General features: G+C 49.0%; 6 protein-coding genes and 1 non-coding gene across 9 annotated transcripts; 2 read left to right on the top strand and 5 right to left on the bottom strand.

Moving 5' to 3' along the window:
- Positions 1-23,976: 23,976 nt before the first annotated feature.
- Positions 23,977-109,125, top strand: RAPGEF1 (Rap guanine nucleotide exchange factor 1). The gene is made up of 26 exons (XM_086475582.1): positions 23,977-24,001; positions 56,655-56,794; positions 61,373-61,551; positions 64,734-64,890; positions 69,861-69,949; positions 70,338-70,490; positions 71,926-72,049; positions 73,339-73,522; positions 74,098-74,613; positions 81,189-81,391; positions 83,842-84,000; positions 93,412-93,693; positions 95,037-95,129; positions 96,786-96,874; positions 98,214-98,325; positions 99,948-100,023; positions 103,178-103,262; positions 104,612-104,704; positions 105,077-105,262; positions 105,418-105,502; positions 105,726-105,820; positions 106,293-106,371; positions 106,515-106,616; positions 107,049-107,146; positions 108,155-108,283; positions 108,903-109,125. Exons 1-26 carry the CDS (start codon positions 23,977-23,979, stop codon positions 109,051-109,053), a joined length of 3,684 nt encoding a protein of 1,227 aa, XP_086331708.1. The 3' UTR covers positions 109,054-109,125.
- A 4,827-nt stretch (positions 109,126-113,952) lies between these two features.
- Positions 113,953-115,672, bottom strand: PRRT1B (proline rich transmembrane protein 1B). The gene is made up of 5 exons (XM_086475941.1): positions 115,614-115,672; positions 115,127-115,177; positions 114,571-114,940; positions 114,219-114,344; positions 113,953-114,099 (listed from the first exon to the last, which is right to left on the bottom strand). The coding sequence occupies exons 1-5, from the start codon at positions 115,670-115,672 to the stop codon at positions 113,953-113,955; spliced, it is 753 nt and encodes a 250-aa protein (XP_086332067.1).
- A 363-nt stretch (positions 115,673-116,035) lies between these two features.
- On the top strand, positions 116,036-120,812 carry UCK1 (uridine-cytidine kinase 1). Its single transcript, XM_086475888.1, has 7 exons — positions 116,036-116,122; positions 116,365-116,524; positions 117,284-117,380; positions 117,510-117,652; positions 117,730-117,824; positions 118,946-118,994; positions 119,381-120,812. Exons 1-7 carry the CDS (start codon positions 116,036-116,038, stop codon positions 119,566-119,568), a joined length of 819 nt encoding a protein of 272 aa, XP_086332014.1. The 3' UTR covers positions 119,569-120,812.
- A 1,432-nt stretch (positions 120,813-122,244) lies between these two features.
- Positions 122,245-134,851, bottom strand: POMT1 (protein O-mannosyltransferase 1). The gene is made up of 19 exons (XM_009953760.2): positions 134,730-134,851; positions 134,328-134,434; positions 133,687-133,737; positions 133,184-133,330; positions 132,102-132,213; positions 131,308-131,373; positions 130,615-130,708; positions 130,013-130,168; positions 129,273-129,403; positions 128,938-129,033; positions 127,467-127,559; positions 126,388-126,484; positions 126,204-126,296; positions 125,565-125,685; positions 125,199-125,296; positions 124,576-124,689; positions 123,925-124,051; positions 123,083-123,260; positions 122,245-122,864 (listed from the first exon to the last, which is right to left on the bottom strand). Exons 1-19 carry the CDS (start codon positions 134,849-134,851, stop codon positions 122,690-122,692), a joined length of 2,178 nt encoding a protein of 725 aa, XP_009952062.1. The 3' UTR covers positions 122,245-122,689.
- A 6,515-nt stretch (positions 134,852-141,366) lies between these two features.
- PRRC2B (proline rich coiled-coil 2B) lies at positions 141,367-173,924 on the bottom strand. Of its 3 annotated transcripts, none has more exons than XM_086475536.1 (31): positions 173,810-173,924; positions 172,665-172,842; positions 172,354-172,456; positions 171,285-171,357; positions 168,320-168,463; positions 167,408-167,649; positions 166,884-167,005; positions 166,309-166,451; positions 165,598-165,688; positions 164,995-165,187; positions 164,298-164,616; positions 163,470-163,660; positions 160,732-160,939; positions 159,775-159,994; positions 157,066-159,129; positions 155,348-155,547; positions 154,394-154,539; positions 153,003-153,144; positions 152,324-152,406; positions 151,432-151,623; positions 151,098-151,292; positions 150,571-150,657; positions 149,522-149,626; positions 148,714-148,906; positions 147,349-147,446; positions 146,572-146,699; positions 145,307-145,547; positions 143,675-143,851; positions 142,906-142,997; positions 142,187-142,307; positions 141,367-141,727 (listed from the first exon to the last, which is right to left on the bottom strand). In XM_086475536.1, the coding sequence occupies exons 1-31, from the start codon at positions 173,922-173,924 to the stop codon at positions 141,587-141,589; spliced, it is 6,747 nt and encodes a 2,248-aa protein (XP_086331662.1). In that variant the 3' UTR covers positions 141,367-141,586. The 3 variants fall into 3 exon arrangements, with proteins under 3 accessions (XP_086331662.1, XP_009954099.2, XP_086331663.1); XM_009955797.2 differs by having other exon boundaries at positions 142,187-142,268; XM_086475537.1 differs by having other exon boundaries at positions 142,187-142,268; positions 151,432-151,620.
- LOC147414112 (small nucleolar RNA SNORD62) lies at positions 148,380-148,462 on the bottom strand. The gene has a single exon (XR_015183979.1). It is a non-coding gene; the product is annotated as a small nucleolar RNA SNORD62 (small nucleolar RNA).
- Positions 173,925-206,656: 32,732 nt separating the features above from the next.
- On the bottom strand, positions 206,657-221,161 carry PLPP7 (phospholipid phosphatase 7 (inactive)). Its single transcript, XM_009955600.2, has 3 exons — positions 221,108-221,161; positions 219,914-220,386; positions 206,657-207,512 (listed from the first exon to the last, which is right to left on the bottom strand). Exons 1-3 carry the CDS (start codon positions 221,131-221,133, stop codon positions 207,148-207,150), a joined length of 864 nt encoding a protein of 287 aa, XP_009953902.2. The 5' UTR covers positions 221,134-221,161; the 3' UTR covers positions 206,657-207,147.
- Between the last annotated feature and the right edge of the window lie 368 nt (positions 221,162-221,529).

Raw genomic sequence — 221,529 nt, 5'->3', positions numbered from 1 at the left:
CCACCAGCCAAGCTATGCCAGGGCATGGCCTGATGTCTCAGCCCTGGCTGAAACTATAACCCCTGCCTGAAACTATAACCCCTGCCTGAAGGGAGATGCTTCCCAAGGGCATCCTCTGCTCATGTGTGCCCATGGAGCACCTCAGATCCACCTCTGACTGCTGCCCTCTGCAAAGCCCGTGCTGCTCCAAGCCCTGAAGTTCAGGGGGTTTGATCACCACCTTGGTTTCTGCCTCACCATCCTGGGGACTGAGGCTGCAGCACAGCTCGTCTGCTCCTGACGGGCAGCACATGGAACCCCTTGGAAAACGAGGGTTGGGGCAGCTCCGAGCACAGCGGGATGGATGGGAGAGGGGTTGGTTGGGGCTGTTGGCAAAAAATGCCTGGGAAGGCTCAGTGGGGGCTGAGGACCTTCCCTCGGTGGTGCTTGGGCACAGGGCAGGGGTGTTGCTAGAAAAGCTGGCCTGCAACCCCCCTGGGAGCATCTGCCCCTGCTCAAAGGGCCAGCCCGGGCTGACAAAACTGTCCCCAGCCCCTGGGCTAAACTCCTGTGACGGGTGCTTTAACCAGCATTTGATATTTCCCAGGTTCTCTGGCAGCGTTTGTTAGCTGGGAACCCCGGGCTAGAGCTTTACCAACGGCTTAAAATCAACTGTTCAAAGCTTAACCCCGCGGATCAGCGCTTGTTGCGAAGCTGGATGCTGTAAAACCGCAGCGAACACCCACGAGGAGACCCCAGGAAGGGAAAACGTGGTTCAAAAGATTTCATAAGGAAAAATTTAATGATAAAAATATTCTGTTGTAAGCCAGCCAGAAGTTGTAGACTCGGATTCCTACGTCGGTTTGCTGCCGGGTTCACAGGGGAGGCAGGCGGCGCAGGGAGGCACCTGCGGCTGCACCCGGGGCTGGGGGGGGCCCGTGGAAGCTGTTACAAACCAGCCCAGAAAATTCTTCACTGTAGAGAAGTTTATTGAGGAAAATGAGAACAAGAGGCAGCCCCTGCACTGCTGAGGTGGGTGTGAAGCCACCCAAAAGCCCACGAGGGCAGCGTGCACCGATGCTGCCCTCAGCCTACCATGGAGAGGGGGAGGGAGGTGAGATGGGAGCTGTCTGCCTTCCTGCCCCCCAGAGCACCCCCAAGTGCTGCTGTCTGAGCCCAGAAAGCCCCTTCCCGGGGAGCAGGGCTTGCAGCTGGGTGAGGCTGAGCTGGGGGCTTCTGCAGCCCCGTGGAGAGAGAAGAGTTGAGACCAGAGACGTGTCCATTTGCAGCCCCTCGTGCTCAGCGCGGCCGAGGTCTTCTCCAGCAGCGCAGGGACAGACCCTCGCTCTGCCCCGAGAAGGGGCTGAGGTTGGGGCCAGACCTCTAGAGGCTCCACGGGCCCCTGTTTCACAGCTTTTTCTCCAGGGTGGGATTGTCCTTGCTGTTCCAAACAGCTCCTGTTTGCCAGAACAGCAAAACCGGTGCAAAATGTTTGTTAGGATTTTCCAATAAAATCGGAGGAGGAAAGTGTGGGGGGAGTTTTTGCACCACTTCACTCGACTCATCCAGGTTCTCATTTGTTCGCTGTAGAGCAAGAAGGATGAAGTTTGCCCCACGTTGGACCCAGGAGAAGATTTACAGGGACTTTGGGATCACCTTTCCCAGCAAGTCCTGCAGGTCCTCAGCTCCCAGGAGCTGTCGGGTATCTTGCTGCTGCATCTCCCGAGAGGGGAGAGGATGCCCGCATCGATACTTTGGGCTAAGTCACACCAGTGATAAGCGGCTTCATGCTGATGGAAATTATTCATGAACTTGTGCTGAATTAGATGTGGAGCTGATGAATTGGGGGGTTGGGTTTTGTGTCAAAATGTTTCTTCGTAATACTTAAAAAATAGAGTATCCTAACTCTTTGTTTTGAAATGAGGTTAAAATAACTAAATTTGGCCAACGCTTTTTTCGTAAAGAGGGGGAACACCGGAACAGCGTGAGACGTTACGTTTCGTGGCAATGCATTTTCAGTGGGGTTTTTTTTTTAATTTGCTTATTTTGACAAGGGAAGTAAAGGGCAAGCTTGGGGGCTATTTGGGGGGCTTTGGGATTTTTTCTGAAGGCCACAGCGATTTTTATAAACCTGCCTTTGGCTGGGTGGGTGGAGGTGGCAGGGGACAGCAAAGCAGTATTTGCTATTTAATTCTTGGCCTGTTACATAGCGGAGAAGGAAGATATTCAAACAACGGTAAGTTATCCCACCACATCGTGCACACAAGGGCGGCTCTGCCTTGCCCTCCGCAGCGCGGCGAGCCCGCCTGCCATCCCGGCACCTTCCTGCAGACCCCGGGTTCCCCGCGCTGGCAGGCAAAGCGACACAGAAACCGCCCGTGTTGGACACGTGGATGGTTAATCAGCTAATTAATGAATCAGTTTCTGGGATCCGGCTGCCAACCCAATTTATCTGGGTTTCTTTTCTCTCTTTGGTGGCTTAATGATGTTCACAACAACTTTTGCTTTGGACCAGGAGATGGACCCAAAGCAGCGAAAACTTTACGTCAAGAGCTTGATCTGCTCAGTCACACCCGCCTGCCACGGAGGAGGCACAGCTGCGCCGAGAGAAGGAGATAAACACTTGAAACGCGGGATGAAGGAGGCTTCAAACATCTCTGCTGCCTGCAAAATAGATTTCTGTTTCCAGCCCCCTTTCTGAAAGCCACAGAGATCACAGGGAGATGTTCAGAACAGGTGGAAATCGGCAGCAAGACATTACTTATTCATAAAATAATGTGTAATCATTCCTGTAAAGCGTTGGGGTTGGAAGGGTCACTGTGATTCAGATGAATCCTGCTTACTCGTTTCCATTTCAGGCGTGGTGGAGCCTGGCGCCGAGGGGGACGAGGCTCCTCTGGCACTGGAGGGGAGCGGGGGCACTCGCCTTTCTCACAGTTGGAAAAACACAGGGAAAGCTCAGGAAGGTTTTTTTCTCAGAAAAAGCCGCTTGAAACATGGTCCTTGCTGATCAATCAGGTGAGGAGCAGAGCAGCCTCCTGCTCTAACCCACTGCAGAGGGGATGAAGCAAGCACCTTGTCTCAGAGCCGTGTCCTCGGGGTCTGTGCAGCATCACTCTGTGCTGCCTCCGTGCCAGCTGGGTGACCAGGACGCCTCGGAGGAGCCTCCTTGGTGCTCAATAGCCAAAAAGCGGGATGGAGCAGGGCTCTGTCCCACATTGCCTGGGGTAGCTGTAGGTGCTGAGAGAAGCTGCGGGATGGGCACGGTCCCTGGGTGCTCTCCTCTCCCCCCACTACTGCCGCAAGCACCGGGGTGACAACGGCCAGGGTGACAATCACTGCCTGCTGCCTCCATGCCGCGGGCAGCTGCGATTCCAGCTCTTCCTCCGTCAAGTTATTCCGCTTCAAAAATGGTGGCACAAAAGCCAGTGGGAAACAAGACGTCTTGTGAGAAGGGGAAACCTGTTTCATTAATCAATAGGAGATCAAATGGTCCTCGCCGGAGCACTGCGGTGCAATTACAGTTATGAGATTCGCGGGTAGTTATCACATCGCTGCTAATTAATTTGCTGTGTTAAAGGGCTGAACGCAGACTGCCAGCAAGGAGTCTCCTGCTATAATTCACCCAACGTAGAAAATGAACCCTAATGAGAGCTGATGGACAGCATCGATGTGGAAGGCTTCATCCCATGGGGGAATCCCGCTGCATCTGAGGCCAGAGCCCGCAGCTTCACTACAGCAATGTCCCAAGCAGCTGTGAGGAAGCAAAGAAATCGGGTTTTTTTGGCCAAATCTGTGCTGATTATTTGGGAAACCGGAATTTATTTGCTGTTAGCACCTTTGACTTTGAAAACGCATCATAAACCTGAACAAAGCCCGCGGCGCTGCTGTCAGTCAGCTCCTCCATCCTGCAGACGGGGCAGGCTCGGTGGTGAAATTCCCCCGGCACAGCAAGGGCAAGGGGGCACAGGGGACCCCACATCCTCCTGCCATTGTCCAGCCCATGCTGGCTGCTGGCGTGGTCACCCAAGATGGGCACTGAGTCTTCGTTCCTGACTGCCACCCCCTGGGGACAACCACCCTGTGCGAGGTCACCCGGGCTGCACACGTGGGTCCTCGAGCATCCCGGCTCCTCGTAACTCTCACTGCGCTTCAGACTTTTAAAACAAGAAAATAGGAAAGAACCGATCCTGGATGCTCAAAGGATGTCTGAAAACAGACTTTCCCAGCAATCCCACTACTGCACACATAGCCATGACTTTTCTGCGGTTCCCATCCCAGCCGGGACCCTCGGGCTGGCTGCTGGCCCAGGATCCTCCTGAGCAGCCCCAGGCACTGAATGGGGCCTTAGAAAAACACCCAGTCTGCTCCTCCCCAGCGCCAGGATTTCATTATCTTGCAGTCAAATATTAGGGCTGGTGCTGCATGTCTGATTGCATTTCTAGTGCTCCCACCCTCCCTGGGGCTGGGAATCACTTCTCCACTTGAAAGCAGAGGATGCACAGGGACTCCTGTGCAAATCGGTCGAGAAAAGAGCCTGAAAGGTCCAGAAGGGACCAAGGTGCTTCCAGGGATGAGACCGGAGCTGGGCTGGGCGTGAATGTCACCCTGGGGCATTGGGCAGCAGCTGCCCCAGGTCTCTGACTGAAGCTGCTCCTTCCACCCACTCCCAGAGGCTCATCCTTGGTCCTTTGATCAAACTGAAACACTTTGTGCGTCCCCTCGGATGCCGATAGCAGAGCTGTGATGTGTCGCAGCCCAGGTCTTCAGGACAAACCCAGATTGTTCTGCAAAGCCAGGCGCTGCAGGCTCTCCATCCCCTCCGTGCGACCCACCGCTGGTTTGGCACCAGGCTGGACCAGGCTCATTGCTGCAAGTTGCCTCCTGTCTTTGGGTAAGTCGTTCACAAGGGGGGTCCTGGGGAGGTTCAGAGCGGACGGGGCCTTGGGAACAGCCCGGGCTCCTCTCCCCCTCTTCTGTGTGCAAATCTTACAAATTAAAAAAAAAAGAAAACAACACCCCAACAGGTCAAACCCAGCTAGTTCTTCAGCTTTATTTGGACAGAGGCCTAAAACACAGTCTGGCGAGGCCTCGCGCAGCGCAGATGGAAATCCTATATGGGGCTACTGACTCACGGCACTAAAAAAAACCCGTTAGTCAACGTTCAAAAGGGCTGGAGCTCCCGAAGAAACCCTCCATGGTCCCCACAGGGGATGCTCCGCTGGGGACCGCTATGAGCAGGGGATGACACCCCAGGAGCCGCATCCCTCTGCGATGCTCCCAGGGCTGGTGGGTGTCAATGCTCGAAGCCTCAGTGGGGTAACGAGGTGGATGTTACTGACCGGGGTTTTCACCTCTCCCTCTCCTGTTCAGTGATTTCCCATCCCTCCTGGGCGCGCTGCACTTTTTAATCCATCCAGGTCACATCCTGCTCGAGTGGGGCCAGCCACGGGGTCAGCACTAACGATATGCTAATGAGGCTGGGGCAATCAATTCCTCCCCTAATCAGGCAATCGATCCCCACTGCAGGTGTTTCTGATCTCGGGCTGCCCAGGAGCAGCAGCTGATTTTAATGTGGCGGGGCTCTTTGAAGGCACTTGTCACAGCGGGACCGGGCTCGGAGGAGACTTCTAATAAATTTTTTTTTTTAAATTTAAAAAAAAAATAAAAATTTAAAAAAATAAAAAGAGGATTTGGGTATTGGAGCATCCTTTTGAATGCAAGTGCTGCTCTTTGCTCTGGTAATGAATAAAAGCTTGTCGGCAGCAGTGGGTTGGGGCACGCAGGGGTCTGGTCCAGGTGCAGGGGATGAGGATGCTGCAGCACCCAGACGGCAGGGGAGGGTGAAGGCTCCTCCCTGCTCGGCTTCATGCCATCGACGAGGTCTTGCAGACCTGGCATTTCATGCATGCCCACGTGTACCCTCATGTCCTCCCCGGTGATTCCCACGTCTCTGCCGGCAGCAGCCCCAGCACCTTCCTCGCAGGGGATTTCCCACGTGTGGGTCCCTCTTTCAGCCACACGGCACTCTGTCTCTCGGGACATTGGGAAAACAGTTCCAGCGCTGCCCAAGCAGAGCTTTCTCCAAAAGGGCACTAGAAATGTAAGAGGTTTCCAGGGGTTTCTCTGCTGCTGCTGGTCTGGCAGAGACTCATGCGTGGAGGTGCTTGGAGGGCTGGACACAGCCCGTCCTGCGCCCGCTGCAGCACCCCTGGGATGCACAAGGATAACATCGGTGGGACAGATCCCAGGTCTGCTCCTTGGTCGTTGCCTTTTTCCTGCGAGAAGAGCAGCATTTGCTTTCCCCTTCCCTCCACGGCCAGTGAAATGGGACCACGAGGGGGTTTGCTCTCAGCATTCCCTGCCACGGGGGCACCTTCGCCAGCACAAAGATTCCGGGAGCTTTCACACCATCGCCGTCTGTGCTGCCGTGTGTGAAGCGATGGGGAGAGGCTCTCCGGGATGGGCTCTGCTGCACAGACACAAAGGCAAGTAGTGAAGCCTCTTCTACAGTATAATTTCCCCTTATTAGTCATGCAGCTTTGGGATGTTTACGTGCCTCTCTGATTTAGTTCAGGCAATTGCTTTTAAGGGCTGATTATTTATGGATCTATAGTACACAGTGCCAGCAGGAATAAATTTCCCCATCTAAATCAGTTATTTTCCCAGCACGACGCACTCCCCTTGAAATAGTTACACCCACCCCCTCACCACCCAGCCCGGGTGTGCGGCGGCGGGCGCCCACCAGCACAGCCCAGCCTGGTGCAGCTCCCACCGCCACCTCCAGCTGCTCCACCGCTTGCCCGGTCGGGGTTTCCCACACACTCCTCCCCACTGGGGTTTGCTGGAGGCGCCTGCCACAAAACAGTGGCTTTTTAGTGGGTTTTAGGTCTCCTGTCTCCCAGAGTAGCCATAAGCAGACGCACAAGAGCGAGCAGGAACAGGGCAAGGTGTTTGAGCCTCCCTTTATATTTCGTGTTTGAACCTTCTAATAGTTTTTTAGTGTCAACTGGTTTTGGCTCAGGGAATTTCCCGAGCCCAAATTGGTTTGCCTATCTCTCTTTGAGCTCCTCATCCACTCTCCTCCTCAGCCTATGGGGGTGTTTTTCCCATCTGCATCATCCTTGGTAAGGATTTCAGCAGCTCAGCTGACCCCTACATGGGAAAACACATTTGATGGCCTCTAGTCCTTGCGCTGGGAGTCTCTTCTTCTTGCAAAGAGGAATTAAAATCCCCCTGTGTTGCCCAAAAGCTTCCCCTCTGCACCTGGAAAAGGAGGAGGTGGTGGGAGAGCGGCTCTGCTGCCTGCAAACCCTGCACGTGCTTCGCGGTCGTTGGGTTCCAGCGTCCCATTGCATCTGGAAAGGCTGGAATTAAAATTGCATGTGTATAATGTCGCGTGGTCCCAGTGTGAGTGTACGGACGTGCCTCCACCCCGGTCGTCCAGCGCGCGGCTTTAGTGAGAAACGCTCTTACACCGAACCCGAACGGCTCCTCGGTGGCCCCGAAGCGACGCGTCGCTCTTGGCACGGCCCCGCGCAGCAAGGGGGCGAGGACGGTGGCAGGGCTGGACCATTCTTTGGCGCCAGCCAGGACTGCTGGCATTGCCACCCAGCAGGCTCGTTGTGTTAATGAGAGGTGTCAGGATTTATGCTTTTTCTTTGGGTAAAACCTTCCTTTCAAAGCCTACCTGTCCCAACTGAACCCAGGCTGTGCTCAGAGCCCTCTGCAGATCCACCCAGAGTGAACCAGGGCTCGGAGCTGGTATTCTCACTTGGTCATGCCCAGTTGCTGCAAGGGAAGTAAAATAAGGATCAAAAGAGCAAGAAATGCGCTTTAAAAATGACCAGCATCTCCAGAGTGTCAGCACCTGGGAGCAGGAGGAGCAAACCAGTCTCTGGGAGGAGAAAGCATTGTTGGCACCAAAATAGGATTGAGAGCGGGGGACGGCTGGGGGTCCTGCAAATGAGACGATCGAGGAGCCACTCACTCGAAGAATGTGGCCAGCAGCAGAGATAGAGGTGGCTCTCAGGGCCCATTAGGAAGTCACGAGTGTTGCCCACAGTGTGGCTGCGCTGGCGCCCGCTGCTTGAGCTCACTGGTGACGTTTGCCTCGCGTTTGGGTGGGGGGCAGCGGGGACGGGGAGGTGTTTGCATTATGGAGGGGCTGGGTGTGCGCACGGGGGGGTGTGAATCCTGTTGGACATGTTTTCTGGCAGGTCAATTAGTTCCACATCATTTTTCCCCTGATCTACCTGTCAGTCCCAATATTATCGTTAATTAGAGCGCACGTCCCAGCTCAGCTAATGCAGTGTGAGCGGCCAGCTGGCCTGTCGTTAGCCACGCTCGTGGCAGAGGCCAGGGCTGAGTTGGTGACATATCCCGGCGTCCCCACCGGCACAGCCCGTGCAGAGGGTCACGCTCGTGGGTACCAGTAGCCATCGGCTGCTCCGGGCCTGCAGGCACTGCACAGCGGCTCGTGCCAGCACTGCCTCTGCTGAGTCAGCAGGTTCCTCGCTTCAGCTGAGTCAGCAGAAGCCACCAGCCCACCCACCCACTGGTGCTGGGCTGTGCTGGAGGGGGAACACCCGCAGGCGCCTCCCCAGCAGACGAAGCAGCAGGTACAATATTATATTCCTACCAGTTTGATGACAACTGTGGCCAGATGCTGACCGCGGCGTAAAGCCAGCACAGAGGTGACCAGGCAAGAATTTGGTCCCGGGCAGACTCGATGGCAGGGCCGTGTCTTGTGGGGTGATGTTTCAGTCCCATAACCCCAGCCCCGGGGCTGGACTTACCACTTGCTGAGCTCTGAGGTTCCCCGCCACAGACCCGATGGATGCCACCCCACCAGAAGCTGTAGGGCTTTGCAGGCCAAAGCCACCTCCCCAGGTGGGGTGCAGGGTTTCCCAAACATGGGGATCACTGCAGCCTTTGAGCCTCCCCAGCCCACCGGGCTCGTCTGCACAGCGCTGCACCCCGGGCTCAGCCCCTGCCCTGGCCAGAAAGTGATGGGACGTTTGGGATGCTGAGCTGGGCACTGTCACCTCCTGCCAGCAGCCCCCTGTGCCAGCCCCTCCTCACGTCCAGCCCCTCCTGCTTCCCTCCAGCGCCCTTCTCCTGGTCCTGGCTGCAGCCTGTCCCTGACACCGGTCACAGCCCTGAGTTGGCATCACCCGTCTCAAGGTTAGGAAGAGCTTTGGGGTTAGCTCTGTGCTCTCCCCCAGCTCCGCTTTCCCACCAGCGCACTCCCTTCATCAGCAAGAAAACTGTCTTTTCTTAACACTTATTAAGCCCTAATTTCCATCTTATTCATTACTACCAAGTCATTAAGCTGGCAAGGAATTAAATGAGGTGAAATGAAAAGAATTGAAAGAAGACTGAAGGGTTTGGGGTGGTTGGGTTATTTTTTAAATGAGACCAGAAAATAATCTTCTAGGATTAAGCAGGTGAGAGCGACTAACCCTCTGGAAGGGCATGTAAGACTGAAAGACAAGGTTTCTAATTAAGAAGAGACACTGATGGACCCCGAGGGGTGTCTGTCCGCTTGTCCCTGCCCGCCGAGGTGACAGCGAGGACAGTCGGGCACCGGCGGCTCCCGGACGGCGAAGTGGCTCCTCCTTAATGTCTCCGCTCAAATAAAAGATGCTGCAGCGAGAAATGGGGGCCCAGTGGACATTTGTGAGGCTTCCAAAAATAGTCTCTGCCAAAGTCACTGATGTCGGTGCCAGACTAAGGCCCTGAGCTTATTATATATATATGTGTGTGTGTGTATATGTGCAATTAGGGATATCATTAATATGTTAATTATAACTATACTAATATATTAATGTTTAGGGTGCATATTTATATATACATATGTACATACACATGTATAGAGATAAAGATATGGCTCTCAGAAAACAACCTTCAACCCACAGGATTATCGACCAGCCCTTGCTGGGCGTTTTCTCCAAGGATGGCTCGCTGTCAGCCCTGCTGAGTGTGCACACGGCGTTTATGAAATGCTTTGAAATCAAATGTGGTAAGTGTCTGTCCGCCTGTCTGTCCCTGCCCCCCCTCTCCACGCATTTGATCCCCCACCACCCCTGTGCCCCCAGGGCTCCCGGCACAGCCCCGGGGCATCTCCTTGCTCGGGGACGGGGCTCTGGTTTCCCAGGTGAGCACCCAGGAGGTGCTCACACCCCAGCTTTGGGGTGACCTGAGCTTCCCCATGGGTGACCTGAGCACCCTGTCCCTCAAGGAGCTCCTTTCATCCCCACTCCCAAACCCACCACCCAGCCGGGCTCTCGGCTGCTGCCCAGGCGAGTGGCACTGGCGCGTGGCTTTTTTATTTTTATTGTTGTTTCCTCCGACTGAATTAAAATAACGGTGGTACAGAACAATGCCAGACCTGCCAAAGGAATCCCAACTCTCTGGTGACTTCATTAGCGCCTGTGCCTCCAGTCAGCAAAGTCACGGGGCTTTATTAGCGCACGGTGGGTTTTCTTCTCTCTCCCTCGCACATGCAGAACCCTCATTAGTGGGGAAGACAGAGCACTTCAGAGTCCCCTTCAGTTTCCAACCTGGCTTGTTTCGTCTCCTCCTTTCCTTACATGCTGCCCCATCACCTCCAGTTTCACCAGCAGAGCAAGCAAGGCCCCGCCACCACCACTGGGATTTGGGACCCACCATCCCTCCAGAAACGTAGTGCTCATGTTCTGCTGGGGACTTGGGTCACCCCCTGCTCCCCCTGCCCAGCCACGGGGACCCTGCTGGTGTCTCCAGCCCCACGTTAGGGCTGTGCTCGCATTACTCATCAGTGCACCGAGTGGGCCGGTCTCTGCCAGTGCCATCCCTGCTGGGAATATCCCAGTTCTCAGGCAACAGGAGGCAGGGAGACCACAAGGCAGAGGTGCATGCAGCACACCTCTCTTCCCAGCCTGAACTGGTGTTACTGGTTTTAAGCCCACCTAAGTGGGAAGGTCTGAGTTCCAGGAGTCCTGATTTACCTGGTACCCGCAGGTTGGGGTTTGTTTCCACCCCACCACTCACAGCCCTGCTTCACGTTCAACAAGTTCCCAGTTGAATTGCAACCCCACTGGTCTCCTGTTCATTTTGATGCATTCAGGATCGTAAGAGGCTGTTATTTTATGATGGATTAACGACGCTGTATTTGCTTTTAGCCTGTTTTATGGTGCCCCAAGTGCCTTGGCTATAATTCTTCTGTTTATTTGGTTTATTATCCCAACAGGCTGCTCATGGAGGTTACTGTGCAACACCCACTCTTCCCACCGCGCGATCCCCCGAGAGGCTGGAGGAGACATCCCGCCGCAGGCGAGGCACAGGCCCACAGCTCAGCCCGCCCATGCTGTGAGCACACTGCCCTGAAGCGGGGCTTTGCAGGTCGGGTGGGCGGCTTGTGAGGCAGGGGGCTGCTTGGGGAGGGAGGGGGTGCAGGAAGCCATAGCTGCTTTAATTCGGTGTCTTTCTCAGTGCATCCACCCGCTCGTGTGCAGGGTTTGGCGTGGGCACCACCCTGGAGCAAGACAAGCTGGAGCAAGGAGCCAAGGGCTTAGGAGAGGAGGTGTGGAGCCATCGCTGCTGCAGGAGGTCACATCTCCCCTTCATCCTCGCTGCTGGGGCCCTTCTCCATCCTCGCCTGGGTACAGCTGCGCCGCTCCTGAGACAAGCTGTGCACACCGGTAAGGTTTGGCTGGAAGGCAAACACAGGCTCAGGGCTCTCCTCATCTTTGGGGATGACCTTGGGGGTAGCCCCAGCCCCGTACCCACTCACCACCCCAGCTCTTCTCCCACCTCCCCTCCCCGGGCGGCTCCAGCACGGTCTCGCCTCCCCTCTCCGCTCCTCCCCGGGGGCCGATACGTGTGCGGTGAGCGCTGATAACTCACATTAGCACCTTTGGCTGGTGGATGTCAGCACCAAGAGCCCGATTCCACTTCAGCTGAAAGCCTGGTTGCTAATTTCTAGTAGCAAAGATCAACCGGGAGCTTCAGGGATTAGAGCAGTGGGTGGAGGGGGGAAAAAAGAAATGAAAGAGGAAGATAAACATAAAAGTCATACAAAACAAATAGCTGGCAGTAACTCCATTAAATCAGACGTTTTTAAAAGGAAATATTAAAATATTAACTATGTAATTAAGTATTTATTAATTAAAAAAGGAAGCCAAGCCACATTAAGCTGAGCGAAGCCCTAATCATGTGCAAATTCTTGTTTAGCTCAGCTGCCAAGTCAATGGACCTTGTATCTGGCTTCCCAGGGCCTTGGGCTGAGGTCTGTCGAAGGGATGGGGAAGCAGACTCCTGCTGAAGTTAGGAGGAAAATCCCTTTAGCATTTCCATTTTCCTGCCCTTGCGAGGTCAGAGCTGCCCACGTTGGCTTTTCCAGCGGCTCCTTCTTGCAGAACCTCCCTGCAGCTGCCTCGGGAGCTCGGCCGGCAGCGGGGCGGCAGGCGAGGGCAGGGGCGATGGTTTCCCCAGCTGTGCATTGCTACCGTTCCTCCAACTTTTTGGCAGCTCCTTTGCTGGGACCCAAGCACACTGGGACCCATGCGCTGTTGTCCTCGACCGGCCGAACCACAGGAGCTGGGTATGGAGGTGAATCACTAAGTCGTGGACTGGGATATGTCTTAGCAACTGGTTTGAGGGACACCGCAGCGTCCCCCCCTGCAAGGAGCTGGTGCCACTGGAGCTGTGACTTGTGTGGCGCTGCTGGAGCCAGCGCTGGGGTCACATTGAGCTCTGCCAGCCCCGTCCCGGGGAGCGCGAGCTGTCTGGTGCCTCTGACAAACTCATCTGTCACGGAGTGAGGGCCATCGGCTGCGAGACGCCGCAGAAGAGAGAGAATGAAAGAGGGAGAGAGAAAGAGCAATCAATACATTATTTAACAGTGGGAATGCAAATGACAAAAAATTAATGAGACCTATCCCCCCCCCCCCGCACCCCTCCCCCAGCCCTCCTTTGCTGTAAGATTGCTGACAAATTCTCTGGAAAATATCAAAACAGCCGGAGGGTGTAACCTGCCAGAGTGATGCACCATTATCTATTATTGATGGAAACCTTGACAAGTTCCCTTTAAAAAAGGAGAGAGAAAGGGAGGGGGGGGGGGAAATGCATCTAATCTTTGTTTTAAAGCTACAGATGCTCATTTTCTCTTCCCCGAGGGTGGCTGAGCAACAGAAGTTGTCACCCCAGTGTCACCACCATGCTCCCTGAGCCCTGGCACAGCCAGGTGCCTCCCGGCGGGGCTGGAGCTGCCGGGGAATTGGCACAGGGGTGCCAGCATAAGTATGGAGGAAGAATATTTGTTTCTTCTCCTGTTATCGCCGTAAAGAGTCTTTTAAGCCTTATTTAAAGATGAAATAGGGCTGAGCTGGCAGAGACAGCACTGGGGATTGAGTCTGGGGAGGAGAGAAGTGGGGGACCTGGGGTAGGAGGGAGGGAGCAGACGATGAAAGCAAGCCACGTGGTAAAGCCAGAAGGAGAGACCTGCTGTGGGACAGGAGGAGGAGGAATTCATGGTAGAAAAAGCGACTAGGGGGAAAAAACCACCCAGCAAGTCCCTGGAGCACACCAAAACGGCTCCTGAGTGGCACAGAGGCGAGAGACCATGGTAGCCAGCACAGAGCCACTACCAAACATGCTGGCGAGTGACACACTGCAGGGATTAATACTTTATAAATGTCACTGGCCTCCTGACAGGCTCTTCTTTGGCCTCCTACAGCAAACCAGCAAAACCCTCTGAACAAACCAGGTGGAGCGGGTGGTCCCCGCTGCTCCCATTATCCCATTGCCCCAAGCCAGACGTGACCTGTCCCTCCTCCTGCTGGTACCACTGTCCCACTGCTATGCAGGAGGCATCTGAGCCGCTTTGGCTGCAGACCCCGCTGTCCCCACATCACCCTGGGGATGCTGTTTGCTGCAGGGCAGCGGGGCAAGCCAATGCAGCCGATGCCGTGGGAGCCCCCCACCCCGCATGCTGGTGTCCTTCCCTCCATCCCCAAGTCCTCCTTGAGTAGCCACCTGGCCCTGACTTTATAATCTGCTTTCCCTTTTCTGCAGCGTCCGTATTTACATACCTTGCTGCCAACGAGATGTGCAGCTCGAGGGAGGGAGAGCTGTCAGTGCGTTGCACACGTGTGCGGGAGCCGTGGGCTCTCGGCTGAGCTGCTGTACATGTGCCCGTGTTTCATCATGCCTCAGTTTCTTGAGGCAAACATGAGAGAGTCACAGGCACTCACTTTGAGATCCAGGGATGAAGGGCACGCCGTAGGTGCCAAGCATTATTATTCACTGTTGCTTTTTTTATAGGTTCTCAAATGTATTTCTCTCATCTCACGGCCAAGTCCCTCAAGGACGCTTACGGGATCTGTTCCAGGCAGATGCTGAAATCCAGCTCCTGTTTCCCCACCAGTAGCTCTGGGCCTGTCCTCAGGCTGTTTAACATGAGGCTGTTGGAGGTGCAGGAATTACCCCTCAGAGGTTTGATTCCCCACCCCACTGTCCTGTCTTCAGCAGAGACCATGCCAGAGAGCTCAAAAGTACAAAATCCTGGTCAGGACAGTTTGTATCTTACTCAGTTTAATCTTGGCAAACACCGGTGCTGTTCTGGTTTATGCCCACTGGCGTTGTGGATCCTGCTGAACTCCGTGTTCCCATGAAACCTCGCGGCAGGGAGTCCTGCAGTTCTGCCCGCTCTTGGTTTGAAAGGTATCGTCCTCTAATCTCATTGAAGTCTCCTGTTTTGGTGCTGCAGGAGCACATTTGTGCTCCCAGGCACCTCCTCTATACCAGCCGTTGCTTTGTATGCTTCTGCCATGCCCTCCTTATCTTCACCTCTATCCCATCCCCTCCTCTTCTTAAACTAAATAGTCCTAAATCTTTTTAATCTCTTCTCATGGATTATTGATAGCATTTGTTGCACTTCTTTGGATCTTTTCCATTTCTGCTCTATCTTTGCTGAGATGATGGGATGATGAGAGCGGACTCCCACTGAAGGTGAAGTTTATAAAGTCACAGAAACATTTGCAGCTTTGCCACCACTCCCTGCGTTGCCCAAACCCGCTGGCTTTGGGGAAGGGGCTGCTTCTACCCCTCGCGTTGCATGCTTCTGGACCTGCCCACAGCCATCCTCAAGCTGCTTCCCTGAGAGCTTATCGCTCAGGAAGACCCCATCCACCCGCAGAAGGATCTGTGTTTTTCCCTGTGCGTTTGCATTGGAGTTGTCACAGCAGGTGAGCTCTGAAGTCGTGTTGCCCAGCCCTTGCTCTTTTTTTTTGAGCTCTCCCTAGCACAGCTCAGCCGCCGCTGGGACTCAAAGAGCTATTTTGAGTCCCCCCCCAAGGTCTCGCTGCTGTGCGGTCCAGAGCCTCTCTGGACAAGAAGCGATGCTGCTGCTCCGCACAGCGCCTTAGCAGCATCCCTGCCTAACGGGGAGCCACCGTGTTCCCCCTCCTCGGCTCGCTCCCACCCAGCTCCCGCCGAGCACCAGCTCTCTCCCAGCACATCTGCAGCCCCAGCAGCTTCTTGTGTTTGCAAATCCAAACCCACCGGGGAGGGGGATGCAGGCAGCGCACAAGCTCCCCTTTAAGGGGGGGGAGGTGGCCCAATTTATACAAAATTATTTGGGTCCTTGGGAGACCTTGTAAGCCCAGGGGGTGGCAGGCAGCGCTCCCCACTGCCTGCACTGCGTGTCCTGCTGTTGGGGTGTCTCAGGGGGGCAAGTCCCCCCGCTTCTCCTGCTCACCTGGAGGCTCTACTAGTTATACCAGTTCACTTTTTTGTTACTGGAAGGTGATTGGTTTATGATTCCCTGATTTTGTCCCTTGGGTCTATTTGGAGTTTGGCTTCTACTGCTTTTCCAGGTCGCTGGGGGGGCTAATCAGAGCTTTATTGTTCCACCTTTAAGCTGGGGAGAAAACAGGATTTGGCCCTGTGGTAATAGTAAGGAAGGCTGAATGACCTACAGGAGTGCAGGGGCTGCTCTCGCTGAGAAGCTCATCTGTGCCTCTCCTTCCAGGCAGGAGATGCAGGAGCAGCCAGGACAGCTGCACCCACCCATCGCCTCCCCACCGGAGATGCAGAGACAGGTGGGGGTAGAATTCAAGTTCGTGAGAGTTGTGCGTTCTCCTGAGGGCCCTGGATCTTCCTTGGTTAACGGAGACAGGACTCCGACCGAGATTTCAACCCCTCCATCTCTCCACACTTTTTACTTTCTTTATTCCTTGGTTAAGTCCAGCCATCCCTAAGCACACAGGAGACATCCCCCAAATACCCCAGCCTGCAGGGAAGCACTGCAGACCAAAAGAAGCAAAACAAGCTAACGAAGCTGGTAAGAGCAATTGGAAAGGCGATTGCTGAGATGGGGCTGCCAAAGAATTGAGAAGCTCCAGCTCCTGCGGTGGGACCCCTCAGCCCAGGTAGGCAGGCACATGGCTGATGAGGAAATCAGCGTTTCATGGAGCTGAAGGTCACCCTTGGGCCAGCTGCAGGGGGGACAGAGAGCAGCCGCCGCGGTCACCATGGTGCTGGAAATGTCGTGTCCAGACGGAGCATTAGTTTTGCTTTTCCATTGTCTGCTCTGCTAAAGAAAGCTTTGTTGGTAAATGGACTTCATGGGAAGTTTATCTCCCTGCTGCTAACTTTGTGCAAAAGCAAAAAAAAAAAAAAAAAAAAAAGGTGATAATAAAAAGAATCCAACATAAATTCCCAGGCGGAAGCAGGAGGTCAAGCTTAAAAAAAAAAAAAAAAGAAGGAGGAAAAAAAAACCTCCACTAAACAACCCATCAGCACTGGCTTGACGATGACAAGAAGCGCTCTGGGCAGAGAAATAATGGTTTGAAGTTTGCATCATTATCAGAGCTACGTGCCCCACATTTACAATGCTGTCTGAAATGTATGCGAGCTGGGACTTGTGCGGCATAATGGAAGCGGCACGAGGGTGGGCCAGTCCCTCCTTCGGGGACAGAAGAGCCAGAACAGAGACTTGCAGCTCATCACCCCACACACTTCCGAGAGGGACCTCGTTGGGGCTGGGTGAGAGTCGCTGGTTCATCTTTGTACCGGCTGCCAGGCTGGCTGCTGCTGCCGTAAATGAGGTCCAGAGAAGTTTGGGCCTTTCTTGCCTAACTTTAAAGGTGAAAGGGTTGTTTTACAAAAGGGGAAACTGAGGCACAGAGAGGCCTGCCTGCCCCGAGTTAGCTTTCTGCACTGAAAGTGGTGCCCTTCCAAAGCAAAGGCGTCCGCTTTCTCCCGTGCACATCCTCTGTGCCGGTGCCACTCACTGCTCGGAGGGAGCGCTGCTTTTCTCCAGCCTGGGTCCTTTGCTCTCCTGCAGGCTTCAGGATTCAGCACTTCTCAACCCTGACCTGCCACAGCCTCGTTTGTTCAGTGCTGGGCTTCCCAGGCTGGTTTGCCCACACGGCTCGTTCCTGCCCTGCGAGACCTTTGCGATCTCAAACCACAACCCTCTGCCTCTCACCCAGCTCCCTCCGGTTTCTCTCCCTCATCCTTCCAGGCCTGTGTGTCCGCTGTCAGCTGTAGGAACCACTTGGTGCTTTGGTAACGTGGGCAGGTGACACTTTGGCTTGGGCACAAGGTCTCCTCACCCGGGATCGGCAGAGAGAGAGAAAATCAGAGCTGGGCTGTCATGTCCAATTACATTTTTCTCTGGGTGACCTCTGGTTCCATAACACAATTTTTATTATTTGACTTTGGAATATTGATTTTGATTTCCTTTTTTGATTCATTTTTGTTTCACTCCTTCCTGCGGGGAGTGACTTGGATCACCTTCAACTTCTGCTTGCTCTGTAGCGTGAGGCAGGAAGGGTCACTTGTCCATGGAAAACGACCTGGAATAAACCCAAGGAATTAAAGAGTGCTTGTGTATGAGCTGGGTTTGCTTCTGATGCTCTGAATTGGGCCCCTCCACCCTGAATATTCCTCCTGAATAACCCCAGGTTATGTGGTGACTTGTCTCCCTCTCCAGGAGGTCCTTCACAGAGGTGGACGTGAACGGCACTGCGGTGCAGCAGCTCTGCGCGTCGAGTTGCTCTGATCTTTGTGGGCAGCAGGACCGGCTTCTGATCAAAAGGGAGGATGTCCATCTCCTTGTGTCCCGTCTTCACCAGTGACCTCTAATGATGCTTCAGATGAAGGAAAAATTCGGTTGTACCAGGCAGGGTCTGAGGTGAATTTCCCACAGAGCTGATGCACCCAGCAGCCTGTGCCATGATACGACAAATCTCCCTCTCCTCCTGTGCTCGGTGCACAGAGGTTGGTCAAGGCCTGCAAGAGCCGGTGGCCACTGGCTGTGGGCAAACACACGGGTGCTGCTTTCAGTGGGTTGAGTCACTTCTCTTTCTGTTTTGCTGCCAGTGGACCACTGCGACACTGGGAAGCGCTGCCCAGCCCATCCCCTGTGTGACAGCAGCAGCTGGTGGTCTGAGAAAAATCTTCACATTTTCTTTTCTTTTTTGGGTTTTTTTTTTTGTTTTTTTTCCATGTAGTTCTGTGGCTCCAGCTCCAGTGCCTGTCTACAGCCTCTGCAACACAGCAGCACTAGCTGACGTTCAAGCCATCCTACAGACATGGACCTGGGACCATCTGCATCTCCGGGAAGGCGCCCTCAGAAACGGCAGGCGGAAAGGACTGCCCAGGCTATACTGTCCCTTGGGCTCTGAAAGTGAAAAGGGGGTCTTCCCACCTTTCCTGTCCTCACCAACACGGACCCCAGAGCCAGAAGGTAACCCACAGCACACGAGTCAGGCCAGGCTCCAGAGTCCCTGCTCGGAGCTGCTTTTGCTCTTCAGGGACAGCAAGGATGGACGCATGATTTGGTCAGCAAAGTCAGCAGCTGAGCTCCAACCATGCACAGCAAAGGTCTTCATTGAATTACCTGCCACTAAAATAATGAATAAACCCCAAGAGGATGAGCTATTGACGCGAACCTCCATGCGTAGTGAGGTGAAAGGGCAGCCAGATGCCTGACCACTAGCAAAGTGCTGACAGAAACACCTTGGGGTACCAGATGGCTTGTTAGCCTCTCCCTTCGGTGTTAGTCAATGTATATTTTTGTGGTGATTCACACACTCATTTTTCCACTGTGAAACATAGTCCCCAGTAGAGGGATAAGATTAAGTCAGAGAAGGAACCTTTATAGCCTTTTCTCCTTCCACCCTCACCTTCCTAATTACTTTAAACATACAAGGGGGCTGTCAAAAGTTGTTACTCTCTCTCTCACTCTCTCTCTCTCTCTCTCTCTCTCTCTCTCTCTCTCTCTCTCTCTCTCTCTCTCTCTCTCAGTTTTTCTTTTTAATAATCTCAAGGCCTGGAGTTCTTCTCAGCCTTCCTCCTCAGATCCACCTCATCCTCCTGTGGCAGTGTGACACCAACAGTTTTTTCCTTTTTTCCTTCCTTCAACAAAAGACTGAGAGGGACATCAAAAAGCTTCACTTTAAGCTGCCACTTTAACAGATCTGAAAGTGCAATTTTTAAATTTTTTTTTGGTTAAACAACCTAGCCCCAGTGACCTAAGCATCGCTGGGTCTCTGCCCTCCTGCCCACGTGGCTGGCTGTGTTTTACAGATGGGGACCCCTGAAAGAGTGAGCAACACATCACAAGCAGCCAAAGGATCTGTTGGTCTTGGACTCCTGAAGTCAGCGATGAGGCTGAGGCAGGGGGTCTGCGGCTGCAGAGCTTGAGGGGGGGCTAGGCAGCACGGGGGGGATCTGGGCCGAGATTTTCCATGTTTGGTTTTGGCACCTCATCCCTTTCAGAGATATGTATGGGGAACATAAAAAAAAAAAAAAAAAAAAAAAAAAAAGAAAAACCAAAAGTGTGTGACCAAGCAGAGAAGGTACCAAGGTGTTCCAGGGTTGGGATGTCCCCCCTGCAGACAGGGATGAGCCCCCTCACTGCCCGCTCTGGTGTCTCCCTGTCTCCCGGCCCCCCTTTTCTGAGCTCGGATGCAGAAAGGACTCGGAGGTCAGTGTGCACCTTCCGTGGGCATCCTCACGGCTGCTTCCTCGGGATAACCAGTGCCGGGATTTTTGCCGCCTCCTTGCACCGGAGGGTTTGCCTTGCTCAGGCTTGCGGCGGGTGCAGGGGGGTGTCACCGCGGCGGACCCCCCCCCCCCCCCCAGCCCCATGTGCCGGCATATGCTGCCCTCTAGAGTCAGCACCCAAACTTCCCTTTTTTGAAAGGAAAAAACGGGTAGAAAGCAAGTCCTGTCAATCATGTGTCAGAGTGGCTGAACTAGAGAAAACCCCATACACACAGTGTGGGGGTGCGGGGTGAGAGACCGCAACGACAGGGGGGCATCAGCGGGGGTAAACCACATCTCCACCTGCCCCATCCACCCGGACCACCATCTTTCCGAGTAATAACCTGTCTCTCACTCCAGTACATAGAGCTCCGGAGTCTGTCCTGCAGCTGGGACCACCGGGCAGGTTCTGTTAGCTGTTGCACCGAAAAAACCCTGCAGAACACTGAGGCTGCCTCAAGGAGGTGAAAGCGGGGATGTAGCCGAAAGTAAGGTCTCCCCTTTGTGCTTTTTGGCTCATGTGAAGCTTGATGCAGCCCACATCACGTGTATATTTTTCCAGGGAACTGACAGAAAACCCTGTCCTTGCCTACTTCAGCTACCAGCTCTGTCCCCTGCTGCATCGCTCCTCTGAGTCTCTCACCCAGAGCCTGTCCCCCGCGATCATGCTGTTTTCTCCTTCCCTGAACAATTCCTCTCCTCCCCCATATACTGGCATCTCCCTACTATTTTTTCCACCACTGAAGACCTCAGAGGAGTTGCATCCCTTAACAGGAGGTGAGAATCTTGCCTTTTTGCTTTAGTTGTTTCCACTACATTTTTTTTCACCTCTTCCCGGTTGCAAAGCTTTCCACCCTCAGGGCTGAGCACGTGTGGTGGCAGGGGCACATCGGGTCACTGTGGTGTATCTGTCACTTGGGAATCCTCGTGCATATTGAATAAGGTCTTTACAGGGAGCTGGTTGTGTCTTTTAACCGAATTGCAGCCACACTGACCAGCAACGTTAGCAAGGCCAGTGCTGGTCCAGAAGCCATCGTGTGCGAAGGTAGTTGGCTAAATTGCATTTCCCTATGTAATCCCAGTTATTCCCTGCTACTGAAACCCACTTGGACAGCTGTGTTTGGGGGTGAACAGCCTCTGTCTCCTGACATTTCTGCAGGGACAGGCATTACATCGCCGCAGCCCTGGTCCCACAAGCCGGAGGAGAGCAGGAGAGCAAAGGCTGGGGTGGCAGGAAGCCGCCCGGGAGAGAGGAATGGCACTAGAGGGCAGGAGAGCTCTTTTCTAATTGCACATCTCAACAATTTTGTTGGCATTTCTTGCACAATTTCCCCCGTTCCGTGGGTCAGTCGTAAAGTTCAGTGACTCATTGCAGGAAATGACCCTGTGGGGCTGCAGTTTATGTCTGCTGGCTTTCCCTGGCTGCTGGCGAGGCTGAAGCAGGCTCAATCGGGAGACTGACCGTCCGCTGTTGCTGGCAGGTTTGCTGCCAGGTAGTTTCTCCCAGGAAAGAAGCATGTAGGAAAGGAGGCTTCAGTTATTGCCCCTCCCCGGCTTTGCATGCCTCCTGCTGCTAGGTGAACTTTAGCCCTGCACTGTCGTCTGGGAGCAGAGCAGGTATCCGCATTGGTAGCAGGACCCAACGTACTCTTCTCCTCTTCAGCATCGGCACCTGAAAAGTTGGCTCTTTGCAGGGTGCTTCAGAATCGCTCCCTCTGGAAGGTAACCAGCCACCGTCATCCCCTCTCCTCTCTCCCCAGCTTGCAGCGAGAACCATCCCCACAGGATCTCACGCTGCTCTGTATCAGCATGGAAAGTCACGTCTCTCTTCACAGCTCTCCCGCCGCCCTCCTGGCCCCGGCTCTGTCCAGGACAACACACACACACGGATGCAATCAGCTCTGGGGCATTTTTCCACAGCAGATTCAATGGGATATTGAGAATCATCAGGTTTTCCTGGCACTGTGAGTTATGTCTTAATGCAGAAAGCACAAGAGAAACTCCAGCATCCCCCGAAGGCGACGCATCACGGGCAGAATGGGGCTTTTTATATCCAAAACTAGGAAAAGACCTTCCAGTTTAGTAGCTGTTCTGTTCGTATCGCACATTATTGCACACACGCTCCTTCTTCCTTGTCTCAGTCTGAAAAGGGAGGGTGTAAGAGTAGCAGCTTCTTACTTCATCTGTCTGCTTCCTGCGCGTACTCACAGTCGGGTCTGCTCGCATTAGCATCACCCGCTCCGGCTCCTAGTTACTGTCGCCTGCTAATACGAGTGAGTCAGCACGGCTCAGCGTGGCTACGAGACAGACACCTTTACACTTGTGCGAGTAAGAGAAGAATCTGTCTCCAAATCTTTTTTGTTTAGGTTTATTAAGCAAATGCATGCTGGAACTCTCCACAAGCCCCTTGGAAAAAAAAAAAATAATGAGAGAAAAATGCGTACTTTCCCTCTTATTCCTCCTATAGCTTGTGCCCAGCCCCAGGTGTGTGAGACGTTTGAACAACGTGATAAAGTCACTTTAAAAGTTGTGTGTGAAGCTTACAAAAATAGCAGCCTCGTGAATGATTTATTTGATACAGGGGGAAGTAAACAGCCTCTGGCGGCTCACCGGGCTTCAGAGATTTATTGGCTCGTAGGCTCGTAGCACAGGGCGCTACCTGCAAGTCAAGGCACTGCTGTGACATTTGTCCCTCATTAAGCCGTAGAAATGAGTTCATTTTCAAATAGGACGGTAATCCTTTCACTGCTGCCTGGGGCCACCCTCACCAGCTCCGCTGTCGCTTCCCGCTAGAGGGAACCCGCTTCTCCCCAGGGAGCAGGTCGCCGTCCCGGGCTCGGAGGGAAACCCAGGGCGGGGTGGCAAGCCCAGAGCCGGGGGTGGAAGGCGGCCGGGATCTGGAGCTCCAGGGCTCCCAGCAGCGATGCGGGGCACCGCGGGATCCCCATCAGCCGGGGCTGCCGTGGGTTTGGGGTGTTTATAGGGTGCTGTGAGGATGCTCTGCGGCACCAGCACAGCTCTCCCGGCGGGGTTAAAAAAAAAAACACGTCGGGGAACAAATCCCACCCTCGCTCCCCTTCGGTTAAATGGAATTTGGCTGCTGACTCCTCCAGGGGAAAGGCTCTGCCGTAGCAGCAAATTCGGAAAAACGCAGCGCGCCCGGGAGGCCTGACCAGTGTTCTGCAGGGCCGGGAGCGCCCGCGGGACGTGCCCCGGGCAGCACAGGACCCTGCTCGTCCCAAACCCGCGTCCAGAGGACGGACGTTTGGGGGAAAACCTCTGTCCTTCGGGTTTCCCCCACCCCCTCGGTGGAGGCCCGGGGAGAGGAGCAGGGCCCACAGCCGCCCTGTGGTGCTCCGCGGCCCCACCAGCCGCCCGCCTCCCGCTCCTTGCCCCGCCGCGCTGACAGCCCCGCGGCCACAGGCGGGGGTTTCCCAGGGGACGCCGCCCGCCCTCGCCGCGGCCCTGCCCGTCCCCTCTCAGCGCTCCCGGGGGCGCCGCCCGTCCCCGCCGCCCCTGAAGCGCCGCCGGTCCCTGACGGGACCCCCTGAGGCGGCGCCGACGCTGAGCCCCCGGGCCCGCCCGGCGATACGCGGGGACGCTGCCCGCGGCCCTGCCCGCCCCGCCCGGCGGCCCGTGGCGGCGGTTCCCCGGCGCGGCCGGCAGGCGGCGCTGCGTCCCGGGGCGGCGCGTGTGCGTGTGCGGCGGGAGCCCCCGGGCCGCCTCTTCCCCTCGCGGCCCGGCGGAGCGGGCGGGGGGCGGGCGCTGCCTGCGCCGCCGCCGCCGCCGCCGAGCGCCACAGGCCGCCGCCGCAGCGCCTCTCCCGGATCGCGGCCGGCCCAACCGGCAGCAGGCGGGAGGGAGGCGGCGGCGGCTGGCCAGCCAGCCAGCCCCGCTCCGCGGCCGCTCAGCCGGTTACCTGCGAGGCTGGGCCTGAGCGCCGAGCCCGGCTCCGACATGTCCGGCAAGATCGAGAAAGCAGGTGAGCGGGCCGGACGCCGCGGGAGGCCCGGTGGGGAGCCCGCCGGGGTGGCCGCGTTCGCCGCCCTCCCCTCAGCACCGCCTCGCCGCCGCCGCGGCCCGCCGGAGCTGCCGGCCGCGGGCCTGGCGCGGCCCGGCGGGGCTGGGGGAGGCGGGAAGGGGCTCCCCCCCCGGCTCCTCCCGCGCCCGGCGGGTTTCGGCGCCCCGGGCCGGCGGGAGGCTGCTGTCAGGGCGGCGTGGGGCCTGGGCCGGGGCCGGGGCTGGGCCCGGGGAGCGGCGGGGGGGATGCTCTGCCCGGTGCCCCCGCCGCCGCGCTGCCAGCGGCTGGTCCTGGACTGCTCGGGCGCCGTCTGGGTCGGGCTTTTTGTCCTCTCCTCCGCTTTTTCCTTTTTTCCTTCCCTTTCCCCCCCCCCCCCCCCCCCCCCCGTGTTTTGCTTTTTTTTTAATATATTTTCCTGCACCCCTGCCGTCCTTTCCGTGTAGCAAAGCATCAGCAAAGCCGGGGCGCTGCAACGCTTTGGGGCCTACACGCAATGATTAATTGCAACTTCTCCAACTTTCCTCTTCTGGTGTTTGTGCAAGATCAGAAAAGATGAGTCCGTGGGTAAATGTCGGAGGGAACTTGCTAATTTTTTCCTGTCTCTTGCAAAGCTCTCCCCTCTGCCTGGGGTGCTCGCCTAGAGCCAGAGCCGAGGGAGGCTGCTGAGATCTCTTCTGCTCTCACAAGGAAACGCTCAAGCACGGATCGTATTGTCTCTCTGTGCTTCTGGAGTCGTGTCTGGATCTCAGTTGTCACTTTAGATGGTTGAATGCCCCTGTTTTTCTGTGTAGTGGGAGTAGTATGTTTAAAGATTCAATTAGTGTTTTGCAAATCAAGCAGTGAAGTTATTTCATTTAATTATGTTGCATTTAATTAGCAGAGAAAAAAATCAATGCTGTTTTGTATTTTCTGTTGTAAGGAATAACTAGGCAGTTTCCTGCTGGGGAGCGCAGGGTAGCAGTCTGAGTCGGGATGTGTGAGTACAGCGTTTAGGCTTTCCAGGGCAGCAGCCACCAATTTAGGAAAGATTCCTCTTTCAAAGGAGTAAAGTTGGTAGCAGTGCTTTCTGGTTTTGATCATTCGTTCCTGGTTTGTTCTGGCTTCTGCACTGCACTGTAGATGAATGCGTTCTCCTGTGATACGGGTTCTGGAGCGGCCTCCAGGGATAAGCAGACTGGCTGCCTGGCAGCCGGCTTTTAAGTGCAGTCCGTAGGCACGTTTCCAGCTCTTAGCGCTGAGTTGCTGTCTAACAAGTGTGCATCACATCATGGGACAAATGTTATTCCAGAAATATCATAGGTTAATCTGATGCACGATCCCTTACATAGTATGGCAATGTAACGCTTTGCTTTGGGATTCTGGCTATGTCTTTTCAATGCTTACTGGCATATCGCTGCAACTGTTCGTTGGGGAAGCGGGTGACGGAGTAAGGAAGGTGTTAGCAGCGTATATAGACCCGGGGCCAGCTCTAAAATAATTGCCACTTGTTTATGCTAGAGGTGAATTTGGCTTGGGATTTTAGTAAATGCTGATAGCGCTGTAGACAGTCATTACAGATGTATAAATAAGTGATCACGTTTTGTTTATTCGCGTGCAGTAAATAACCCTGTGAGAATAGTAAATATAACTCCACACCAGCGAAGCAGCGTGAAGAGTTCAAACACGGGAAGATGACTCTGTAGACACACACAAACGCAGTGCGGTTCCATAAACAGTAGAACAGAAAGGCCAAAAATACCGTACAAAAATCATACGCTGCGCAACCTAGAGACCTGACCTTGCAACACACTGAACTCCCATTGAAGAACTCAAGACATCATGCAGGAGCCGTCCCCAGGTCAGTGCTGTAAATGTACAGATTTGAAGGTGCAATGGGTGAAGCCTCGATGCGGAGGCGTTCTTTCTAGTGGGTGTGTGTGTCGTAGCGATGATTTGCTGAACAAGAGAAACTGTAAATCTGGGAAACTGTCCTCTTTTAACTGCTTGTATTTTCATTTCTTTAAGAAGGGTATTTAAAAAAAAAAAAAAAAAGTCAGTCCAAATATAAACTGGAGGAGAAGAGACGGGGAAGGGGAGGGAAGGAGGGCTGGAAGCCAGCTGTTTAGTGCAGCACAGTCTTGATCACTGTTTCTGAGTGTTTGAACTTCTGATTGACACAAACAGTTTGGTTAATAGCGTCACGGAATAAACACTGTCTGTAATACCGCAGTAATTCTGGGATAATATTTGTCAAAATGTATACAGTAGCAGAACAAAGGATACGGAGCCCTGAAACAAATGCTGTGAGGTCTAAGGTCTGCGTATTTGTGTACATTTGAATTTGTGTTTTTCTTATGGGAACGGAAATACATGCAAACCCCATTATGTTGTAAATAAAATAGTCTGTTGCCTGATAACAAGCCATCTTGACAAACTTCAGAGCAGGCTTGGGCTTTGGTTTGCCTCTCATGTCCAGCTAGTCAGGCTGCTGGGCGAAAAAGTGTTACCTTATAGGGTTAGATCCCTAGAGACCTTGCATACATCTGCTCACTGGGTCCTTAAATGAAACACCTTGTTGGCATTTAATAAAAAACAATAATAAATGATTAGGGATAACAGCTACCGTCTTGTCCACCAAGGAAGAGCAGACAAGGCTCCCTCTGGAGCCTCTCAGTACTGCTGTTTAATCAACAGAAGGGTCACTGTAGAGCAATTCAGAGTGCTGCTTTGGAGCGAAGGGGAGCCATCTGGTCATGTAGAATAAGACGGTATATTTTGTTTTCACTAGTACTGGACCCCCTGTTTTGTTAGGCTCTAGCCAGGAGACTTCCAAATACTTTTTTCAAAGCAGAACCCTCCTTGACTTGAAGAGAAAGTGGCATCCGACGTTGGTTTTTCTGTGTTCTAGAACTGTGACTTTTCATCTTCCCTTTCCAAAAATATCTGCTGGCACCCTGGGTAGTCTTATAGTTTCAATCTAAAATCCAAAATAGGGATGCCAAGAAAAAGTGGAGAAGGTCACAGATTCTCGTTGGGTTTCCTGTTACCATGGCAATACATGAATTCCTGTATTTATTTACCTGATGGATTACATGCTCCAGGGAGTTGGACTATACTGCATCAATTCAGGGAGAATAAGGGAGCAGCTAGACACCATCAGGTCTGAAACAAAAGCTCTTCCGTGAAGCAGGTCCATTCAAGAATGCCCTTTATTAAAAGCAAAGAACATACGGGTGCCATACTTTGAAGGTTTGTTCTGCTTGATGATTTCAATCTTAATCTCGTAATTTCTTGCAGGGTTTACATATCCCATGTAAGCTTTTTCAATAGCTGTCTGCTGAAGCTTGTTTGCGATAGCTGTTTCAAGCGTTAGCTACCCGGAGTGCAGTCAGTTATCTCTGTTCTGCTCAGGACTCAACTGGATGTATTTGTTCCCGGCAGACTGAAAATGCTGTTGTCCTCCCCTTTTACTCATAAGTGTTTGCCTGATAAGCAAATTTACCTCTGAAGTCTCATCCTTTAGTATTGGTGGTATAAACATCTGGGGGGAATCGCAGAAGAACTCTATTCTTAAGGAAAATGGCAAAATAGAAGAAACAATTCAGGAGGCCAGATTATTCCCATCTTTACAGGAACTTAATGTTTGTCCAGAGTCCTCGACGCCAATTTACACGATTCTGAATTGTTCATCTGTGACTCTTTTTGCATTAATGTGAAGTTTCCCAGGGATTTTATTTTGGGGGAGTGTATATTTTGAACTGTCATCATCTCTTGGATCATTCTCTTTGTCCAAGTTATGCTTAGGTGAGTCACTAGGCAGAACTCTTTCTCAGTTCAGTTGTGCATTCACCACTGTACCGTGTTCTTCAGTGCAAGTGAGGGCTTTCAACTTAGAAGTTTTGCAGCTGACCAGTGTAAGTGCTGCCCTACTGGTGGTTTTCAGGCAAAGTGAAAATTCCCTGTGAAACGTCTTGTCCTGGAATCTGAAAACGAAACTCTCTAAAGACTCACTTTATAACCCTAAAGGCAATTCAGGTCCAATTCTTCCTTACTTGGTCTTTTAGTACCTACCACATTTCCTACTATACGCTGCTCAGACAGTGACATCACACGTGTGTTTTATTGTAACTTGTTTAAAAAGCATCAACAATTCAGTCTAGTTTTGTGTAGAGGCAAAAAACAGGTACAAGATGATCATTACTTAGGGATTCCTACAAAATGGCACAAAGAGCAGAATTTTGCATTTTTTGTAAAAGTCATCACAGGCTTGACAGGTGCTCTGTTGCATAGCTTCAAGGCTGGAGCGTTCAGAAATGTTGCTTGCGGGATAACTGCTGCAAGATTGAGATGGTCGTAGCAGTTGTAAGAAGGAAGTGGACAAGGAGTGGAGAAAAAAGACAGCTGAAGTCTACTGGAATGTGAAGCAGCTGGGTTGTGCCTTAGTCAGTGAAAAAGCAGAAACTGGAAACAATTGCTAAATTTATTTTCAGTGCAAGCAGCCGTTTTCCTTGAACCGCAATGACTAAATATATCAATTGGTGTGATTTTTATGTGGTGGTAACTCTTACTGGCTCTTGCTAACCTCCTGGCAAGCAGAGGGATGGGTGGAAGTTCACTGTCAGTCAAGTTCATAACACAAATGTCCCTCATCTCGGTCTGTTGCTTCACTTGCAGAGAACATTTCCTATTTGTAAGGGATGTGTAGGCTGTCAGCATGGCTTTACTTGTGCAGTGTGTTGCACGAGTGGAAGAAACCTGGGTATTTGTTTCTAGGGAAGGGAATCAATCCATAACTGCTTTTTCAGGTTTCCCTCGGGTTTTGTTCATCTTTTTGGAGGTTTTGAATTGTGGTTGGTACCTCAGCTGGTTTTCTAATAACTCTGTCTGTAAGTGCAGATAGACTCTGATGCAAAGGTGTGGGTCTTTTTAAAAAAATATACATTAGTGCCTTACTTATTCTGAAGTTGAAACCCTGTGGGTAGGATTGGCAAAATGAGCTTTGCTCTTGACTTACAAATCCTTTGAAAGGAGAACATGCAATTCAGAAGCTTACAGCATCTTAACTGCAAGTGGAGGAACATGAAGTGTTAACTTTCTAGAGTTTATCCTAAAGAAACAAGAGAGATGTTATGCCTTTCCTTGGCAGAGGCTTTTGACAGCTAATCAGATTTAATTCAAGCACTCAATCATTATGCGTGTTACAGATGTCTAGGTAGTTCTCAGGTGGGCTACTGCGAGGTGGTAGCTGGAATTGTTTGTTACCATAGCATCAGATTTGGAAGATCCTTGTACCCCAGCAAAGGTAAGATGATAGAGAGCATCTCCTGTCTTTGTGCCAGATAAAACTCCAGAAACTGTGTAATATATTAAAAACAACAAATTACATGTCAGAGCTACAGGTAAGGTGATTTAATACCCTTCTTCCTCTCTCCTGCTCCTCGCCACTCCCATCATTTTGCATAGTTTGGATACATGCAGAGGATGTCGCTCATTCAATTTTCCAAGGCAAATCGTCCTTGGAACGTCCCAAACGTTTTTCCGCTGAAATGAAGAGATCTGGAGTTTTGGGGTCTTTGGCCAGTTTGCAAAGCTATTGACCTCTGTGTACTGTTGCTTAGCAGTGAAATGGATCCTTCCGATCTGTATTCTTCCTGTGGAGACTTGACATTATCCGGAGAAAAACCTGTGCATGAAGATGGAGCCTTCAGCTTCCCAAATTTGTGATAGAGTAGGCTCTTCTCTCTGAAAGCAACTGAAAATTTAATGTACTCTTAAGTGCCTGACTATTTGGGAAACTCTGCTTTGGTGTTACTTCTGTCTTTATTCACCTTAGCAAACTGTAGTATTCAACCATTGTCATGAAAGCAGTATGGAAGGAGTATTAAAATCATGTAGCTATTGAAGAATATCAGCTTTGTTATTTGTCAGCTTTGTCTAAATAACCAAAGCCTGGCTTTCATGGTGTATGGTTGAGAAATAGTGGAGAACATAATGGGATGAGGGGATGGTAGTAGAGAAAATCTTGTTGTTCCTGATCAGTGCTTTAGTAGAGATCAGAGAAGTGAGAGCTGGTTGGCAGAAAAGTAGATTTATTCACCTTTGCAAGTTTGAATTTGCAGCCCCAGAGCTCCAAGGTGTATAAAAAGGTGGCCAGAGAAGGAAAAAGGGCCATCACAAGGGGAGCTGTTGATGGAATGGTTGGAAAGACCGGAAAAGGAGTGAGAGGATGCACAGCCCACAGAGGTTGGAAGAGGAGGGGATGATGGGTGAAGTTGCGTGCAAGTAGAGCAGATAGGAAGAGACATCACTGGATGACAAAAAGGGAAAGCGGGGAAGGAGGAGGCTCCCGGCAGCGTTCAGAGGAGTCTGTTCCAAGGCAAAGAGACAGAAGATGAATTTCAGCAATCCAGAAAAGCTGCAGGAATCCTGCAGGTTGGGACGTGCTGCCAAAGGAATGTTCTGCAGTTCTGCTATTCACGTTGCTGCAGCCTGACAAATTGACAGCTGTATTACCTGACCCATAGCATCCACTCTTAAAAATACATTTCCGATCTCTTCTTGTGGTGCGTGACATTGATACTGATAGAGCAAACAGTTTGGTCTGTGTGAGAGAGCAATGATGTCCTCACATACTCAGTGAAGCAGCCTGAGAAGGGTGATGGATCAGATTATTGGTCTCCTTTTCTTTGCATTGCATGTTTCAGTTAAAACTCTTCAGCTTTGAAACAGCCTCTTGATGTTAAATCTGTTTGCTGCTTTAGTTGCTACCACAGCTCACCACCCCTGGCGTTTGTGAGATGTTTTCATGTCGAGAGCAAGGAAGAAGTGAACAGAAGCAAGTGTAAGAAAGAGATGGTCTGTATCAGAGCGTTTGCATACTTAGTGTTGTGGGGGACACGACAGGGACAGTATTTGGGAGAATCAGTTCTCCTACACTTGCTTGCTGTTTTATCGTGTTAGGAGAGTAGTCTAAAAGACCTGAGAACTGACAAGAGCTGGATGGAGATTCTAAGCCTTGGCTAGCATTTTAGTTTCACGTTTCTTTCATTTTTTTGGTTCCCCTTCTATACCAGTAAGAGGATAGATGGAACATGGGTGGCACCTGAAGAAGAGGTTTCCTAATCATGGGGCTGAGGCTCTTGGAGTTAAGCAAATTCATGTTTCGCATTATCTTGCTTTACCTGGGTGACAGGCTCTGCTGCTTTGTATAGAGCTTTTCTGGTGTCGTGAAAATACTGTGCATTTTGTGATTCCAGTTAACGTCGTGATGTGGCCATCAGTGCCTGTAAGGAAACACTAATTCATTATTCTGCCGAGGGAGAAAGGTTAAAGCTTGCTTGCACTCTCATGCTCTCATTCTTTCTCTCTGAAGGCTGCATCTGGGGATGCCCTTTGTTGCCTACTTAACATACTCACTGAACCAGTCCCATTTATATTCTAAACAAGATCTTTAATTTCATCCCTCACATTTACAAAAATCTTGGGTTTTGAAAGAAAATAGATGTGAATGTTCTTTTTAGGCTTCTGGAAATAAAAAAAAAAATCAGTAGAGGTTAAAAGCAAAGAACAGTTACCCGTAGCTGGTAAAGTTGGAGTAAGCAGATGCTGCAACTTGGTTGGTTGATTAATTTTACCAAGAGACTGAGTATGTAGTTCTGTATCTGTTAAGCTGTAGTTTGCAGGTAGTCTTTAATAATTAAAATGGGAGCAAAAGGAGCGTGATCACAGTGTATAGCATGCATTGTTTTATCCCCTAGCTTTTGATGTTTTTATTGTGCTTCTCAGTGTACCAATCTGTCCTGTCCATAGTGCCCAAGAGGTGGTAAAATAGCCTCAGGAGTTAATTCCATATTTAGAAAGTTTCCTTTTCGAACCAGACATCATGTAATAAAGGGCACCCAGGGAAATCAATGTTTTAGTCCAACCAATGTGAGATAGCAGTGCTCAGTGAATCCATCCCATGATGGTCTTCAGTTAGCAGGACAGTTTAAAACACAGTTTTCCTTGGCTGATATATTATCCTTCTATTTTCTGCTCTAACTATATTATTAATTTAAATTTGTCAGTTTGAGTATGGGGAGATAAAGTGCGGATGGTTCCCGTCCACTTTTTGCTTAACAATGCAACCTTGCATTTCATTGTTGGGAGCGATGTGTGCTGCAACTTTTGTATACAAAGAAATCAAATATCCTGTTTGGAGAAATGTTTTCCATCTTAACTTTTTTAAGTTTATGTTTTCTGCTTTTCTAATTTGAAGAAGCTTTAAACTGAATTATATACAAGAATAATATGTTTGAGGCGTTAGGGAGGTCTACCAACAGGTTTAGTTAGAGGTCATCTATGAATTTACAGGGTCTTTGAGAAAATGTAGAGCATTGATTTGTGCAGGAGATGGTTTGTCTGTATAAATACCCTTGCAAAGGTCGCATGAAATCATATGTTAAGTCCAATGCCAGATAAAAATCTGGAGCATGGTACATGGTAAGAGTGGTGCAGGGGTTGAGCTTACTCTTGTACTGCTTGGAATTGCTTCTCCAGGGCTGCTGTATGGGAGAAATTTGCAGTACCGAAAAACATTATGCATCTGAAAGTCTTTTCAGATCTTTTTTTTTTAAAAAAAAAAAAAAAAAAAATCTTGTATCTTTATGAGCAATACCTGGGAGATCATAACTGACAGAAACTGAGGTGGGGAGTTTCTCTGTTTTCGGCTTGGTTTTTCTGTTTGCTCTGTGAATAGCTGTTTGCTCTTTGTCACTGGAAACGGTGGCACTCCTGTCTCCTGCTCTGTCAGACTGGCCTGTGGTAGTTTACAGGAGAGACACTTCGGAAAGTTGTAGAACCACCCTGTTTAAATGTTCTAATGAATATAAAGAAAGGTGTTTAAAGTACACTGTTTACAATGAGCTGGCTATCACAAATATGGCCCATTTTGTGATATGCAGGTGTACAGTATCCCCTTAAAGAGAAACCACTGAGTCTTGATGCATAACTTGGTGCATCTGCTCAGCAGTAAGCTTGCTTCTTATCTCCTTACCTCTCTTACTTAATCTGTAGCATCTTTTCATAAGGAAATAGTGATGACTTACCCATCCTCTGTTAGAACTGTTGGGCCTATTGGCCAATTTCAGTCAAACTTTGCAGAGGAATCGATATTAGGAATTTATTTAAATTTCTGGATGTTTTCTGAAGAAGACAGAGTAAAACAAAGTGACCACAAATAGTGCCATCATTATGGCTAAAGGGAAAACGTAGCTGTCCCATACTCCGTTTGGCCATCCTCTGTCAACGGGTACCCAGGTCGTTTCAGCATCACTAACACACAAGGTTCTCCTTGTTCAGAGGGCTGCCGTGGGAGATGCGAGGAAGCTAGATTTCTTGTGTTGGAAGAAGAGTATAAATTCTTTAAATATGCATTGGCAGCTCTTACTCTTAGGTTTTATCCTGAATTACAGCCTTGTTCATTAGACCTCAAATCTGAGGTGTACATTTCACTGTAATACTTCAGGGCTCCCCGGAGACATCGGGTATACCGCAAGTGATACAGGAGAACTTCTCTGAGCTTCCATTTGGCTGGCAGCCGGGGGAGCGCCAAGGTCCAAGGGATCAAAACCATCGTTCGGACTGGACATTGGTGTAACCCATGTCGCTGCCTGGGGTTGTCGGGATTTTTGTGGCTTTTTGATATCTCCGTAAGGAAAAAATGCTTACCTGGCAGTTGACCACAATTATCTGTGTTCAGCTTTACCACCTGAATGTATATTTTACACTTTTTCTTCTGGCTGAAGTTAATGTGATAGAGAAGGGAACACTAAGGAAACATCTGAGGGATTATTTCTGGCAGCTGGGCAGATGAGTTTATCTATAAATCCTGAGAGTCTCTGGCAACAAGGTGTGTAAGAGTGTTAGTAACAACAAAAATTACGTTCGAAGGTTGTTGATGGCTCATTGCATTGTTTTGATACTTCTCAAGCTCTAGGGCTGGTATAAATAATTGCATCTTAAGTTTCAGCTATTGGTCATCCAGTGTGTTGGAACTCCACTGGCTATATCAAAAAAAAAAAAAAAATCCCCCATCGAGTGAAAACATAACTGCTTCTGAAATCATTCCCAGCATGCATGTGCTGTTGACATGGCTGCTGACTGAGGTCCTGATCGGAGTCTGGCATCCAAAGTCAGTAACTCTTGCAAAACACCATTCTCGGCGATGTTACCAGTGCTGTGGCTTGTCCTGTGGGGAGAGCTAACAGGCTGTGGGTTTTATTATTACTATTCTTTTCATTTGTTTTTGTCGTTTAATAGTTCTCAGATGAGGTACTTCACATCTAAAAGCTTTGGCAACATAAGTATACTAAGTTTCAAATATTATCATAATGGAGAAAAAATCATGCTAGAAGTATTAGTACTTGGTATTCTGCATTTAACAAAGTTGTTATTCAAAGCTCCTGTATTCAGAAGAGTAACACTGGTTTGTGTTAATGCTGCACACTATGATCTTAACCTTTGGGATGATACAAAGCACAAAAACTGGTTCCTCCTGCAATCCCATGCCCTTGAAGGAGTCACTTAGTTAAATTCCTTAATATTTTTGCGGCTGTGGTTGTGGTTTATTAACTGATGCTGCCTTGAAGAAGAGCCTGTGTCTGCAGCAGAGTTTTCATTACTCATCTGTCAATACTTGCAGAGTGAAACAAATGGATCTGGGTAGAGAGGTTTCTGCTTTTCTGCGTAAGTGTTTTCTTTTTCTCCATCCCTGCTATTTTACCCAAGGAGAGGGTAGAGAATAGTTTTGATGCAGTACATGGTTAAACTGTATTGGATAGGAAGGTCTGGCCTGCTTTGTCTGTCAGGGTTATTTTAAGCCATGATATTTAGATTTTATTAAGCGAACTACAGTGAATTAAAACCATTTCTCTTTCCCAAAATATTCTCACTTGTACAGCTGAAGAATCTCCAGAATTTCTCTTTTGCAGTGGGTAAAATGTGATTTTGGGCCAGTTCAACAATTTGCTTGTCAGGAGAAATCCAGTTGAGTTTTGTGTGGTTTTGTTTTCACATAGTCCTCAAAATTGAAAATTAGATAAAGTGAAACTATTACGTTGCTGTGTTTACCGATGCAAACTGCAAGTTTTGCAGCAATTGCCTTGGCTTCTGGGTGAAATGCAGGAGGCAACTTACCTGCCTGGATTTTTGTGGGTTTTTGCATGATAATTGCCATCGAAGTGCATGTCTTATTTTGAAGCCCCTGCAGAACAGAGATATCTGTTCTGGGAGATGGAGATGTAAGTGAATTTCATGCTGGTCCGTAGTATGGGTGAGTGAAGGGGCGAACAGCTTTCACAGCAAATGAGCAGTCGATATAAAATGCTTTGCTGGAACAGGGCAGGGCTGTAGCAAAAGGATGAGCTATAATAAGTAGGAGAGAAGGACTTGCAGAACCCAGGGTAATGACTCACTTGACCATGTGCTTCTCTTGAGTTTCACATTTGACTGTGATAAATAGTGAACAGAATAGCAGCCAGGCTAGTGAGCAAGTGTGCTTAAGAGCCCAAAGTCAGCGCTGACCTCTTTCCATGCATGTGTATTTTGGGGGAAATACTGGAGTCCTTTCTTTTCCTCTTGTGCATTCTGGTTTTGCTTAGTTCTTATCCTACTTCAAAAAAATCATGGCAGGGCAAAAGCACACACAGCAGTTCCCTGTGCAGGAAGAGGTAAAGAACTAAGGCTCAGCCCAGGAAAGGCAATTCATAACTTGAAGCCTTGCTTTGTGCCCCTGTACCTTGGCTACCTGGAGCATTGGCTGGTGAATTGGTGCCAGTTGCCTTAGCATAGACCTGCCCTTTGTCATGGAGTTGCCATCAAATGTATTTTCAAGCCTGTCCTGTGGGAGACTATTCTGTGTTATCCCTCTGGTGAGAGCAGAGGGAAGCAAAACCTCTGCCAGGCTGAGCTCTGGACTATCTGCAAGCATGAGGACCTAGTTTGGAGATAAAAACTGATTAGTAGGCAATTGCCTCAGAATGAATAATCCCAGACTTAAAAGATGAATTGCAGATGGTTTTGGATGAGGGAGATGACAGGTTTAAAATGTCATTCTTTCGGTAACCTGAATCTACTGACCTTACGTGGCATTGCAGAGATCATTTCAGCTGAGTGAGAATGGAAGGAGAGGCTTGCTGGGTGTGCAGCCAGTGCTTTCTGCGTTGGTCTGACCCCAGAGCCCCCAGTGATATGCTTACCTCGTGGTTTGAAAGGTCTTTCACTCCCCAAGGTCAAGGAAAGCTTCCAAAGTACTGAGGAGAGCCATTGTAAACTCCCCGAGTGAGAAGGATTAATATCTAATACAGCTTTTTAAACTTTCCATGTTGGTTATGCATCTTTACCCGTCTTTCAGCTTTGCAAAGGTACCAGTACATGTGTGTTTGCCTAGCTTTGACTGGAAAGCCTGCGAAAAACAAGACTGAAACGTAAAACCAAGTCAAGGACTATATGAGCAAGCGATGTCGATAAAGACCATCATTATGTGTAGCTGTGCAGCTTATCAAACTACTCCAGCGAGAGTCTCCTTACAAATGCTTTTGTATTTTATCTGTTGACTCATCCATCTCAACACTTACAGTAACATTTCAGTACTGTCTTACAAAGCCCTGATTGAAAGAAGGCTGTTCTTGGGCTGGTTAATCAACAGATGCAATTAATACAATTATGTTTGTCTTGACACCCTGTCTCACTGTGGCAGCATTGTAAGCAGCGTTGGAGACCTCTGTGGTTGAGGACCCACTGTACAGGCAGATCACTCAACGTTTGTATTCAGCGTAAAGTCAACATTGAAAGAGCTTCAGACCTCTCCTTAGCTGGCAAACGGTCTCGCTGGTGCTACAAGCGATGTTGCAGAAGGGTAAATCATAATCTGCAGTGCTTTTAATTTATTTAACAGTTTTATAAAATGCTGGGATTTTGTTCTGTTAGAAAGCACCGGAAGCGTAAAAGGAAAGCTCAGATGGATTTTCTTCTCGTGCGAGTCTGGGAAGGTGGTGAAGGAAATGTGATTTGGACTCAGATATTTATTCTTTTAGTAGAACAATGTCACTCCCAGACCAGTGCTTCTCAGATGCGTTTTACCCTGGGAACTTGTATAAAACGTCTTCCCTTTCAGATATTTCATTTTTAGCTGTATAGAGGGTGTAACCATTGTTTAAGGGAGTGTCGGTGGCATGTAGCCAGTTGATATCTAAACCCTATCATGAATTGTTTTAAAGAGAGTATGATTTTCTGTAAGGAGATGTATTGATGACTTTTTTTCAAGGCAGGAAGTACATGCTGACTCCAGCAGTTGCCAGAGCAGCTGTTCATTATGAGTAAGCCATATGAAAAATCTTGTGAAAGCCTTAAAATCAGTAGGAAGCAACACAAGCTTAAATGATCAGCACCAACGTGTGGTTAAGCTCTGTCAAGAACTGCTTTCATATTTTCATTTGCTCAGAATTTTATATTGGAAAAAGTTTCTGGTTCTTACGGTATCAAAGTCTGTAGGATAGTTTACAGAGAAGTATTTAACTGCAGGCTGGTTAATATTTGTAAAGGCTTGTCTGGACACTCCCCAGACTCTTGCTGCAGGGTACAAATTTATTTGATTTATCCTGTGTTGAGTTGATGTGGCAGATTCTGTCTCTGTATGTAGGCATCTCAACTAGCTCCATGGCTTTTAACGTTTCCTAGCATTGCAGCACCAGTGTAACTTAGACTGGGTTTCTACCAAGGCCCGTATTAGGGTGCACACTTGAAATGCAGTCACCTCCCTGTCCTGAGTTTCCTAATCAGTACGTTGGGGTGTTTTTGTTACAGTCTGTCTCTGTTTTTAGTCACAGAGGTGACTTTTGTCAAGACTGATACATAGATTTCTATAGCTTTTGCCCAAAAAAGTTTGTTTTGAATTAATGGACATTTCAGTGAATATCTGTAGTTGACATTTTCTGGAAAAAGAAATCATTATTTTGGTCCAAACCCCTCTGATCAGTGCCAGCTGTGAGCAGCAGAGGAGGTGCTGGGCTCTGGTGGGCTCTTCCTGGCTACAGGGTGGCTGTAGCAGAGCTGCTGACCTTTGGCTCACAAAAAAAAAAAAAAAAGAAAGAGTAGGCAAGAAGTACTGTGCTCCAAATGGGAACCTGTCTGGAAGCTGAGTATGCAGAGATAAGCTGCTGAAGGGGAAAACCCGGTCACCTATAGCTGATGTATTATACAAGTGAACCCAACGTAATAGTTTCCAAGCTCAGCTTCTGAGATACTCCCAACCCAACTTCAGTTACTTACTTCGTTCTGCATTTGAGCTCTGTGTTTGAATTGCTTTTCGTTTTGTGTTGTTCCTTATTGTCTTTACTACCAGGATATGATTTCTTCTTTGTCACCTCCCACTGCCCTTTGTTTCTCTTAATTTACAACTTTTTTTGACGCATACGGGCACATTGCTTGTAGTGCATCCTGTCAAAGAGCCTGTGTCACAAGGTTTTGATTCAGCAGGGTTGTCCTGGAGATGTGTAGGGATGTGCCAGCAAATAGTGATATGTATGTCACAGCAAAGGAACACACATACACATCTTGCCCAAGCAGTAGAGCTGCTCTTGCTGCTGAATATGGTTCTCAGGCCACAGCTCATGAGGGTGGTAGCAGTGGGAAATGTGAGATGTTCTGGTTTATTTTGGGAACAAGACTCAATTTCCCTTGATGCAATAATCTCATGAATCAAAAAGGAAAAATGTGTAATGCTTAGCATTTAGAGCTTTGCATTTTTTAGTGTTGTGCAAGCATTTATTCTGCACTTTTGACTTGACGATGGGTGGTGATGGAAAGTGCTGTCTGCAGTGAGGTGTGAATAGTGAGTACCACTTCTGCCCTTGTTTCATGTACTGGTATGATTTAACTTTTACTTTGGTCAGATGATGCCTACTTCTCTGTAAGCTTCTGTGGACTTCCCAGTTTATTGGTGGAGCTGTATATGCTGTGAGTGGGTTGTTTGTTCATGTTTTTAAGGCATTCTATACCTCATTAGATAGTAGAGTGGAAGATATAGTGCTGTGTAGTGGCGGCATCTCTCCATTTGTGGGAAGATGCAGGTAATATTGTGTGCATGGAGCATGCCACCTAGAGGAATGGAGCAAGCCAGCAAGGCTGCAGCCACGATTTGCTGGCAAAATTTATGTGCCTGTGCGAATGGCCATGTTGAAACCTTCTCCAAGTAGTGCCCTTTGTGGCCCTGCCTCTAGTACATTCACCAAGCCTGGTGTGAGAAGGTCCATGCACAGCTGGCCTTCCATCAACTCCTCTCAACAAACATTTCTCAGCTTTTTACATGAGACTACTGTTCATGGTTTAGTCTCCTGGTTGTATTGATCCTAATCTTTCATGGAGTTTCACAGAATCTGAAATTAAGTTGCAAATCTCGCCTCACATTCTCCAGGAATTTGGGTGAGGAATCTAGTACAAGGTGTGATTTGATGGGCTAAAGCTCTCCAAGCTTTGTGCTTTTTTTGGCTTGTACGTCGCAATTTCTTTTGTGGGAGACTAATAAACTTCCCAGAAGATTATCCTAATTTCCAGAGTCTCAAAGTCTGAGTTGTAATTAAGCACTTAATTTGATGAGGGTTTTTAGATGTGTTGCTAGTCTACTGGCAGCTTGGGAAAATGCTTCCATCTTCAGCCCAGCTTCCCTTGTGGAGGTTCAAGATCAGAAAGCTGGTATATATTTAGAACCGTCAGAACTGCAGCCTGCCAGACAGGCCTCAGAAAAGTGCTCCAAATCTGTGCTTTATGAGTAGGTTAAGCCAAATTTGAAAGAAGCCTGTCTTTTTTTTTTAAGAAGTTGAAGATAGGGTGTTGGCAATTTTTCATTAGTAAATGGGCAGTGGGAAATTTTAATAATACATTTTATTGCTTACAGTTGCGTTGAGTTCCCCCGTTGCCACAAATGATAGTGATCAGTACATCCACCAGGGAAACAATTATTTTACTTCTTGATCATCCGGAGAGTCAGGGAGTTGGGTTGTCAGATAAGCACATGGCTTGACCAGAGGGTGTCACCGCCTTAGGACAGAAATTTATTTTTGATCCACATTAGTCTAATATGTTCTGTAATAAGCTGATGTGGGCTAATAGCTTGGGCTTGTAGGATTTAGTATGTGAATAATAATGACTGAGTAGAGTTTTTTTCTTTCATGCTATTTAAGGGTATGGCTCCTAGTTGTCTGTGATTAAGTTTGTATCTTCTGCTAAAGTTTCTCTCTGCTGTTTAAGTAAAACATCTTTTCTGCCCCCTCTCTCCTGTGCTTCAGCTTTTATGCTTAAAACCTCCAGAACAGTCTTGAAGACTACGACGCCGTGCCTTTGAATTGACCCCCATGTATTTCCATCAAGACATTAGGATGGCCTTCCCATTTCCTTCTATTCTCAGTTTAAATTTTCCTGTTACGGGAAAACTAATTAAAAAAAATTGAATTGCAATTAGTCATATGTTAAAACAACCAGACTGAAGCCAACAGGAAGAGCATCCTCTCCGTGTCAGTGTCCGAGGCCCTGTGTCAGTATGCCGTTTCGGCCGCGGCCGGATCTCTTGCGTGTATTGACCACTCATGCATTGAACAGACCGGTTCTGTGGCCGCCCCCACGTCTCTCCCTGTAACACCCCCCTTTTTGCTGATAACTTTCTGACCTCCAGGCTATTGACAGCTGTTGTCCACTTGCTGCTAATTAAGAAAGCAGCATGAGGGATGGGAATGTGGATTGGAGAGATTGAACCCCCCTCTCCGCAGCAAAGCGTTTCAGCCTGATTAAAAAGAGTCTGACTGATGACTGATCGGCCTCTTTTTTCCTTCTCTTGTCTGTTGAGCTTCTCTGTAGATAGCCTGTTTGCTCTCAAAACGTGCATGTTAGGCGCTCTCTGTGTCTCCGTATTTTTTAGATCCTGTAACAATAAGCAATGTCAGAACAGATTTGCCATTGAAAAGATGGGCACGTGTGAAATTTAAGCCACTATAAAGCCACATATTTAACATGCAAAGCGTTGTGTACATCTGTGCTCTGATTCAGAAATTCAAATGTGGGTCGTATTTTTTAAATAAATTGACACATGCTTGATTGAAAATTTAGAACTAGCTGTAAGAATCAAGATCATTATGAATTAACAGCACTTAAGTGGATGGACTGGTGGTTCCAAAGACTTACTTTCTTTTGTTTAAGGATTTTCCTTGTTCGCTTTGTTTCCTTGTTTGGTTTCCTTGTTTTCGTTTTACTTGTTTTGCATCAGGTCCCAGTGGGTGACCTTTTGTGGGATACGGTTAGGCTGTGATTTTTATGATCCAGCAAGAGAATGGGCTTGAACTCTGGAATTCCCTTTGTGGCCTGTGCTTCTGTGGAGGTAAAATGATAGACTGAGGTTAAGATAATACAAGAGTGTTGTGTTAATGCACAACCAGAAGATGCGAATTCAAGTAAGAGTGATGGTAATTTGGTAGAAGCCTCCTCCTGGAACACTGATGCTCTCTGGAGCTGTTTACCCTCAGGAATATTATGACTCTCTGTATTTCAGATTAGACCTCCAAAATTCAATCTGAATTCTTATCTGCAATAAGTGGGCTCTGTATAGCCCCTAGCATGCTTTGAAAGCAGTGTCGTTTGCTCTCATATCTGGAATATAATTTCTCTTCTTCCTGCTGTCATTTTTCTCGTGCTTGGCTGTTACCTTTTACCTTGGAGATGATTGTTTCTTGATACAGTAATTCAGCACAATCAGAGCTTCTCTTTAAAAGCACTGTGTATATATAGGAGTAAAATGTTTGGGTTTTTTTTTAAAAAAAAAAAAGTCACCGACAGACTTGGCTCCTTAGGCGTGTGAAAATCCTTCAACAAACCGTGTCTACCACAGTATAACTGAACAGTAGGAACACGTTTAGGGAGAGGAGGACGTACTTTTGCCTGTGTTTACTGGTGTTCGCCGTGTATGCTCATCGTTTTGCTGCATGATCACTTTCTGAAAGAAGCCTTGGAGCATTTGACTTTAGCTTTTCAAATAACGAAGTGTTCTGTATTTGTTTGGAGTTGAACAAGAGCTGCTCTACCAGTCAGTATTATTATTATTATAGACTCCTAAACACTTTCAATACTAAAATGGTAGGAAATGCAAAATGTAGTGTGCTTATAACTAACTGAACTAGGCAGGCTCTTTGGGATATGGGTGGTTCAGGGTGTGAAAGTGCTATAATGTCCTTGGGCAGCTTTTGTTTTCACATGAAAAGAGCAGATGCTGACATGGTGCAAATAGAAGAGAAATCCTATCACTAGATTGGCCCTGAGTCCCCAAGCTGTAGTCTGGTAATAAAGTGATTTATGGGTATTACATATGAAAATAGTGTTTCTTTTTTTCCTCCAATCAAAATATTATTTCCAGATAGATCAACTCATTAGGGGACTCTGGTTTGGCTAGTAATTTTATAAAATAAGCCTAGTAGACTCAACGTTAGAAAATTAATGGGATGATTTCTCCACTAGTAAGAATTTATGGAGGCTCCGAATCCTTGTCTGTCTTGCTGTGGGAGGCAATTCAGAATATGAGGGAGTGGTTTCTTGCTTTGAAATGTTGAAAGTGACTGTAAACATTCCTGCTGTTACATCTGGAGAGCTTGTGAGGGATGGTGAGATTGGTTATACTGGGTCGTTTCCTGTGAATACTGGTCATTTCTTTCGCAGTAGCCTGATGAGTACTTGGACAGCTTTGCCACACTGTTTACTATCTGCTGCCTGTTGACTGGCAGTGCATTTCAAGCCAATTGTTATGTGGCTTCAGGATCATGGTTAGTCCGTTTTGTCCTTCAGTGCTGCTCGTGGTGACATCAGGAATTGAGCTGCCATCATCCAGGTAGGTCCTTCACCAATATTGACGTGGTTTTGTACCTATCTGCATTAGCTTTTCACATGACTGATGGCAAGTGTCACTTGCTCTGAATCCCCACCTCTTATATCCATTTGTGCCATGAATTTCTGGCTATGTAAAAAGAAAAATCATCACACAGTCATTTCAGAGGCACAGAGATGGCAGTTTTGACACTAAAGGGGCAAACGAAACATTCTGCAAATTCCTATGTAAAAAGTAGATGCCTGTTTGGTGCTAGGTTAGGCTTTGTTTAGACTATTGTCTAAATCTAAGCCTAGAGCTTTGCTGCTAGGCCTACAGTTGACTTCCCTTCCACTAGATTCATGAATGACAAAGTATTTCAGTGGAGCTGGCACTTCTTTGTTGGGTTGTTTTGCAAATGCAGGCCCGATTCTTAACAGGAGAGCACAGAAACAGGAATTTCTGCTTTACAATGGAAAATGATGGGTTTGTGTTGTTGGAGGAACAGGTTTCGTTCCTCTGCTTTCCTGATTCCTTATAGAACCACAGGGGTGTCCTTTAAATAAATAAAAATGACAAAATAAAATCATTCCTATCAAGTGGGGGAAAAAAATATACGCAAACAATTTTGAGAACAGGCTGTTGGATTGTAGGTAGAGTGACTACAAGAAAAATCTCCTCCTTGAAGGTTTGTCATCTACTTCTGTTTGACAAAGCTAGACTTGTATCTTTTTGAGAAACAACTTCTCATATATATGAAAATTATCCCTAAATATTGCCTTTTATCACCAGTTTGGAATCCAATTAGCTTAATCCACTTTGCAAGTGGACAATCTTATTCCAAAAGAAAACTGTGTAGGGAGTTATTTGGGAATAATGTGTGTGAGTTTCCAGCCTTCACCTTGATTTTAATTAAGTTTCCTGGATGGAAAAGCCCTTATAAGTCTGAGCTATAAGATTCTTGTGGCTTTGAATGTCGGTACGTTTTACTGTGATAAATACTGACGTATTATAGTTCCAGGCAGTCTCCCTAAAAGTATAGATTCGTACAGCTGCCAGAAAACCAGCTCAGCTCTTCACCTGCTCTGTTCGCTGCCAACAAATGGCAAATTAACTTGACTGTGCTTGAAGTACTGAGGTATTTTCTAGATATATTTTTAATTCTCTTTTATAAGTGATTTGAATCCCTGTTGAAAATATCTTCTGTGAAGGGCATCTTTCAAACTTTCCACGAGTGGGTTCAGTTTCATAATTTAACATTTTGGCTACTATATATAGGTGGGTTTTTTTTATGAAATAGCAGCAATGAAGCTGTTATGGGTGTTTTGTACCTATGACTTGTGTGCAATATCAGGATCGACATGGAAATGGTATTGTTTAAAGTCGTATAGACTGTAGGAGCCTTCTGCAGAGGAACTCGGGACGCTCAACCCGTTTTAGTGAAGCAGGTTTTCCCAAATCAAATGCCTTCCCCAAGCTTTGTTTGAGACGTCTTCCAGTTTTGCACTCTGCGACAGATAGAGAGCTGGTTTTCAGGTTAATGAAGAAGGATGGCACATTTAGTGTATTCAGACTTTCCTGACTGCAGAGTTGCCAAAAATGAAGCAAGAGAGAGATCTTCCATCTGTCATTCTTCCAGGGAAATCAGCGGTTTAGAAGTAGATGTAGCTCAGAGTTTGTTTGCTGAGCTTCAGAGTAGAGTTCATGAGTACACAGAGGAGAAAAAAGGCAAAATTTATTTGTTTGTTTGGGGAGGGAGAGAAATTGATTTTGTTGTGTAGATTTGTAAACAGGGTAGAAAGGAAAGGGCACTTTCCCCCAAACACATGCTAAAGTAAATGAAGTCCAAGCTCAGATTGGAAATCTCCTTGTGAAGTCCTGCCGGGCGGTGTGGGAGAGTGCTCCTGGTGGGGAGCAGATGTTTGCTGAGGTCTTGCAGTCAATGGCTGCAGTGTTCAACTCCTCTCAACCCCCTCCCACAACACACGGATATTTCTGCCAAGCAGCACCCTATCTCATCTTCCTTCTTTTTTTTTTTTTTTTCCCTCTGTCCCATCCTGTGTCCCCTCCCCCCCCCCAAGTTTTCAGATAAGAGTAGAGAAAATAAAGGTCTATGGGGCTACCAGTCTGCCCTCTCCTTTTTTTTTTTTGTTATTATAGTCTCAGGCACATAATCTTAGGCATAAATTTGTGTGTTTGTTTGTTTGTTAGCTTATGTGATATGAGATAGCAATTACAAAGCTATGGTTTTTAACTAGACTGCCACAAAGCTTAATGCTAGATGCTTCTTATACTGCAAAATAATATTAATAAACATGGCTCGTATGTACAGTGTCAATTATGTGTTTCCAAAATCATCGGTGGTTGTTTATTAGTTGGAAGATGGTTTACAGCACTTCTTGTTGCTTTACTGCAGCGTCATTTTTTTGGCTCGTTGGCTGGACCCAGCCGAAGACTCTCAAAATCCGACTGGGATGAAGCTTGGGCAGGGTGGTTGTGCATTACCAGTTGATAATATTGAGGACAGAAGGTCTGGGGGGTGTTGACCCTTCTAATAATGACACCAAAGGTATTTTTATAAACATCTCTTTCTGTCTTTCTGAACCCAACTGCTATGACATACTAAATCCGCTGCAGAGATCAGTAGGTTATTGAATGTTTTTCACAGTGAAAGAGCATAAAGTTAATCACACTGAAGCTTTGACAAAGCACCAGGCTTAGCCTGACCGAAGAGGCAGTGCTCTCTGGACATGATGGAGCGTAGCCTGACCCGACCCGCAGCCCTCCCGGGGCTGCCAGACCCAGCACCGCTTGTCTCAAGGCCTCGGGGAGCTGAAGTTTCTTGTTACAAACTCGCTGCTGTTTTCCAAACGGACCTCCTAAGCTCCCAGAGTATTGCTCAATGTACCACAAGCTGAAATTAGTATTGATTCACCTTTCAGGGCTGGATGGCGGGATCGCCACACAATCACATACTGTGTTGCAGAGACTTAAATAGCTTTGGCAGTTGTGATTTCGCTGCTCTGTCAGAATGAAATTAAATATAAATACTGTACAAAATCATTTCTTAGTTATAGAATCCTAAGGTGTCTCTGCCACAGAATCTGGGCGCTGGCTTTTAAAACGTGCTTCTTTTTGTGGAGTGGATTGTGGTCTTTGAATGCGTTCATGTGGCCCCCAGTGCCTCCCTGGCAGGTATGGCTCTTGGGCAAGATCTCACTTTGGCAACCTGATGCCGTGCTCTGCATGGGATGCAGGTGATAAGGGAATGGGCTATTAGTAAAAACCTCATTCAAGTAGCTGGTTTAGTCAGTTATAAAAGAATTCTTTCAGCAGGATTGTAAAGAGATGCTGAGATAAGGTTCAGCTTTGGTTTTAGTGAAATACAGTCTCGGCTTAGTTCCCTTTAGCTATCACCCAGTTGTTGTATGTTAGTGTTGAAGGTGTTTCTTGAAATGCAGGCCAGCTTCCTGTATCAGTAAAGCTCATTAAAAATAGAAACTGATTCTCAGTAGGGCCCACTTTTGGCAATTTCCATTAAAGATAACAGCAGCTGTTCAAATACAGATGGCTAGGGTGATACAAGAAATAACGTTGCATTCCAGCAAAGAATAAAGCTCTGAAGAAATCAGCTTGGCTATTCCCTTGTTAAGTGGGTTTCCAAACTTGTCACTGCATTATATTCCAGAGTAGCTGGGGAATAGCTGCTTTTTCTTCAGCATTAAATTAACAACTAAAATTCTAGTGACTGTTCCCATGTACTGAAGCCTCAAGTCTTCAGTATGCTGAGTTGTGTTACGGAAGGCATGGATTCCTTCAGATTCTCTTTATGTTTCTCCTGATGCTTGTACAGATCTGCTAGGGTTTACTTCTGCAGAAGTTCATTCTTCTGTATCGTTTTAAAGATATTTTTTTTTCTTGTTTTAAAGTCAGGATTTGCTGAGTTTGGGGAGAGCTGCAGGTGTTTGTAGCAGTATGCCTTCTCCTTGAAACCTGTTGTCTTGTCGGAGTGATGTTACCAGGAGATTTTAATTCAGGAATTTTGATAATGAGACAGGATAAAATAGAAAGTTGTCACAAATAATTGTTTACTGCTAAAGTAACTTTTAATGTTTCTGTGCAGTAGAGTGAAAGATAGACGTCCCACTTAAACTCCGTAAGCTACCTCATGTTTCGTGCTGTGATGGTCTAGGGATGTGCTAATCCTGCAGCTAACAAAGACGAGGGCTAGTATTTCCTCTCCCTCCTGGGCTGTTCAGTTCAATTAACATTGCGGTTTCCCCTTGCTGGAGGCACTGATGTATTTCAAATTGTGCTTATAGAAGACTAAAATTTCTCACTGCCTGTAGGCAGGCAATAAAACCGGTGGTTTGGTTGCAGATCCTATCAGGTATAGAATAGGGTATGGAATTGAGGATATGGCCTGCAGCTTCTTAACCCTTTATGTAAGCAGCACAACAATAATGTAAAAACAGGTTCTGACCTGATTACATCAGAAATTTCACACCTCTGGTGCCCGCCGTATCACTTTGCACATATGGTTGTCTGTGTGTGTGGAGATAGAGAGCTGGCCCTTCGAGGCAGCGGTATCATTGTACTTCAAAGTTTAGTGATTTGCATAGCCCTCCTGTGATGCCTTGTTTTATTGAGGAGGCAATATTAGGGAAGTTGACAGTGGTATTGCAGTGCCTCTCTAGGAGATAGTGCTGGCCTGGTTCCTGAAATTCAGTTTTCTTTCTCTTGTAGAGATGTGAGCCCCCGGCATGGTGCACTGGAGTTGTGCAGACATGTTTAATCTTACCGAACCGAATATCTGCTTTTCAGCATCTGAGCCCTGGGGATACAGTGCTAGTCAGAACAGTGAGAAATGAGGCTTCCTTGCAGAGAAGTTAGCTCATCTCTTAACACGCATGGAGAAGAGCTTACATCACACTCTCACCTGGACTGTTGCCGTTAATCTATGGTACTTGCTAAAGAAGGAAATAAAATCGAGCATGTTTAAGCAAATGTTTTCCATGTTTTGATCTTCTTTCTTGTGCTCATCTCAGATGAGTGTGGGCGGTGGCGTTTGGTCAAGGTATAAGGTTCTTCTCAAGCCTCCTAGAAAAGAGGGGTTAGCTTTGTAATTCAGACTGAATGCGCAGAGTCTGTAATCAGAGGTCAAAAATAAAGATGACTATAATTAGTAATGTCCAAAGCAACTGGAAATTGTGTCAGGCAGATCCGAGCCAGCTTCCCTTTTTTTTCCATCGCCTAATGAATGAGAGCTGAGGTTACTCTCCAAGGATGAAAGAGGGCCGAGTTTTTCCCATTCAAAACTGGTGCTGTGGGGCAGATGCAAAGTCAAGGCTCTCATTTACAACCTAGTTTTTCAGCTATTGAACCTGTAGGCAGGTTGTAAGCAATTAGGCTTTTCCCTAAAGCATGTAAAATAATACATTTCTGCTTGCCGTCCTGCAGAGTGCCAGTGACGACATTCTGTCACCTTGGAGATGGATAAACAGCTTCAGCAACATCGGGTTATAATCTTTCAGGTCTGAGTTTCAGGGCTGACAGCCGTACGACTGAAACCCAAGCCTTCCAAAGGTTTTTCAATGTGGAAAGAGTCTAAATGTGCTCGAGTAAAATGAGAGGAGGGGAGAAAGAGTTGAAGAGGAGCTCAGTGACAAGGCTTTGTGCTTGGCCATGGCAGTGGTGTGAAGGAAACGAATGAGCTTTGGCTCGCATGCTCCCTACAGCCTGGAGTGACTCAGGTAGTGCGCAGGCATACTTGTGCCTGCAGGGCTTTATTTTTAGATGTCTGAATCACTGTCATGACTGTATCCTCATAAAGCCGTTAGACGAGTGGGGATGCCCACGGACCCCATATTAAGTCATGTTTGGTGAACAGAGAAATTCGACAGATTCCCTCGCAACCGTCGCAATTTCTGTGTTCAGAGCTGTTTGCTGAAGTAACACAGAGGCAGTGTCTTGTAGCTGGATTATTTTTTACATTTAAAATTAAATGTTTAGTTAACAGCTTTGGTGGTTTTTATGTGTAACGCAGGGTGAGCGTGGACCACAGCGGTCATGTTGATGTTGGAGGCTACTTGACTCTCTTGTTGTTTTAGCGTTGCTGGCACAGGGGGAGTTACGAGTCATGTTACCAGTGTCGTAATCCCATTAGTTCTCTGGGGCTTGCAGGGCTGTGCACAATCAGTACTTAAATGGGAAATTACCAGCGACTCACCAGATGCCGCACAAAGGTTTGCTAGGGATTCGGTAAACGGCAGCATTTCTGCTTGTGAGTTGATAGGGGACCAATCTGCTGTAGCGGCTTGCTTTCAGATAAAACGCAGCAAAAGTCCTGTCTGCTGCTTATCAATAAATTACAGTATCTTTTTCAAAAAGAGGTCTCAAAGCCTGCTTTGGTGTGCTGGAGGAAACTGATCTTGGGTAGCAAAGTTCTACTCCCTTAAATCCCTCTTTGTTCAATTAATTAATTGTACCTTTTTCCTTTTTTTTTTTTTTTTTTTTTCCCCCTCCCCTGCTGTAAATCAGTTGGGTGGCGTTGCTGCAGTTTGCAGCAGCTAAAGGGTTCCTGGTTTGTGTGTCTGCATGCGAGGAGTTTTCTCTCTTCTGAAATACTCCAGGCTAAAAGAGGACTAGGAGGGAAGCTGGTCCGCTGCACTGAACTTGCTGCTTGGTCTGGAGCATCTTCTCTTCCTTGCAACCTGAAGATTCGCTTCCAGATATGAAGCTGGAAGGAAGAAGAGCTATAGTACTAATGCACCATAAAATTAATGTTGTTGACTGACCCGATCCTTTTCACTGCCATCAGGAGACGTGGCTGAATTGATAAATTGCCCTCTGTGCCTCCCAGTTCCCTCGCAAACACTGTGAGCTCTTTCCACATGAGGTTGCTGCAGCTGGAGATGCCTCATTCATGGTTGCTTAGAAAGAAAAAAAAAAAAAAATCAAAATAAAAATGTGCTCTCTGACAAATAAAAATGTTTTGCTTCCTCTGGAGGCCCCAGAGGGCGGCATTAAAAATAATGAAGCCTGTGAGTCAGTGAGCATTGCCTGGCCAGCTGAGAGGGAACTGAGCCTCCCTTCTCCATAGAAGTTTGTGTGCTGTCATTGCACATCATTAATGCTCACTGGTTTATGCTCATTCACTGTAGCGTTGCCAAAAAAGAAAAAGGGCAGTCGGTCTTTCCGTTCCCAAATGCTGGCTGCTTCGAAGGTGACGTGATGTTAAAGGAAAAGTTTCTTTAGCACTCAGGAACGATTGTTTGATTCTTGAGCTGCCCTTCCTCCACCGTTTTCCTTTAAAACCTGGCGGCTCTCCTAGCAATCGGATTCCCTGGAGAGGGACTTGGAGCAGCTTACAAACAGCTCCACCTAAGGTACAAAGGTTAGGGTGGGCAAACTTCCTGATTGACACCGGACCCTCCCTTTTTTTTTTTTTTTTTCTTGTTTCTGGATCCCCTACTGGGTCTTTTTTTGTTTCTGAATAAATTCTTTTTGCTTCAGTCTCTGGCGGTAATAGCAAAGTTGAGAAAAGTACACTCACAGAGGTGGAAGTGGTAGGTCTGAGGCTTCTGTAGCACACCCGTGGTGCAGCAGTGGTATGTTTGTGCGTTTAAAAGGGATATTTTATTTCTGTTCTGTCACATTCTGTCTTTTCTGTATTCAGGATCCCAGTTCATCCTTTTGAGAACATACAGCGTTGCACAAGTGCTGCGTATCAGCATTTTTAGACTTCTGAACATCCTCAGGACTTCTGGAGAAAGAGGGCGTGAAATGTAGCAGAAGGCTGTTTGCTGCGTAATGCGAGAGCCGAGTTACGCATTGCAGGTGTGAAAGGCCCAAGAACATAGCTGGGGTTCTCCTCAGCTGTTTCTTCAACCCTCCTTGAAAGCCTAGTGCTTCCTCTCCGTCCTCATAGCTGCACACAGGCAGGCTTGAACGTTTTGTCCCAAGAAAGACAGAGAGGCCCTCCGCCACAAAATTATTAAAAATTCTTTTTAAAAGCGCCCCTGCGATAGCTTTCTGTTGCCCACGGCCCACTGGTGAGCTTCACATCGTGCCTCCTGTGTCGGCTCGGTCAGCTCTTCTGCGGAGGAACTCAGCTGTGGGGAGAGGCTGTTTGAGCTTCAGGTTAGAGCAACATTTCTGCGATGCTCAAAGGCTTCAGTTTTCTGTCGATCACTATTATTTTAATGTTTGCATTGCAAGAGAGCCCAAAAGCTTTAGCCAAGGCAGAGGTCTCACAGCTCTGTGTACTTACAGGTAGGTGGTAGCTACAGCCCTTGCCTTGAGGGTGGAAGGCACGCAGTTGGGAATTCTAGCAATATTCGTATAAAAGCTTGAAAAACCTCTGCTTTGCGGCATGTTTTATGATTATCGTGGGAGGCTCTCACGTGCCCATCTGTCTGTCCTGAATTGCCTGTTCTCCTGTGTTTCTGACAGCAGAATTGAGTCTAGAGGAGCCAGAGCCGTAGCTCCAGCCCCGTAGCCTCTCGCTGGGTACTGCATCGCAGCACCAAACAGACATCCTGAGCGGAAAGGTCGTTTTGAACTATAGCTCGTTATTTTTTCCTTTTGCTTCAGAACTCTTAAATTCCCTGTCAGCTAGGGTTTAGCTGAAGCCTTGCGACTTGCCTTTTGTCTTCCACAAATGATGGAGCTGAGCCCAGGGGAACAAATGCCATTTTAATGGGCATCGTTGTGTAACTCATTACATAAGTCACCTCTGCCTTCAAAGGACTCGTGGCATAAATGGCAGGAGCAGTTGATTAAAAATGTGCACAATAGCTTCATTATGACATGGGGAGAGATGTCCGCTGTTATTTTTAATCTGATAGCTTTTAAATATGTGCAACCAGCAGAGACCCAAATGGCCTTTGAAAAGGGAACCATTTGTGGGATAAGATTTTTAGACTCCACTTCGTTCTTTCTAACGAGCCACAAGAGTCAGTTCAAGCTGGAAAATGAACTATGATCCTTTTTTTAAGGCTTTGTCTCCTCTAAAGCTGCAGGATTTTGGTGTGTGAACACACGGAAAGTGAGAGGAGAAGATGGAGGGTTTAGGTTTTCAGGTGAAGGAAAGAAAAGGTACTATAATCTAAAGTTGGTGGGGTTTTTATTAAAAAAAAAAAAAGTTCCATTTGTTTGGTATGACTCAAACACTAGACAAGTTGAACAGTTAAATTGCCCGTCCTGCTGCCAGAGCCTGCCTGCCGTTGCCTGTGCGGGACTGACAAAATCATGACCGGGAGATCCAGAAGCAGCCAGGGGGTTATTTCCCATCTTTGAAGCCCCCTGTGTGCTGGTGAGGTGCAGCCGGCGTGGAAGGTGGCCGGCGAGGAGGACCTGGCAACTGGAAAGTCTGCTGTGACTGAGCTCTGTAAAAGGCTGAACTTTCACTTTGACTTTAAGGTAAATAATTTGCTGGTGGGTTAAGTTGGTGGAATTCACCAGCACGCGCGAGTTTCAACTTAATTTCTGGGGTTCGTTTGAACCCGGGTGGAAAGTGACCGTTTGACTATGGCAGCGGTGGACGTTGGGCTTTGACTTGCCGGCTTTCTCCTAAGCAGCCTAGTTTCTTCGCCCACAAGCACATAAGCTGATTTATCTGCCTTCCCTTGTGCCTCTTAATCTGCTGTCGTTTAAAATCTGCAGTTCTTTCTCCACCAGATTTAGCTTTCTGTCAGCAAACTGGCGGGCAGCACTGCTTTGCTGGAGCTGGTGGAGCTGCTGGGGGACGAGGCGGCTCCTGGCTGGCCACGGCCTCCCCGGCCCAGGGGGCTGCAGGGGTGCTGAAAAAACCCTGCGGTCGTACCTGGCATCGGGGCTGCTGGGAGCAGGCGTGTGATGTGAGCTTCTTTGTGTTGTGTGTGTGGTCAGACCCCAGACGCGTGCCGACCGGGGGGAGACGAGTCTGAGAGCCGAGCAGGGCTGTGACTCAACAGCTGGAGCGTGTTCAAGCCCAACGGAGCAGGAGCCTCGTTAATAGGGGGATGGAATTAGCAGTGAAACGTGTGACGTATTAAAACTTCCAGTCAGGAATCAAGAAACTCAAATCCATAGTAAAGTAAGTCTGAAGGGATTTTTTTCCAGTTGTGTGCAGCAGCAGAGCATCCACACAGATGAAATACAAGAGGATGGAAAGTCAGTGGTTCCTTTGAGACAGAAACACTTTGATACAACAGTTTTGGTTTTTTTCTCCTTCCAGTTGAAATCACTCCATCGAGTTTATTACCCTGTCTTTTCCTATTCATCTTACAAATACTTGGACGCTGCCTAGAAGTAAGTACAGGGTGCCTTCCTCCTGTGCACCAGAAAGGAGAAAGAGTTGAGAAAGCCAGTGCTGAGACTCCAGTTAAACACTGCTGGTTATTCATCAATAAGAGGCGAGGGTAATACGATAGAACAATTTCCAGTGGGCAGACTACCAAGCTCAGGAACGACCTCAATGCTGCATTAAAGGGTTTGGTTACTGTAGACAGGCAGGAAGGAGCAGAGGGACAGGAGAAATGGTTTGAGCACTGCCATGGCTCTGTTTTCTGCATCTCTCTCTGTGTTGTCAGATTACTTGATCTGTAAAGGCATGCTGTGCCTTTGTTTAAATTAGGGTATAGTGTAAAGAAAGGGACTTTCTCAAAGCAGACTGGTGCCGTGCTTACCTATCTAGGAAGTCTTGCTCAGGTGTGCTTTTTGCAGGAGAGTTTCAGTCTTCATCTGTAAAAGCTTAAATAACTTGCACCTTTGAGCTAATACCTTCCTATTTAAGTGTAACTTCTCTTTTACCGCTTCATCCAGATTCATTAAAATGTAAATTCTCTCTATAGCGCTTGAGTGACGTATCTGCTTGAAAATCGTAAAGCCCATCGTGCTAAGTAATGTCTTTTGGCATTCACTGAATATAATCACAGTATCTCCACCAATTGATTCATTAATATCGGGAGAGGGACAAGGGCCTGCAGTTGGATGGAGAGAGATGCTGTACTGGAGTCACTGACTTGTCCTCTGCCCTGTTTAGACAAGTTGCTTCACCTTTGTGCCTGCTTCCCATCTGCAGAGTAAGGTTAAGACCCAACTGTTTAACAATGAGAAAGATATGTTTGTAATGTGCTTGGAACAAGAAAAGTGCTATTTTAAGTGCTAAGTGTAATTGAGTGTAAGAGAGTATTGGTTTGTGACTCATTTGTTTAACTGCAAATGCATCAGAAACTTATGAGCAGATGAGATCCGGAAAGTGCTTGTTGTAGATGGAAAGACATGGTAGTTAAAGAGCTGCATTAATTTGCAATCTTCAAAGCAGGACTTAGCAGGGCTGTTGAAACAATAACATTTATTATTTTTGCAAATGTCAGCTGGTTTACTTCATTAGTACTATTTTAAGAAGTTCTTATTCTGCTCCAGCCACTTGCTCCTGTCCTCGCTCTGTAGGTCTGTGTCCCCTCGGAGAGTGACATGCAAATGATCCAGTGTTTGATGTGACAGAAGGGTAAAGGGAGCGAAGGGCAATGGTTAGGCTGGTGGTGGTGGTGAAGGGGATCTGCTGTCAGCAGAAGAGAAACTTTCTCTGCTGACAAGACATCTCCTTTTGGAGGTTCCTGACCACGCACACGCACGTTGGTTCAGCTTTTCGTGTGCTTGCCCCATAAAAGTGGGTAGAGATGTCTGGTGGGAAGGAGAAAGGAAATAGTAGTCTTCTGAGATCTTTGTCCCTTCCAAATTTCTTGTCCCAACAAGGCAAAATTTTCACCATAAGCCACCAAGGGTTTTGTAGATATTGAACATTTTCTTACTCCGATTAGCAGTTTGGATCTCACTGCAGCCCATGGAGGAGCCAGACGCAATTTATTGCTGCTACCATTATTTCCCTGTAGATTAATTATTGTAATTGTTTGCCAGTTCTTGAAAATAAATTCAGAGCCATGAGTTCTCTTGGCAAGTGTGCGTATGCGTGCATGTATAGAAATTCTCGTATGGTATATGAAATAAATACAAATTATTTGGGGAGTGGGGGGGGGGGGGGGGGTGTGCACGAGCATTATTACAGCAGCCAGAAACTGTTTTCAGTGGTGACCTTCAGCACCCTGTGGAGCCAGAGAGGTTTTAAAGGTTTGGAGATCCTCTTGTGAATGTAAAGCAATGACGTAAATTGTTGCTAAGTTAGGGTGCCAGCTGCTGTAAGTGATTCTTCAGAGGCCAACTGATATGTCTGGATTTATCTGCAGTGGCCAAGATTTTTAGTGCCTCCCTCCTCAGTGCATTAAACAGGGCTTTATGATACAAGGAAAACTTTGGAAAACATTTTCTTCTGTGAATGGAGAACAGGTCTGCAGCCAGACTAGATTAGAATCGGTGCTGATGCAGCTTCCGTTAGTAGGGTGCCTGCAAAATTTTGATCTAGAGTTTTGGCTCTGGTGAAGGTGTTAATAGCAGGGTCTTAACACGCTACCAGGAAACCAAGTTTAAAGGGAGACAACTCTTACGGGGAGGCAAGCACAGGTTCCTTCCCTTGAGTTGTGGTTAGGTAATTTTTGAGTATGAGGAGCGGTGTTTGCGCTGCAGTGTGGTATTTAGCTTCTGGGTGCTAGATTTGACTCAGCAGCCTTTTCTGTTTGCAGTCTGCATGCTAACAAGGTGCTGCAGTGCTGCATGCACGGGACTGTGTCGGTTTGACTCATTAGAGCCAGTGCAGTCAATTCCCAAATAATCTAGAAGAAAAATGAAACCTACAGCAAAACTGCTTACTCTTCTTGATAGTGTAGTTATAGACAAGTTTGGTATCTTCTGCTGAATTATCTGGGTCACTAGAGAGCAATTCAGACCTTCATTTGTTAAAGTGCTCTTTGCTCAAAATACATTCAGAATTGCTCTCTGCAAGGCAGCGTAGTTTTATTTAGCTTCGTGGCTAAACAGATAAACATATATTTCAACAGTAAGTCTGCATATGGCATGATTGCAAACCTTTGAGACTTGTGCTTTTTACTCAAAAAACCCATGAAAACACAATTTTTAAAAGGGTTGAGCAGTTTGGTAATTAAGCCCATCCAAGGATGCCCTGGTACTGAAGCGATTCCTCTGTTTCCTGGTTTCTGTGGTACATTTGAAGTGAAATCCATTGCAAATGACGAGGGCTGGCATTTTTGTTCATATTATTCGTGGAGCCACATTCAAAGGTGATGCTACCAAGTGGGTAGAGGTCAGCAGCCTGGGAAGGGCATTCTGCTGGATGGCATTTTCCTTTCCTGACGCAGCCACCGGTCCTGGGTGCCAGGCAGAATCCTGCCTGCACACCGATGGTGGCTGCTGACCGCCAGCCAAGACACGGGCAGGAGCTCTGCTCTGCCAAAGGTCTGTGAACAAGTCACTTCATCCCCTTGACTCAGTTGCTCATCTGCAAAAGAGGGATGATGATTACCTCCTTTGTAAAGTACTTTGGGATCTGCTGGAGATAAGTGCTTTTAAGAGAGGTGTTTTTCCTTTTCTCTCCAAGGCACAGAGCTGTAGCAATCCCGCTGTTCCTGCCTTTGCACTGCAGCGTTGCTGCCTCTGAGGGGAAGCAGGAAATGATGGTGATATTGCAGTTGGAAACATAATAAAGAGCCACAATTTATTTTTTTAATCCTGTTCCACTCAATAAATTTACGTGGTTGCAATGTTTTTCATAGGCTGGTGTTCCAGATAATGCTGGAACACAACATCCTTGGTTTTGACAAATTTACCCTAATCCAGTAATGCATTTCTGTGTCTTTCTAGATTCTGAGCGTTCCCATCTCTCCTCGTTCACTATGAAGTTGAAGGGCAAGTTTCATTCACCAAAAATAAAGAGAACCCCTTCAAAGAAAGGAAAGCAAGCTGACCTGACAGTGAAAACACCAGAGAAGTCAGCGAACAAAGTAAGCAGATGAAGGACATGTTCTGTTAGTCGTGCTGGTTTCTTGCTTGCTGGTACTCGGTTTATCAAAATCTGGTGCGTGACTTTGTCCTCTGCAGAATTCTGCAGATTTTTCAGGGATCTTCAGGGTTAGTTTATGGTTAGTTAGAAACTGCGCTGTGTAGTATGAAATAAGAACAACCAAGGCATGAACTTCCCTTCCCTGATGAGACCTCCTTCCGTAAGTGTTTAAGTATCTCGTTATGGAATGTAGTGTATGGCTTGACCCATCCTCCCCACATGCACACCCTATGGTTATGCTTACAGCTTCCAAATAACTGCCTGGTTTTGGGGTGTGATCCTTTTACAAACCCCAGAACTCAGGCAAGCAGACCCTTGAAGTTGGTCCAAAGATGTGCTCAGTCCCTGATGACATCAGCAGGGAGAGTCAAACAGATGCGTTCGAGCAGCTGCTGGTTCCAGCACACCATTCCTCAGACCCAACATACTTCAAGTCCTCTAAGAGCTGAGGTCACCACAAACCTATCGAAGTGTTATCTCCTCTGCTGTTGTGACCTGATTGTGTAGACTGGAGACTATCTCTGTAACGGTACTGTTGCAGTCGGTTTTCAAGTGTAAATCTAAGCCGAAAGTTAAGAACAGTCGAGGTTATTTATGATAATTCAGAATCTTGCCCAGTTGTTGAAAGTCTCATCCAACGTGCAGCGCCAGACGTGCAAAGGTTTTTAGATTATCTCTGCTGAGGATTGTTGCCGTGTTACTGAGAGCAGGCAGCAAGGTACGGTTATGCTGTGTGGTGTGCTTAACTCCCAGAGAAGTCGCTGCAGGGCTCCCTAGCCCTATTCTGCACCGTCAGGTGGAAGATGATGAAGCTTTTATGTCCCACGCTGTAGTGTTTTTCCTCAGAAGGCTATGGATATGCTTTCTAGGGATCCCAGCACCTTGCATTGCTGATTACTATTAAAAAATAATATAAAAAAATCTGAGACTACTCTTCGAAGGCTTTTAATTCCAATGATGTTTCAGGATGGTTAGAGGCCTTCCTTTAAATTGGTATGTGACCACAAATTAAATAAATTAGACAATGAAGAGCCCTTTTCAAAATGCTATTTTATAGCAAAACTATATTAGCATGTTAATAGTAGGTGATGGTTTTGATTTTCTTTCTTTCCTCTAAAAAACCATGCAAGAGGATTTACTGATAAGGCATGCTGAACATGTAAAGCCTTTTTTTTTTAAGTACAGGTTGGAAATTTTTTATTGGAAAACAAAACACTTGCAATAATTTTTATTACCATACATGATTATTTAAGCTGTACACATTTTTATACTGTGAAATATTGTTGATTTCTGGCTCATTCTTTATCTATTTTAATAGCTACTGTCCAACTAATCAATTAGTTGGATGTAGTCAGCTCGTTAGCTTTGTGTGGAGGGAGTGGGGAAGAGGATATGCCTGGGTTGTCACCAGGTTCTCTCACTGGAATATAGACATCAGCTGACAAACAGGAGATTTTCTGTCAAATGACACACTTGATAAACCAAATATCATCCTTTCCTCCCTCTTAAGTGCTGAAGATGCTATTTTTATACCCTTGAAGTAGATAATCATTGTAGAGCAGAAATAGCAATACCAAAAATTAATGTAAAATCACTACATGTAACCTGAAGGTTATGCTCAACCCATGAGACATCTTCTTCTCTTCCACTGTCTACCTAGATGTGGGCGACGTAGGGGGAGTTTTTTTCAGAGCCTCCTTTTGTCCCCTGGATCCTGTCTTTGATTCTTACCTTAGAGCATATTGTAGGAACAGTAGTGTCCTTTAACACTGTATGCAAAGTTCTAATAAGTTTTTCACTGCCAAAATGCAGGGAAAAAAAGGAACTGTTCCAGCTTTTGTAATGAGGTGTGTTCTGTGCAGCTCACTGTAACCCTTTCTGGGTGAGCTGCAGCTCATATATGATGCATTTGTAACAATTATTTAAGGGAAAACTTCAAAAATCATGTGAAAATATCTATGTGTCAGGCAGGCATGGGAGTGCAGAGGAGATGCTGGGTTTCCCTGTTGAGTTTATTTCGTTTAATGCCCCAAAGGGAAATGGGTGAATCAAGTGGTCCTGCTGCTTTAGCAACTCCCCAGTTACCGATCCTCTCTCTTACTGGGGTAAGGTAATTGCTGGGGCCAGTTCACCTCAACTGAGAAACGAAATGAGAGATTGGTTCAGGCCCTCTCTGCCAACCCAGAGGTGTGCCACTGCGTGTTTACTTTGGCTTTAGGGACACACTAAAACGTTTGGTGGAAAAACTTAATATCATTAGTCTTGTGAGATGCAGACACTGGATATATTAATATCCACCCATCCCACCAAGTTATTACTCCTTTCTCTAGATTTATTGCTGTTGTTCTCAGGCCTGAGTGAGTAAAGCGCTGAGCATGAGAAACTTCAGCCTCGTAACAACAACTGACATTTATGTGTCTGAGGTCCGTAGCAGACCCTGCAATCCCGTGTAGGATGTGTCGGCTTTCTTTCTGCGTGTTTGTGCACGCGTGTCTACACACATCCATGGGATACCTTTGGAACTCAGAAGGGGAGTCATAAAAAGTGCTCTTGGGGATTGTTACCCAAAGAACTAGCAGGGGAGTTGGAAAAAAAAAAGGGCTGTGTCCCAAATAGCGTCCGGTGGCTGGATTCGCATGCCTTGATGTGCGTAACGGAAGGATTTGTGTTTCCACTTGCCATTCTCAGCCCTGAACTCTCAGAGTCAAGCCCATCCCTCCTATGTGCCAGGAGGGTGTTTAAGCTATTAAGTCGCAAGCCTTTCTACAGGAAACAGTTGTTGAATGAAATACATAAACAGCCATCAGAGCAGGAACTGCAATCCACATTTTTTCACTTCTGTTTGAGAGCTCTGACCACTGGGCCATAGTCATACTCACTCAGGGAATATACAGGCTCTCATCCCTGAAATGTGTGATCATTTCATATGAAGTGCAAAACCTTCATGGGAAGGACTGAGCCTCTCCATATCCTGGAATAAACTGTGCAGTGGTGAGGGCCCAAGCCTGAAAAATGGGACAAGTCATTTTTGACATCAGCAAGTTGCCAGGTTGCTCCCCGGCAAAAGAGGGTTCAGGGTGGGTGTGCGCTGCGGAGCAGAACATGCGGTGCCTGGCAAGCAGTGTTGTCAAAAGTGGAAGCAGCAGCAGTTTGGGCACTTCCCAGATGAGATGGAAAATGACAGCGTGGTTTGCAGGTCATGGATTGGGACTTAGACTTCTAAAGTTGGAGCTAGATGGAACTTGGGACTCCAATTCTTCTGTGCAACTGGCCCCAAATTACTAAGCAGTGCTGCCTACAAATTGTTCTTCCCAAAACCTTTTGGGCTGCTGCCCTGATTTTGCAGAAAAGCAGCAGTTTTAACAGCTGACAAGAGTAGGGGAGCACACGGTGCCCATAGGTCATTAATTCTTGAAGCTGAATTTACTGAGGAGATAATGGATGAAACCTGACTCTGCTAAGCTCTCTGCCCCTTCTCTAGCAGTGTTCAGTAGTTAATTTAAATCTCACTTAGGAACTACTGGTGGCATTAAAAGTCCTCCAGGCATACTCTGGTAAACTTTTTTAAAATATCCCTGTCCAGAATGCCATTAAGATATCATGTATCACTTCTGAATTTCCTCTTCTGGTGTTGGTGGTGGCACGGAACTTGGTGACCACAACTCGGCTTTATCCCGATGAGTTGTTCCCTTCTGCAACATTCATTCACCGATGCCAAAACTTAGCTTTCACAGCCTGTCCCCGTGGAAGGTGTGGGAGTTCGCTTGTTCCAGCAGCATCACAAAGTAACTTAGATTGGAGACTGATCAGAAAGGATTTTTTTATTTGTGAATTAAGAGACAAGACTGTAGCCCACTTACATACAAGTAGGCATGTTGGAGTCAGCAGAATTAGAATAATAAGGGTGAACACCATGTATGTGGCTGAAACTATCAGGCATGGGTATAAAAATGGAGGCATCTTGTTTGGATTGTTCAGGAGTTTGGAAGTTTTTCTGATTGTCGTTTGTTTTTCTCTTTCCCTTTGGCCGATCCACTGCATTTACTGATTGAAAAGACCTTTTGATAGTGAGATGTGCTTAAGGTAAAAGGATTTTGATCGAATCAGAGGGGCAACTCTATTTAAAACCAGTATTTGTTGCTTCCTTTCTTGCATTATCATTACTGTCTGCACTCGGTAAATTTTTTTTCGTTCAGTGTCCCAGTTTGGCGTGTGGGTTTCCAAGCAGTGCCCTTCACGTCATCAGTAGTGTTAATGTTGGCCTAAACCTGATCAAGATTAGCCTTCAGTTTGGAATGCACGTAATTCAGAAAGTTAAAGTGTGGGTGCAATTTTGCACTTACTGCTCTTTCGGGAGGGTGGTAATTCAGTTTAGAAGTGTTTGTGGTAGAAGGGGTTTTCTCCAGTCCTCACAGAATGTACCTCATTGAGTGTCGCTATACTTCAGGTAAGGTAAAGTAACGTTGCCCTTAAAAATCGTGAGGTTTTAACACAGCTCTCCTTTTTTCCTCCTCTTTAGAATGTATCGTGGCTAGAGGAGAAGGAGAAGGAGGTTGTCAGTGCATTGCGCTACTTTAAGACTATTGTGGACAAAATGGCAATTGATAATAAAGTATTAGAGATGCTGCCGGGCTCAGCAAGTAAAGTACTGGAAGCCATCCTGCCCTTGGTGCAAACCGATCCACGCATCCAGCAAAGGTAAGGTTCCTTCTTGAGTTTTGGGACCATGACAGACGGGCAGGCTCCCAGCTTCTCTCCTTGAGAGAATGACATCGTGTGGGAGACAGGAAATGATGCAGTGGCTAATAAAGTGACTGCTATTTTTACTAATTGCATGATAGTTTTCAAACATAATTTAAAAGCAGATTCCCTGCTGCGAAGAAGCCTGTGCTGTGGAAAGATAAAGCAAATCAGAATGGTTTCAGAGAGGAGGAAAGGCTGATTCTTAGCATGAACTTGAAAATTCATCATTTACTAGCGGAAGAGTCTTCTCAGATGCTCTGCTGTTTCTGCAGTCCATGATGGTATCCTAAAAGCTAACAAATCCAATAGCTTTTACCTGAAAAAGAGTTTATCTTCAGAGTAATCCGTTTTTGTGTTCAGTTTATCCACCCTGATATTAGAGAAGTCTGAGCCTGCACTTTTAACGGCGTTTTGTATTTTACTGGATCAGATACAGAACAGAAGTAAACAGATGTACTTCAGTAGATTAACCAGTCCAAGTTCATTCCTGAGCACTCTCATCAGATTATTTGGTTTATGTTTTAACAGATTATGTGTGTTATGTTTTAACCAGTTAGACAGTGAGTTTGAAGCCAGAAAAGAAGTAGAAATTTGCCAAAGCAAAGCTCAGCACGGATCATAAGAGTTTATGGAGTTCTCAAGCCATAGAGATAGAGCTGCTGTTCATCCCATAGATGCTGGAGCAATTGATTTGCACAAAACAAGCAAATATTGTTGAATAATATTTCACTTCACTTCTGTAAAGAGTGAAATTAGCATAGACTGAGAAAAGCACAAAACTAGGCAGAGAAATGCAGGTGTTTAGCTCCTGAAATCCTGCCATTTTTAGTGCTGTTCCTATTTGTTCTCGTTAAGTATCTCCAAAATTTTTGTTTTAAGATGCTTATTTCAGTTCTGGTGCAAGAAGGGTTTACAGTGTGGTCGAGACAGCACTAGGGTACCAAATATTTTGCAGAGATGCTTAGCTGTGTTTGGCCCTAATGCATGGGCCAGGGTTGTGTCTGACAGTACGAAATGAAGGAGGCAATGGGTGAGTATCAGAGCAGTGGCTGGGACAGGAGAGATCCAATTTAGGTTAGATCTGTAGAGTTACAAAGAGCAATAGCTGTTAGAATGGGAACGTTCATCTGGCTTCTGGATACACACAAAAGTTTCATCAGTTGCTCTCAGGTTTCCCACAGCCATTAAATTCCTGACAAGCACCTGCTTTCACTTAATAAAAGAATGAACGAACTTTCCCCTTATGCTAGGAGAACATGTAAAATGTCAGCAAATATTTTTAGGATAGAACATGTCATCTTTATAGTTGCTTGCTTTGATTTGTGTGTCCACTGGGTGCTCGCTGGGTGATCTTTCTTTCCAAGAACATTTTTGGAAATAAATATCAACTAAGTGGTCTGCAGCAGCAGCAGTATTTTAGGCAGTTCTATTCTTTAAATCCCTTATGCCCTCTCTCTTAGTAGTGAACTAATGCAACCTAGCTGCTTGGATATCTGTATTTACCCCTAGAAGCAGAATTTTCATAGTCAGTAGTCAATGGAGTCCTCTGCATAGTGGTAAGTGGCTCTTTCTGGAAACGATACGTATTACAGCACAGATTCCATATGTTGGTCTGCCTTGTTTAGCCTTACGGGAAAAAAAGGGGATCTGGCATTCTCAGAAAGCTGTGTTCTTTCGAGCCTACCTGTGCACTTTATTTCTTTTGAGTACTGGCAGGACCCAAAGGGGTGATTTGGATAGCACATCCCCCTCAAGGAAAGTGAGCAAGACTTGTGTCAGTGTGGAAGAAAGCCTTACAATGATTGTTGGACTTCTTTTTGCTTTAGGGGAGGCATTTGCATCAGGAAAAAAGTAATTAAATCTAGTACAAAATGGGCTTTCAATTACCGCCTCCTTAGAAGGAAGCAGACTGAAGATTAATGGCAGAGAAATCAAAGCCTTGGAAAGAAATGGGGGAGGGCCCTATTTAGGAAATATCTCCTACCAAGCTAATTTAATTTGAAATTAGAACAAATGGCAAGCAGCATGCTTTTAAAAAAACAAAAGCAAAACAACCGAACAAAAAAGTACTTGCCATTGTTTGTATCCCCTTGGTAGTAACTTGACAATAGTTCTTCCCCCAGTCCTGCAAACCTCATTCACCTAAATAATCTCGTGGAAGCTTGTGGGCTTGATTCTCTTCTCACAGATAATGAAATTACTGGAGTTAAGCCAGTGTAAGATGGATACCAAAGAGAAATGGGAAGATTTGGAACACTTGTTTCAGTCATGATTGCGAGATTACATGTTCTTTTATCTGTTGATGGTTTTGATGCAGTTTGAAATTGATTTAACTTTACAAAGAATTGTTGAAGCGTTGCCATCAGCGGTACTGTTAACACACCTTGTTTAGTAATGAAGTAAGTGTTTTCAGAATGGCCAGGAAAATGCCTGTGAGCGCTGTCGTTACAGTTAACTTCTATTTAGAGTTGTCATCCTTCCAAAAAATTTTTTTTTTCCCCATCAGAACAATAGCTTCAATTCTGTTTCTCGTTAAAAACAAAACAAAGCAACACCCTTCCTCTTCCAAACCTGAAATTCATTCAGTTCAATTTCTGTAAAGAAGCAGGCTTTAATTGCATGTTTTCAGGCATTATAAACAGTGAGGAAATGATCTGTAAAGGAATGAATACAGTCAGCTCTCAATTATCCGAGACATATTTGAGGAGAGTTAATAAGGAAGAAGGAAATCATAGATAATACTAAAATAATATAAATTAGACTAAAATATAGGACTTAAATATTTACCTTTGAAGTTCAGGCATAGGATGGAGCTGTAGATTAAAATGGAAAGCACATTCTTCTGTGTTAACCTGCAGTCCAGATAATTCATCCTATTAACTGAGAGTGAACTGTCGATTGTACTGTCATCCCATTTGGTGCTGGAAAACAGGAGAGCAGCTGCAGCGGAGGAGAAACCTGGGCTTTGTCGCCTGCTAAACACAGATTCTGAATGTCAGAGAGAAAAGGAGAACAATCCCATTTTTAACAGCGTGAAATGCACTTTAAATCAAGCACTCTCATAACATTTGAGATAGTATCTCCATGATTTCATTTTGTTCTTTTTTTTCTCAACTATTTCCTCCCCTGCTGTCCAGTTCTGCCATCTCCTCCTGCTATAGCCGTGTGTACCAGAGTCTGGCCAATCTAATTCGCTGGTCTGATCAAGTCATGCTGGAAGGTGTGAATTCAGAAGACAAGGAGATGGTGACAACAGTGAAGGGTGTCATAAAAGCTGTTCTGGATGGAGTCAAGGTACATGAGAGAAATATTGTAAAGTATATTATATGAAGTATATAATGATGTATTTTAGAAGAGATCTAAGTGCAGATAAACTATAAAGATCCTATTCTTGCCTTCAGTAAACTACTGCTTAACTGCTCCATAAGTGAAATGATGCTGCTTGGAGTGCTGATAAAGACTACCACAAATGGTTTGGCTATTAGTGTGCACTTCTGAAATGCTCACCCTGGCATTTGGGTTAATTGGAAGAAGCAATAAATCTTTATTGAGCATTGTGTTAAATTTTCAGCAAGTCATTCCCAGTCTCCCAGTCTCCCATGCAGATTAGAAGACAGAATTTTCATGTTTTCTGTCTAGGGAAAATATAATTGAAATGCTTCCTGTTAGTGTCCACAGAGAATCAAAGACTCCAGCTCCATCTTTTAACATAAATTTCAAGGGATTCATCACTGGTATGTCACCACTTTCAGCAGTTGGATTAGGGTGTGGAGCAGGTGATGAGCTAAGCTCAGTTTTCTGGAGATTAATTTTATGTAACGAATGGAAACGTTTAACAGAAACCTTTGTATCCTTTGTGAGACCTGCTTATAGCATTCCCTCCCTGCCCCACCCAGGGAAAGCTGTTGGCTTTCCTTCTACCTCCCAGTAAGCTTTTTGGTACCTATTACTTCTGTTTCCCAGGCTTGTCTCTGGGCTGACAGCCGCGGAGGCTGTTCATTCAGCCGTCCTACCGCTGCAGGTAAAAGTTTGCTTGACCTGGGCTTAGGGCACCAGCAGAGAGACCATCGTATCTCCTGGGAATCTTATTTTGAAAACTGTAGTGAAAGTTTAAGCCTCTCTCAACAGCAAAGGGGGATGTTTAGATCAAGTACCGAAGGAAAGTTGGGGTAGAGCTGCAGCAGAACTGAATCACTATATCAAGAACAGGCATCTTCCACTGTACTGAAACTCAGCTTAGTTTTTATTAACTGAACACAAAAAATGAAGTGGATCTCCCAAGCTTTGGCCATCACATTTTCAGGATTCTTTATGTGGTGTTTGCATGCTCTGAATATCTCTTTAATGTTACTCAAACACAGATACTAAAATCTATTACTTACCAAGCCTTTTAAACAGATATCTGTGAAACAAAACATTCCCATCACCTAAAGACGACAGATTTTCCAGGATTATTTTGCACAATATGCCCTTTAACTTTAAGCTCCAGATTTGAAAAGTAAAGCCGGTCTTAGATTTGCACAGCAGGACAGAGAAAAAGAGTTTAGCCTAAAGTCTCAGCTGCTGTTAGTGTTGGAATTCAGCAGCAATTTGCAGTACGTGAAAATCTGCGCTGTGGTATCTGAACTGTAGCACCCCAGCAAATAGCGAGACAGTTCACTCTGTTACCGCTTAATGAATCTGCACAGTCCTGGGGAGAGCCCTGTTCTCACCAGATCCAGGACAGAGTTGTGTGGTCTCGTGGCATGAGACTTGAGACACCCCCTGTCCTTTCACTTCAAGCAATATTTAAACGCCCGGAACCTGTTGCTTTCCAGCCTGTGGGAAGGGGGTGGAAGGGCTCGGATGCCTGCTTTGCCCCCGCCGCGAGCCAGCCTAGGCTGGAAGCGATGCAGGCGTGTCCATACAGCGCTAAGCCTGAGCTATGAAACCCCACGGAGCAGCATGGCTGTATCAATCTTTGCTTTGTTGTTAGACCAAAAGTTATTTTGGCCTTCCCATTGGAGCTGGCTACGTCTGGTCAGCGTGGTTAGAGCAGATGTGTGGCTGCCTGGGTAGATGCGAATGTGCCCATCAACAGGGCAGCATTTGGAAGTGGCGTGCACTCCTCCTGCATGGCGAGGAACATGGTTTATTTTAGAAGGGCCAAGCCAGCTTTCAGATCTGGAAGCAGAACTGAGAAGTTGGACACTTCTCTGCTGTGGAGAGCCTTTTTTGTTTTTCTGGCAGATCACACAAGATCCACTTCCACATTTTAGTGCTTACTTCCCCCTTTATTTTCAGAATTGAGCATAAAGGAGTAGCTTGTTGACTTGTGTTATTTGCTGTTTTGACCTCAAGTTTTAGTGGCTTGCTAGGCATATATAAAAAGAAAAAAAAAATCCTTGTTTTCATTACATAACTTCTTAAAAATCCATCTCATTTTGGAATTTCCAGCTTGCTGAAGTAGCATAAGTTTTAGAGAGGCTTTAATTATCTCTAATTATTGCTGCAGGAATCTCTTTACTTGCTGATAAGGAATAGCATAATGTGCATCTGGCTCGGTTGCACGCTGATTACCTCTGTGTGTACCCTAAAGATCTTGGCTTGATTTTCAAATGCTAGTTCTCATTTTGGGCTTAGTAGAGAAGAGAAAAAATCAGGATCCAGGAAATCTCATGATGGTTGTCAAAGTTTGGAGGAAAAAGTGATCTCTCAAGTACTGGCAATCATACATTGTCTTGGTGTCTCTAGCTTGGAAGTGGTTTGGGTTTGATTTTTTCCCAGCCACAATGGTTTGAGTCATTCTATAGATACTTTTGAGCCAAATTTGGTTCTTTTTCTCCCTTCTTGTCACCTACGCTCCCATATGGTAGACAAGCACGTGTCCGTTACGGCTGACAAAATAGGAAAACTGAGCACTTCGGCCCTGAGTGTCAGGGGCTCGTCAGCGCTGCTGCAGCACGCCTGCTGCCACCGCAGTCCGCAGCACTGGCCTTGGTTTGGTTTAAGGTGTTAAACGTGGTGAAGAAGGGTGAGGAAAAGGAGACATTACATTTTCCCTTCCATTGGGAAGGGGATGTTTAAGGAGGATTTTGGCTTTTGGTTTGAATGCCCGTAGATTTTATTTCCGTTATTGTGCTCTTAGACATTGTGCAGAGTCACTGTTCTTGGTGGCGAGTACCCAATAGCCCCACAGGGTCTAGCGCTGAGTCCATTGAAGTGCATGAGATTTCCAGAAACTTCTTCAGCGGTGGAAGCGTGTCCAGAGGGCAGGAAGGTGGCAGTCTGTTGTGTCATCACTCGCTTCTGACGGTGACTCTGAGCGTGGTGCCAGCTGCAGCCAGAAGAGTCAAATGATGTCACTGTATCATTTCCAAACGGTCCAATTTACAGAAAAGCCTGGTTTGGGGTTTGTAGGCTCCCAGGTCCTAGGGTTGTTTTTCCTAGTGATGATCTGTAAACTTTATAGGGGAATTTCTAAAGTCTAAAAGGAATAGAAAGTTTTTAATGAAAAAGTGTTCATCCTGAAAGAGAAGATGAAGCAGAGGAAAGTGCATTTTTTAAAAATGGTTTCTGTTCAGTAACTGGGGACACTAAGCAGAGAAATCTGAGGTCAGTTCAGTGTCCGTGTTACCATCTGTGGTTATTCTGTGATTGAAGGGCCTTAATTATTTTACTTTTCTATATACTGTGTAACGTACATTGCCACAATGGAGTTGATAGATTGTCAAAAACCCTGTTGGTGCATTCTCCTTGTTGGGGGACATGGCCCTCCTTGGAGTGCGAGCCGGCCAGGCTGGTTGGCTCTGGTCAGCTTGGTGCTGTGCTTTTGCTCATCAGGGCACTTCTCGGAACAAGCTGTTCGTTGCCAGAGCTCTTGTCTGTCTGTCACAGACAGGAACATCTTCATAGCATTAGCCTGCATGCACATCTGTTTGTGCTCTCTCTTCCTTCCCCACATGTGGGATTTTCCAGGACAGCTTCTGGAAGACCGAGTGTTTTGTTGTGTTTTTGTTGACATGGTGTACATTATTTTTTGAGCCCAGCCTCACACCAAGAATGTAAGTAGATCAAAACCAAAATCAGATGTGGTGGACACTTGGACTGCATTTGCTGTCCTTTGCACATCCAGTGCAGTACTTTATTCCTCTTGTGCATGTGTTGATCCATGGAAGTTCAGCTTTAAATAGAGCCTTATATAAAAATACGAGAACTAGACTATTTCGCTTCCTCGGAAGGATGATGACGACAACGTTCCAGTTGCAGTTATTGCATTGAGAGAGCAATGACAGTTGTTTCCAAGCTCAACAGACACAGACATGAAGATGATACCACAATGATGACACTGTACTTCAGACTGTTTTTTTTAAAAAAAAAAAACAAAATTAAAAATTGATCCCGTATAGTTTCCTTTGCATAATATGCTGGGAAGCCAATACTGTCAGGGTGCAGTGCCAGTTTTCCAGCCTGCCTGTAAGAGGGCATGTGTTTGTATCTGTGAACAGTAGATCTATTTGTCGGCCTCAGACATCCCTAAAATGTTCTCTCCGTCTTTCTGGCGTGAATGATTGTTGTTTTGACTGCTGGCAGACTTGTCGTTCAGGATTATCTTGCCCTTATCTCTTTATCCAGAGCCTTATCTGCCTATAACAGATACACTACAGTAGTTGCTTGAATGATTAAGATTTCCATTGCTAACATGTTTAAAAGATGGCTTCAGGGGAAACAGGCCTTTTAGTAAAGGTGTTCACTATTTAATTTGTTGTTGGGCATCTTACAGAAAACTTGCTTTTTGAAACAAATACATATTTGTTTATAAAATATAAAGCAATTATTTAAATTTTTTACTGGCTAGGTGAAGTACTCCACTGTGTAAGACTTCTCTGTATTTATATTTATGTGTGTAAAGTCAATTTGCCATTATCTAGGGTGTTGTGGGGACTGGAACACATTTGTGACGATAGAGGAAGCGCAGCAAAAAGACGCCTATGTGGGTTTGTGCAGAATCCCCATAGGGCCAGGGTTTATGAACTTAGTTAAAATACGACCAAGCTACTGCTGGGTGCAGGCTGCTCCTTAGGAGCCGTGCTGCGCCGTTTGCACAGCTCCGTACCAGACTTACGCCCAGCTCAGCTCTCGCCGTGTCTGGGCCATCGTTAATCCATAACCTGGGTAACCAAGAGTTTACTGCAGTCGCATCCCTTTCTGTCCTAGGATGTTTGGGTGCAGCGTTCAGCAAATAACGATTATTCTCTTTGTCTTCTCTCCTCTCCATCCATCAGGAGCTGGTCAGACTCACGATTGAAAAGCAGGAGCATCCCTCTCCCACAAGCCCGGTTAAACCCAGTTTACCAGCATGTAAATCTGACAGGTGGGTGACTGACAAGGGTTTCTTCTGTGTGCAGGACTAATATAGATGGGACAATTTCTGGCTACTGATAGTTGAATTAAAGCATTCAGTTACTCTTCACAGAGGCTAGTGTGGTGTTCTTTATGTAGCCTCATGCATGACAGTGGGATCACTTAAAGAGAATATCCTGTGACAGGGAGATACGAAAATCTGGCAATGAAACATTGCTTGGCCATGACACATGCACATGTATTCTGCATACACAGGGGATTCCACCTGCAGATGCAGTTCTGCCTTCTGCTGTAGGTGTCTCTCATACTGCATATGATTTAAAATATATATTAATCGGTCAGTATGCTGCATTCCAACTGTGTTTTATGATCTACAGTCTGTATTTTGCTTGTTGCAGCCCATCGGAGCTTCCCCTTACAGACCGAGAGATGGAGATCCTCAACAAAACAACTAACATGACTCAATCCAATGAGCTACTGACTGACTCCATGGATGAAGAAGTTGCACCTCCTAAACCCCCTCTGCCTAGCATTCGTGTGGCAGAAAACAGGTAATACTGGCCAGCCAGCTGACAGAAGAATTCCAGTGGCTCTTACTAGCTGCTTGTTTTTTAAACAGTCTTGCAAAATGTGCACAAGAGAGGTCGTGAGGAAGGTTAGTGATGCCTCTGAATTTCCAGTCCTGCAGAGTAATTCTTCCCTGCTCCTGGACTCTGTTTATGACTTTGTGTTCTCTCTGTCTTGTTTTGAGCAGTACCCTTCATTATCTGTGTTTTCCTTTCCTTCTTTTTCTGTGAGGATAGTGCCATGCCCCAAGATCCATGCCTGAGAGGCGTCACATAAATGCCTAAGAACCTAAAAGCTATGTGAATCCTACACTGTACAAGTGTCCTGTGCTGCTGTAGCCAACGTTCAGTTAACCTCAGCTGGCAGTTACCAATGTCCTGCTCATCCAGGTTGTTCTGCATTGCTTATCAGCTTAAGAGTGAAAGGAGCCAATAGTGCGTGAAAAAAATCTTTTACTTGGTTGTTCTTACCCTGTTCTAAGAGTAACCACATGAAAGTTTCTATGTTCTATTTTGAGAAGGAAGAGAAAACCCCCAGTTTGCAGGTTTTTGGTCTGTGTGTATGATGTTTTTCTTTGCTAGTACTGGTGCTAATAGATGGTGTGAAAACTACATGTCATGTGCTAATTTGAAAATGCGGCATCAAGGGGCTGTGGCTGGCAAAAAGAATCACATTTCTATGTATTTTATGAATTCTCATGGGTTATGTAAAAATTTCCTGGTATGTTGTGGGAACAGAGTATGTGCACTCTTGGGAACCTCGCATGCTTGTTGATTACCAGAATTGTGTGTCATTAGAAGCAAAAGCTAAAAGTACAGTGGTTAGAATCTTCATAGTTACTGCTGATGTGTGTATCTGAAACCATTTCGTGCCAAAACGTGGGCCCTCACAGTGTACATGGCGAGAGCAGCACTGCCCGTCTTGTTCCCTGAAGTTCACCAGGAGAGTAAAAGGGCAGAAAAAGAATTTTCCTGGCCTGTAAATTTTTGAAACTTTGAACTTTTTTCAAACCTGGAAGGTTTGAGGAGGAGGGACTTCTGTGAATGGCAGCAATATTTGCATCAACCAAAACATTTAATTTGGATTTTCTCCACTCTTATTAAGAAGTAATTACCGTGCTAATTAGCTCCATTAAAAATAATTTTTAAAACAGCGATTGTTTTTGTTTGAGAAATACCAACTCTTTTCCAACCTTAAAAAATAAATTACTGAACAGGACCTTGCCTGTGTGAGTAATCTTAAATTGATATATCTTAGTGGATACACTTTGCTGAATGGCTTCTAGCCAGCTCTGGACAAGAACCTGAGAGCTTTGAGCCTGGCAAGTCAAAGGCTTTCTGAAAAACAAGCTCATGAAGCTTCTAAAAGTCTTTTTGCTGGAAAAGTAATGGAAACGCCAATGCCTGTTGTGTCTTGCAGCCCTCCACCAGCATTGCCCCCTAAAAAACGGCAGTCGGCACCTTCCCCAACCAGAGTGGCGGTTGTGGCCCCCATCAGTCGAGCCACCAGTGGGTCCAGTTTACCTGTTGGAATCAACAGACAGGTAATGGCGTAACGCCTTTGTGAAAGCCAAGGGAAACATGCTGTGAGCTGCAGCGAAAGCTCAAAGAACTGCCACGCCACTGCCCGCACGCCTGTGCTCATCCCGAACAGCCCTGTACGGGAGGGTGCTGGAGCAGGAGTGTTAGTGGCAGGAACATAAGTATAATAAATAATACGACCAGCTTAATTTTTTTTTATAGTATTGTTGGATTTAATTAACAAATTGCTACGAACTTTGTCGCCTTGAGCTGCAGCAGAGTGTGACGATGTGAGCCGTTGAGTGTTGCCTTGTCAAACAGATCAGGGTACGGAGCGGCTGGCTGAGCTTACCGAGATCGCTCCGAGGTTTACTTAACAGGCCAGGGGAGCACGTGGCATATTGAGATCAGAAGTCTGTCTTCATCCAGTCACAATTTAAAACAACTTTTAACCCAAGCAGTAGTTTCAGCAACTGCTCTGACCACTGCTGGTGCTTTGGGGAAACTTGAAAATTTTCTGGTAGAAAAATGGAAAACTTGGGACTATGTGTGTTAATCATATTCCATCGTTTGTGCTAGTCTGGGGTTTATGAGGTTGTAAATGGCTGGGTTTGCTTTACACATTCAGGAACTTACTAGCTCAGCAGTGAGGACCTCAATCATATTAAATTGCACCAAAATCAAATCTTGTCCTCATCCCCAAAGCCTCAGCTCTGGCTTAGGGAGCCTCTGTCTGACACAGGTAAAGCTGTGGCAGTTCTTCAGTTACTAGTACAATCACTGCAGTTGTTTTGCAGGAGTGGGAATACTTCGGGGGTTCACTCGCAGGTTGATAAACCGGAGGTAATTTCCAAAATAGAAATGTAGTCATAGGCACAGAAAGTTGTATCTAACCGTAGCTTATTTTCCCTTTGCATGCACCTAAGCTAACCAAATATTTGCTAAAGCCCCAGTTATTTAGTGAGAAATCTTGCAGTGTGGTTACCTAGTATCAGTGTCTTGACAAGCAGTCGTCAGATGTGTGTAGCAGTGAGGAACTGAGTCCTTTTCTCCGTGTCTGAGAAGTCCAGTGTGGGTCACAGCACACGCTGCCTGGAAGCAAGAACACAGAGAGCTCCCTGGCATGGGCATTTTACTAAATCGGGGGTTTTCTGTGCTCCTGATGAGCTTGTCTAAGTAGAGAGGACTAGCAGCACTGATCCTCTTTCCTCCTGGTTTTCTTAACACAACTGTGAGGTGTTTGCTCCTCGAGCTGCATCTTGCTTGCTAGAAAGCTGCCAAGAGTGATGGTGATTTGATTTTTTTGCTTAAGGATTTTGATGTTGACTGCTATGCCCAGAGAAGGTTGTCGGGTGGAAGCCACTCGTATGGGGGGGAATCTCCTCGCCTCTCGCCATGCAGCAGCATCGGCAAACTCAGCAAGTCTGACGAGCAGCTCTCTTCTCTGGACCGGGACAGTGGTCAGTGCTCCCGCAACACAAGCTGTGAAACGTTAGGTAAGCGGGGCGTTGTCCAGGGCTGCTGGAGGAGCCCCCTTCACTCTCGTTTGGGAGCTGTCATAGCTGTGAGGCAGAAGTAAATGGATTGCGCTTGCAGCTGCCATCTTGTAACCGCCGGAGGCGGTTCTGTGCAGCGTTCTATTCTGTTGGATAGGAAAAAGCCCAGGGGAATGTGTTTCCCTAGCTATAGATGATGGTGTTCAAACTCGATTCAGCTCTCAAGTGGAATGTTTTGTTGATTTCAGCCATGTCTGCAGAAATGACAGTCCTGGTAGACTAAAGTGATGCTGTTTCTACGTACTGGGAAAGAAAATAAAAATTTAAATATGAAACATAAATAATCTCTGCAATGATCTACCTATTGAATTTTTGTTATTTGTTTGCTAGCGTAAAGAAATAATGATAAGGCTGGACGTTACAGCAGGTGTAGCAAGATGGTCCCTGTGCAAGGAAGTACCACTCTGAGTAAATGAACTGATTAATTAACTGATGGAGTGGGAGGGGCAGAACTGAGAAGGGCTAAACAATAAAAGAGAGAAACTAATGCATCATTCTCCCCTCTGTTTAACCAGATCAATCAGATCACTATGATCCGGACTATGAATTCCTGCAGCAGGACCTTTCCAACACCGATCAGATACCTCAGCAGGTGCCAGGTATCCTCAGCCCATTGCCAGAGTCCTTGGGTGAGTCTGGCTCACCTTTCCATGGACATACTTTCCAGCTCCCGCAGGGCAGCTCTCCTCCACTGGAATTCTGCAGCCTCTCGGGAGCAGCGCAGCCAACAGAGACTCCTCCAGCTTTACCAGAAAAGAAGAGGAGGAGCGCAGCCTCTCAGACTTCAGACAACTCAGGCTGCAGGGTGTCCTATGAGAGGCACCCTTCCCAATACGATAACATCTCCGAGGATGACATGCAGAATGCAGCGTCTGTCCCATCAGTACCCTTCACCCCGTTTGCTGCTGTTTTGCCTTTCCAGCAGGGAAACTCTTCAGCACCAGTTGAATTCATTGCTGACTTCGCTGCTCCAGATTCTAACAGTGACCCAGAGAAGCCACCACCTCTGCCAGAGAAGAAAAACAAACACAGTAAGCAAGTTCTTGTGTTCGGGTTTTATTTTTACCTTTCGCTTTCTGTGCGGTTGTCGTGCTTCTGATGACCACTGAGGTAATGCCCTTGCTTATGTGAGGCTGAGTGTCAAAATCAGTTAGGCAGTGTCGAAGGCGTGGAAGGGAAGCGTCAGTCCTTTGATGGGCAGGGAGTGACTCTTGGAGCCAGGAGCAATCTAGGCCCAGGGCAGCTGTCATCATGCAACACCTTTATTACTATAGTGAGACCATTGTACTTCTCTGTTTACCTGAAGTGCGAATCTCCGAGGCACTGTCTTGCAGATCTTCCTGGTTTATCCTCCCTTTTTATGTCCATTCCTTCCCCCCTGCCCCCATTTTATGAATGTTTTCCCACTGCAGAAAAGAATTGGGTACTCTCCAAGAGCTCGGAGAATGGGCTGCTTTTCTCTCCAAACCCAAGCATCACCAGAGCAGTTATTTGGCGATAGGAACATAGTCACCCACATAGCTGTGCAAGGCAACGCTGTTAACCTCCTGTCCAGTACTGCTGTTTTGCTACGGGATCTCATTTCCTTTGGATGCCTAAGAATTTCCCACATCGTTAAAATGAGCAGCGTCTAAATGCGGAGGCTCGCCATCCCCAGCCAGACTCCTGGCACACCGGTACTGACTGCGGCTCAAGCTCATGTCCTTATTCCCATTTCCTTAATGGCTGAAAACATGCAAAACCCCTTGCCAAAAAAGCGGCCGTACTGATCTGCCAAGGAAGGCCGTGGACTACACAGTGAGATCCAGCAGATGTTATTTTACTAGTCACTGGCTTGCTTTGCAGTTGTATGCTGCGTGAGGGGGTAGGGTATGCAAGATCCGGATCAACAGCCTTACGTTGTGTGGCTGGCAGGGCAAGTGAAGAGCTGATTCGAAAGCGCTGAGCTGGCCTTCTGACTCATTTCTGCAGTTTATAGTCTTTTCACTGAGAATAAGGTGGAAGTGAGATCCGTGTGTCGTGCAGCATGGTCAGTATTCTGACCGTTCTCATGGTAGTGTACTGTGCCAGTCACTTTTTAAAAGAAGTGCATTGCCTGAAAGCATTTCCGTTATCCCTAAGTGACCAGTCCCCATTTGTAACCCTCTGGGATTTTACTCAGAGCACAAGGTTTGATCCACCTGAAAGGGAGGGTCATCTGGTAGCTTAGTGTCCCCGTGCACAGGAAATCACTTTTGTCCCACTCTGGTAAGCAAGTAGCTAAAAGATACTGAAAGCAGCTAAAAACGAGCTGAGATGTTTGTTTGTAGACAGAGGAAAGGAAATAAATGCTGGCACAGGGCATAGCCAAGGTTGTTTGTTATGGCTCCTGCTGTTCAAAACACTCGCCCGCAGTACCAGCTGTAAGGGGGCGTGATACAGAGCCTCCTTACTGTAGGATCAGGTCCTGTTAGTAACGAGGGCTGGAGCCAGGTGGTTTTACACCACGCGGACTGGGAAATGCACCTCAGTACACGTCGGCAGCTTTAGTAGGGGGAGACGCCTGGGTGAATCTTGGGTAAGAGGCAATTTGACAGTTGAAAGAGAGACGTGGGCTTGTTTGCTTTTGTCTTTGTTTTCTGTTATCATGTGAGATGTCAAGGAGTTACTTAAACAATTTTAAAAGCTATCTTCTCCATTACTGCCCCTGCACACTTTTAACCTCAATACCAAGGCCTTGTATCTGAATTTTATGTTAGAATAGAGATAATTGTCATCTCTACTCTGGCACTATTAGAAGTTCTTGGAGTATCGATCAGATTGCATTGTTAGGAAAGGTAGAAGCTGTTACCTAATGTGTTGTCAGCTCTGATGGTTTGATAAAGCATCTTTGCTGCAAAGCTTGTGGTAGTATTTGGGCTGGTATCTGGTTGCGGCGGATTTTTTAATTGCATTCGTGTGACACTGAGAACTTGTTTTAGATTGTCTTTACTCCACAGTGTATCACACCACAGATCTGTGGTTGTTAGTTTTACTTTTATTTTCAACATTAAAAGGGCAGTAAAACATTACTCAGGCTGTATGGTAGCACCCAGGATTTTTTTGCCTGGAGGCTGATGCATGTAGATACTCTTGTGTAATCACATAGGTGAGGCAGTGCTGCTTCCACAACCCCAACAAACTCCTGGGATCCAGAGGAGATGCATGAATTTATTAAAAAGATCTAGAGCTCGCACAGATGGGACTTGGTTGTAGTCCCTTTGTTGTGGGTCATCTTTTGGTAGCTGGCAGGAAATGTTGCAGCAGAGACTTTGATGGTCTTTTTATTGCTAATATACAGCAAATCCTGCTTGAGTTAACCATGTGTATTGCTGTGAGCTGTGCTCAGAGGGACCTCCAAGAGTTGACTTCTCTATAATTTAAACAGAGGAGTGATGATAAGCCTTTTAGTCTGGCATGAATTATTGTTATTTTACTGTGCTGTAAGGGTACATGTTACTGTGCTAAGAGCAAATTACTCCAGACTTCTGCTTGAGCACCAGCATCGTGCTCCTGCTGTACAAGACGCAGACATGGAGCAGCTTCTGCCATGAGGAGCCCAGAGTCAGAAATAACGAGATCCTCCCCGCAAACAGCTTGGAAACTAGTAGCGAGGCACTTACTCATGTTTCCCTCCCTGTCAGTGGGAACAAAACGCAGCCTGGTGCCCCGTAAGCAGCTGGTTTTTAACTGCAGGAACCATGCTGAGGGCAGGCTGGGCTTAGCCAGCGGATAATGCGAACTCTTTGAAAAACAGCTCTCCTCCCAGAGGTGACAGCAAAGACTGGCTTATTTGACCTTGACTTCTCCAGTGAGTTGATGTGTGATATAGCTTAAGAATTTCCATGATTTTGGCTCTTGCCCATGCACACAAATCTGTTGCGCTTGTGCGGGGCCAGTTGTAACGCAGGCTGCTGACGCAGCGCCAGGAGTCAGGCTAGACCTTCAGCGAGTCCTCCACGTCGGATACTACTATGCCTTCCCTATATTGCAGATGTGCCTTATTGCTGATAATCTAGGAATTCCTTGCAGACTCCAACAACCACTGGTCCGAGGGTATTTTGCTGACAAGAGGTCGCTTGCTGCTTTCTCTCCTCTCCCACAACCGAGCGCTGCTTCCAGCACCGGTAGCTGCTCACGCCGGCTGCACAGCAAGGTGGCTCAGGTGGTGCGCTCTGAGCAATACCTGCAACTTCTGCCATGTGGGCAGAACTGCTGCGTGCTAGAAATCCCTGAGCAGCTTTAGCTCCTTCAGAAATGACAGCCAAGGCACTGCAAGCAGATTGCTGGGAAGGTGTTCCGAGCCTCAGTCTGAGATTTTATGGGGGTTTTATTTCAAATATTTTCTGCCTGGGTTCGGAACTGACATAAGCTGGACATGTGGTGGGAGAGGTTTCTCTCTCACACATCCCTTCTCTCCCGGGGTGCTGCCTTGAGACTATGTCACTCCACCCCGGCTGCTCACCGTGGAGGTTGCAGCCCCCATCCCTCCCTCTGCACAGAGTCGCTGCAGGGCGTGCAGCCTGATCTGAGCTGGTGATGTAATTTCCCATCTGCTTTTTAAATTTCTGCCTTGTTAAAAACCACAGCAGAGAGGGGAAGGGATGGAGGGAGAGAAGACCCTTTGCAAACAGCAGTCTCGGGAGTGGTTCTGCTCCCTTACTCTCCTGTTCAAGATTGGCAGCATTTTAATGATGCCTGTTTTAATTTGCCCTCTGCAGTCTCTACTCCTGAGACAGGTTTGTATTTCACCATCTCAATTGTTTTTCACTTCACTTAAAAATGGAGAAGACAAAGTAGAAGCAGAGACATGCTCACCTGGCCTGGACTAGTTGTAACAAGCAAGGCAGGGGAGCTGCCATGACGATGGGATGCATTAGCCTCATAAAGAGCTGCGATAAAAGAGCTCTTCATTATTCCCTTGCAGATTGAGTTAAGGCTCTCAACAGCATTCAGGCTTACTACCTTGAGTCACAGTAATTGAATTTTATGCAAGTGTCTGATGTGATACCCTTTTCACCAACACTTCCCGAGTTGTAGCATCATACAGACATCTGAACCCAGGATCTCACAGCTGTTGGTCCTGAGTATTGTCTTCAGATCTGGATGTTAAGTGAAGCACTGTTTTTGTTGGTAACTCCGCATAAAAGGGTTGGTCTGAATTTAGCAGTGTCTGCTGCATTATATCAGGACGGCCAAGCCTGACTTCTTGGCTTTTGTCCTACTCAGTTGATGAGCTCTCAAAATGTGGTCTTTTCCCTCAAGCTTTTGTCCTCTACATTTCTCCAAGGAGTCTTGATCCTTAGTTCAGTTTTGCTGCTAGAGAAATATCTTTTGTAAGCCTTCATTAGATCTTACCTTCTAAAGTTGTTCTATGACACCAAGGCATTTTTCAGGGCACAGGTATTAATAGGAGTACCTTAGTGGCTGAATTGCTGATATCTGAAAACAGTATTTTAGCAATTCTGTATTTTTTATGCCGAGACTCCCTCACTATGATTTCAAATACAAGCATATTGCCAGAACGTGCTTCTTTTCACTGTTAGGACTTAGGATGAAATTCATGTGCATGAGCAAATTTGATCTTGGCTTTAACATGAGTGTCAACACCAGCAGATGAGCAGGCACAAACGCACGCCAACATGCATGTGCGTGCAGTTTGAAACCCCTGTCACGCTCCCTTCAAGAAGGAGAGGTCTGAACCAGCAAGGGTGGTGACTTACATCTGTGAAGTGGTGCTGGGAAGGGAGGCGGGTGGCTGGGGGAGGAAGCGGAGCAAGGCTCAGGTAGCAGCGGGTGTTGGAGGTCAGAATTTCAGCAGCCTTGGCAGAGCTGTGCAGGAGCTGGCAGTACTGCAGGACGCGAACAGGTTGTCCACTGGCAGGACCCTGTGGGGTCACAGGATGGGGACAGCAGGTGTTACCGGTCGGGATTGAAATCCAGCACCTGAGGTTTCCTGCGCTCCGGTTGCCGTGACCTTTTTTTTTTTTTTTTTCCCTTCTCTTTATTCTATTTTTTGGAGGAGGGATACCATTCTGTGGGAAGGGGCAGCTGTGTTAGCTCCATTTCTAAATGGAGTTTAAAATATTGGAGGAAATCTGAAAAAAAGGGGGCAAAAAAACAGGTGCAAAGCAACTCCTTCCTGCCGGCCCATTTGCACGGCTGCATCCTGTTTGGGATAGGCTGGCCCGTAGATCTGCATTGGCAGGTGAACAGAGGGCTTTGCCTTGCAGCTAGTGTGGGAACCGGCTTCACGATGTGCAAATACTGCATTGTGGTCGTTGTATTTATAGCTTTCACTGAAGTCGTCCATTCATTTCAGCTGTACAACTGAAATGCCAGCAGAAGCTGAATAATTGCCACCTAATGACCAGATTTACAAAAACTGACAACTGCTTGTTTATCAGGAGGAAGGGAGGAATGATCACAGAGTATCTTGTGCATGACAGCATATCTACAAAAAGGCCTTCGTTAGTCCTTTTTATGACCCTTAAATACATCTATTGCTCCTGTTCTCAGGTATATAGAAGAGTTCTTTATTTGTGTTACATTTATTGAATACGCTCCTGATCCTTATTAATTCTGGAGGTTTGTTGTAGTCTTTACAACACTGGGTGTCATTCTCCCCCGCCAACAGTAAAATACTGCAGCAGTAACTAATCCTCTGTCAGAGCTGCATAGGCAGACCTGAGTGGGGTTTTTTCATACATTTTGGAAGGATATTGTACAGATGGAAAGGTCCTCTAAATGGCGTTTGATCCCATTTAATATTTCCGTTGAAACACATCTCAGAAAAGCTTTTGAGTCATTTGAAGAACTGGAGATGATACACTTTAAAAAGGGATGGAAGCAAAGGGTGTTGGATTTGAGCTAAGGGGGTAGGAAGGCGTGGTCAGAGGCACTTTTAGAAGGTAAGTATCTGGTGCCAGCATTGCCAGTGGCGTATAAATGGCCGAGGGAGAGGTACATCCAGCCTTGCAGGTAGGTGTTCTCCGGTAACAGTTTTATCAGCTTGCTAGAATAGAGCTGTAAGCCTCTGCGTTCCTGAAATCTTGCTGACTAAAGATACAAGACTTACTATAGGCACAGGAATTACAGATTTATTGTCAAGGTTGTATCTTTGTACCAGATGATTTGTGCCTCCTAGAAAGCAGACTGAAGGTACTTTACTTTTTGGTGACTTTGGGCATTAGCTGTTGAGAAATATTGTCAAAATTGCCATGGGTTACATGAGGAAGGGATTTGGGCTAAGCATCCGTGAATCAGACTTATCAAGTAGCTGTTTGGAGACCTGGCTGGTTCCTTAAACTGTTGTCAGATGTGTTTGTGGCCTGTAATTACGTTTGTTGTGCGCTGGCTTGCAGGACGGGATATTCAGATCCTTTCCTGCAAGGTGGATGGCAACCGACGGTGAGCTACCTGTGACCACGGTGCGGGTGCCTCACTGCTCCCAGCCTGCAGCAGAGCCCGACTGCCAGTGACATGGCCTTCCCCTTTATTTTATTTTGAGAACGAGCACCCTGCCTGCTTGCGGCAGCGGCAGCATGCAGCGCGGGGAAAGTGAGCGTGACCTTTCTTTGCATTGCAGTGATGGCGTATATGCAGTTTGTGGAAGACTACTCAGAGCCACAACCGTCCATGTTCTACCAGACCCCTCAGAACGAGCACATCTACCAGCAGAAGAACAAGCACCTCATGGAAGTCTATGGGTTCAATGACTCCTTTATCAGCTTAGACCCCTCCCAAGATCTGGCACCTCCTCCTGCTCTCCCACCGAAACAGCGGCAGCTGGTGAGTGACATCTGTGGTGCCCTCCCCGGCAGGGCACACCAGCCTCCCAGGAACAGCTCTGTTCTTGCTACTCCTGTTCCTGACAGGCTGCGGTGGTGGGAGGATGTCTCGTTGGTGTTACCACATCATGCTCCTTGTCATCTTGTTAACATGTTTTTAGGCATTTTGCATCACCTACTTAAAGCTCCTTTTTATCCCCTTGTTCAGACTGTTCCCCATAAGCTCTGAAAGTCCTAAAATGCCCTAAAAATGAAACGTTAGTCTTCCACATGGCATGGCTGAATCTGTGCCAGACTACAGGCTTGTGTAATGACAGCGGCTTTGAAGATTTTGACACGCTGGGCAACACAATTTTCAAGAGATTGCTGCACTGTTGTTCCCAATGCTGTTTTGAAACTGTTGTCAAGGATGCCACTAATAATAACCGTTTAAACATAATAACTGCTTTTATGGCTCCGTCTTTGCCAGAGCCACAGAACTTTGGTATAGCCATTATTTAACTCATGCGTGTTTTCTCCACGTTAGTCCCCTTGTGTGGTTCAGGATTTTACCTGTTTTTCAGTGCTCTGCTGACCCTCCCAGCACAAAAAGGCACATCTACACGTGCGTGTGTGTTGTGTTTAACAGTACAGCGAGTGCCGTTTTCCGCGGGGGGGATGAAATCCTGGCCTCAGTGGTGGCAGCAGCAGTTTTGTTTCCAGCCTCAGCAGAGCTGGGATTTTGTCCTATTTCTTTTTAACGGTCTTCCTTTCTTTTATCTTTTTGAAAGAGCCCAAACCTTAGGGGGGTTTATTTATATTAATTATCTGATTTGCTCTCTTAAAAAAAAAAAGCATCTTTTCTGTTGGTGTAGCTAACTTAAGTTGGCCATGGCTTTAACAAAACAGGAAGAAATGTGGGAACAGAGCCATGGTCTTGCCATCATGAGGGTGACTGTCGCAATATTTCTTTGTATCATCTATGCTAAAGTTTGACTGTCCCACGGTGTTACTTTTTAATCAAATGGAAAAAGCAGCCGAGAACTCTGATTTGGGGATTTGCATAACTACATTCCCGTGATGCAGGTAGGAGTTCTAAAAAGATAAAGTAACATTTCCAGCTAAGCTAAACTGGGTGTTTTGCATGCGATGAGACCTTAAATGCCAGTGTCCCGTCTGCTTTGCAGGGATGCTGAAAAGTCTACAGGACTCCTCTCTGAAGGATCAGGCAGCTCTCCAGAGTCTGTCACTTGTACCTTGTAGTCCCTTGCCCTACCTCCTCCTCTTAGAGGTGGCTACACTCTAGTGATGGTTTCCAGTGGTGACTTGGTCTACACGGTCATGAGAGGGTGTGTAAAGCACAGATTTACTGTAGCATTGTGCAGGAGGGAAATTCTGCGCCTTTTCTGAATTTGTCGGCTGAAGCAAAGCTTTTCTTCGCTGCCCTTTAATCATTATCTGGGCAGTCGAGATGTCAGTGATTTGCCTGGTAGGCATGCTTGTCGTTTTGCAAGCTGATGCCATCAAGGTGTTGCTTGCAGTTCCCCTGAAGCAAAGGTTTCTTCAGGTGCAGCCTCCCACCTTTACCTTCATCTCTCTGTTGGGGAAGTGGTGCAAGCAGACGATGGCTTATTCAATAATCACTGTAAAAGCCACCAGACTCTTGTTCCTCTGCTCCTGCTGCCCTGAGAGTTTCTGAAATAGCAAATCACGTGGGCATCAGCTGTTCTGGCAGTAGGCAAGTTTTACTGGATGGACTCCTCTATAAAATAATAACGAGGACGTCCTTTCTTGTGAGCTTCAGATCTTATTTATGAAACATTGTACGTTATACTCAACCAGTCAGAGCTGAGAAAGCCTAGATATACCTTAGCCTCCCTCAGACTTCTTACTACAGTGGAATTCAGGAGAAATTCCTTAATAATATGTGTTACTTTCAATGTAATACCTCCCTCTTGTGCAAATGATATATAATTTTGGATTCGACTAAAAAATGTTATGGGCATCACTGTTAGTCAGTGTCTCAGCAGTACCAGTGACAGCCCATAGCTCACGCTGGGGAGACCAACTTCCCAGTCTGCAGGTTGCCACAAAAAATAGTAGTCTGCAAAAGCCAGTTCCTGCTTTGGGCATCTGCCCCCCACACCGTGGGGGGAGAAAAGGGCAGCGAGGAACAGCTTGCCTCTGCCCACAGCAGCTGTCCATGGGTGAACTGGAAGGGGGAGGCGGGAGTTTATTTTTAAGGGATTTGTGAAACAAAGAAGATTTGATCTGTGATTTTTGTCATGCCTCTCGAGCTCAAGAAGGGCATATTGGTGTGTCTGGCTCTGATGAACTGTATGAATAGCTGTTTGTTTAGCAGGCCATTATATGCATTGTTTTACAGTTAGCATTTCTTATCCTTTATTCATAGCCTTTTCTGTGCTCTCTTTCTTTGTGTCTTCTGTCTCTTGCTGTCTTCCCCCTCTTCAGCAGGCCTCCTATGCTGCCTCTTCTTTCTCTTCTGTCTCCTACTGTGCCCAGCAAACTAAAGTGCCCTTCACCCCCGAGGACACCGGTGCCACTCAGGGCCTCACTATGTCAGTCTCTAACTCCTTTCTCAACCGGCACAGCTCCTTTCCTGTGCACTCGGTGAGTTGCTCTCCGCGCTTTAACACGTCTGCGTTGTTTGTGTCGGTGAAACGCTTGTGTGCAAATTCTGTGCTTACGCTCTCAGTTGCAGGTAAAGGTGAAGGTTCTTTGGGGGGCTTTTGAGCTCAGGTAGTAATCGGCCAGGTGAGAAAAACTGTGTGTAAATCTTACTAAATGAAGCACCGGGGAGGTGTGGCTTTTGTGACTTCACATAACGCACTGGTATTGATGTTTGTGGTGAGGGACTGACGGAGGAGAGCTGGCCTGTGTGCCCAGGCACACTCCTTTGACCTGTGTGTTCCCCAGCCTACACGTTGGAGCTGCAAAGTCTTTGTGTTCCGTTGCATAATGTCAGCGATGTGGATGAGTCGATTAAAGGCTGCTGTGTGAGTCTGGAGAAATAACAAGATGCTGTCCCCCAAATACATGGATCTAGTCAAATGTATGGAACAGTGGCTGCAGCTCCTTAAATTTTTTCCTAGAAAATGGTCTCTGCCAGATGTTTCATCTCATATTTGCTTGTCTGCTTCGCTTCACATCTCTGTGATCCCAAACAAGCTCAGTAGTTTGTACGATTTGCTGACGAATGAGCAGGGTTCTCTCTCCTACAGCACTTGGGAGCAGTCTGAAGAGAGAACTGCAGAAGGAGCTGAGAATTATTTAAATCAAAATAAGAATAATCTTGGAGCACTGCTTAAATCTGTGATCAGCTGCTTAAATTAAATGGTAGTAATAACAAAGTGTTAATGTAATGAAATTAAATCTAACCATGGGATTCCAGCAGCTCATCAGTATGGGGCTCGTTTGCATGTAAAACTATGTGGTTCTGCTCTGATTGCCATGTGATGACAACTGAGAATAGGCTATTGGATGTTAGTAAATTAGACTTCTTCTGGAGAAGAAATTATCAGGCAAGACTTAAGAAAATTCAGAAGTGTTTAATGAGTTTAATATTAAATATTTGAAAATGGTGTCCTCCACTGTGGCACTGGTATCTTCCCATTTCAACACTTAGTCATTCTCTAAAAATTAGTAATAATCGTGGGTCCAAAGAGGAAGAAAGTATTCAAGTACTTTACAAGTAGCGCTACTTCACAGGCAATGAATTAGAGCTTTCGGCTTCCACTTGTTGAGAGAGCAGTATCAGAGTTTTGCTGCACAGATGAAAAGGCTGAGGTGTGGAAAGGTTAGTGCTTGCATAAATTTGTGTAAACAGCTTTAAAATTTGAAGTAATGCGAAAGTTCTGAATTGTACAGCTCTCTTGTTTCCTGGTGATCCTTGCAAGCAAAGCACAGAACTGTTAAGACCAGGTAAAAACACTTTGCTATTTTTGTTTTAATTGAGAGGCTACATATGTGACAGTATACTGTTCTAAAAATATGTGGGCACTTTCATTTAAAAAAGCATCCTGGTTGGATTAAATGGTTACTACCTACTTAATTTTTCTGACCTGTTCTCATCTTGCTTGGGGCTACATTATTGTGAATATATTATTTTATGAAATGTTCAAACGTCATTAAAAAATTCTTACTTGCTTTTGTGAGGACTTGGTGAGGGGAAATAAACGTCTGGAGCGTGAGGAACAATGAGAACAATTAGGCAGTGCACTGTCAAATGCACAAAGGAAATAAGCTGAATTAAACCCGGTGATTTTTCCATTAATGCCTTTAAATTATGATAATCTCATAGTTGCTCATAACTCTAGCTGCTCTATTTTTTCACAGGCAAAAATGAGATTTTTCACTATGACAGTGTCTCTTTGTCTCTGAGCTGCAAAATACCAATGTCCTTACATGCATCATAGCTGACCCATGTAATACCATAACCATGGTTTATCCCATTTTCCCTATCCCTAATAAGACAGAGATGTGAAACAGCTGTCAAGGGTTGGATCGTTCCCAGGGTGACACCCTGCATTTCAGTGCTAAGGAGGACTAGAGCCCCTCTTGCAGCCTGCTCCCGGGCATTGACTGGAATGACCATGCGGTTTCACATGAGGGATGCCACGAGCTGCACCAGTAACACTTTAAGCCTGTTGCTCTGCTCCTCTTATGTCTTCATTTTATCTCTTAACAGAGAAAGGCCACCCAAGTGAGCACTGTGGTGAACAATAAACCTGTTAAAAAAATAAGTGTTAGCTTTCCACCAGCCCCAGCGAGGGAGAGCACACCTTTCATGTACCAGCCATCTGAGGAGTTGACCTCTTGTGTACCCAAATACCAGGGGTGATTATCAAATCTCTTTATTGAACGTCTCCTACATTGATCGTTATCCATTCTGTACAGGAAGCAAAAACCTCCTTAGATCAATACCAGGAAGTCAGAGCTGATAAACGGAATGGCTCCATTGACCCAGCGTGAGCAAGGCATCGCAAGTTTGCCAAGCGTAGCCAATTTTCAGAAAGTGTCCTGTGCTTTTTTCCTTCCCCAGAGACTGGCCTAAGGTGGACAGCAGGAGTCAATCCCAGAGGGGAGACCTGGCCCTGTACCCATCTGTTCTCGTGCAGGCAGCAGGAAAGCCGAGCCTACACCACACTTGGCATGTTGGCCCGTTAGCTCTGTGCTCCAGGTGAAGGACTAGTGCCTTACTGCTGATTTACGGAGCTTCAGGAGACTGTTTTCAGACAGTGTTTTGAAGCAAAAAAGAGGTGAAGTTGTTCAGAGCATCATGTTCAGTGTATGAATTTCTTCTCTAGAGCCCTGACTTTTTTCTTTCCATCCAGTGCTGCAGACGCTGCTGCAGTCCAGAAGCCACCGCTGCTCTGTCAACCCACTAATGGCGCTTTTCCCTTCTTTGCAGGAAATTGTGTCAGAGGTAATAGCTTTTACTGGAGAGAAGCAAATCTTGAGCAACTGGATCAAACCTCATAGGTTTGGCAAGTTGAGCTTGTTTTTTACTGAGTCTGATCCGTATCTGGCCTCTGTGCCAGCAAAGGGTCGTGTTTGTAGCATGGGCTGATACCATAAGGAGCTGCAGCATCGTATTCCCTATCCCATGCACCGTTAAATCCCACATCGGTGAGATAACTGGACTGTACTATCAAGAATCATTCTAGGGATTCCCATCTCTTTTGAAAGCACTGCTTTCACTAAACAGTGGGAAAGGAGGGATGCAATAAGAAAGCACCCTCCTTGGTGATTGTTGGCAGTAGTTTTTCTCTAGCTGATCACCTCCCTCCCTTCTTCTGAAGACAGAGGTACTGTCCTTTGGTTCGTTAACTCCTTGTGCTGTTTGACTGGAAATGGGTGGGCAGGTATCCGAACAGGCAGGAATCAAATCTTGAAATCGTGTTGCTTCCTGGCAGCTGGGGACCTCTGCGCTAATAGAGGAAATCAGGCCGCTGACAAGCTCCCCTGCTATCCATCCACGTATTTTCCACCAAAGACTGCAGAAAGTCTTGCATTCAGTTACAGCTAGGAAGCTTTTCCTCTCTGAAACAAGGAATACAGTTGTTTCTCCGAGGCATGTACATGCCATTAGTGGAAATTTGGCTGCGTCCTCCGCTATGGAGAAATAACTTGCCTTTCTCAAAATGCTGTTTCTTCTTGTGTTTTCTTTTTAATTAAGAAATATTTCCAGTAATTTTCCAGGAGCCAAATTGGCTGTCGGATTCCAGCAGAAGGCGCAAGTGATTTCCTTATGAAAGCTCCAGTTCAGCGCTTCTGTTCTCACTTGTTCCCACCATTCTTGAGCGAGTTGAGCAAGCGCGCAGAGAATTCACAGCGACTGTTTTTCTTTCTTGTGTGTGTGCTACCGTATGCTCAGGAAAAGGAGGGTCAGATGAGCATTTAACGATGCGCACAGTGCAGACATGTGCTTTGCACGTTTCCCCCGCCCCGCTCCTGTTCGCGTAGCTCGCTTGCAGTCTGCAACACACGCCGCAGCTCTGGCCCTCAGCAGAGACTGAGCTGGTTTGATTCGTATCGTGGTCCGATGGTGGGAACCATGATCAAACCGGGACTGGGAAATCATAGCATGTGAGTTCAGTTCTGTCCTAAGCAGGGTTTGGCTCCTTAGTTTGGAGCAGAAGGAAGGGGAAGAAAAAGATTTGCATCCATTTAACCAGCTGCTGAGAGCTAGGTATTGTTTTGCCTTTCCTGTTTAGCATTCCTTCTGCATTTGTGTTTGTTTCCACTGCCCACAGCAGGCCTGGGCGGTGGTATTAATAGTGCTGTTGCATGCTGGCATCACTGAATCCTGCTTCTGAGAGCCGCTTCCTCCGGTGGTTTATACATTTTTCTTGCAGTTGGACCTGTCTCTGTGCAGGTCCCTCTAAACGGTCCCCTGTTGTCTCCATATGTCACATTTTTTGTGTGACTGACTTTTTAGGAGCCTTGTCTTTGTCTCCAGGCTCTGCCTTGTAAAGATCTGCTTGCTAGGCATGGTGGTATTGGCTACAAGCTAAACAAGAGTTTAACGCTGTCGGTGCAATCAGGTTGAATTCTCCTGATAGTTTAGGAGTGATCAGATTGAATTCTCCAGATAGTTTCAAAGAAGAGGTGCATGATAACACAGTTAATAAATCTTACAAATGTTTTCTTCCTCCCCCTGCCTCCTTCACTTGTTTTGTTGCAAAGATGTACAAGCATCCCTCTCAGTTACGGAGAAGTTTGGATTTTGTGTTTTCTCTTGCAGAAGCCAGGACACCCTTTCCCAAGGGTCAAGCCCCATCCATCCCTCTGCTATGCTAACCATCGCTTAAAAACAGGGAGGTCAGCTGTGCAGCAGGTCAGAGGCTTTGCTGAGAAACTTCCAAGCATGAGGAGTTGCTGCCTTTCCTGTGGCAGCGCTTGAAGCCATTCTGTTGGCAGCTTGTGTTTCCAGCCATTCATTGTAGGAGCATTTCCTTCCTCATTAGTAAAAGTACCTGGAAGCCCAGCATTGTGTCATGAGATAGGAAGTCTTTTCCAGTAGTTGTCTATGCAATTATATTCTTAGGGTGTAGCAGTTTTGTGCAACACCCAGTATTTTGTGAACGGAGTTCTCTACTGTTAGAATTTGGGCATCCAGTTCTGGCACGTTGCCCACGTCGCTCTCTTAATAGCATTAGCAAAGGAGATCTAAAAGATTGATCCTTTCCTCTGATAGCTTCATGTTTTGGAAGTCTCTTGCTCTATCTGATCTGGGAGTGTCTGGCAGGATCACAGATTAATTTGGCAGAACAGTTCCGCAGAGCAATTGAGAAGGCTGTGCTTAAAAGGTAGAGACTGTGTCTGCTGATGCTGCAGGTGCTCTGACAGCCATATAATTGAATTCAACTTTGAATTTAGGATGGGGGCTGCTGTTACTTGCCACCAGTGACTCCCTGCATATACACCCCCTGTCTCCCTGTTACTTGTGGTCAGCCATGCCTAGTGAATGTAGAAGAGCATCACTCTTGAAATAAGTTTCCTATTAGAGTGCTTAACTCCTGCCATCTAATCCAAATAAACGGTTTTAATGTCATTGACCTTTGGGACATCCTGTAACACTGCTGCTCATGATGGAAAGCTGTTCAAAAATATTGACCGTTGCAGAAAATCAAAGGCAGCAAATTGAAAACGTTGAAAGGTGCCATCTCTGGAAGACCTCTGTGTGTCACGGTGTGTGGTAAACATTCAGGTCCGGGCATGTTAGCTTCCTGCTGTTCCCAGGAGGTGAGGTTACTCCGAGCTCAAAGCACGCTTTGTGGCAGTACTTCCCAAGTGGCAGATAGGTGTTGGTTTTTTTAAATCTACTTTACTGGTGAGAGGAGAGAGATCTTTCTCTTCTCCCTATGATGGCCCTTGCTGTCTTAGGTCAGGATCACTCGTGCTGCGAGACCATCTTCTGGTCCTGCGGTGGGGAGCCTGGCAGCATGGCCAGAGTTTGGATAGAGGAAAGCATCCTTTCTCAAAGGATCCTGTTGCACCCTGCTTTGTTGCTTTCCCAGAGATTATTTCAAAGTGCTTCACTTAAAGCAAAGCCATGGAGTAGGAGGTTGTGTCTGTACAGCCGTAACCGAGGCCTTACTGACCCCGCAAGAAACCTCTAAGCAGCAGATTTAAGCAAGCACTGATTTATTTCCGAGATAAACTGTTGCCTGTGATACTTCTTGGGGGGAGGGCTAGAGGGCAACTGGTTTGCTTGTGACAGTTCTGTTGAATGGGCTGTCCCCTCCCAAAAGAAGTATGTCTTTTAAAGGATGACAGGGCTTCCAAGAGATGTACAACACCCAAACCCTGTGGAAGCCGTTGCCACAATTGCTGCTGCAGCTGCTGGCTGGGCTGGGCTGGGTCGGACTGGGGAGCAGCAGGAATGGGTGCCATATGGACATCATTTCCACCGCAGGGTGGTTTTTTTCCCCTTTAAAAGTATGCTTCATTCTTGGCTGTTGTCCCAGCACGGCTGCATAGCTGGAATTCCAGAGCTGCTTGCAGGCTCCGGAGGAAGGAGGGGGCTCCCTGGCTCGATTTCTACAAGATGCAACTTTACAATGAGATTGGAAGTCGAGAGCAGCCTGGCTAATTAATGCCAGCACACCAAAGGCTTCTCTGCACTGTTCCCTTTGTTAACAGCATGCTGAGAGCATGTCTGTGTCGTTAAATGATTGTTCACGGATCACATAATGAAGATTAATGCATTTTCCTGGGTACCTGGGCCTTAAACCAGCATTTTCAGCACATCTCACGCCAAGATACTGTTTTGAAAGGTGTATTGATGAGGCCGAGGAGAGATTAATGTATAGTGATTGTCAGTAGTAACATACCCACATTCGACTTCTAAAATGTATACAATGTTATGTTATATTTAGGTCTAATTGCGTTTGAATTGGGATTAATGTCTCTGAAAGTCTGCAAGGCAGAAGCTGTGCAAATTTGCCTGCCCCAGAAGCAGTAATTATCTCCCCGAGCCGCTGGCTCAGCCTGCAGGCAGTGTACCAGGCAGCAGTCGCAGCTGCCGAGCCTCCCGGCCGGCGTTTGGCCTGAGCTAACCCTGCCAGCCCCATCACGCAGCATGAGAGCTTCGCAGGGTGCCGCCTGTCCCCGAGTGACTCGATTGAGGACAGTAATTTCCTTTCACTCGTGCCCTGCCTGAGCTCCACTGCTGCTTTTGCAAAAGCCTGGCCTTTTCTCTGGGTTCAGCAGGTCACAGACAAAAACCCTTGGGACTCCTCAGTGGAAGATGTCCGTCAACTACGAAGCGAAGGACAGCGTATGCCGCCTGTCTCGTGAGGGTGCAGGAAGCCCAGCTCTAGGGGAGCTGGCACATAGGTTCTGTTTGAGCAAATTATTTCCTTTACTGGAGCGGAGGGTCTCGTTCTCGGGACAGCAGTTTGTTGAGTGCCTTCTTGAGCCATTGCAGCAGTGGTTAGTGGGAGTACACGTTCTCCATCTGCTTTGCTCCTGGGGTTTTTTTGGGGGTCTAGCCTGGGACTTGGGGTGATAGTTGGCATATTAACGCCGGTGAGATCATGAAATACCGGGGGGACGGGGCAGGCATAATGAATCTGCTGAGCCAAGATGATGTCATGAGCCTGGTGTCTTACGAGGGATTTAGTGTTTTGTGCCATGCAAGTGAAAATGAATAAATGTAGAGCATTTATCCAGGCAGAAAGTAAAGACAGAGATTAGACCTGTCATTGTTACTGAGGCAGCACCAAAAGCTGACAGTGTCCCTGGAGCCAGGGCTGCTCATCCGGAAAGCAACGGGCAGGAAGAGAGAGGAGCCTGTCCTAGAGCCAGTCTCCTTTTAGCCACAGGCATGTGGTAGGGATTTGCATTTTAATTATTTTTCAGTAGTCTTTTAAGCTCTCTTTCCAAAGCATCTCCCTCTGCTCCTCTGTATTATGGCCTGCAATTTGTTTTGGGCCCTGAGAACACAGCCAGAGCAGTGCCGGACTCCACGCTCGGCGGAGGGCAACCACGAGGATTAAGGTGGTGGAAGGTAAAGTCTAGCCATTGACCTTTACGTTTCCTTTCCTTTGTAGTGGAAAAGCTTTTTTGTCCAGGCTTCTGCCCCGAGGCTGGTCTCAGTTTAGATTTTTTTAGCTCTCATCTTTCCTAGCTGGAAACAAAAATACCACTGCTGAGCTGGATGCTGCTGCTGCGGCTGAGGTGACAACCTAAGCTTTGCTTTTTATCGCCCGCTCAACTCTCCTGAGAAAACGTAGCCTGAATTTTCCAATTCATGCCTTTGTACATTTTCCCCTTCTCCTTTTTACATCGCAGCGGTGTCGCTTTTCAGCCTGGTTTGAGCAAGTTGTGTCTGTGCTTCTTGAGAGCTCTGTAATGCACCGTCCTTCTGCTGCAGATCACTCAAACAAGCAACCGCCACAGCTTCGTTTCAGCTTGGGGTTTTTTTTTGGATGGTGTGGTTCTTCCTTCAGTCCACTTGGCTACGACACAGATCTCACTAGTGGTTGAGCTCTACAGGTTCTGAAATAAACTCCTCTCCAGCAGGTTTAGCGTTATTGTCTTTTTTTTTCTTTTTTCCAATGGGTGTCAGCTTTGTTTTGGACTTACCCTGGTGGCAAATCTTACTAGCACCAGATGTTAAAAGACAGAGGGTTGCTCTTGTTTTTCTTGGCACCATATATTCCCGCTGCACCCTGTTTTATCTAAACAGTAATCTGATGATTAGGAGAGATAGTGAAATAAAGCTTTACGCCGATGATCTCTTTTCATCTCTTCAGCTGACTCTTCGAGGCACTGCATTAAAGGATCGGTTTGATAAGGAATTCATCGCTCCTGAGGGCAATTATCATTTTTGCTCCCCGTGCTTCTCAAATGGGAAGGAGTAGCAGCATAATCTCCTTTATCCTTTAGTGTAACTTTGAAGAGAGTATCCAGCCACTCCTCCCTGGGAGCTGTGTATTCTGGAACAGACTTGACACAGTAGCTGTTAAATTACAGGGCTGGAGCAAACGGCATCTTAAATTTGGATCCTGTGGAAAATCCCAGAAAAGCAATAAGCACTTGGAGTACTTTTCTCTCTCTAGATATTTCCAGCATGCTCACGGTCGTGGTTTCTGTATGCCTTCACATCCTTTTGTCCACTCCAGTGATTTTCAGGGTCACTGTCACTAGCAGTACTGAGACACCCAGGCTTTCCCCCTGCCTAGCGAAGGCTGGATACCTGCAGGTAAACACACCAGTGCCCTCTTTCCTTCTGTGAGCTGAGCAGCCAAGCTGCTGTTTGTGCAAGAACAAACTACTCTCAGTGAAAAAACCGGCTGACGTGTCCCAGATAGCAAGTTCTGCTCCAGCGTGTGGATGATAAAATAGTGCTGCCTCTGTTCGGGTTGGCCTCTCGACGGAGGGTGCCTGTGTTAGAAATGCCTTGTGCTGTCACTGCTGCGCTACTGCCGATCTAATTACTTTTTCTTTTGTCTGTCTCTTTCCTTTCCCCATCTTCCTTGTTTTTGTGTTGTACGTCTCTGCATCCTGTAGTACAAATCTGTGTTTAGGTCCTACTCCCAGGACTTTGTGCCTCACAACCAAGTCTCCATACCTCCTTTCCTCTCTTCTACCTCCTCCTCCTGCTCCACCCCACCTTTTCCGCCCGTCCATCCATCTCAGAGCTCTGACCTAGCGGTGCCCGCCGCAGCCAGCCAGTCACCCAGCACTGTGGATGTGCCAAACTCCTCTTCTCAGGAGAGCAGCTTTAACGGGAATGCTCCTGTCTGCCTTCCTTCTGAAACCTCTTTCACTGATTCTCTCCAGACGCCTTCGGTGAGACTATCCAAAGAGATAATGCACCTTAACGCAGAGCTGGGTTTGTTTTTTAAAAGAAAATGTCTATTGCATTAATATCTGCTAAATGTGATCTAGTCTGGTTTCCAAATGTGCGTGTGAACTGCAGAGAGGTAATTTCATATAAAAATGTTGTCTAGAAAAAAGTCAACCTCAGCAAGTTTGAGAAAACGTTAGCACATGTGTAGGAAACATAAAATGTCAAGTGCTGGTGAAGGGGAGAGAAGCAGTTGCTGCAGCTTCCTCCAATTGTAATACAAAGCTGAGGAAGGTAAAAGAGTGTTTTGTGAGGTTGGTTGTTTCTAAACACGGGTTCCTAACAGTGGTTCGCATCCTGCAGTTGCTGCCGTGGCAGGATTTGGTGAGCCCCACGAGCGGTGGCTGCAGTCCAGCTCTGTCTCTCCTGTGCACAAACCTGTTGCTCTCTCCAGGCTCCTGCTCTTTCCACTTAGCAGCAGCTCTAGCTGTGGGCTTGGTGGCAGTGCACGTTGGTGCAGAGCATCACGTGTTGGTGAACTTAGACTGACGCTGTTCCCACACTGCCACAGCACTACTAGTTTGAGGTCTCAGATCCGTTTTGCAGATCACTGAGCAGGTTCGTCCATTACAGCTACTTTTTTGAACCCCTCGTTTTCAAAGCAGTTCCTCTTTTGTTTGCTGCAAAGCGGAAGAGTCGATGGGATCAGAGCTGTCAGCACAGTGCATGCTAGTGCTGCCTCTTCACTAAGCTTGGAAGAGGGACACTGATTGCAGAGTAAATGATCGGTTTTTCACACTTTGGACGTGACCTTGCTGTTGCATCTTCCTTGCATTGGGTCCTTGTTAGAGCCCAGAAGCCCTCGAGTTTGCTTTAGCCTGGTGTGCTGGCTCTAGTCTGTGCTTGTAGCATAGTTTGGGAGACATATTTGGTACCTCCTGGGCTGCAGGGCTGATCTGCATCTAGCAGCAGGACTACAGCACGGGTAGGACGGGCACTTGTGCGTCAAGCTCTGAATGCTCGCCTTCCGTAACCTTGAAATCCGCACCTGCGTATTGCACCTTCGCAGTCTCACGTGGAGTCCATGGCAGCTCTTGCAAAGCGGTGCCTGCTGCTGTCCTGCTGCAGCTTTGGGGTAGTCCTCCAGAACCAGAAAATAATTACCCTTGGGAAGGTACAGCCTCGGTGGCCAGTGTTGGCCACTGAGTCGGAGAAAGGACTCCCAGTTAGGTGATGGCAGCCACCGAAAGTGCTTCTCCTCCCAGCCCGTGGGGACGTTCTCTCACTAACATCAAGTGCTGGCGGGGGCACCATCACGTATTTCCTTTCATCCTGTCTCCCTTAGAGTGAAAACGCCAGTGAGGAGGCTGGTGAGGGTGAATACGTCAATCTGTATTCCTCTGGCCAGAGCAACGGGGAACTCCCTCGCTCTGAAGGAGTAAGTAACCTGGAGAGGGCCCGACCCTGGGAAGGGGCTGCCTGGTGCATGCCGAGTTCACGCCGCGGCTGACGCGCTTGGCACCAGCCGCTTCCGCACACCGTGGAGCTCCTGTGTCTGTCCTGCTGCCCTGGCTCCCTTGCTGATGGTCCCTCTGCTTGCCCACTCCTGGCTTGCAGGTTTGGGTGGCCTCCCGGTCTGGGTGGAGAGCAGGTGACGCTTTTTAGGGTCACGGTGAGCCCCAGCAGGAGGTAGGGATGGCTTTTCCTGCCACGCTGTTTCGTTTGCGCTTCGCTGTCTGTTTGGAGCTGCTTGCGAGAGGTTCCCTTCCAGAAAGCTGCGCCCTGACCAGCGCCGTCCTGGGGCCGTGTCTATTCTTGTAACTGCTTTGGCTTCCCTATTTTAATACAGAAAGCCTTGTGCTCTAAATCTTTCTTTTTTCCTTCACCATTTGGATACAAAGTAAGTGATTGATTTAGCATTGTAGTCGCACACTGTTTCTTCCTTTACTCAAGCCTCATATCTTAGATATTTCCTAGAGGAGACAGGGCGTTTCCCATTGCAGGGAGGTACCGTCTTCCTGTTGGGTCATAGGAAACAGCGGCGGAGGTCTGTGACGATCCTTTTGCCTGCCCTCATCTTGGAAGGCACATCGCCCACAGGATGTCTCAGAGACCTTTATCCATGCTGGTGTTAAATACACCAAGAGATAGCGCTCCCATCGCTTCCCTTCAGGAGGCACGTCTAGGCAGGCCCATCCTTTTGGGCAGCCGTGAGCTGGTCCTCAGCTTTGAAGCAAAGGGCTTTACAGATGTAGTCTGGAAAAACTCTGCGGACACCAAGAAACCTGAGCTCACCAGTGTGTTTTTGAGGCCAAATGGATAGTGTGTAGGTGGTTTCAGCCCTGTCTGTGCAGCAAGTTGAATTTCCAAGTTTCAGTCTGCGTGATGTTAAATAATTCTGAACTCCAGCACTGTTAGATTAATATTCCCATTTGCCATTCATGGCTATTTGTCTCCTTAATAAATGGCTCATTTAAAATGCTGTATCTTTGCTTTGAGCTCTCTACCTGCTGTTCCATGCCGCGGGTTCAGATGCTTCTGCTTTTTTGCATTAGCCTCATTTCCACAGCCGTGAATTGTGAACTGGAAACCTTACATCTTTGAGTAACCTCTTCCAGTGGTAGAGAAGGGAGGCAGGAACGGCAGTGTGCATCCACCCCCTAAGGCAGGCTGGTGTTTTGGGGTCTGTGACCAGGAGGGGAACTGAAACTGGAGGGCTTAAAGCAAGTTGTGTCCATTTTGATTAAAGCAGAAGGCAAGTGCACTTCAACAGTAAGGGCTGGAGGGAAAAAAAAAAAGTTGTGAGAGGGTTAAAATCCAAGACAACAGCTGACTTGTGTCGTAACTTTCGGCATCATTTCACAATGTTAAAAGCAAACAGTACTAATTACACTAGTCTCTAGAGATGGTCCCAAATTTCCTGTCTAATTAACTTCTGTGTTTTCCTGGCATTTGGCATTAACTTGCATCAATCTTTAACCACTGTGTGGGAATTTACAGTCAAGGGCCATTTAGAGGCAGTCAGACTGTAAATGCAAGGCTAGCAGTGGTGTAGGACCCCATGTAATAATGAAAAACTTACTTCTCTTTGCAGGAATCTCCACCCGTCAAAGACGGCCTCTCCAAAGACTCCGCTTCGAACAGCAGTGCCATGGGAAAGGAAGGCAAAGATGGTGCTGAAAGGTGAGGATGACTCCCCTGGTCCTCCTCCTTCCCAGCCTCGAAGGGTACAGAGTCTCACCAACATCCCGTTAGCCCTGCCCTTTGCCAAACCATCCTTGGGGCTGCCTGTTGGGCCCTCAACCTTCTCAATATTCTCTAAACAATAAGCCCACTTTTTTTGCACAACTGGTGAGCAGTGGGATTCTGCTGAACAAGGAGGATCCCAGCAGGATGTCGTCACTTAACTCAGCAAGCCTGCAGGGGTTAATGCAGCCCGTGGTAGCCATCCTAAGTCCATCTAATCGCCAGTCCTGTCCATGACACTGGCTGCTCCCTCCTGCTTCTGGGGAAACGTGGAAAAAAAGTCTGTATTACTGACGGGAAATAGTCTTCCAGAGGGAAATTTTGTCCTGACCCCGCTAGTTAGAGCCTGGCTGAGGCCCCAAAGCAGGAGGTTTTATATCCCGTCTAATGCTCTTAGCTATCATTTGTCTATGTAAATGAAGAGGTGCAGGCTGTAACAGATGGGCTTCAGGAGGAGTGGAGTAAGTGCTCCCCTGCTGCTTGAGATTGCTCTTCAATCGCATTTCTAAAGCAAAAATAGAGAACAGCATTGTTTTGTGTGTGACAGTCAACTTCCCTCCCCCATTTTCCTCCAGTTGGTTTGAGGGTTTTAATCCCTGCAGTGAGGGAGACAATGCAAGAGTGCTCTGCAAAGCTCCCTATCTGCTGAAAGTACGGACTGATGCACAGGATTTTGGCCTGTGCCTGGGGAAAGCTATAAGGAACATGCATTTTTTATTTATTGTTTTTGGAATACAGGCACAGGGAACATGTATCCAGGCACAAGAGTACCAGCCCTTAGGGGTAGGAATACTAGAGTTGTGGATGCACACCAAAAATGGTCAGAGCTTTCTGCTTCATCTTCCTGCAAAAAAAGAGCCTGTCATCTCCCCTTGTAGCAGCACAATGGGCCATGAGCTGGCTAAGATGTATCTGTGTGTAGAGTATGCTCAGTCTCTGTACATTTGAGGAAGGGCTTAGATTTGTGTGAACTAAAAATTTGGTGGATTAAGGAGACATAGAAGCGTGTACTCATGCAGGGCATAGTAAAATCCTCTCTGCCAGAAATGCAGGCAGACGAGGGATCAGGTCGTAAAAGTTCCTCTTTATCTTTTTGAAGCGATGCAACAGAATTAGAGCTAGACATTCGGGCTTGTTTGCAAAAGATTTTACCTCCAGACCGTCTGTTGTTTGGTGAAGGTTTGTATGCCGAGAGCTCGGGTGGACCCAGCATCTCTTCCCCTGAATGGGCAATGGCACTGATGGGTATTTGCCTTTTTTTTTTTTTTTTCCACAGGCAGCAGCAGTCACCAGATGCTTTGGAATCGTCACAGCTGGAGGAAGAGGTAGATGAGCTATCCCTTATCGACCACAGTGAAATTATGGCTAGGTTAACGCTGAAGCAAGAGGTACGTGCGTTCAGGGTTTGCTTTCATACTCTGGTTTATGCTGTATTGAAAACTGATCCTCTGTGTGCCCAAGCCAGGCTTCAGCTTTTATGTGATAGGAAAAACTAGGTTGCAGCAGAAGTGGAATGCAGCTGCGTACGTGCAGGCTGTTGTAAAAGGGTGAGATGCTGGTACAGTCAGGGAGCATCAGCAATGAACGAGGGTTAACAAAATGTGAGATGCGTCTCTAAAAACCAGCACATCTTGTGCCCTTTTCCCAGGCCGCTCCTTCCCACCTCTCAGCCTGCAACGGTGTGAAATGAAGGACCTGAGAGTCTGAGCACAATAAATCCAGGTGCAGGTTTATGGTGTTGGCCTTTCAGTCTGAAGGCAGGTTTAGCAGATCTCCCAAGCAGGATGTTACATTACTGATGTGGAAGAGCAGCCGAAGTAACTGGTTCTGTATTTGAGAAATAGCTTTGTTTCTAGCCTTGGGTGCACTCCCAAACAGCTTTGCTCGCTATGTTGTTGAACTAAGCTGTCTTTGACTTGTAGCTTGAGGGAATATGCAGGCTTTTGGAGCTTTCAGACTGTCAGGGGGCCAGTCTGAAAAACAGAATGTATCATTTACTGGCACTCTAGGAGTGTTCTTCGGTCACTTGAGATGTGCAGGAGAGAGTGTGATGCTATTGCTCGTTCCTTAAGTAGTATTTCATGAGTCTTGCTAGAGGGTCACCTGAAGAATTTAGATCTTGGACATAGCTGCTCCATGGCTGTAATCCATGTTTTTTTCAGTGTTTCACATATTAAAATGACAAAGCTACTGTGAAGGGAAGTCAGACACAACACCAGCCTCCTCTGCAGGGATATTTCCTTTAAAAAATGATTAAAAATCAGTGATTTCTGAGCATTTGGGACTAGCAGATCTGTGTCAACCCTTAACTTCTCTTTTCTTTCTTTTCTTTACGGTCTACATGTTTGAAACAGCATAGAACTGCCACTGCAAGCAGTTTCCTGCAGCGTGGGAACTGCTGGCTGAGTGATAGATCAGTTTTGCATATTTTTAGTTGTGAATTGCAGTAGCTAGAAGAATGATGTTTTTAGAGAGTGGTAAGGCAGGGGTCAAGCAGTTAGCAGGGCTGTTTTCTGCTCCCGGTTACTGGATCGCTTGAGGTGACCTCCAGCCAAATAGTTCCAGATTAGGGAATTAACTTAGTAGGTTTTAATGTTCCGGGAACATGCAGGTTGAATGCATGACCTCTCACCCCACAGCGGCTGTGGTACGTGATCCCGCCCTTTGAGACAGTTCGCCAGTGTTACTGGTCTTCTGGAAGCACTGGGGAGACTGGGACATTTCTGTTCGTTCTTCTGTGGACAGAAGGTTCAGCTGTCACTGAGCTTCACAGCCTGGCCTTAAGGAGTCAGAGACCCCGAGTGAGGATCAACCCAGATCCTCATCTGGGACACTTTATTCCAATTCCGGGATTAGCCCAGCCCCGAAGCCCGTGTCCCAGCTTGCGCTGTGAGCAGTGCCAGGAACATTGCGTGCTCTGCCAGTTATTGCTGAGCTTGAACCCCAGAGATGGTAAACCAGGCCGAAGGGAGCGTGGGCCATGCCTAACGTGTTTCTGTTCTCATTGCAGGGAGACGATGGGCCAGATGTTCGTGGTGGATCCGGGGACATTTTGTTAGTGCACGCAACAGAGACCGACAGGAAAGGTACGGTGGCCGGACCGAAACAGAGCTGAGGAGCGCAGCCGTGTGTGGCCTTTTGCCCTTGTCTTCCGCATCCCTGCGGTGTGCGCCGTGGTGGTGTGGCTGCAGGCAGCGGGGCCGGGGTGGAGGGGACTGCATTCATGATCCTCTGGGTTGCGGGGGGCGGGGGGGATTGTGCTTATCTTTGGTGAAAGGGAGGTAAGCTGGATAAGCGCCTGTTTGTTCCATTTAGCAGCAGGGTTGGTGTTAACTCCTCATAGCCCTTGCCCGGATCCGGAGGGCGAGGCGCACGAGTGGCGTGGGTGCCAGTGCTGTGTTGGTGTCTCCGTACCTGCCGAGGCAGGCCGCTGCCTTCTGCGAGCGCAGGTGCGACCAGCCTGGTGAGGCATGGATCCTGTTTTCAGAAGTGCTCCTTGTCCTTTGACCTCCAGGGCCATGCTGATGTAGGAGTTGCTGGAGTGACTGCTGCATCAAATTAGGAGAGAAGGGTCATTGGTTTGGGTCTAATGCAATACCCATGGGCATTGGGCAAGCTGGTCTGCTGACAACCCTAATTTTCAACTTACCGTGTCACCTCTTAGTCCTGCTCCGTACCACTTGTGTGCTGGTAGCCACCCAGACCAGTTCAGAGAGGGAATCCATAGTACAAGAAAGGAGTTGTGGGTGAGGAAGGTGGAGGTTATCAGCCCTTAGCTCTAGATTTGTTAAAGCCCCACTTTATCTCTCCAAACCCAGTCCCCACCCACATGAAGCAGCTCCTTTCCAAGACTTGTGGCAAAGCAGCCTTGGCGATGTTTTCAGAGAGTGATTTTGAACCTGCCAAACACACTTGTGCTTATGGCCTTAACCAGAATTGATCTCCTTATCTCCTGGGATGTGAGGTGAAACACAGTAACCTGCTGAACCGCTCAGCCCTCACATTTTAGAGATTTGATAGTCAAAGGGGAAATATCTTCTGTGTGCGTTTTTATGTGGCAAGGGCTTTACTGTAGCCTAAGGTGTTTGCAATTACTTACCAGGACCATTCAGCTAGCAAGAAAATCCTTCCCTTGACAGCTTGTTTCCCTGTGTACATTGGGTATTGAATCCAGACAGAAAGGACCAAAGTGAGGAACTTCCTAGAGAGGAGGATGGAATTGATTGCACCAAGGCTAGATATGTATATGTTAAAAAAAAAAAGTCTAAACAAGATGGTGGAAATACCCCTTATAAAAATACTGAAACCAGAATAGAGAAGTTCTGATTGACTCCTGCTGTTCTCCAGAACAAGCATCACATTGGAAGAACTTCCCTACTGTTCCTGTTGAAAGACAGCTGCTTGGTAAAGGGATGTGTGCTGGACCTCCAGTTCATGAGTGGGGAGCTCTGAGGATGCCACGAGCCGTGGGGTGAAAGCCGTGGAGAACCTCCCAAGACTAGGAAGAGCGAGAGCAGGATTTAAATGCAGAGCGGTGCGGACGGGGGGAGCAGCTGGGTGGAGGGAGCTCTGCACGGCACGTTTCTCAGAATAGTCACAGAGCTTAGCCTCCAAGGCTCTGCCAAGCCACTGAGCTGAATGGAGCACGGAGGAATTTGTGCTATGCTAACCCAGTGTTTGGGTGACTGAGAGGGTTAATGAATTAAGCTTACAATGAGAAGAATTCAAGGCTTGTAAATCAATCAGCCAAACGGCACAGAGGGGTATAGTTAAGAGGCTTTCCTTTAAAGATGAATTTCTTGGCAGCTTCAAGTGCCAGAGCAGACCAGCTGTATTACCTCACGTTGCCTTTTGGGCAGATGGGAACCCAGAATAAATGTAACTCCACGCCCTGTTGCATGATGCTTCTTGTCCATTTGAGTTTTCTAAAAGAGCTAAATGGAATAAGGGATAAAGAGAGACTTGTGGTCTTTAGGAATAAAATCCACGGTCAGTTAAATGCTCACAGCCCCACGCACTTGCTGAGAGTGCAGGATTACAGCTGGACGAGGCCTAGGGCTCACCCCTGACATGACCACCCAGCCTCCGGCTTTAGAGCTTATGCCCAGTTGTCTTTAACCAAAGGCGGGAGCGCTCTCTGGTTTAAGAGCAGGGGGAAGCGGCGTCTCCTTGAGGCTCCTGCCAAGAGAAACACCGCAGGTAGAGAGGCACCACTCGCCCACAGTGCCCTGCTCTTTCCCACCCTCCGCTCCCAACGGGTGGATGTTACAGCACGTGGGTGTGGGGTGATCCCTGTCCCGGCTGAAACAAGCTCTACACGTACGGCCCCGCCTGGGCAGGCAGGGCAGGAGCCCTTTCTCCCTGGCTGCGCTAACGAGGCTGCCTGCAGTGCTGCCTGCTTTCACACCGGGGCTGAGAGGTTTCCATTTTGACTGCTGCTGTCCACAGTGACCAAGCCTTGCCTGGAACTGCGAGTGTGCCGCAGTCTTGACCTGAAATCTTCTTTCCCATTGGCAGCTCCTGCTTTTTGAGATTCCCTCCTTTGTGCCCGTGATGATGGCCAAAGCCTTTGCGATTCTGGGGCCTGTAGCACCCGCTGCTGCAGACTAATAAACAAAAGCTGTCTGCGTGCACCGCGTCAGAGTCCGTGTTGTGGCAGGGTCACGGTCATGGTAGCGTCCGTTTTTGCAGTGCAGTTTACTCTTCTTTTGGCTGAAAATAATCTTATATTTACACTGTCCTGGGGCAGATTTCCTGGAACACAGCAAGGGCAGAGGGTCTGCAGCATCGCATTGTCATGTTGAAACGCGTGCATTCCTGATCACGAGGGAAGAGTGACCATGTCTTTCTGCAGGGCTCTGTGCTGCCTAAGCAGTAACAACCATCAGATCTTCTCTTTAAAGTATCCCCGAGGTCTAAACCACATTTTTCCATGACCCATTATTGAAAGTTCCTGTCCCACAAACAGACATTTTTCACTGACCCCTTCGGTGGTCACTTAAGCGAAGCGGCGAGCCTGAGTGCTGCAAGTGGGAGCCAGCCTGGTGGGGACAAGGCAGTTTCACTGTTGCTCTTGTGCCGTAGGGTCCATCTGCCGGTAAGAACCAACAGCACAGCATTTCTGCAGAGTCCATTCGTGTCAAAATGCGCCGTGTCCTCTTCCTGTGAGGCTGGATCCAACCTTAAGCTTCCTTTTTCTGAAAGCAGGGTTGACTGAGGCCTTCTTGTCTTTCCTTGTAGATCTGGTGCTGTACTGTGAAGCCTTTCTGACTACATACAGGACATTTATTACCCCTGAAGAGCTCATCAAGAAGCTGCAGTACAGATATCCTTTTGCATGAGTGGCGGTTCACCCCCACCAGGAGTCAGAGCCGAGCAGTCATTGCGGAGGGACTAGGTAGCAAGTTGTTCGGTCAAAAGCCTGCCCACAACGTGGTCAGTAGTGGGCTTGCCCTGGAGGTGTCCCAAGCAGGACTACGTCACCCCTGCACACTGCAAATGGGAGATGCTGCTCGGCAGGTGCAGGCAGGGTGGAAGTACTGGACCTGAGAGTAGCCTCCCGAGGGCCCTGGCAGGGGAGAAAAGCAGATTTTCCTCTACGTCACTGGGGAATTGGTCATTTGGTTGGGCATCTCGTTTGCAGAATGGGGATCACACCGCCTTCTGCCTTCCAGAGAGGCCGAGGGGATCGATTGCCTGCTGGGGCAGGTGTCGTTTAATACTAGAGATGACTAAACCATCAAGACCTGTTCTCTCTCTTGGTGCAAGAGATGCAGCACAGAAGATAATGTCCTCTTGACCTCCGGTTCTGAACGGAGCTTGTAACTGCTAACGAGGCGAGGGCCCCTACGTGCCAGGGTGAGCAGTAGCGTTTCTGGCAGAGTACGGAGAAGGCTTCTTGTGGAGCACCCTGCCTGCAGTTCCGTCCCCTTGGCTCTGTTCCTCTGGCTCCCTGCGCCGTCAGCTGAGCGGGTCAGTGTCTCCGGTTCAGGCGGTGCAAAAAACCTCGTGGGCTTTGGTCCTGTGCGCCCACGTCAAAGGGAGCCTGACGTCACCCTGTCCTGCATCGCAGCTCATCACTGCCATCTGCAGCAGAGCCGCTGCTCCCCGTGCTCCTGCTGGGATCAGCGCGGCCAAGGACACAGCAAATCTCACCGCAGAGTCCGTGAAAACACCGGCTGGGGCGCTCCTGCGGGCCCTTGTCAATACTTGGCTTACTGGAATGACCTTTTTCCCTTTGTCCACCCGGCAGAAGGTTTTTCAACCTGTGCTGTCTCCCCTGCCACCATTCTCCTTGCAGCAAATTGGGCAGTGAGGAAGGTCGAGGTGACATCTGAGATCTGTTGAGACCAGATGTCACAGACCCGCGGGGGAGATCGCAGCAGAGGAGTGCTGCTCATTAAATTCCACCGTAGAGAGCACAGTTTCAGGGTACACCTGCTCTTGTAGCATCAGTTCTGCGAGGTGTAAGTACCTCCTGGCACCCCTGCTACCTGCAGCTGGTGGCAGCTAATACCATGTTAATTAGAGCCCTATCAGTGTCCCTTATCTCCTGGAAATTGAACGCCAGTCAAGAAAGAGTAGTATGTTGTGCTGATGTTCCTCAAGGCAGCTGTTAGTCGTACCGATGCTGGTCTGACCACGCTTAAGTTGATTCTTTAATTTGAAACCAACATATGAGAAGTTTTGCCACTTCCCAGACACATTTAAGAAGCGAGTCAGTAAGAACACCTTCTTCGTGCTGGTGAGAGTGGTGGATGAGCTGTGGTGAGTTGCCTTCTTTGTTTCGGGGCGGGAGGCGTGGGGTCAGTAACGATACAGAAGTCTGGCAGTTACGTGGGTTTTAAACCCCGTTTATGGTGACAGCCCAAATCCCCTGCCCTGACCAGCAAGACACCTGTAGTGTTGGACCCTCTTGTTGGAAGAGCAGGTTCTCGGTGCGTCCTAACTGGGTCAGTGATTTTAAAATAACCAGTAAAGGGAAATCCCTGGGCAGGGAAGAGCTGGGAAGAGGAGGAATTTCAGTCACTCAGTTCTGCTTGTAGGAAAGAGTGACAGGACCCAGCACAGATACAAACTCTGTAGCCCCGTCAGAGCCGTAGCTCTGATCCTTCCCTGGGTTTTCCATCTTTGTCTCAGCTTAGTGGAGTTGACGGAGGAAATTCTCAAGCTGCTGATGGACCTGGTCTTCCGGCTGGTCTGCAATGGGGAGCTGAGCCTCGCCAGGGTGTTACGCAAGAATATCCTTGATAAAGTGGATCAGAAGAAAATGCTGAGCTACGCCAATTCCATCAAACCTCTTGCAGCCCGTGGGGTGGCAGCCAGGTGAGGAAAGATGCACGTAACCATATCTTGGTCCTTTCAGAGGCAGGGCCTCCCTTCCTTGTGGACACGAGAAGTTTCTTAGTCCAAAACGTAAGAAAGGACAGACACCAGGTCACGTTTTCTTAGCCTTGACAGTTCATCCTCGTTTCCTGCAGGCCAGGGACTCTGCATGATTTCCACAGCCATGAGATAGCCGAGCAGCTGACCCTCCTAGATGCTGAGCTCTTCTATAAAATTGAGGTACAGAGACGAGGACGGGGTGAGGGCGGTGGGAGGGCTCTGACCACGTACCCTCTGCCATCTCTGGTATTCCCTGCCCGCTCTCCAAGCACGGGTTGTAGGAGACAGCTGAACTTATGCCAGCAAACGGCTGTGACCGCAGACCGCGACTGGGAATCTTGAGGCAGAAATCCCATTTTAATGTGTGGTATTTTCCCACCCCTCTCCTCTTCTTCCTCGGCAGATCCCAGAAGTTTTGCTTTGGGCAAAGGAGCAAAATGAAGAGAAGAGCCCCAACCTGACACAGTTCACAGAGCACTTTAATAACATGTCCTACTGGTAAGGAGCTCAGAACAACCGTGGCACTGAACTGTGCTTAACCTCCAGGGCCCTACAAACATTCAAAGTATTCCTTGCACAGTTGGGTTCCCTTGTTACAAGTGGGAGAACACACATTTTTGGCCAGGAAGTAGATGCAGGGCGTTGATCAAAAACCCCAGAGCACACAAGAAAGAAAATCAGGAGGGTTGTGGGAGGGCACTGTCACCTGGAGGAATTATTGTCAGTACCATTGACCCCTTCAAACAAACGTTCCCCTTGCGAACAAGCGCACTCTGTAGAGGGTTATTGTGGTCATCCTTGAAATTACTCCTTGTTGTGGAGTGCCCCGTTTAAGTTGGAAGCATCATGAACTTTCCAGTATTGTTGATCCATCGTTATTAGTTAGCAGGTCTGTAACTGAAACAAGAAATCTGGCATCTGCTTAAGTGGGTTGATCTTTCTGGGGTTTTTTTCCTGTCTCTTCTTCCAGGGTCCGTTCAATAATCATGCTACAAGAGAAAGCCCAAGACCGAGAGAGGCTGCTCCTTAAATTTATAAAGATTATGAAGGTATCAGCTTGGTTCTTGCTGTGAATCACATGCAGTGCTCCTTAAAGGAGCGGGGGAGTGGGACCTTCTGGTTGGCAGAGCTGTTTGATGCTAGAAGGCTTTCCAGATCTCTAGAGTAACTGGTACATTCTCCCTCTTCACAGCACTTACGAAAGCTGAATAACTTTAATTCCTATCTGGCCATTCTTTCTGCACTGGATTCTGCACCCATCCGAAGGCTCGAGTGGCAGAAACAAACCTCAGAGGTGAGGAGCAGCGAGGGCTGTCGTCTTCAGGGGAAAGAGAGAACTGTGGTTAAAGAGCTGGGTGGTTTTAACAGCTCAGCAACGTCCCGGGGTGGAGGGGTGGCGGAGAACTGCTCTCCAGTGGGGATAACGCTGTGGTGCTGGAAGCCTGTGGCGTGGCTGGGCATTCTGGCAGCTGCAGGAGTGCCAGCACAGTCTTGGGTGAGAACAGCCGCTGCCTCCTCCTCCTCCTCCTCCCTGCAAATTGAAGGCTTGGTGAGGCTGAAGGCAGCGGGGCTCTGTGTACGAACACTCGGGGTCAGGCTGAGTAAATCAGCTGGAGGTGTTGGCGGGTTGGCGTTACCTCCCTGGCCTGCCTGGCTCTCTGGGGAGAGGTTGCAAAGCAAAGGGCTTTGCAGCGCTGGTGTCACCGTGGGGTTTGTGTTCTGCCAGGGCCTGGCTGAGTACTGCACCCTGATTGACAGCTCCTCGTCCTTCCGCGCCTACCGAGCAGCTCTGGCCGATGTGGAGCCTCCCTGCATACCTTACCTGTGAGTTGGTCGTTCCTTTCCCTGCTGTTTTTTCTGCACAGTCAAATGGTTCCTTCTCGGCAGCTTCTGCTCAGCTCAGCACTTGCCTTTTGCCCTACATCTGGAATCAGGTGGCAGTGTGCCACGTCCACCCGCGTGCCCTCTCTGGAGCGATGTGTCCTGGAGCACAGGAAGGCAGGGTGGCAGCTGTCTGTTTGTGAATTGACTGGCAAAGGAAAGTTTTAAGTGCCTGAGTCTTTGGTTGACGCTTTTTAACTGTATTGTCTGTGGGGTCTGTGCGCAGAAAGACAAGTTTCCCCACGGGGGGTCAGTGGATCCCACAGCTTCGAGTTGCTGCTTGCTCCTCCTCTGCGACAGCTCTGGTTCTGCTGACCGCAGGAGCTGGAAAATGGGGCGTCTGCCTTGTCAAACATGCTGCTTCATCCTGTTCCTAGAGGAAAGGTTGAAGCCATTGCCCTTCTCCGTAAGGGCCTGCTGATCTAGATACCAGATTTGCCCTGGGCTTACACCAGTAAAACTCCCGCTCTTGCTTTCTTCCACGGAAAGAGTTCTGTAGGAGGAGGTTGTGTAGGTGCGTGGCATCTCCTCTGGCAGGGGACCACAGCAGGACTGTGCAGAGACGTGCCTGAGCAGGGGAGGCAGAGGGAGGGAGCGAGCACAGACCCCTTTGCTGGCAAAACCCTCTTGCATAAAACTGGATGGAAGGTTTAACCCCTGGCAGGCGCTTCCCGGTGTGACCTTCTCCCAGCCTGGTCCTGCTTCCCGTGGAGGGCGAAAGAGCAACCTCGGTGTCCTTAGAGTGACCCTGAGGTCCCTCAGCGGTGCCTGGTGGGCGCCTGCACCTTCGCATCTGCCGCTGGGGGGACGTTTCCCTCTAGTCGCCGTGCTGGTGGGGGCAGCAGCGGGAGGCTGTTGGATTGCGTCTGGCTGCCCGGCCTGGCCCCCGTGTGACTAACCTCTGGGCTTGTTTGCCTGCTCCCTGGCCTGCTGCCCCTTCCTCTCTTCCAGAGGCCTGATTCTGCAGGACCTGACCTTTGTTCATCTGGGAAACCCTGATTACATTGACAGCAAAGTGAACTTTTCCAAGCGCTGGCAGCAGTTTAACATTCTGGACAGCATGAGGTGCTTCCAGCAAGTGTAAGTGCAGCAGCAGGGTGGGTCGGAGCTGGCTTTGGGGCACCGGGGGGGGGGGGTGGGGGGTGGGGGGTGGGGGGTGGGGGAGGTTATGGCTGGGGCACAGGAGCCCCCGTGGAAGGGGAAGGGAGTCTAAAGTCAAAGCATCGTGATGGAGATGTAAGGAGACCTGGGAAGGACAGGGCTCTGGTCACAGTCCTCTCTTTTAGCTGTGACTAGAAGCTGTGAAGATAGTTTTCCTATATTAGTTTTGAGATCCAGTGCACTAAAATTTTGCCACTGCTCTCTTTCAGACAACAGTTTTTCCTCCCAGTTTTGCTGTTGCTGGTTCCTATGTTCTCTAGGTCATGGAAGGTTTTCTTCAACGCTGTCTTGCAGCAGATGCCACTGCTGATTGCAGGCTGTTAGGGTCTTCCCCCCCCCCCCCCCCCCAATTCAGCAATGGGCATGATGATTTTTTTCCCCTTTTTGGTGTCACAGCACAGTCAGGAGTATTGGGCTCAGGTAATGCAGACCCCGTGGCGCTGGGTGTCCCTTAGAGCGGGGCAGGGGTGGCTCAAAGTGGGGAGGAGTCCCCAGGTAACCCCTTGTTTAACTGCCACCCTCCTCTGTGGTTTTCCAGACATTACGACATCAAAAGAAACGACGACATAGTGTCGTTCTTCAACGATTTCAGCGACCACCTGGCTGAGGAGGCCTTGTGGGAACTGTCCCTCAAAATCAAACCTCGGAACATTGCGAGGCGGAAAACAGACCGAGAAGAGAAAACCTAGGAGGAGGGGTGGTGCGAGCGAGGAGAATGGCTCCGCAGAAGCACCGAGGGCAGCTATGAGACTGGAGTTCCATGTTTGTACCCGTTCCTGGATGACGCACCCTCCCTCCCAGCGGTCCCCGGGGGGGTGAACGTCGGGCTCTCGCAGCGGGCGAGAGGCGACCGCGCGCGCCAGCCGCCGAGGGCAGAGATCAGCCGGCGCTCGCGGCGCTCGCCCTCCTCCTCCTCCCGTCCCTCTGTGCCATGAATCAGCTTTAAACCCGGGGAGAGAGCTGCGTGGGAGGAGGGTCCCAGGCAAGCGTGTTACTGGTTTGCTGGCCGGTTGCAGCCGGGAATACCCGGGCTTTTGTTTCCATCCGCAAAGGAGGGTCAGCGAGAGCTCAGCACCCACAGACTTGTCTCCGGAGCGGCGTTCAGCGGGCAGCGGCCGTGGAAGCCAAGGGTTTGAGTCTCCCCTGCCACGCCACCTCGAAACGTGTTCGTCCCTCGGAGGTGAGGATGGAAGAGTCTCCCGCTGCCTGCCAGAGGAGCTCTGCTTCTAGAGAGCTGCTTGTGTTTACAGGGGTCTTCGGTTTACCCCAGGTGGCTGGCGCCTTCTCCATGGGAGGAAGGCCCCGGTCGTAGATACGGAAGAGGCACTGAAAATGTGGGCAGGGACCCGCCATCTCCAGTCATCGTATCCCCCTCCTCTTCTCAGATCTTGTTATTTAAGCGACAGTAATCCCTCCAAACCCTGGAAACATGGACTACCCGAGGTACTGCGGTTCACTCGTCCTGTGAACCCGTATCTTTTAGTGATGGTACTAGCTTTTGCACAGTAAATGCTGTAGTATACGAGACTGTAAATATTAGTATTTAGAATCCATTGGGGAGTTTTTTGATGCATGTCTGAATACCGATGGGTTTATAGGAAGAAAAAAAAAAAAAAGAGAAGTGCAAAACAGTATGTATAAAATTCACAACCAGTGACAATGTTGTTCCAAGTGCTGGAAGAAAGGAGGCTCGGGGCAGCCGCATGGGCGCTGGCTGCGGAGCGGGTGCAGGAGCCGGGCGAAGGAGCCAGCGGGCCCGTTTCTGGGGTTGGAAAAGGGAACCGGGAAGGAGCCCCGTGCCCGGCCGAGCCACCCCGTCCCCTCCACCCCCCCCTGCTCCCCTCTCCTCTCACTGTTGCCAAATGGTTTTTTCAGGGGGTCCCCGTCTGGCTGACCCTTGGTGCTGTGCTTTGTGATCCGCGCTTTGGCAGGAGCCCCAGCAGGTCCCAGTCCCCATCCCCAGTCCCACCGTGCTGGAGCCAGCAGGGCAGGGGCAGCCCGGCATGGGAGAGTGAGGGGAGGGGGTCTAATTTTCCCACCCCCCCAGCGTTAACCCCAATCTGTTCGGTGTGCCTTATTCAGCCCCTCCATCCCCCCTCCGTGCCCCACCCGGGGCCTCTTCCCCAGCGCAGCCCCAGCCACACCATTTCACATCCCTCCTCTCTGTCCTCATCCGACGGGTGACGGCGCGGATCGGGGGGTTGAGCCGACGCTGGAGCTTTCAGCAGCCTCGCGAGGCCTTTCTCAGCACCGTGTCCCCTGGCCACAGGTTTTTAGATTTCTAACAAACCCCTGCAGGTTTGGGGCAGCGGCTCACGAGGGATGCAGGTGGGGCGTTGCGCAGAGCATCCTTATTTCTCAATAGTGGCTCCGTGTTTGCTAAAGCCTCTCTTCATGCTGGGTGGATCAGAGCTGCAGGCACTTCCTTCTGCAAACAGATTGCAGAGCCTCAGCCGGCTCCCTGCAGCCGGCAGCTCTGCCTGACGGGCGGCAGGAGGGAGCGACAGCGGCGTTACCCTGTTCACAGGGTTGTGCCCCGCTCGGTAATTCTGCGGGTTTAGGCACAGGACTTGTGCAGCAGCCAAATGCTGAAGCGCAGAGACCCCCCCCCTGCCCGGGAGGGCATCTTCTGGGGGAGGAGAGCAGGGACTCCAACACCAGTGCGTACAACCCCAGAGCGGGAGGAGCAGGGGTCTTCCTGCGCTGAAACGTGGTGCCTGAGCCAGAACACTTCAAACCCAGTTTGGTTTTGTGGCACTAAGGGTGTTGGAGCCGTGTGTTGTGTCCGGCTGCGGCTTTGCAATCCCCGAAGGCTTCCCAGCCTTCCCCACAGGAAGTAAAGTTTGTGTTTTCCTTTGTAAATAAGATTAAAAAAAAAAAAACGATGTGACAAGACTGGAAAGGCAAATACACCCCGTGTCTGGTGCAGGCTTCCCCCCGGCCAGCTCTGAGCGCCCGCCTCGGGCGGGGTGCTGGGGCACAGGCTGTGTCTAGGAGCGTCGTGTGTGGTGGTAGCACTAAAACCCCAGCCCCTTGGCCCGCTTTCCCCCTGTGGGGGCCGTGGGGGTGCAGCGTTCATGCCTTGGGCTCGATGCCACGGCGGGACGGGAGGGTGCACCTTGTCTTCGGTGCTGCCGCGATGCTTGCCGCTGGCGAGCGGGAGCTGTTTCCAGGTTCTTCCCCCCCCGCTTGAAACCACTCTTAGCAGCAAAGGAGGGGTCTCCCTGCTCTCTGCCAGCCCCCCCCCCGAAAGCCGGAGGCTCAGCCCACGGCGTGGGGACGGGAGGTCTGTGTGGCCACAGCACCTCGTCCGGCACGGTGGGGCTGAGCCCCCGGCTGTCCTCCCCCCTTCTCCCCTTGGCTCTGCGGCCCTGAGCTGCCCACGGCTCGTGTCCCGACCTCGGGCCGGGCTCACGTGGCTGGAACGACCCTAAAGAAGCGTCTCCTCACCCAGAGCTGCTTCAGGTTTGCTGACCAGAGACCCCCCCACCCTCCAGGAGCAGCGCCCCGAAGCCCAGCACGGCAGCCCTTTGCAAAACTGGCCCCGAGCGCGTTCGCGTGTCTTGCAGGCGGCATCATCGAGGCCGTCACCTCTCTTTGGGGGGGGAGGGAGGGGTCTCGATCCCCTCTCTGCTCGGGGCAGGGAGCGGGCAGAAGCGATGTCCCCAGGCACCACCCCCCTGCCCCGCTCCCAGGCCTCTCCCCCACCCCAGCTGTTCGGTCGTGTTATCTATTTACCACTAACACAGTCCTGATGGTGGCATCTTCCTGCGAACATTTCAGACCTGTAAGTTTTATATTAAAGACGAATAAACACCAATAACAAACCCGCCTGATGATCCTGTTTACGGTGCATGCAGCAGTCTGTGGATTAAAGTGACAATCAAATCCACTTCTGGCGCTGGTGTGCCTCGTGTTTTCTCATGTGCCCCTCGGGGTTTTCCTCTGCCCTTTTCCCTTTCATTTTTTACCCGTAAATCTCCTCCTTACATCTGTCGAGACGGTCTCGCCCCAGTACAAGCCCTACGCTTGGGAGGGGCTATCTGCTGCTGCCACCTTCCCGCAGGCACTGATGTCCCCCGTGTCAGGGGGCTTTGGCTCCCCAAAACGCACGTTGGCAGGCGTGTGCCGGGCCACAGCCCAGCCCGTGCAGCAGCCGCGTGCCGGGTGGCCGAGGGCTATAAATAACCCCTGCGGCAGCCCTGGGCAGCCGAGCAAGCTCCCGGGCTATTTCAGTCCTGGACGGGGTTCAAAATTCCTCTGGAAATAATCGGCGTTGCCCAGCTCAGGAGGAGGATGCTCAGACACTGACCAAGCACATGCCCCCCGCTCACTTGCCAGGGGCTGGCCCACGGTGCCACATCCCCCCGGCCCAGCACCGGTCTGTCACAGCCCCTGGTGCCAGCGTGGCCGTGAGCAGAGCCGGGGCCTGGCCCAGGGTACCCGTACACCCCGCTCAGCTCATCGGAGCAGCCGCCGGAAGACCCAGCGGCTCGTCCTCCCCTTCCCTGCAGCAGCTCTGCGAGCGGCGCCCCCAGACCTGGGGCTGCTGCGTCCCCCCTGCGGGCCCCCCCTTCCCCAGGGTCCTCCTTGGGATGGAGCCCCGGCACCCGCCTGCTTTTGGAGGAAACCCTGATTTACCCTGAATTTGTGGTGGATAAAAGCCCCAGGGGTGGGTGAGGAAGGTCCTCAGTGTGCAGAGAAAACAGAAGCTTTGGCTACATCTGTATTTTATTTCAATCTGGAAGCAGCAAGAAGGTGGCAATACAGTCAGAGTGTGTGTGTGTGTGTGTGTGGTGTGTGTGTGTGTGTGTGTGTGTGTGTGTGTGTGTGTGTGTCTCTGTGTCTGTGTGTCTGTGTCTGTGTGTGTCTGTGTGTGTGTGTCTGTGTGTGTCTGTGTCTGTGTCTGTGTGTGTGTCTCTGTGTGTGTGTCTCTGTGTCTCTGTGTCTGTGTCTGTGTGTGTCTGTGTCTGTGTGTGTGTCTGTGTCTGTGTGTGTGTCTCTGTGTCTCTGTGTCTGTGTGTGCGTGTGCACGTGCGTGTGTGTACAAAATTACCACAGAAGCCAAATCCATACTTTTATATCTTCTCACATTATTAATTACCGGTGAGGGCTTCTCACGTGCCCAGAGCAGCAGCGGCCCGCAGGGTGGCTGCACGCCTTGGCCTCTCCTTAAGCCTCGGCCGTTGGCCCTGTTTCCAGCCCCAGTTCTACAAGATTTGTCACCTCCAAGTGACACCCTGTGGTAACGGGATCCAGCATCCCACAGCAGAGCCCCATCCTGTGTGTGGCTCCGACACGGCTCCTTGCGCAGAGCCGGACACAGCAGGGGCATCGCTTTGGTCTGGGTTCCTCCTGCCTGTGGGGCTGAGAGCAGGCGGGCGAAGGCAACGTGTGGCTCCAGCGTGGCTCCTCGCTCTACCGGCAAGGACGGACGCTGCCTCTTGACCCCGATAACACTTTGTGGTCACCTGTTTCCCACGGCGGCCCTGGCAATGCCACACGGGGGCTGCGGCCACTCCACCTGCCCGTGGTGAGCCGCAAGGAGCCCCGGGCACGTGCCGTGTCCCTGGGGCTCGGGGTCCCTGTCATAGGTACAGGGTCACCAGGACGTAGATGACCCAGCTGATGGAGGCGAACAACCCAAAGAAGAGGCTGAAGAGGACCAGCGACTGGGCCTTTTTGGATGCCACGTTTGCCTGGGCCATGTCCCCACGGCCAAGTGCAGCCCGGGTCTGGCACAGCCGGGGGGGGGGGGGAGAAGGGGAGAGGTTAGGAGAGACCCGCAGCACGGGGAGGGGGGATCCGAGGTGCCAGGCAGGTTCGGCGTAAATCAGGACCGCGCCGTCCTTACCTCGTGGGAGTAGACGAGGGCAACGACGCCGGTCAGCAGGCAGCAGAAAACGGTCACCAGCACCGACTCCACCATGTAGTCCTTGGGCAGGCGCTGCGGTGGGGCCGTGCTCAGCTGCCCGTTGTACTGCGACACGGGGAGGGGGGTTAGAGCTGCACACACACCTCCTGTGCCCCCCCCCCCCCCCCCCCCCCCCCCCCCCCCCGGGTTGTGCTGCTCAGGTATCATTTGGGGCACTGCTCAGAACCCCCCAAACCCGAGGGGGGGGGGGGGGGGGGGGGGGGGGGGGGGAAATGAGAGGTGACCCCGCTGCAGAGCGGGGCAGGAACACATCGGGGTGGGGGGTACGTACGGCGGTGTAGGGCAGGGGCGCAGGCGGGAGGCCCTGGGGCGGGAAGGGCCCCGGCCCCGGCCCCGGCGCCGGCTGGTAGACGACGGGCACTTGCTGGGAGAAGCCGGCCGGGAAGGGCGGGTAGAGGAGGTGAACGCTCTTGGGGTCCGGGGGCGAGTAGGGCGGCGGGTCCCCCTCGAAGGCCGCGTTGGTGACGGCCGCCACCACCGTGGGCCCGTCCCCGCGGCCCGTGGCGGGGTCCCAGCGGGTGCCGGAGCCGGGCAGCCCCCCGGCCGCCCCGCCGCCATCCTCCTGCTCCTCCGCTCCCTCGGCTGCGGGGCCGCGGTCCCGGGGCCCGGCCGGCGCTTCGCCCTCCATCCCGCGGAGAGGCCTGCGGGGACAGGGAGGGAGGGAGGCCGTTTGCTGCCCCGCTGTGCCCCCCGCCCCGCGGGCGACGGCCGGTGCGGGGCCGCGACGGGACGGGCACAGCCCCGCCCCACCGGCCCCGGTGCCACCCCCACCCGTGTGTGTGTATGTGTGTATGTGTGTGTGTGTCCCTCCCGCCGTCCCCACTCACGTCGGTGCCCGCGGGGTCCCCACCCGCCGGACGCTCCGGGCCCGGGCCCCGCTACGGCCCCGCCGCCGCCGCCGGCCCCCGCATGGCCCCGCGCCGGCGGCCGGAGCGCAGCGCCCGCGGGTTAATCATTGACCGGGTGTTTGCCGGGGCCGCGCCCGGCACCGCCACCCGGGGGGGGCTGGGGGGGACGGACGGGGACGGGGGGCGACCGCGGTGCCCGCCCGCTGGCCGGTGGAGGGCGGGGGCGGCGCGGCCGGGGGGGGGTGGGGGGGTGTGGGGCGGCAGGACGCGGGGCCGTGGGGCCGCCCGGCTCCGGTGTGCAGCGGCGCGGTCACGCGTGGGGGGGTGGGGGGGGCGGGTCTGCCGGTGAGCGGCGAGCGGGTGAGAGCGCAGGGGGGGCTGGCCACGGCGGGGGTTGGGGGGGGGGGGTGTGTGTGGGGGGAGGGGGGTACGGGCGGGGGCGTGTGCGCGCGTGTGCACGTGTCACGTGTGCGTGTGTCCTGGCGTGTTCACGCGTTCCTTCAGGTGCGCCTTCTCCAGGGCCATGCGCGTGCACACGTGCACACGCGCGCACAACTGCACACGAGCACACACGCACAGCTGCACACACGCGCGCGCACACGAGCACACACGCACAGCTGCACACGCACGCGCACGCTCGGCGCAGCTGCCCAGGCCGAGGCCCAGCTGTCCCGTGCCGATGTGCGCGCGTGCCCGTGCAGATGTGCGCGCGTGCCCGTGCCTCTCGTCGCGAGGCTGCGCCGCCCCCGCGGCTGCGCCCGGACGCCCTCAGCGCACGTGTCCCCGGCCCCGCCCCTCCCCGCAACCCCGCCCCCCCAGCCCCGCCCCCGGCCTACAGCTCCCATCGCGCCCCGCGGCAGCGCGGCCCGGCCGCCCCCCAGTCCCGCCATGGCCTCCGCCGGCGGCGCCGAGCCGGAGCGGCCGCACCCCAAGCCCTTCCTCATCGGCGTCAGCGGCGGCACCGCCAGCGGCAAGGTGAGACCCCGGCTCGGCCCGAGCCCGCTGCCGGGGGGAGCTGCGCGGGGCCCGCCGGGGCATCGCCGGTCCCCGCTTCCTTCCTCCGCTCCGGCTCCCGGGGAGGGGGAGGGGGGGGGGGGGGGTCGGTCCCTGCCTGCCCGGCGGGGCGAGGCCGGATTGGGGGCCGCGGGGGCGCTGGCGTCCCCCCCCGGGCCTGCCTGAACCCCCCGGGCCTGCCTGAGCGCCCCCTCCCCGCTCAGTCCACAGTCTGCGAGAAGATCATGGAGCTGCTGGGGCAGAACGAGGTGGAGCGGCGGCAGCGGAAGGTGCTCATCCTCAGCCAGGACAGCTTCTACAAGGTGCTGAGCGCCGAGCAGCAGGCCAAGGCGCTGAAGGGCCAGTACAACTTCGACCACCCGGGTGAGCCGCCCGTAACCCGGTTGGGTTCGCGGTTGGGCTTTTTCTGCAAGGGCTTGTAGGAAGCGAGAGGTGTTGGGTAACAGAAACGCTCTGTTCCCCCACCAAAACGTGTTTGTCTTTCACCTGTGTGCATCGCTGCCGCTCCGGCGCGCCTTCCAGAGAGCGACGCTGGGGAGGTGGGAGAGCATCCCGGCCCGCACGGTGTCTGTCTCCTTACCCTCGGCTGGAATAAGCCACAGCGTTCCCCAAATCCTTCCCTGGGGTGTCTTGCCCGTGCGAACAGCTGCCCCCCCCTTGCTCAGGGGGAGCGCTACGGTTGGCAAACGGGACAGCGACCTGCTCCTGGCTGAAGTCCGGAGCCTGCTGTAGGTTACCTGGTGTGGATCACGCTCTTGAAAAGCATTCAAGATGTCCAAGATTTTCTAAATTACTCTCAGATCAAGAGTTACACAAAAATATGCAATTACCAAGTGGTTCGGTAGAATTATACAATTACCAGCTTCACATTTGCTTTCCTAATTTCATTGTATTGTAGTTGCTTATAAACAGCAAGTTCTGTGTTATCTCTGTAACCAAGTATAGCGGGTCCGGTTTGGGCAGGGAGTGTTGGGTTGCTGCTGGTAGGAAAGAATAAAGTGCCAAGTTCCTTGTTTTCCTGGTGTAATACAAGAGTTTTTCCTCTGGGTCTAGAAAATCTGAGCAGGACATTTGACATCAGCAGCACCTGAACATCTTCCTCTTTAAACCTTCCTCTTGCAGATGCTTTTGATAATGATTTGATGCATACCACCCTGAAAAATATTGTTGAGGGGAAGACGGTTGAGGTACCAACCTACGACTTTGTGACCCATTCTAGGTAGGTTTCAGTTTCGCGTGGAGCCTGGGGGTGTGGATGGGAAGGTCCCCAGCTGGGCCTGGGGAGGGGCTGCTCGACCGTGGTGCAAGAGCCGTTTAACAACGTGCTCTGGGTGTTTTTTCCTGGCAGGCTGGCAGAGACGACGGTGGTCTATCCAGCTGACGTTGTTCTCTTCGAGGGCATCCTGGTTTTCTACAACCAAGACATTCGGGACATGTTCCATCTCCGACTCTTTGTCGACACGGATTCCGACGTCCGGCTGTCCCGCAGAGGTAACGCCCTGCCGTCGCGGGCAGCGCCAGCCTGCTTGTGGCCACCCTCGCTCACGGGTTTTATCTTCCCATCCCAGTTCTGCGAGATATGAAACGTGGGAGGGACCTTGAGCAGATCCTCACCCAGTACACCACGTTCGTCAAGCCTGCCTTTGAGGAGTTCTGCTTACCGGTACCGAATGCTTCACTGGTTGGATTGTGCAGGGGTTTATTTTGGGGGGGGGGAAGACGAGGAGCAGGGTTGCCTGGGGATTAGTTACACTGTGGGTGCTGCAGTGGTGGCTTTTGATATTTGTATTTCACGAGCCCCACGCTCTCCCCTCCGCCTCACCCGTTTAACCATTACGAGCTGCTTGTTGAGGGCACTTGAACGGTTGGTCCCTTCTGCTTGCAGAGCGCCGCGGAAAGCCCTAGGGCTGCGCCCCGCTGCCGGGGCTGCTTTGGCAGGGGTCCCTGCGACTGAAACGCTCCCACTCTGCATTTATCCTGAAGTCTGGCAGGAAGAGAGGAGCTTGGTTTCCCGCAGACTCTCTCTCAACAGGGAACGCTGGTGGAAACCTGGGGCAGAGCATTACAGTGTGCGCGTGCTGCGCCGTGCAGCGCGGGGCCCGTTTAGGTGCTCGTGTAATTAAAGTAATTTGCAAAAAAACTCTTTGAGAACAAAATCCTGCCTGTGGATTAAGTAAGATGGAAGAGGCTCGCTCGGGCGCTTCTTGCTGTAGATCGAAGCAATTCTGGGATGGCAAAAGCACATGTTAGAAACGCTGAATTTGCCGGCCTTTTTGTAAGTGGGGGGGGGAGGGGGGGGAAAAGCAGGGGCTCTGTGGTGGTAACGATCAATGAAATGTCGTCAGAGGCAGGAAGGCGTTTCACATGCACGTTGGGTACCTTGGCTCTCAGCAGAGATTTAGCAATGGCTTGTGAAATGCTGATTAGAACCAGCTCTTAGCAAACAGACCTCGGCCTCGAAGCGGGTGACCCATCCGAGGGCAGCGTGTACCCCTCAGAAGTGTCGGAGCAGGTACTCCACACCTGACCACCTGCTTCTCCCTGCTGATTCACTGCAAAGGGGCAGTAAGGACAATCCCCGACCTGAAATCCAGTGCGCGGTAGCCAGCATGACTTCTCAGTTCATTTAGGTGTTGCCATGACTGAGAGCTGTCACTTGCAGCCCCAGAGCACGGAAGCCCCTCCCCATCTTTGCCCCCAGCTTTCTGGCGTTTGGTAGCTTCTTCCTAGAAGCAAGATGACTTCTCACCGTTAACGGTCTCCACCACCGTTGCTGTTTTGCAGACAAAGAAGTATGCAGATGTGATCATCCCCCGAGGAGTTGACAACATGGGTAAAAGGGAGTTTGGTTCTCTGCCTGATTTCTCTGGGGAGACCACCTTTGGGGTTGGGAGGGGAGCAGGTGGCACACCGCTGCCTCGCTGGCGTGCTGCTTCTAAGGAAAGGGGCTTGGCTGGAGGGGAGGGAGCTGCTCAGAGCCTGGCTGGGGTGAGCAGCTGCTCAGCCTGTGGAGGGCTGGAAAAAAAGCGACGTGCGATGGGAGCTGTGGAGCAGCTGGTGTTGCAGGTGGTGGTTTCTGTTGAGGTCTGCCCTCACGGCAGGCGTGGGTTCGTTTAGGGCTCGTTGTTAGAACTGGAGTGGAACAGGGCTGGATGCTCTGCATTTTCTAGATAGCTCGGCCAAGAAAGCGTGTCCTCTGTTTCCCGTTCCTCTCTGCAGTTGCTATAAACCTCATAGTGCAGCACATTCAGGACATCCTAAACGGAGACATCTGCAAGTGGCAGCGAGGGGCCATGAACGGCCACGGTCGGACCTACAAGCGCCCGTTCCCCGAACAAACGGAGAGCAGCAGCGTGCTGGCGGCCGGCAAACGCTCCCACCTGGAGTCCAGCAGCCGTCCCCACTGACCTCTTGGCGTCTGCAGGATCAGCCTCTGGTCCGTACCAACGCTGAAGACCAGTTTGGGAAAGGACTTCAACAGAATGGTTGGTGAAGTGCCCTTTAAGTCCTCCTAGCAGCGGAGGGGATACTGGTGCAAAACCTCTCGCGGAGGGGAGAGGGAGGAGTTGGCCTCCTGCCCCCTCTCCCCTCCAAAACCCCTCCCTTTTCTCCCTGCGGTGTCTGGAGTCTCTGCAGTACTTGATGAACAGTTAAGGGCAGTGCTGCCTGCCTTTTTTTTTTAATTTTCAAAATGAGATCTAATGCTGAAGTCTCTCCTGAAAATTAAGCGCTGCCAGGTGATTAGCAAGATACCCCATTTCCCTGATGATGAGCTTCCTTGGCAGGAAAATGATCTGCCTGGTTTTTCTTTTGACAAAATGGTCTCTTTATCCAAGACTCACTCACAGCCTGTCAATGTTAACAAGCAGGTGTGGTCCTTGCTCTTCTCCACCTTGTTGGCACCTCGAGTTCGGGCAGTGCTCGCCTGCTGACCAGCCTCCTTTGTAGCCTGTAGTAGCATGTGGGCACAGGATTGACCTGTAGAGGAATCTCTCCCCTCAGATAGGGATGAAACAGAGACTGTCTGGGACAAACGGGAACTTGCAGTTCATGGGGGGGGACAGGCCCAAGAAGTTGTGTCATTCTGGTACCTAATTTATTCCTTTCTAAGCTCCTGAACGTTGCTACACTGTATGATTATTGTTTGGTACCCCAACAGTCTCCTTTACCACAGTTACTGAATGTGTGAGCTCCAACTGGCTTGAGTTGCTCATGGAAACAGAAACCTGACCTTGTCAGTATTAGTGTCTTTTCGGGCATTTCTGTACTGCTGGTTGCAGATTCTGCTGGGCGGAATCCGTCCACTTCCAGAGCTGCTAAGAACAGCGAGGGGGAAAGCTGTGAATGCCAACACCCTCCTTCTGGTGGCACAAACAGCTCTCGGGACATGCTTCTACCCTCAAACAGGGTCGAAGCGCTTGCCTTGGATTCGGGCAGTGTAAACTCAAGAATGTCTGGTGTTTCTAAAGAGAGCAGACAAGAGGCTGGAAGGATAAACAGGGACATCCCAGTTTCTGTGGCTCACCCCAGATAAGTGATGCTGCAGCAACGTGAAGTTTCTGGAAAAAAAATTCTGAAATGAGGTGCTGGTTGGGCCTTTGAAAACGTCCTGTGGTATCCTTCACGTCTGGACTGACGGTGTAATTTTAAGGAGGAAAGTGGCGGGGGGGGGGGGGGGGGCGGGTATTATTGAGAGGAACTTTTTCCTATTTGCTAGTTTTCTAAAACCAAGGTCAGGCTGTGTGGCTGGTGGGTGTGTTACTTTGGCTAATAAACAAATGAACGAACAGTGAGCAGAAATGACCGTTTTATGTGAAAGGTATTTGTGCTACTTGCGCTACGCCAGCGCAAAGGTACGGAAAGGAGCGCTGCTGGAGATGCTCTTACGCTCAACAGTTCTTTCTTCCCTGAACTCAGAACTGTTGTCTTCAGTTCTGTAATGGCTGAAGCTTTGCAGGGAGGGAACCACAAAAAACTTCAAAAAAAAAAAAAAAAGCAGTCTGCACTGTCATCCCTGTAGTCTTTTCAACACTGGAAATCAGTAAAGGTTCGGTTTCTGTCAGTGATCTCCCCGGTTCAGTGGTACAGCTCTGCAGGGCTGAGGAGAAAGTGGTTCATTTCCTAACTGGTGCTGTTTAGCTCAGGGTTACAAACTTAGAGCATGAGCTACTCCACGAAAGCATTAGCTCTCGGGCTGATTTAAGTAGCAAAATAGTTGCTAAAACCTCCTTTGAATGACTGTGGTGTTTGATCATACCTTCCTCTGGCAGGGGCGTGCTCAGAGCAGCCTTGAATAGCCTTTGTTGGAGCAGTAAGGAACTGCACAGTGAAAAGCACCCTGCTCTGTCGAAGGCTGTTGTTCCTCGTCAGCGTTGAGCTGTAGTGCAAGATCCTGCTGTCGCAGCCACATAAAAAAAAAATAAAATTAAGTGTGGTGTAGGCACTGTGAACCCCCGTTGAGCACCTGTACAGAGCTGTTCCGAATTCCCCACTGAGCGATCCCAGGCCTTCGCTTGCGCCTTCTCCCACCCTGGGAGTTCCTCTGCTGGTGCAGGCCAGGGCATGGGCTGAGTCACCTGCAATGGCTTTACCCTGAACCCACGTGCACAAGTTAGGGCAGGTTTCCTTATCGGTATGAGCCACTCTACCTTGCTCAGAGTTCCTCTTCCTGAGGTTTGAGGGGTAACCCTGCTGCCCAGTACTGGCGTTGCTAGTAACAGGCCACAGACTTCACGTGAATGCCCCAAGGCCAAAGGATTCTTGGCCTGCCTCAAGCTTTGTTTTAGCCTGTTTAGCTGTTAACAGCAATTTTTAAATGTTTGTTTTATTTTTGCTTAGCTTCATAAAAATTCATTATACTAAGATAAGAGTAACTAGTCGTCATTCTATGCAGAACGAACTATTTATAAACTGAATGCTGTAATGAAATAGGGATGGTAGAGCACTGGAAGTGGGGGCAAATAGAGTGTTGTTGAGGAATACAGTCGCGGGATGATGCTGAAGACTGCGGCCAATTACTGATAGTTAACGATGTGTGAGTTTAGCTTTAACCCAGTTGTTAGCAGTAACAAAGAGAACAGGGAAACAGTGGAGAGCATCCATTTATAGATGAATATATAACTGTAACGTGGAGTTGCAGACGAAGGAGCTAGGAAACATCTAGGACGGCAAGAAGGAAGAAGCCATCAACGCCATACCCGGGAAAGAGGAAGAAGAACCCCTTGCAGCATGCTCTTCCCAGCGAAGGACCTGGGATGCTGTTGACTCAAGTCAGCAACCTTCAGACCCTGAGGGGCAGCTGAAGGGTGACTGTAACAGGGGTAGAGCTGGGAATTGTGCTCGTAACAGCTATGTTACCGTCGAGACCTTTCCTGTAACAGTGTTCTTTTGTTTTCTTTTCCTGTAATAATTAGATCTGGACCACTATCAATTATTTGATCAGACTGTTAAGATTTCAATTATACTAACAATAAATTCTTGCCTTTGCATAAAAGGTGTTTCCTTCTGCCTGTAACACGATTGTCATTGTCACTGCTTTCGGATGAGGATGTTCCAGCTGTCCTTCCAGCGCAAGTCCTTGAGTTCAGTGACAGACAGCGAGGGCTCCCCATAGGTCACAGGGCTGAAGGTGCAGTAGACGAAGTAAACTGAAGAGAACCAGGCTACGATCAACGCACTGAGCATGCTCTTGAGAAGCAGAGATCTGGGGTGAGAGAGGCAAAGAGCAGTCAAGTTACGTCAAGGCTGGCCAAGCACTTCCGAAAGGAAGACCTACACGTGGTCTGTCTTCTCTAGAGGCACATGACAGAGCGTGGCTACTGCTGGAAACACCACGGCTTTCCCTGCAGCAGCTTGCCAAGGTGAGAACCCTGGAGAGGAGAACGGTCTCACTCCTCTTGTCTATCTGTTAAAACCAAATACCTGCAGAGGTGGTCGCTGAGATGCTGTAATACGATGGGAACCAGGAGAATCTGGAACGTGAGGGCAGGCAGGTAGTGGTACAGGAAAAGTGTTTTCTCCATCAGGAAGAAGGGCAGGTAATTCACAGCCCAGCCTCCAACACCGATCCCCCCCGCTGATACCCAGAGCTGCCATGCCTCTGCAAGAGACAGGAGAGACCTCATAGCACAGTCCCTGGAAACCTAAAGAATCCAAGAGGTTGCCTACTGTCATGGTTTGGGTTCCCCTGCCTCCTCTACACTTTGTGCTAATACAACCTTCAACTAAGGACCTGGTTACACTTTGTCACGCTTTTATGACGTACCCATCCAGACAGATTACTGCCAACATGAAGCAGCTTCACAGTGTGACTACAAAATGTGCTGCCAGGAAGGTCAGCCTAAAACTGCCTGGCCACACAGAGGAGATGGCACCTGGGCTGGAACAAACACATTGAAAATAAACCCCTTCCCACACAGCCAATATCTGCCTCTTTTAAAGCATCACAAAAGGGCTCAGTAGAATCCAAATCCGAGGCCTGGACATTTCTTACATCCAGGGAATGACTCAAATAAATATTATTCTGGCTACTACATTGTCTTGTGAGGCGATGGTCATAGTGCCATAACCATAATTAGTCTCTTCATGGGCTACTCTAGATGTTTGTGTGACCCTAATTAAAATTTCAGGCTTAGGGGCCAGGGAAGAAAAAAGTGCCAGGACAGCCGAGCCCATCGTTGTAAAAATGTGGCTTTAGGGCTATTAAAGTGTGACAGAACAAGCGACAACCCCCCCACTTTGACACACACACAATGGAATCAGACCTTCAGGAATGTCGTAAATCTTTCTCCTTCGTCGTACCAAGTACCACAGGGACAGACACACGTAGACCAGAGCAGCGACGTTAGCTGAAGCCCAGGTGACAACATTCCCAAGGAGGTGGATCTGGGCCTGAAGGACAGAAGATGGTCTAAGCCAGAAGCAGGAACATGCTGCAGTTCTTCTAGGTAAGTTTAAATATTACCCACACATACTTCCTAAATTAAATGCCATAATGTGCCTGGCTAGTAACCTGGTATTTCCTGGATCAAAGGTAGTTGATAAACCTTGCTGCTTCTAAAGACTCTTTTGTAATGTAAGGCATTTAAAAGATGCTATTGGAGATGAACTCATCTTCTAAAAGGAATCAATAATGGAAACTATTAAACTGCAGTTTTCCTTTTAAAAAAACATGCAAGATGCCATGATTTAATTAAAAGCAACTACTGTCAAAGTGGTATCACATGCCAAAAAAACCAAACCAAACCAAACCCAACCCAACCCTCAGGGAAAATATATTCTTAATACAGGACAAAACCATCCTGGAGCAGCTCCTTGACCAGACCTGCAGCCCTGCACTCACTCAGGAGCTCACATTTGAACTGCAGTCCGCTTTCTTCACCAGGTTCATGTTTCTTTCTACCTCTTCTACTTACACCAGAGGTCGGGTGGAGCCAGTAGGCAATATTTGTGTCCATTGTGATCCAGTCCAGAGCAGAGGAACTGTACTTATGTTCTGTGTCTTCATTTTTTAATGTCAATATTTTCCACTAGAAAAGAAAAAGGTAAACGGAAGGCTTTCAGAATTGGGACAATGTGTGGGATAGCAGGCTTGGGGGAACAGCTCCAGCTATAAGATGTTAAGTTCCTAACCTGGGAGTGGAGAAAGATTTTGCATCTCTCATACTGGCTACTGATCAATACAGTGGGTTTATTTCTATTCTTATATAATGCACTTTCCTTAGTGACTTTCTACAATGTTAGTAAGGGGCATCAACACCACTGACTGCGTATACGACACAGTTTTTATAGTTCAGGTCCAGACAACTGATCTTGCTTCCCCCTTCTTTTCTTTACACAGTCACTTGGGTACGGGTTGCTGAACAGCATAGGTCTCTAATGCCCTTCTAAGCGCATGCAGAAATATTTTTTTTTCAGTGAGGAAGCCAAACTATCAGCAAGGAGTAAACAACAAATCCTCAGGCTCAGAGTTTGCAGAAATGCTCAGGTTCTGGCTCGGCAGCAGAAGGAAAGGTGAACGGAATAACACGACACTCACCTGCAATTCTGTGAACTTTGCCATGAAGCTGAGGTTTTTACTTATGTCCATCTGTGTGGGAGAGTGGAGTTCCACTTCCCTCTCTTTTTGCTCTTGGCCTGGAAGAAAACAGCGTAGCTCAGCAATAACCAGGTAACAGGTAGAAAGCTAGAAAGGAGAGCACACACGACGTACCCCTGGCTCCTCACACCCCGGGAGCCCTTCTCCACTACACAGTCCAACTGCAAGAGTGCTCTAAGGGCATTTGTAAGGATTCTGACATCAGGATAGAGCCAGAGCCTGCTGAACACACATGATACCACCTTCCCATTGACATGGAGTCCCCTAGTCACAGAAATCTGCTTCGAGACCACGGCTGAGACGTACTTTTCCCGTATCTGTGCTCTTCCACATTCCACACCATGCTCTGGTGGTAGCCTTTGGACAGCTTCTCTCCAACCACCTCCAGCTGCCGGTATCCCCACTCAGGTAAAGATGCTCCACTGAGCTGAAAGTGAAAGATGAGTGTGAACTTACAGCCCTGCCAATTTGAGCTTCAGGATGGAAGTGCCCAGGCCCTGCCCTAGCAGTGGATGACAGCAAGGGACTGCTAGAAAGTATGAGAAGAGCCACCACGCAATTCTGTCTCAACAAATGCTACAGCCATGAAGTCAGTGACTCTGGCAAACCCTGTGAAGAGAACCTTAACTATTCCAGCCACTGTCACTGCAACACAGACTCAGCATCCATTTCTGAGGCAGTAGCTGAGCCCCAGTTGTGTAGACAGTGGTCGCAACCTCCTGAGAAGCAGGACAGCTCTGCATGCTGAAAAGGAACGAAGTACGACTACCTGAAACACATGCTGCTCTTATCACACCAAGCAAGTTTATTGTTTCCTTTTATTTACTCATTTGGTTATTTGTTTCAGTGGTTTAGGCATTTTGGAGCAGAGAGATATGTAATTGATGAGATTACGAGAACTGCATGGAGCAAAAGCTATAGGCAAATAAACATAAATCCACTTGCCTTTAGCACTGCAGAGGTGTTCACGTGAACAAACCTCACTTCTGACAGAATTGTCTTCCACACGTCCGTGTCAGACTCCCGATTTACAATTTCCTACAACAGAAAGATGTCTTTTGATCATCATGTTGTCTCAGCTGTTCCTGCTGGAACATGATGAGCTCCTCCCTTCCCTTTGACCACTCACCACTCTCCAGAGGTTCTGTGCTGGCATGGAGATGTTATAATCAATATAGCAGGAAACTTCTTGGGAGTGGGGGCTAAGAGGGGCAGCAACATCATGCCTAGAAGACAAGTAAAGTAAGATCCTCCAACACCATTTCCCAAATTCATATAAAAAGCAAACTCATAAAGGTATTGGATTGGCTTAGACCAGATTCAGTAATAAAGCAAAAAGTAACTCAGTTATACAGATTGCAGTGTTTACTCTGAAAGAGAACACGCCCCACTAGCAAAAGCTGCCAGGAACAGGCTCAGAGGAGGCCAGTACAGATGCCTGCTCTGCCAGGCTGAAGAACAAGCACTGATTGTGACAAACAGAGACACTGTTCACTGGGGTTTCCAATAACGAACAAATTAGGCTTGGAAGGGACATAGCAAAAACCCAAGCTCAGAACAAACCCCTTCCTAATCTGAGTGATATTCAAGTACACGCGGACGCCCTCTGGGAAGCAGTCAGGAGGCAATTTCATACTGCAGCCTGCAAAACAGCAAGAATCCCTGGCAATCAGCACACCGGCTTCTCCAACACACCTTCCTAACTTTCAGAGCACATCCTTCATGCAGGAGTATGATTCTGTGAAAATACTAAATATCTGCACCTGCCTGGAGCAGAGGCAGTGAAGGGGCAAGGATGAAGCCTCACCAAGGAGATTATGTAATTAGGAAGCCGCAGAACTATCATGAATTATAAATATGGGTGAAACCACCACTAGCCCCTCTAAAGGCCACAAGTAGAGAAGACCAGGAACAGCTAGCAGCCATGAACAGCTTGTGAGTACTATCAAATCCCACTGCCAAGTCAACTGCAATAAATAAACAAGCATGCAGCATCCTTTCTCCGGGGCACAGGGATGGCTTATGTAACTACCCACATGAGGTCCCTCCTAGCCCCACCATTGTAAGAATCCATGGATAACGGGCAGTTTGCAGCCTCTCGGAATGCAAGGGTCACTGCGTTTCAAGCCCTGAACAGTTATTCTGAGAGACAAGAGAGCACCATGAGCCAGCAGGCTCGGCAGAGCAGAGGATGAGGAAAGGACTTACGTGTTGAGGTACCGAGTGGTGATGCCGTGGACCAGCTGCACGACGTGTCCGTGCCGGACGGGACGGGGTGGGTTACTCACCACCAGCTGCTGCCTGGTGGAGTGACACCCAAGAGGAAGTGGTTACATTCTTCTTGATATATCCTGCAACCTTGTCATGACCAAACTGTTAGGTCAAGAAGCTGCAGGCAGGGACAGACATTTAGGCAGTAAGGTGAGAAATTAAAGCAATCTATAGGTTGTACCAGAATGGAAACAAAGCTCATTAAGGCAAAGGTGAGTTAAGGGCAGAATGACTCAGAGGACTGGTAATGAGATACTGACACCCCAGCCATTAGGTCAGTGGTGGGAATCCAGGTCAGTCAGGAATGAGGTCAGATTATTCCCACCACACAGCTGCTTGGTGGCTTCTGTGAAATGAGGAGGAGCTTCAGTAAGGTCTGACGGGTGTTCGTGCTACACCTGACATCACTTCTGGCAGAATTGTTACAGAGATCAATGGCTATCTATCTCCACCATGAAGAGCAGACTCTCATTTTGCTTCTGGACAGGGCTAAGGCATGCCTTGGCAAGGGGGAATGCTGCAGTTCAGCCAGCTGCTGCCTGTACGTCCCTGTTCTATAGAAGGACTTCACATCCTCCACGGCTCATATGAGTCTTGAGTTTGAAGAGTTTTAAGAAGATACTGGGCTTCTGTGGTTCTGGCAGAGTCCCTGCTTGAAAGGTTTGCACTATGGACAAACCTGCCCAATGTGGATATGATTTATAATGGCACAGAGTCCTTCTGGTATGATTCTTTAATGTTCCCAAAGCAACCTAAGAAACCTAACAAAAGCAACTTCTTGATCAGTATGAAATGGTATCACACAAGGGCTGTTACTGGCAAAACTACAAGAACAGAGTCCTGCTTTCCACTGACAGTTACAATGGCAAAACACTTCAGCACGAACCAGGCCTCTCAGGCACAGGCACCCACTTGGAATCCCTCCCACTGCGGCAGATTCTACAGCTCATCCCGCACCTTAAATACAAAGCAGGACAATTCTGCAAAAGGGATTTCTACTCTCTTCTGAGGCTCATTCAAGTTTGACGGAACTCATCAAGGCACTCCAATGCCACGGCTCACACACTTCAAAAAGCAGAACTTCCCTTTCATGCAAAGCACCTGAAAAGTTCCCACAGGTCTTGTGAGTCTTTAAAGTTCCCCTTGTGCACAGCACAGCCCACGTCCTGGCAGGAGCAGTTCAGACAGAATTACAGAGTCCTCAGTAATGCTTTTACCATACCGAGGAGGACTGTGCAAACAGCCACCCTTACCAACTCTGCAGCTGAAATTACTTGCTCAGGATCACACACGGCCTCTAGGCCCAAAAGCAGTGAATAGTTATGTCCAACCCAAGCTGGATTTGTTTTGGAAGCATATAGAAGCTACGCTTACTGCAGCTTCGCATTTAAATCTCTTGCATACTCACATTCCAGGATCTTTGACGATCCACCAGTTGTTCACATCCTTGAAGGGATAGCAGGTCACCTGCTGTTGATGGGAACTACCTCGGCCATTCTCGTACCTGTACAGAAAGTTAAAAACACCTCACAGACATGTAACAGTACATTTCTGTGCTCAACAGAGTCACAGCAACACAAACCAGCAGCAGATCACTGGCTCCACTCCTACAGAGCACATCTGCAGTGTGCTCTGGATTAATGAAGAGATTGCCAGGACCCACCCTGAGACACTTGGACTGACAGGTGGAAGAATCAGAGAATACTTTCACCCTAACAATACAGACCCGACCAGATTCCTCACCTGATGGGATAAGTATTCGTGTGAGAATGGAGCCAACACTGCATGGGCTTGCCCAGCACGTTCCGCAGAGTAATCTGAGAGCCGTAGGCCACCTCTAAGGGCTGACCTTGAGTGATTCGAGCCAGCCCACCCTGAGAAGCATAATGATAGGGTGAGTAGAAAGAAGAAGAAACGACCCAGAGGCTGTTTAAATTCTATTAGAGTCACCCGTCACTTTAACATAGCAGTATCTCAGCACAAAGCCTTCTCATTTGGCTGTATCTACAAAACTCCAGTCTTGCAGCACCATCCTCAGCAGACAGCAAACACACCAATGCCTGAAAGACTACAGGGTCTTAGGGAATATCCCTAAAGCCATGCTGTCCTAAAAGGCAGACGGAGCACTCTTCTACAGAAAATCACACTGTCATCCTGTAGTCTACAACATCATCGCTTAAGAGTTCAGTGCTGTATCTACTTCTGCAGAGTTTCCTGTAGGAAGGGACCAATCTTCAGCAGAAGAGTGAACATATTGTTCTTGGTTCACTGGGAAAAGCTTTTAAGTCGTTATTAGGATTTCAGTCATTACTGCTTCATCTTAAAGCAGTACTACAGCAGCAAAGTAGTTAAAAGACATAAAAGGAACAAATACACAAGACCAAAGGAACAAGATTGCACACCTTTCTTCTAGCAGTGAACACAAAACAGATTTCCCCCTCTTCTCCCCTAATAAATCAGTTCCATGACCACATGTTCTTTACCTCTAAGCTGGCTTGGAAAGCACTTGTCATAATCTGGTCATGAGGCCCGGAGCGATACAGCAAAGTCAAGTGAACGTAGAAGAAGGACAGGTACATTGCCATGGGGATGATGATGAGGGCCAGTCCCCTAGCTAGAAAATGGCACATCAAGGAAACCTAGAACAACACCGAGAACTCAATGGTTTCATGCTCCAGATATTAAAAATATGAGTGTGCTTGGCTTGCTTTGTTTGTCTTTTTTAAGTTTCCCCAAACACCCTCATTCAGCTATAACTTCATGGACAGCTGGGTAACTTCCCCCAAGGATTTGACCTGGAGCCAGCAGGAGTTATGTGAAACAGTGTAGGTTTTGAGCCACAAATCACCAAGACATGGATAACAGCAGAAAAGCCAGCCACACACACATGCTTATCTTAAATTTAACTCCATCTTCTCCAGCAGCTGAGCTGGGAAACTGTTGTGTGACATGAGGGTTTGCAGACTATGACAAGGGATTTTAGTACAAAACCCATCGACAGACAGCATCGTTACCTGTGGGCTTGCAAGGCTCCTGGCTGGCTCCTGCACTGAAAATAATATCTTTTGCATGTTGTGCTACCTACATTTGAGAAGTTCTGGTCTCCTATCATGTCCCAGAAGTGGAGTCCTGCGATGGCCAAGAGCAGCATGTAGGTAAACAGGCCCATGTATTTCACTCTGAGAGGAAAGTGCATAAAAAGTGAACACAGTCAAAACCTACACAATTACTTAATACAAGACACAAACATTCAAACTTTCTCTTGAACAGGATGCCTTAAAGTCCAAGGCCTTAGATCCATTACAAGTTTGGTACAACACCACAAATAAGCTTCAAGGCTTTGACAGCAGAAGACACCATTTGTTTGCCAATTACATTAAATAACCGCAGTGACAGAGAACCTTCTGGATAACGAGGTGGCAGATCACAAAGCGCAGAGTCCTTAAATTCAGATTTACTGAAGCTTGAGGCCACTAGGAGGGAGGGGTGAAACACAGATGCTAGTTTATAACACAGAGCCACCTCTGAGATGCATTTTGTTCTTCCCAGGACAGTACCCTCTAATGCCTGGTATGGCCCACTGTGAATTGACATCCTCTCTAGAACAACCTAACTCATTAAAAAGTCATGGAGATGTCTGCTCTGAACAGCACCAAGAACCAGTCTTGAAAAACCAAAGCCCCACGAACCAGTCTTGAGTAACCCAAGCCCCCCTGCTATCTCAGATGGCAGGCAGGAAAGCCAGCTTACTAAACCAAAGTAAGACATCATCACTTACCCAACTGCACAAGAACAAGCTACTCCAGTCAAGAGAAGCCAAAACCACCAGCTTCCAGAGAAGGAACTTAAGTAAAAGGACAAAGGAAAGGATGTTAGGCACCTTCTTGGGATCCTTAATTCAGGTAATTTAACTTGGAAAAAAACTTGCAGGACTCCACTATTCCTTATTCTACTCAGAGGTATCTCATTCTGAAGCTCCCGTGACAGCAACTCTCAGCCCTGACCTACAGGGTGTTGTTAAATGTACTCCTCTGTATCCTGACAGCAAAACTGAATGCTACCTGCCTTCTGATACTACAGATAAAAGACATGTATTAAATCACTTGCTGGGCTCAGTTTAAAGATAATTTTACTTTACTAAAGATTACTTTATCTTCTGTGAGGATCAGAGAACAAGTGAAGTCACAAGAAAAGAGACAAAGATCTCTAAATTCAGCGCCTGTAAACAGGAACAAAGGAGCATTAAGTGACCTGTTATCACCAGTGCTTCTGTGCACAGAAAGAATCTTCCAATAAAAAATCTGGGTGGGCAAAGGAGTGCTCCCAAGGGATTTTATTTTTATTGTAAAATAAAAAAAGACAACCTTGCTACCAATTAAAACAGTCTTCAAGACTGCTCAGAAGAGAAAACTTCCGGGGAAGCCATATGAGAGGTCAAAGCATTGGATTTTACAGACAGATGAAGCGAGTTGCAGAACGATAGAGTGACTTACAGAAAAAAACCACACAGTCTGTGACAAAAAAAAAGTCACCACGAGAATATCCAAAAGGATGGGAGACAATCCAGCTTACCTGTGCTTTTGCAAATTGTAGAACTTCAGGTAGGACAGAACCGCAAGTAGGATAAAAAAAATCAATATTGATTCCAGGAGCATGAACCTTGACTGAGTGATCAAAGAGTTCTCTGTTGGAAAAGAGAGACAGACACAAAATTAGAGGAACTTATCTATAGGCAAGTGCTACCCCCGACAACTGCATCATTATCCAACAGAAGGACCTGCCCCTTTAAGGACAGCCAATTCATTTGCAATCTTACTGGCTGTAATAGGGAGGTGTTGGGTTTAAAAACTTTCTGGCAGGAGCAAAGTACATAGCCATAACTGTCTCCAAGTACAAAGAGGTGGGCAAGTAGTAAAGTCGGGTGAGAGGCAGATAAAGGTGCTGTGCCTGCCTACAAAGGCAAAGAAAATCAATGCTGAGAAATCCAGAGAAGTGCTTCTCAAGGCAAGAGAGTCAAGGCAGTGACCCCAGCAGGCAACGAGCACGACGACAAATCTTCAAGAAAGGGAGCTGCAATGAGCTGCTTTGTTCAGGATTCCCTGAGCCAGAATCAGAGCAGCCGGTAGCTAGGAGAGGTTTCTCTTATCAGATTGCTAAAGGGCTGTTGAGATGCTCTTTCCCTTTCAGGCAGCTGCCAGCAGACCCTCAGAGAAAAAGAACAACTGAGTTATACCCACCAGAACAGTGTCAAATCACGGTGCTAAGGACACAGACTGGTTTGCTGCAGTTTGGAGATGAAGAAATTTGGTAAGCTCTGACTGCAAGTAGGATCATCGTGCTGTTAAAAACCAGTACGTTGTAACTCAGCCCGTAAACCTCTGAGGAAGAATGTACAGGGGTCCTTGGATGCAAGAAACATGGTTTGCTGTTAACGAGGCTGTGAAATGAGCTTGTATAAAGCCTCACTAGAATGGCAGCTTGCTGCAGAGCTGTACGGGTAGAGGGGACCAGAGAGGCTCATCAGAGACTGATCCAGGCCAGGGCTGAAAGTGGGCTCTGCGTGTTGTTAACGTTCTGTGGGGAGATGCTCCTCCAGCCTTTGATGCACCCTTCTCCCCCTGTATGAAGAATGGGGCCCAGGGGAATAATCTTACCCAAGAGAATCAGCAGAGCAGCTCCAAGTGCAGCAGAGTGGGAGAACTGCAGTTCTACCAAAATCTGGTAGGCTAAAGGCACACAGAGAGCACCAGCCAGTGCTGGCAGCAGTCGCAAGGACCAAACAGGAACGTTCATGCTGTATTCTGAAACAGGAGACAGCAGTGATGCACAGATTTGTAAACTATGAACTGCAGAGAGGACTGATCAGTACAGAACTCCTTATGACTACAAGTTGCTGAATCTAACGCCTACCCTCGCTCATTTATTGTCCACCTCAAACTGCTTAAACTGTTTTAACTGCTTTTTAAAAAATCTGCACTATGGAATCATAGTGCCTTAAACTTTTGTTAGAGACCTGCAGAAGACTTAAATATTTAAGAGGAGAAGGGAAGGTGTCAGATAAAGCATTATTTCCACTGGTCAGGCAAAAGGAATCTGTCAGCCACTGAAATACTGCTTATTTTCTCAAAGGAATGAGACAGTTAAAATCAGCTCTTACCAGCTCCAATCCTGTTCCATAAGAAGTTTCCATCAAATCCTCCTAAGTAACCTACAACATAAGCAACAATTCAGAATTTTCAGTCCCAAAACAAGTACAAAAACTGGTGCTAAACTGGTCCTGGAACCATTTCCTAAACCCATAGCTTTTCCATGCACGAAAGCCTTCCTTCCCGAAAGGGTCCTCTTCCGTAGTGTTTTGCCTGCAGCAATGCTTGATAATGCGCAGAGGCACGAAGAATATAAACTGGGGACACCAGATTCTCAGTGACAAAGTTACATGTATTTTTAATCTCTCCTTCCCATACAGACACTTTAATGTCGTGCGTATCTCAGCTACAGAAAGGAACTCAGGCCTGAAAGTCTGCTTGCTGCCTACTATTTCTAGCCACTAGCAGTTCTCATCTCACCTTTCCTTTTATCCAAAGGACTGGATAACAATGAGGTAATGGATATATGGCTCCATCACCTCCCAGTACTCGTGCAATGGCCCCCTAACAATACTAAATAAGGGAAATCCTAATTCTCAGCTGCCTTGTGCTTTTCCCCAGTAACAGGATCTGACAACTCATTTCCAACCAGCCCTTCTCTCTTCCACAACAACAGGCAATCGACACTTCCCAATTTCAGGAGACGCCCTACCTCCCAAAGCTAGCAGCATATGGCCAAAAGGTGGGCCGCTGTCATCCACAAAGAAGATCCTCTTCATGTACAGCGAAACGAATTGGCCATAATAAACTTCATCAAAACTGAAACACAAGAGGCAGAAACACGTCAAGTGTAACTGGAATTATCCTGCAGGCTACAAGGATACAAGGAAAGGGAACACTGATTTGTTGACAGAAAGCTAGGAATACAGCGAAGCACAGCGGCTTTGCCCCTTTAACTTCCACTCAGGAGCTTCCATTAGGGAAAGACTACCAGTGCACATGCAGAGGGTGACATCAGGCAAGCTCTGCTCTTCCGCTCCTGCACTCTTACTCACAAACATTTAAAAACCAAAAGTCTGTGTCATTCAAGTAGGAAACAAACTGTTCTACTCACACTACAGCCCGTGGATAGGAAAGCCCCCAAAGACGGCTTATTAATCCCACCACAGTCAATGCCACGAGGTTCACGTTTATCTTCACAGTAACCACAACTGGCTTCTTCAGAAATCCCAACATCCTGTCAAAGGTCTGTCCAAACCTCCGAGAGCAAACAGAGAAAAGCAGCAGTCACCCTTTCGCTCAGAGCTAGGTGAACACCGCTGGGCAGCAAGCATGCACCACTACTTTCTGCTGCTAGCAGCTCATGGTAACTCATCTCCCCAAGTTCTCTCACTTCCCGCACTGACATGTTTTCTGCTGTATCTACAGCAGTAATTCTAAAAAAGAAGTTACTAAACACACTCAACTTTTTATCTGCCCTGCTTCTACATGCGTATGGTTCTCTGTCATCAACAGTAAGCTAAAAACATTGCTTATTATTACACTGGTTCTGCAGAAACACAAGAGCTTAATCCAAGCCTACATTCCACTTTGCACAAAGCAAACCTCTCGGCCCAAATTCTGATGCTAGTGATAGGTGAACCACATGCTCAGGTAGCTTCAAAAAAAAGAGAGCTATTTCCTTGCAAACTGAGCGTATTTGGGGGGGCAGGGGGGAGGCAGAACCTGCAAATATCCCCAGTCTTAAAAAGCTGGCTATTGGAGCACGGGTGTAGGTGCTGTAGGGCTCTAGCGCAGCCTAGGGGGGAGTGCTGCAGAAAGCAGGATTGAACTCTACTCACGTAGGCAGAACTATTAAAAGCTAGGTCAGAAAAGAGTAGGGAATCAGTATTGTATCTCCTCACCTCAATACAACGGAAAGTTACCGGAATAAATCCATCTGCATCGCTTTGATCAGGGAAGAAGAAAGCAAGATGCGAGCACATCACCACCCTCACGTGCGGTGCCACCGTCCTCGTTTCTCACTACCTACAAAACACAAGCGCTGCGTGGAACAGCCTTTTTAAGAAGCCCCTTGCAAAGCTGTGCTCTCCACGGGCACTGGGGAAACCACACCACTGCCCCACCGGCAGGACCCAGCACAAGGGGAGGCCATCACCTGTGCTCTGCCATCGCCTCGCAGGCCCTGGGACCCCAAAGAGAACCCTGATGGAGAGGACCCTGCTTCTCTCTGCAGGACAGGCAGGCCTCGAACCCTGGAGCAGGAGTGCAGCACCATCTCCCCCACCAGAGCTCACACACCTCAAGAAACCATTAAGCCCTCCACCAAGCTTTGCATCCCCTTCTGCGAGCCTTACAAGGGGGTAGCAGGACCACTAATCCCACCCCAGGCCTTGTTCCCCCTTTTGAGCTCTATGGGGGGCAGCAAGACACTAACCCAACCCAGGCCTCGTCCTTGAGGCTTAGAGGGTCAACAGGACCCACCAGCCACCTCGTACCGAGCCCTGTACCCCGCCTTGAGCGGTTTTTGGGGCTGCACGACCCCTAACCTACCACCAGCCACCCCCCCCCCCACCTCGAGGCTTTCAGGAGCAGTAGGTCTACCAGCCACCCCCCACCAGGCCTCGTACCCCCGACCCCGAGCCTCGCGGGGGGGGGGGGGGGGCAGCGGCACCACTTCTCCCGCCATCAGGCCTCGCCCCACGCCCCTTGAGCCTTACGGAGGCGAAGGGGGGCGCAGGGCCACCAGCCCCGCCGTGCCCCGTGGGAGCCAGCGGCACCGGGACCCCCCCCGGCCCTGAGGAGATGGCGAACCCACCGCCCCCCTCCCCGCCTCGCTGCGCCGGATGTGGCGTCAGACGCACGCACGCACGCACGCACGCACGCAGCGCCGCCAAGGCGAGGAAAGGGAAGAGCCCCGCCGCGTTGCTGGGGCAACGCCCGCCTGTGGGCGCCGGGGCCCGCCATGGCGGCGGCGAGGGCCCCGCCAGCGCCAGAGCCCCTGGTCCGGGCCACAACCCTCAGCCCGGCCCCTACGGCCGGAGGAGCGCCCCAAAAGCTGCGGCCCCGTCTGTCCCCGCCGCGGCACGGCCCCCCGCAGCAGGGTTGCGCGCCACCCCCCCCCCCCCCCCCCGACCCCGCCCCAGTAAATACAAACCAAAATAAAGCACATGCACGTCTTTAATCCAAGAACCAGCCAAAGGACGGGGCAACTTGAGAAAAGCATAACCTGCTTTATTTTTTTAATTTTTTTTTACTTAAATAAGGAGAATTCTTTCATATGGAAAGAGCTAATACAATCACATATTTGAAAGGAGAAACAATAGGTACTGAAACAAGGAAAAAGGGCAATAAAGAGTGTGCCGCAACTGGCCTGGTGATTCCGTGATTCGAGTTCCGGTCCAAGTAAAAGTTTCCAAAAAATATAAACAGGTTGCACGTTACACAATTATCCATCGTCTGCCCTTTCAAATATCTGGTCTACATGAAAAGACGAAGAGAGGAAAGGCCAAAAAAAAATTTACTATACAGGTCATGAGGTTAAAAGCTTTAAGGAGTTCAATATCCCCTTGAGAAACAACAAATGCAATTTATACAGAACCAGAGGAAGGATTCCAGCTAGGGACAACGCCTCGAGACATGCTAAAGGGTGAGCGCCTCACTGCTGCTGCTGTGATTCCCAGGGGAGCGGTCAAGGCTGTGGCTGCAGACACCCCGAGGAGCCAGGACGAGCCCTTGAGCCCAAGGGGGTGTCTACAGCCACTAGGAAAATCTGGTGGTCTTTGGGTTAAAACAAAACAACAACAATAAAAGTAGTTGGACTGCTGCTGGTTTCTTCAGTCAGCAGTTCCACTGCTTCTGCAAAATGCACCTTTTCTGTCGATGGGCCACAACTAAGTATATCCTGATGCCTGTTGTAAATTAATTCTTATTCACAAATGCATCTTTCTGAACAAGGAAACTGGGCTGCCGTACTTCAAAAATAACCCGCGCTACAAGGAATTAACCTGTGCTTAACCAGCCAGAAGCAAAACAGAAGGTTAACAAAATGCAACAGAACAAGACCTTGGCATGCAGTGGTGCTTGCTTGAAAGTGAAGAGAGTAGCCTGCCAAAAGGAGAGACATAGCAAAAATGCTAGGCTCATTTTTTAATATATATCCATAAACACACAGGAACCACAGGGCAGCTTGTAGCTTTGCAGCATTCTTGCAAGGAAACTGTTAAATGGAGTGCCTCTGCATGAACACAAACACGGATGGGAGTTCAATGGGCTGCAAACACATTCAGAGTTACTGACGACTGTACAGCTGTCACGTGGCAGAGCCAGGAGTGGATTATGGAAGATCAACAATACCTGTTTCACTGGTGACTGTGCTGCTTCCACTTGTCATTTAAAAAAGTATACTGGAGCGGGGTTTTTTTTTTTTTTCCCTTGTCTTCCTTCCCTAACGTCAACTTTTACTTTTTTTTAATTAAGAGCTAAAAGCAGGCTGAACTGGAGAGGAAAGCAGCACTGAATGCAGCTGCTAGGCCATGAACCACTGTGTATAAGAGAACTGCTTCAGACCTTCAGCTGAACAAAAAGCAGCAAAGTCAGCCTCTGAATATTTCTGCTTCACCCATTGTTGCTGAAAATATGGCTTCCACCTCTCCCTCCCACGGCACGCTGCACCTTTCCTAGCAGAAGGAGCCTGCAATTTGGTAGCTGATTTCCAGTCAAAGCAAAAGCAACTCCCAAAGGAATAAATCATTAGGGCCCGACCCTTCAGCAGTGGAGACGGCAAGAAGTATCCCCCTACAGACCATATCCACATTCTATACATCTCCATTCTCCTCTTCCCCCAGCCAAATTTGTATCAGCGTACCAGCACCCTTGGCATTTCTGCGCCTTGAGGATCAGAGGCTTTCCTTTTGACTCAAGCGCACCACAAACTGCACTAACCTTGTACTAGCTTTAAACGAACAAACAAAAAATATATATCAGAGAAGAAGGATATTGCACCATAGAAATTTGGGCTCTAAACTGCTTTCCATCACACAAAACTCCATTAAGTGAAAGAGAGTCTTGCCAACTGCAGCTGACAGTCACGCAAAGGTGAGGAATGGAATGAAGCTCACATGCATTTCTTGGCCTTTCCTGCACAGAATAATTCAGACATAATATATAAATAGAGCAGTGAAACAATTACTTTTTCACCTAGACCTACAACATCAAATACGTATAAATAAATTCTAGTGTTTTATTCTGTTGGGGGAAGGAATGGAGGGGTTAAAAGAGAAAGAAGGGTGACCTTTTTCAACAGGAAGTATTGTAGTTCTGATGGCATTTACACCAGAGGGACTGCAGTAACTTGTATCTAGCAATAACCCAGTTTCTCCAACACATTTGACATTTTTGAAGTCATAGGTGGGAGGAAAGAGGTTAGTGTCTTTGTAAAGCTTACGTAGTGTGTCTAGGGTAGGAAAGAGATGAGAAGAGGGGGGCTCGGATAAGTCTCTTTAGCCATTACAGTTAAATTCTGGGCTGATATTAGCTAGGGCCAGCTGGGCAGAAGGATAATTTAAAAAAAAAAAAAAAAAAAAAGAAAAACCAGACAATTCTGTTGTTCATATCCCAAGGAAGAAAACAGAAAGGGGTGTGGGATGACTTACTGGTGGAGCAATCTTTGGAAAATGCTGGGAGCAGGACTAGCAGATGAGGATGCAGGTCTGGGAGATGTCTGAAGGCTGGGGAAGGGTTTGTCGCCAATCTCGCAAACCCCGTACTTTAAGCAGGATGCGAGAGAGATGCTGGCACACTCTGCTCTGAAGTTAAAAATCCGTAAAACATGAGGAAAAAAAGAGCTTTTATTTTTCTTAAAGTACCATCCTATCCCTTTCCCTTCAGGTTCTCTGCCCCGGTCAATGGGGACACCTGTGGAGAGGGGACATTACTATGTCTAAGTTAGTTTAGGTTTCTAAGCTCTTTAAAGCTACCGTATAAAATTCTTCTTTATACCTAGCTTAAAACTTCAAATGCATCCCTAGAGTTATGCAGGATCTTTCCTAGAAAGGGGGGGAAAAAAGCAAACGAAGAAAACAAGAACACCTTTCAGATCCCTTCCCAAGTACATTCTTTGTTCAAAGTATCTTCTTTGGAACCACCAACAAATGACTTGCTGCCACCTAGCAGAGGCAGACGGCACAGCCAGTTAGCAAGCTATCATCTACTGCAGAAATGAAGTTTTCTTGCCCTCACTTCAGAATGACCAGCCTACTTTACATTTTGAAAGAGCTGAACAACACAAACCAAGTTAGCTGAAAGTAGCTGAGTTTACTTAAGACTACTGCCAGCTGAAGGACTTCAAGCCCTTTCAAGAACTTGTAAGTCCATCCTAAAAAAGAAAATAAAAAAATCTACATACACACGTGCACACCCCCCCCCCCCCCCCCCCAAACCAAACAGCCAAAGAAATAAAACCCAACCCCCTCCCACTGGGACCTTCCTTTCACAGATCATCAAACACGGGTGAGGAAGTGTGAGGTGACGATACTGCAATACACACTATATGCAACGGCATCAAAAGTAAAGAACCCTTTGCTGTTCATCTGGGGAAGGAGAGTAAAAGGAGGACTCCAAACTGCCTCTGCAACCGTGTGCTTCCAACCCAAAAAAGGAGGTTCCAGGTGTGCCAGAACGGCTGCCCTGCAGAGGGGCTCCCTTACCAATGTGTTTCTATGCAAATTTTACAAAAGGCCATGAGTTAGGAGGAACAGAAAGCAGGACTTAGGGAAAAAGGGGAAAAGCAAAGCTTTAGGAGAGCAGCCCCGAGGGATGAACCCCATATAGAACAAGTCTCAGAAGACATGAAGAATTAGAGCGGCCAAGGTAGGGAGCATAAGAGAGAGCATCACAACTACAAAAAGTAGTCCATACAGACCCGTTGGCTCTAGCCAACTCTTCTGACCCATGTGTGGTGGTAAGAATTTTCTTCTTAACAGATTTCACATTTCGTAAATCCATGATTTACATTTTGTGTTCGGCAGTCACTAAACAATCCCAAACCCACAAAAAACCCACCACCACAAACCTAGATTCAGATGAGCTTGCAACAGAAGTTTGGTGGGGTTTTTTTTTTTTCCTTAAAACGAAAATGCCATGTTTTGTTGTGCACAAGGCACCCCAAAGCCACAATTAAAGTGGTGCAAGTTTCAAGACTAATGCACTGATCTACTATATACCTTTAGTACACATTTACTTCTAACGCAAGCACTGCTTCTAGCTTAAAACAAAAATACTGAAGAATTAATGAATGCCGTAACTGTCCTGTTTTGTTTTTTTTTTTTTAAACAAATAATCTGAAAGGCTAGATCATCTGGGGAATATATACCCAAACAAACTCAATTTAGAAGAATCATAATTCTCAACATAGCACAGAACTGTATATAAAACTAAGCAGTTTTGTCAGAACATAGTTTTAGCTGAAGGGAATTCTTTTTTGGAAGGAATGAGGAAAGCAGAAATAAGGGGGAGGGGAAATGAGAGAACATATAAAAGTTCTGCTATAAACAAAGATATAGCTTTTTTTGTAAAAACCTCAGCTGCCTTTAAAATGAAAAACCTCAAACTAACCCCCCCTCCCCCAGTTGCCACTCTGCTGAGACAGAAGTAGGGAAGGAGAAGGATGGGCTTTGTCAAGTGAGCGATCACAGCTACCTGTGGGTGGGGCATGGGGGGGAAAACACAAAATAAAAATGGCTCGAGCCACGTAAAAGTCACATGGTTGGTTTGTTTTAAAGCAAGCAGGTCAATGTCATATCCACTGTTTCAATCTGCTTTGTTGGGAGAGGGGCTTGGATGATGTCGCTGTAGTCAGTCAACGTGGGGCAGGGAGTAGATCTGGCGAGATTTTTCAGGAGATCCAGTGGGGTCCAGTCTAAGCTGCAGGGCCTCTCAGGCAGCAGGACCAGCGGGGCATCAGAGGTGCTCCTAGGCCTTGCTCTCCTCCACTTTGACTGCCTGAGGTTTGATCGCTCCTGTGCGCACTGGCTTCATCTGGTTTGCAGAGGCTGTTTCTTGCAGCTTTACTGCTCCCAGATTGGCTTTATTTTCATCCACCCGCTGCTTTGCCTTTTGACACACAAAACCAAAGCATTAGCTAGCACAGACACCTCCGTGCAGTTACAAAAAGCAAACTCTGACCATCGTGCATGCAAGACAAAGCTGCTCCAAAAATCAGGTATTTCTTCTATTCTGTCACACTGCTGTCCTAAGACACCTCACAGGTAAGGATCTCCAAGTGTCTCACGTGTCTGGCAATGCAGGTAACTCAAAAACTCAACACCAACCAACCCGTACACTGCAGAACAGGTAATCCTCTAATCTCTCCTGACTTTCAAATCATGCAGCATTACTCTCGGACTCAGTGCAACACCCACCTACCCACTCTCCCTGCAGGCAAAGTAACAGCTCCCACATACAGCTTCAGTACACAGGCCTTTCTGCCACTCCTCTGCAGTCCAAGGCACAAGCATGACAGTACACAAGAGCAGATGCTGTTGGGGCAAACAAAGTACCGAGGTACACTACCTGTTGTACATAGTGTCCTTGCACAGAGCCCATACTAACTGCTGGTCCAGACGGCTTCCCGCTTGGGCTGGCAGAGCTAGGCCTGGAAATCGAAGAGTCGACAATATTCATGGAGTAAATTCTACAATGGAATGAGAACCTTATTCATGTGTGAAAGAAAAAAAAAAAAAAGAAAAAAAAAAAAGACAGCAGAAGCAGCAGTAGACAGGGCACAAGTCTGTGCTGTGCAGATCAGCGAGCTCCCTAGCCCAAAAGACAACACATGGATTGGTTAGGAGTTAAAGTAGCTGCATGTCCCAAAAGGCTCAACGACCTGAAGGTTTGGAATGTGTAGACACAAGCACCTCTCATCTTGAGAGGACCATGCTGGAAACTAAAGTTTATCCAATGATCCTCATATTTTCCACCTTAACAAGGAACACACAAGAGCACAGATCGATTCAAATTTGTCTTTAAGACTCAGTAAACAAACAACTTTACGCACTTCCCACAAGCACAAAGGGCCAAGTCAGACACCCGCTGGCCCACCCCCCAAAATGAAAGCCATGATCATGCATTTCGATACAAGTATCTGGACTACAGTAAGCACAATCTACACGTGAAAACCTACAAGTGAATCTTGTACAGGGATGATGCATGCACCATGTCACTGCAAACAGGGAACACTACTACTTCGTCCCCGTTCTGACTACAAAGGCGAAGTTCTGTAAACATTTTACCTGTACGTATGTGGTGACGGTACAGACCCTCCGGAGGACATATTCTGTTTACCATCGGAGAAATGAAACCCTTTCATTTCCATTTGGGAGGACTACAGAGGAAAATGAGCGAGAGAGAGTATCATCTTTGCATTCACAAATCACTCATTACTTCATGTAAACACTTTAGCCAAATCTTTGCCCTTCTACCCATCGTGCCCATTAAAAGAAACATTTTTCAGGTGAAGAAAGTGAGGCTTGTAAGTGCAATAATCTGCTTGTATTTAACCAACAAGCCAGCAGCACGAGCAAATACAGAACCTGGAAGTTAACTGCTGTGCTCTCTCTTCCCCTATAATACACAAACTTATGATATGAATCCATCAAACCAGACATGACATTAATATACCTACTCAAATGGACAAGCTTCACAACAGTGTGAAATATCTGGGCAGTATTCCAACTGTGTCTGGAGCTCACCACCCCTCAAGCACTCTGGGGAAACCTGTGTGAACATGTAATAAAACTGGAGACTCCAAACTGGATCAAGGCAGGATGGGGCTCCCTGGAAACAGAATGGTGACCAGCAGCAAAACCTGAAAAACTGCCAGCCTGCGCGTTGGAGATGAGGGGAAAAGGGCTCCTTCATTTTAACACCAATCCTTGGCTTTGATATTTAAGGATCCCAAACAAGGCAGTCTCCCCTTTAACAAGCAAGATTGAGGAGTGAAACTTCAGTGCAGGAGGGGTTAATGAATGCCAAGATGAGCACAAAGGAGTTAATCCTTACCTCCCTGCTGGTAGCAAGAACAGAAGGCTGGGATCCAGGAGGGAGGATTCTTCGGGGAGCTCCCACAGGCAGGTTTTGCCCCTGAGGAAGCTGAATGGACTGTGGTAGAATCAGAGGCTGCTGGCCAGAGCCATAGCGGGGCAGAGGAAGCTGGGAGCCAGGCACAGGCATTGTTAGCTGTGTGACAAGGACACGTAGTTAACTTAATGGCAGTAACAGCGCTGCGTTTGACACGCTGTCTCCTACCCTGAAAGCTCAGCATTGCTAAAAGGAAGCTCACAAACAGTGCAGTCTGGCACAGAATAAATGCAAATCAATGTAACAGGGACTTTCACACCGAAATGCATGTTCTGGTAGTGTTGCCAACACCCTATCAGCTGGGTGTTTTAACATGGCATCGATTTAACATAACTGCAGTCAGACACAGGGCTTTTCTCCTTGCCTAGAACCGTCACCCAGTTTTTCAGTCCTCCTCAGGGTCACTGCATGGGTTTATTTTCTCTTGACAGGATGGCAGCGTCAGACAGCTCAGTGTCAGGCATTTTGTTTGCAGCTCTGATGCCCAAACCAGAAAGTCTGCTACCGTTTCATGCCAAAGCATTTTGAGGACTGGACCTCTTGAGAAAGCGATGGTGACCTCAGCAAGACGTTCTGCAGTGAGCTTCAAACTGATGAAGGTAATAATTAAAAAAAAAAAATGCAGCTCAGGACTCAAGAGCCTCCTATTCCCTCCAATTCATCTGGCAGTTCTCAAATTGCTGGATTTGGGAGGTTATGACAACACTTTGTAATGAATAAATAAATAAAAATCTAAGGCTGGCAAAAGAGACCAAGTTAAGTAGCTTATGATGGATGAAGCATTTTTTTTTTCAAATATTTAGTTTGCCAGTATTTTCCTCAGCTAAGTTACTTTCAGAATCACTCTTTGTGTCGGTCACAACATAAAAATCCCTCTTTAAACAAAAAAACAAACCTTAACATGTTGCACAGAATAAATGTAAGATGAGTTTAATAAAAGCACGAAACTTCTGCAGAGAATCAGAACACATGTCCACAAATACAGATATGCTCACAGTAGGATTCAATGTCTTTATCTGAACCATGCTTTACAAAAACTTCTTTTGCACAATGAATTTCTTGTTAAGATGCTGCCAAAGAGGTCAGCAGAAGCTGTAAATAAGACCTGGATAACAAATGAATTGAGAAGACAGACGAGCATTTAATGAAAGGTCCTAGCTACCCTCGAAGCCGAGTTAAATCTGGAGACAACTGGGATTTGGCTCTCAGAAGAGGTACTTCTAGAACAACTATTGCATCATAGCCTCCAGTGCATGAAGCACTGCAAGGTTTGAGCCGCATGAACGGTCTATATGGAGGGCGAGAACTTACAAGTCACAAAATGACATCTCAGCAGGGACAGACAAGTAATTAGCAAGAATCTCATTAAATAAGATGATGCCTGTTTGAAACAATGGTTCAGAGTCTCTCGGGGAAATCTTTTGCCTTTTTACAAAGAGCTTAGTTCACACAAACACATGACTCAGCACAAATACTAGTTTCAACCCAGTCTCAGAAACAAGTGGCTGTGAAACACCCTGTACAAGGGAGTGGCTTGCAAGCCCCGCTCCTAACCTGCGTAAGCTGAGAGTCCATCATCTGGGAGGCTCCCATACCAGCCGCCTGGTTTATCTGGCCTTCATAAACCAGCGTCTGGCTTCCATTCATGGGCTGGTAGGGGGACCCAGACTGGGTTTTCACCACCTCCAAGGGCTGCATGCCTGGGAAGGCGGAATATGGAGGCTTCAGAGCAGTGCCTCCTGTCAGGACCATGGTGCTGGGTTGAGACAGACTGGGGTGCATATACACCTGAGACCTGGAAAAGAAAAATATCCTCAAGTCATTACACAGAAACTCTTTGGAGACTATACACACACCCCCGCTGCAACCAGCAAGCAGTTCTCAGACTCTACAGAATTGACAGCTTAGAAATAAGCTGTGATGCCACTTTCCATTTTAGTTAAGGGTTTTTTTACTTTCACTTTTAAGCCCTTACAACCATGCCCTTGTGTTGCAGAATATTCAACAGAATGATGCTGTGTCCTATATAAAGTTTACGTTTTAATATCCTCCACACTATGCTCTGGATTGATACTACAGGAAGACTCAGGTTACCAGAATTCTGTGGCAGTTTTGCAAAGCAGAAAAGAATCAGAAGTTAAAAGATTCAAACAACTCTAGCAAAAAAACTGTGGTTTTTTTTTAAACCTCAGTGTCTAGGTTTTTGAGGCCTTGAAGGACTATTCTGATCATTCACTCTCATCTCATGCCGGAAAGGTGGTACAGAGTATGGTTCCCAGAGCAAGTCCAACTAAGTAAGCAGTTCCTGTAGCCAAGTACTGCTGCTGTAAACTTGTCTTTGATTTACTAGTTCCAATCCCACAATTTTTTCTCCAAAGTGCAGGCATTTATTCTGTTCTTGTCAGTTTGTATCTAATAAAAACAGTTATTTAATTTCGCTATACTCAGCTCCGATCAAACTGTCTCTTTGTCTTCTCTCCAGTAGTAAACCAAATACTGTAAGCTCTGGGTTTCTAACTAGTAAGTTTGCTTGCCAGCCCACAAACCTCCTCTTTCTGCATCTTTCTCAAGATTTGCCTCCCCCTTTGAGAGGGTAGGCAGTAAAACTGGATAACTTTCCAAGGACGGTCTTTGCCATTGTCCCACAAAGAAACATGCTACAGAGCACCATATGTGTCCCGATATCCTTGCTCTCCATCCTGGCAGGGTTACTAGGGGAAGGAAACAGCAAGAGGAGTGTGGAGTGTCTGATCAACGTACATAGCCATGAGGAATGTAAGAGATCAAGCCACAAGGAAATGAAAACTGGAAGCAGTTACCTGAAGGGCTGTATGGAGCTGTACATCTCCTGGGACTGGGAAACAGGCAGACCACCCCTCAGCCCAAGCTGAGCTTGGGCCTGTAAGGATGTGTGGAGGGAAATGGGAATCTGTTGAGCAGCAGCAGCCTGCAGAAGAAATTAAGATGACTGAGAGGTACAAGAGGAGCCAGAAACTCTCCCGAGGCTGTTAAAAATCCATCAGTTTGCTCCCTGAGTCAGTCTGCCACGACAACCACCTCCACTGTGCCTTTACCAAGCCCCTGCATCATTCAGCAGAACAGCAACACACTGACAGGGGAAGATACTGCACAGGCACCCAAGAGGGAAGGACTGATGCCTGCAAGAGGCTTTCGATGGACACACGAGGGGACCAACGTGCTCCACACGCAGAACAGGCACTGACAATCCCAGCTCTCACTTCTTACCTTGAAGGGGCTCTCCCCAACCCTATCATCATCCTGTGTGCTAAGGCTCATCAGTATTAACTGGTGGTGGAATTTACTGAAAGTCACTTTATCTCACACTGACCCCTCAGCATCTGCTTCAGTTAAACCCAGTCCAAAGGCACTGGTACAAAAGGGGAAAATAATCCTCAACTCCCTCACTTCAGTTTCACTAATCTGTAACGCCCACTGGGAAGCAGCATCCAAGGAATCTAAAGGGAGCCACATCTAAGCTCCTTTGGGCTATCAGAGAGATAATCGACTCCTTGTTTCTTAAATGCCACCCTGAAGGCTCCCTGAGAAACCAACAGCTAGTTGTGTTTCTCCCTTACCTGTTGGTAGCTTTGCTGCTGAGGTATCGTCTGAGGGACCAGGCGGGGCTGACTCGCAAACACATGGCCATCCAGATACAGGGGTGGAATATGGTTACCTAAACATCAGAGAAGGCAGGCTGTAAATTCAAGGTACAGGGGAGACACAGACACAGTACACTGCAGAGACCTGCAGGTCAAGACGATTTCCTACCTCTCGGCAACCAGCTCAGCAAGTCAACACAAATATAGTACCCATTCAGAAAGGCCTGTAAAGCTCCTAAGTCCGCATACTAGAGCCAGCAGCCCACTTACAGCAGCAGGCTTCCTGAGATTTAATCATACCCTTCTGTAAGAGGCTAAATGTAAACCCAGGTTTCCCTCCTCCACAAAAAAAAAAACCCTCAGAGACACTAACAGTTCAGGAATTGGTAATCTGCACTCCAAACTGTTCCTGAAAACCAGAAACCTGCCCTGCAATCATCTTTGCAGCTAGAAGGGACAGAAAGAGCAAACATGGTGTTTGAGACCTTCACACAAAAGCCATACTCACCCCAAGGGTGGCACCAATTAAAGAGTGCTGTGCCACTCCCATGGTTCCGTACAGATTTGAACCACTGGATTTACAAGCAAAATTAGGGTGGGTGGGGAAGGAAATCACCTGACTTGGAACAATCTGTTTCCCAAGTGGAAGCTAGTAACAGAGTCACTACAGTGGTCCACTTGCTGACACTTCTGTCCAGCACATTCCACTCCATTTGTGAATTGAGGAATAAGGATAGCGCATGCATGATTGGTCCTTCGGGACCCACGAGTCCAACAATCCAAGTACACTTCCTTTTTCCACATGCTCTCCCTAATACACATTATCTAACATGACTGTGCTTATGCTTTTCCTCTAACTCAAAGACAGCAACATCTTCCCACCTCCCAGAGTTCTGCAAACTGTAAGCAAGTTGCGTCATTACACACAAAAAGCAGAAAGGTGCTTAGAACCTGCGACTTAAATAGCAAAGTGAGCAGAGGAATGGTTGATATTGGGACTGTTGAAGTCCCTCAGCCATAGGTTTCTTCCCTTCTCTTTTATTGAGCACACAGTGAAGGGTAAGCAGGATCTACTGAGCCATCAGAGAGACTTGCCACTACACAGGAAAAGTCGTCCTTGTGCTAAGTTTGTATCAGTCACACTGAAGTAACACTCTTCAAAGGGGAGAGACTGTCCCTCTTCCTGCCTTGACTGCATCGTTAAGAATCTGTTAAATACCAGCCAGCCAGCTACTTTCCATGGAAGCTCTTCTCACCATGCTCTCGTCTATCAGAATCAGAGGGTGATTCCCCAGACACCAACCAGACAATGCAAATACTGCTGCCGCAGTTTGCAGGTACCTGGAATAGATGCAGAAGGTGCTACGGACGCCACAGGCATAGGAGGCATAGAAACTCCACCAAAAGAGCTGTAGCTGACACCATTGGAAGCTCCAACACTGGAAGGAGGCTGGATGCCTGAGCCTGCGCCTCCTGGGGAGTTCTGTTCTGGTAAACTAGGAGAGTTTTCCCAAGCTTTACGAGCAGACTCCATCTATGGAAATGAAGGACAATAACTACAGACAGTTCAAATGGGGAGGACAATACTGAAGCCTAGAGTTGCTCATCTATGACCTATTAGTTCAAATTCAATCTAGTCTAGTCATAGAGGAAAGCCAGCAGGTCTCAGGTCAGTGAGTTTCACACCAAGTTCCAATGGGCAAGCATCCTTCAGAAACACTCAGTCCCCCTTGGTATTTGCTTGAGCTTTTGGGTTTGGGGTGGTGTTGTTTTTTTTTTCTTTTGGTTTATTTTAGGGGTTTTGTTGTTGTTTTGTATGTTTGGGGTTTTTTTTCTTTCTTTCTTTCTTTCTCTAAACCATCAGGCACTTTGGATCCCTGACCAGCCATCCTACCCAGCTACTGCAAGAGCAGGAAAGCTCTGTTGCACTTGTTCTACCATTGGTGAGGACTTCAGTAGCCAGGACTACTGAAACACAAGCCCTTCTACCCGTGCTGAACAGCAGATACGCACAACTTTTACAGAAGCTAATTAAAGATTTAGCAGTACCTAACAAAATGCTCTGAGAAAGCTCTCTCCATCCTCATTACTCTGGCCATGGAGACACGGGTTCCATACCTAGGACAAACACACATGCCAGCTTGCTTACCTTAAGAGTAAGGTCTGCAGTGGGGAAGGACATTGGGTTCAGGCCAATGCACCGCTGGAGGTGATGATCTCTTCGCAGAATGGGAATGGACTGCGTTAACCCTGCCTGAGGGGAGAATCGTACATGGTGAATACTTTAAACTCTTATGAGAATGTCATGAGCTACCAAGGCTGACAGAGCCTCAGCTGGCAGCTCTAGTAAATATGCTTCAAAGGACTCAATCCTCAGTGGTACTGCAGGAGTTAAGTACCTCATTCAACCATGATCCATCTGGCTGCTGGAATAAATGAAACTTCAGTTATGTGCAACGACACCAGCTCTGTCGAGTTACACCAGCTTCCACTTAAACATCAATTTGATCCAGTAACTTCAATTTGCAAAGAGTTCCCCTTCCTGACCCGTATTTGTAATTTACCCAAATTTCAGACAAAACCTGTTTCTGAAAGAGCACTTCTGAAAAGAAACACCCTTTAGAACAACCCTCCAAAAATCAAACAGCCTACAAACTTGAAGACATTTCAAAAGAAGCTTTCTGAGCATCTCACATTGCTGTCCACAGCTGAGCTATCAGCTGGGCTTTCAGCGTGCTCACTCTACCACGTACAATAATTAAACACCCACATGGCCTGAATAAGCTGAGAAACCTCCAAAACGGCTCAATTAAGTTAGTTCCCTACCTTGCTGTGGCAGGTGAGACCTTCTAAAGAAGCTGGAAGTCCAGGCCTAAAACCATCACTATCATGTCCATTAACAGCACTCTTTTGTGTCTCAGGGGAGGAGACACGTGATCTGAGATCTGCTCTGATTTTTGCACAGGTCACAATGATAACGAGTTGCTCCCTATACCACTTCTGAGCTAGTGATGCTTGCTTTATCAAGGTACCTTGAGGGCACAGATTTTCATTATGGATTTTACTTATGCGTGCTGCCTAAGCATTAAGCGTGAACTCAACTGCAAAGAAATACGCTTGCTCTCTTTGGAAGCATCTGAGGTTTAACTACGGAGTACCTCCAATGAATCAATGCCAAAAGAAGAAAGAAGTACTTACATTACTGGCCAAGGCATCCTGTAATTTGGTGACAGGGTTAGCTGCAGTGCCGGAGGCAGACCCAGGTGGCAAGCTGAAGTCCGAGTCCTGAAAAAGCAACGCACACAAAATTCAAATCCAGGTCCAAGGGCCACTCATCCGCTTCTCATCGTTAATGACTTTATCCTGCACGATGACACTACAAACTAACCATTGTCCTTCAGTAAGCCTTGCTGGAAGAGAACAAAAAGACACCTCTCAGCACTCAGCAGCAGGCAACCCTCAGAGGCACACAAAGGCTTAGATGGCCACGATTTTGTTCCTCACCTCTGTTACCACCCCAGCTGGTCCTTGGGACAATATTTCCAAGAGGGTATTATTACATGTTTGCCAAGGCATCTTTGAGTACCTGGTTTGTGTCAGTAATGAAATGTACGGCACATCTACAGCTGGAAGCTTCCTCTAAATAAATCGTTCTGCTTCAAAGCACCTTTCATATCTAAACAAGCTCTAATCACCAAGAAGATAAAATTAAATTCAATCCTCACTTTAGGATTTACTCCAAATTCAATGGGTGGCACAGGAAGTACAGAATCCACGTGAATTTCCACCCCGTTCACAGGGGGAATATTCCCTTCCAGCCGTTCCGTTCCCTCTGAACCCTTTCTGTTTTTCAGGGAGCGTTCGTTGCCGATCGGTCCAGGCTTGTGTTCCTTGTTCTGTCCCGAGCCTTGATCTGAATCCTTAACAGGAAAGCAGAGAGGCTGAGACACAAAGACCGAATAACCCAATCTCAAGCCTTAAAAATGCTATAAAGAACAACACAACCACTTCACAAGGTCTCCCACTATGTGCTCTGGCTTGGCTGCAAATCCAGGTTACCTTTTTATCAGATTGCTTCTGCACTTGCTCCTTCTGGCAGTCAGGCTTTGGGTCCACCAGGCCAGCCCCATTCATCTCCTCTGGTTTGAGTGTGCCATATGGAGAACTGCGCTGAGAGGAGGTAGCGGAGGATTCCCGAGACTCCGCGCTCAAGTCAATGCCACTATCCCCCTGGCTGCCTTTAAAACCCTGCTATGCAAAGCACGAAATGTGTTAAAGCCCCGGACTCCGACCCAGCTCCACAAAGGAGGAAAAAAAAAATCCCAGAAAACAGCAAGACCGTGTCCCCTTTTCGAATCCCATTCTTGGTTAACTGCAAAGGAGTTGGGCCTGACCTGCAGCATCCCTTGGCTGCTGCTTCAGCTCTACACAACCTGGAACAGGTTAACCAACGCACCGATCGGATCGTGACTTTAGAGTAAGGAAAAAAAGAGTCCCACAACTAGGCTGAGAATGCCAACCTCATTTCACTTGTGACCCAAACCAGATCTGAACTCTGGTCTCCAGAGGTGAAGCCTCAGGAATCTCCTCCACCCTCCCTGCATTAAGGCCACAGCTACACACTGCTCACAGGCATGAGGCACCAAACATGACCTATGGGATTCCACCGTCCTCGACCACACTCTGCGTCCAGTTAGGAGCATAACCCTGGAATAGCTCTACAAGACAGTTACTCCAGATTTATACCCACATGTAACACCAAGCAGCGCTTGGCCCTCTAGGTCAAGATTTGAGCAGCACCAAGCTCAAATTAGAACTGCAAAGAAACAGTTTAAAATTGCACAAGCAGAGCTGATAGTCGCTAAGCACAGATGGAGCAATGAGAAGCACAAGCCACCTACGTTATTATTTTTACACACAATACCTGGATGACACATTAAGTGCCACTTACCTCGGTGGTGCTAGATTCAGTACCATTAAAGGTATTTACAGGCTTGCTCCAGGAATCACTGCCAGGAGATTGAACGGAAAGAGCTGGAAGAAAATGGAGGGCAGGGTTCATCTGCCTGAAACGCAACTGTGAGCACACCTTGTACACCGTGCATGTTACGTTATCAGCTTTCCATTTCTAGACATGAGACGGTATTTTCACCACCTCAGAAAGCTAGTGCTGCCCGTTTAGCTGAGACACGACACAGCACAGAGAAGACAGGGCACAGTGAACAAGGGTAGAGAATACGGAAGATATTTCTTAGGGAACATGCAAACAACAGGAGAAAGAGCAGAGACAGAAAGAAACAAGGGGGGCACTAGGTATTTGGGGCTAGAGGATGAGAAACGAACGAAGGCAAAGCAAGAAAACAGCTGAAGTAGATCCAGCCCAACAGGCTAGAAGATGGGACGTAGGATCTTGGTGTTACAAGACGACCCAAGAAATAGATTAGGAGACTGACATGGTCAACAACAGGAGGATGTTTGAACAGTACAGCTTTGAACAGCTGCTACTCCAGATGTCTGCTAGCTCCCCTCCCATTTCCAGCACCAGACAAGAGAAGGTTGTGTCCTTCCTGCACACACCAAAGACTCCCCAGCTGTATGAAACACTCCAGAACAGACTGACCCCAACCTACCTGGGCTGTTGCTCTCCCAGATCTCTGTGCCCAGGCTGTTTCCAGATACTGTTACATCACTCTGCTCCAAACACAAGCTGTTCTGCTTCTTAGCAAATCGAGGAGGAATGCGAGACTGAAGGACACGGGCCTTAGCTGGTGCCTGAGACAGAAAAGGCACAGGCATAAGACCTGTCACTGCACCAGGCTAACACAGTCTGCTCCTGGCCAAGTTCAAACCCTGGATTTCTAAACGCTGCAATGTGAAGAGCCCCAAACTCATGTAACAGAACCAAACAAAGTAGGTCTGACTCCCTCCCCACCTTTTATTTATTTATTTTTTTCCCCTCCAAACGGACCCTGTGGCTACTGGGAGGTCACCCCAGTGTAACAAGGCAGTGAAAAAAGCTGCCCACAGCAGTGTCAGATTTCTTTCTTTTGGGGAGGCGGGGGGATAGGATACAAAGCAAAGCAAAATTAACACTACAACAGACTTGCTCTGCTTAATTCCTCCCTTCTACTCCAGCTAAAGCAAGATCAAGTAATAATTTCACAACACAGAGAGGGCTTTTTCACAAAGCCAAGATCTGAACAGAAAGAGAAGCACATCTCTGCACGCGGAAGACCTTTCCCATTGCACATTCACACATTGTCTTCAGCTTAATTTTAAAGATGTCACACAACCAGGCTTTTTTAACTTTGCTTGCAAGACTCTGAACGTACCACAAGCCCTCCCTGTCAGGAAGCACTTCCCAGCAACGCTTTTCATTTGCATTTAGCCCTCCAGATTTCACCAAGTCTCCATTCATGTCAAAATATTCTCTTACCCCTTAGAATCTAGTCTTCCAGCACATGGCAACAAATGATCCCCTCCTAAACGTTACTTAACTAAGCTATCCACGCTGCAGTCTTAAATCTTTTCTTGCAAATCAACTCCCTTATCCTATTATGAACATGAAATTGTCAGAGCTTCTTCCAGTTTGATAGTTTCTTCCTGGTCAGGTGCCCAGACACAAACACGACACCTCCAGCAAGGAAGCTGCCACATCCTGTTCTAGTAATAACACATTGTTGACACAGCAAGAGTGCAGAGGTCCTCACTGCTGCCCACCAACTACAGCCTCCAACCAGTTCAGTGAACCAAGTTGCTTTGGACGAGGATCACTTTAGAAAACCCTCCTTAACTCACAATTAACAATTCAGCCAGAACACAAGAGCAGTCAGAACTCTAACAATCCCTTTCAGACCAATGGTACCCTGCCCATCAGAGCCAAAATATGTTTCTGGGCCTTAATACGTGAGCTGTACAACTGTATATTTTTCTGCTCATCCAAACACTTTTTGGGTCTCTTTCTCTGACTGCAGCCCAAACAATAGATCAAGTTAAGCTTTTTCTGCCTCCCATTCCTCACCTGAGCAGCCTGTTCCTTCTTCCTTCGCTCCTCTTCCAGCAAACGACGTTGCTTTTTAGTAAGAACCTCAATGAAGCCTTCACCTGCCACAGAACCTACTTCGTTCTCTTCTGCTGTGTTTGACACACGATTATCGATGATGGTACCTGAACAAAGCATATATAGGAGAAAAAAAACAGTGTGTGTGTGTATCCATATAAAGGTTTAAAACAGCCATAATTTAAAGACTGCATTCCAAATAGGATCCATGCTACAGGCAAACAAGTTCAGCCAGCAGCACTGCAGCTAAGCATTGAAAACTAAGCCGTGGTAGTCTGTTGACATCTACCAGTCACTTTATCCTGCAGGGCTTTGCTCTCATCTGCCTCAAGACAAGCACGCTCCAGCTGGGACAGCTTGGGAACGTGAGCCATGCGGTAACTCGGGTAACTTCAGGTGCAGTATCAGTTGAAACAAACCTCACACCTTTCCGAATATTAGCAAGGACAAAGCAGGTACAGGTACTTTTGAAAACACACCCATCACCTCTGGATGCAAAACCTCAGTTCTAGGAACGGCAAAAAGCTGCATCACGGCCTAATGCCAATGGTTTCAGAGATACTCATTTCTTGCCTCCCTGCCATGAGCTCAGACTCAAATTCCCCACTCTGGATGCTCTTTTAACTTCCTTCACACTACATAAGTATTTTGAGCTTGAAATTTAATATCTTAGATAGACATGTTCTCCCTACAACTAAACCTTCTATAGACGAAACATTAGAGAGACTGTCAGATCTGGCTAAAATTTAAAACCACCTTGGTCTTCCGTGTTTTCCCTGTTTAGATACACCAGAAGCTTCTTGTGTAAATAGATGGAAAAAATCTAACCTGATATTTACAAGTGGATTGAATCAGTCTGGCTTGAAGTCAGCCACAATGTGTTATCCCCTTAAGGAAACAAATTAAGACACTCACTTCCGTAACTCAGTTCGAACTGTGACAGGGCCTCTCCCTTCTCACTTGCTCTTTGCGCAGTGGATTTGGGCTCCTTCTCTGGCTTTTTACTTGGCCCCTCAGCACTCTCCGAGTTTGCATGGGAGGCCCTATCCAAGCTGTAAATGGAGTGGCTGCTCCCACCACTGGTGTTGCCAAGGCCCCCTCCTTCTTCTGGAGACCTACAAGGAAAGAAGGGGAAGGAATTACATTTGTCACTAGAAGATGAGTAAAAGCAGCAAGAACAACATACGGGCTATATTTTCTTCACCAGTTTTCTAATGGCACCTCCTCCTTCCCCAGCCTTTGCTCAACTGAAGCAGATGTTAAATTCTGAGCACACAGCCCATTACAAGGATGTCACTGGGGAACTGGGATGAAACAGAACAATACCCTAGCTTGTCCCTGTGAGGAGGGCTCTGGGCTCCTGTACAGTGTCTCCCACCCTCCCATGACACTGCTCTAACAGCTCCCCTGCTCCTCTTTGCAATTAACACACATTTCTTGGCAAGCACCAGGTGAGGGGAAGGGAGATGGGGAGAGGCTGATGACACTGGGGAAAAAAAACAAACCAAACACCATTAATTTTCCCATTTTGTTTCTCCCAGATTTTTTTTGCCCCTTTGATCACCATCCACACATCATTCCCAAGCATTCAACTTGCAAAAGAGACATGGTTAAAGGAGAAGGGGAAAAAACCAAAAGCCTTCCCCTTCCCTTACTTTCCCTTTCTACCTTCACACATCTTTCCAGACATCAGCTCTCCTCTCCCTTCTTTCCATATAAACTATTAGTAGTTACTACATCCAAGAGTTGGAGAAGACAGGTTACAAGAGGACAGAAAACAAAGAACAAGTTGCCTATTTATCAGTGTCTTAAACCCAATACAAAGCAGCTGCACAAAGCTTTTTTTTCTCCTGTTCAGAAAAGGATAACAAGAGAGCCATCAAACTGGCCCAGGACCAAGGCCCACCTAACCCAGCGTCCTGTCAATCATCAGATTTTTCACAAGACACTTGCAAGGAAATACTTAATCCCTAGCATCGGAGTGGTCTTAAAATATTCTCAGGAGGAACTCATCCTACCAGCTAGGAACACACAGCGCTGCTTGTCATTCATCACTGGTCTCCACTGAAGTCCTAAGAAAATATTTGCTCAGGCAATTCTAGGACTGGCAAGGTCACACGCTGCGCTCACGCCACAGCTGCACTACTGGGAATCCAGGTGCTCAACCTGCACAGCTCACAGCAACTCTTCCCAGCAAATCCCAACCCTCACTCTTGTGCTCTGCTCCACTCCATTGGGGACCCATGATAGGAGAGGAAGGACACAATAGGTTTGGAGTTAAGGGCTAGGATTTCCTTCATTATCTTTCATGCCTCTGGTGACAGGCAGGCCAGAGAGCAGAGAGCTGTCTTGGCCTGAAACTAAGGTGAAGAGCAGCAGCGCACATCACGCCCACAGCATCTCAACAACTTCTACAAACCCAGATTCCCAGCATGGAAGCAAAGGTGTCTACTGGTTGTAAAACAGACAATGATGAAACCCTTAGATGTCGTAAGGTTGGATAAATGGCGATGGAAGTCACCTGCACTAGATGACAAGGAGCAAGGCCAACAGCTCCTCACCCACAGTCCAGCCCTTCGCCACTTCTCCACTATCTGTACATCAAATATCTGTACATCAGAATGCAACTTTACCTTTTGCTTTTTATCAGCGTCCCGTTCTGCTGGCTCTCGTATCTGGAAGCTGCTCCCACACCAGCCCTGACGGACTGCTCTGCAAACCCTGCTGGCTCGGCCTTGCGGCTCTGCCTGTCGACAAGCGGCCTTTGGCTTGAGAAGCTCCGCTTTGCGAGCTCCCTCTTCTCTCCCAAGCTCCCGCTCCCAAGGCCACCTTCCAGCTGGGCTTCGCTCTCCGAAACTCCATCTCTCCTCTCCCGCCGCTCGCTGAAGTCACTGCTTTCAGATGCTGTCTCCCACTCCTCATTGGCATGATCCGATGAGTTCTGGTAGGACAGCTCAGGAGACCGTCTGCCCGAGATGCTGCTCTTCTCTGCGGTGGTCAGCTTGGGTCTTCCAGGCCACTGGCTGGGCAGCACGTTGGAGCCACCGTCCTCAGGGTTCCACTGTCCGACTGATTCCCTCTCTTGCCTGAGGCGCCTGAATCGCGGGGGCTTGTCTTGGCGGGGGGGACGCCGCCTCCTGAATGGCCTGTTCTCTATGTTCTCCTGATCCGCTGAGTAATCCTCCTGGAAAAAGTGCCTTTTGTCATCCAGATGACTCTCATCAAAAACCCGTGTGGAGAAGGAATCCACGTGTTTGTAAGAATCCTGAATGTAGTCCCTGTCAGACTGCTGCCTGCTCCCAAAAGTGTCCGATGGAGAGGTGTGGCTGTACTCCTGCCACCCTGCTCCCCCACTCCTACCTTGCCACTGGGTGGGCTCCTTACCCATGAAACCCCTTCGCCCATAGCCAGAGTTGCTCAGCCTTGGTGGCAGCGATCTCCCAAAAGCTCTCGGAGCCCTCATCTTAGGATCTAGACTATTGTGATCATCTGAATAGATTTTGTTGGACCTCCAAGACTCTTTGAAGTCTCCCTTTTTCAAATCACTGTCCTCTCTGTCCAGCACAGAGCCCTCATTGCTGTTTTCTGAGCCCCTCTGCCGGCGACGCTTGGGGAGCTCCTCGTATTCTGACCCTTCACTGTGCGTCTCGCTCGCGATCCGGCGCCTTGGCTTGCCTCTGGGGAAGTCCTCTGGCTGGTTGAATTCCCGAAGCCCTCGCCCTCGGCTGCTCCGCTGATTGTTATAGACTCCCCGGCTGCCCACAACAGTGCCTCGGCCTCTGAAAGTGAACTCTCTGAAGCCTCTCCCACGCCCACGTCCTTGACCTCTCCCACCAAAGGCTTGTTCCTCATCAATGAAGATCCAGTTGTTTCTTTTTGTGGGAGGGAGATCACTGGACTCTCTGGACAGTCTGTTCTCCCAGGTTCTTTCTGGTTTCTCTTCCTCCTCTTCTTCCTCTTCTTCCTCTTGGGACTTCTCAGCCTCTCGGACAAGGCTGGCTTGGGAAGAACCTTTGTCATCCAGCAGGTAACGTGTGGAGTTCAGTAAGGCTGCAGAATCATCTGACTCATTTTCTACTTTCTGAACAGCCACCTTCTCCTTCAGTGGGCGTGAGGTGTCCTCTCCCTCCAGTTTAACCTTCTCCATCTCTTTCTCCTTCTCTTCCACCTTGAGGGCTTTCAGGACCGGTTTTTTAATTGGGCCTGATCGCCGCGTCCTTCCCATTTGCTCCTGGTGCTGACCACTGGTGTTCCGGTTCTCAGGAGCCCACTCTGTTGTCTCTTCAGTAGGCTGTTTGGTACTAGCTCCTTCTTTCTTCCATGGGTCAGCATTGAACGACTGCTCATCCCTGGGCACTTCTTCAGCAACTTCTGCTGCAGCCTCTGCAGGTTTCTGATGGTGGCTGATATCCCAGCCGTTATATTCAGGCTTCTTCTCTGCTTGGATAAAATCAGGCTCTAAGGGTGAACACCTCAAGTTTGCATGGCGGTTGCCAGCAGGACAGGTTTCCTGCACCGTCTCCTGATGCTGAAACAAGAGATCTTGGCCTATCCTCTGAGAAGATAGGCAGCTGTCAAAGTCTGCTTGGGCCTTCTTGTCAAAAGCATTCAAGTACTCCTCCCCTCTCTCCTCAAAGAGATCTCGTTGGGTGCTCAGACTCTCCGGCCTCCCAGGAGCAGCAGAGTAACTGTCATTCCTGAGAAGGAAGCAAACTAAAGTCAGCCAGCTAATGCAGAGCACAGCACGTCTCCAAGGGCCCATCCAGGCTGGGTACAAGAGGTGGAAACAAATAAATAAGTTGGGGTTTGTTCTAAATCATGAAGCCATGAGCCATCAAATACCTGAAAATGCTGGGCACATCTGCTGTGGTGCCAGGCCGTACTGCCTGGTTTGTTAAAACAATGGATGATAAAGCAAGCAGTTCCTATGATGGGCAGCAAACTTAAGGAAAAAAGGGAGATTCAGCCTCCAACATATGTGGAGATCTGAAAACAAGGTATTGGTTTCGGAAAGTCCCAAAGAATTAGAAGACAAACTAGAAACTACCAGAATTTTTCACTCATTGTTTTCTGTACCTACCCATGTAGGTGACAAGTGCCTCTCTCCTACTGAGCAGGCTCCAAGCTGGTCAGCCTCAACTGGCATCAGACATCAATAGCTCAGTCTGCATGTAAGCACCTCCACAACAAACCCTCAACAGTGTAAGGGTGCTACCAGATCAGTACCTTGGTGTTCAGAGGTATCTTTTGGGTCAACTCTACACCTGCTATTCACTAAGAAATGACTTATGGCAGCACCTCCCACCACAGCAGGCATGAGGACAGGGGAGTTTTGCACTCACCTGGCATGCAGCCCCTCCATGGTCATGTTGTCAGCCTGTTTTTGATGTGACAGGGAGTACCCTTTGCTCTGCAGAGATGTGTAGGTCTCCTGGCCCCACACTGGCACAGGGTCCAAGGGAGCCGTTTTCCTTTCCACCTGCCCTGCCTGACAGTTCTGATCTTCAGACCGACAGCTGCTCCCACCGATGGAGTCCTGCTGAATCATGGGCTTCATAATTCCTGGTCACGACAGAGTTTGTTCCATTAACAGTAGGATCTCACAGCCAAGAAGAATTAACAATCCACAGCTAGCTTGACCCCCCCACTTCCTTCCAGGGCAGCAGGTGACTGCAGCCACGGAAGCCTTTCTGGTAGAGGCCAGGCTGTGCTTGGGAAATACACCTTGAGCGATACAGAAGGTGACACAGCTTTCAAAGCCCAGCCTGCACAGAACACTGCACACCATCACTGGCTCAGAAACATGCAGGTGTGTGAAAACAAAACACAAACTCAAGGGAACGATTTATTCATCCTGATGTTCATATTCACAGCTCTGAAGATCAGTAACAAGGTAGGAAGGAAGGTGCTAGGAGCACACAGCTCAGGAATTACAGGATTTCTCCATCACATTTTTTGAAGGTGGTCTATTTAGATTTCACATGATTACAGTAAGTCCCAAACTGATCCTTCTCCCCCAAGGAGCAAGATCTGCTTTTACACCCGCCACGGCTCTGAAACTGTTCAGGGAGATCTTCCATCGCAGTGCAGGGCATGGACAGGCAGGTGTCCTCCCTCCCAACCTCCTCTGTTCCCTCACCAGCTCTCACTGCAACCCACACTTTCCCATCCCTAGAGGTCAATCACAGCCACCCAGAAGGCAAAGTCTGGACAGAGGCAAGACGGATGAAGCACTGCAACTTTCCAGATACTGACCAACTCAACAGCTATGATAAATGACAACACTGAAAACACCTTACCTGAGGGGTGAAGGGCTGAAGGGTAGAAATCCACGGGGGTACGACTCTGGGCCATGCGAGGGTCCATATAAGAGGGCATCATCATCCAGCGAGGATCAAAGCCAAGCATCTGGGGGTGCGGCGGGTAGAATGTCCGTTGGGGATGGGAATGGGATGGGGGAGGATAGACTTGCTGCTGCTGCCAGTGCTGCATCTTGTACAGCTGCTCCTGCAGAAAAGAAGGATGGGCTGTTTGACATGTACGGTCGTGGTGCCAGGAATCGCACTTGCAAACTGGCCGGCTGACCGAAAACACGTTCCATGTATGAGAGGCTCAAGGGCAGATCCGATGGGAGGGTAGAGCAGATAAAGGCAATTCACTACCAACTGGGAATGTAGCAGTTGTTGTTATTCTCTAAACACCCAAACCAGCCAGAAGCATAGCCAGAATCTCAAACCACTATGGGCCATGCTACACGGCCACATGCAAGGGATCAGCTTCAAGACTGAAGTTTGCACTTTCTCAACGCTTCTCCGAGATACAGGACGGCTTCCCGTCAAACACAATTTCCTAATTGGAACCAAATACTTTAGGTGATGTTGCTCATTGGAGGAAATGCAATTCTAAGTTATTTAGTGTGCACATATATTAAGTTCTACTCATGTGAGCTGAACAGATTAGGTAAGAACAACCTCAACTCAATTAAGAGAGCTATTAATACTTGATAGCATCCTCCAGAGATGAGCTGACACCTTTGGGTTGTGTCCCACCTTCCACGTGGCCAGTCCATCTTCCTTTAGCTGAGGACTGTCATGATGCTGATCTGACTTGGCATTTAGCTTTTGCTAAATGTCCAAGAACTACCTCTATTTGAAGGGAGCTTTGTGTACCAAAGAAAGCTTTCAAAAGGTAAACAGCTCCAATTAACAAGAGATATGCCTATTTACCTGTCAAACTTTCCACCACCTTTTCTTACTAAGCTTGCAAGTGTCAGATATTGTACTTGTTTATAAAAAAAGCCAATCCCCTACCGCAGAGCAAGAGAGACACCCTTCAATCTAAACCTGACGCATCATTACGGCAAGAGAGAAACTGAGAAAAATGCAAAGATTATATCCAAGTAACCTAGCGCTCCAGCACCTTGGAGAAAATAGTTCATTAACGACACTAACATTATTTTTTATTTTGTTCTTTTCATGGAACCATTGCTACCAAAGCAGCCACACAAGCCAGCCAAAACACAAACTGCCTCATATATACTAATGACACAGAGGATAAGAGAAAATAAAATGAAAATTTCATGTTCTTCCAATAGAAATGACCTGTGGTATTATTAGTATGACAGCAAAGACATCCAATTATTTTTAGTTTAAGAGCATCTCTTCTAAAGAGTAACATTAGCAGCATCTGTGGCTGTACATTTGAATCATGAAAATGTCAACTGCCCAGTAACAAGCACAGGGGAACATCCATAAAAGAGCAATTACTGAGCTTCCAAGCAAAAGCCAAATGTGAACTCTTCACTACGGTTTGCAGCAGCGTTGATTATATCACGTTTCAAGTGGTTATTCTATGAAGAACGGCAATTAACTTCGCATTATGTCAAGCCTGGACATTCTGTCCCTTGCTTTGACTCTGCTGCCCTAAGGATGTTCACGGCATCTGGAAGAAGAGCTGAACAGTATGTATAGCACACACAGCACTGTAAGGCCAGGCAAAATGTAAGACACAAAGCAGTTCAGGCTGGTCTCTCAGAGCCCCAGAAGAGATTTTTTTCAATGAAAGAACAAGGAAAAAATTAAGACCAAACATATTCATGGTGCAAACAAAACACTGATTTGAAAGAGCCTCACAGAAAAGAAGCTGTGTAGGGAGAAGACGAGCGCAGGTGTAGAGAACCACCTCTCTGCAAAGGCAGGAAGTGGAACGAAAAGGGTGCCGCTTCACAGCTCTCATCCTCAGCCCAGAAGCAGAGTCCAACCACCTGCCAACCTAAGCACAGTTTGCCGCAGCGAGCAAACGGCTGCCCAAACGTGAGCTCTTTGCTCAGAGAGCACAGCCAGTGCAAAGTGAAACGAAAGCACCTGATCCCCAAAGGTTTTGCTTTCCCTGGGCCTGTGTATTCAGCTCCCTGTCCCTGCAGCAGTGCTGAAGAACAGCAGCTCTCATCTTGTGCCAGGGAATAAGAACAGCCGCTCACCAAGTTCACCGCCTGCCAAAGGCACTAGAGACTTCACTGGATCAGGCCTACAGCAAGTACCAAGGTAGCCACTGCTGCTCTCTTGACTTTGGAGACAGGAAGGGGAACATCCCCAGCTTCCCCTGCATACACACATGTGCAAACCAGAGCTCTGCTACAAACCACATAGTCCCAAGATTTCACGTTGTCAGGAGACACCCAGACTCTAACCGTGCAAGACAAGTCAATGTTTCTGACAGCAGCATCTACTTTTCTCCCAGGCAAGTGACAAACCTGGCCTGTCCACATCTCTCCCCGGCCACAGAAAGTCCTAACCACAACAGCTCCAGCATCACAGGGCGCACGTAAAATTCACATCACCTATACAGTGCCCTTTCAGCCCTGTCAGACAGGATACATCTGCGATTGAAAGTACTGAAAAAGCCCACTGTAAAACTCCAATTTATCACCTCCAAGCCCAAAGACTGTTGGTTAACTGGTTGTGTGTTGAGAACCACGCAAACACAATGGTTTGATGAGGGTCCAAGGGAAGAGGGGTGGAAGTGTCACACCTATTACCTGCTGCTGTTGCTGCTGCTGCCTCTGGAATCGTGGTGGAAGAGATTTCTGGTATTTGTTGAATTCCTGTGCTGGGGAGGGAGCTTCTCTGAGCTCCTCCTCACTGCTACTTTGGGCTGCTGCTGCTGGGGCAGGAGTCTCCTCTTCCAGATAGCCAACAGTGACATCCTGTGTGTGAAACTCAGGGGTTGCTGCAGAGAAAACAAGCCTTGATGAGCCCTGCTCATGACAGGGCTCGTGAGCGCACTACCACATCACAACACACGCGGGCGTGGGCATGTCCTGACTGCACTGCATGGCTGAACTTTATTATAATCATATATAGCACCTCACACACCATCTCCCTGATTTGCCTTGACAGCTCTAGAGGGCTTTGTCCATCTTGTTTTAGTGATAAATTCAGAGATCTCCCTCTGCCATCAGCCTTTTGCTGAAGCACTGGGGGAAACAGTCCATTTCCCCTGTTACTCCTTACATCTGCCAGCACTCGCTGATAACTCATTTTCTAATCCATGGCCCATGAGCACTTTCTTAGCATCACCATCCAGTCATGAGAAGATCAAGAGGCCCATTCCAAGGTCTCTGCTAGCACAGCTGACTGAGCATAGATAAAAGGCAAACAAAGGAGTCTGCATTTGTTCTAACAGTTGGGGTGTTTGTTTTTTTTTTTTCAGATGAACCTTCATCACCAATCCAAAATACTCTGCAGGTCAATGTGAAGCAGCTGATCTCTCAACTGTAACTGAAGCACCCCCCAAACACTCCCTCCCAGGAACTCCCCCACACTTCAGCAGGTTTTACGAGGCGAGGCAAACAATGTTTCTGTACCTCTACGGAAAGTATGACCATTCTCCTGCACAGCATTTTTCTCTGTGCTTGGGGGTCGCAGGTCTTCATTCTCCGTGTGTTTCTGGGTCTCCCCACTCTTCTGAGCCAGTTTGCATTTCTGATCAAGTTGCTTCAGCTTTGCAGCACAGGCTGCCAGACGCTCCTCCCTGGCTCGCCGCTCCTCCTCCTCCCGTCGCCTTCTGGCTCTCTCAACAGCCTCTGAGATCTCAGAGTGCACGAACTTCTGTCTCAGTGGCACCTTTTCTTCTTTATCCTCGAGGGACTGCTGTCTGAGAACACCACCTCCCAGGGTGGGCTTCTGCCAAAGTGAAAACATTCCTCAGTAAGCATGACCCAAACATCTCCTGTATCTTCAGCTTTCCATCCCATGCTGAGAAAATCCCCTCCTGACTCCCTCCCCTTTATCCTCATGCACACAAATCCCTGTTTTGGTGCGGAGTTACTCCTATCTGATTCAATAGCTCCATTTGCTGTCTGCCAACCCTACTGCTCTGGACCAGCTTCAATTTCTTTTCTCTAGTGGGAGGGCTATGCAGATGGATTTCTCTCCAGCTGGATATAAAGAATTGAGAAACTCATCAGCATCCTGCTTTCAATAAAATGTCCAACTGGCCTCTTAAGGACATCGATGCATCACATCCAGCAGCAGAAGCCCACTCACACGAGTTCAACCTACCTGGTATTCAGATGCAGAGCTCCAGCCATTCAGCTTCCTCGGAGGCTGCTGTGAATCCTGCACTTTCCGGACTGACCGGGACAGGCCAACTGAGTCGCCCCAATTCTTTCCTTCCTCCAAGGTGTGTTTCACATCTGCACTGTCTGCAGAGCTCAGGGACAACTGTCGCTGCCTTCTGGGATCCCAGCTGTTCCTGTCATATAAACACCTTTGCTATTACATTTGCAACTTGCCTCAAAAAGCACTTGCAGTCCTATCGAGTGGCAAAGGCAACTGACTGTTACAGGAAGCAAAGATTGAAAAAGCAAAAAAAAAAAATCCAGCAAACAAGCAACACGCTTTTCTTTCTAAGGTGCATAAGCATTAACACCACTATTGTGCTGTAAGGTAAGGGAGGAAGAAAAAAAGCCTGGCATGCTGGCACTCAGCTTCAAGATCTACACACATCCTTGAAGACCACTCAAACAACGGCCAGTGGAATCAACAAAGTCACAGTATGAATCAGGGCAATCAAGCCTCTACATTTGGCACAAGTTTAGGAAGAACCTGGCATTGTTTACTTGTACTCAAACAACTGCAGGGGTAAATACAGCCACTTCTTACCACTTCTGTCGTCCATCCTTGAGAGTTTCTTCCTCTTCCTCATCTTCACTAAACTTTAGTTTCTCGGAGTAATCCACTTCATCGTGAATGCCTACAAAGGCAGGAGTGGAGAAGGGATATACGAGAGGAAAGAAACAGGTCCCTTGTCCTGATAAAGCTTATGCCCTCTCTGGCACTAAACCAGAGAACACACAGGCCCACTGGTATAAACCACTTGGAAAGCCGAACGTCCACCAAAGGTTCTGGAAATGATGTGGGTAGTGTGGACCCACACTGCTGAACAGCTGGGCTGGTCCCAGAACAGGGGCAGCAAGGGCCCTGGGAATGGGGGCTGGAAACGAGAGCCAGCCACCAAGCTAGACCGTGTGTAACTGGATACTGAACACCATGACTGAAAAGGTGGGACTAGCTCTTCTTCCAGCAGCCATACTGCTATCCTCCTGCTGCCTGGTGTTTTCAGCTTTTAGGAGTCTTCAGATCCGGTTCCTTGAGCACAGTGTGATGGAAGGATCAGAAGGATCCATTGTGTCATCATTTACACCAACAGCAATCTGAACAACTGCACAGACCACTCTTTGCTCCCCCCTCCTTCCTTCAGCAGTGAAACAGAGCCACCAGAATATACCAGCTACTTCAATGCTTCAGGAGGAGCAACTACTTTGCTTTACCTCCTAAATTGTTGCCTGAAGCTAGAGAATGGAAGCACTTTACCTGCCCATCCATCATCTGCATCAGTGTCTAGTTCATCCAGGCCCTTTAGGTTCTCTGCATTGATAATGGTGGGTCGAGGTGCCCTCTCTACTTGTTGGCGAACTGGACGTGTTGGGCGAGACAGGCTGAGCCTGTTCTCTTTTCTACAGGGAAATGCAAAGAAATGGTTAGAAACAGCAACAGTGAAGAAAAGAACGTCGAGCCAAGTTTGCAACAGTGAAATCGGTCCTTTTCTACGACCCACTTATACACAAGGGCTCCAGGTTTCTCTCCCTGTCCAGCGAAGTTCTTTCCCTTGTCTACCTGGTACCCACTTCCTAGGGCTTACAGATCAGAGCTGCGACCCTTCCAGTCCAGGGTCACACACAACTACTTCTCATGTCCACCTGCTCTTCAGACACAGAGTGCTTACAGTCCTGCAACATTTCAGATAAATTTTGGGTAAAAATCAGTTTTTTCTGGGTAAAAGTCAGGTCTGCTCTGTAGCTGCCTGCAGCTTCACCCACACAACTGGATCCTGGGCCAAAGTTCTTGCATAGTTTAAGGTTCCAGCAGGACAGTCATGGCAGCCTTACCCATCCTGGTCATTCATCTGGTACTGTCTGAAAGGTACCCGGGGCTCAAGACGAAGCTGAGGAAGGGGGAAAGACCCTCGGTCCAGCGGTGCAGGGGTCTCAGATGGCTGTTGTGGACACATCTGGAACAAGACAAAGCAGAATAGTCTGGTTTTTCTCCTTGCCACATGAAGGCTCACCCAGATTAGGTTACAACATGAGCACGGTAGCTGCATCCGCACAAAGGGAAAACAAACACTTCATGTCTGGCTGCCTAATAGGCCACGTGCTAATGGTTACCCTCTCCAGCTCTAGAGGGAAAGCAGCAACTTTTCCTTGCGCTGAGCAAGGCTGCGCTACACTATTCCAGCACAAAAGGGTAAATGCGTAACAGGGGAAACTAAAAATAGATCAAGAGAAGGATCCCTGAGCAGGCCCTGCGAACAACTGAGAGTCCAGAAAGCAGATATCTCAGCTGACTTCAACCCACACACACACTGTAAACAGCAAGGGCGTTACACAGCTGTGGGGAAAGGGCAACTTACAAAAGCAGGTAGCATGTCATGGTATGTAGGTGGTTGGTAGACATTTCCCATGAACTGCGAAGCCCCTTTGCGGACAGGCTGAGCTGGGCGGAGAGACGGCTCCTTCGGATCGCTGGCGCTCACTGAGGAGGGGGCTCCGTCTCCAGTGCTAGAGGTCTTGCTGCCCAGCTCAGCAGGGGAGGCGGTCAGAGATGTGGCAGAGGTTATGTTCCTCCCACCGCCCTCCCTCCAACTGGTGACATCTAGAAAGGAGGTAATAATTCTGTCAACATCTGTAAATACAGACAGACACTCTGCCGGAACACCTCGAAACTCAAATACTCCGGGGTCAAGCCCTAATCACACTAAGCATGCAGAAAAACAACAGGGACCAAAGAAAATTTCCAAATGTGTTTGCTTTCCTAAGAGTCTAGCAGCACCAGTCGTTACTAAGTAATCGCTGTACCAGTGGTGTCCTTACTTGTCAATAAGCCTAAATTCAACCAACTCTGCTCCCCATCTCCACAGCCCTTACCCTGAAGAATTAAGGCCAGTTACATCATGCACAAACACTCAAAGAGAAGCCACATTACACCACCCACTCATTTCACTTGTGAGTCCCTGAGCCCAGGGGGAAGGGGACTGCTTTGCAACGTCACCCATCAATTTTTATTAAACAATTTTTATTAAACAGTAGATGACAGTCCATCCTTGGATGTTTGGACCACAGAACTCAGCCAGCGAACATCAGCGCTACATGTAAATCTGTGGTCATCTGCTAAGCAGCTTGACACATACGAGCTCATAAAAAGACAAAAGGAAATGTAAGGATGGAATATCCAATACTACTGTGAACTGGCATCCCCCTGTCCAAAACACAGTCTCTGGGGTTATGAGCTGGGATAAGGCAGAAAGACACAGTCATTCGCTTACTCTGGGGGCGGAGGCTTGGTCCTGGCCCATACGACGGATCTAAGGCGCCCTTTTCTTTGCCAACCTTGTCCTGCTCGCCAGCTGCTTTCAGCGTCGGAAATTCCTCGGGAGAGAAGGATAACAGTCGGCTTGAGGCCCTTGAACCTGTCAGACAAATAAATAAGCGTGAGACTCAGAGAAGATCTTTCCACTCTTTCAATTCTCTTATTAGACCAGCCTGGAAATGCGTTTCCTGAGAATCTGGGCCTCCAGCACACTTAAACTGAAATTACTATCGTACCAGCACCTCAGCTCACATGCAAAACACTCTCAGACACTGTCACCAACACGACAACACATGGCCTCACCCGGTACTCCCACATTCTTAACTTGGGATCTTCATTTAAATTCTCATGTTCAACGAAGTCAGAGTGAACTTTCTCAAGCTTCCAAATTTTTTCTAAAGTACAAAATTCAGATCAAGACAGAGATCTAAATTCGGCAAGATTGCTTATAAATGATACTCTGTTATCAAGTATTTGACATTTCTATTCAGACTCTTTCTGCTCAGATCTCACTCTTCCAGGGAAGTCTATTGTTAAAAGACTTCTGGCAATATACTCAGAGAAAGACCACAAAGAAGGACCGAGTGCTACAAGCTATACTTCACTCTCCCTCCTGTCACAGCATTTTTAAGATGCAGATCACTGGCCAGATCAGGCTAGGTTCACTTCTCGTCATTGGCATGTTGTCTTGCTGAGTCATTAGCCACCCTAGAATGACAGCTTTCCATCCATTCTAAAGATTTTCCAGTGACTGGAAAACAAACCACAGCAATTCTGCTAAATCTGTTGGCAAGATAACACCAAATAAAAGGAAATAGTCAGCATTATTGCACTATCAAACATTTTTTAAAATTGCCTTTTTAAGAACTGTTTCTTGGCGTTACTTGGCTGATGCGCTTTTTAAAAAGTGCATTTCAGAATTACCATGTCACAAGTATCAGCAACAAGTACCGAAGACCTGACAAAAACATCTCACCTATCTTTATCCTTCCTTGCCCTAAAGAGTCAAGGATTGGCTTCTTTAAGTCATTTTCACATTCTGGAACCTGCATACTGCTCAATACCTCCCCCATCTAAAGATTTCCATGGAAGACATTGCAACTACTTCACATCTTCAAATATTTTGGACAGATAAGAATACACAAGGAGAACATTTCTCAAATACACCACAAAATATCAGAGATGTGCCAAGAGTTCTGATTTCTACTGCAGTATTCTACTGAACTAGAATGGCAGTGAGAATATTAAAACACGTTAAGTGTCTCTCAGGGGAGACTTCCACCCCCCAGGTAAGGCTGCACAATGTAACGACTGTTAATGTGCAGGCATTAACAATTTGCACTCTCACCCTAGGCAGCATCAGTTTGGTGCACCTTTTTTTTTTTTTTTCCCTCCAAATGCCCCTTATACAGAGGACACAGGCATGGAGCAGTTCGTAATTAATTTACTAGACCACGTTTCTTCAGGATACACCCTTAAAAAAAGATTTTACAATAATACCTAAGAGAGGAAAAAGCAAAAGACTTCCCTCTTTGTCAGTAATATTGAAACTGCTGTATTAGCTTAGAAGGAAAAGCAATTGTTCAATGCCACTGCAGAAGAGGTGCGACGATGGGATGGCCTAAGAAGTCCTTTCAGCCAGATTTCTGATGCTTCTGCGATTCAATTACCTTCTAATTAAGCTGCTCTTAGCCACATATGCAACTCTTTTCTTGTGTTGAGAACTCTACTTTGGTTAAGTGTGACCTAGAATGAGCCTTCAAAAAAATCTTGAAGAACATTGTTAGGTGATCAGATTTCAAAACGACTGTACAGGAGGTCCACACAGCAACAGTCTCAAAAGAAGTACCAATTAACCAAATGAGACACAGTCTTTGCACTGGCTGCCAACCTCAGGCAAGCATAAGCCTCTGCCTTAACATTCAGCCTTTGAGAAACACCCTCTCATTAAGGGACTCAATTCGGGATAAGCTTGTCCCTTCCATCCCTGCAATTTGCAGCTCTGTCAATTCTCCCAGATCTCTGCAATTTCACTCGACAACTGAACAGTTCCAGGTCTGCTCACATGAAAACAGTGGAACTGAGCTGCTATTCTCTCTACAGTTTTCATGGCAGTACTCTGTGCAGCTGGAAACAACCTCCTGTGTGAAAAAGGACGCATCTGAAGACAACTAAACTCCCAATTTATGTTAACACTGCTTCAGTCAAGCAGAAGCGACTAAGCAGCACATTTACTCAGGGAGACTTAACAGAAAGGCCTCAGTCAAGGTGTAAGCAAGTGCATCCTGCAACAGCTTCCATGCCACTTCCACTCGCTGCCAACTGTAACACCCTCGGACCAAGGATGCTGTGTACAGCCTCCCCGAGTATTATCACTACAGCCTCACTTTTGACCACCTAATTTAAGGTGAAGCTCCCCATGCTACTAGCCATGGAAATGCCCACATTTCCAGTTTCCGATTGTCCTCTCTTCTCCTTTCTTCTTTTCTTCTAAACCAATCCCTCCCCTCTTCCACGCCGTTTTCTGCACTTTTATTACAGACTACTCTGAGCTGACAGAAGATGCTTATGAGGGGCCAAACGTTTCCCTTCTCTTTCAAAACCTTCACCTCCCAGAACCTCCTGCTGCTTCCCAAGTGCATGAACCATTCTGGTTCAAGATGGGATGGGACACATTCTGTTCAAGCTGTGTCTTGCACTGGCAAACCTCAACAGATGCGGTTGCATCATTCCAGCCAACACACTACACGGATTGAAAACAAGACTCATATGGCCTCACTGCACTGTAACCAAGACAGCTGCGTCCCATTCTGCACCAGTCTAGACAGGGAGGGCAGGAAGAAATGGAGTCCGTCCCATTTCATACCTGTCTGGGAGAAGCAGGCACATAACCCAGCTCCGTTTCTGTTTATCATACTCACCACCTTCTTGTCCTGCTGGCTTTCCATTCAGCTGTGCCCATGACTTTGGTCCACCTGGCACTGAATTTGTACTCTGAAAACAAAACACAAAAAAAACCCCAACACCCACAGGTCAGTGAAGTCTCATGACTATTTCTCATTTCCTGGCTGGCACCTGCTACGGTTCAGACCTCTATATCGTAACCCAGACATCACTGGATACCACAGGTCTCCCCAGCTTCTTGTTGGGGCTGAAGTTAGCCGCTCCCCACTCCAGTGTGCTATGATGCTACAGCAAAAATCCCCTGCCTCTCATCTCTCCTCTGCTCATCTTCACCAACTATTTCCTCAAACCATTCCTCTTGCTTTCCTCCCTCTAATCAAGCTTTCCCTTTGTTCTGTGGCATTTTCTCAAATGGTCCCTCTTAATCCTCTAGATTTGTTCCAGGATACACCTCAGCTTGAAGGCTACCCTACTTTCTCATTCATTAACCACTCTTCTCCTCTTCAAAATGCAACTCCTGTCCCGATTTCCCTGAACGGCTGGACAATTTTTTTAAACTAAAAGTGTGAAATCTGCAGCACAGAGAGGCCAGGTCCCTGCACTCTCTGGGGAAGCTTTCTTACTTGCCAGTAGCTTTTTCACGTCCTGACACTGGCTATTTCTCCCACATGATCAGATCTCTTCTTACCAAGTCCCATCAGGCTGGGAGCAAGAGGTGGATCTGTTGTCACCAAGCAACACTTGAATCAGACCCAAAGTAAAATAGTTCAGAAGTGCTAACCAGCCATCCCACATTCCAGCCATTCTTTCTAGACTGAAGCTAGACTTTCTGCACACACTTAAAAGGCACAGAGGTAATGTGCACAGAATTATACTCTTAACTGCAGCACAGCATTCCTGGGGCACAGTAACTTAGGAGTCAAGACAGTCAATTCTACAAGAACTGATTATACAGGAGCCGTTCTGTAAATTGCAGTCTGCCGATTCTTACTTGTTAAAAAGCAAGACAGACAATTAAAGAAAACCCTCAAGCTGCCTGGGGACAGGGGAAGCAGGGTGGCAGTCACAGAGACCGCTTGCACCTACCTCCTGACTGATTGACTGTGTCGGCTTCTGTAAATTGGAGACAGATTTCTGCAAACCCTGCTGCGGCAGCGACTCCTGCAGCTGTGCAGCCGTCGCACTGGAACTGAAAAGAGACAGCAGAGGTGAGATCAAAGGGGAAGGAAGGCGAGATGACAAACAACTCTGGCAACACAGCAGCTGCTGAAAAACGAAGCTAACGTTGGCTCTACACTGGCACGGGCAACAGAGAACTGATCACTAAGGTCCAACACACAGCGCAGCAGTGCACAACTGCTGCTGCTTGTCTGACAAAACTTAGTAGTTCTACCTACCTCTTTTGGTCTGGCTGGTCCTGCTTGTTTGCCCATCCTGTACCGTCCTTGGGTACTATAATGATGTTGGGGTCGTTTCCTTTGTTCTCAGACTTCAAGCTAGGCAAGTTTGCAGGAGGTGGCATGCGCCGGGCAGCAGCAACTTTCCCAAGACTCTGTAAGCCATGTCTAGGAATAACTAGCGAGAAAGGAACAATGGCAGGTCACAGAGGGCGATATCCAGCTAGATAAGTAACCTTAATTAGCATACCGTGGCTCGGTGCAGTCCCAACAGAACCACAGGACAAGCAGCACCACTACTGCTATGTCAACACACAGGTCATTTCCCACAGGACCCCAGTGAAGCAGCCGTCTGTTGCAGCAGCTGGCTAACAGGCAGCCTCCTACAGCAGTCGGCAGGGAGAAAGAAATCATTCTCCCTAACAGAAACTGCCCACAGTCTTTTAGCTACCTGTGCAGATACTCCTCTTTCATTTCACCAAGGAGATGCAGCATCACCCTTTCACAGCTTGGGGAAAGGGCCATCCAAGTTCAACTCTTAGCAGACAGAATAGTAATCTAACCTACAAATCCCAAGGTCTAGATTTTCCAGCTCTACCCACCAAATCACATTTATTACGATGGTATTTTACTTTCTTTGATTTTCTACTCCCACACCAAATCCAGAGCCAGTCCAGGTAATGTTTCACGTTTTTATGACCCCCACTTTTGCTCACATCTCCAATGCAAAACTAACGGGTTCTTCCCCAGAGGCCTTCAGTCCTCGACTCTCACCTCACACAAGGTCTGACCAATTTAAGGCACTTCAGCCAGCTTAACTGCCCTGTATTGCTATCGCCTGGGGCCCCAGTAAGGCTTTCAACCTGACCACTTTGCAGCAAGGATACAAGCTAAATGAAACGGCCAACAGTCCCCCAGCTGTTTTGCTATAGTTCCTCCATGTCTCTACAACAGCAGCAGCACAAAGAGCCGCGGACATTTTCCTTGAAGTCCTGATGAAACACAGGCTTAGACACCAGCACAAACAGCTCTGAGACCCATCTGCTTCCCACTGGGCATGCTACCCACAGGGCCAACAACCTGAATTAGCTCTGCAACAACACTCCTGGAAGACACCAAAAGGAGCTTCTGAAGGCATTTCTTACCTGTAGTTCTGATAGCTTCTATTGACTTTCCTTTATACTTATCAAACAGGCTGAGAGTCGAGTACTTGCTTTTCCCATCCTTTCCCTTGGTTATTTGCCCCAAACGATCGGACATTGCGATGAAATGTCATCTAGTAAGGAAATTTCTCTGCGCCGCTCCCGATCTGCCTTTTAATGAAACAGAATCAGGGAAATGCCATCAAACCAATTATTTAGCCACAGACACGTAAAAAGTAAAACTGCTAGAACTGCAGATATTCAGTGAGCAGACACGGTAAATTACTAAGTTTTAACGCCCTCCTCTCTAGTCACAAGAAGCTTGTGGCATCCTTAAGATTCACAAACTGAATGAGAAGAGCTGCAGGAACACAATTCTCACATCATTTTTTTTTCTGCCACTCCAGTGCTGAAAGAGATGAGCTGCTTTAAGTATGAGAACACAAGGTAGGGTGGTCAACAGTCCTTACTTTAGAAGTCTAACAATAAGCAGCTATGCACCAGGACTCCTAAACATCAGTGACACAAATGCACTGTATCTTATACCACGTTGGAATTTATCACTGGGTTTCACACTAAGCACTGGCAGCCAGGTTTGTAATGTTTAGGATTATGGTTCCATACTGGCCACAAGTGATGACTCGTACCACCAATTAATGCTTTGAAAGCATCACCTGAAGGCAACAGAGTTATTTCTTCAAATTCCCTCTTTCCATCTGCTGGCCATGAAAGAAAATTAAGGAGTCCAAAAGAACCTGCTCAAATGAAACAGGTTCAGACTCTGGAACCTGTGGGTTCAGCAGTTCTACTACAAATCCTAGAAATACTTTATAAAAAAATAATTTACATATGTCTGTTGCTGGCACCTTCAACACCACTTTTAGCTATAAATAGACTTTTCACAATGGATGTGGTTTGTTAGTTTTTCACTCTGATCTTTGCTGGCACAACGTGCTGTGATTAACACCCTTTATGCAGGCAGCCTCTTGGAGCCTAGGACAAAGCTCAAACACGGAGAGCGCACACACTGTAGGTCAACTTTTATGTCAGAAAATAAACTTTGCTTACTGTCAACGGACCTTTCTTCCATTTTTTTCAAGCACGATTCTCTGTTCTAAGTTTTCTCAAATCTAGGAGCTTAATCTAACCTTTTCACACATAATTTAGATTTCCATATTTCTCGTTGTAAAGTCTCCACTTCAAGCCTAAAACTGCTGGCAGTTTTATTACACCATCTGCTAGGTCCCATCTTCGGGTTGCAACTCCATGTTGGAGTAACAAAATGTGATATATATATCGCACCTTCCCACCCCTTCACCCTTTCCAAAACTCATCCAGCTGAAAGCATGTTTCAAACACAGTCACAAAGCACCCTTTCTGAAATAAGCTATATCTGGCCACAGGTTACAGCTTCCACCAGCAATGCCTTATCAAACACAATTTCCAGATAAGAGGATTAGTCCACCACACATTATGTACAAAATAAAGCACAGCCCACAAATAAGTTGGATACAGACAGTTTGAAAACATACTGTGATCTGCCACTAGCTGAGTAAAGCCCATCTAAAGGCTGGTGCCAGGGGGCAAGTTTCTGACTAATAAACCTGGCACCACGCAGGGTTCATTTTTGCATTGCAGGATTTAAATGAGGCCTGGCAGGAGCAAGAACCCGTGGACTGTGTGCTGGGCAGCAAGCAGCATGGTTGTGGAGAGAGGAAGAAAAGCATTTTCTGCCACTCAGTAACAGCACCCACAGGATGCTCAGCAAAAACACCAGGCTCCACGAGGAGCCCCACACAGCCGCCTTCGCTGGACCACCACATGGGGCTGCAGCACGAAGGCCTGTGGACACAACAGAGCTGGCCAGCGTTCTTGAGGCACCTTTCCCTGCAGGGCAGCAAACGTATCTTTGGCTCCAGCCTGGTTCAATCTTTGCTCAGATGGTCACCGTGAGCCAAAGAAAACAATAGCTCCTCCCTCACTCGCCCATTTCCACTGTACTGGTAGGGCAGACATAAAAGAGTAAGGGAGAAAAAACACTGATTAGCACAGACTTGGCAGGAAAGTATAAGCCGGACTGAGAACAATGAACCTGTTTGAACTGGCAGAGTTGTGGGGAGCCCCAGACCAGAGCGAATACCAGGGAGTGCTGCATGCCAGCCCCCAGCTGTGCTGGCAAGAACACAGCCACCTGCTTTTACAGGTATATTATACTGAGCTTTGCAGAGGGAGCCTGGCTCGGGGTCTATCCAGACCACGTCAATCCTTTACCAACCTCACACAATCCCAAGCAATAAAATCTACTTTGAGGTTTAGAAAACTCAAACCAAACAAAATTAGTAGACATTAAGAAAAAAAAAAAGATCCAAAACCCACCCAAACCAAACAAAGAATCACCACATCAGGTTCAGGAGTTAGCCGGTTAACAGAAAATCCCCGAGTTCCTGAAAGTCAGCTTGCAAACAGCACGCAGGGCAACGCTGCCAAAGAGAAACCCTGACAACCAGTTATGTAAGCGGGTCTCAGCTGCCTCTTGATTACATCTTGTATCATTAAAAGGACGCGGGAGGAATAAACAACCACTTCAGAGCAGAGAAGCTGGGGACATGTCGGGATAAAGCCCCTTGTCAAACTTTCTGGGACAGCCACAACTGCTGTCTAGATAAGTGAAACTCCCTTTGAACTCTTTCAATGCTTTGAAGCTGAAAATGTGAAACGCAGCTTTGTTTGTGTGTTACGTGTGCGCTCCAAAGGGGAAAACAAGTCCACGGAGAGGTGAGGCAATTTCCATGGGGTCACTGTGTAAAGAGGCTGCAGCAGTGCTGAGCCCGGTCAGAGCTGTCCCGCAGGCAGGACCTTGCTGCCTGTCTCTCCTGACAGCAGCCAGGAGCAGATCTGAGCTGGTCCACGGGTGTTATTGGCCAGCGGGATCACTCAGCACCCAGGTCACCCATGGCACTTCAGAGGCCACTGAGCCTCCCAAGGCTGTCACGACACTGGACTACGTTCCCATCACACAGGGAAGCAGGGAATCCAGGCAGGGCTCATCAAGGCCTTCCAGAGCAAAGCCATTTCTGGTAAAAATCAAGTTCATTAAGAACTCAGTTGCCAGCCTGCATGCTTACTACTAGGAGAGCTAGAACCAGAAGGTACATGCTGAAGCTGACAACTGAAAACTGACAGCCTCAGCAACGTCTCTGACCTGTGCTCAGGGTTACAGTGTCCGATAGCTGACCTTGAAGAAATCATTATCCCCTCTTACAAAGGGAGGAGAGGAGGAAAAAAAAAAAAAAAAAGAAAAAAAACCCCAATCACCAGCATTTCCGCAAGGTTTCTCTCTGGGTTTATAGAGGACTTTGGAGGAAGGTTCACGATCAGTTTTAGCATGGAGTTTAGCTCTCCCCGTTCCCAGGACTAGCAATGTCTCTGGTAATTCCCAGGGACAGCACTGGAGTGCGAAATACTGAGTGTCTCAGAGTAATCAAAGTACTGCAGTATGACACGGACCTGTTGGACGAGTCCAGAGGACGGCCACAAAGATGATCAGAGAGTTGGAGCACCTCTCCTATGAAGACAGGCTGAGCTGGGGTCGTTCAGCCTGGAGAAGGCTCCAGGGAGGCCTCACGGCAGCCTTCCAGTACCTGAAGTGGGCCTACAGGAAAGATGGGGGGGACCTTTTACAAGGGGCAATGGCTTTAAACTGAAAGAGGGTAGATTCAGTTTAGAGGTAAGGAAGTTCTTCACTGTGAGGGTGGTAAGACACTGGAACAGGTTACCCAGAGAGGCTGTGGATGCCCTCTCCCTGGAATTCTTCAAGGCCACGTTGGATGGGGCTTTAAGCAACCTGGTCTAGTGAAAGGTATCCCTGCTCACTGCAGGGGAGGCTGGACTAGAGGACTTTTAAAGGTCCCTTCCAACCCAAACCATTCTGTGATTCTATGACCAGTTACAGACCCCAAGATAACTGCACCGGAATCACTTCCTGGGCAGAGAGCTCCACTACCCAGGAGTCTTCATGTCCACATCGTGGATTTGATGTTTGAGTGTTGACTCCATCTAACTGCCTTTTAAAGGGGTATGTTCTAATCCAGAGACATTTTAAGTGACAGAGCATGTGAGCCTTGGAGCTACAGCAGGGTTCTACTGAGCATGGGGAGCCCATCCTGCAAAGAGAGCCATGTGAAAACCTTGAGTTACTGGCACTGGTAACAACTAGAAACCCCTGAGCTGAAAACACAGCCAAAGGGAAAGACTCCTGACAAACAGGATTGTCTGCAAAGCTCTTTGTAAATCTATGTATGAAGGAGGCTGGGCTGCTGGTGTTTTATTCACAAGACTTCAATGGAGCTTGAATACCTGGAAGTTAGCCAGCCTTAATTGAGCAGGGCAAACAGATTTATGAAAGGTAACACACACACTACAAGGAATCACTTCAGCTACTCGCACACCACTGAGCTCTACACTAAGTACAATCACTCGGGCAAAGGACCTGAGACCACTGCAGACCTTCACTCCTTGCTCACTTCACAGCAGCAGTCACAAACACAATACAAAGCAACAGGATGGAAATTAACAATGGAAAGGCTTTTCTCCAGAAGCAGGAAGATTTTTTGACCTGAAATTTTATACAAATTGCTCAGAAACTCACAGGTTGCAAAAGCCGAACTGTAGTTTCAGAAGAGAGAAGGGTTTGGAGTTGATGTTAAACTGAAACCTGTTGGGGTTTCTAATGTTACTTGTAATGTGAAACCTTTTAAAAAACATAGTATAGTTTTACAGAAGATTAGTGACGTTCACTCTTCTTCAAATACACACAGTCAATTTTGCTGGTATTTCTCATAGCCAAATATTTATCTGTCAACAGGGAGATGCCACTACTTCTCCCGGAAAGTGTCTCACCAAGAACCACCTCTTTCTGAAACAGTCAGCCCCTGCCTCGGCAATGAAAAACACCACTGGCTGCCCTTGGAAGAGCTCTGGTGAAAACAGTGTGACCAGCTGCCCTAGGGGCTTGGTGCCAGATGCACTTACATCCTGTAGAAGCCCTGCTTGGGCCAGGCAGGGATCATCAGCCTAGCGGGGAAGGGACCAGACGAGCACTTAGTTCCTAGGACAGACTGCTTAGTAAGGAGGAGAGCAACAGGAGAGTATCAGCATCCAAGCACAAAGTCCACAGGATCAATGCTGAAGAGCTGTGCAGCAGGCAGAGGCTGTGGCAGCAGTCTAGGCCACAAGAAACCTCTTGCTGTCATTCTACCGCACTGTTTCCAGAAGCAGCTGCCAAGATTTGTTGGTACACCTGAAAAAGGGCCTGCTGAGATCCTGACTGTGGCACCAGACAGGGAGAAGCAAGTCAGCAGTCTGCAGTGCAGACACCCTGCAGCCAAGCTTCTGATTCACAAGCGGGGGACTCGCTTAGCTGAACAGGTGTATTTGGCAGTACCAGTTCTTTTAATTCTGCACAGTTCCAGCTTGTCTCTGCATCTCCTGTGAACCTTGCCTCCTTGTAAAAACAGAGAATGGGAAACCAGGATCGCATCTCCCATGATTTATTGCAGAGGTATGCTGTTAGCTGAGTAATACTGCTGGAGGCTGTCTGCCAGAAGACCTGCCTGCTGGCCAGCCCCATCATCAGGCCTCTCTAAGCCAAGCCACCCTGGATTTGAGACATGCAGCAGGACTATGAAGAGGAGAGGCAGTGTCTTCTTGATGGCATCATTAACTCTACGGTGTGGAGCTCTACAGGCAGAGATAAAACATGATGACAAAGGAGGCAGAAAGGGCATGCCCTATAAGACGATCTGACTCCATTTTATCAGCTGTGTCTTCACCAAGCTCACCCTCTTACGAATGCACAGTTCTAGAGAAAACAGATCTTTGTTATCTCAGGTTTGGCCTGTAAAACACAGAAGCCTCATCTCTCTGCTCAACAGCTTTCCCAGTGCTGGGAAGGCAGGCAGGCAAAGGCAGACAGAAAGGGTGGATTTGTAACTTACTGTAAAACAGATAAAGCAGCCTGGAGTCTGAAGAAGAGCTCAATTTATTTACACAAAAACATTAATGAGTTTTGTGGTCCTTTCTGTAAGGGCTGGACAGACAATGCCACACCCTGGAAAGGAGCCCTGACCTCCAGTAATTGAGGATGCAGACAAAGATAAGAAATACTTCATCCTGAGGATACAAGACTATGGCACAGAGCAAAAAAAGTCCAGTCAGAAAGCTGGTCCACAGCCCACAAAGTACTTGCAAGATCCTGTGCTCATGAAACTCCCCCTTCTTTCTAAGCAGCAGAAAACCCAAGGCGTACAAGTTGATTCTCTCCTCAAAAGGAGTGTCTGTCTACAACAGCCCTCTAGAGAAACAGAGCCATTTTTCTGCCCATATGCCCCATCATGCCGTAAGGGCAGCACTGACCTGTCAGTGACAGCTTGTCAGGAAGGAATATCCGTATCTCTAACCCAAGAGGAAGTGCTGCACGGCTTTCATACCCCTCAGAATCAGGAACTGATTACTGCAAGGAGGCAGCAAGGTATCTCACATGGAGCAAGCTGGAAACACCAACCACCCTCTCATTCAGGCCATAAAGGTGTTAAATGAGACAAGACCCAGCACAAATTGACTCTGATGCACCCATCTATAAACCTCACTGGGCTCAGAAGCCGTAACCTCCTGTAGGTATTTCTACAGCAAGACACAACAGAGATAAAGGAGATTAATTCTTTGCTGTTTCACATTTCAGAGGCAAAACCCAGAGAAGACAGATCAGCTCTTTTCAGCAAGTACCACCTGTGGCCTCATGAAATCCAGACCCCAACTGCTCCAGTACAAGAGGAAAGGGAAGTGACCCAGCAATCTCCATGAGCTGCCTGCACAGAGGAGGGCTCGTACTCAAATGCAAATCTTTACCCTTAGAGTTGGACGTACACAGTGGCTCTCCTCCACAACCAAGGCCCAAAGCTGCAGTGCACTACCTACAGCCTCCAAAGCGATTCTGCCTTCCACTCTGCACTGCTCGGGTTCCTCTGAGATCCCAATGCCCAGGGAGAATACACAGGTACAATGACATCCTGCTCCCTCAACGTCAAAGCAAGGAGGCTGATCACAAGCAAGCAATTAAATCCAAAGGCAAAAGAAATCCCTGGCATAACGCTCTCTTGGTAAAACCTGTTCAGAAGGCTCCTGGCAACATTCAGCTGAACTGTAAGGTAAACTGGGCATTTAGGTATCTGAGCAACAATAAGAGGCTGCGAGCAGCTGGTAGGGATCTCCTAAAGGGGAACAGGGCCAGTACTATCAGTTCTATTTTACAGGCTGGGTAACAAAGGCAGAGAAATAGTTTGTAGCCAGTGTTAGAAGTCCCAGAGCTCAGGTTTCTGCCCCAGGCACCCAAGTCTGCACAGCCAAGACCCTCAAAGAAAATGCAGCTTTTGATTACAAAGGAGCAGGCTGTAAAGAGTCGTGAACCGAGGAGGGAAGGCACTGCAGCAGCACCTGCCTTGTCTAGAACAACCTCTTCCACTGGAAGACACTGACCACTGGCACAGAAAGTGGACCCAATCCTGCCCACTGCTCCAGAAGAACCCATGAGGGCAGGAGGCACCCACACAAGCACAAACTGTTCTCAGGCCATTGCACCAAGTCTTAGGACTGACAGCTCAAAGCAAAGACTCTTCCATCACTAACAAGTAAACTGAACACCACTGCATTTTAAGGTTGTGAAATTCCCTCAGTCCTGATGCTTCTGCCACAGAGCCTTTTAAAAATCATCACAACAATGACACCCATACAATCCAGGTGACATACAGCAAGAGTAGCATAGGTGAAACACCTGTGCTCCCATCTCCAAAACCCAAATGTAAGCCTCCAAATCATTAGACATAGCTCACCCTGCAGAGCCCTACACGGCAAGGGCAAGTGGAAGGATCGCAGCTGACTGCTGCCAGAGAACAGATGCATTCTGAGGAGCGATCAGAGAAATTCTTCCAGCAAAGTCACAAACGTTTCACAAATCCTTCAAGCTCAGCAACTTACTCCATCTCTCAGCAGTGAGCATAGGTTTTCTAGCTAACAATCAGAGAGGAAATCAGAGCAAAGCTGGCAGTCTTTAGGGTTAACAGTTCTTTTTTTCAGGAACAGATACAGCTCTTTCAACACAAATGCCACCAACTGTTGAGTAAGCAGCTATGTTTTCTCTGCAGCCTCAGGAAGGATCACACTGGAACGGGGAGTTGGGTGTTTACCTTGTGCCGATGAGCCTCACTACCAGATCTGAGCTTTGGTCGCACCTCTCCACACTCTCAGGCTGCTGACTTCAGGGCCTCAGCTCCCACTTAGGCTATGCACAAGACGTTATCTTTATGAAAAGAAAGACTAGAGATAAAACCCAATGATATCAATCAGCGGGCAGTAAAATGCCAGTCCCTCACTGCACACACAAGGGAGAGGTTCCTGTACACCCCCTGCTGATGCTGAGCAGATGCCTCAAGTCCTGTTCCTCCTCAAGGCGCCGATGGGAGCTCCTCCGGCAGCCACCTGTACAGCCAGACAGGCAAGTATCAACACACACACACTGCAGGGTACAAAGCTGCCCTGGCAAGAGCTGAATAGATCTTTCTCCATCAGATTTGTCCGATTTCCCACAGCCATCAAGACTGACGCGGCCAGTTCAAACCATTAATAAGATTACAAGCAGTTCAGACAAGCCTGCAGTTCATAAACACTGCAGATGCTGAAGCATCCAAGAAGTATTCCTTCAGGTTTCCCAATTTTAACACTAAGGCAATGCAGCATTGCACAGCAATTCTTCTCACAGGAAGCCTATTCATAGGAGCCATTTGCACAACAAATGAATGCCAAGGATGCCAACGGGAATCTGATGGGAGAAGGACAGAGGTACAAAGTGGTAAGAAACCATAGGTGTGATTCAGTACTCTGAAGAAAGGAGCTTTAGACATTTTTAGGTAACTTTAGCTTTTCTGGAGAGCTAAGCAATTTGGACTATGCACAGGACATCTGGACTACGCCGAGCCAGACGGGAAGTGAAAACATTTCGCAGATGCTTTAATTTACATAGATATTTGCAGTGCATAACTGACAAGGTGTGTAAGCATCATCACTTCTATTCTCCAGATTGGAAAATGACACGACAGAACTCTGCAGCTATGCTAAGTAGCAGAGCAAGAAACAGAATCTTCATCTCCCACTTTCTGGGGCTGGAAACCACCCTCTGAATCACGCTGCCTTCCTAGCGCTGTGGGGCCAGCAGCAGCATGAAGCCCTGCTCAGAGGAGTTCTGGAGGTGCAGGTCTGTGTGCTGGGATGGGGAACGCTGCCATCACCTCCTAAATGAAGCACCCCATACACTGCTTTCATGCAACAGGATCACAGGCATCATGAAAGGCAACATTTTGCTCAGACACAGAACACTAACACTGTAATAACACTCAGATCTCGTGAATCTGCTCCTAAACGACAGTTTGTGAAGTCTCAATTGCTAGGTGGGAGCTTGATTCTTTGGTTATTTCAAAAAAAGATAAAACCATACTTCATACTGTTCCAGCCATGAAGAAGCGTTTCTTCAGCATGTCCCTACTCCCCTGCCTGCTTCACAGCCCACTCCAAACTCTGAACAAGAGCACTCAAGGCTTTTGTACGGACTCCCAGCCCACATACAGGTAGGAACAGCTGAAGAATCTACCCCACAGCAGAACATTTCCAAAAAAAAAAAAAAAAAAAAAATCACTATATTCCCACACAAGAAGCGCCTGGGGGAGGCAAAGTCCCAATGCAAGCTCTTCAAACCTGTCTCTATTCACTCCTTGCAGCACCATCGCTACAATTCCTGTCTAAAATGCCTCAACAGCTACCCAGGAAGGATTCCTCCACCAAATCTCTTCCATAATGGTGCTAACTCTGCAAATATGTAGTTTACTCCTCTTAAGTGCTGCTCACCTGAAATCCAAAGGCTACTGCGGATGCTCCCAACAGCTAACTGAAGCCGTGTGGACAGCTGAAGTACTACAGTCCAACAGAGTAGTCCTCTTGGCCAGATCCTAGGGTGCTGTTAGCAAGCCCTCTCTTTCTTCCTGGTATTTTTCCTGTATTTCTTTGCACTAAGCCTGGCTCACCTTCCCTTCCTCTTTCACTTTTGCACGTTTCAAATCTGGCCATTATCTCTTCCCTTTCACTCCAGGTATGATTGTTTTCACCAGTCCTCCACAAATCAACACCCACAGTCTTAAAGATGTACCAATGAGCTCTCTTGCCCCTTCCAGTTTACCAGCACTTTCCTGAAAATTTAAGTGTTCAGAACCAAAATACAGACACTGTATTTTGGCTCTAAGTACAACGACCCCCTGCAGCACTGCACATGCACCTTTTAACACCTCAAAACCACCTCGTGTCCACACAGACCCTGCACCACTGCAAGTCAAGCAGCTACACAACCAACCAACGCCACAGGTAAATACAGAACAGCCTAGGGCTATCAGACCAGCCTCCAGTCCATTTCTATTATGGTCCCAATGCTCCCAGACAAAAAAAAAAAAACAAACCACAAAAACACACAGATCAGGATGTACAGCTACACACATCCAAACAGGTTTGCTCTGAAATAAATGGCTGATAAGCTCAAACTTATCAGTTACTTCTGCACAGGAAGCACATGTGCACGCAGAGAACATCCTGAATACCAGTACAAGTTACTGACTAAAAATGAGCCCAAGCTACGTTTCAGCGAGATTCAACATTATAATACAATCTCCTGCTTTAGCCCTATTTTCCCCTCCTGTGGGAAAGAACAACTCTTTAACCAAACCAGATGGGTTTTGCACATATCTGCAAAACCCCCTTCAGAAGGTGCTTTCCACGGGCACGTTGTCATGACTTCCATAACAAAGTCATTTCAGCAGTTAGAAAAAGAAGTTCTGGAAGGAGAGAGCTGCACCTCCCCAGCCTTTACCTGTTCACTGTGCTTTCACCTCCTTGTCTGGTACCTGACACAGTTGTAAACTCCTCTGTTCCAAGTGACAAACTAGTGATAAGGAGCCGTGAAATTATGGAACTATTAGGAGAATGAGTCAGTGCCACATGAAAAATAAAACCCATTTACAAGGCATGATTACCTGAAGAGCAAGGCCTGACACTGAGACAACATGCTCATTGCCCAGTTGCAGAATAAATGAGGAATCCAGTAAAAAGGAGCAGGGAAGACCAGAGAGGTCCAGCCCTCAGCATAAATCCTCTCCCTCTGCTCCCTAAAGTTACCATCCTAATTTCATTAAGTTCCTCCTGTTGATATTGCTTCTATTCCTACAACAAGAACATACACAATTACAAGTGGAAATGCCACTGTAGCAAAGGTCTTTGTACAGACTATCATCATAAAACTAAAATGGCCTGCTATTCTTTTCAATGCAGCAGCACTTGAGAAAGTCAGCCTGGCTCACCCTTAAGTATTTTCAATTACTCAGGTAAGTACAATGAAGGCTTTGAGCAATCCACACTTCGGAATCTTAAACAAGGAGGTAACTCTGTGACGATACTCTAACAGGCTCTGTGGTGGAGGCACCACCAGACATGCCTAAACCACGGTCCTGCTTTTTCCCAGTTACACCTCAGGTGCAATACCCTGCAGGAATCGGGGGCTGTGCAACAGCCTCGGTGCCACACACTCGAGGACCGAGGGCGGTTTGTGTTTACACCCTCACTCGGTCCAGCCACCGTGGCATGCTGCGTCAGGCCTAAGACACACACGGACTCCGACGCCACCCCTACTTTTAGAAGGAGGTTGTTCAAATACATTATTAGCCTTTGAAGTTCAGTTTTACACAAAGCTTTAATAAAAGGCTTTATTAAAATGTCACTCTAAAGTTAAATCATTTTAATAAAAATTCTTTAGGAATATTACTCCTATTTATTAAAACTAAAACACTTTTAAATCCTACACCTCCTTTCCAGCATTTGTACGGACTATTTACATACTTTTCCAGCTTCAGCCAGTTGGCTTTCACTTTTAAGCTCTCATGCACACACAGAAAAAGAAAAAAACCCCACAGTTCATCCAAAAAAAAAAAAAGCACCGTAAGACCAAACAAAAATTATCCTAATTTTGAAAGGCACCAAGGCACTACACAATGACAACTCTGGAAACCTATATAAAACTTGTGGTTTACTGCTTTCTTTTTTTAAAAGCAAGGTATCTGCTCAAGTCGTGTACAAACCTATTTTCTTATCAGTGAAGACTGCTGAAAGCATCCTAACGTGTGACATCTGGCCTACTGAAGCCATGCAAAAAAGCAGACCAGAGCAACATACAAAAAAAAGGAATCAACTTATATTCAGTGTACATATCAAATCAAGCACAAAACAGAGCTAACAGCAGATGTACTCACACTGGCTTGAGGAAACTTGTAATTTTAAAAAAAAAAACCCAAACACACCACCAACAAAACCCTACCATCAATATCTCAAACAGTATTTGTGATTCATCCAAGCACGCTTTTTAATCTGAACTTTTTAACTATAAGAAGAAAAACAGCAGACCATTTCACAGAGGTCACATGGGAGAGGTCTTGTTTATCACACCCCAAAAAGACTCTGCTAACTAGGAGGAACCTCTCAGTCCTGAAAGCAGCAGCATCGCCCATGATGAACCCACAAAGATCTCCAGGGCCCCAGATGCACTCCTGAGGCCCACTTACAATACGTCCTTCGGAGTGAAAAACGCAGGTAGCTATTTCAACTCTGCAGACAGAAATCACCCCGAAACCATCACCTTCCATCCTCTCTTTAAATTCCACTTTCAGAATACGGTCTCGGCTTCCCTCCTCCTCTTCCAGGTGACCTCACCCCACAGCCCCCGGCCCAGAGCACTAGCTTTTAGGACACTGGGGTTTAACTACCCCAGTGCCAACTGAACGTGAACAAGGCAGGTCCAACAGTAACATCCTTGCCAGTTTATATCTGAGAAATCTACTCGTCAGGAGCTCATTCTCCAAACTTGAGATCTCCAAGGCAGGTTTGGGCTATTTATTCGCGATGAAAGGGCCCGCTCCAGCGTAGGCCCCGTGTGCATCTGCAAAACAAGGCTTAACACAAACAGAACTTCCACTATAAACCTGGACTCAGCCCTGCAAGGCGCGGGATGCCTTCCCCCTAAGCAGGCTACAGCGGATGCTGTAGACACTGCAATGTGCTTGGACTTAATACCTGTTCCTAGAAAGTAACAAAATTACTGAAATCCGAAACATTTATGTTTGTTACATGTTCTCACTCAAACATCAGTAATATCAACATGCAAAGATCTGATGAGTCGACATTCAAAAGAGTATCTCGCCCTTTGCACCTTTAGAAGGCAGAATTAAACCAACCCAACTTTCCTAACAAAACCCACAACTCCCAGCTCATTCAAACCCTTTTCACCAGCTCTGGCTTTGGGGATCAAGGGGTTGTTTGTAACCGCCTTAACGAAAAAATCCCTCCTAGTTCACAACCAACGCTACTAAACAAACCACCCCCCCCGCGAAGATGCACAGCACATTGTCCCAGGACCCTCATTAGCGCTTCCCCAGCTTGCAGCACATCTGCTCCCACACAGCGATGAAAAACTCCTTCCTAAACAACAACAACAACAAAAAAAAACCCACCATCATCTTTTCAAACCTACCTAACAAGCTCGCCCAGCACCAAAGCGCACAAACTCCATCCTCGTTCCCCCAGGCTCAGCAGCTGCCCCGCACGCCCCCCACCCCCCCAAGCCGCATTTCAGCTTTCGGCCTCAGCAACCCTTTTGTAGGCTCCGGCACAATAACAAACCGACCGAGCCTTCTGGATGCCAAACACCCCCCCCCCTTGTTTTGCTCAGACACATACACACGGCGCGACAAAAATATCTTTGTGTCACACTCCAGACGATGAAGAAAAACAACCTGCCTTTGCGGCGGGGAGGGCCGCCGCCCCCCCCCGAGACTCCGCTTTCCCTCGCCCCCAGCCCCTGCTGCACCCCGCCGCGGAGCGAGGCGGCGGGGTGGGAGGGGGGGTGCTCCAGCCCCGCTGCACGCAGGGACACCCTCCCAACAGGCCTCCCCCCCCGGGCCCGGGGGCAGGAGCCCGGACAACGGGCCCCGAGCGCAGGCGGCCCCCGCCAGCCCCCTCCCCGGGCCTCACCGCGGATGGGGCCGGCCCGGCCAGGCCCCGCGGCTGCCCCTGGCGCCTCCATCCCCGCGGGGAGGCGGGAGGGGGGGGGGTGTCGCACAATAAACACAGGCGGCTACAACAGCCCGACATGGGGGGGGCCGCCCCCACAGCCGCCCCAGGCCCCACTACCGGGCCCCCGACCCGGGGGACCCGCCCGGGCTGCGCCGCCTCCTCCCCCGCGCTGGGCCGAGCCGGGAGGCCGCGGGGTGCCGCAGCCGCAGGCAGCCGCTGGCTCCGGCTCCATTTTAGGGCTGCCTCGTCCCACCTTCCCTCTCCCTCCCCTTCCTCCTCCTCCCCCCCGGCCCCACTCACCGCCCCAAATATCCGCGGCCGCCGCCGCCGCCGGCCCCCGATACCCACCTGTGGTGGTGGCGGGGAGCCGGGAGTGCCTGGGGAGCCGGGTGCGGAGGGGCGATGGGCGAGGGGCGCAGCGGATGGCGGTGGATTGCGCGGCGGCGGCGGGATGCGGGGCGATACGGGTTCTCGCTGCCGCTCCCTCCTCCTCCTCCTCCTCCCCCTCCTCCCCCGGCCCGGCCTGTCAATCCCGCGCAGGAGGGCGCCGCGCCGCCGCCGTCCTCCGCACAGCGCCGCCTGCAGGGCCCCGCCGGAGCCGCAGGGGCGGCCCAAGATGGAGGGGGGAGAAAGCCGGGGGGGGGCTGTGCTGCGGAGTGAGGGGCACAGACGCGTCCATGGCGGCTGACTCCGGCCCCAGCCCTTCTCCCCACCAGCAGGCGCCCGGCCGGCCTCGATAGAGATTTTCCCTCAGAGCCACCAGGGCGGGACGAGGCAGAGGGGTGTCCGGTCCCACACGAAGGCAGCCAGGAGGGGGGGGGGGGGGGGGGCGGCGAGGCCACCAAACGCACCCCAACTCCTGTCAGCCCGTGAGGCGCCACGATGGGGCCCCACGGTGCTGAAGGAGACCCCAAGCTCGTCGCTATGGGGTTCACCCCCCTACAGCCACCCCCAGCTCGAACCATCCGTGCCGGGGAAGCCGCCCCCAAGGAGGCTTTTCCCTCCGGTTTTTGTCTCCTCACAGCGGTGACCCCCGTCAGGGCAGCGGGGCAGTGACAGGGCCGTGGGGATTTCTGTCTGGCAGGGGTAAGGCTGGAAAATAATCAGTGAAGTCACCCTGGTGCTCCTCCCTGGTTTCATAGCCAGCGGGTTCACCTTCCTCAACCCAGAAGAACTGCCCCTTGGAAGGACTTCAGTCCAGCAATACCTTTTAATTTTTTTCTCTCATTAATGGTGATGGAAATGAATGCAGTAGAGCAAGGCAGACACTCCTATCCCAAAAAACTCTACCCAGCCATAAAGCACAAGTCACCTCACAAGGCAAATGCAGCCCCTGCTTGGGCTGAAAAGAACTTCAGGTCAAACACGATGCGAGCAGCGTTCCCGGCCAGAAATTGGCACTAAAGATACTGTTGTAGAAGTTGCTATGAAGTGCAGCTCCTCTGCCCAGGGGAACTTTTCTCGCCTGGGTGGTGTGGTCTCCTTGCACACTCAGGCAGACCATTCTCCCTTTAATTCTCCTTCCCTGTCTTGTAACAAACTCTCAAATGTGTCTTATCAGTGTGACATTTTGTGATGAAAGGCCGGACTGCAGGTATGCATGCATTCATTTCTCAGGGACTGGCCAGCAGCTTGCAAAAATATGTATCTATGTGTGAGTGTTTGTTTATGTGTATGTATGTATACGTGAGACAAGCACCTGGGCTTTTGCCGGCCTCTTGCAAGTGCACTCTTTAGCTTATTCATGGGTCACCAGTCATGTGCTGTCACCCTGCATGTCCTTGCCCATGAAGGGAAGGTGGCTTTAGAGGGATTTTGCACCACAACTCCCTGGTGCGAGCAATGCCTCAAGAGGAATGGTCCCCACCTCCCCCCCCAGGTTACAGGAGGATTGCTGCTCATGAGAGGTGTGTCTGATCTCAAACAGTCATCAAGGGTAATGCAGAGGAAGGACATGCACGAACAGCTTTCTGGACCATATGTGATGTTCCTGCAGTTGATCTGCACCGCTATCAAAGTTGCCAGGCACTGAGCTACCAGGAGACACAACAGTGCTGCTGAAAACCGTCATCTGATTGTCCGATTCCCTCCTTTTCTGGATATCAAAGTATTACACTCTACTCCTGCCCCTTCGGTGTCTCGTCTCATCTTTCCTGCAGTGTGTTTTTTATGTCTAGAGACAGCAGGCCAATGCCCTCCACCTCTCTGCTTATCGCCACTTGCATGGAGGAGCCCGCCGTCCTTCCTGATGTTAGCAAACTCCCACTCGCACCGACTCACCAGGCAGCCGGGGCATTAGTTTGGTGTGTTTAGTTTTTCTTTCTCCATCGGTCAGACAAGTACACGCATGCACACACACACACACACACAAATACAAATAGCTCTTCTGACTTGCTTCCTGCCTGTGCAAACCTCACTGTTCTCCATGAGAGAAGCTATGGGTCAGCCAAAGAATGCCTCGGATTTGGGCTGCTGCTTTTCCCATTCAGCCACCCTACTCTGCAGCACCATGCGGTTTCGCAGCCCATGTCAGCTGAGGAAGAAGAGTGTGAACGCTGCCGATGCACGGTAACAACGAGCACCCCAAGATATTAACGTTGCCCTCCAGGAGATCAGGCAGTGTGGGATCCCCTCACTTTCAAAGACTCATGCAGCCACCTACAACCCAAACCGTCAGCGAGTGACTCATGCAGGCTTGTCCAGGTCAGCGTTGTGCACACCTGCTGCTGTAATAAGCAGTTCTCCAGAGGTCTCTTGTGCACCTCCACGGCAACAATCCAAGGCCAAGGGAATAGATGTGCCAATTAAAGAAAAAAAACAATGCAACCTGTTGTGGAGCTCAAAAGGCCAAAGTAAACAAACGAAAGACATTCATTACCAGATGTGTACACTGCAGCCCACACAAACTCATGGCTTTTCCACCTGTGCCCAGCAGTGTGCTGAGGCCAACTCTGCAGAGCTTTGCAATGCTCATGGCTCAGGACTGCATTGGGGTTGGGCTTCTGTTCCCTTCGCTGTTCAAAGCTGGGCACGATCTGAACAGTGAAAGGACATGGTCTGTCCCTACCACCAAAGCAAAGAGCGGTGCATCCTGGACCATGGGGACACCATCAGACCTTGGCGTAAGGGGATGTATTCCTGTGCTGCTCTTTGAAAGACCTGAACCATCTTTCACCTCCCTGTGTACAAACCAAAACTGGTGTGAGGTGAGAGCTGGTGGGATGAGACCTGCAACAGATTGTGAGGGAGGAGTGTCCACAACGAGAAGAGATTTGGGCAGAGACGGATGAACAGGTTTCACTTGGATGAAGTTCAACGCACAGCTCTATGCAGGATCCGTTGTGGAAGGACTGCTCACGTGCTCTGACTTTCGTCCTCTTCCAGAGAGCTTAGCAAATTATCTGCTGGACAAGAGAATCAAACTCTCTTGCAGCAGGAAGAGTCCTGCTTCCTCTTTGCAGGATTAATTACAAGTGAGAGCAGAAACCCTGCTGTGTGCTTCATCCTTCCACTAATGAAGAATCCTGTCAAATAGAAAATAACCATTGCAGAGGGCTTACAGCCCTAGTACAGAATTTGCGTCTACAGAAATGTCTTGTGATGTAAGGCTTCCTAGAAATAATATAATTACTATTATATTCTACAGCTTCCACAGAAATTTGCTCTGGAGCTATCAATCCCTGACCACGGCTTGCAGAGTGATTTACAGCGGAGCAAACCGAAGGCTAAACGCTCCTGTGCCATGTTGGTATCACTTTGCTCAGCTGTTAATGGCAGCCTGCAGCGCAAGACAGAGCCTTACTGCCCTCGCGGTCATTCGCGAAACTCCACAATCCCTTTGGAAAAAGCAAAGCGATCCTGCTCTGTTCCCCATCCAGAGGCTGTTCCACACACACTAAGTACACATTTACCTTACCCGGTCAGGTCATGGTCCTTCTAGTTTTCCATCTCTCTCGGACAGCAGCCAATGTCAGCTGCTGCAGAAGAAACGGGCAGTGGACAGTTGTGGAGTGACCTGGCCACAGGAGAATATGCTTTCTAATCCCGTGAGGTAGGAGCTGGTTTGTGCCCTGAAGCGTGAAAATTCGTTTCAAACTCAGTTGTGTCTAAATCGAGAATGTCTCACGCCTTCACTGACTTCATTAGCTCATCTGAAACAGCTACAGGAAAATTCAAGCCTGCAACTAAGTGAACAGGGCCTTAGGACCCAAAACCCAGTCAGCAAGAACATCGATAGAGTTGAGCTGTCATATATGAGAGGTGGGAGAGAAAACATGAGTAGCTCTGGCAGTTCTCTGTAATCCCATGTATGATGCTGTGTTATCCAAATATAAGGAGATGCTTTCAAAGCTAGACCTCGAACAGAACAAAGGGACATTGGGTCTCAAATATAAAAGGTTTATTTTTTCCCCTCTTATTTAAGACCTAATATCAATAGAGATGTTTTCATAAACTTGTGTTTAAGAAGAATAAAGAGATGTTCTGATGAGAGAGGAAGCTGAAGCCTCTCACCTTTCTAAGCTGAAATAGAATATAAAATACTGAAAATGGGAAAAGAGTATGAAAACCCAGGAATCTTGGCCTTTACTCCAAACTGGGGTAACTGTGACCAGGGCAAGCAAAGGCTGCAGCACTACTCTCACTCTAGCTCACACTGACTCCTGGCATGGTCCTCTCTGTGCATCTGCTTTAAGTATCCGGTGTCTTGCAATGCAATTATGATAGCTCTGCTTTCAGAGTCAGTTTGTAGAGGTATTTTTCCCCAGTATTTGTTGAATAGCTGACCAGTTCACAAGGTATTGAATGCATCTCTGGTTTGAGATTGCTGAGCCATTATATGTACAAAGACTTCCTTTACAGGTGGGTGTGAAAAAACGGGCTTTAGTTAAGGTAATCCCCTTCTCACTCTCCACCAAATCTCACCATCGAGGCAGCACAAAACCACCAACTCCAGTTCCTTCCTACTGCAGAGGAGACTGGGTGCCCCCAGCCGTGGTCTTATTTGCTGTTCCCCCCCACGCCCCTCCAATTTCCCAGATGAGAGCAGATTCAAGTAGTTAGTTATTGCTCCTTGTAGCTGCTGGATCAGGTAGAGGCTGCTCCTTTTCTTTATCCCTTTGTGGCCTGTGGGAGTTGCAGGCTCTGTATAAAGAGATGCCGTTGAAACATTTCTGTTTGCCAGACTATTGTTTGTCCTTTTAAAGTCTGCAGACCCACGGCATTCTTTGTGAGCGAATGCTGGCTGCCTGAAGGACAAACCAAAATGACTATTTAAGGCACTAAAAAAAGGAAATCATTTAAAACAGAGCTGATTAAAAGGAAGAAACTATTCTTCCAATGAGAAGTGAATTGCTTTCAGCTGGCTTTAGTGCTGAGCTTGGCTTGCAATGACAACCAAATACCAGTTGCCCGACACTGCAAGTATTTTGGAGGCACTTCATCAGCCATTACTTCAGTTTTTCCTTGTGTGTAACTGCAAAACAAGACTATTGCTTCTGCTCATCCTGGCTTGGTGGTTTTTCCTTTGGCTGTGCTGTTCAGAGGCTAACAAGGCTGTTCTTTGGGCAGCTTTTAAAGCCCAAACTCTTTCTTACTACATCCACTTGGAAGCCCTTGCCCAGCCTTTGTTGCCTGAATAGCAAGAGATTCAAGGAAAATTCAAGAAGCACCATGTATCTTTCTCACAACATGACAGTTCCTGTCCTTCAAAAGACTCCAAAGATTGTTGGAAGACTCTGAAGACTGGCGACATGCTGAGTTTTCAGCACACTCAGAAAAGAGGCAAAAACAGGGAGATGGAGGTGCAAGGACTAAAGTTTTTCCAGGCAAAGACGTGTTTTTTCAATACAACACTTGCACCCAGAACACACAGAAAAACACTGCTAGAAGCATCTGCTTCTGTAATTAGCACCTTTGCTCTGTCAAAGCCCCCTTTTTCAAAGAAGTTAGAAAAAAAAGTCAAGTTAAATCAGGGAATCCAGTTATTTGACATAGGGTCCTAGAAGGCGTAGCTCGAAACACAGGGAATATTTCTGAGAAAGGCAACACATGCCCGTCTGACTTCTATGACAATTGTCAGGCAGACCACTGGATTACACATATATCACTTACATATATATCATAGATATATCTTACATATATATCATAGATATATCTTACATATATATCGGCCTTATTTCACTCTAAATCAGAAGATTGGCGATTATCCCAAACAGCACTAGAGACAATCCTCTGCAGAGCTGATCTGGATATTTTAGCAACAAATGCCACTCTCTTTCGAAAATGCCATTTCATTCACTCTAGTACATCCAGTCACGAAAACCACGGCCTACTTTGGGGACAAACTCGGCCAGATAGTCAAGGTTGGAGTTAGCCACAAAACATGCACTGGTAAAGAAGGGGAAACCTCCCCAAAACAGAAAACAAGGATAGTTGGATCCATACTTTCTCCAAATTTACTGAAGGAGTTTTAAGATACTCTAAAGTAATTGATTTTACAATGCCTAATATTCAGTCTAGATCTAAACTAACACTTTTTTTTTTTTTTTCCTACCTTGAAACCATCGTAATGACCACAGATGTGGCAGGAATGTAAGTTCACGGACACGTTTGGGTTCATGGTTCCAACCTTCAATCACAACCATCTGATTCCCCCGCTCCATGTGTTGTGAGACAGCTGTTGTTTCACGGTTCAAAAATATCTCGCTTCACCCTGCCAAAGGGAACTATCAGCTGCTTCTGAACGCGATGAAGCTGATGAGAATAAGTGATTTTGGTAGAACTGCAACCCCTGCTGTAAGCAAGCAGACTCTCGCTGTCCCTGACAAGCGTGGCTTTGATCTGTGACGGGATGATCACAGCCCAGCCAGCGTGCGAATCCCGCACGCGTGCAGAGACAGAGATGGTAACTTGCAATTAACAGGGGCTGCAGGACTCACTTCCAGAGCCTCCAAGCAAAGGCCATTGTTTGGAACACCTCCAGAGTTGCAGCATTCTCTTTTTCTTGGAGAATTTACAAAACAACGCTACGCTTTAGTGAGGATTTTTTCTCATGACTAGGTTTGTCCCTTCTGTCTCGTGAGATCACACAGAGTCCCTTCTGAGTTCAATCTCTTCTTTAATTATTAACGCAATTCCTAAATATTTCAGTGGGCGCTGACTATCTCTGCTCAGCAAAACGGCAGCCTCAGCCCCAAAAGATCGAGCCACCGTGGGCCCTTCCCGCCCCGCACCCTGCCGGGGTGTCCTTCGGGAACAGCTGCAGGGCCCGGGGTGTGACTTCCCACGGGGCTGCCCCTCGCCGTGGGGAGGGCACGGCTCCCCGGGGGGATGGCATGGCCACGGGCTGTGACACGGCCCGGGCACCGCTCTCCGAGGGGTTCCCGGGGGCTGCTCCGGGTCCTCCTCCCGGGGCCGGGATCCCGGGCGGTGGCGGCACCTTCCCACGTCCCCACTAGAGGGAGCGACAAATCCAGCCTGGGAGCTCCGAGGGCTGCCTCCCGCGGGCAGGGAGCCGGCAGCGGCCAGCCCCAGCCCTTGCACCTCTCCCCGGGAGCGAAAGGCTTGTGTTGGGGCTGGGGGGGACACACACAGCCCAGCCTACCTGCTGTGCGGGGGTCCCACACCTACCGCTGGTGCTCAAAGCAGCAGCCAAGGCGTCGAGTAGATGCTCCACTGCGTGAGAGTCAGGTTGTGCCTGGTGGGGTGGAATGAAAACCCTTCACCCGCTGCAGGGCCAAGATGTGGGGGGGACGGGGGGGAACTATCAGCTGCTTCTGAATGCGATGAAGCTGATGAAAATAAGTGATTTTGGTAGAACTGCAACCCCTGCTGTAAGCAAGCAGACTCTCGCTGTCCCTGACAAGCGTGGCTTTGATCTGTGATGGGAGGATCACAGCCCAGCCAGCGTGCGAATCCTGCACTGAAGGTGGTGGGAAATGGGGTGAGAAAGCTGGAGAGGATGGGGCAAAAAAAAGGGAAAGCCATGGGAGGGAAATAAGGAAGGAATGAAGGGGAAGGGGATGAAAGATCAACAGGGAGAGAAGGGAAGGGGCCACACTGATGAAATAAATCCATGTTGCAGAGAAGTTCCCTTTTCTATCCACATGGCCCTGTGATGGAAACAGCCACACCAACAATCCTGAAGCAGAGCCAAGGTGCTGGGGCAGCCCAGTGTACAGGTGGGGAAGTCAGTGCAGTCCCCTTCCCCAGCTCCATCAAGGGCAGGGACAAAGCTGTATGCTGGGCTCAGCAGGAGAGCAAGACAAAACAGTCAAGGTTGGGGGAGAAGAAGGAGGCTGGGAGGGGAACAAACCATGGATGGAGCCAGCAGGGCTCCAGAAGGTTCCCCAGGGCTCTGCAGAGCCCCAGCTCTGCCTGTGAACTGCAAGGCTGGAGAGGACACAGCCTTTTTGGGGGGAGATGGGGAGGTCAGAGGAGCTTGGGGCACTACCCCTAGTGCCAGGGGATTTATGATGGTGAGAGTGAAGCCTCCACCTTCCCAACAGGGTGTTGCAGAGTGGGTTCCCAGCAGGGATGGCTGCAGCATGTGGGTGTCTGTGAGCAGAGAAGGAAAAACCAGAGCAAGAGGGGAAAAAAAAAGAGAGAAGGGGAAGGAATCAGTGCTCCAGCTGCAGCCAGGGCTGCCCCAGACCTGGCAAGCAGCTCCCACTTTGCTATTTAAAACCTGCCCAGGGAGTGCTAATGAATCTGGCTAATGAACACCAGCCCTGGTAAACAAAGCCAGGCTCATCCTCACACCTTGCAGCTGAGCCCCTTGGGGCTGGGGTTGTTTGTATAAGGTGGCAGGGATGTGGGTGTCCTACAGCCCAGCCCAGGTAGGAGGAGACCTGGGTAGCTCTGGTCTGTGCACCCCAGGGCTGGCAGGGACCCCCAGTGCTCAGGGACCCCTCGGTGCACAGGGAAGGCTGCTACAGCCTGTGGGCTCCCCCTGGAATAACCCAAACCCAGGTTGCATCATTGCCACAGTTTTGCTGAATGGGCCATTCTTTCCCCCTCAGGTCCCACGCGTGCCTGGAGGGTCTCCAAGGGACCTGTGGCTCCTCTGCCTTGTCCTTGCAATCCTGGGAAGAGGGGCGTGGGCAAAGGCTGTGGCCAAAGAAGAAGTTTTTCAGAGGCAGACAGAAACCCGGTGGCTGGCAGACCCCATCCTGTCCAAATGGACGTGGGGACCGAGCACCACCAGGGTCTGCAGCAGCCTGGGGACACCCAGCGTGTGCCAGCCTGGGAAGCACAGGCGGCAGTACTGATGCTGTGGTCCAGGAAGCCCAACTCACCTGCCCTGCAGCTTGGACCAGGGCTGGGTTTAGGGACAAGAAAACAGAAGACCTGGGACAACGGTGTGATGAACTAATTTCAGCAGCACCGGGAGCCTCTCCTGTGCTGGCAGAAGCTGCAGCGGCCTCGGGGTCTCTCCAGGCCCCTTCACAAGCCTCACACCACTTCTGCCCAGCCCCGTGGGTGGGGATGGGGTGCAGGGGCTGGTGGGAAGGAGCCCCTGACCTTGCCTGGGGTGTGCGTCTCGCCTCGCCGCGGAGCAGAGACAGGCAATGCCAGGGCTGGCAGGCGCTGCGGCAGGAGCACAGCCAGGGGGTTATTAATAACCTGCTGAGTCAGGGGGGGCTCTTGGGTTTCAGGATCACAAGACACAGACGCCAAGCGGCTCAGATGGATCCCCCCCATTCTGACTTTTTACATTGACAGGGACAACTGCTAAGCTGGGGGCGGGGGGGCTGCAGCCGGAGCTGGGCGCCTTTGAGCCTCGCTCTGTCTGCAGGGCAGCCTGGCCCCATCCTGATGGTCACTGCACCCAGCAGGGATGCAAGGTGAGGACCGGAGGTGTGATGTCCCCAGAAACGAGAGCTGCCCTAAAGGAATTAAGCAAGGAGGGCTGGGGCAGAGACACACAACATTGATCAGCTATATCAGGACATAGCGGCTATACCAGCCCCGTTCCCCATCAGCATAATCAAATCACATCATGGGGAGAAAAATGAGTACCATGGGCTTCATTGTCAGTCCTGTTTCCCTGCAGGATCCTCTCTGCAAGCCCCAAAAAAGGCTGTGAGTGGGGCTGGTGTCCTGCTGCTACCCAAAGGGATGGACCTTGTGAGATGCAAAGAGAATTTGGAGGATCTAGCAGACACGCACATCACCGTGTCTAATTGCAAGAGTTTGGTAAGGGATGAAAAGCCTCAGGGGATGGGGCAGTTCTAGCTAGCACTGGTCTGGATCAGACTTCCTAGAAAGTGTGTTGTCCCATCCTGGCTGCCACAGGGTCACCTGCGTTTCCATTGAAGCCCTCGACATTGTCACACAGACAGGCTGAGGTCTGCCCTGGGATGGCGATTCCTTATGCATTGCTATGGAAAAGTAGTCGGTGATGTGGAACAGATTAACTTTCAGATGCAGCAGCCCGTGGTAGCAGCGTGCATTGCCAATGTACAGTTTCTCTAGCAACTACCGTGCAAGGGCGGCTGGAGCGGCAAGAGCCAGGCCCACGTCTGAGCCCGGCCCTCAGTGGTGCTGTCGGGAGAGGTGCAGGGATCCCTGACACATATGCGGGCACCCATCGCTCACTGATACGGGGTTGCTCCCCTGCGGTTTTGTCTGGCCTCACTCCCCTTTCCCCCATCCTACCCCCAGGTGCGCTGGGACGCAGTTGCCCATGGCGAGGGAGAGCACGCCTGCTTTTGCTGGCGGCATGCTCCATCCAGGCTGGCACCCAGCACCGTCGTCTATTTTTCCACCCAGGACAGGACCAAAATAAGTCCATCTCACCCCTCCTCAGCAGCTGTTATGGACATCACCCTGGCCACGCCGGTTTTCCCTGGCCCCTCTGCTGTCACAGCACTCAAATCCCAGCGTCTGCAATTGCTATTGCTGTAGCTGCCACTTGCAGTGGCTGAAATAAGTGAAGTGCTGAAGCTCTGCTCGACTCCTGTGTCCCCGGAGAGGTCTCATGTCGTTGTATCAGGCTGTCTGAGCAGCCGAGCCCCGTTCATTTCAATTAGCCCGATAGCTCTCCAATCCCATTTACCTTTATGGATGTGTTAGCATCTTACTGCTTCCCGCACCAAGTCCAGATTAAAGGGTGAGCGATATCACACGCTGACTGTTAACTCTCGCTGCGCCCCTGGCGAGGCCAACCCACAGCACTGTGTTTCCTGCAGTGAGTAAACTGAGACACAGATAAAGCCGTATCGAAGGGACACGCTGAACTTTGCAGAGCCGGGAGCAGCCTGCAGCATTAACCCACAGATTAGCGAGAAACCCAGCCTATGCCTTTTGGTTTTAAACAAACACTTTACATTGTAGGCGATGCATCTTTCGGCAGATAAAAGATGGAAAAGCCCAGAAAGGTTGTAGTCCCACAAGTCCCCTTTTTGACTAGGTGCTCCCTCCCAGCAGGACTTGTCCTTAGGTCTGTGTACCTCGCTTAGATTTTAACAATCATTTACCATCGCGACACATTCCAGCACTTAAATAAGCTCCTTGAGAGGGAGAGATAAGGTATCAGCTTTCCGGTTCATCTTGCCAGTCTGTCTGCAGCAGATAAGCATGTTGGGCAGCAGGAAAAAGGTTATCTAGAAAGGAAGCTGAGCGACGGTTGCTGTTATTGCAGGAGGCTTTGAAAAAAAAAAAAAGTAACCCCACCAGGAATCCCACAACCCATACAAACCCTTCCCGGCAGGACATGATTGATGGTTGGAGTCCAGCTGTGCCTTCCTCCCTGGGTGGGAGGCATCTTCCCATATAGTGGAGCGGGGAGAGCTGTCGAGAAGGTTGTGCTCTCCCAGGGAAGGTCACAATTGGAGGCAGGTGCCCAAAAACCTGTTGCTTTCCCTCTCTCGCTTGTCTCTCCTGCCCTGCCCCTGCTCTGAGGAGCCACAAAAGGAGGGGTTTGGTTCAGTGTCCCTGCTGCCCTTTCAGCACATTTTGAATATTTCTGGGCTGAGGAGTCTGCAAGACTCCTTTCTGCTCAAAACTGGGGGGCTTGCTCTTCTGGGTTGTGCATGGGATCCCTGGAAACCAGCACCGATCTCCCACCGATCTTCCCTCTTGCAAGGAGCAAGAATGGGAAGGAGTTTCTGACAGTCCCCAGCCTTTCTAAATCAAGCGTCACTTTGCTTTTTGGGATGGGAAAGGGGAAACAAGCCACATCGGGAGGGGGGATCATTTACAACCTAGTGAAAAACGTGCCTTTCCTTTGGGTGACTGCTTGTTATTTTATCTTCCGGCCTGTGGTTTGTTTGCTTGTTTACAGGTGCAGAAAAAACCCCACCCCCCCCAGCCATTTCCAGTCAAATCTGCAGGCCCCCTTTCTGCCTTCTTGTGATCACCCGGGGACAAAAGACCCCTCGCCACAGTAATGCTGGCTCAGGAAATGTCCTGAATTGGGGACTGCAGAACAATAACTGGAGCAAATCCTGCCAGGAAGCGCTCTGATTCCGCTCAGCCACCTTCTCTCCCCTTTGGACCTGTCAGCTCCCTCCTGCCTCCCCTCCCAAGACATCCTCACTGCCTCCCTCCACGTGCTCCTCTATTTTGCTGATTCCCATTAATCTGTGTTTTATATAACCCCTGGCTTATGCTGGACACAAAAGCTATGCATTACCATGCTATTAATACACAACTTTAGGTTCAGGATTTAAAGCAAATAAAAACCCCCTTGCAGCCAGGGGAAGCAAACCATGACAAACCGGCACTGGCAGCTCCAAGGTGCAAATCCCAGCGGGCATCAGCACAGGGTGCATCACAGCTCCTCGCAGTGAACCTGCCCCTAGATGTCAGAGGCTGATTCCTTAAGCACTGCTGCATCAAGTGTGTTTAACTATTGCACAGCTCCTTGGCTGGAAGCAAACATCACTGAACGCCCAGAGCACTTTGGTCTCTGGGCAAGTGTTTCATGAACATCCATCATTGTAGCTCTTAGTTTCTCTTCCTGTTACTTTAATTAATCTCCTTAGGTCTGACTTTCCAGCACTGATGGTCTTGCACAAGGCCGCTGGTCCTGGGAGAAGTGAGACAGTCACTGGGTGATGGTGTATGGGAGGGATGTTGACTCTACAAGGACAACGGAGTTTCTGGGGAGTGGAAACCAGCTCCGCCTGTTTGAAATTTGTTAGAAAAACTGTGAGAGATCCCTATGCAGTGCCCAGATCCCCAGATCCATCGCCGTCCTCTGGAGAGGCTCGGAGGAACCACACTGTAAAGGGAAGAGCATTGGCATTTCCAAGGGCCCTGAGCCTGCGATGCTGGGGCCAGCAGCATTTGCCACAGGGCTTCCCAGCTACTGAGACGTGACACCTGGAGTCACCTGGGTGCTTGAGCCAGTTTATTCCAACACTGCAATTACCAGTTCATCATGGCCAAGCTGCGAACAAAGCGGCTGCAATACTGCCCAGCCAGAGAGGCCTTGCCTGCTAAGAACTGGGGATTTTCTGGGCAAAACCCTGCTTTGTGGGGGCTGGGGAAACCACTGGCCCTCGCAGGCCATGCATTGCCTCCCCACTGCAGGCAGCTCTGGTGCTGCTCAGCCTCGCTTGGGCTGTGAGAGGTTAACGGTTCTCAAGCGACTCCTGTGATTAACTTTTCCTAAATCTCCAATTCTTCCCTGCCTTCTATTTTTATAAAAAGGAAAGGGAGGGGGGGACGTGGTATTTACAAGGGATTTCACTCAAATAATGAAATAAATGTGATCAGCCAAGGGACCCTTAATCCGCTTTGACTCTTGTGTCCTGGGGAACAAACGTGGAGATCTTTGCTGCCTCCGAGTCCCAGCGAGGTGGGAACGAAGCAACCTCACCCCTGCCCGCCTGGAGGGCAGAGCCCACAGCACCACCTTAAATCAAGCGCTGTATTCAGACATAGGCACATCAGCCAGGGACTCTCAAGTCAACAAGTGGAGAAAAACACCTCTTTGGTCATCTGCTCCCATCCTGCAGCCAAAGTGTCCGTGCTCCTGCCTGGAGTCCGCCATGCTGAGGCAGGAACCGACCACATCTCTATTTCAGATGACCAAACACACGTAAAAGGCATTGGCTGTGTTCATGCATCTTCCATCTGCAGCATCACCCACTCTGACAGCACCCTCCACAGTACACGTGTGCGAAAGGGAGGAACATCCCATTTCTTTAGGCTTTGCGCAAAACGTTAAACTTCTAGCCTGGAAACAACATGGTTAATTATTGCTTTAATACAAAAACTTAACTGAAAATCATGCAGATGATTCTCCCTAACTGGGGATAAACCTTTGAGCCCCAGAAGGGACTTTGTGGCTGCTGGGGCTGTCCTGTGTGACTTGGGGGTGCAGGGAGCAGTGCTGGGAGCTGGGGCTGCTGCACCGAGCTGCTGAGAGCCAGTTAAACCCTTGGGTCCCTTCACCCCCACCAGAAACACCCAGAGTGAATAAAAGGGGAGCGTTTGCCCAAGAAAACCCAGCATAGGGTGAACTAGAGGCAAACCTGTGCTACTGCAGGGAGGCCTTGTATAACAGCCTTCCTAATTCCCCCCGAGTTCTCAAATCTGCCAACCCTCTCTCTGGGTATCAGCCAGCACCCGTGCTTTCCTCTTGTCTCATCCTGGGGGAACACAGGACCCGAGTCACCTCGTCCTGGGGGACAGCAGAGAGGACCCCCCCGGCAGCCCCATGGCAGGCAGGTCAGTCCTGATGCTGGAAGGGATTTGTCCCACCTTCATTTCATCACAGCCCCGGCCACAAACCAGCTTGTTGGAATAAAACACCAGCTTAGGTTGGGGAGGGGGGAACTAAACACCCCAGCTGTGATCCCCACATATGCCCAAAGATATAATCCAGATTTGCTACTTGCTCCGGCACCCTTTTTTTTTTTTTTTTTTAATAAATTTAAATCTCTTTTTGCTGCTGAGCATAATCAGCGTTAGGGCAAGGGGAGGAGGGGCCTTTCCCTGTACACAGCAGAATCACAAATGAAATCACCACCACCGCAGCCAGGGACTCTCCCGGCTGCATGGACATGTGCAGCGCTGATGGCAGCAGTCCCTGAACCCATGCGCTGCACTTGCCTCCTCTGGGGAATTTTCTTAATTTATCTGTTAGACAAACTGGAAGAGAGAAGATGCCCCAGTCAGGGGGGGCGGAGAGGTGTCCTGGCTTGGGAGGGACCACTCCTCCCGGAGCCTCACACAGCTCAGTTTGGGAGTCTGAAGGTTCAGGGGAAACGCTCGCATTCCTGGGCAATCCTGAAGGAGCTCAAACCCTTCGGCCTTTTGCATCCCTGCCGCCACATAGCCATAGTGGGTGTCTGCCAGAGCAGCCCCAGTATCCTGCTCCAGCTCACCCAGGACAGCCAGGGCCAAACCTCTGCGTGAAAATCAGTACGAGCTCCAGGGGAGTGGAGAATGAGGCACAAAAATTATTGGCCTCAGCCACTGGCTTACAAGTAACATGTGCCTGCAAGACCCACCAGTGTTTCTTACAGCCACTGATAAATGTGAGGCCCGTGGAGAGCACAACTGGGCGATGCAACCAGCACATTACACAGGAGCCCACGGTCCGGCAGCGCTGCTGGGGCTGAGACCCGGCCCCATCCCTCAAACACCCTCTAAGGAGGGAGAAAACCCTCCTGAGGCTGCAGGGCTTTGGGGACAAGCGTGCTGCATCCACGCTTCTCCTCACAAGCAGCAACCAAGGGCAGGAAGGCAGATGGCATCTGCAGAGATCTGAAGCCTGAAGCCCAGGGAGATTGTCCTTTCCCTCGTGCTGCTGTGCCCTCCTTGCCTCTGAGCCAAAACACTCAGGATCCGGCCCTGGATGTCTGCGAGTGCCGCACACGGGGCTGAATCCCTCCCCACGCTGCCTCTGGGCTCCCCGGCACAGCCCGCAGCGGGATGGACGCGGTGGCGTTACTCAGACTGAAAGCTGAGGACAGTCCCTACAGATTGTCCCTGGTCAGTGGAAGAGCTGGATTGTCTTGTCACAGCTCCCCTTGTGCTCCCACCCACACGGCTGCGACCCCGGGGTGTGGGTCTCCTGCCTGCCCCCCGGGAGGTAGTAGCTAAGCCAGCCACAGCCTGTCCTGCCTGTCGGGTGACAGGGATGGTTAGGGACACAGGCTGGGCATCCCCACAGTGGTACCCGCCATCCCTCGCTGTTGCTATAGAGACAGAAGCTGGTTTTCGCTGCAGTGATGCTGGTTGTTTCTGAGCGGTACCTTCGGCACGGCAGGCAGCCGGGAGAGAGGGACAAGGGGTGCTGCGTGGTGCCATGCTGCTCGCCTCACCAGGAGGGCCAGCACAGCCCAGGCAAGGCTCTGCCGGGCCTTTCCTGGTGCCTCTGTGCCCAGATCCACACTCACCTTGTGGGGGCTCTCCCCAAACCCTCCCTGCAGCGAGCACCCGGGCTCGCCTCTGTGGGCATTGGAGCACTGGGAGAGCGAAGGCGTGCAGGCTGCAGGGGTGCCAGGGAGGAAGGCTCCCCGCAGAAACCCTGTGTGGGAGCGAGCCCTGTCCTGCGAACCCCGTCTCACCCCAGCGAGTCACCCCAGCTCACCTCTCCCTGCTCTCCTGCCTTGCTTTGCAGCCGCGTGCTGGGATGAGACCAGCTCAGCTGATGTTACCCACCACGGCAGCTTCTCCAGGGCATGCTCTCCCGGTTACACCAGCAAAAACCAAGAGTAACTCCTCCAAAGCCATCCTGGATGTACCAGGAGAGGACAACAAAAGTGCAGGGAGACCTAGACCCAGCGACACAGCTGTAGATGCATCCAGCCTATTTGCAAAAGTTCAGTAAAACCTAGAGCTACAAAGTGTGAGCTTCCCACAAAGCAATCAGGGCAAAGTCTTTCCCTGCTCCCTGCCTCTTCAGGTACCCACCATCTCCAGCTACACGTAGGTGCATACACATGCCATCAGAACTACAGTAACATGCCTCCATCGTTCCTAGGGGTGAGGATAAACTCTGCCAAGTGTAATAATGCCTGGAAGAACAAAAAAAAGCATCATAGCTCGCTTTTTCACACACATCTTTGCAGGAGAAGGAAGTTGGCAAAGAAAATCCCTGGCAGAGGCCAGGCGCAGTAGCACATCTCTGCTCCCACCCGCAGCACCACTCGCCATTTAAACAAGCAGCAGCAGGGGAGCGGGGCAGCGCCGACCACCCCCCCAACCCCACACCCCGCCCCCCGCTGCTCTGCCTGCTGCTGCACCAGCTCACCAGTCTGCAGGGATAACTGGCAAGACCCAGAGCTCTCCCTTTTCCTGAACACACTTAGCGACAGCGCTTCCCGAGGGACCCTCACACAGCCCACCCCTACGGAGCTCCACGGGAAGCTCGTCTCTAAAGGACACGGAAGCCCTCCTCACCGTGCTTCTGCTCCATCCTCGGAGCCGGCAGCGCGGGAAGTCAGCAGCTCCCAGGGCTCTGCACTGACATCCCAGCTGGAGATGTGTGCCAGGGAAAGATTTTCTGTTTAGCTTCTTTTCATATTAATTATCAAAGAGCAACAAATGTCAGCAGCTTGCAACAGTCATTATCTGAACGTCTTCTCCTTCTCACCAGCAGCCCCTGTAGGAAGAGGCTCCCCGACGGGGATAAACGAAGCACACGACCCAGCTGGTTGCTCCCTAGCCTTGCAAGCCAGGTGCATTTTGTTCACTTGGGATAGACAGGAGGACAGGGATGATGGGATCCCTTCATTCTGCAGGATGCATCCAGCCAGGGAAGGTGCTGAGTCTGGTAGTGTTGTCCATCACCTGCCAAACATCAAACTCTCTTCTCAAGACAGAGAAACCACGGAGAACTGGAAGGTTCTGTGCAAAATATGGGATTTTCTTAGTCACGAGGGGTGATCCGTTTCAGAGACACCACGTTGAGCGTGGCCATCACCTGGGTAAGGGTCAGCCAGGTTTCAAGGTGGCTGCTTGTCAATAATGGGAAGCAACAGCACCATGTGTGGGCATCAAACTCTATTGAGTAATCTCAGGCTGGTGCACAGATATCAATTAGCTTAGCCTTGCAATCAAGGAAGGTCAGGAGTGCTTTCCTCATTTCATACGGGGTGAGACACAGAAATGTTCAGAATTTACCTCTGTAACGAGGTTACAGCCGAGCAAGCACAGGCAGGGGTATGGGCAGTGCTGCCCTCTAGCTCACTGACATTGCTGGGTGTGCCAGAAAACAGTCGATGATGTACAAGACTTACCTTGGAAATTCCCACCTACAGCATCACTTAGCATATTTATAAAATCATGGCCATGAAGAGAGAGAAAAAGACTCTTTGCTGTGTATCTAGACCTGCTTTGCAAAATCACCATGATCCAGCACAACGCCGATTCAATTACTCCGTACTATGATGAAAATGGGCAACATCTATTTGTCTTTTACCAGAGCAAAACACGTACGCACACCTTCACAGAGCAGATTTTTGAACAGCAGATGAAAGGCCAGCTTCAGCGTGCCACCTTCAGTGTCCTGAGCACCCATCTAGGTCCACCCCATCCAAAGCCAACCATTTAAGTGATGGTTTGCATCCCCTCAGTCAGCAAGACTGCAGGACCTACCTGCTCCAAGTTGAACGCATATCTCAAAGCTACACTGGGCTCGCTTTTGTCCCTTCCCTCATGATAAGAACCAAACAGGGCAGGATTTTTATGATTATTTATTATCTGTGAAGTGCCGGCAGTGTCCTGACCCCGTACAAGACACAACTGCTGGGCTTACAAAAAGAAAAAGCACTAAGGCCAAAATCATTTAGCCTCAAAAAAGTTAACAAACATGTTCTCAGGAAGCTCTCAGGCGCTGCCCATCCTGAGGACATATCAAGGTGCCGGTATGAACCCCCCAAACTAGGCAGACATGTAGCTCATTTCTCTCACCCGTAAAGCTTAATTAGGTTGCTGTCCAAACACAGTTTGAGAATATGGCCAAAACACAGCTATGGCCCCTGATTGCTAAAACCCAATCCATTGCAAGAAACTTTTCTTTTTTTTCAGGTGGGGAAGCAACATTAAAAAAACACCACTACTCATGGAAGTTACAACTGCTTCCAACAAATAACATGTAGAAAATACTGGGAGGGAGACTCTTAAAGTATCTGCTAGTTTCCTGTGGAACGGCGTCAAGTCCCCCCTGTTCACCAGATAGATATCAACATCTGACACGTGTTGGAAGACATCCATATCAACTCCACCAGCCTGAACTGTAAGTAGCCGAAAACAAAGCCAGACAGGACATCTGTGATGTGGTGCCGTCCGATCATGACACGGGAAAAGCCCACGCAGAGGGCCCAGAGGACCAGCAGGATCCGGAGAGGGATGGCCAAGACCAGGTGGTTGAGGAAGAACTTGGAGAGCATGGCCGCTCGGCTGGCGTGCCCAGCTGGAAACGCGTAGGTGTCCATGGTCAGGTAGTCCAACAAGCCAGGGGTGATGTCGTACGGGCCCTTCCGCTTGGCCAGCTTCTGCAAACCAGCCACAATCATGATGTCCAGGAGCAGGGCTACAAAATGAGAGACAACGAGGGAAAGGTCAGAGACAGATGCAGAGTCGAGGGCAATTCTCAAGGCGGAACATTCAAGGATTGTCGCTGCCTTTAAATAAAGGGTTGGGTTCAGTTCCAACCAGGTGTCCATGGTTCAGCTGCACGCAGCCCCCCACCTCCATCCTCAGACCACTACCCAAATGTTAGTTAACCCTCCTAGTTCACCCATGGGGAAGGCAAGTGCCTTTATCACCTTCTCGCAGAGGAGAAACACAAACCACAGAGGCAAGCGATCCGCCTGGGGAGGAAGACAGCAACTGGCAAAGCTAAAATTAAAACTCTTTTGGCCCTCAAACCACTGGACTCGGTGTCTCTGCTTCTGTCCTCTACCCCAGGCTTTAGAAACCTTGTGCAGCAAGGACATGGCCCTGCCTGGAGTGGCTCTGTGCCACGGTGACCAGGCTGCAGTGAGCAGTCGGTGGGAGGAAAGGTGCCCCGCAGCACTTTCTGGTGTCATCCCTTGTCCTCTCCCAAGCTCACCACCTCCCTCCCACCCAGAGCCAGCCAGCGGGATCGCACTGCACTGGCAGGTTTCACCGAGAAAAGACCATTAAGGGACAGCGAGCCAAGGGGAAAGCCACGCAACGAAGAAAAAGGGCTTCTGCATTAGAAACAGCACCTCATGCGTTGAAGCGGAGGGCAGGCAACGTCCTCTTAGATGTCCCCCACCTGTCCCTTGCCCTTTGCCGAAGCGCTGAACATCCACGAGCCAGTTCCTGTTTCTGCTTCCCTCTCACTCCCTGTGTTTTCTCCCTGAGAGTCACCCCATGCATCCCCTTCCCTGCACAAACGTGGCTGGGGGGCAACACACCTCCGAGCCCGAGCAAACCCAGGCTTGTGGCAGCAGAGGGACCATCCCTGCAGCTGCAGGTCTCAACACCATATCACCTTTCTTCCCTAACTGCTTCAGGAGTGAAACCCATCAGCACTTGTCTTCTTCATCCTCCTCTTCATCCCACCCCCTTTGCCCCAGCCGACAGGTACGGTCATTTCTATTTCCTAGCATCGATTTTTTTTTTTTTCTTTAATCCCCTCGTCTGCTTTTCCCCAGCCCTCCTAATTAGTCAGAGTGCTGATTTCAGCTCCTCGCAGCAATGACAAGGAAATATATAGTGTCATGATGAGCACAGGCTGCTCCCTCGGCAGGAATGCGAGGGGCTAGTTGCCTGGTTCCCGGGCCCTGATAAAGACCGTTCCTTGAGAGCTGACAAGGTTTCAGGAGGATGGATGGGAATGCGGTGGCGGCAGGGACGGGAAATGAGATGGCACATGGGAGGCAAGTGGTTCCTCCTGCCTGCTCGGCCGCTGGCAGGAGCTGGGATGCAAAGAGCCGTCACGGGGGCTCTGCTCGCCCGCCTCCCGCAGCGTGCCACCTCTGCGCAGCATCACTTTGGGAAGGAGCTGCTATTTATCTGGCCAAACTCTTTCCTTACGGGAGGGCTGTTTTTCTCCTTCGTCTGCACGGCATCGTGCATGGGGAAGGGGAACAGCAGAACCTCCCTGGACCTTCTGCCCACCAGGTCCTGCCCGAGCCACTCCTGGGCTCTCAGAGCTGAGATGGGGCAGAGGAAAAGGTCTGGGCACCAGCTCCTCGTTAGCTGGAACCATGACACAGGCAGCAGCGGGACTCCAGCTTAAACACCACAAGAAGCAGGAGGCTGACACGAAGGCAAGGTTCATAGGTGGCGTCCGAAACGAGGCGGCGAGGCTGCAGGTGCCAGGGGGATGCAAGGAGGCTGGTTAAAACACCCACGGCGGGGGACCCCAGCGCTCAGCAGAGCGGTTCTCTGCATTTTGAGATTTGCTGATATTTTGTTTTCAGGGGCTGGCCGGCGGGGAGAGAAGGAGAGGGAGGCATTTCAAACGCAGGCCGCAGAGCCCCGGAGCAGCCATTCCCCGTGGTTTCTTGTTCAGGCCGAACGTCGTCAGCACGGCTCGCAGCCGCCGAGGGTGACGAGGCGCTGGGGCTGGCCAGCCATTGCATGGCTCTGCTCGTGCTGGGCTTCCTAAATCACCCCCAGCCCACCTCCTCATCCCACCAAGGGGACCTCCCGCAGCCCCCGGTTCAGCAAAGGGCTTCAGGAGCCGGTATTCAGAGCTCAGCGGCCGCATTGCCCATCAGTCCCATCTCACCCCTGGACAAAAGCTGGGCGAGAGCTGAAGCTCCGGGATGCAATCTCTGGAGCTCAGACTCATGCATTCATTTCAGGGAGATGATGCACCAGCGCTGCCAAGAGCAGACTCTGGCCCAAGCTGCTTCTGCTGAAGTCAGCAGCTTATCACATTGCTGAGGAGCCCAGCCAGGACTCAGGAACCAGCCTGGGCACCACAAAGGATCCCCCGTGACTCCTCCATGGTGTTCAATATACCCACTACAGACCATTCCCCATCAAACCCGCCCATAGATCAGTAGCACAACATCGCTGTGCTGTAGCCATGCGTGGTGTTCACCTTTGGCTGTCAGCATTTTGCACTTACAAGATTTTTTTAAGGTCAAAGGTGATGTCAGGGCATCTTGAGGGATGCAGGCATGTGCACATGGAGGTGTTCAGGGCATGGAGAACAAGAGCTGTTTTAATAATCCTTCCATTCAGAAGATGAATAAAATGGGCCTTCAGTACTGCTAGGTTTGATTTTTGTCAAATGATGCACAGAAAGCAGAAAGCCTCCTTTGCCCACATTTCAAGATCTGAAGGCATGACAGCATTAAAACCAGGGGTTAATTTGCTGTTAAAAGGAAAAAAAAAACCACCAAAGATCCCTCCGTCTGGTGCTTTTTTTGTCACTTCCCCCTGCACTTTCTGTTCCTTCCATGAAGCAACTTATTTATGCAACAGCCCCAGCAGCCTGCCCTGCCCCACCCCCCCAAGGCACAGGGGGGGTCCCACCACCCTGGCCCAGCTCTGGGTCTCAGCAGAGCCCCTGCAAAGCCCCGGGGAGCCACCCTGCACCCCTGCCCTCTCCTGCTGCTGCTGCTGCTGCTGCTGCTGCCGGCGGCCAGGCGCTGCCAGAGTGAATCAGCACGCAGCTCTGCTGCCGACGGTGCTGCCACCGGCCCATCCTTCAGAAACAGCTACAGATGGTGCCATCGCTCAGCAGCCCCGGCTCGGGCCCTGTTCCCATGCAATTCCTTGACCTACATACCCGCTTGGACTTCATCTCGCTTGCTTTTTCCCCTTTTTCCCCTTTTTCCCCAACCCTCCCTCCTCAGGCGGGCACATCCACGCCAGCGTTGTGCATCTTAGAGGCATCTTTGGTGGGTCCAGCTGCGGGTGGGTGTCTCTGCACTGGGAAAGGTGCCTTGCTGGCTACCAAAGTGGTTGCATCTGTAGCCCCTTATAGCCTTGTACCTGCCAGCGCAGCCCCAGCCACCTGCAAACCGGCATCGTCACCTTCGGTCTGCCCTTCCCCTGTCCCCATCGCAGTGACATGCGAATCCTTCAGGCTGATTTGAGTGAAATCTGGGGGAAATACAGCCCTGGGAAAGACGGCAGAAAGGAGCCTGCAGCTGATTTACCGGCCTGCACTTGCGCAACGCTGCTCTCTGGAGACAGACAGACTGGGCTGTCAGAGGTGTAGCAGAGATGGCTGAGTGCCACCTGACCGAGGGGTGAGATGAGAGGAGCAAGAAGTTTTAATTTTAAGCATTTTTTCCATCATGCCCTTCCCCCAGATCCCCCAGGATCCATTGGATCTAAAACAGAGGCAGCATTGGATGTAAAATTCAGGTAGCACTGGATTTAAAAGAGCAAAGGAAGGAGTAGCTCTTGCCCACCACTCCTTTCACATTTTTCTGAAAAAGATCCAGAATTTCCCCCTGGTGTTAAGGGAAGTGATCCTTCAGATCCCCACTGCAAAAACATCTGATCGCAAAAAGCTCTACTAACATCTAAAACTCCCTTAAAGCACAGAACCGAATAGCCAGTCTTGTCTGCCTGCGACAATTTTAGCATCAGAGATCACCTTGGTATTGTAAATAGCCAACATCTGGCATCGGCTGCACACTAAATGAGCTGAAAGTGAGCCCCCTGGGCAGACGTTTTATATCTATTAATAAGGAAAGGAAAACAATTATCTGCCTTGCTCCTACCACCAAATGTTAGGAGCCCATTAAGAGCGGAGAGGCGAGCCCGGCGCAGGCAGGGCGCAAGGACAAACCTGAAGCATCGTCGCAGCAGAACCCAGCCAAACGCCAGCAGAACCCAGCCAAACCCCAAAGCTCGTATTTAAGAGAAGTCAAAACAGTTGGACGTCCCCTGTCACCAGTAAGGTCCTTTCTGTCCCAGCGCCCAGGGTGCCGTCTCTGCTGCCGTCCCTCGTGGAGGGGGGGCTGAAGGAGGCTGAGGATGGGGCGAGCACCCTCGGGAGGGCATCGCCTGCCCCAGGTTGGACCCAGAGAGCATCTCCAGGGAGGGAGGCAGGTTCCAGCTGAGATGTTTATATAAACATGTTATCAAAACCGCAGCTGAAAAACAACCTGGGTGCAGTGCTGGGGGCAGCGGGGGGAGGGAAAAAGGAGGAAGCCAAAAAAGCCCTTGGCCTCGTCTGCTCCTGCAGCCGTGATTCACATGACTTCATGCACATGGGGCTGCTCAGATGAGACAAGGCTGCTCTCCAGAGCCCAGCCTGCGACATCGGGATCCCAAACAGCCACGAGCTGGACTCAGCCTCCCAGAACCGCGGCTGAGCTCGTGGGGAGAGGTAAAGGGGGAGGTAAAATGCCCAGGAAGGAAGAGCAAGCCCATCCCATGAGTTCAGGAGGCACCCGAGCGTATCCAAGCAGATGTACATTGGACAACTCCCTCTGCCCAGCCCCAGCACCGTTTTAAAGCAGAGACAAGCTGGCAGTAACTCATTGCCTGGGCTTCAGAGCCCGCAGCCTGCTCTGACCCGGGTTGCCATTGTGCTGGAGGGCACACCAGCCCCACTGAGATGGCATGTGCTTCCCACCACAGCTGCCGAGGCCACGTGTAGGGCCAAGGCTGGCTTTGAAGGTCCTCTATTTCCCAGATTAGCCAACCTCACTCAGGAGTGAACACTGGACAAATGTCACTGTTCCCAGGAAACAGTTTCTTTTGCTTCGTAATCAGAACTCACAATTTTTGTCTATTTTTCTTTTTAATTACATGCCCCCTCCTACTGCTTCTGAGCTTCCCAAATCTTCCACAGGCATTAAGGCTCCCTGACCTGGAAAATGAGCCTCTTGCAGCCTTGACTAGTTGACATTAATGAAAGATGGATGTTTCAAAAGCATCTTCACCCTCACTCTGGTGGAGTTGGTGGCGGCCGGAAAAGCTCCACTCCTCTGGAAGTGAACTCCTCTACTCCATTTTCTTCCCCAAATGTGGTACTATTAGGTGTGCGAGCTGACAAAAGGCACAGATGGCATGGCACATTGAAGAACCAATGAATCAGACACTGCGGCGTTTTAGGGGGAGGTTATTTTTTGGCTGAACAAGCAGCAGAGTGGGGTAAGTGGCCACGGGGAGGTGAAAAAACGGTGGAAAGCGGCATTGTACAATTAATTAAAAAAACCAAACCAACAACTAAAACCAGACCTGCTATATCCTAGATGATTAGAAACAGCCCTGAATGCAAACACAGGCTGCCTGGAGTTCTCCCATTGGAAATACTGTGCCCCTGGGAGCTGGGCAATTTGCATCTCAGCATCAATTACTGAGCGGGGCTGCCTCGCTGGGGGTCTGCAGGGCCTGGGGGACGAGACGTGGGCGAGAGGGTGAGCACAGAGCGAAGGGCTCGTGCTGATGGGAAAAATGAGCGGAGCATCCCCCAGGATGGCTCAGCTGCCTCCCGAGGAGGGCTCCGACGGCTTGCAACGCCCCTGTACGCTACGGCAGCAGGGCGGGTAGCATCAGCACATCCCAGAGCCGCGTGCTGCGACACGCACGAGCACAACGGCGCCGTGTGGGATGAGCTGGGGGAAGTAAACTGCCTTGGGCTGATGACCAACAGCATCTCCCAGCCCCCAAACGCTGGGCTCCTCCCTGGACTCAGTGCTGCTTAGGCTTGTGTTTACACCCCGCTGTGTTCAATAAGGCAAATTGGCAAAAAAAAACCCCACCAAAATTGGGACTGGTTCTGTGGTGCTCAGAGGGCCTCCACAACCATCACACCTCACAGCGCATTAGACCTGGATCAAGTATGTCTGCCAGCATCCCTGTATAGATGGAAATGGAGAGTGAGACCAGAACTGTGTTCCAGGCGAAAACATGGAGATTCTTCCAAGGGGAGGAAAAAGAAGCAGTTCAGCTGATTCCCCTCTCCCACCCCCATCCTCCGCCAAGCCTGGCCGGGAGCAGGATACCCGATGGGCTCTGCCTGCCCACCGCTCCTCCCAGCGCCTCACCTCGCTGCCCAACGCTGCTCCACCTTCCTCTTCCCAACCACTGCTCCTGTCAAGGCACGTTAGAGGCAAACACACTCACCCATTTCTCAGGATCTCCCTTCGGGCCAGAGCCTGGCTCAGCTTCTCTGGCAGGGCTGGCTCTGCCTGAGTGAAACAGCTACTGTCCCCTTTGAGCTCCAGGCAGGGGCACTGGGAAGCTGTTCCCAGAGTGACAGGCAGAAGGATGACTCATTTCCCATGTTTATTCTCCCTCTTCCCATTCAACAACGCTCTCACTTCTTTTCTCTTTCACTCTGCATTCAGGCTCTGGAACATTTTGCCTGCTCGCTCTGCACGAGGGCTGGATTTCAGCTTACTGCAGTTTCCCCAAGGGCTGCGCACTGATGGCTGCAGGGCTCGCAGCATCCTCAGCACTGAGCAGCCGGTCAGGACCTGAGCTCCTTGATGCTGCCCAGTACCAAGGGGCTGATCTGATAGAGACCCTGCGCAGGTCCCTGGAAATACCCCCCCGCCCCTGCCTGCTCCAGCCACAGTCAGATGGGTCCCAGCCTGTCACTGACTGTCCTTTATCCGAAGGGACACTGCAGACTTGCAAGCCTGCCCTGCAGTGAACAGTATACGTTTGCTATAGAGGAAGCAGGCGAGAAAGCGAAGGGGGGGCAGGGAAGCCGGGAGAGCTGGGCATCGCTTGCTGTTCAGAGATGCCTGAGCTCATCAGCTGTGAAGGGATGAAGGGTGAGGACAGCACCCACCAAAGGACCAGGGACTTTAACTGCTGTATCTGGGCAGGACAACAAGAGGCAGATTAGCAGCCTGATGTGAGGAAGAGGAATATTTAGTGCCAGCCCCTGGACCTGTGTCTAGATGCTGGATACAGGGAGTGGGTACCTGTGTTGTTCCCTCTGCCTGGCACCCACCACGGGTCAGGCACGTTGGGTTACTCGACATTTAAGCACTTCCACCCCGCTCGGCAGATGTGCTGCAACTCGCTGAGATCTCAGCGGGCACTGGCAGGGCTGGGAGGGGAGCAGGACAGAGGCTGAACCTCTTCCATGTGCCAGGTTTTCCAAGGAGGGGATGGTTCATGCAAGGTGCCAGCTCCCGAGCTGCTCTCCCCTTCCCCGCCGAAACATCATCTGCCCTGTCTAGCTCAGAAAATCCCCAGCCTCGCAGTGGGAAAATGCAAGGGAAAAAATAGACACATCTGGCCCCAAACCATCTCTGGGGCTCTCGGCTTAGCAAGCTCTGCTGCATACAGACTGATCCATCTGCCGTGCAACTCCCCGGCCTCTCTGCTGGGTCTGGGCTGCCGAGCCCTGAGGCTCGATAGGATGAGCTTGTCTGTACTGCCTGGGCATTTAATCTACTCGGTGACCTTTACCAGCAACGGGCTGTACTAGCTGGAATTTCACCACACAGACTCCGAAGCAAAGCATGACAATACCTGAAGCACCTCCGTATTGTTAGAGCAGGGTCAGCAGGGTCCCGAGGGGCTTGGTGAAGGCACTTCTTGCTCTTTCCTTCCTAACCCACCACTTTTCTGCCAATCTGGTCTTGCTTGGAAGCTGCTGGGGTGGGACTGCAAAGTCCTGGCCATATATATGTACTTATAAATATACATATATATATATAAAATAAATATATACATGGCTCAGGATAAAGTCACAGCTCTGCAGGGAACTATGCCTCAGAATGTCACAGCTTGGTTCCCAGTCCGACCAAAGGTAGGTCAGTATTCAGGGAGAAGGCTGGAGAGAGGAAGAACTGCCTTCTCGCTGACTTTCAGCAGTGGAGAAGTGATCCTGGGCTCCCCTCCTTTCCTCCTCCTGCAGCAAGCCACCCATCCTCAGCAAGCCACGCTGCTTGCGATGATACATCCACACCCTGCGGCACTGCTTTACTTGACGGCGATAAACGCTTAGTGACAGCACCGAAGAGCCAACCTGCCCCTCAGAAGCAGGATGCAGAGCCAGCTGGTGATGGATGAGGACTGGAACCCGTGTCACCGAGACAGCAGGCAAAGAGAAGACCAAGGCTTCCTCTTCTCCTAGCCTGAATACCTGTTTCAGAAAGCCATGACCAAAGCAGGACCAGTTAATGCCTGGTATTTCAAACTGAGCACAAATACGAGTTTTATGTGCAAGGGTTAACCGAGCAGATACTTTCTGACAGCAAAGGCACGTGGCTGGACTGCAGGTAACTAACCAAGGTGGCGATTTGGCTCTGAACACAATAGATGGCCTTCACCGGAGCGAACACTTTGGCTAGATGACCATATTCCGTCCCCATCGCAGTAAGAAGGCGCCTGGACCTGGAAAGACCATCAGTCTAACCAGATTGATCTGTTCAGCTTAATAAATAGGAGGTGAAGAAACGACTTGAGCACTACCCAAAATACTGGAAGGCAGAAGAGACGTTGGCTAAAAGAACTATTCAGCTGAAGAGACAAGGGTATGCAGATGCAACGAAGGGAAGAGAGGAGTCAGACTAAAAGCAAGGCGCTCGTGAGACTACCTGCCACTGCAGTAATACAGAAATGGTTTTGACAAGTTCACCCTCACTTGTAATTGTACATCAGATTGAGTGTTTGGGTTTTTTCCCTTAACAAATTGAACAGGAATAAATTAAGGGATGTGCTACAGCCTGTATTTTGCCGTGGGTTAGATCAATGATCCAAATGTTCTTTGCTGGCTTTGCAGTCAATGAATCACTAAATTTGGATCCACATCCTCACCAGATGGATCAGAACCAGAAACTGAGGTACTGCTTCCCCCAGGGTTTAATGGAGTTTCTGTCTGGTTCTGAAGCAGATCTGGGAATTTTAGTGAAAGTTTTATATCTTTTTTTTCCCCCTGAAAGCCCACTTGAAATGTTTAAATCATTTTCTAAGCACCTCACTTTTCATGAAATCCTTGTGATGGTGGAGAAAAGCTTGAACAGTCCTAAAAGTTCCAACATTGGCAGACAAATAAAATGAACTCTAAAACTGGGGGGTTTCCTGAGTTATCATTTTCTCAATTTGGCTGGGGGGATGTGTGCAGACTTTCTTCCTGGCTCTTCAACAGCCAGAGCTGGCAATGCTGACATAGTCTTCCTGAAAGCACATTCTGGCAGAGGGATTTTTACAGTGGGCACAGATATCTGATTTCTTCCATCTTTTCAGTAACAGGCTGTGAGCGTGCTTCTCTGGCTGTTTGGCATTTGCTGGAAAGGATTACGATGAGAAGGAGAATCAATAAATTCCATCACAGATGACAAACATGGAGGGAAAACATTGCTTGGGGTTGCTAATCAACATCTGCAGTTGGGATGGATGGAGCATCCCAGGGTCAGACCCCCTCACCCGAAATGCTCCCAACATGTGTTGGCAAAGCTCCTGCCAAGAGCTTCTCAGGTGCAAGTGCCCCCCCCTCCATCTGCAGCGGTGCTTCTGCCAGGTTCCCAGTCCCATTTCAGCAGTCTCCTGTCTCCTTGCCTTGAAAGCCTGATTGCAAATCCTAAACAAGTGCTCTATGATGGGCTGGCTCCCTGCCCAGAGACTGCATCAGAAATTCTGCTTGATGTACCCAACTCTCAGCAAGCAGGGGGAAGGGAGGAGAGCCAGGGGAGGTAAGGAATGGGTACCATAGACAACCCCAACTTCTCTGCTTCCCTCTTCCCAGGAAACCAATGAAGCATCAGGAAGTTCCCTTCCCTTTGACCTTGTCCCTACCCATTGAGGGCTTTCCACCGCATCCTGATGGACGGGATCCCCAGGAAAACAGCAGTGAGAGGGACCAAGGATGCCAGGTGCAGCAGTCATGCCATCCCCTTCCTATTTACTCATGAGACCCCACTTCTCATGAGATCTGTCTAGGTCCACCGGCCCCACACTCCTCAGCCGGACTCCTTCCTCCACCAGCAATGCAGGTATTACGGCAGCAGCCACTCGTCTAGTCAGAGCTCCTGACTGCAGTCCTAAATATCAAACCAAGGCCACGCTCACAGCAGAGATCTGCTCTGCGGGGCGACACAAGTCCTGCTGAGGAAGTTCTGGCAAGAGGACTCAGGGCACCTTGGTCAGTCCCACCAGTCAGTGTGGTCTACTCGGAGGGCAAAGGGGAGCTCTTTGGAGGCTGCCGGACCTACGGGGCTGTCGAGTCACGTTGTGAACTAGTACTTCACACAATTTAAATATTTCCTTTCTTGGCAGGTGGAGAAGAGGCATGGGAGTAGTGTGTCTAGGCAAGGAAGCAAGACTTCAGAAACCCCCTCGAGCTGTCCCCAAGCACCACATCCAAGCTCAGGAGACCTGGAGGTAGTGGTGCAGGGCTGAGCTCTCCCAAGCGACCACCTGATACTCAAAGTTTCAACTCGACCCGGAGGTGGCTTTGCATTTGGCCTCTTCACATGGCAACAGAAGGGTAAGAAAACCTCTCTTGTTTATAAGCCAAAGGTGCCATTAGCTCTTTATAAGGATCTCAAATGTTTTGGAGTCAAAGAGGTCAGTTTTCAGGCTCCAAAACAGCCAAAGGCTCTCAGGTCAAGAGACATCTGGAAACTGTGCTGGCTGATGTTAGTCACCTACTATTTCATTCTGGTGCCCTTTTAAATGGAGCTTCTTTTCTCAGTGAGAGGTTGACCCAGCGGACCGAGGAGCCCCTGGAAGAACTGCTGACGTTGGCAGGCTCTGCATCACGCCGATGCTATTCTGGCTACTTCCCCGCGATGGCCTCCCTTCATTAGATGTCACAGCACGAGGACAGTCCCTCTCAAAGGCAGAAGGGAGAAAAGGCACCTACCACTGTGCTTTTCAAGCCAGTTCAGCATAATCTGCGCCCTCTCCAAAGGATGAACTTGTGGAAAAAAAATCCTGGGGCCATGTTGCAGAGCCCATATCACATCGCAGTCGGCCCCTGAGGACAGGATGTCCCTTTCCTGAGGTGCCTCTGAAAGAAAATGTCCCTATGTCCCCTCAAAAGGCTCTCTGAGAAGCAAAGGCCTAAATCCAGCGTTTTCAATTACTCTTACCAACCAAAAGCAAGAGGTCCAATCGCTGGGGGTTTTTTTGTGGAGGGTGAAACACTAGGGTGGACCACGGCCAGATGAGATAGTAATTAGTCACAATGAAAAAATATGGTAACTGGGCCCCGTGCTAAAGGCAAAAGAGTGAAAAGACCAAGGTCTTCAGGTAGACATGGCCAGGGTGGGTTGGGGCCAGGATCTAAAGCAAGTCACGCCTAGAGCTCAGCCTAGTCACTGGTGGGATGTCGGTCCACATGGGCAGGATGGGCCCTGCTCAGCTGAGAAAGCAACTCCTTTAACGTGTCCCAGCTTCCAGAAACAAGGACACCGACCACCGCACAAGAAAGGACGAGCAGGAGAGACAGAAAGATCCCAGCCCACCTGCACAGCCTTTGGGTCAAATTAGCACATGGAAACGGGGACAGCAGCAAGAAAGGTCCTCATGGGAAGGAGGATGCAAGATCAAACCGCAGCAGGGAAGGAGACAGGACTCCATCACGCGGCAGCTGAGACGTGGAGCCAGGGTCTGTTCAGGAAGGTGGTGAGGGGATGGAAATTTTTTTTTTCTCAGGGATATCCTCAGGAATTGATCCAGATATCAAAGATTTAAAACTTTATATTTTCACCACCTATCAAACCACCAAGACAGATGACCACAGATTAAATAAACAACATCGCTGCTGGTATCCACTTCCACATCACAGACACTTCCTCGGTCTAGGCCCCACGCAGGACCAGGGACCTGCCCCTACTCTTTGGGTGTCACCAGCTACCAGGATTACTCCATCCCTCTTAGACAACTTTTTGCTACATCCATCACCCATGGAACCCAGGACCGAGACAGCCGACAAGTGCAGCGTTCACCCTAAAGGTCACTCCCTGCTCACCACATCGGTGGCTGGGAGCAGTCAGAGGAGGAGTCCCAGTGCCGCTGTCCCTTGTGACCAGGGCTGGGCTTTCCCGATGGGGAGGGAGGTTTGCCACTCACCTAGCAGCAGGTTCATGAGGACCTCTTGGCCTGCCAGCGTGCTGCTCTTCACCAGGCAGATGAGCGTACCCGCAATCCAGGGGATCCCGTGCCCCGTTATCCCCAGGAGGTTAATCATGGAGCGGGCACCACCCCAGGAGGAGGCTCTGTTGGCACACACTCCCAGCCTCTTGGACATGCAGATATCGATGGCCAGCAGGGAGTTGAAGGCGATTCCCTTGAAGGACGGGTTGAGCTGCATGCAGTCCTCTTCGGGCAGCTGCTGCGACTGCCTCCGCTCCTTGGGGTTGCTGTTCTGGGCACCAGCTGCCCCAGCCTGGCCGCTCTGCTTTCTGCTGGAGCTCCTGCTCTCCTGGTTCCCCTTCAAGGGCTGATTCAGCGAGAGGAACTCAGCCCTGTTGAGGACATTGCTCCTGTCTCTTGCCCTGGACCGCGGCTGGGATGCTGGCATTGCAGTCTCTCTCCAACGCAACCTGCTTTGCAAGTACAGGGAAGGAGAGAAATTCCTCTTCTCCCTGCAGAAAGCTTCCCCCGCTCCCACCCTCACGAGCCGTGAATTTGGGAAGCTACAAAGGTTCCCCTCTGTTGCAGTTGCCCCCAGCACAGACTGCAGCTGTTAAATATAGAGTAAGGAATGCACATGGCTGTTTACTTCATGGGCCTAGCAAGCTTGGAAGGAAAATTAATGCCAGGCTTGGCAGCCACTCCAGTGCCAGGGAAAAAGGTTAAACAGCCAATAGATTGGAAGAAGAGGAGGGAAAAGCGTTGTGCCAAAGGTTGGTTGCTTCTGGCCTGGTCTATTTAAATCTTCCAATTGCTTATTCCCCTGGGCTGCAAGGGAAACTGGGAAATGTAGTTTTTTGCACTGCAATTCACATTTCACTATCAGAGAGTCAGAGCTGGAGGAGATTACAGCATTTCCCCCCCTCCCCAGGGCAGCTGGTATTGCTCCTACGGTGGGCTCTGCCACCGGGCTTTGCAAGCTCCGAGGCTGGGCATTGCTTCGGGGGCTTCCCCCCCAAGGAGCTCTCCCCAGCTATCTTCTTGATTTGTCCGTTCTACAACATCTCACCCCCTTTGAGGGCACCCCAAATACCACCTTCCTCTCCCTGGTATGGTTACCTTTCAAACATCACCAGCCCCATCCTCCCACCCCGCTCAGGGTGCACCCCTGCAGCGCCTTCCATCACTCACCCTGTTCCCGGACCAAGAAGAAGCATCACCTGCCTCCTGATTAGAAGAGACACGGCACCGCTAATGAATTCCCATCCTCCTGCCCCCGGTGCTGAGCGTGGCCTCAATACCGCACGTGTTTCTGCCGCGTCATCCAGCGCCGCAGGTCCCACGCTGAGAGCAGGTGACAGGTGGTGCCCGTGTCCCGGAGCTGCGGGGCGATCAGCAGCACAGGTACCGGCCCCAGGGGAGCGGGCATCACAGGATGGTGAGGAGAAAGGCTTCCTGCAGCGTGGGCTGGGTGCCACGGGCCTGGGGAGTCTTCCTGCAGAGGACAGGGAAGACCTGCCGTCCCTCCTGCCACGGCGCGTTGTGCTCCATCACTTTGTCCATGCGCGGCTGCTGGGAGCCTCCCAGCTCCCCGCCACAGCTGAGGTGAACCC

The sequence above is a fragment of the Leptosomus discolor genome, chromosome 19, assembly GCF_034619465.1.
Source record: "Leptosomus discolor isolate bLepDis1 chromosome 19, bLepDis1.hap2, whole genome shotgun sequence".
NCBI lineage: Eukaryota > Metazoa > Chordata > Aves > Leptosomiformes > Leptosomidae > Leptosomus > Leptosomus discolor.
This window is presented reverse-complemented; position numbering and strand designations above follow the sequence as displayed.

What these genes read in the sequence shown, in the direction of transcription:
- UCK1 (XM_086475888.1), top strand. Translation starts at nt 116,036, where the DNA reads ATGGCCTCCGCCGGCGGCGCCGAGCCGGAGCGGCCGCACCCCAAGCCC. An exon ending in CGTCCGGCTGTCCCGCAGAG is followed by an intron (nt 117,653 to 117,729) that starts GTAACGCCCTGC and finishes TTCCCATCCCAG; the next exon opens with TTCTGCGAGATATGAAACGT. An exon ending in TTGAGGAGTTCTGCTTACCG is followed by an intron (nt 117,825 to 118,945) that starts GTACCGAATGCT and finishes GCTGTTTTGCAG; the next exon opens with ACAAAGAAGTATGCAGATGT.
- PLPP7 (XM_009955600.2), bottom strand. Translation starts at nt 221,133, where the DNA reads ATGCTTCTTCTTGGTCCGGGAACAGG. An exon ending in CTTCTTGGTCCGGGAACAGG is followed by an intron (nt 220,387 to 221,107) that starts GTGAGTGATGGA and finishes CTTGCAAAGCAG; the next exon opens with GTTGCGTTGGAGAGAGACTG. An exon ending in CCTCATGAACCTGCTGCTAG is followed by an intron (nt 207,513 to 219,913) that starts GTGAGTGGCAAA and finishes CTCATTTTGTAG; the next exon opens with CCCTGCTCCTGGACATCATG.
- POMT1 (XM_009953760.2), bottom strand. Translation starts at nt 134,851, where the DNA reads ATGTTGGGATTTCTGAAGAAGCCAGTTGTGGTTACTGTGAAGATAAAC. An exon ending in TACAATTTGCAAAAGCACAG is followed by an intron (nt 131,374 to 132,101) that starts GTAAGCTGGATT and finishes CTTTTACTTAAG; the next exon opens with TTCCTTCTCTGGAAGCTGGT. An exon ending in GATTTACGACATTCCTGAAG is followed by an intron (nt 123,261 to 123,924) that starts GTCTGATTCCAT and finishes TGTCTCTTGCAG; the next exon opens with AGGCATGGCAGCTCTGGGTA.
- RAPGEF1 (XM_086475582.1), top strand. Translation starts at nt 23,977, where the DNA reads ATGTCCGGCAAGATCGAGAAAGCAG. An exon ending in AACTCCCTCGCTCTGAAGGA is followed by an intron (nt 95,130 to 96,785) that starts GTAAGTAACCTG and finishes TTCTCTTTGCAG; the next exon opens with GAATCTCCACCCGTCAAAGA. An exon ending in GGCAAAGATGGTGCTGAAAG is followed by an intron (nt 96,875 to 98,213) that starts GTGAGGATGACT and finishes TTTTTTCCACAG; the next exon opens with GCAGCAGCAGTCACCAGATG.
- PRRT1B (XM_086475941.1), bottom strand. Translation starts at nt 115,672, where the DNA reads ATGGCCCTGGAGAAGGCGCACCTGAAGGAACGCGTGAACACGCCAGGA. An exon ending in ACGCCAGGACACACGCACAC is followed by an intron (nt 115,178 to 115,613) that starts GTGACACGTGCA and finishes GCGGGGCCGTAG; the next exon opens with CGGGGCCCGGGCCCGGAGCG. An exon ending in GGGACCCCGCGGGCACCGAC is followed by an intron (nt 114,941 to 115,126) that starts GTGAGTGGGGAC and finishes CTGTCCCCGCAG; the next exon opens with GCCTCTCCGCGGGATGGAGG.
- PRRC2B (XM_086475536.1), bottom strand. Translation starts at nt 173,924, where the DNA reads ATGTCCGATCGTTTGGGGCAAATAACCAAGGGAAAGGATGGGAAAAGC. An exon ending in GCCAGCAGGACAAGAAGGTG is followed by an intron (nt 168,464 to 171,284) that starts GTGAGTATGATA and finishes TTTGTCTGACAG; the next exon opens with GTTCAAGGGCCTCAAGCCGA. An exon ending in AATTTGGAGTAAATCCTAAA is followed by an intron (nt 150,658 to 151,097) that starts GTGAGGATTGAA and finishes TTGCTTTTTCAG; the next exon opens with GACTCGGACTTCAGCTTGCC.